The sequence below is a fragment of the Aquila chrysaetos genome, chromosome 9 (assembly GCF_900496995.4).
Source record: "Aquila chrysaetos chrysaetos chromosome 9, bAquChr1.4, whole genome shotgun sequence".
NCBI classification, from domain to species: Eukaryota; Metazoa; Chordata; class Aves; order Accipitriformes; family Accipitridae; genus Aquila; species Aquila chrysaetos.
Window position 1 is genome coordinate 26,236,604 of NC_044012.1, and position 259,920 is coordinate 26,496,523.

A 259,920-nucleotide genomic window follows, 5' to 3' on the forward strand; every position below is an offset into this window, starting at 1 on the left:
TCCATGGCCATCACCTTTCCAGGCCTTTATTATTATTAATTCTCTTGCAAATGGTGGTGGGACGTCTGGGGCAGTGACACCAGGCACAGGGCAGCTCGACCCCCCACCATCCCCCCAGCACCCTCTTGTTCATGCCACGCTTTTGGAGGGACAGAGCTGCCCAGCGAGAGCTTTCCACTCCCTTCCTTGGACAAACAATTAATCTAATAAGAAGTATATTTAATTAAACACCCATTAATTCCAAGGACACACGCACTAGGGTCCTGACAAACGGCTAATCCTGATGGTGGATTTTTTTTTTTTTTATTTATCAATTAGGTGTGAATTCAAGACCTTGGTTTTGCTGTTGCCGGTGGCCGGGCCAAGCGAGGTGGCTTCAGCAGGGCATTCCCAGGCCAATCCTGGGGGGCATTTGAGACATTTTCAGAAAAAACAGGTCCTGTTTGGAAGTTAGCAAAATGGTCATTGAAAAAAAAAAAAAAAAAAAAAATCCCATTGCACAACAAGGCAGCAAGTGCGGGAGCTGGAGGAGTTGTGTCCTCTTGCCCAGAGGATGCTGCTGGCCCCTGTGCAGGATCAGGCCCCTCCCAGGGAGCGAGCAGCCAGGAAAATAAGGGGAAAAACCACACTTTTGCAGATGCTTTTCCAGCTTCTTGATTAAAAGGGAAAACTGCAAATCCGCTTCCCATTTCATGAGGAAGATGAGCACCCTTCCAGCCCCGCTGAGGATTCCTCTGGCGCGGAACGTTGTCTGCTTTCCAGGATAAAATAAGGGAGATTTGAGCCCAAACTGGAAAACCAAAGCTTTATCTTTAGAAATTTCCAGCAAAAATCCAAGTGGGAATTTTCCAAAGTGGCCTCAGCAGCTCGTGCCGGCAGCCGATGGCAAAGCTGATTAAGAGCCTGCCTGCACTTCGGAGCCAGGGCTGCGCTCCCAGCCAGGTGCTTCCCCCTCCTTCCCAAACACTGGCACGGCCAAGAGCCGAGTTCAAAGCCTCACGTTGGGGGAGCAATATGGGGGCCAGGAAAGCTGCCCCCCACCAATGCTGTTCCTCCTTCCATTGCTCACTTGTCACTCCCTGAGCTGGAGCCGCATTGGCTTGCGGGATGGGGGTGATACTGCAGCCCCTCGTGGTTCAGGGTTTTTTCGGGGGGGGGGGGGCAGCCTGTGATTCGGGACTCCTCGTCTTCATCCCAGCCCCAGGAGCAAGTGCTTGGCGGGGAGGATGGGAGGTGTGAAGCAGGACATGGGCTGCGTCTCCCTCTGTGACTCCTCTTCATCTCTCTCCCCTCCTTCACCCCCCTTTTCCCCCTTCCTCCTCACCTGCTGGGGCCGGGGCGGGGGGCTGCCAGTATTTATCTGTGCTGTTCCTCCATTTCACCCACATTGATCAGGTACTTGCTTTATCTCTTATTTGGCCACCACGTTATCTGCTCTCGCTCTGGCTCCCGGCTGGCCCCCCCCAGTTCCCCGGGGAGGAGTGAAAAACCATGCTGGGGTTTCATCTGTTCCTCCCAGCATCAGGCCTCGCATCCCCCAAGCGAAGACCCCCATGGTTATGCCAAGCCGATGGCATCTGCCATAACCTAATGGGAGCAGAGTCTGGCCTCCCTGGAGGAGCTGACAGCCGGCTCCTGCCCCTCTGTCCATGCCCACGGCCATATTCCACCTGCTCCATCCTGAAACAGGGTTTGGGGCAAGGTAATCTGCACTTTTATTCCCTGCCCCGTGTCCTCATGGGGACGGCAGGACAGGTGTCCCCACTGCATCTGTTGGCTCCCAGGTCTGGTGTGCTGACACAGTCGGTGCCAGCAGCCCGCACCGCTGCCGGGTGCTGCAGCTCCAGCCCCACAGGGCATCAGTCAGAGCCCTGGAAATGAAAAAAACAGGTTTAAGAAACAACCCCGCAGAGTTTTCCCTTCTCCCTCGGAGGCACAGGAGCCCCAATGGGGTCTGGGGCAGGGCAGGGATGGGGTTCCCTGTCCCCAACTCATTCCGCATCACCCCAGGACCTCCACTGTCCCCATGCTCTTGCTTGCAGGCAGTGAAGATGAAATGGGAATGGGGGGACGAGGCTCTACAGGTTGCCAGAGGGGAGCTGGACCGGCACAGACAGCCCAGGAGCTGCTCCCTGACCCAGCACCACAGCATCACGCCGTGGCCGAGCATTTCCCCGATGCCGGAGCATCATACTACCAGGTTCATGCTAGGCTGGATAACACGGCACTGGGCAGGGGGGGGGGGGAAATCTTTCCGGGACTTTCCAAAGCCTTTTTGGGGAGGGATGCCTGGCTCAGCGGGGTGGGGGGATGCCTGTGTGCAGCTGGGCACGTGGGAGGTCCCCCCCCCCCACTCCCTAAGGGTAGCGAGCCTGCAGACCCACTGGGAATTTCCACACACCCTCTCCACCCCATGCTCACAAGTCCCCCGGGTCTCTTCTTGGCATCCCCCCACACCCCCCCAAATTTATCCTGGGGGGGGGGGGGTCTCTGCTCCCCACAGGGATCTGGTCAGGAGCACCTCCCAGGTCGGCAGGAGCCTGCTGCTGTTGGAACCACCCAAATTCACAGGTGCAATAAAACCCCAAAGCTCTTTCATCCAGTCCCAGCCTCCTCTTAATGGCAATTAAAACCACCTCCAGCCCCATTCCTGCCTGGGGTGCTGTTAATCTTCTCTTGGCACCAGAAAGGCACCTCTGAGAGGCAGAGAGCACTGCTCCCGCCTGGCCAGGAGGAGGGATGAGCCCTGTCATCCCAGCTCTGTGAAGCCCCAGGGCCTCATCCTGTCCTGCATGTGGGTTTTGCATGATGTCAGCTGCAGCCAAAAAGGGGCCTGGAGGCAGCCGTGGTCTGGGGGGCTTCTGCTGGGGGGTGGCAGGCGGGCGCTGGATGGGCCAGGGCACACAAAAACGTGAGCAAAATGGGTTTATTACCGGGAGTCTGTTGGTGCAATTGCTATCGATCGGCAGCTGTCACCTTACATCCCCGCTAATGGGACCTGAAGAGGCTTTGAGATCGGGAGCAGGGCGTGCGCCTATGTGCCAGCCTCATCCTGCTCCCGGCATGGTCCCCCAGCACCCCTTGCCCTGGCTCCTGCCTCCTTTCTCCCTTTTCCTTTCCTCCGCTTGCTCTTTTACTATTTTCTGCTGATTCTGCCTTCCCTCCTCTCTCCCCATCTCTCGTTCACCACTTCCCCTTGCTCTTCATCTCCCCCTCTCGCCCCATCCCTTGTCCTCATCTCAGATGAGCAGTCCCCCACCCTCAGATGAGCCCCCCCTGCTTGTCCCCTCCCTCCTCCTTCCCTTTCCATCCCCTTTCCCCTTTTTTCTTTTATTTCCCCCCCTCGCTCCACAGGTTTGGCCGCTCCACTCTGCCCTGACCCCTCGGCTCAGCCACCAACGTCCATGGCCGTTCCTTGGCTTGGCTCCCTGCTCCCGACCCACCTCTCACTTTTCCCCCCTTCCCACCCGACCTCATCTTATTATAATTTTAATTTGCGAGGTCTCTCAGCAGGGTGGGGGGGATTAACCCATGAGAAATGACTTATTGATCCCAGCTCATGCTTTGCGGCTCCATCCCCAGGGAGATGGGGATGTCTTGGTGGTTTATCTACCACGAGCTGCTGGGACTGGACCTGGAGCATCCCCTGGCTCTGCACCAGTACAATGGGCAGGGGGAAGCTGTGCACGGGGTACTCTGGGTATCAGGACATGGGTCTGGCACCAGCGCTGCTGCCTCCCCATCCCGCTCACTCCCGGCACGCTCTAGACATTCAAGTCTGAACAGATAGCGAGCTGCCCAGGCCCTTCCTCCCAATTACAAGGAGGGAAAGCAAAGGAGCGGGAACCCGCCCGGCGCTTTGGTAGGCAAAGCGCTCGGTGCCTGAGGCCCTGGCACCACGCCGTCGTGGCTGATGGTGTCGCAATGGGTGGGCAGCCGCGAGCTGGCTACACCCTGCGGGATTCGCAGCGAGCTCCTGGATCGGCAAGAAACGTTCACCGGCTCCACCCGGCCTCTGCGCTGCCAGGGCGCGTCTGGCTGGCTCCGGCTGGGCTCGGGCCGCGGGCAGGAGTGTTGCCGACAGAGCTGTGCTGGCTGGGAGCGGGCAAAGCTTGGCCTGAGCACCAGCGAGGTGCCGATGGGCACATCTCGGTGAGCGTGGCCATGCGAGGCGGGGCGGGGGGGGGTCATGCTTCCCACTGTGGTGTGGGCTTGCATCCCAGTGGGAACCAGCCCAGGGGGACGGATGCCGGGTTGGGATGGGGTCTCTTGGCACCGACCAAGCTGCACAGCGGTCAGGAGATGGATGCGGCACAGAGAGATGGGAGATTTTCACTCCAGCCCTGATGCCTGGGCGCTTTGGACCCAGACACCTCAATTTTGCAGCATCCCTGTGATTCCCAAAGGGATGAGCACCCACCAGGGATCCCCACAGCCATCCCCCGCACCCGTCTCACATGCCCCTTGCTCTCCCACCCCCGTCCATCCGTCCCGTCCCCCCCAGCCTGTATCGCTTTCCACCATGTTAGCCTTGCTTGATTTAACCAGCAAACAGTCCCAGGATTTAATTCCCCAGCACCAGGCAGAGCGGGTGCACAGGAAGGAACGCGGCTCCCCACTGTTGCTGCTGGCTTCCTGGGATGGTTGAGCCGAGCGGGGCCCATGGCAGATGGAGGGGGCATCTGGCTCTGTGTCCCAGCCCCTCCTCGCCCAGCCTTCCCCTTCGGGTCCCAGTTTTCCCCATGGCCGAATCCCTCCTGGCTCAGATGTGACCCTGTGTTGCTGGAGGAGATAAACTGGGGAGGGTCGCGTCACCTTTCTGGCTGTCTGGCATCACCCGCTCCTACAGGTCACAGGGATGGGCAGTGCAGGCAGGGATGGGCTACTGGCCCTTTTGGTTGCCCTTGGCTTCATGTGTGGTTCTGGCAGGGTTTTCCGGAGGCCTCCAGGGTGGGTGAAACCCTGTCCTGGCCAAAACATCCCTGCTGGATCCCTGCTTCTCTGGCGGGGCTGGCCAAGGTGCTTGGTGCCCTTTCTGGCTGTCCCCACCAGCCAGTCTCCCATAGGGAGGGACCAGTGCACAGGGAGCTGCATCCCCATCACCCACAGAGACCGGGCACGAGGAAGAGGAGGAAGATGGCGGCAACGGCAGCGGTCGGCAGCCCATGGCTGGTGAGGGGTTAACGCAATCGTCTGTGCAGCCACGGCAGCCCTCCCGGGAGCGAGCACTGCAAGACTGGGTTTTCATTTTAAGTGACCCTAACGCGGTGAAATGCATCGGGCCAGGCGCGCCAGAGGCGAGGAGAGTGCAGGCGAGATGGACACCGGGCACCGGTGGGAGGTAGGAGACCCCCCAAACGATCCGGTGCGGATGCTTTGGGAAAGGCACCGTGAGCCCTTCCCTCGCAGGGACCCGGGGGTCCCAGCACCCCTCAGAGCCCTCGTCGCTCCTGGATGCCCACTGCGATGGCACCAGAGGGGGCATGGGGCACAGCTGGTGCCCCCAACACTCAGCTTTCCCCCCATAGCTCCCACCCACATGCTGGGATGTCCTTTTGCAGATGTTTGGGGCAGGACATGGCTCTGCTTGGGGTCACCGTGTTGGCCTCACGCTCCCGAGGCTGCTCAGTGCCTCCACCTCTGCCTGCAGGCAGGGCTCACTGCAGGCAGGGTTCAGTGCAGGCAGGGAATGGGTCTCATTTTCCATTTTCACCAATTTCACCAAATCAAGGGTGGGGTTTAGCCCTTTTTGCTCGGGTTGGTGCCCCTGCACCAGCCCCCCCTTTGCTGCTGGCTCCAAAGAGGATTTAGGTGGCAAGGGAAAACCCCAAAGGGCTTTGAAGGATTAGGGCTGGGCTTGGGGGATGAAGCTGATGATATCCCAGCCCAAATCCCAGCCCTGCTCCTCGCAGCGGCCATAAGAGCTCCACGGTCAGGAGCCAGATCCAGAGCCCCCATCTCCTCCGGCACCCAGCATGGCCAGCCCCAGGATGGCCATATCCAGCCCCAGGATTGATATATCCAGCCCTGGGATGGCTGGATCCAGGCCAGGACAGATGTACTGAGTCCTGGGATGGGCTGTATCCAGCCCTGGGATACAGGAGGGGATCAAGCTGGGGACAGGGGATGCCACTGTCCCAGAACGCAGCATGCCTGGGGACCAGCCTGGCCTCCCGGGGACTCCCCCTCCGCCCCTTGCCTGGATGTTTCCAGGGCTGTGACTTTCCAATGTGACCTTCATCCCCTTGTCATCCTCCCCCCCAGCCCAGTTAGGGTTTCTGTTTGAAACCTTTTAAATCCCACGGTCCCAGGACACCAAAGGATGGGAATGAGTGGGGCCAGGAAGGGAAAGGGGGAAAACACTGTAAGCATCGGCAGATGCTCCGAGCCTGGGATGGGGTTCCCCGCTGGGGTCCGGGTTGGATCCTGTAGCACCGGGTGGGGCTCCTGGCCCCAGGAAATGAGGAGGTGACGTGCCACCAAGGGTGGCTGTGGTGACACTCCTTCCCCATCTTTCTGTGGCAGCCTCTGTCCCCTGCCCCATACATGGGATGAGCCCCAGGATCTGGCCCCCCGTGCCCAGTCCTGCTGGGGTGTTGTCCCCCCCAGCTCCTGGCTGTTCCGATGCTCCCTAATCCGCTTGTTTTAATAGCATTAAATGCTTTTAAACAAACAGGCCCTTCACCTCTGCCTGCCCAGGGGACGATGCCCGATGCCCCAGTAGAGCTCGGGGGGGGGGGGCGCTAAGGAGATTGGAGCAGGATTTGGGAGAGATAAAGGGGCAGGAACCCAGCCAAATCCCAGCCCTGACAGCCAGCCCTGCAGGATCAGCCCCAAACCCTTCCCTGTACCCCTCCCCACTGTCCCCCTCCCCCCATCCTGGGGGGACCCAGGCGTCCTAGCTCCCTGCCCACGCCAGAGCAGGGCACCGGGGACCCCAATTTGGAGCCCCCCCCGCCTCCACATCTGCAGTCCCCGCTTGGCTCCTCTCCCCCCAATCCGTGGGGGACCTTCACCCAGAGACGGGGCACCCTGGGAAAACACCCCTGGGGTTCAACAGCTCCCGTGGGACTCACGGGGACTCTGGACTCCCACCCTGCACCAGAGACTTGAAAGAGGCGTCGAGGCCCTCGCTAATGAGAAGTGAAGAACAAACAAGAGGAAAGCAAATTAAGAGAGGAAAAAAATGGACATGAAGCTTTTCCATCGCTGCCTGAGCCCTCGGTGGGGGTTGGCAGCCTCCTGCCCTTTGGATCTGCTGCTCTCAGAGCCCTGTTTGCCTTCCTGCTCCAATCCAAATATCCCAAATTGCCCTATTTGTATTTACACGGCTGGGACACAGGGCCAGGGAAGCACCGCGGCCGCTCGGGCAAGGGAGAGGAGGGAGCGGGGGTGGGCAACGAAGCCACCATTGCCTAGTCCCATTGCTCCCATCTCTTTTTTTTTTTTTTCCCTGTTTTTTTTTTTTGCTGAATTTGGAATCACACTCAGATAAAAGGGGGGGGGGGGGGGGAAGGGGGGGCACCCACCACCAGGCACCTGCAGCCAAAGGGGCACAAAGCAATCGGGGTTTTTGGTCACTGCTGAGCAGGGACCCCCAAACCTCCCCCCTGCACCCCGATCCTCCACTCCCCCCTCTCTTTCCCAGCCATTTCTTGCTCCCTCTCCTCCCTGCCAGGGTGTAAGCAGATTTACACTTAACCCATCCCCTCCCTTTATATATCCAGGTGATGCTCCCTAAGACCCTCAGAGGGTTTCTCCTGCCCAGCAGCTCCTGCCTGGGAAGACCCCACCACGGCAGGGCCACAGGTGAGTGGGGCAGGAGGGGGGACATCCCATGGGAAGCAGTCAGGGCTGGCAGGTTTTGGTTTTTTGGCAATGCCGAACACCCCCCTACAAGTGAGGACACGGCCGTCCCCATGAGTTGTGGCAGCATGGCCTGCTCCAGCCACGTCAGGGAGGTCACGTACCACTGCAGCATCCTCCTCCAGTGGTGGGTGCATTCCCCCAAGTGATGGGTGCATCCCCAAAGTGATGGGTGCATCCCCTCCAATGCAGGGTGCATCCCGGGTGCTAGGTGCTCATCGCAGGGCTCCTCTGCTTTCTGCTCGCAGGCTGGAGGATGCAGTGTGGCTGTCTGTCCCAAGGGCTGCCTGTCCTGTCTGACTCCTCCTGGGTATCAGGTGAGCACCCAGCAAGCGGGGTGAAGCTTTGGGGAAGGAAGGGGTAAAGAGCCCACCCTCAGCCCCCCTGCTTTCCTCCCTGCCTGCACCCAGGGTTGGTCCCTCTCTGCAGACCCACAGCCATGCTGGGATGGGGCACGGATCTTGTCACCATCTCCCCCCTCGGGCGCTAAAAAGCAGCTGCCTTTGGGGGGGGGGGGTAGCAGTGACCTTGGGGTGATGTCCCCCGGTCCCCCCGAAAGCCCTAAGCGTGCCCCGCTCACTCCGCAGGGCTGGCCTTCCCTGACTGGGCGTACAAAGCCGAGTCCAGCCCCGGCTCCCGGCAAAACCAGTTATGGCATTTTATCCTGGAGCTGCTGCAGCAGGAAGAGTTTCGCCATGTCATTGCCTGGCAGCAGGGCGAGTATGGGGAGTTTGTCATCAAGGACCCCGAGGAGGTGGCCCGGTTGTGGGGTCAGAGGAAATGCAAACCCCAGATGAACTACGACAAGCTGAGCCGGGCACTCAGGTGCCGCACGGGATGGGGGGCATGGGGCGGAGGGGTCACAGCCCTTGCTGTCCCTGAGGGACCCCACGGGGTGGCATCTGCCATCCCAGGGGGACCCCTCGGCTTGCCTAGTTCCTAGCCCTCGGCGGGTGTGTCCGACTGTCTGCCCACCCATTAACACCCCTGCCTCCCCCCCAGGTACTACTACAACAAGCGGATCCTGCACAAGACCAAGGGCAAGCGCTTCACCTACAAGTTCAACTTCAGCAAACTCATCTTCCTCAACTGCCCGCTGTGGGACGTCCGCTGCCCATCCCCGCTGCCGGGCGCTGGCAGCCTGTGCCACCCCCTCGCCCTGCCCCCCAGCATGCCGAGCCAGGTAGGGGTTCCAGGGGACCCAGGCCTGGCCGGGGGACATCCCTGGGGACAAGTTGCCCTTTCCCCACACTGCCATGTCCCCTTTCATCCCCCCAGTTGGTGCCAAGCATGCTGCTGAGCCGGCGGGTGCTGGCAGAGCCACTGGTCTGGCACCGGGGTCCCCGGCACCCCTGGCACCCCGACATGCTGGAGAAGAGGACGACCACCGCTGGGACCTGTAAGTGTGAGGCCAGCAAGGCTGGTGGGCATGACAAATGCCCAGCACGCTGCTGCCTGCACGGGCAGCGGATGCATCGGGTACAGGCAGGGCTCGCTGCCTGCAGGCAGGGCACGGGGTTGCAGTGTGGTGGAGAGCAGTGGGTGCCAGGTTTTTTGTGGGTGCAGGGTATGGTGGGGCTTAGGCAGGCAGGGACATGGCCGTTGCTGGTCCCACAGCAGCACCCAGTGGCTGTGGCTGGGAGAGAGGTCGGGGCACCCACCCGGAGGGTGCTGAGGCCAAGGGAGAAGGGACCTGCCAGAGCACCCCAGGGTGCTGCCTGCACCCCTTGGCATGACCCTGGCTCGGCTGTGCTGTACGGTACCACTGCCGGTCACAGTCGCGCCATTCTCCGTCTCTTGCTGCCTGCAGGTCTTGGCTCCACGTCCCCTCCATGCCTGGGGGGCTCCTGTTGCCATCTGGGGGTCCTGGAGGATCTTTCCCACCTGGCTGCCTTCCCCCCGCCGCTGCCGGCCCTGGGCCACCCAGCACCTGCCTGGGCCACCTTCCCTGGCCACCTCCTGGTCCCTGCCAGCCACCCCCCACTGCTGCTGCCCCCAAAGCCAGGGGTCCCCAGTCACACAGAGTTCCCCACATCGGTGCTCCTGCACCCTGGCTTCCCCCCCAGAGCTTTCTCCAGGCTCCCGCTCACAGCTGGGGGGCTGGTGCCAGAGCCCCCGTCATCCCAGCCAGGGGAGGAAGGCAAGGAGGAAGAAGAGGAGGAGGAAGGCCAGAGTAGTGCCATCACTGCACAGAGTGGCCCTGGGATGAAGCTGGAGCTGAAGGGCAGGGGGACGGGCAAAAGTGCGGTGCTCCCATCCAGCAGCTTCCCACCCGCCCAGCCCTGCGGCTGGTCCCTCCAGCCACCCTAAGGTGGGCTGTGCTTCGGGGTGGGGAGGCAGCCATGACACCCCCTCGTCCCCCCATCCCAACCCTGCAGCACCCCGGGATGTGGCCGACATCCCCAGCGCAGCCCCCGGGGTCCAGATGAGCCCCTCACGGGGTCTGGGGTGCCCCTGTGGCCCCCAGGCTCAGCCCTTCGCCCCCCTCCCCAGCCATTGGGTCCCTGCCTGCACGCAGCTGCCAGTCTCGCCCTGCCTGTACAAAAGGCAGGAACCAGCCCCCCCCCCCCCCCCGACCCTCCAAATAAACCAGTTTGCAGAGAGGGGTCTGGCTGTTCTCGCCCCGGGTGGCACCCCAAATCCGGTAGCACCCCAAAGCCACTGTCACCACAGAGGGGAAGCCGCGTCCACGATCCCCAACCCCCCCTCAGGGGTGTGCAAAGGGGATTTTGGGGTACGGTGGCACGGAAGGGATGCAGGCAGGATGGGCTGGCCCCCAAAAAGCCGATTATGGCCCTGGAGGGGCAGTGGGAGGCTGGGACCCCGTGCAGGGTTTGAGATTTGGGGTGCAGGGGGACGAGGCAAGGGGCTGCCACTCCCAGCAATTCCCGGAAAACGGCTCATTTTCATTTTCACTTTTCCATGTTTTCCACGCTGGGAAATCTGTGGGAGCAGGAAGGGGGGAAAGCGCCTCGCTCTCCTTTTTGGGGACCCCCTCTGTCCTCCCCTCATGGGCACCTGTGGGGGCTCAAGGGGTGGTGAGGGTTTGGGGGGCTCCTTGTGGGGCACCCCTCAGTGGGGTGTCAAGGGGGTGAGCCCCCACAGCCCCTCCAAAGTCTTGTGCCTCTCAAATCCCTGCTGCAGCTAAGGCCACCCCCCATACCTGGGGAGACAGGTGGGACCCCTATAACCAGTCTGTGTCTGTGGGTCCCCCCACAGCTGGGCTGTGACAGGGGGTCCCAGCAGACCCCGGCCATGTGCTGGTCCCCAATGCCAGGCTGCGCAGGGCTCCCCCTGTACCCGAGCTGTGTCTATGGGTTCCCCCATACCTTGGTCTATAGGTCACCCCATATGCGGGTCCCCCCATGTCCAGGCTGTATCTATGGGTCCCCAACACTGAATCTGTGTCTGTGGGTCCCTCCACACCTGGGCATCCCCATGGGTCACTTGCACCCAAGTCTTGCTGTAGGTCCCCCCACATCCATGCTGTCCTCGTGGGTCCCCCACACTCGGGTCTCCCCGTGGGCCCCCCCCACATCCATGCTGTCCCTGTGGGTCCCTCACAACTGGGTCTCCCCGTGGGTCCCCCCGAATCCACGCTATCCCCGTGGGTGTCCCCCCCCACCTCCCCGCCAGGTGTCCCCGCGGGTCGTGTCGTGTCGTGTCGTGTCCCCCCCCAACCGCCCTCCTCCCCCGCACGGCCCCCGCCGGCGCTGCCCCCTCGGCGGCGGCGGCGGGGGCCGGGCGAGCCCGGGGATTGGGAGCGGGCGTAGGCCTCTCCCTCGGCCCGGCCCCCCAGCGCCGCCGGGCGGGTTCGGTGAGGGACGGGGGGGTCGGGGGGGGGGGGGTGGCGGCCGCGCCGCCGCCGAGCTGAGCCGGGCCGGGATCAGCGCCGGAGCCGGGGGCGGTGGTAGTGGTGGTGGGGGGAGTCGGGCCCCGCCGAGGCCGCCGAGGCCGCCGGGGATGGTGGCGGCCGGAGCGGGGCGGCGGCTCCCCGCGCCCTGACCGCCGAGGGGCCGCGGACGAGGCACCATGAGCGTGCGGCCTCCGCAGGCCCTCGACAGGTAGGTGAGGGGGCCGGGGAACGGGGAGGACGGGGGGGACGCAGCTCACGGGGGCCTCTGGGCGGCTGTCAACTGGGGGAGTGGGGCCCGGGGCGGCGGGGAGACCCCCCCCCTTCTCCCTTCCCTGCGGTTGGAGGGTCGCCTCTGAAAAAGCGGCGTTTTGTTTTGGGGAGCGTGGGCAGGGTAGGCTGCGGCCCCTCCAGCTCCGGGGGAGAGCGGGGGGGTGGGTCTCAGTCCTCCCTGACACCCCCCGCCCACCCCGGTCCTGTCCCTCCATCGCCCTGGGATGGTCCCCGTCCCACCATGATGCTTGGACCAGGCTTATGGTCCCATCCTGTCCCCCCTCCAAAAAAAAAAAAACCATCCCAAAACCAACCCACGTCTGACCGGTGGGAAAACATGGCCAAAATTAGAAATGGGGGAACACCCAGGTTGACTCCTGCGCCATTAAATACCTTTCCCTAGGCGCAGCAGGAGCGTTTTGCCCCAGATAGCCTCAGTTTTAACCTGAATTTCTTCAGGTGGGTTTTTGGGGGTGCAGGGGTGCACCCCTGGGGTGGATGGGGTGTCTTATCCTCGCCAGAGCTCAGTTCCTCACGGGCAATTAACCTAATTAAACCCCAGTGGGATGTGTTCGCCTTCTGCCCCAGGAATGGGGGGCAAGCGGCCAGTGAGGGTCCCACTCGTTGTCCCCCCCCAGTCTCTGGACAGTGTGGTCCCAGGTTGGCAGCGCTGCCTGCATCTTCCCTGCTCTGTGTGTGGGAAGATGGAGGTCCATGGACGTCTGGGAGCTGGAAACGGGCACTTCGTTCCTCAGCAGCCAGCTTGGATCCCTCTTGGCATCCGTGCTCAGGGTCCAAGCAGACCGGCATGGCAGAAGGATGTGAGCCAGGGGAATAAGCCCCAGAAAAGCCCCATTTGCTTTTGGGGTGACTTGAGGGATGGAGGCGGATTGTGATTGCCCTGCCTCAGGGTGAGGGGCTTCCCCATGTCCCTGGCACGGCTGGGCTCCTGGTCCGGGACCCCCTGGTCCAGCCATGGCAATGCGAGAGCATCTATTCCACATGGATCTCGCTCATTCGTGCCGCCGGCATGGTTTTCTGCCAAAACCAAGGTTTTCTTTTCGTTCCTCGTGCCCAAAAGACGCCAATTCAGGGCATTGAGGGCAGCTGCGATGCCGCATCTGCTGGAGACATCCCTGGCTGATGGCGTTGAAGATGCTCAACATGGGCTCCCGGCGCATCGGCACATGCTGCTGCGCCGAAAGGTGGTTTGGTGCATTCGTTGACAGGACAGGCGGCATATTTCCACATCCTTCACCAACAAGCCCTTTGCATGGCTTTCTCTTGGTTTGGGGGAAAGAGTGTGTGTGCGAGGCAGGGGCTGGGGTGGAGCACAAAACCACCCCACCGCGCTTTCCCTCTCTGTAACTCTTAATTAGCCAGAGAACCCAGCCACAAGGCCAGCGATGAGGCTCTGCATGTTCGCAGCCAGCCCCTCCGGAGCAGAAATTAAGGAGCTGCTGAATTTTGCTCCCATCCTGGGTGGGGAAGCGGCAGGATCAGGTACTGGCAGTGTGTCAGAGCAGGGACACACCGCGTGAGCCTCGCTGCCTGACTTCCCCGCCTTGGGGAGCTGTGGGGCGTCATTACCGGGCTTAAGACTTCTCTCTGCTCTTTAAATAGCCGCGGTCTCCTCTGCTCTTTAAGGTCAGGCGCCTGAAGTGCCCTGACTGAGCCGGGAGTCACTCGTTGCTGGGCGGCACAACTCTTCAGCAAGAAAAATGACTTGCAAATGGGTTAATGTGAGGACTTTCCCCCCCAAAACACCCCAGCAGCCCCTGCCCTCCTGCCACCACCAAGCAAACATTGGCTTTGGGGTGGGCATAGGGCTTCTACCCGCTGGTTCCCACAGCCCATTGATGTCCAGACAGCCCCCATGGCAAGTAGGCAGGCTTCCAGGAGAGGCAAACCAGTACAGATTTTCCTCCTCCGGTGTTAGGAGACGCCAAAGGAGCTGTGCATCACCGGCAAGCGCCGTCCGGCTGTGGGGACTGACTTGTCTGTGGGTTTAGTCGCCGCTCTCTGACCTCTTGTATTGCCATGGTTTTAATCATAGAAGGAGCCCACAGGGAGGCTGGAGGAAAGCATTTCAAGAGTGGCCATTCCCGAGCTGCACTGGTGGAAAGAGGCGCAATCTTCCCCTTTGCGGGGTGCATGGCTTTTATTTAGGAGAAAGGTCGGGGAGAAAACATCCCTTCAGGGTAGGTTATTCCATATCTCGCTCGCTGCTACAGATCTTGCACCCCAAAAGCGCCATCAGTGCTGGACAAACCAGATCTGCCAGTCTGTTTTCCAGGAGACAAATGGCACCATTAATGATTACACTGCCCGGCACAGGGAGGGTGATTTGGGGTTGCTCATGGTTCTTGCCCATCTTGCTGCACGCTCTGGCAGCATTCCTGAAAAAGCTGGGCCCCGCGCTTCGTGTGAACCGCATCTTCCTTGGTGGAGAATTTGGATCCCAGCTCTGCTTTCCCCATCAGACTCCCTCCACGCTCCCATGACATGGTTTTCTTGCAGGTGGGGAGAAGGATGGCACACACTTTTTAAAACAAAATTTTGTGAGAGGAAAGGGCTTTTGGTGTGCAGGATTGCTGCTGATCTGGCCTAACTTTGCCAGTAGCGGTCATGATACTTAACATTTATGTAGCAGAGTGCGCTCACAAAGTGCTTTGCAAACATTATCTAATTAAGACGTAAATACTTGCTCACCCCTTCCTCACCTTCTGCCTTGTCGCCGGCAGCCCCTCTGTGCTCTTCCCAAGCTCTTGCTGGTCTCTGCTGGGCAGAGCACTCCAGTCTCCGTCCCTTTTTGGGTCTAATCCTGCTTGGGAGCTCCCACAGCTGCCTCTGGGAGTGGAGCTTGGGTTGTTTAGGGTGTCCCTTCCCCGTCTGTCCCCTTGTAGAGGCTGCCAGGGCTGTTTCGGGAGAGAGCGGTGCAGGAGGACCCGGGCCCAGCAAGCCGGGCAGGCATCACGACTGCAAAACCCAACAAATTTTGCATAACCGACTGCCCAAAATCACAGCTGTCCCCGCGCTCAGCCTCCATTCCTCCCCGTGGGGAATTGGCATTGCAAAAATTTGCAGCACACAGACAATTAGAAATGTGGGGAACGGAGTCTGCCGCGCCATTAAACAACCAGGGCTGCTGTGCTCGTCATGTTAATTTTTTTTCCCCATTTAATTAAAAGTCTTAATTTAAACAAAGCTTTTGCAGAATCCCCTGTCTGCTGCAACAAAGTTGCTGGAGGAATCCAGGGATTTAAATTCAGTTTGCTGTGGCGCGTACATGGGACTTTGCATCTGATTTGCAAAATGAAATTTGCTACCAGCTGCCTCCTGAGGGCTGAGGCTTTGCTTTTCTCCCCTGGAAAAAAAAAAATAAGCAGAGAGAGAGAGAGAGAGAGAAGGGAAAAGCTTTGCTGCATAAACCCCATATGGGTCCGGGATGACTCCAGCCTCGTGGATTTGCGGGCGGACGGGCAGCAACTGCAGGGTGGCTTGGCAGTCGCACGTAGCCTGTGTGCCACAGGGACGCGCCAGATCTCGGCCGGCCGCCGCGTTGCCGGTGATGCTGCCCCGGCCCTGCTGAACTCCTGGAGTTGGCAGTACGCTGGCAGTCCCGGCTCTGCTGCCAGGAAGAAGGAGCTGGGTCGCAGCCTGCAAACACACCGGGGTTGGCACGGCAGGGATGGATGCACCGGGCTCTTGATCCAACACCGGCCAAAAGTCCCTGGAGGGCTGCTCTCATCCCGCGCTTGAAGCGGGCTCTGACGTGCTTTGCTGGTTGGGAGTTGGAAACCTGTTGTGCGCTCTCGTGTGGGAAAAGATGAGAAGAAAACCAAATCTCCTCAGGGACGGGGGATGTCATCGCAAGCTGCATCTGCAGGCGGCCAAAAATGTTGAGAAAGGACTTTTTTCCCCCCCTCTTTCTTTCATTTGCTCACAATACCCTAGCAAGGTTTAAATCTGCCTCGCCATGTGAATTTAGATGCAGAAGCATAATTGCAAGCTTCCCTGATGTGTCACCGTGCAGCAGTCGATGGGTCAGCTGCAGAGCAGGAGCAGTGGGCGACTTTGAGCCTCAACCCCTCCGTCCGCTGCAGCCCGGAGAAGCAGCAAGCATTCCCAGGGGACACACACCCTGCTCCCAAGGGGATGCAGAGGGATGTCCCCGGGAGATGCACATCTTCGGCATGGCCAGCTTTCCGCTGCAAGGCTGGAGTCGCTCCAGCGAGAGGAGCGTCAGGGCTGGACACAGCCGGGCCAACGCGTTTTCCCTCTGCCGTGCCACAGGGAGGGGGAAGGGGAGGAAGCTGAATCATTTTTATATTTTTTTTTTTTTTTTAGCTGAAATTCCTTCCTTCCTTCCTGTCCCCAGAATACCAGTATGTGAAACCGTCTGCAGGGCTGTGGCCCGGGATAGCAGCCGGCAGCAGGGTTTGGCACAGGAGATGTCGGGTAATCCTGGTGATGCCGGCAGTACAGACTGTAGTGTCAGGCTGCGGTGGAAGCAGTGACTCACTTGCAAGAGGCATCCCACCAAGACACTGATTTCCCTTTTCAAGTTGTGGGTCATTTGGGTTTTTTTTCCATATATATTTCTTTATTTTTTTTTTCAACTTTTCCTGCTGATGGGCTGATGGTGGCCCTGCCTGCCTCCCCACTCACTTCAAAAGGCAGTGGGTTTCCAGGCATGCCAGTGCGGGCTCCGGCTGTTTGCGAAACGTTTTCTCTTCCCTGGAGCTGGGATCGCAGGGAGCAGCCGTTTGGAGACCTGGGAGAGAAAAAAAATTAAGCTCCCAATCTCAGAGAGAGCATTTTGCAAAGCTCTGGCTGGAGACTGACCCTCTTTGAGGATTTGATCCTGTTCCTCTCTTAATCTTTTAATTATGGCGTTTGCTCTGCGTGGGCTCCTGAGATGGCAGCGCCTGTCCGTGCTTTGCTCTTTAGCGTGCATGATGATTTTATTTTCCTCCTTGGTTTTCCTTTTTTTCCTTGGCTGTGCCCACCTCCACCTGGCTGGGTCCCTCTTGCTGGGATGCCCGCTGTGCCCTGCCCTCACTTCCCACCGTGCTGCCCTCTCCCATCCTGCCCCCATTGCAGGCAGGCTAGGCAGAGCATCTTGCCCCCGTTGTGTGTTCATGAAAAGCAAATAGCCATGATTTAACTGAAAGTAGCCAAAATCAGGGAAAATAAACTCAGAGACGAAACCTCTGAGGGCAGCAGATAGGATGTGACTGCAGGTGCTGGTTCAGAGACTGGCATCAGCGCTGGGACTGGGTGAGTCAAGGGCGGTTGCAGGATTTGGGCATTGTACAAGGGCTCTGGAGTTATAGTTTTTAGGAAAACTGGAGGACTGGGCTTTCAGGGCACCAAAAGCTACTTCCTTGGTTGGAAACAGGTGCCAGGGTCAGGTCTCTGTTGAGCTAGCAGTGTTTGGTTTAAAATGGCATGTTTTGGCTCTCTGTAAGTCAATTAGGAAGGAGCTTATGCAAAGCCGAATTAAACTACTCTTTTAGACGGCAATAAGCCAGCGCTGGCCCGGCTCCTTCGAGCGGGATGGAAACGGGCTCCTGCCACGGGCATGGGGTTAGCATCTCCCCGTGTGGTGCTGGTGTCAGACTGGTGACTCCTGGCTGAGCTGGGGGCTCAGCTGCATGTAGTCCTGGCACCGTAGGGCACCAGGGAGCTTCCCCTAACGAAGAGGCTTAATGACTGTCCCACTGTGCAGCAGCACCTTAAGTCTTGGCATCCGGGGCGATGCAGAAAGAGGAGCGGATCCTTCCTTGGCCTGGATAAGCAGCAGGTCTGACCTGCCCCGAGTGCCCTCTGCCTGGCTGCCAGGTAATCCCGCGGGGTTAATCCTGCACCTACCCTTCAACCAACAATGGTGCCGGTCCCCATCCTGGATTGCCTCTGAAACAGGGGGGACCGGTCCCACCCCTGCCCCCAGCTCCTGGGGAAGCTGTTGGGGATACTTTAGCTGTGTGTCCCCTCTTCCGCAGCACCCATCCTGGGCTGCGACCATGCCCGGGCTCCTTCACACTGAGTTCCTGGTTTATTCCCCCACTTCAGCAAGCGAGGGTTGTAATCGAGTATTTACTGTGGCATAACAGTTGTGCAGGTTGGGTTTGGATTAAGATTGCCCAGGCAACCTTAAGTGAGGTGTTTCCTAATATTGTCTCCCTGGACTGGGGAAGGAGCCAGGGAGCTATTGCGTCTCGGGAACTGGCTACATCAGCGGGACTGTTGGGTTTACACTGCTGCGGGCTCTGACTTTCCATCCCCATGGGGTGGTTTTGAGGGGGGGACCCTTTTGCTTGGCCCCCACAAAGGGCTGAGAGTCTTGCCCGGCTTCGTGGTCCTGCAATGAAACTGGGCTGGGTTCACTGCTGATGTTATTTTAGGCAGTTGAGGGCTTGCCAGGGGGGATGCTTGCCCAGGAGACACCTGCTCTGTGCTTCCTCCAGGCAGCCCCCCTGCCCAAGGAATGATGCTGGGGGGTGATGCTGGGGGTCGATGCCTCCCCCTCAGCCAGAGGAAGGTGCAAAACCAGGAGGAGGATTTTCACTGGCGAAGGTGAATCCTGCCCCAAGCCCAGCGGGCGCTGAGAGGCCATGCTGGGCGCAGGGAGGTGTTTTTGGGTCCGGCCACCCTTCCCGAGGGGTGTAAGCGTGCTGTTGCTGTGCCGTCTGTCACACCTCTGCCTCTTGATCTGTTTGTCTCCTCTCTCCCCCACTCCCCGCACCACTGTCCTCGGGGTGTCCCTTGTGCCACTGCCACCACCCCTGTTTCTGTCCTCCCCAGCAGCCGACCGGGCAGCAAGAGGCACCTGCCCAGGTAAGCAGGGTCAGGGACGGGGCTGCTTGTGCTCTCATCCTACACCCTCGCTTCATCGCAGCCATCGGGGTGCAAGGCAGAGAGCGGCTGCTCTTCCCACCGGGAGCACCTTCATTTTCTCGCTCTTCCCGTTGCTTTTCAACCCCTCTGGCCCTGCCCCGGTGGGGGAGAGCTGTGGCTGTTTTGGTTGGGAGGAGGAGAGACAGGACAGCAGAGCTGGGCTTTCATCCCCGGGATGGTGTGGGATCATGGAGGGGCACAGGGAAGGGGAGGCAGTGCTCCAGGGCCCTCATTTTGTGGATGGAGCTGGGTTTGGAGGCAGTCAGGCCCCCGAGGAGGGGTAAAGGCTGGGGGCTACTCTGGCATGCTGTTCCCTCCAGCAGCAGCTCGTGGGTCTCCTGCTCACTCACCGAGCCTGCTGGTACCATCTTGTTCAAGCAGTGTTTGCAGGAATGACTGCCCAGCCTTGACTTCTTCAGACCCCTGTTAGCTGGAGAATAAACACCAGGGCTAAAAAGAGCTCTGCAGGTGAGCCCCTGCTTCCTATCGCAGTCCTTCCAGCACAGCAGCAAGGGGATGTGCTGTACCCCTTTGATGCACAGAAAGCCCCAGCCCACACACCCATCCAGCATCCAAAGCCTTGCTGCAGGATGATAGCAAGGCTCAGCGAGAGGGCAGGACCGTAAAGTAACTGTCTGTTGTCTGTCTGTCTTTCTCTCACCCATCCTTCACTGCTTCATGTCTCTCCTTCCAGCAGCCCCATTGCAGCCTGGTAAAGACCTGCCACCGAGCTCCATCCTGTCTGCACTGCATGATGCATCTCTGCCCTCACCTGCCACCTTTGCTGCATTCCCTGAGCCCCGCTCACCCTGGGCAGCCCCTGCCACTCCTCCCTGCTGGCAAATGCAAGAGACCTTGGGGTCCTGGCCCTGAGCAGGGTCTCTTCTGGGGGTGTCCCCAGAGCCCTGTGGTGGTGAAGGGAGAGGAGCCTTTTCCCAAGGTGGCTGGTGACAAGCAACTGGAGGGACGGGCAGCACTCACCCATGCTGGTTGCCATCACCTTCCTGCTCCATGCATTTGTTTTTCCCAAGCCCGAGAAGGAGCCGTGGCTGGAGGATGGCTCTGTCTAGTCGTCCCCAGTCCCAGCCGTGGCCAGAGGATGGCTCGGTCCAGCGTTCCCCCTCCCTGACCTTTCTTCCTCTGCAGGTTAAGCAGCCTGTCTTCCCTGGGTGATTCGTCTTCAGAGCGGAGGTCTCCCGGGCACCACCGCCAGCCCTCAGACTCCTCCGAAACTACAGGTAGGTTTTCCTGCCCCCTCCTCTGCTTCCCTTGGCGCTTGAGGACTGTATTTAGTGCCCTGTCCATGCAGGGAGCTTGGTGGCACATTGCCACCTGCCTCAGTCCTTGCAGCGCCCTTGGGGACAGGCCTCCTGTGCCCCTTTGCAGCACCCAAAGTCACCCAGCCAAGGCTGCATGTGCCTGGGGAGGGCAGGACCCTTCCTCGGCTGCTGGTGAAGCAGCCCAGCGGGGCCAGAGATGATGCTCTGCCTGCAGACAAGGGCTCTTCCCACCCTGCCTGTGCAGGGGCACCCTGTTTTCAGGAGAAGGGGTCCAAGTGGGGATGTGGCACAAGGGGTTTGTAGAGTGAGGATGAATTAGCCATGCTTTTGGGGTCTGGCAGCAGGGTGGCTGACTCCAGGGGCTCTGCACCCAGCTCTGGCTCGGGAGAGCTAGCAGAAGCCACAGCCCCTGAAACAGAGTGGCAGGGACTCCCCACAAGCCAGGCCTGCCCCCCAGGCTCAGAGCCTCGCTGGTTCTCCCTCCTCTCCCTCCCCAGGTCTGGTCCAGCGCTGCGTCATCATCCAGAAGGACCAGCATGGCTTTGGCTTCACTGTCAGCGGGGACCGCGTCGTGCTGGTGCAGTCGGTGCGGCCAGGTGAGAGGGGCCGGCACTGGCAGCAGGCAGGGCGAGGGCAGGGGGGGCAGGAGATGCCTCAGGGCTCCCCTCACCCACTCAAAGCCACATCCCTTGTGAGCAAACATGGGAGAAAGGGTGTTTCCTTCCTAAGCTTTGCCAGCTTGGGGTCTCGCTACGGCATCGGCCGGGATGGGCAGGACGCTATCGCTGGTGGGAAGGCAGGCATTTTTGGGAGAAGTGTTTTGGGGAAGCTCCCCAAAACCACTGTGCTCTCCCCACTCCTTGTACAACCCAGGGAGCTGCTGACGGTGGGTGGGTGGGGAATTCCCTTTTGTAGCCCTGGGTAAACACAGATTCAGCAGCTCACTGCTCTTGGCGCTGTGCTGCAGGAGATGCTGCCGGTTTTGCTGTATAATGACTTTGCGGGGTGGCTGGGCTTGGAGCAGCAATTTAAATAGACAATGAGCTGCTTATTTTACAGCGGATGTTCCCACCTCCTCCCCATTCCCCCCCTCTAGCCCGAAAGCCAGGAAAAACGAGAATATAGGAAAGGGAAAACACTGCGTGTTTCAAGAGCAGGTTAGCGCTGGAGTGCTTTTCTCCTGCAACTGGAGCTGCGTGAGGAGACCCCTGCATCAGCCCCTACACCCCGGGGCTGGCTGGGGGGACAGAGCCAAGGTCCCCAGGTGCAGGACAGCCTGGAGTCCTGTCCCCCTCTCCCCACTCACTTTGTTTGCCAATAACGAGACTGTTAAAGCCGAAAGAATCCGAACAATCCGGCTTACTTTCCACTCTCGGAGCTCGCTGCCATGTCTCAGGCCCTTGGCTTGGAGCTGAACCTAATGCAAACATTTTCCTCTTGGTTTCGGCTTTAAGAAAAGCAAATTTTTCATGTATTCCAACCTCAGCAGCTTTGTTAAAGAGCAGGCAGGGGGAGAGGAGGCAGAGCAGTGCTGCTCTTCCTGGGCCTCGCTCCTGCCTTTGGATCCAGGCGCATGGTAGCTCTCTAGATGTGTCAGAGCCAACCCGGATGGTGGGTTAACAGGTTGGGGCCCTCTCCTTCCATCCAGAGATGGATGGAAAAGGCTGGGGTCTGACTAGGTGAGCAGAGGAGGGCTTGTCTGGATGAGCTGTGAGCTGAATGTGTGCTGGGTGTTTTGTGTAAAGCACCCGAGGCTTGGTCGCCAGCCTTGTCCCAGGGGAAATATGTCCCTGGTGGTCCCCATGTCCCCACCCTGGCAGGACGAATGGCACAGAATGTGCCAGGACGATCTAGGAGTGGTGGGAGTGGAGCCCCTGGCTCCGTCTGCTGCCCCTCCGTCCATCCTGATGCCTGTCTCTCCTCCCTGTGTCACAGGGGGGGCAGCTATGAGAGCCGGGGTGCAGGAGGGAGATCGGATAGTCAAGGTGAGCATCCTCGTCTGTCGCCCCTGCTACTTCTCCACACGGGGCCACGTGCCCCACTCCCCCCGCCAGCCTGTCTGACCCCCTCTTTCCTCTCCCAGGTGAACGGCACAATGGTGACCAACAGCTCTCACCTTGAAGTGGTGAAGTTAATCAAGTGTGAGTATGGCCAAGGAGCTGCGGCAGCTCCTTCTCACCCCAGGTGACTGGCATCCCTGGTCCCCACTGGCCAGCTGCTCTGCCTGACCACCCTGCACCATCATGCCTGTGCTGCTGTGGGCGAAACGGGAGGAGGCAGCACGGGTGTGCAGGAGCACATTTCCACCGGGCTATTGGGGAGATTGGTGGCAGCCAGCTCCCACCTCTTGCCCCCACAGCATGACAGTCTGCCCCATAACAGGGTCCTAAAATGACAAATCAGTGTTTACAGCTTCAGTCACAAGCGTTGCAGCACCAAGAGGGGCACCTCATTCCTCCCCAGCCCAGGAGGCCACAGGATCCCACCCAAGGGTGGGTCTGGATTCTTGGGAAAAGATGGGAAAACCTGTCTCTGTCCTTCCAATGAGTTTTTGTAGGGTGGGCCAGGGTAGCACCCACCAAGGCAGAGGTGACCTCACTGCTTACAGGGACATGCCCATGCTGATGCCGTGAGTCCTGTCGGATGTTTTAGGTCGAAAGAGTGAATAATGGGAGTCTTTCTCACTCTCCCTTTCCCACTCCCAAATTTTTCCAGCTGGTGCCTACGTCGCTCTGACCCTCCTGGGCTCTCCCCCTCCCTCAGCTGGGCTCTCTGGTTCTCAGCAAGACGTGAACACGGTGGGGGCTCCCCGCATCACGCCCACCTGTCCCCCACCGCCACCCCCATCGCCGCTCCCTCCGCCACAGCGCATCACCGACCCCAAACCCCTGCAGGTAGCAAACTGCATGGTGCTCCCCCCACCACCGTCCACGCTGCCACTCTGCTCTGTCCCCCACCACTGCCTGGCGCAGTGGGCAGGAGGGAGGCAAAGCTCATCCCGTCTCTTTGCATCCATCCAAAATTGCAGGACCCTGAAGTCCAGAAGCATGCAACGCAGATTCTCCGGAACATGCTGCGACAGGAGGAGGCAGAGTTACAGGTATGGTGGTGGCACGGCTCTTTTCTTCTGTGGAGCCACAGCGGAGCAGCCCTCAGTGCTGCCCCGGTGCTGTCCTGGCTTCCCAGCCCTTGCAGCACACAGTGACCTGTGCATGCTTCAGCCCATCATCCCACCAAACCTCCTCAGCCCCATCACCTCGTGGGCAGCAGGACAGGGCTTACGGGGTTGGGGCCAGTGTGAGCGTCCCCTCTTGTCTCTCCGCTCAGCGCTTCTACGAGGCGTACAGCCGAAACCCTGCCACGGCGGTGGAGGAGCAGATCGAGGGAGCGCGCCGGCGGGTCAGCCAGCTGCAGCTCAAAATCCTCCAGGAGACTGGGGGCTCCATGGTACGTGAAATTAGTGGGGTTACCCCCGGTTCAGGGGTCCTGCCATCCTCCCAGCTCCTTCCGAGCGTGGCTGGAGCCTGGGGAGACCCTCCCGAGGCGGTGGGCACAGCAGCAGAGACATCCCTGGTTTCCAAAACCTGCTGTGGGAGCTGCTGCGGGTGGCCCATCCCTGGCCCTGTGCCCAGGTGTCCCCACATGCCAGGGAACATCCCACCGCTCCAACACAGCTTCTTGTGTTGCAGGATTCAGGGCGGCTGTGCGGTGACTCTGGCTTGGCCGGTTTCAGGGTGATGGAAGGTGAGTTGTACTGGCGGCTCGGACCATCCCCATGTCCCCGCCTCCTGAACATGCGGGTCAGTCTCTCCTCTGCTCCCAGGACGCCTCTCCCTGGACTCACAGGATGGTGACAGCGTGTTGGAGTCTGGGACAGAGCGGTTCCCCTCTGTGAATGAGGTGAGAGTGGGGTTACTGCGGCCATGGGGAGCCCATCCCAACTTCTGCTGGGCCCTGGGAGCGGTGATGAACGGGTCTGTGCATCCTTAGGGGTCGACAACCTGCCTTTGCAATCACAATTATTTGTTTGTCATCTGAACAAACTGAATTTCTGGTAATGCAGTCTCAGCTCTGAATTTCTTGGGCTTGAAATGCTTAGCCTGGTGTGACTGCCCCCAAAATGAAGGGTACCCCAAAGTTTCTAGCTTGTGGTTCTAATCTTGAAGTTTTTCTGATGGCCCTGGAGGGGTTTTGTAGTTTTCAAGTTCCCTGGGCCCATCTCCCTTTATGGTCTCTGACCTGGAAAGTGCTCTTGAGACGGCCCCGAGTGCCTCTGCCGGGTGGGTGAGTGGCGGCATCAGCCCCCAGCGTGGAGCCTGGCCGTCCCCCCCTCCCCTGACGCCTGCGCTGCCATCCTGAGCAGATCTCCCTGAACCGCAACTCTGTCCTCTCTGACCATGGCCTGGACAGCCCACGAACCTCCCCGGTCATCACCGCCCGCCTCTTCCAGCACCACCGTCGGCAGGGCTCTGACACTCCCTTCACCCCTTCTGCCGAGCAGGTGGGTTGGGGTCGGGTGGGGGGTCCTGCTGCACAGCCAGGGTGTCTGATGGGTGCTCGACCCGATCAGATGTGGTCCGAGCCTCCCTCGGGAGCTGTGGGGTGGGTGCTGCAGGGAGGGCAAAGGCGTGCCCCCAAAGCCAGGTCCCTGGCTCCTAAGTCTGTCCCCTCTTCCTGGCAGGGGTTGGACCGGACAGGACAACCGCTCATCATCGGGCCGGAGGAGGATTATGACCCAGGATATTTCAATAACGAGGTAATGCTGTCCAAAGTATTCTTGGCTTTTGTCCCCTCTCCTTAGGGCACAGGGCTGTCCCTCTCCCACGTGGGTCCCTTTGTGGGGGCCCCATGTCCTGGCACCTGTTGGCATTTAGAAATCCTCCCAGGGGACATCCAGGGATGGGCTGGTCCGGGGGAGGCAAATGCCCGGCTGGGATGAGGAAAGGGGTGTGGAAGCTGGAGATTCACCCCAGTGCTGAGCTGTGGGATGGCCCTGATCTGGAGGAGTTAATTCCTTTCCTTTCTAACTGGCTTTTTCTCCTCTGGTCCCTTCTCTATGCAGTGTGACTCCCTCTTCCAGGACCTGGGCAAGCTGAAATCCCGGCCGGCGCATCTGGGGGTCTTCTTGCGCTACATCTTCTCCCAGGCAGATCCCAGCCCCCTGGTAAGAGACGCACCGGTGTCACCAACACAGACACCAAGTGGGGCGGCGGGGGATGCAGACAGGGTGGCATATTTGGCACCATCCCCTCCTCCAGCTGAGCGCAGGGTGGTGCTGGTTTGCTGATCCCATCCGCAAAGCTCTGCCGGAGGCTGCCTGCTGCAGGCAGCTGCCAGCCAGTGGTTCCCACAGCTGTGTGTGCACGTGAGAGGGAAACACAGCGTAGGGTTACACTTCCTCCCCTTCCTCCCAGGCGTGGCATGGTGGGGTGCTGCCCTCCCCAGACCCCAGTGATCATTTCCTGTTTCATGGCCATACGGCACCCACTTTACCAAGGCTTTCACCTCCCTGCTTCTAAACCTTCCTCCTCCTTCGCTGCCCACCTCCGCTCTCCCTTCTTTGCAGCTTTTCTACTTATGCACAGACGTTTGCCAGCAGACGACCGCCAAGGATTCCCGGGGCTTGGGGAAGGACATCTGGAACATCTTCTTGGACAGGAACGCGGTAAGGGCAGGACTTGACTGTGAGCCTGTACAGGACTCCTTGTCCTTGTCCCTGCAGGGGATCAGTTGGAAAGCCAGCATTAGGCATCATGTCCCTTGCATGGGGATGCCTTTTTAAGGGTGTTGTTGCCACTGACATTGCTTTGTTGCTGCTGGTTCCTCCGCATTGGTGTGAGCAGTTGCATAAGGCCCGTACCCAAATGTTGCACAACTGCAGCTGCCCCAGTGCGTGGAAGCTCGGCACAGGCAGGAGAGGAGGGTCCTGGCAGTGAGGACGGGGCTCCAGACACTCCCGTTAGTGCTCCTGGGGCTCAGTGCCCCCTCAGAGGGAGCAGGGTCCCGCTGCGCTGCTCCAGAGGAGGTTGTGTGTTGGGTGCTCGGATGAGTGCTGGGTGCTTGGTGTGTGAGATCCCCAGCTCTCACCTCTCTGGCTGCAGAAATTGCCACGGGGCAATGGTGCAGGAGCGCAGGGCACCCTCTCCACGCTGGCTTGAGCATGGCTCTGGCATGTGCACCATATCCCCAGCTCCTTCCAGCCCTGCTCGCTGCACTGGGAAAGTGAACCAGTGCTGAGCCACTCTTCTGTTCTGCCTTCCCTCCCCAGCCGCTCCGAGTGAAAGTGTCTGAGCAGCTCCTGGCTGAGATCGGTGAGTGAGGGGCTCCCAGGTCGTGTGTCGTGGCCCAGGGCCTGCCACAGCACCCGCGGTCTGCACGGCCGGCATTGCTGGCACCTTTGCCCTGAACAAGGGCTGTTCGTTAGGATGCCAAAGCAGGATCCCAAAGGACTTCTGCAGGACTCTGCCTGTTGCCCTCTTAGAGAGGACATGCCAAAGTTTGGGACTGGGGCTCCTGAGCACTTCCCCAGCTTGGTTCCGGTGGTCCTGGGCGTCTTGTTATGGGCAGGTGTCTCAGCCTGGGTGTGCACAATGGGAGACAGGTTGTCCCAGCCTGGAAACCAGCTAGCAAGGGGGCTGTGCTCTTGCAGGGGGAGGCCAACAGAGAGGCTCTGCAGTCTCCCTGCCTGCCCCACTCTGCCCAAGGCCCCGAGGCTGCAAGAAAATCCCATGTGCCCTTCCTTGCATGCTGAGCATAGTTGGTGACACCGACTCTCCTCTCCCATCCCCAGAGACTCGCCTGCGGAATGGGGATGATGTCCGAGCTGCCCTCTTTGAAGCTCAGGAGATGGTAATGCCCGAGATACAGGAGCAGATCCAGGACTACAGGTAACAGAGCTGCCGGGGTGCCCTGCAGAGCTCAGCGGGCTTCTGCCTGTGCAGGTGGCTGGTGCCCAGGCTCGTGGCCCTGACCCTTGTTCTCCACAGAACAAAGCGCACCATGGGCCTGGGGAGTCTGTATGGGGAGAACGACCTCTTGGATCTGGATGGGGACCCCCAGAAGGAGCGGCAAGTGGCCGAGAAGCAGCTGGCCCAGCTGGGTGACATACTGTGAGTGCCGGGCTGCCGCGGAGGCTCCCTGCCCTGCATGTGGGGGAGCGCCTCTCCGCCCGGATTTGGGGCGAGGACATGGGGAAGGGGATCGAACAGGGGCTTAGCTCTGCTCCTTGATGCTCCTTCATCCACATGTTTGCTGTTGGAGGTGGGAAGGAGAGCTTGGAGCAGGCGCTGGGCACGGTGAGGGGCAGGGGGCACAGTGAGGGGCAGGGGGCACAGTGAGGGGCAGGGGGCACAGTGGGATGGAGGGCTCAGAGCTGTGAGCCCCCTGCTTGAGGGCTAAGGAGCCTGTTCCGAACAAGCTCTTTTATCCCTCCCCGTCTCTCTCTCTAGGTCAAAATATGAAGAGGACAGGAGGTGAGTGGCCCCGGGGCACAGAGGGAGCACATCCAGATGCGACTGCCTTACAGTTGTTAGCTGAGGAGGCAAAAGGAGAGGAGTTGCAGGAGCATCCCCTTCCCATGCTGGCCTCCGGCACCCTGTCCCCATGCCAGGCATATCCCCGTGGGCTCTCAGGCTGGCCCTGGGGAAGGGTGAACACTTACCTCGGGGTCCTGGTGCGCCGGCTGCAGCCCCCTGCCAGGCCCTGCCGCCCCAGCTCTCCCTCTTCAACTGCTTCTTGCCTTTCCTCCTTCTCACTTGCTTGCATCCCCACCCAGGCACCCTCTCCTGCCTGGGGAGGGATGGACCCTCTCCCCACAGAGTCCCACAGGATATCCCGGCTTCCCCCATTGTCTCCCCTGGCCTGCAGTGCCCTGTCCTGGTGTCGGATCTCCAGCCTCACACTCTCCTCTCTTCCAGCTCCCCCATGGCCTTTGCGCTCAGCACGTATATGAACCACACAGGCATCCGCAGCCGGGAGCCCCGGGTGGCCGGCACCAGCGAGAAGGCCCAGTCACTCCCGGACAGGGACAAGTGGCTGCCCTTCTTCCCCAAGACCAAGAAGGTGGGTGGCTTGCTGGCAGCCGCTCCTCTGCCTCAGGGCCAGGCTCTTGCTGCTGGATCTTTTGAGGCGACCTGGGGAGGGGTTCTCCAGAGATCCTTGACTCCCCCCATGCCTTGCAAAGCGGCTTAGCGCCAGGGCAGAGCCAAATCCCGGCCCCATCCCTTCCCCAATGGCTCGTGCCACAGTGTTCAGCCAGCACAGTGAAGGTTGGGGACACCCTCGGGGCCTGCGTGGTGACATGTGTTTTTATCAGAGCTCCTCTTGGGTGTCCCAACAGAGCAGCAGCACAAAGAAGGACAAGGATGCCATGGAAGACAAGAAGCGCAACCCTATCCTCAAGTATATTGGGAAGCCCAAAATCTCCTCCCAGAGCAGTGAGTATCAGGACCTCCTGGGGTGCTGTACCCACCAGCCTCCCTGCTGCCTGGAGGAGATCTGCAGCTGTCCGCATGCCTGGGGCCGTTGGGTGGCCTTTGGCCCCCATGGGACTCCCATTCACCTGGTAGCAGGCACTTTGCATCAGCCACCCTCTGCTCTCCTCCAGCCACTTATTGGAAACCTGTTGTCTCAACTGTCTGTGCTCCCACATGGCTTTGAGGGGAGTGGGAACGGAGCAGAGCTGAGTTCTCCCCCCAGATTTATCTTATGTACCCCATCCTGCAGGCTTACAGGCTGCTTGCTGTGTAGTAAAAGTGCCACAGCTCCTGGAGGGGCTGGGGTGGTGGAGAGCAAGTGTGTACACGTATGTGTGTGTGTGTACACGTGTGTGTACATGTGTGTGTGCCTGTGCTCCTCTTCCTCCCCTTTTGCTTTGAGTTCTCATGTTGTTAGCTCACACATTCCCTCTTTGCCTCCTTCGTTGCTGAAATGCAGGATTGATTTGACCTCTCATTTTTGTTTTTCCTTTCAGCATTTCATGTCCCTTTGTCCCCTGTTGAAGGTAAAAGGCCTCTTCTTTTGTTTGCCATTCACCTCATGTGCTTAGTTTCATTTTGTCCCCCCGAGCTACCCCAGCGTTGTTACTCTGGGTGTTGGGGTGGGCTTGGATGGGTGCCGTGAGGTCCGGGAGGAAGGCTGCCCGCAGCGGCCAGCCATTCCCACGCAGCATTTGGGCATCCTGGGTGCCCGCTCAGTACATCTCCCTGAGGAAGCTGGCAGCCAGCCTTGGGGAAGACCCCTCGGTGAGCGGTCACAGTGCTGCCGGCGCCTTCGCCTCCGCAGCCCGAGCTCAATGGGGCTCTGCGGGGCATACGGCCGAGGCCGTGGTGCCACAGGGTGGGCAGCAGCACCGGCATCTCCTGCCCAGCTGCGCACAGCCTGGTCTCACTGGAGTTGCTTCCTTGCTTTTGTCCTAGCAGTCAAACCCGGCAATGTGAGGAACATCATTCAGCACTTTGAAAACAACCAGCATTACGAGAGCCAGGAGCCCGGCACCCAGCGTCTCTCCACCGGCAGCTTCCCCGAGGACCTGCTGGAGTCAGATGGGTAGGGCAGGGGGATGCGTGGGGGGCAGCCCCTGCTCTTGGGGGTCCCATGGCAGTTTTTGGCGGATTCGTGTGCGCAGGGACATCCCTGCTTGTCCCACCAGGCTCAGCCTGTTCTCGGCTTTGTCTCCCTGCTGCAGTTCCCGTGCTGAGGTCAAGCTGGGCCGCTCAGAGAGCTTGAAAGGCCGAGAGGAGATGAAGAAATCCCGGAAAGCAGAAAACGTGCCTCGATCCCGTAGTGATGTGGACATGGATGCCGCAGCCGAGGCCACGAGACTTCACCAGTCGGCATCATCTTCCGCTTCCAGCTTGTCCACAAGGTGGGAGATGCCATCCGAGCCCTGGCCAGGGAGGACCTGGGTTCCCCTGGGCATGTTTGGCTTCAAAGGGGATCTGGGACACCCAGGGGTCTGAAAGCTGAACCCCTTGGGCTGAGACGCTGTCTCTTGGGAAGGGAAGGCTTTTGCTGAGCCTGTGGGTCAAGGCCAAGCCCCAGCCATGCACAGTGGGGTGGTCCCAGCCCCACAGCACCCAGCTGTCTGCAGAGCCTCCTGGCCAATGTTTGCCAGGGGAGAACAGAAAGAATTGGGCTTTAATTCCCATTTGTGCCCCAAACCCCTTTCGCAGCCAGTAGCACTGGACCCACATCTGGAGGGGCTTATGGAAATACTGCTGGGTGCTGCCCCACGGGGTGCAGCAATGGGAGGAGAGGGGCCAGGATGTCGGGACATCGGGACATGAGAGTGACTCTCCCATCCCTCCCCAGGTCGCTGGAAAATCCCACCCCCCCATACACGCCGAAGATGGGACGCAGGTGAGTGGCCCAGCCTCGGTCTCTGCCATCTTTACCGAGCCGGCCGGGGTCCCTGGAGCCAGTTTTCCTTCAGAGCAGGAGAGTCACTGTAGGGGTGTGCCAGGGCTGTGCCTCGGCTTTGGGGGTCAGAGGGGCTCCATCTGTGCCTTCCTAGCTTTTCCCTCCCTGTAGGCGAGCCTTGACAGAGCACAAGGGGAGGCAGTGCCCAGGGCTGCCCTGGGAGGGAGTCCCCTGTTAGTTCTCCATCCTCCTGGGGCAAGGGGGCACCTCTGTTCCCTTGTGTCTCACGCAGGAGCTTAAAGGACCTATATAGATGTCTGCTGGGGGACCTAGTCTTTTAGCTCAAGAGTCAGAGGCTTGTACTTCTTGTGCTGAAGGCCCCGGGTTCAAGCCGAAATAGGGCCCAGGTAGATATTGGCTGTACTGGGAGTGCTGCGGGGTGGGCTGGCTTCATGCGGGTGGCTGCAGAGTACTCCCACTGCCACCTTTCACCCTCCCAGGAGCATCGAGTCGCCCAACCTGGGTTTTGGCGTGGACCCCTTCCTGCCTCATCTCCTGGAGGATGAGCAGGGCCAGCTCTCTGACCTGGAGCCCGAGCTGGACTCCCAGAACTGGCAGCACATGGTCAGCCGGGAGCTGGTGGCCAACCTGCCGCAGAAGGAGATCGACCGACAAGAGGTGATCAATGGTAAGGAACACAGGACATGCCAGGGATGCAAGGGAACCCCCAGCAGCGCGCCCCAGCACTGCAGGGCTCCCCTGGGCGCTTCTCCACCCCTGTGCCTTTCACACAGAGCTCTTTGCCACCGAAGGGTCTCACCTCCGCATCCTCCGAGTCCTTGACCTCCTCTTTTACCAGCGGATGAGGAAGGAGAGCCTGCTGTCCCGGGAAGAGCTGGCGCTCCTCTTCCCCAACCTCCCTGACCTGATAGAAATCCACAGTAAGTCTCTTCCTGCTCGGATCCTGCTCTCCCCTGGAAATAACCCCCTACAGTGGGAGCAGAGGGTGGCCCATGTGGCCCACGGCTGCACAGGGCTCCTGTGTGGTCACCCACCATTCAGACCAGTCCTGCTGACAGCATCATGCCATCTCACTGCTCCAGCCTCTCCGTTCCGTCTCCTGGGAGTGATCCAGAGCCTGTTTTTTCCAGGCTTTGCCAGTGCCTGTGTCTGGGACACCTGGTCTGTAGCAGGCCTTGCTGTAGCCCGCATACCAGGCCCACACACCAGGCCTTGGTGTCACACTCCTTGACACACTGCATCTGTGATGGCAGCAATCGAAGCCCCTCCTGCCTGCACCCATGCTGGAGAGCTGGCAGGGACCCTCTGGGGCAGGCAGCTCAGCGACTGCTTGCACAGACGAGTCATGGGTGGCCACAGCTCCGCCGTTCACATGAGTCCTGTCTCTCACATCCTCATTCAGATTCTCTCTCCGAATCCATGAAGAAGCTCCGTGAAGAAGGACCAATCATCAAAGAAATTGGGGATCTCATGCTGTCTCGGGTAAGGGGGGACAGGTGTGGTAGACATCTTCTTGCCCTCCAGTGTGGAGGGGTTGACATCTTTAAGGGGAGGTGGAGGTAACTGTCATGCTGCCCTCTGGCCATGACTGTGCTCAGAGCAGACGAGGTTGGGGAGACTCGGGGCTCAGGGCCAAGACTGGGGGGTGCCTGAGCCCGGTTCTCCTTTGCACCCCCCCAGTTCGATGGCCTGGCCAAAGAGGAAATCCAGCAGGTCGCTGCTGACTTCTGCTCTTACCAATCCATCGCCCTAGAGCTGATCAAAACCAAGCAGCGCAAGGAGACCCGTTTCCAGATCTTCATGCAGGTTTGTCCCTCTCCTGGGCAGTCCTTGCCCTGGTGCTCCCCTGGCTTCCCCCAATACCACCTCGGGGCTTTCGCCCTCTTCCCTCCACCCTAGGAAGCAGAAAGCAATCCGCAGTGCCGGCGCCTGCAGCTGAAGGACTTGATCATCTCCGAAATGCAGCGCCTGACCAAGTACCCGCTGCTGTTGGAGAACATCATCAAGCACACCGAGGGTAGGGGCTGGGGGGGCACCGGGGGCTTGTCCCCAGGGTCGCTTGGCTGCATGCTCCCATCTCCAGCACATCCTTCAGCTGGCGGGAGGCGATCGCTTTCTACCGTGGGGCTCGTGCCTCTCTTGTTGCCACCCAGAGCAAAATCCCAGGGCGGTGGGGAGGATGTGCTGCCTTTCCAGCAGAAAGAGCCAGGCCAGGGGGGTCCTGAGGGTGGGAAAATCTCCCTCTCATCAGCAGGGAGCTCTGGGCCAGTGGCATTTTCTGCCCAGGATGTGGCTGGGAGCCTGTCACAGTGAGATGAGGACAGCCCCATCTTCTCTGGTTGCTGCTGCCCACTGACCCACTCTCACCTCTCTGCCATCCCAGCGGGCACCTCGGAGCATGACAAGCTGTGCCGAGCCCGGGACCAGTGCCGGGACATCCTCAAGTATGTGAACGAGGCAGTGAAGCAAGCAGAGAACCGGCACCGGCTGGAAGGCTACCAGAAACGCCTGGATGCCACCTCGCTGGAGAGGACCAGCAATCCGCTGGCAGCTGAGTTCAAGGTAGCCTCAGCTCCCGGGCAGCGGTGGGTGACTGGCAGGGGTCTGCCCGGCCCCGGCCCACACTCATCACCACCCTCGGCTTCCTACAGAGCCTGGACCTCACTTCCCGGCGCATGATCCACGAAGGGCCGCTCACCTGGCGCATCAGCAAGGACAAGACTGTGGGTACGGACCTTCCCCACCACCTGGTACCGGGAGCACTGGGAGACCTCTCCCTGGATCCTCAGCATCCCCCAGGACATGGGCATTTTACCCCAGCCCCAGCAGCATTACAGGGACCCCTTTAGTCCCCCTTTGCTGCATCCACCGGGTCATCGTCCCTCCTGGCTGCAAGGAGGGAGGTTCCACCTGGCTTGTGAGCGCATCCCTGGCTGAGCCTTCGTGCTCTGTCTCCTCTCCCACCCCAGACCTGCACGTGCTGCTCCTTGAGGACCTCTTGGTGCTGCTGCAGAAGCAGGATGAGAAACTGGTGCTCAAGTGCCACAGCAAGACGGCACTGGGCTCTTCGGACAACAAGCAGACCTTCAGTCCCGTCCTCAAGCTCAACTCAGTGCTCATCCGCTCTGTTGCCACAGGTAGGAAGAAAGGCCAGGGAGAAGCCATGGGGGCTGGCAGCGAGGACCGCCTGTCTTCCAGCCATGTCCCACTGCAGCCATGCTGGTGACTGCAGTGCCAAGTGGGTCGGGTTAAAGCCCTCGCCATGCTCTGACCTTCCTCATCACTCTTGGTCATCCCATACAGATAAACGAGCCCTCTTCATCATCTGCACGTCGGAGTTGGGACCCCAGATCTATGAACTGGTGGCACTGACGTCCTCTGAGAAAAACACGTAAGGCTCGGCGGGATGTGTCCTGGTAGCAATGGGCAGTGCCTGCCCAGGGTGGGGGCTTCTCTGGGGGCCAGCAGCCCCCCCGGGGAGCTGATGAGGGGCTCTCGGCCGGGCAGGTGGATGGAGCTGCTGGAGGAGGCGGTGCAGAGTGCCACAAGGAATGCCACCTTCCCCCCCAAGCGCCGGACGCCAGAACCCACCCGCGTGGCATCCTCCAGGTGAGCAGCCCAGCCCTTGCTGGGAGCCAGGGTCCTAGCCCAGTCCCGTGCTGGGCGGGTGCCGGGGGACGAGGCCAGCAGGCTGCTGGTCTCTCTGGAGGGCGGTTGGGATGGGGACAGGGGTCTTCCCTGGTCACTGGGGACATGGGGGTGGCTGCCAGGGCGCCTTGCACCTTGTGTGGGAGCTTTGGCAGTGTCTGCCCTGGGGTAAGTGCTGTCCCTGAGCCCTTGGCTCCTGCCTCTTACCCAACACCCCTTCTCCGTCTTCGCAGCCTGGTGTTACAGGACCCCGATGCCTCCCCAATCCTGTCCCGAGGCACCAGCTCTGGAGCAGAGGCAGAGGCAGAGGATTGCTCCTCAGGTGAGCTCCCCGCGGCCCTGCCTGCCGCACGCTGCTTGCACCCTGCCAATCTTTCAGGGATGGGACATGGGTCTGAGCAATTCCTCTTCTCCCTGCAGCGGATGACAATCCCACCGTGCTCCTGGGCAGGGAGAAGCCCCTGGCGCTGCTGGAGGAGTCGGTGAGCAGTGACGTGGAGGAAGGGGAGGAAGAGCTCCCTGCAGCCCCCCTGCCCACAGGGACCGACCTGGAGGTGGCTGACACCCTCCCAACCGAGCAGCCAGGGCCCCCCATGCGCCTACCACTCCCAGGGCCCATCAGCACGGAGGGTCTGGCCGAGGCAGCGCTGGAGGATGGTGAGTGCTGTGGGGGGCTCCGGTGGGGAGGACCCCCCCACCGCAATGCCAGCCTCTCCCCAAGGTAGCTGAAACCCAAAACCACCTCTTCCCCCCTCCTTCCACGTCCCATCCCAGTGGAGAACCTGCGGCTCCTGATCCTACGGAGGCTTCTGCCCTGCCGGGACGCGGAGCCTGAGGATGACCTGACACCCACGCCGTCGGTCATCGGGGGTGCCGGCCAGGCCTGGGTCTCGGTCCTCTCCAGCCAGGATTCGGCTTCCCAGGAGGTGCTGGCAGAGCCTCCGAACACTGCCGAAGACACGAAGCTCCAGTCGAGCCAGGAGATGGACGAGACAGCTCCGGCTGCTGAGGCGCCGAGCAGCTACAAAGTCGTCCGAAAAGGTAGAGGGGGCAACAGTGAGGGTCCTCGGCCAAGCAGGGTGGGGGGCAGGCACCAGGGATCCCCTCTCCTCTACCTGATCTGCCCCTTGCTGGGATTTGGGGTCTCACTCCCTGCTTTCCTGCGTGAGCTTTGCTGGATCAGCGCTGGGGGCTTGCACGGGGGGCCCAGGGGTGCGGGTGAACCCTCTCCTCTCTCCTATATGCACCCCAAGACTGTGGGGGCTCTGACAGGTGCCGGTGGCAGGATACTGATGGGGTGCTGATGGATGCCAGTATTGGGGTGCTGGTGATGGGTGCTGATGGATGCTGGTGATGGCTGCTGATGGATGCTGGTATTGGGGTGCGGGTGATGGGTGCTGATAGATGCCGGTATTGGGGTGCTGGTGGCAGGATGCTGTTGGGTGCTGGTGGTGGGTGCCGGTGATGGGGTGCCGGTGGCGGGGCCTGCTCACTCCTTCCCTCTCCCTCCCGCCCTCTCTTTTCGGGGTGCACAGCCCAGGTGGAGGGTGCTAAGGAGGCCACGCCCTTGCCAGGCAGCAGCCAATCAGAAACTGAGCTGCAGGAAGGAGGCGGAACTAATGTAGATGGTAAAGAGACCCCCCATCCCCTCCCCAGACCTCGCAGGGTGTCCCCAAGTCCCCAGGAGGGCCAGGTTCCCATTTCCCCACCAAGGGATGCCCTCACGTCCTTTGAGGGGAGCTGTGTCCCCTAAGGGGACATGTGTCCCTGGCGGGGGGACGGGGACAGGGATGGTGTCACCTGCGGGAACCTGTCCCTGTGGCGAGGGCGGATGACAACACAGATGGACACCGTGTCCATGAGGACTGTCCCCATGGCCGAGGACACCCAGTGCCACTGCAGCCCTAACCCTGACGCCATGATCCAGAATGAGCTGGAAATGGGTCTGTGGCCGCATCCTGCTGTGAAGGGGCACAACCTGCTGCCCCCTACGGGGGGGGGGGTGCGGGACCTCGGGGAAGCAACCCCGCCCCCCCAGGGGGTGCCACCAACACCTACCCGAGCAGGTCCCTGCGACACTAATGCTGCTCATCCCCTCTTCAGGCAACTACTTCTACGTCAGCATGCCTGCAGGACCGCCCCAGACCCCAGACCTAGACCCCGCGCTGCCCCCCAGCCCCCTGCGGGGCTCCCCGCAGGAGGCACCCACCCATCCCAGCCCCACCGAGGGGTCCCTGGATCCCACAGCTCCCCTCCGTGACGTGGACCTCATCTTCCGCACCATCGAGCAGCTGACACTGAAGCTCAACAGGCTGAAAGTGAGCTCCCCAAATTGGGGAAAGCTGGGGGGTGGTGTGTCCTGTCAGGGTGTCATGGAGGGGGGCGGACGTGGGCCTCGACCCCAAACCTGTGCCCACCCCTCTGACCTGACACCCTTTCTCCCGGGCACTCTCCAGGCTGTCGAAACAGCCCACCGGGAGCTGCTGCGGTCCCTGGGACGCAGCTCCTCGACCGACGCCACCCCCCTGGGGGGCTCAGCCCCAGAGATGGATGGGTGGTCCCAGCGACCCCCCAACCCCGATGGTGACAGCCCCTTGTCCTGTGCCCTCCGGAGCCTTCAGGGCCCCACCACCAACGCCCCAGGTAAGACCCACCGCCCTGCGGTGCTTGCCCCCCCCATCCCCTCACCCTCCTGTCCCCCTCACCCCCTTCTCCCCATATCTTCCAGGCTCTAGAGCCCCCCTCGCCGAGGACCCCGCTCACGATGTCGGACTTTAGCCGCAGTGGGGAGGGGGGGGTCTCCCCCCCGAGTTGCTCAGAGCTGGGGAGCTGCCCGACAGCCCCCCCATGCCCCCCTCCCCGTGCCAGCAGCCACGGGAGCCTCCCCCCAGACTGCCGGGGGCTTCGGCTGGAAGGAGGGAGCACGATCCGGCGGGGCCGGCAGCTGGGCCCCCCCTCACCCCCTCGCATGGCAGCCCCGGCTCGGCCCCACCCCCCCCGCCCCCCGGCCGCGAGAGCTGGATCTAGTCTGTATAAATGCACTTTGTTCTGTTCCTCTCCGTGCTGCGGCCCCCTCCCCGCTCCCTGCTGCCTATAAATATGTACGTACGTGCACCCCTCCTGTAAATAACCACCGCCAGCCCCGCCCAGCCTGCCCGGCCGGCAACCGGGGATGGGGGACAGCGAGGACGTTCCGAGCACTGGGCTCTCCTCCCTGGCTGCCGCCGGTGACAATCGGTGACCCAAGGGGGCGGCCAGGGAGCCAGGGTGATAGCCGGGGTGTGTCCCACCTCTGCTCCCCCCCCATCCCTTCTCCCCCTCCCAGATGTCGCAGTGAGGCCAGCGCTGGGGTGTCTGATATATATATTATATATAATAGAGTCAAGACTGACCGGTTGCTGTTCGATGCTGTATCATCTGGTTTATTTTCCTCCTTTTTACGGTAAAGGTTTTGATTTCTTTTTTGTTTTTTTTAAAGAAAAGGCAAGAAGCGAGCTCTCCTTCACCCGTGGGCGCCTGTGCAGCTCCTCGGGGGCCAGCTAGGTGCCCAATTCCTGCTCCCCCTCTTGGCCCTGGGTTTTGGGGAGGGGGTCCTGCGGCGGCGGCAGCAGCTCCTGGAGCCGCACGAAGGCTGGGCTGGTGGGAGGGATGCGGTTCTTCTGTGGGGAAGCGGGGCATCAGGCCCTGTCCCATGGCAATGCGAGCCCCATCACCCACCTGGCTCACCTCCAGGGAGAGGCACAGCAGCCCCTGCTGCCCTGGCATTTTTGGCTTCTTCTCCCGCTGCTGCCCCTCCAGCACCGCCAGGAACGCGCCGAGGCCCCGTTCAGTGATGTGGTTGTCTGCGGAGTGAGAGGGCGGTCGGGGACAACCAGTGGGGGGGCTGCTGGGGACGAGCCCCCCCACCCCCTTCACTCACGGGTCAGGTTGAGGTTGAGGAGTGCCCGGTTTCCCGGCAGGATGATGCTGCCCTGGTGCTGCCTGGCCTCCAGCAGCGGGTGCAGCTGCTTGGCCGGATCCGGCACCTGGACACAGGGGGGGCCCCTGAGGGAGTGTGGGACGCCAGAGTCGGGCACCCCCTCCCCACCCCATCCCCCCAGTGTCCCCCACCTCTGGGCTTGGCTTCTCCTGGCCACTCAGTTTTGCATCTCTGCTGTGGGCGGCTCTCAGCTCCGGTGCTGCCAGGAGAGCAGGGAGGGAGCTGAGACAGGCACAGCCCCCCCTGCGCCCCCCCCCAGCCCATCGGACCCTCACTCACGCTTCTTGGACTGTCTGGCCTCCTCCCTCCGCAGCGGCTCCTGCAATGGATTGGGGGAGCGGGCAGCAGCTTGCGGACCCCCTGCCTCCCCCCAGGAGGTTGGGGAAACTGAAGCACACCTAGGGCAGCGCCTGCCCGCAAAGCCAGGGGAGTTTGGGGATATCTGGCAGCTGCCTGCTGGGCTTCCCCCTGCCCACCCCGCTCCCCGCATCAGCCACCTGCCTCCTCACCTTCTTCTTGGTGGGGGTTTTGCCGTGCTTGGCCGGGGGCAGCTTGTCGGGGGCCATGCTGCCACGCAGGCTGGAGGGACGCTCTCTCTGTTCCTCCGTCTCTTTTGGGGTCTGGGGGAGAGGGGCGCTCAGGTTGCTGGGAGCATCTGACCTTTCCCAGAGGTAGGGAGGGAACGTGGCCCCCGCAAAACGAGGAGTGGGGGGAGTCTCACCATGCGGAACCGTCCCAGCGCCTCCACCAAGAGCAGCCGCCTCCTCTCTACCACTTCACCGTGCGTCAGTGCGAACGGCCCCAGGACCTGGCAGGCAGCGGGGCTGGGCTCAGGGCGGGTGAGCCACGCACCCTGCTCCCAGAGAGGTGGGAGGCACCCACCTCAGCGAGCCTGGTGGCCCCCGCGTCACCGATATCGTTGTTCGCCAGGGATAGGGAGAGCAGGGAGCGGTTCAAGCGCAAGCCCTGGAGGGCCGAGGGACAGGATGGGTGCTGGGGCGCAGGGTGCTGGGCACCCAGCTGACCCCCAAGCCCTCCCCTGCCCGCAGCAGGCAGCCCCTCCCGCTGCCCACCTTGGCAATGTAGCCGGCTCCAAGGTCCGAGATGCGGTTGAAGCTGAGGACAAGCGAGACCAGGCTGCGGTTGGAGGAGCTCAGGGTGGAAAGGCTTTGCCCAATCAACCGGGCGGCCGCATCCCCGATGCTGTTGTTGCGCAGCGAGAGGTGGGCCAGCCTGCAGGATGGGCAGTGGAGGCCTGGGCTTTGCTGCCTGCACTGAGGCAGGGGGGAGGGGGGTCTTGCAGCAGGCAGGGGCTGCCTGCAGCTGGGAACCCATCAGCGGTCCCATGGGGGGAAATCAGCCAAGTGCGGCTCGATCCAGCTCCGACTCACATGCTGTCGCTCCCCATCAGCGTGTGGAAGGCAGGCTCGGGCAAGGGGTTTCCCTCCAGGCTGAGCGTCCTGTGGAGGAAACCCCCCCACCCCTGGCCAGCATTAACGATCCTCCCTGACACCCCTGTTCCTCAATTAGCAATAACGAGGGAGCACCCCTCGACCAACTGCGTACCGCAGACGAGGACAGTGTGCCAGCACCGCCGCCAACGCAGGGAGCAGCCGCTCTGTCAGCCCAACCTTCCAGAGGCTGCGGGAAGACAAAGCTGGGCATCAGGACCCACTGCCAGGGAGGGGATGTGCTGGTGCCTTGAGAGGGGGCTGCCTGTGACCCCCTCCCTGCCTGCACTCACTGTACTGCCTGCAGGCCGGCCAGGGCGGGCAGGCACTGGCTCAGGACCCCCAGCATGTCCCCCTCGATCTTCCAGCCTGCCAGAGACAAGGAGGTCAAGGGCACAGGATGGGGGCGGGGGGGAGATGGGGGGAAGAGCCCCCAGATGTGGCCTCTCCCCTCCCACGAGCACTGGCATGGCTTGGGGGGGATCCCACAGGCTGATTTCCAGGGGTTCCTCAGCCCTGGGAGCCAGGGGGGACCCTGGGGCTCCCCAGGACCCACCTCGCAGGAAGATGGCACGGACACTCCGGGGGTCCTCGTGCTCCCTCTCCACCTGGATGCAGGGCTGGAAGCAGCTGTACTTGCGCTGGATGCGGGCGAGGACCTCCGCCAGCGGTAGCTCAGCGGGCTCCTCTGCGGGACGGGGACGAGGGTGGGTTGGAGGGTGCTGCCAGCAGCCCTGTGCTCCCCCGGGAGGGACCCCATGGGCACAGGGTCTTCCCGCACCCCAATGTCGCCCCGACCCGCTCACCATCGGCAGGGAAGCTCGGGGATGGCCGGAGGGTGACTTTGGGGACGCTGGCGATGCCAGCCCGGGCGCAGAGCTCAGGAAAGTCCTGCTCCAGGAGGCCGGTGCACTGGTACTCCTCTGCAGGCAGAGCAGGCAGGAGGGGGGGGACATAAGGGGGACCCCCACAGCCCCCCCCACCACCTGCCAGGGCCAGGGTCTCACCTGTGCCCTGCTCAGCCTTCCTCTCCGTGCTCTTCATCTCCTCTTCTGCGGCCACCGCTGCTGCCTTCTCCCTGGGCACCCGCTCCCCCCGCCGCCTCATGGTCCGCAGCTGGGGGGCACCGGGGGGGGGGTGGGGGTGGGGGGGTCAGTGCCCCCTGGCACCCCCTGGCCCCAGGGCTGGCCCTGCCCAGCACCCAAACCCCCAGCATCCCTGGGCCAGGGGGTCCCAGTGGGGTCCCTATGCAGGTGAGGGTGGACGCCAGGGCCCTATGGGGATCCCTGGGGGGGGAAGAAGGGGGTGTCCCAGGGACAAAAGGCCTTATGGGGGGGTCTCTTGGCTGTGATGTCCCTATGGAATCCCTGGAAGGGGAAAGGGGGGTCCCAGTGGCAGGGGGCCCTATGGGGGCCTCAGTGGAGGTCTCCTTGGGGTGAGAAAGGGTCCCAGGGTTGGGTGAGCCCCACGGGGGTCCCTATGGGAGTCTCCCTGGGGGGGGGGGTCCACGGCTGGGGGGGGGCCCATGGGGGTCCCGGGGTCGGGTGTCCAATGGGGGTCCCTATGGAGGCCTCCCTGGGGGATTTCCAGGCCTGGGGGCCTATGGGAGTGCGGGGGGTGTGTCCCAGGGCCGGTGGGGCCCATGGGGATCCCTATGGAGGCCGCCCTGAGGGGTTCCCAAGCCTGGGGGGAACCTATGGGGGTGCGGGGGGTCCCAGGGCCGGCTGTAACCTCGCTCCTCGGCCTCTGCCCCTTCCCAACGGACAACGTATCGGCCGCGCCGCGAGGGGCGGGGCGTCGGGGCGCTGCGGCGCCTGCGCGGGGCGGGGCCGGCCGGGAAAGGGCGGAGTAGGGCCCAGGTGGGTGGGGCTGGTGGGGAAAGGGCGGGGTTAGCCTGGAAGGGGCGGGGTGGCAAGGAAGAGGCGGGGCCGGTACCGAAAGGGGAGGGGGCGGCGCGAAAAGGGGCGGGGCCGCCTCCTCGGCAGCCCCTGGTGGGAGAGGCCGGGCACTGGGCAACGACGACACTGGGAGCCCTGGGCAGCGATACTGGGAGCACTGGGCCTGCACTGGGCCGTGACTGAGCCCTGACCGGGCCCAGTGCTGGGCCTCCCTTTCCTGGGGCCACCGTTGGACCACCACTGGGCCTTTACTGGTCCATTTCTTATCCCATTACTGGGCCTTTACAGGGCCCATCACCGAGTCCATCCCTGACCCCACGCCTGGCCCCCCCCAGGCCCCCCACCACACCGGCCATCCCTCCATCCCTTCCTCCCCTCGGTGCCATGGAGAGCCATCCCCCTCCCCCCACCCCATGCAGACCCCAGGGACGCGGCTGCAGGCAGCCCCGGCTCACACCGCACCGACAACCCCTTTATTCACAGCCTGCGTCCCCCTCGGGCTCGGGGACAGGGACAGTCCTGGGGTACCCCGGCCCCCCCGGGGTGGGGTGTGGGGGGGTCCCCACAGTCCCTCAGCGGTCCTTCCTGCCCAGCGGGGGGGACGGCGGGTAATGGCGGGCGGGCGGCACGTCATAGTGGCTGGGGATGTGGCTGTTCTTGGGGGAGTCGTAATGGCTGGGGGGGTCTGCGGGGGTCACGCCTTCGGCCCCCCCGGGGCAACTCTCTGCAGGGACAAGAGGAGGCTGCAAGGAGTCCCACCCAGGCCATGCAGCCTGTCACCAGCACCAGGACCCCCCCCCTGAGCCATGCAGCCCCCATCACCAGTGCCGTGACCCACCCTGAGCCATGCAGCCCTGTCACTGGGGCCCTGTTTCCCCCAGAGCCATGCAGCACCTGTTGCCAGCACCGTGCCCCCCCCCCAAGCCATGCAGCCCCCTGTCACCAGTGCCATGCCTCCCCCCACCGAGCCATGCAGCCCCCATCACTGGGGCCATGACCTCCCCTGAGCCATGCAGCCCTTGTCACCAGCACTGTGTCCCCCCCAGGCCATGCAGCCCCCATCACCGGGGCAGTGTCCCCCCCCCCCGGCTGGGCTCACCAGACCCAAGGGACACCCCCAGCCGTACCCTCCTGGGACGGCTCCTCGAGGAGCCCGATCTCGGCGTAGGACATCTCCCGTTGGACAGGGGATTTCATCTCCATGTAGCTGCCCTCGGGGGCCTTGGCGGTGGCAGGGGGCAGCTCCTTGATGGTGGCGTAGGGGTTCTCGCTGGCTAGGGAGCTGGTGCTGGCCCCCAGGCCGTCCGGGGGGTGGTCTGGGGGAGAAGGGGTTGGGGGGGGGGGCTCCCCATGGTAGGGAGCACAGGGGAGAGGGAGCAGCTGTGTCTGGCTGTGTCCCAGGCAAGTCCCAGCCCTGTCTGTTCCCTACCCCAGCCCTGTCCTTTCCCCACCCCACCCCATCCCATCCCCACCTCATTGCTCTCTCATACCCATTCCCACCCCATTCCAGCCCTGTCCCATCCCCATCCCATCGCTATCCTCATCCCTATCTGATCCTCATCCTTTCCCCATCCCATCCCTGTCCCTTCCCCACCCCAGCCCTTCCCCATCCCAGTCCTGTCCTTTCCTGACCCCATCCCCATCTCCATCCCTTCCCTTCCCCATCCTAGTCCCTTCCCCATCCCTCCCCATCCCACCCTGTACCTTTGCTGTTATACTTCCCCAGGCTGCAGCTGTAGCTGTAGCTCCGGTCCAGCTGCCCCCCTGTAAGGGGACAAGTTTGGGGTCACCACCCAACCCACGCCAGCACCTTCCTGGTGGATCTTGAGCAGGGAGGGGACCGTGCTCCAGCCAAGATCCCCACCAGCTCCTTGGGAGCTGCAGCCCCCCCCAACCCCCCTTACCCCCGGGGCCCAGGGCCGGTGCGCCGAGGTGCTTCCAGTCTGGGGGCAGTGTGGCGTTGCCTTCGGGGCCGTAGAGTCTCTCTGCACCTGGGAAGAGCTGGATGCTGGGCACCTGGAGCCCAAACAGGGGATGGGTTGGCCACGAGGTTCCTGGCAGCGGTGCCGTGCCATGCCGTGGTGCACCATGCAACATCATGCTCCACCACGGTAGACCACACAACACCACAGTGCACTGTGCAACACCGTGCTGCACCATCATGATGCACTGTGCAACACCGTGCCACACCATGCAACATCATAGTGTACTGTGCAAAACCATGGTGCACCATGCAACACCATGGTGTGCAACACCGTGCTGGCACCATGGTGCACTGTGCAGTGCCATGCAGCACCATGCCACACTGCTGGGTGCTGTGCCGTGCCATACCTTGAGGGAGCTGGCCCTGTCCTGGACGCCGGGGCCGGGGGCTGGCAGCGTGCACTGGGACAGTGTGTGGTAGCTGGGGTTGGAGTAGTAGTGCGCATGGTGGCTCAGTGGAACATCTAGGGGGACAGGCGTCAGCTTGGTGTAGCGGGGTCACCGGGGCTGGGGCCACATCCCCGCCGCCACTGGACTCACCTGGCACCACGTAGTCGGAGGTGTCTGTCTGTCCCGCCGTGTAGGCCACAGCCAGGTGCCGGCTCTCTTTCCCCTTCTGCCGGTGACGGTAACAGAAGGCCACAGCTACCAGGGCCACCAGCAATGCTACCAGGGCCACCAGGCTGAGCACCACCCCCAGGGAGCTGTAGCCTGCCGGGGGGGCCGGCACGATGGTGTAGGGCTGCTCGGGGGTCCCTATGGGGTGTGTGTGGGGGGACAGTCCTTAGGGTGAGGCAGGGACCCCGGCGGGGGCCCCCCCATTCTGTGCCCACTCACCAGCCTCGCAGCGGGGCCCGATCCTGCCCGGGGCGCAGGAGCACATCCCGCTGGCGGGGTGGCAGGTAACGTTGGGGGGGCAGTGGCAGAGCTGGTCGCACTGGAGCCCGAAGGTCCCGAGGGGGCAGGCTGGGGCACAGGGAGTGGGGGATTCAGAGCCATACTGCCCAGCACTGTATGGCTCTGTACGGGGACCACAGAGCTCCATACTGCCCGGGACCTTATGCCTCCACACTGGGACCCTATATCTCCATACTGGGACCGTACAGACCCATAGTGCCCAGGACCATATAGCTCCATACTGGTACCATATAGCTCCATAGTGGGCCCATATATCTCCATACTGCCCAGGACGGAGCTGGGTAGGGGTAACCCATATGGCCCTGGGCAGTTCTCGCTCTTTCCCCCCCTGGACCCCTAGGCTGGATCCAGGGGGTGCAGACCCACGGCAGGGGGGTGTCCGTGATGTATTCTACCTCTCTGCAGAGTGTCCCTGTCCAGCCGGCTGGGCAGTGGCATGTCCCCTCAGCAGGGTGGCATGTCCCCCCATGGTGGCACAGGCAGGGCTGGGCACAAGCATCCCCCCAGGAGCCAGGGGCGCAGGCTGGGGGTGGGGGGGGAAGCAAGGGATGGGGTCAGCCCTGCACCCCACTTCCCTCCCCCCAGACCCCTCCCAGACCCCCACTCACGTTGGGAGCAGCGGGGGCCATGCCAGCCCGGGGCGCAGAGGCAGGAGCCATTGGTGGGGTGGCAGGAGGAACCATTGGCGCAGGAGCAGCTCAGGGAGCAGCGCTTGCCGTAGCGGCCGGGCGGGCAAGCTGGGGTGAGATGAGTGCGCCCGGTCTCAGCCCCAGGGGTCAAGGGGCAGTGGGGAGGGAGTAGGTTGGGAGCAACCCACAATTTTTGGGGGGGGAGGGCACTCACGGCGCTGGCAGGTTGGGCCACGGTACCCTGGGGCGCAGGTGCAGGATCCATCCTGGGGTGAGCAGGCGGCCCCGTTGCGGCAGGAGCAGGGCATGAGGCAGCCTCGGCCCCAGAAGCCATGCAGACAACCCTGCTTGCACTGCGGCCCTGCGAGGAGGATGAGGGATGAAGGTCAAGCGCTGAAGGCACAGTGGAGTCCCCTGCCTCCCTGGTCCCCACCCCTTACCTGTCCAGCCCGGCAAGCAGCGGCATTCTCCGGTCACTGGATCGCAGCCGTCGGCATGGGCACAATCACACCGTTGCCCGCAGCTCACCCCGAACGTCCCGTTCTGGGGTACCGGTCCAGGTCAGGGGTTCAGTGCCAGGGATGGTGGCACCAAACCCCAGCGCAGGCAGCACCGGCACAGCCGGCAGGACTCACCGGGCAGGGCTGCAGGCAGCGGGGGCCCTGCCAGCCTGGAGGGCAGCTGCAGGTCCCGCTTTGGGGGTCACAGGCAGCCCCATGGGCGCACTCACAGCTCCGGTTGCAGCTGGGACCCCAAGTGCCGGTGGGACATGGCATCGAGCAGTCAGGTCCGTGCCAGCCTGCGGAATGAGGGGACAGCAGGGTGGGCATGGGGGCGGGGATAGGGACACCCCCCCCCACCCTGCTGTGCACCCACCTTCCTTGCAGAGGCAGGAGCCGTCGAAGGGGGAGCAGGCGAGGGCATGCTGGCAGGAACAGCGTCCCGAGCAGTTCATCCCAAAGGTGTCGGAGGGGCACAAGGAGGAGCAGTGCTCATCCTGGGGGTGGGGGGAGAAGACTTCAGGACAGCTGGGACCCCCACCCAGGGCTGGGGAAAGGACCCAGGAGTCTGGGGACACCCCGTCCCCTCCCCGTCTCTCCTCTTGGCATCCGGGTGCTGGAGGGAGAGTGGGTGACCCCAAAAACCCCATCCCGCCATGGGAACCCCAAGCTGTCCCCAAGGTTGCCTCGACCCCCCAAGCTGCCCCCCAGGGATGCCCACATGCCCATGCCCCTCCCCGCCACACCAAGGGATGCCCAGATCCCAAAACTGCCCCCAGAGACAACAAGAGCCCCAACACATCCCCAAGGATGCGAGCCCCCCGTGTTTCCCCCCAGGGATGCCCAGGCCCCATGCTTCCCCTCAGAACCATCCAGACCCCCACCCTCCCCCAGGACCACCCAGACCCCCACACTCCCCCCCTTCCAGGACCACCCAGACCCCCGCACTCTCCCCACAACCACCCAGACCCCCCCTCAGGACCACCCGGACCCGCCTGCTCCCCCTCAGGATGTCTCCAGACCCCCACTCTCCGCCCCACGACCACCCAGACCCCCCTATACCCCCCCTAGGACCACCCAGACCCCCACCCTTCCCCCCCAGAACCCCCCAGACCCCCACTCTCCCCCTAGGGATGCCCAGACCCCCACCCCACTCCACATGCTGACCCAGCACCACCAGCCCCCCGTGCCCCCCGCACCGTGTAGCCGGGGGGGCAGTGGCAGCGGCCGGTGGTCCCGTCACAGGTCCCCCCATGGAGGCAGAGGCAGGTCTGCAGGCAGCCGGCCCCGAAGGAACCGGGGGGGCAACTTTCATTGCAGAAGAGCCCAGCCCAGCCAGGGTGGCAGACGCACTCCCCGAGCAATGGGTGGCAGCTGTGGGGGTACCCGCTCAGCACCCCAGTGCTCCCAGTATGGGGCACTGGGTGTGCTGGGAAGGAGCTTTGCAAATGGGAGGGGGGGCACAAACCACCTGCCCCAGAGGGGGTTTAACCTCTTCTTGGCCACCCAGCCAACATCCCAGCTTGCTGAGCGAGGGTGCTGAGGGGAGGTGAGGGTGCTGGGGGGAAGGTGGGGGTGTTGGGAGAGGTGATGGTGCAGGGGGGAGGCAAGGGTGCTGGGGCGGAGCCAGGGTGGGATGGGGGGGTCCTACCTCTGGCTGTGCTGGGGGTGGCAGAGGCAGCGGCTCTGGCAGTGGAGGCCGTAGAGGCCGGGTAGGCACAGCCGCTCCTCGCAGCGGCTGCCCTGGAAGCCGGCTTCGCACAGGCAGCCCCCATCCACGTGGAAGCACTGGCCCCCGTTGGCACAGTCGCAGCTCTCCCGGCAATCCTGCCCGTACCGCCCCACCGGGCACCTCTCCCGGCACCTGCATGGGGGGGGCGGGGCAAAAGGGGGTGACATGGCCCCACCAGGAGCAGAGGTGGTTCCTGGACTCCCCCCAACCTGCCCCAAGCTGAGGCCGTCCAGCTCATTGCATGCCAGGCTGGGGGAGCTGGGGTGGCCCTGCCTGTACAGAGACCTGGCACTGGCAGCAGTGGGGCTGGGTGGACCTGTCCCCATGTGGCTCATCCCCGGGTACCCCCAGCCGTCCGCTGTACCCCTGTGCCCCCTCCCTGTGCAGCCCCATCTCCATCTGCCCCCAGCCCAGTGTGCCCCTGTCCCCTATGCTCCTGTCCCCATCTGCCCCCCAGCCCCATGGACCCCCATCCCAAAGTGCCCTGTCCCCATGTGTCATCCCTCCTGCCCCCCAATCCCTTGTCCCCCCCATGCCCGGTCCCCCCCCTCACTGCTCTCCGGTGAAGCCGGGGGCACACTGGCACTGTCCCCCCTGGGGGTCACAGTGGCCCCCGTTGTGGCAACGACACTCGCCCTGACAGCCGGGACCGAAGCGCCCGGGGGGGCACGGCACAGAACAGATCTCCCCCTGCAAAGGAGCACCGGGGTCAGCAGGGGAAACTGAGGCAGGGACTGCATTGAGGGGGGGTTGCAGCCCACCTACCATCCATCCATGGGGGCAGACGCAAGTCCCAGTGCTGGCGGGGTGGCAGATCCCCCCATTCTGGCAAGGGCAGGGGTTGCTGCAGGGCGTCCCCTCGGGGCAGTGCACCTCGCAGCTGCAGGGAGAGGGGGTGAAGGGTGAGTGGGAGCCCCACCCTGGTGGGTGCCAGGGTTGGGAGGGGTGGTGCAGAGTGAGGAGCCCCTACTCACAGGGGGCCGGCCAGCCCCGGGGGGCAGAGGCAGGCGCCGGTGGAGGCGTTGCAGGGGGCCCGGTTGTGGCAGGGGCAGGGCAGGCGGCAGCCCTGGCCATAGGTGCCGAGTGGGCACGGCTGGTGGCACAGTGGGTCGGCAAAGCCAGGGGGGCAGGAGCAGACCCCGCTCAGAGGGTCGCAGGGGGCCCCATGGTGGCAGTTGCAGCGGTGTCCGCAGCCCGGCCCCCATGACTGCTCATCACACTCTGCATGGGGGAGACCACCAGTACCTCCCCATCCCAGCCCCATCATCCATCTTCATCCCATCCTCCTCCTATCTCCATCCCCATCCCACCCCAGCCCCATTCCATTCTCCATCCCCATCCCATTCCCATGCCCATCACATCCTCATCCTATCTCCAGCTCATGTGTATCCCATCCCATCTCCATCCCAATCCCATTCCCTGTCCCCATTCTATTATCCATCCCATCCCAATCTCATCCATATCCCATCCCTATTCCAATCCCATCTCAATCTCCATCCCTCTCCCCATCCCCATTAACCACCGGGATGTCCCACCCCAGGCTGCCCAGCTCTCCAGGGAAAGCCGCTGCCCCACCCTGCCACCCCCAGCTGGGGGTCCCCAACTCCGTGCCCCCCCCCCCCCAGCACCCCGACACCCATCCCTCACCGCTGGAGCAGTTGGTGCCCCGCCAGCCCGGCTCGCACTGGCAGAGGTCGGGAGCCACGCACCGGCCATGGACGCACTCCTGGGTGCAGCGTGCTGTGGGGACAAAGCCGGGGGGGGGACGGGCTTTGAGGAGCCAGGATATGGCCCCCGGGACCCCCCCGCTCGCCCTGCTTGCCCCACTCACGGACGCAGGTGTCCCGGCTCTCATAGTAGCCCAGGCAGCACTGGTAGCGTCTCCGGTAATCGGTCCGGACTGCCTGCCGGTACTCGGTGCGGTACACTATCCTGCACCCCACACCAGCACTGTTAGGATGGGAACAGCCCCGCTCCAGCCCCCCCATAGCCATGGGGACACCCCACAGTGGGACAGCCCCGCTCCAGCCACCCCCATAGCCATAGGGACACCCCACAGTGGGACAGACCCGCTCCAGCCCCCCCCCCCATAGCCATGGGGACACCCTGCAGTCCCCAAGGTGGGGCCGGGGCTGCTCCCACCTCTGCTGCAGGCAGGGCAGGGGGGAGCCCAGCACCCTGGGACAGGGCTCGGTGGAGGACACGATGTGGGGTTTGGTGTAGGACTCCTTCACCGCCGCTGTGAAGCTGCCGAAGGAGAGGACGTGGGGTGATGGTGCGTCCTGGGAGGCCTCACCGCTGTCACCCGCCCCTGCCCCAGTATCCCCATTCCTTCCTACCTCTCCCAGTGGCTGCAGACATTGGGGTCGCTGGGGCGGAGGGCGGCCAGGAGGCAGGCGTGCATAGCCAGCACCGCGGCCCACAGCACCATCCTGCATGGGGAGACAGCGGGGAGACAGCTTCGCCCTCTGCCTCACTGCATTCCCGCTCCCCACCCACCGCCCCCGGCCCGGGCTTCAGCACAGATTCCAGCCTCCCCTCGGAGCTGGCTTTGCATTCCTCTGCACACAGGAACAGCCCCAACCTCAGCCCCCGCTGCTCCCCCAGCACCGGCCCGTGCCAAGGGGAAACTGAGGCACGGACGCTCAGCAGCCTGGGTGGCCCCACGCAGCCCTATCTCTGCATCCCGAGACACCCCAGGGCTGCATCCTGGCATCACCACAACCTCTCCCACCGCACCCCATCCCGGTGCGGGATGCTGCTGGGGGGGGGGGGTACCTGGGGTGCCGGGGAGGAGTTCGGCACAGCGGCTCCCGGCCCTGGCATGGTGCCTCGTGGCCCCGTTTCAACTCATTTCATGTTTATTCCCAGTTGCGTTTCCTGGATCCATTGGCTTCTTGCTCAACCCAGCGAGGGTCTGGCTTTGCCGGGGCGGCTCTGGGATCACCGCCAGCCTGGGGGCCGGCAGCAGGGGAGGGACAGCGAGCCCCCCGAGCCTGCGATGCCGTGTTTACCGGGACGCGTGTTTTATGGCTAAACACATGCGTGCCGGGGGAGGAAACAGAGGTTTCCTGGTCGGCACAGCTGGATTTATGGCCACTTCCATGCCACTCCAGCCATGGGACACCCCAAAAGTGCTGTCCCCGGCAGCCCCCCGAGTCCGTCCTCCCCCTTGCCATGGGTGTGCTGTGGTTTGGGGCCAAATAAGGGGGTGGAGGGAGGGAGCGACCCCCCTTTGTCCCGGAGCAGCCAGTTTTGGGTGGAAAAACCGTTTAGTGGGAAAGTTTCCCCCCATTTCCCATCAGCTCCTGGCGGTGAGGAATTAATTGCTCATCCACAGGCAAAATTCCCTCCCCTGGACCCTCCCAGGGAGCAGAGCTGGTGGACACACTCCCAGCCCTCCCCATCCGGCCCCATCCCCTGCTCTAGCAATGTAGGGAGGGGGCTGGGGTGTCCCAGCATGGCTGCAACAACAGGAACCGCTGGGAGATGCTGGCAGGAAAAGCGAGGAGTCATCAAAACACACTGGCAGGCCCCATCTGCTCCTCGTTGGGGGGCCCAGCAGTGGGGAAGAGCCCCCCAAAGTTGCCATAGTGGCAAGAGACCCCACAAGAGCCAGTGCTCCCCAACCAATGGGTGCCCCAAGCACCCCCCGGGCAGGATGGGGACCATGGCCCGCCAGTGATGGGGGGGGGGGGTGGCTGGGGTGAGGGCTGGGGACCAGGGGACCAGCCCTGGCCCATCCCCAGGGGGGACACTGTGCTGGGGCCACCCCGGAGCCACTATCTCTGCCCCTGTGCTTCCTCCAAGGGCTGACACATTTCCTCCGGGGGCTGTGAACCCACAGGGATGGGGCTGGGTGAGCGTGAGGGGGGCGAGGGTGAAGGTTAGGGTCAGGGTTGGGGTCAGGGTTGGGGTTAGGGTCAGCAATGGGGTCACCACGGGGTGTCGCAGCACCGTCCCACACCCCACCCGCTGTCCCACCACCACCGTTCCCCCCCCCCCGCCACTGTCCCTTTGCCTCGGCCATGGGGACCTGTGATGTCCCCAAGCCCCCACCATGGTACTCGGGACCATTGCCTCCAGCAGCACCCTGGCAGGGCACAGTGCAAATCCCCCCAAACCCACCCCCACGACCCAAGGTGCCCCAGGCTGGGGATGGTGGCACTCACCTGGCCGGGGGCCGTGGTGGCAGGTAGGGTTTGGGGTGCGATGGCCCCCCACGCGGGGCTGGCCTGGCCCGTTGCCTCAGCCGGCCGGGACGGCACAGCGCAGCCGTCGGAAGTGGAGGGAGGGCCAGAGCCACTCTCAGGAAGTTTGGATGCGGAGATGACTACGGAAAAGGGAAAAAAATAAAAAACCTTAGGGTTTTTTCTTTTTTTTTTTCTTTTCTGGCCAGAAACCAGAGTGTTTTGGAACAACATCATCACCGGGGCTGCTCGCACACGGCGCTGGGTGGGGAGGGGGTCCGTGGGGACATCCCAGCACGGCCCCTTGGCCGGATCCTGGTGCTGGATGGTGTCCCTGTCCCCTGAGGTCTCTGTGGGGACCAGTGACCCCTTGGCAGTGGGGCCAGTTCTGCCCACCCCACAGCTGGTGACAGCAGGACTCTGCGCAGGAGCGGATGGAGACCGTGGCACCGCCGAGAGTGGGGAGCTCTGTACCCACCCCCGGCTTCTCCTCCCCAGAGGTCCCCACCCAGGGCTGGCACCCATGGGTGCAGGCCTTGATCTGGGGTGTCCCGCAGGGTCGGGGGGGGGGGAGCAGACGGGACCCCTGGCCGAGCGGCTGCGGCTCTCGTGCTGTAAGGGGCAGCGGGGACGGGGGTTTCCTTCGGCTTAACAGCAGCATCTGGTGGCAGCGCAGAGCAGAGCCCGGGGCTGGTGCCCAGCATCCCGGGCACACATCGTCCCAGAATCCCTGCAGCCCGAGCACACATCGTCCCTGCACCCCGAGCACACATTGTTGCTGCATCCCGCCATCCCAGGTACACATCTTCCTGGCATCCCAGGCACAGATATTCCCTGCATCCTGGGCACACATCATACCTGCATCCCAGCATCCTGGGCATACATTGTCCACGCATCCTGACATCCCAGGTACACATCATTCCCGCATCCCAGGATCCCAGGCACACGTTGTCCCTGCATCCTGGGTACAGATTGTCCCTGCCTCTCAGCACCCCAGCCACACACCCCCACATCCCAGAATCCCAGAAACACATCATCCCCACATCCCAGAAACACATCATCTCTGCATCCCAGGATCACAGGCATGTATCACCCCTGCATCCCAGACACCCCATCCCTACATGGCGGGATCCCTGGCCATGTGTTTCCCCTGCATCCTGGGATCCCTGGCCATACATCACCCCCATATCCTGGAATCCCTGGCCTTGCACCAGCCCTGTATCCCAGGATCCTGGCCATATATCACTCCTACATCCCTGGGATCCTGGCCATATATCACACCTACTAACCTATATCCCGGGCTCCTGACCATACATCCCACCTACATCCCAGGATCCCCCGCCACGTCTCACCCCCATCCTGGGACCCCCGGCCAGGCAGCTCAGCACCACATGTGTCCCCCACCTCCCCATGCCTAGCCGCCCCCCGCTCCCAGCAAGCACACGTACATTAGCCGGCCTCAACTGATGTCAAGGCGCCGTTAATTGCCTTTCCTCGTTACAGTAATAGCTCTAATCACTCATAAAGATTTTCATGTCCCAGGGTGGCTCAGCTGCCCCCCCTCCCCCTTACCAGCCCCAGGGTTCCATTAGGATCAAGCCCACCCACAGCTGGGGGTCTGCTGTGGCCACCCCGAAATGGCACTTCCCAGAGCAGGGATGGGCACCAAGGCCATGGGGGTTGCAGATACAGAGGGGTCCTGGGCTGGGGACATCAGGGCCGGGACAAGCTGGAGACATCCAGAGCCAGGAACCTGGTGTGGAAGTGCCCCCCCACCACCACCCCCTGATGCTCTTAAATAAGGTGTCCCCAGGGTGTCCCCATGGCGGCGGGGAAATATTGCTCAGGGACACTTCAGCAGCACTTCAGCTATGCCTTAGCACCGAGATGCCTTTGCAGCTCCCCTGAGACCCCTGGTGCCGGAGGGGACAGGGACCCCCAAGTGCACTTAGGGGCAGCTGGGGGCTGCGCAGGGTCCAGCCAGTGCTCAGCCCCCCCAGGACCCACAGTGCTGGGACACAGCTGCATCCTCAAAAACCATCCCCCCCATCCTTGGGAGGGACGGGGAACCCCAAAACACATGGTTGCACTCCTTAGGAGGGACCCGGGGGTACCCATAGGGGCTTCTGGGGGAGTGGGACCCCCCCAGGGAGCAAACCCAGCCCCACCAGCATCCAACGTGGCAGCATCGGGGAGCAGGAGGGCAGTTGGGCTGGGGTGGGACCCCCTGTGCAGGATGCGGCCGTGGTCCACCAGTGACTCTTTGCAGTTGCGTTGGCTGCAAGAGGTAGAATAGGGCCCGGGACCCCCCCAACCTTCATTAACCCTCGTTAGTGGGGCCAGGCCGTGGTGCCGCTGGGGCGGGCAGCTTTGCCAGGGAGCAGAGCCGTTAATTACCTCATTGCCAGAGTCCATTACCACTCCCCCTGGAGCGGGTGAAATGGAGAAACTGTAGCAGGAGGGGGGAATAAAATCAATCAGGGTTGAACCCTTCAGGGAGAGGGGCTGGGGGGGGGGCTTAACCCTTCCCTGACCACCCTAAGGGGGAAACTGAGGCACAGCCACCTCCATGGGGGAAACTGAGGCACTGCCATCCCATGGGGGAAACTGAGGCATGGCAGCGGGGAAGCCCACCTTGCTTGGGGGGGAGGGTGTCACCACCGTGTATGGTCCCTTCTGGGGCGTTGGTCTGCGGCTATCTGCGGCGCGGGGCTGGAAAAGCTCAAGGTTGTAATCTTGTTCCTTCCTCAAATTAGATAAGAGGGAAAAAGGCCATAAATCAGCACAGGCAGCGATTAGAGAGACCCCAAGGAAGCAGGTGGGGGGCTCTGCCAGCTGGGCTGCTCTCGAGCGGGACTGGATCCTGCCCACGCCGGCTCCCCAAGTCCCTGGTGCTGGACCCTCAGCAAAGATTTGGGGCCAGATGGAGGGACCAGAGCCCCAGTCTGGGGGCTGGATCCAGCCCCACTGCAGGGTTTGGGGATGGATTACAGGCTGGGAGCCACAGGACGCTGGGGACAGCTCCGGTTTCCTCCAGCGCTCATCATGCCGCATCCAGCCCTGGCCACCCGGCACAGCTGTGCGCCTTGCCAGCCCCAAGCCCCTCGGCAACTGCCACGGACCCCCCCACCGGCTGCTCCCACCTTGCACCGTGCGTCAGTTTCCCCTGTGACACCACTTTCCTCGTGCTTATCTCAGGTCGCAGTGGGTAACAAAGGAGCTGCCAGGGCCCTGCCTGCACTGCCTAATTAGCCAGATGAAATCAATTCAGCTCCATTACGGTCAGATCCAGGTCTCAACCATTACCAAGGCGGCCCAAGAGCCCGGGGAAAGGATGCTGAAGTGGATGCTACAGGGCATGTGATAACCCCCTAGCTCCAATGATGGGGTGTGGGGAAGGGAGGGTTTTGTCCTTTTTGGGTGGGGGGTTGGCTTTGTGCTGTGAAGTCCCATCCCACTCGAGACCCCTTGGTGAGGGGACCCAGGTGCCCGGGCTAGGGTATGGCGTGAGCATCCCTGGAGGGAAGCCCAAGGTGGTCCCCGTGGCACAGCCAAAATAATCCTTCTCTGGGCTGGGGACAGAGACTTCGGTCCTGCATCCCAGGCACACATCATCCTGGGATCCTGGGCACACGTCATCCCTGCATCCCAGGATCCGGGGTACACGTCCTCCCTGCATCCCAGGCACACATCATCCCTGCATCCTGGAATTCCTGGGGCAGTACATCCCCTCCAGCTCCCCAGCCAGAACCTCCCAGCTCCAAAAAGGCCCTTTTTCTCCCCAAAAGCCCTCCATCCCACCCCATGTCTGGCAGACACCCCGGAGTAGGTGGGTCCCAGCGCAGGGGAGAGATGGACAGTTTTATTATCGACCAGTTTTGCTGCAGAGCAGGTGAGCGTGGGGTGTCCCCACCAGCCAGGAACCGGGATGGGGGACAAAGGAGCAGCCAAGCCACAGGCTGCCTGCATCCCCCCCAGAGAGCTGAGCCCCCCCGGCTCCCACACCGGCATAGACCCAGTGCTGGAGGGGCTTTCAGCTCTGCCCGCCCCTCCCCAGAGCAAACCCTATATCAGCCAAGCGCCTCCCCCCCAGCACGCCAGGGAAATGCCAAGGAGCCTGGGAGCATGACCACAACCCTGGGGGGGCACAGCCTTGGGGGTCCCCCAGCCCAGCCCTACAGCCCCCCCATGGTGCTGGGCTGGCATTTTCCACTATAAATAAGGTTTCAGCCCTCTCCCCGCATCAAGGCATCAGACCAAGGGGCTCCGTTGGGTTGGGGGAGAGCCACGGCCCCGGGCAGCAGGGAGGGCAGGGGGAACAGCAAGGAGCAGAGGGTGGGTGGGGCTCCCCGCTCAGCCTAGGATGTCCAGATAGACTGGGGGGGTCTTGACGAGGGCCTGAAGGCGGCTGTGGATCTCCTTGATGGGCCGGCGTTGCTGGGGCTCCCGCTGCCAGCAGCTCTGCATGATGGCGTACACCTCGGAGGGACACGTGCGAGGACGTTCCAGCTCCCGTCCCTGCGTGATGCACTCGATGGCCTACGGGAACCAGGGATGGAGATGGAGTACCCCACCTCAACACCCCCCCCCCCTCACCGGGTACCCCTATGGGGGTCTGCTGCCATCCTCATCCCCCTCCCCCGCTCACCTCGGTGTTGGAGAGCTGGTACCAGGGCTGCTTCCCGTAGGTGAAGATCTCCCAGAGCACCACACCGAAGCTCCAGATATCACTCTCAGTGGTGAATTTACGGTAGAGGATGCTCTCGGGGGGCATCCAGCGGATGGGCAGCATGGTCCTGCCCCCCACCTGCCCACAGCCGGCCGTCAGCAGGGCAGGGACACACCCCACCACCATTTGCCCCTCCCCAACCCTAGCCCTGCTCATTAAGCACGCCTCAGGCCAAGATGTCAGGAAGAAAAGTTTTACACTGGAGGTGGTGAGGCACTGGCCCAGGTTGCCCAGAGAGGTGGTTGATGCCCCATCGCTGGAGACATTCAAGGTCGGGTTGGATGGGGCTCTGAGCAACCTGACCGAGTGGGAGATGTCCCCGCTCATGGCGGGGGGGGTGTCGGACTAGGTGACCTTTAAAGGTCCCTTCCAACCCAAACCGGTCTATGATTAAATATGGATGGAGATGGGTTGGGAGGCAGCAGCTCAGAGGGAAAATTGAGCGTGTCCGCCCCTCCCAGCCTGTCGCAGAGCTTGTGGGCAGGGAGGGGGCAGCTCACCAGCCCACTCACCCGGTAATAGTCAGTGCTGTAGATGTCCCGGGACATGCCAAAATCCCCGATCTTCACCACCAGGTCGTGGCCCACCAGGCAGTTACGGGTGGCCAGGTCACGGTGGACAAAGTGGAGGGAGGCGAGATAGACCATGCCCGAAGCGATCTGCGTGGCTATCTGCAGCATGTGGCTCAGCGTCAGCTGCCCGCAGGGCTGCCCCTGCCCCTGGTCCAGGATCTTGGCGTCAGGGCCATGAGACCTGCCAGGGCAGAGGGTCTGCTCAGAGCAGGGGACAAGACGCATATGGGGGTGGCTGGGCAGATATGTGTGTGGGAGAGGGCGTGCAAAAGCAGGGGAAGGGCTGTGCACACACATGCCAGGGAGGAGGTGCACATGTGCATGCACATAGGGGAGGGGTGGCTGCGCACACATATGCATGCATGCCAGGGAAGGAAGTGCACGTGTGTGTGCAGGCACCTAGGGGAAGGGCATGCACATGTGCCAGGGAAGGGTGTGCAAGTGTGTGTGCATGCACAAGGGAAAGGCATGCACTTGTGTGCGTGCATGCCAGGGAAGGGTGTGCACATTTGCACACGTGCACAGGGGAAAGGTGTGAGCAGGTATGCGTGCGTGCCAGGGAAGGGTATGCACGTGTGTGCATGCACACAGGGGAATTGCATGCACATATGTGCGCACATTTGCCAGGGAAGGATGTATATATGTGTGTGCATGCACACAGGGGAAGGGCACACACATATGTGCATGCATGCCAGGGAAGGGTGTACACATGTGTGCGTGCACACAGGGGAAGGGTGTGCACATATGTGCGCAGATAACAAGGGTGGGCACGCACCTGCACAGCATGCATGCTGGAGAAGGGTGTGCACATGTGTGTGCATGCACAGGGGGAAGGCATGCACATGGAAAAGGTGTGAACTTGTGTGCACACATGCCAGAGAAGGGTGTGCACGTGTGTGCAGGCACACAGGGGAAGGGCATGCACACGCATTTGTGCATCCTTCCCTGGCATGCGTGCACTTGTGTGTACGCATGCAAGGGAAGGGTGCGCACATGTGCGTGCACAGAGGGGAAGCACATACGCATATGTGCACAAATCCCAGGGAAGAGCGTGCACATGTGTGTGCATGCACAGGGGAAAAACGTGCACCTGTATGCATGCGTGCCAGGGAAGGGTGTGCACACACAGGGAAAAGGTGTGCACAACTGCCAGAGAAGGGTGTGTACGTGTGTGAATGCATGCATGCACATGCATGGACCGTCACGCCAGGGGAGGCTGCGTGTCAGGGTCTGCAAGCCCGCGCAGGCAGGGTGTGAAAGCGTGACGGCGTGTGTGAAGCGGGGCGTGCGAGGCAGGCCAGGGGCCAGCGTGGCTCCGGCCGCCTCCAGCCGCTCTGCCTTTGATGCCGAGCGTGGTTGACAACTGTGCTGGGGCGGCCGCGGCTGGGAGCTGGGGGGGGTTCTGCTCGGCAGAACCATTAATGCCAACTCCCATAACAATAATCATAAAAGCCACGTCTCAGAGCTCATCGCACGGCCACTAAAGCGATGCCTCTGGCAGCACACACACCCCCCCCCCCCCCCCCGTCTAGCAGCAATACCTGGGGGGGCAATCGAAAAGTCTCTGCTTATTCCAGCTGATGGCCAATCTCTCTCTATTTAAGCCTCTCAGACAGCTAATCTAATCAATATTGCAAGGAGGGCTGCATTAGCAGGGAGCAGGCTGGCTGCGCTGATGGAGCAGCAGTGGGGGGGTGGGATGGGACCCCCCCCCCCCCCCCCCCCAACCCACCTGAGGAAGCGGTTGAGGTCACCGTGCTTCATGTACTCGAAGACCATGATGAGGGGTTCACCTTCGGTGCAGACGCCGTAAAACTTGACGATGTGTTCGTGCTGCAGCACCGTCAGCAGCTCGGCTTCACGTTGGAAATCCAAGCGGGCGCTTTCCGTCACCTCCTTCAGCGCCTGCCGGCACATGGCGTCAGCCTGGCATTGACCGACACCCCCCAACCCCCCCCAGCATTGTCCCCCCCTCCTCACCTTCACGGCCACCAGCATCTTCTCCTGCTCTGGGAGAAGGTTGTAGCACTCGGCCAAGAAAACCTTCCCGAAGGCGCCTTCGCCCAGCTCCCACTTCAGCACGATGTCCCGCCGCTGCACATGATGCACGCCTGGGGGGGACCCCCAACCGTCAGTGCCCCCCCCACCCCGGGACAGGGACGAGTGCATGGGAGGATGCTGGGGAACCGCGGTTGTGTCGTCCCCCACCCCAGCCCTTACAGGCGTCGCAGAAATACTGGGGGTTCTCAATGAAGTTGCTTTTCAGCCCCTCCAGCTTGCTCTCTGCCGAGGAGAGGGGGCTGCTGCCCAGGTTCATGAAGTGCAGGGACATGGCCAGGTCGTCCTCTTGGGCCAGCACCGCCGAGCCTTGCAGGGACAAGGACAAGGCCATCGGGGGGGGGGGTCCCGCAGCCCCCCCTCAACCAGTGCAGCTAGTGCCAGGCTCTGCCGAGCATCCCCCCCCCCCCCGCCTCGGCCGGCCCCCGGGGGCCAGGCAGCCCGATCAAACCCATTTAGAGGCTGAATCCATTCCAGGAGTGAATTAGCAGCTGCTGCCCGTGCTGCTGGGGGCGGGGGGGGGACGACCCGGCACCCCTCCATGGTCCCCACCCACAGTCCCCACCCCACAGGGACCATCACCCCACAGCCATGTCCTAACTTGGGTACACAGCACAGCCCCAGCCGTCCCATGGATGCAGGAACCGGGGTGTCCCTGTGCCATGGCTCGAATCCCCTGCGATGCTGGGCGAGGTGCGGGGGACTCACGGTTAATGCCGAACTTGGACCGGCGCCCGCACTTGTTGAGCACGATGAGCATGACGGAGAGGAAGAGGCAGGCAAACACGGCCAACGCCACGGCCACCGAGACCTGGTGACGGCAGGGATGGGGCTCGGGTTGGGGTCCCACCAGGTCCCTTCTCCCAGCCCTTGGGTGGCTGTGATGGCCACAAGTCCCAGGAGTTGCTGCAGGGGAAACTGAGGCAACAGGACTCTGCCCTTCATCCCCATCGCATGCCTCAATCCCACTTGGCTCTGGTTTGGCTGCACCCTAAGTATTTGTCCCACCCTTCCGTGGGTGTCCTGGTCCCCCCAGCCCAAACCACGGAGCATCCCCTCACCCCGAACATGTGCTCATCCGTCGTTTCCACAGGCCCCTCCAGAGAGCTGTTCCTGGTGCCTGGGGCAGGGAGAAGGGCACAGAGTGAACATGGGGCAGAGGGGTCCCCTTCCCCTGGGCTGGTCCTGGCAAGGTGTGGGGGGGGGGGGTGCATGGCTTGAAGGTGGGGCTGGGGCAGGGGGTTATGCCCACTGCAGCGGGGACCCTGTGGGGTGCAGTGTGCCTGGTCACTCACCCAGCGGAGACAGAGACACTGGTGCAGCCCAAAGGGAGAGAGAAAGGAGAAACACTCGTTATTCTCCAAGCAAGAGTGCCCCGTGCTTGCCCGCTCCCATCCTGGCGGAAACTGAGGCACATCAGGGCTTGCTCGGAGAGCCAGATATAACCCATTTTGCACACCAATGCAAGGAGAGACACAGCACATCTCATCCACCGAGACTGGGGTACAGGAGGAACCCCGGGGCAGCCCCCCGTGCCTGGCACCTACCAGGGATGGGCTCCTCAGGGCTGAAGCTGAAGGGGTTTTCCATGAAACGTCCCTGGATGCTGCGGGTGGCGAAGCCCAGGGGATTGCGGACCAGGAGGGTGTAGTTGCCGTTGTTGACATGCGTAGGACGGTTGAGCTGGAGGCAGCCATGGAGGACGGTGGAGTTGTGCTCGTACTCCACGATGCGGGTGTGGATGTAGGGTCCCTCGGCCAGGGCTGTGCCATTGAAGAGCCAGCGGATGCTGGGGACTGGATTACCGTCCACCGAGAAGGGGATGCACCAGAAGTGTTGGGGGATGGCTTCATGCAGGAGAAGGATCACGGGGGGGACTGGGGGAAACAGAGCTGGGTGGGTTCCCAAGTCAGTCCCCTCACCCGGACCCCATGCTGGCCCCCTCCAGGCTGCTCACAGGTGACATTCAGCATCACGCTGTCCTCCGCTGGCCCCACTACATTCTCCGCCCGGCACGTCAGTTCTTTGTGGTTGAGGTTAGAGGAGACATTGCTGATCTCCAGGACAATTTCCCAGTCCGAGAGCTGTGGGGAGCACTGGGACAGGGTGAGCAAACAGCCCCCCGCCATCCCCCCCGAGCTGTGCCAGCTCCTGCATCCCCCCATGCCCACCCCACCAGCGAGAGGATGCTACAGCAGGGATGGTGCTGCCGGGAAGGTCCCCGGCTGTGCCCCAGCAAGGATCAGCTTACCTTGGTGACGATGGGCAGCTCAGGTCCCACCTCTGGGACCACCCATTCCCCAGTGGCCAGTGACTCAGCGGTGATGTGGCAGGTGAGGTTGACGCTGTCGCCTTGGCGCAGCACCCACTCAGGGTGTTCGATGCGGACGGTCGGGGGCTCTGCCAAAGAGAAGGGGGTGAGCGGGGCCACGTCGTGTCCCCCCACCCTTCCACCACACATCCCATGCTCTCCCCACCCAAGTGACTCAGGATGGGGGGGGGGGACGACGACAAAGCCAGCATCCAGTGGGGTCCCCTGCCACGTACCACAGGCGTGGAGGGGCTGGCTGCCCAGGGGGACCAGTACGCTGCCCTCCCAGCAGCCCAGCGACTGGTTCCCCAGCTCAGCCCGGCTCCCATTCTGCCAGAGTTGCAACCAGCGGAGGCCACAGGAGCAGTTGAAGGGATTTCCCACCAGGATGCTGAGATGAGACAGGGAAGAGGACAAGGGGTCAAACAAGCTGCGGTGGCCTAGGTGTATACATCCCCAGCGAGGTCAGACGAGGCTGGATGCTGGCAGCCCCAACCCTGGTGGCACTGACCCTGCACCAAGCACTGCCGGTGCTCCCGGATGCACCCAGGGCCAGGTAGCATGCCACATGTGCCACCCCTGTCCCTGTCCCCATGCCCGTGGTTGTCAGAGCCGCCATCTTGCTGCAGCCCCAACCCCATCCCTGCCTCCACATCACCCCAGGCTATCTCCCCGGCGAGGGATACTCCACACCCGCCTTCTCCCCCCGGCTTCACCATCACTCACAGCTGTTGCAGGGGCAGATGCTGGAAGGTCTTCCAGGAAAGGCTCTGCAGCGCATTGGAGGAAAGATTCCTGCCGGGACAGACCCCCCCATCAGCCCCCCCTTCCCACTGCAGACCCCTGTCCTGCATCACCCCACTCTTGCAGAGGGTCTGGCTGGGGCACAGGGCAGCACCCGGGTCACCACTGTGACACCGTGACCAAGCAAAACCACCTCTGCCAGGGTGCCACCAGCCTTTAGGCACCTCCCTGCATGGGCGGGGGGGCCTCACACACCCCAAGACAGGGTGTGTGTCCCCCTGCTCTCTGGGGTCCCCTCCCATATCAGGGCAGCACAGAGCTCCCAGGGGAGCAGGCAGCTGCCTGCACTCCTGCCCTCGATCGATGGTTTCCCACTCAGCAGCAGAGCCCCACGCGGCCCCCCCCAGCCCAGCTGATATGCCGATGGACAGTGGGACACCATCGATCCTGCCTGGGTGTGGGGACAAGCCACCCTGCAGTGGGGCCAAGTGCCTGTGGGGATGGGGGGCCGAGACTCCAAACTGGGAGGGGGGGGGCGTTGGGGGAGGGAATTGGGGAGGGGGATACTCACACATAGCTCAGCCTGGGGGTGTCCAGGAAGGCGTCGGCAGAGACGTGCTGCAGCCCCGACCTGGAGATGGTGCTGGGGGAGGGAAGGGCTGAGCACCCACACTGGGGACCCCAAATCCCCATCCTAGGAGCACCCCACTTCACCTCCCTGCAGGGAGATCAAGCTTTGGGGATCCCCCAGCCCCCCCCATTTCCCTGTGCAGGGACCCCACCCCGGGGTGCTCACAGGCTCCTGAGGTCCCGCAGCATCCTCGTGTCAGCCCGGGTCAAGGTTGTCAGCGTCTGCTGGTTCTCGATGATGCTGAAAGGCAAACGAGAGGGGGAGTAGCCCCAGGACCCCCCATGCCAGGGGCTGCCGGCAAAGTGTGGGGTGAGAGGAGTGGGGGGGCCACGGCTCTCCCCCTCCCCATGCTGTGCCGGCACTACCCTGTGGCAGCCTGCAGTTGGGGGGACAGGGGCAGGGATGGAGCTGAGCTACTCCGCTGTGCCTCAGTTTCCTCCGGGCAGACAGGGATGATCTGGGAAGCGGGGGCTGGGGATGGCAGCAGGCAATCCTGCCGGCACTGAGTCTCCAGCGGGTGCGTGCCGTGCGGGGCCGGGGCTGAGCTGACACTTGGAGCCCATGGAGCTGCCCCAGAGAGTGAGTTTGCCAGGTCTCAGCCCCACTCCCCCATGGGTCCCCACCTCTCCTTGCACCCCATAGTGTCCTGCGATGTGACGGGGGGCACCAGCTGTCCCCCCCGCCTTCTCCCAAGGCAGGGGGTGAAGGAAGACCCCTTTGGGAGTGAGCGTGGGGGTTTCCCACCTGCCCCACCCCAGGGGCTCCTCCTGCGAACCCCAAATTGTCAGGGGTTAATTGGAGATTCAGACCCACACTGAGGGGGTTTTGGTCCCACTGACCCTCATCTGTGTGTGGGGGGTCCTTACTGTCATCCCCATGGTCAAGACTGTGGGGATGGGAAGGATGAGGGCAGCTGGGGCAACGGGATGGCTGAGGGTCTCTCAGGGGACTGCCGTCCCCACCGCCACCCACCCCACCAGCCAGTGAACAAAGAGCTGGCAGCGCCCCGCGGCACAGCATCCCCTGGCACGTGGGGGAAACTGAGGCATGGAGACATGCCGCAGCCAGCCCCCGGCAATGCGGCACAACCAGGGCTGCGGTAGGGGGGAGGACCCAGGAGTCGGGGCACCCTGGTATTACCCAGCGCCCTGTAAACCCCTCCCAGCACCCTCCTCGCCTCTGCTCACCCCAGCCCTCCTCTCCCCACCAAGCGTCCTGGAGCAAGGGGATGAGTGAGACGAGAGGAGATCCCCCAAACCAGCAAATATGGGGTTCCACCCTTCAGACCCCCCTCAGCATCCCAACCCACAGGCCCTGGGGCAGGGTGACAGCCCCACCAGGTGTGGGGATGAGGGGCTCGGTCCCTCCCTGCACCCCAGCCCTGCCCACCACAGCATGGGTGCTCCCTGCCCGGGGACCCCGCTGCACCCTCAGCCCATCACTCCTGCTGGCATCGCTGTGGGAGGGGGCAAAGAGCTGCCCCAAGCCCCTCACTCGCTCCCTGGGGGGGATGCAGCAGGGCCCCCCCATCTTGGCACCCCCCAATGCCTCCCACTCAAGCAGCCCCACTCCCCACAGCAATCCCAGCCCCACAGCAGATCCAGCCCCCCCACCACGGTCTCAGCCCCGCAGTGGTCCCTGCTCCATCCCTGCCCCAGCCCAGCCTCATTGCCCCAGCCCAAGCTCTGTCATCCCCAGCCCCATCGCCCCCATCATCGCCATCCCCCAGCCCCGTCACCCTGTCCCCCAACCCCATCACCCCCATCATCGCCACAACACCATCACCCCCCATCATCACCATCCCCCAGCCCCATCGCCCCCATCATCATCATCGCCCAGCCCCATCGCCTCTGTCCCTGAGCTCCGTCACCTCCAGCTCCATCACTCCCAGCCCCATCACCTTCAGCCCCATTGCCCTGTCCCTCGGCCCCACCGCCCCCCACCCCATCACCGCATCCCTCAGTCCCATCATTGCCGCCTCCATCACCCCCAGCCCCCCTGCCCGGTCCCCGAGCTCCATCACCCTCAGCTCCACCTCCCCCAGCCCCAGCCCCGCATCCCTCATCCCCAACCCCACTCACACGTCGGTGAAGCTGCCGGTTCCCAGAAGCCGGGCCACGCTCCCCACGGTGCCGGGCTCCCGGCAGAGCAGGGTACCGGCCCGGGGGCAACGGCAGGGCCGGGGACAGGGACCGGCAGCTCCCGGGGCGGGCAGGGGCAGCAGCAGCAGCTCGGCCAGACAGAGCCAGGCGGGCAGAGGCGGCATCGCGGGGCCGGGGCCGGGGCCGCCCTCCTTCGCACTTGCCCGGCAGCCCGAACACGGGGCCGTTGCGGGGCTTAAAAAGCAACGCAGGGACCGGCCTCCCGGGAGGGGCCGGTGGCTCCCCCCGCCCCGGCACCGCCCCCGCCCCGGAGACCCCCCTCGGCCCACGGGCGGGGATGGAGGGGCAGGGCTGTCCCCCCCGCCGGCCCCGTGACTCACCGGCACTCGGGACCCCGGAGCCCCCGGGACGGGACGGGACGGGACGGGACGGGGGGCTTGGCCGCAACCCTGCCCGGAGCCCCCCGCCCCACGGAGGGAGTGTCCCGCCGCACACGGACACTGAGCAGGGTGCCTGCCTGCACCCTGCCTAGACCCTTGCACCCTGCCTGAACCCTGCCTGCACCCTGCCTAGACCCCTGCACCCTACCTACGCACCCGCACCCTGCCTAGACCCCTGCACCCTGCCTAGACCTTTGCACCCTGCCTGCATGCCAGCACCCTATGCCTGCACCCCCCAGCCCCAAACCCACCCCCCAACCCCACAAAGCAGCGTCCCAGCACCCCCAATCACACCAGGGCACACGCAATGTACACGCATGTACACATGCACACGCACAACCTCCCCTCCAGGACCCAGCTCCAGCCCGGAGCTGGCCTCACATAAGGGACAGGGGACGTCACACCAGCACCCCTAGGCTCATGGGGTCACCAAGAGCCCTCCAACTTGTCCCCCCCCACCAGGCCAAATCTCAAAGCATGACAGAGCTGCCCCGGCTCAGCCTCTTCCCCCAGCACCCCATTATGTTGGGGTGCAGAGAGGCTGGAGACAGGGGGGATATTTGGTGGCACAGTGGCCCTGTCCCCAGCTGTCACCCACGGCCAGGACCTTCCTCCTCCCTGGGGAGGCAGGGCATGGCTGGTGTGCACCCACTGCCCTTCCCCCATGGATTCCCAGCCCCACCCGGCTGCTGTCTGTCCCTGAGCCCATCCCAAAGCACCTCGGGGGTGGCTCATCTGTGCACTGAGTTTAGCACGTTCTCAGCCTGTGTTCCTCCCACATGGCTCAGCCCCAGGCCCACCTCCCACACCAGCCCCCAGTGGCACCCATGGGTCCACGGTTCCCCCCTGCGGTGACCCCCCCGTGAGACCCCACTGGCCACCCCCAGCAGCCCCCCCGGCAGAGCGGTCCAGTGGCTGCCGCCCGCGACGTCCTCCCAAATTCCGGTGCTTTGACGTTTTTCCCCAGAAACGCCCCCGGTTTGGGCACCGCAGGGCAAAGCCACAGCCGGGGCATGCAGGAAGCAGATGGGGCCAGCGGGGGGGGGGGGGCGGAAAGCCCCGTGTGCTGCCCCCCCCCGTGACCCCCACAAACCAGGCACTGCCACGACCGAGCTTTGTCCCCCTTTATTCACACTCATCTCACAGCCACAGATTAGACAGTGAAGCCCCTTCCGCAGACTAGCACAGCCCCGATACTGGTCCCAGTGCCGGGGACTGAGGGGAGGTGTGAGGGTGGCCCAGGCGTCTCCCGCTGCAGGGCTCCCCCGTGCCTCAGTTTCCCCACCTGTAAAAGGGGGGGGGGTCACACTACTGACCTGTTTTCCAGGTGGCTGGGGAGCAGCAGCGGAGGTAGGTTGGTGGGGGGACCCTAAACTCCGCTCCCCACCCCCAAACCCCCATTCCTCTCCCGCCCCCCTCCAAAAAATAAGGAAAGACCAGGGTGGTCTCCGCCCAATCAGCAGTTCCCCTGCTCCCTCCCCCCAACCTGGGGTATCCCAATTTATTCCCAGGGGAAATGCACCCCAAGGACCATCCTTTCTTCGCCTGCCACCCCCTTCCCAAGGCACCCGCTCCTCGGCCAGGCCCTTGGAAGCAATAAATAACGCGGGGAGGTCCCAGTGGGGGGGCGGGGGTGGCCAGAGGAGGGGGGGCAGTGCAGAGTCCAGCACGGTTCCGAGGACGCCCTGGGGTCAGAGTCAGGCCATCCCGTTGGGGAGCTGGCCGTGGCTTCGGTCCTTGTGGATGGGCAAGGGGGACATGGGGGGCTCCTCCTCCCCAGGGGACTGATCCGTTTCGGTGTCGGAGGGTTCACCCGAGCCACACCAGCGGTTCTCGGGGCTGTAGAAGAAGGAGAGGGTGCGGAAAGCGGGCGCCATGTGGTCCTTGATGCTCTCCAGGAGCTGGACGAAGGAAGGGCGCTGGCGCGGGTTCTGCTGCCAGCACAGGCACATCAGCTCGTGGCTGCAAGAGAGAGGGTACCCGCTGGGTTTTGGGGGGGTCCCGGCACCCCACGGCCATCCCAACACTGTAGAGACCAGAGGCCAGGGTGATGGGCTCAGTGCCGATTTGCCCCACCCCGCCTTTCTCATAACAGGCTGGGGGTCCAGGGGAGGTCTCCCCCCACTACTCACAGTTTGTCGGGACAGTTTTCGGGCCGCTCCAGGACACCGCTGTCCATGACGAAGCGCAGGACCTGCTCGTTGGACATGCCCTGGTAGGGCTGCTCGGCCAGCGTGGCAATCTCCCACAGCACCACGCCAAAGGACCTACCGGCACGCTGTCGCTCAGCTGGGGGATGTCCCCCAAATCCCCCCAGGCTCGCCCTGCCCCAACACCTACCAGACATCAGACTGTGTGTTGAAGATGCCATCCTTGAGGGCCTCAGGGGACATCCAGCGGACGGGGAGCAGCCCCTTGCCCCCTTTCCGATAATAATCTGTCTCATAGATATCCCGGGTCATGCCGAAATCTGGTGGAGGAGGAAGAGGAGGAGGAAGGCATGAGCACTGGGAGATGCGGGGCTGGCAGCAAGCCTACCCACCGCTGCCCACCCACCTCCAATCTTGACGGTGAAGTCCTCGGACACCATGCAGTTGCGGGCGGCCAGGTCCCGGTGCACAAACTTGTTGGCATTGAGGTACGCCATGCCATCAGCAATCTCCCCCGCCATCTGGATCATGTCCTTGAGTGATGGGGGCGGCAGCCCGGGGTTGTTCTACACCGTGCACAGAGAGTTGGGGCTGGGGGGGGGGGCACACCAGCACTCCCCTGCCCCACGAACAGGGTGGGTGCCTCTTCGCCCGTGGTGCACTGCGGCACCCAGCCAGCCCCTCACCTCGGCATCAGGCCTGAGTGAGCGTAAGTAGCTCTTCAGGTCTCCGCGCGTCATCAGCTCCATGATGACCAAAGCTGGCTGGCCCTGGGACACAACGCCAAGCAGACGGACCTGGGGGGGACAAAGAGGGGTGGCACATGAGTGGCCAGACCCCCCTATGTCCCCTCCCTCTCCCCTCAGCCGCCCACCTACCACGTGGTGGCACTTGAAGGCTTTCATGACAGAGGCCTCGTTGAGGAACTCGATGCGCTCCCGCATGGTGGCCAACTCATTGACCGTCTTCAGGGCCACCTTGGTCTCCTCGCCCTCAGCAGTCAGCCCCAGCGCCAGCCCCTCGTACACCATTCCAAAGGAGCCCTGTCCCAGCTCCCGGATCACTGTAATCTTCTCCCGCGACACCTCCCACTCATCAGGCATGTACACTGCGGGGCAAGGGGGGACCACGCCAGCACCATCACTATCCCCGCCGCTGTCACCACCCTTGTCACCATCTCCATCCCCATCCCGATCCCCGTCACCGTCATCATCCCCATCCCCATCCCATCCCCACCCCCATCCCCATTGGCATGGCCCCAGCAAGGGAAGGGGGCAGCAGATCCCGCAGGGATGCTCCTGCCCATCCCCACGTACTGTCCGAAGCACTGAAGTACTCAGGGTTGACAGAGGCGTAGAGCGTCCCGCTGGGGTACCCGTCGTTGCTCCTGCAAGGAGTGGGCATCACTCAGAGGATGGGGGGGCGAGGGCATGATGCCACCTCCCCACAACCCTTCTCCAGCCCCAGCTCGGCTGGATCCAGCCCCAGCCCAGCCCTGGGGGTGCAGGGAGGGTCGCTACCTCTTCTTGTTGTAGAAGAAGATGAAGACGGCGAGGCAGGAGATGAGCACCATGAGGACCACGGGCGTAACGGTGAGCAGGATGTAGAAGCTGCCGGACTCCTCCTCGGCTGCCGGGAGCAGGTGGCCGTGGGCCAGGGCCCGGGCACTCATCCCGCCCCACGCACTGCAGGCACACTTGTCCCACCACCACTGCTGGGCCAGAGACAGGGAGCCCCCAGCTCCCCAGACCAGCAGCATCCACTGATCTCTGGGTGTCCCTGGCCCAGACCATCCCCCAGTCCCCCAGATCTCCCAATCCAGCAGCATCCCCTGATCCTCCAGCTTCCCAATGCAGCAGCACCCCCTGATCCCCAGCGTCCCAGCCCAGCAGCATCCCCCAATTCCCCAGTGCCCTGATCCAGCAGCAGCACACCCTGACTCCCAGCTCCCTGGCCCCACAGCCCCCCCTCCCTGCCTGCCCTGCAGCCGGGGACCCCACTGGCATCCCCCCATCCCCTGCAGGTACCTGGCCCCAGGATGTAAAACTTGACGAGCCCCGTCCATGAGCCGTTGCCGGCCAGCGAGGTGGCCCGGACCTTGGCCGAATAGTTCCCCGGCTGAAGCAGAGCCAGATGGACCCCCCCATACTTGGAGTAGCGGTGACGGGAGACGCAGACAACGGTGGTGACCTCCTGGGGAGGGGGAAAGGGAGGGGTGGCGGAGGGTGCTTTATCCCTGCCCCCAGACATGCACAAGCCTTGGGAGAGGGAGATGGGATGGGATGGGATGGGATGGGATGGGACGGGACGGGACAGGATGGGATGGGATGGAATAGGACTGGATGGGACAGGATGGGATGGGATGGGACAGGATGGGACAGGATGGGACGGGACGGGACGGGACAGGACGGGACGGGATGGGATGGGATGGGATGGGTGCTGTGCCCCTGTAACCAGACCTGGCAGGGCTGGGGAAGGGTAGCCACGGGGGGGGTCCTCACCTCACTCTCACGGCTGTACTTGATCTCATACTTGAGGATGAGCCCGTTGGGGTTCCTGGGCTCTTCCCAGCGCAGCAGGACGCTGTTCTTGCCGGCCGGCTCCCACGTGACATTGCCGGGAATGTTGTCAGCTTGCACTGGAGAGGGGCACGGAGGGGGTCAGCTCCTGGGGGCATCACCCAGACCCCAACCTGCTGCCAATGCCCCATCTCGAAGGCGCCAGGACCCCAGAGCACCCCAGCATTGCCGAGGCAGGGTTTGGAAGAGGCGATGCTGCTGGGACGTACGCTCCGGCATGGTCCTGGCGAAGACGAAGGTGGCGGCGCTGCAGCCCACGGTGTGCGCGGCGTGGTTGCAGGCATGGATGTCAATGCGGTACTCAGTGAAGTGCCGCAGCTGTGACAGCACTGCCCGGTCACGTACCACCTTGTCCTCGAAGATCTGGAAGTCGGGTTTGGGCTCACCCCTGGCACGGCTTGGGGCTGGCGGCTCAGCCAAGGAGGCGTTGGCTGGGGATGTGACGGCCACCACGTCCCTGCGCCGCTTCGGGGTCCTGCAGGTGATGGGGACAGGAGGCGGTGCGGAGCCAGGATGCTTGGGTTGTCCCCCAAAATCGAGCAGGGGAGCGGACACCCTCCAGGCTTGTGTGGTCCCCGCTCACCTCTGTGGGTTCTTGTTGATGGATGTCACTTTCCAGGGTGGCCTGAGACAGTGGGAAATTGGTTAAAGGATCTGCCAGGAGCAGCCACCAGACCCCCAACCCAGGGCAGACCCATGCACCCAGCCTGGGGGACCCCCCCCCGGCACAGGGACAACAGCCCCCCCGGACAGCACCTGGGGATGATGATGGAGTTGTGGAGGAAGTTCTCGAACTTTTTCTGGAAGGACTCAGCTTCGCCCTCCATGCGGAGCTGCCCATCAGCAGGGCGGCAGGGGCAGCACCGCTCCTCTGCATCCTGCTCCACCTCGGGGCCATCCCCATCCCCAAAGCGGGTGTCCGCGCTGCTGGTGGGCAGCTTCAGACCTGCAGGCAGAAACGGGCAGGGCTGCCAGAGCCTGACTCGGTGGGAGAATCCCTGTCCCATCAGTGTCCTTGGCTGCAGCATCTGACCTGCCTGTGCTGCCCCTGCTCGGCAGCCCTGCCTGCCCTGCCTGCCCTCACCTTTGTGGCAGTAGTCGTTGACATAGAGCTCCATGTCCTCGGCCAGCTGCTGCCACAACACCAGGTAGTAGGTGATGTTGCCATTGCGCTGCGTGGGCGGCTTCCAACGCACCACGATGTGGGAGGAGGAGTTGGACATGGAGATGACATCCCGGGGCACCGTTGGGGCTGGGAGGATACGGGGGTGTCAGTCTGTCTTTGAGGGGCCACCACGGGAATCCTCAGCCCCCTCACCAGCCCCTTACCTGCCGGCATTGTGCGGATGTAGACCACCTCACTCTGTGCCCCGTAGTTGCGTCCTTCCTCGGCAGTGGTGAGGGTGATGGCACGGACAAAGATGGCGTACTGTGTCCAGGGGCGGAGGTTGAGCAGGGCCACCCCTGGCGCCTGCTCACTGCTGAGTGGCAGCTCCACGTCCAGCACGTTCCAGCTCTGTGCCCCACAGGCGTCCTGCCCCACGTACTCTGACACGTTCTGGAAAGGTCTGCCCCACACTGGGCATCGGGAAGGGTCCCAGGACCCCCTCCCAGCTGCAAGACCCCCTGAGGTCCAGCAGTCCACCAGTGCACAAGGATGTCATGGGCTGGGGTTCCCAAGGTCTCTGCGATGGGGACAAGTGGGTGACGGGGACCACTTACGACTCCTTGTAGTAGACAATGAAGCTGAGGAGATCCCGGTACTCAGGGGGCCGGTATCGCTCCCACTTGAGGAAGATGCGATCGGACTCGGTGACGTTGGAGATGAAGCGCAGGGTCTGGGTCTTGCCTGCAGAGAGAAGGCAGGGTTTGGGCAGGGGGTCGTGGCACTGCTGGGTGTCCCCGTCCCCGTACTCACAGGACGCCCGGTCCCCGTTGGTGCGGGGGTTGATCTCTGCCTTGTTCTGCCGTCCCTTGGTGCCCGTCACCTCCTCCATGCGGTAGATCTCGGCCAGGCACAGCTTGGGGTTGAAGGCGAAGTACATCTTGCCCACAGGGATGGAGAGGACATGGTGGCTCCAGTCCCAGAGCTGCTGCAGGTTCTGATTGTCCAGGACATACAGGGTATAATTCCTGGAGGAAGAGACATGGACAGAGGCAGTGGGCGCAGGCACCCCCAAAGCCACGTGTGTGTCCCCAGACCCACACCCTGTCCTCACCCATCCACCATGGAGTCACCGCGGATCAGCTTGAGGTTCTTGAAGAAGGACAAGGAGACGAGGGCAAAGGAGTGTTTGATCTTCAGGAAGCCCGTGATGGTCTCGATGAGCCCCAGACTGCTCTGCAGCTCCGAGGCTAGGTTATCTGGGGACAACCCGTGGGTGTGAGCGCAGGGAGGGGGGGAGCCCCCCATTAATTCACCCTGCAAGGGAAAAGACCCCCCTCCTTCACCCCCCACATCCCGCAGCAACTCTCCCACCCAGGGCGGGTTGCAGGGGGGACCGGATCCAGCACTCACAGCCCCGGCGGATGTTCACGATAAGGTTGCCCTCAATGAGCGTGCAGCCCCCCAGCTCCTGCGCCGCCCGTGTCGAATCGATGGTCTTGGTGCCCACCTTGCACTCCTTGGGGCACAGCCCCTCACACTTGTGGCAGAAGATGCTGTGGGCAGGAGGACGGGGACGAGATGTGAGCCGGGCACCATGCCACCACCACGGCCATGCCAGGGGACACCGGGGACCCCCCTCCCCGACCTGCTCTCATTCCTGGTGTAGCCCGAGGGACACTCGGAGAGGCACTGCCCCTGGTGGATGACGAACTTAGAGGCGTCGCGGGGGTTGTCAGAGACCTTGCGGAGGCTGGCGCAGTATTCGGCGGTGACGCAGCGCCAGCCCTCATACTCGTAGGTGCGGGGCGGGCAGGAGGGTAGGCAGTGCCCGTTGAAGTGGAAGTGGCGGCAGGCAACGCAGGCGCGGTTGTCGCGGGGTCGCCCACAACCCCCCAAGCACTCAGCATGGCAGCACTCACCCGCCGCTGTGCACGCTGAGCCCACGCCGCATGGGCACACTGCGAGGACAGAGACAGCACCGTGGGCGAGGAGAATCCTCCGGGTACAGATTCCCTGGCCCCGGATCAGCATGGCGGGGCAGGGGGTCTGGGGTCCACATGGGGGTGAGAGGGAAGAGGTGGGAAGGACTGGGGGGGGGGGCTGCTGACACCCTCTGGCTCTGGGGGGCAAGGGGAGAGGAGTGAAGGGATAGATGGAGTGGTGCAGGGATGCAGGAATGGAAGGAGGGATGAAGGGATGGAGGGATAGAGGGATGGATGGAGGGATGGAAGGAGGGGTGCGGGGATGTGGGGATAGAATGATGCAGGAAAGCATAGAGGGATGCAAGGATGAAGTGATGAATGGATGGATGGATGGAGGGATGGAGGGATGAATGGAGGCATGGAAGGATGGAGGGATGCAGGGACAGATGGAGGGATGCAGGAATGGGCGGAGGAATGGAGGGATGGCCAAATGGTGCACAGACGGATGGACAGGTGGGTTGTTGGGTGGCTGTGTGACCAGCTGGATGGGTGGATGAAGGGCTGCATGGATAGACGGCAGGACAGACTGATGGATGGGGTGAGGCTCAGCCCATGCCGAGCCCCAGCTGCCCGGTGCAGCCTGTGCTGGGGCAGCAGCCAAGGTTACGGCCCCGATAAGGATCTGTGTTTATAGTATGTATTTCATTACCAGGTCTTCTGTTTACAGCAAACGAGCCAGGGAGGGGCCTGTATTTACCTTGCCGCTGGGAAAACACGGCAGCCAGGAGCTGGCCTCTCCTCCGGAGGATGTTACAGCGTGGATCCGGTTACCCCTGCCACACTGCTGGCACAGCATGCTCCCGGTGGCAGGGGAGCAACGGCCATGTGCCAGGGCCTGCCATCCCCTTGCGGCTCCACCAGACTTCCCCAGTGCCCTCCCAGTTTACCCCACAGCAGCCATGGTGCAAACTGGCACCATCCCGGCAAAGCAGCTGGCATGATCGAGCCCCGCGCCTCTGGCACCCACCTTTCTGGCAGTAGCTGGATGTCCAGCAACGATAATCCAGCTGCCCATTGACGCTGGTCTGTGTGCAAGGCTTCTCCACGTCTAGGATGCCCGGGCAGACGTCGGCACACTCTTCAGCCAACTTATTGCCGACAATGTAGGTGTTGTCCACAGCGTCGGGCAGCAGCAGCCCCCAGTCGATGGTGGAGAGGTGGCAAAGCTCCTGGTTGCGCTCGATACGGACCGAGCCGCGCAGGACATGGCTCAGGCTGTGCAGCCCCACATCCCGCAGATGTGGCATCTCGAAGATGACCAAGGCATAGCTGAAGAAGAGGTTGGTGCCACGGATGACGGAGAGGTTGGGGAAGAGATCTCGCAGGCTCTCCAGCCCATAGACGCGGAAAAGGAGCAGGTACTCGGTGATCATGAGCAGACGAGGGAAGCTGAGCCCTTGAAAGTCCTCAGCACCCGTGGTGAACATCAGCAGGATCTGCAGGTTGCCCTCGATGATGGAGCAGTTCTCCAGCTTCTGGAGCTGGGAGACGTCGTTGCGGATGTCCATGCTGCCACAGACTGGGGTGGCGAGAGGGGGACCCCGTGGGCAGCAGGGACGGGGCAGCTCCCCCCCCCCCCCCCCCCCCCACCTAGGGATCCCCCTGCTGTACCCACCACCGGGGCCAGAGTGATGCTCAGGGCTGGGGGGATATGTATTTAATATCCCGGCACTGGCTGTCAAATGTGGCTGCAATTGGTTTGGGCTGTCGGGGAGATGCGAGCAGCTCTGACAGGCAGCCAGCGCGCTGTGGCTCTCCAGGGCACGACGCGTCCATCAGAGGTGATGCTAACGAGGTTTGGCTGCCTGGGCGGCCGTCTCGCCCCATGTCAGCCCCAGGCCCATGTCCCAGCCCTGCCATCTGCCCCGGGAGGAGCTGGCTGGGGGTGCAGAGGGCTTTCCCCCTTCCCCAAGCTGTGGGGCAGCCATGGGGGGCTCACGGCATCTTCCCTCCCTGTGGATGTGCGGTTACTCAATGGGCTGGCAGCTCCCCCGAGGTCATTCCCATTAACTCCCCACCACAGTGCCCAGGCAGCTAACAGGGCACGCAAGGCTACCACGGGCACCCACACAGCACGGCCCCAGCAATGGGTTCACCGTCCTGGGGCTTTTCCTCCCAGACCCCAGCAGGGAGCGGGAGCATCGGGGACAGCACAAGGCTGAGCATCTCCCGCTTCCCAGTCCCCGGTAGGGTTGCAAGAGCCAGGACGAGCCGGCATCTTCCCACCAGCAGCATCTCCGGCCTGAAATCTGATGCCAAGTTATGGTGGAAAGAAGCCACTGAGATCTTGGCGAGGTATTTACTGTAAACACCCAGAGCAAACACAGCCGGCTCAGCGTGTACCCTAAACACCAGGCAACACCAGCACCCCAGCTTGGCCGCTCATGCCACAGAGACCCACTGGCCGGCACACAGTACACAGCTTGCTGGCACGGTCCAGGTCCCGGTGGGGGTCCAAGTGCATGGTTCACACCTCGTCTGTCCACAGCCAGCCTGGGCCTGTGGCTCGTAGCCGTACCCTTGTGAACGTGTGCCCAGCGGCATTTTTCCCCTCTCGGTGTCACTCATTAACCGTGGGCACCGTGGCCCTGGCAGCTGACCACAGCAGCAGGATCATGCAGGCAGGCACATGCTGCTCACCCCCAGCCCCACACCGGGGCTCAGGCCTTCGCGGGGGGCTGGTGCTGGCCAGGGGGATCCCTGTCCCACCCGCAGTGTGGACACGGGGGTCCCCTCCATCCTCCCGTGGGACCGAGGGACCGGCCATAGGTGCAGCACCAGCACTGGAGGTTACAGCCCCTGCTGCCACGGCCACCATCCCTGACCTTGGCAATGTCACCCCGCCCCTCCACTGTGCAAGGGGACAGAGGTCCCCCGTGTCCCTGGGGGGAGACAGAGAGGGGACATGGGTTCCTGGTGGGGACATACACGGTGAGGTACATCCCCTGAGCAGCTCTTGGCACAGCCCCAGCACCGGGATGCTTCACCCCCTCCCCCTCCATCACTCCCACACACCCCGCCAGCACAACCCCTCGGTGCTCGGGGAAACTGAGGCACAAAGTGGCGGGGAGAGGGGAAAGCAGGACAGACCGACAGACCCCAAACCCAGCCCTCCTGGTGCCCCCAGCATGTACCAACCAGCGAAACTGGGGCAGGAGCCCAGACGTCCCCCTCCGTGGCCATGAGAGCTGGGACCCACCACTGCTACCCCTCCCCTCCATGCCACCCCCTCCCCAGCTATTTTCCGTCCCAGCAGCAGTGTAGGGAGCAGCAGTGCCGGTCCCAGCTCCTGCCCAGCTACAATTTTCCACCATCCCAGCTCCCGGTGGGGCCAAGCGATCGATGCCCCTGGCTCCAGCTGAGCCCCCTGCCACGCTCCCCTCTTCCCATCCCAGCAGCGGGGAGGTCCCATGCTCTGCCTCTCCTGCCCCAGATCGGGGGGTCCACAGCACGCAGGGGGGAAACTGAGGCAGGGAACACCCAAAGAGTTTTGCCTCGGGGTTTGGCTCTTGCAAGCCCCCACGGGCATCACCACGCAGCCCCCCCCATGCCAGAACTGACCCCCCCCCAAGCAAGCACCCCCCCAGCTCCCAGTCACCCCTTTCCAAGCACTTACTTTCAGAAGGAGCCCACACAAGGGGCAGCAGGAGGGGACTGAGGACCAGCAGCGTCACCCCCAGCCGCAGTGCACCCAGTGCCCTCGTCCCCATTCCCAAGTGGGACCCCCGGGGTCCCGTCCCCGTCCCACCTCGGGCACTGCTGGATGGTGTCCGGCCCCACACGTCGTGTCCAGCTGGCACTCCCCACCGGCACCTGTGGCATGCCGGGATAGGGGTGGCCCCCACGGCCCTTGTCTAAACCCTGCGGCCCCTTCACTTTTGTTTTCAGCTGCTGCACACAAAATATTTAGCCTGACAACTGTCAGGGCCAGGGCCAGGGCTTGTTTGGGAAATAGAGAGGGGGAAAACAGGGCAGCCCCCCCCGCACTGGAGTGGGCTGGGAAGGAAGGCCTGCCTCCTGCCTCAGTTTCCCCAGCTGGAGCAGGAGGATCCAGGTTGCTCTGGTGTGGGGATGCCAGGAAAGAAGCCGAGGACCAATGGAGTCCCCCCCGGAGTGGCACAGAAGGGACCACTCAAGGGTCACCCTCCATCGCAGGGTGGATCCGGAGTGCCAGGACCCCATGTCCCCTGGGGTCCACACACCCCAACAGCCCTGCAGCGAGGAGGAGAAGCTGGAGGAAGCTGCAGGTTCTCAGCACCAGCCGGTGCAGACACAGGAGAGGAGGATGGATGAGGGGGTAGACATTTATTTCTTGCACTAGGGCCGAGCACAGGCGAGGGTCCCAGCTGTGGGGCAGCCCCAGCCCTGCTGCAGCAGAGACCTGGGGGGGCAGGAGGTGGGGGGGCTGCTGCCCCAGTGACCCCCAAGCAGCACGGAACTGGGAGCACTGGGGCCGGACAGTGCTCCTGCTCCCTGGGATGGGGAGATGGGGGGACCCCAAGGGTTCCTCTCATGGGATGCCCCCTCTTGGGGGGGGTCCCCATCTCCTTTCGGGGGGGGGGCTCAGGAGCAGCTGCTTCTCCGCTGGCGCAGCAGCGTGACAGGGTGGCTGCCCTCCTCCTCCTGGTCACTCTCGCAGCGGCGCTGGGGGCACAGGTGGGCTGGAGGGCAGGGACAGCACCCCCCCGGGGGAGAGGAACCCCCCCAGGGGACAGAAACCCCCCTAGGAGAGAGGATGCCCCCAGGGAAGAGTACACCCACCCCCCCCAGGGGAGAGGGCACCCCAGGTGGGGACACACCACATTGCACGGCCCCCCCCCACCTCCATTTGGGGGGCCAGGCCCCCCCAAATGTCTTCTGCCCCAGCCCATGCTGAGGCAGGGGATCTGGGGGGGTCCTGGCCACTCACCAGCTCCTCGTCCTCCTTCCTCAGGCCGCAGAGCAGCCGCGTGCGGCAGAGCCGGTTGCAGGCGGACACCATGTTGTAGGAGAGCTGGGGGGGGCGGGAGGGCAGGGGTCTGAGGGGGGGTCGCTCCCTTCTCTGTTCCCCCCCCCGCACTGCAGCACTATGTCCCCTCCACGTAAACCCCTGAGACACAGGCAGCCCCGGGGATGGAGCACAGCCTGGGCTCCCTCGGGACCCCACTGCTGAGTGTCCCCCCCCCACCCCGGGACCAGGACCCCCTTCACCTTCCACTTCCTCCGAGCATTGAACTTGCGGAAGTTTTTCATGTTGATGGAAGAACGGCTCCGGTTTGCCACCTGCTTCCGGCTCAGAGGCTGCCAGGGGCGAGGACACGGCATCGTCACCGTGCCCCCATCCCACTCCCAGGGGTCCGGCACCCACCCCCCCTGCCCGTCCCTCTCACCTTGATCCAGGGATGGACCAGGCACTCGGCCGCCGTCATGCGGTGCCTGCAGCACAGAGGGATGCGGCGGCAGGGGGCAGTGGGGGTCCCGGCGCCATATATCCATGACAGGGATGGGGATGGGGATGGGATGGGATGGCAATAGGATGGGAGGGGATGGAGATGGAATGGGGATTGGGATGAAGATGGGGATGGGGATTGGGATGGAGACTCACCCTGGCTCCTTCACCAGCAGCTGCTGGATGAAGTCCTTGGCCATCTCGGAGGTCTGGCTGAAGCAGCGCTCCTCGAACTCATAGGTGCCAGCTACAACATTGGAGAGGGTCTCGGCGTCCGTCTCACCCTGGAAGGGGGACAAGCCGCTGAGCCTGCGGGGACACGACAGAGCCACTGAGTGCCAGGACAGCACCGGCTCGGCCACCCCAGTGCCCGGGCTTGGCCATGTCATGGTGTCCCCATGCCTCAGTTTCCCCTGGCCACAGGGAGCATTAGCCCATACTCACAGGATGTAGGTGATGACCCCGATGCTCCTGAAAGGCAGAGGTAGGGGTCAGGCGCTGCCCTCCCCAGGGTCCCCCCTGTGCCCTGTGCCACCCAGGGGGGTCCCTACCCACCCCCCCCGGCTCAGCCCATCACCCCCAGGTCCCTGCTCCTCACCACATGTCGGTTGCAGAGCTCAGCGGCTCATAGTTGATCACTTCGGGAGCTGGGGGTGAACACAAAGCCGGAGAGGGGACAACATTAGAGGGGATAGCACCATCCCGGCCACCTCCCTCCCTGCACACCTGGGGGGGTCCCTTCCCCACCATGGGGGTCCCTTCGCCGCATCCCCACAGAGCATCCCAGCTGCACCCCACAGAGCAGGGCTGCTTGGGGACCCCCTGGGGACCGGCCAGCCCCATACCGATGTACTGTGGGGTCCCGCAGAGGCTCTTGAAGGTGACACCGTCCTCCAGGTGCTGGGCCAGCCCAAAATCAATGATCTTGACCCAGGGCTTGGGGACATGCTTCTCCTGCAGCATGATGTTCTCGGGCTGCAGGGACGAGGTCAGGCATGGTGGGCTGACGGGGGTGGTGCCGGGCTCTGCCGGTGGGCACTGCCCCGACAAGGGCAGCAGCATCCCGGGAAGGCGGGCAGGATGCAGCCAGGGCTCTGAAAATGCCCGGCAGGGGGGATGCAGCCCCTGGATCCCCCAAGGGGTGAGGATGGGGGGGTCCCCGTGGGCACCTTGAGGTCAAAGTGGGCGATGTGGTGGGCGTGCAGGTACTCCACCCCACGCAGGATCTGTCCCAGGAACTCGATGGCCTCCTCCTCTGACAGCATCTCCTTCTCCGCAATGAAGTCAAAGAGCTCCCCGCCGCCGATCCTGCACAGGGCAAGGATGGGGTGAGCTTAGCCACCTCCAACACACGGTCCAAAAGGGGGTCCTCCCACTCCAGGACCCCCACTTACAGCTCCAGGACAAGCACCATCTCGGCTTTGCTGACGAAGAGGTCGTGGAGCCGCATGATGTTGGGGTGGTCGAGCTGACGGAGAATGGCGACCTCCCGCTCCACCTGTGCCCGCTCCAGCCCCAGCCGACTGCCCCGGCATCGCCGTGTCTTCACAAATTTCGCGGCGTAGAAGGTGCCGGTGCTGCGCTCCCGGCATCGCTTCACCACGCCAAAGTGCCCGCTGTGGTGAGAAGCCAGGCTGGGACATGGCCAGGTTGCCCCCCACACCAAGGCGAGGGAGAACCCAGGCATCCGGCTGCCTCCAACGACCCCATGCAGGCAGGATCCCTGCCCGCACCCCTGCCTGCACCCCCACTCACCTGCCCAGCTTCTCCAGCAGCTCGTACAGGTCCTCCACATTGCCTGGGCTGAGGGCGGCTGCCAGCCCCTCACTCCCCGCAATCCCTGCAGGACTGGCCGTATCCTGAGGGGATGCACCGGGACCCGCTCAGCTGCCTGCCTGTCCGGGGTGCAGTGACGTGCCAGATCTGCCCTGTGCAGGGACCCCCATCCCATGGAGAGCACCACAACCCACCTCCTGCACTCACTAGAGGGGATTCTCTGGTGTCTAATACTGTGGCTGAGCTCGGGCCCTGGCCAACTCTCCCGGTTCACACTAAACTCTCCGGCACGTCAAACTTGGAGACCTTCACCCCTTGATCAGGGCAGGCAGGAGCTGCTCATGAGGCTCGGAAATCAGGCAGGGAGGGGGGGTCACACCAGCCCCTGTGGCCCCCACTGTGCTGGGGAGGATCAGGAGTGCAAAATGCAGGGGAAAAACTAACATTGCTGGTGGTTTCTTTTTAAAAAAAGGGCATTAATAGTAGATAAAACCACCACCGTGAACTTATCTGTGAGGATCCCACCTGGTCATCCCCTGCAGCTCCCGGGCAAGGGACCCAGCATATGTAGCCCCAGATCTCAGCCCCTTGGCCGCAGCTCACCTGGGTACTGTCAGGGGTGTCCCCTGGCTCCCCCTCAGCCAGGACCCCATCCTGGCTGCCCTCGGCCATCACTGCAAAGACAAGAAGGCACCAGGTGAGGGGGAGAGGGGCTTTGGGGGGACAGCGCAGCCCCACAGAGGGCTCTGCTGGGCCAGTGCCCTGCCTGCACCCTGTGGTCCTGGCAGAGTCCCCCTCAGCTCATTACACTGATGGGCAGGGCATACTAAGTGGGGGGGCAGCTCTTGTCCTCGGCAGCTCCAAGCCACAAACCAGCCTCTTTTGGCTGCCGGCTCATGCGGCAGCAGGCAAACACCAGGGTCTGAACCCCTATGCCTCAGTTTCCCCAGCTGTAAGATGGGGCTAGTGATGCTCCAGTGGTCAGGAGAGCCAGGACCAGTGGCTTTGCAGGGATGCAGAGAAGGGGGGACGTGGGCTCCAAGCCCCGTCTTGGGGCCACCTCGATGTCCCCAGGGCTGTGTTGCTGGCAGCGAGAGGTTTCCTGGACTGGTGCAGGCAGGGGGTCCTGGCTATGGGGTTTAAGACCACCGGGAAAGGGATAAGGAAGGTGATACCAGCCAGAGGTGGGTCCTTCCTGCAGGAAAAAACCAGCTCGATAAGGGAGCACGAGACCCCAAGATGTCAATGCCCTCCCAGACGCCTGGCTCAGCTTTATCTCAGCAAAAAGGATGATGGGGCCTGATCCTGCACAGGTGCCCCAGCAGCCAGACACTGCTCTCCAGCCTGTGCTCGGCACGTCAGGGTTTATCCCTCCCAAAGCCAGGGTGCACCCACTGCAAGGGGTTCGCTCCTCCTGCTCCTGGGAGGATTTGGGCATTGCCCCCTCCCCATGGGGCACCCCAGGACCCAGGAGCCCCCCAGGGGACTGTCCCCGGGGTCGGACCCACATCACGCTGGTTGCACGCAGCCCTGCCAGCATGTCCCCATCCACATGGGGTTGTGCTGCCCCGGTGCTTGCACCAACCAGTGGCCAGGACCCCTCCTGTCCCCCCACGATGGCCCTGAGGGACAGTGAGTGGTCCCCAAGCCCAGTCCCCCCTTGCTTACCCCTGCTCCCAGTCCAGCTGTGCCCCCTTACCCTCCTGAGCCTTCCTCTGTGCCCAGCCGAGCTCTCCCTCATTCCCCAGCCAGCCAGGACAGGGGACGGCTCCTGCCCACGGTGACAGTCCTGTGGCACCCCCAGGCTCAGTGGGGGGCACCCAGCCAGGCACCGCTCGCCCCCGGCACCACATGGAGCCAGCTGGTCTGCAGGCTGGTACGTGCGTGGGGGCGGCTGCAGCTGAAGCTGGGCCACCGTTCCCGGCATGTGACACATCCGCAGGGTCCAACACACCGCCCCGGGGTCACAGCATGTCCATTTGTCCCCTGGGGATGGACACAAGCAGCCGATCCCTGCCATCCCTCACCGGACAACCCCCTCGCACCGTGCTGCCGAGCTGCTTTTGCAAGGAGGGAAACTGAGGTACGGGTGGCCCCACGTCACTGCGGCCACAGCTGAGCTCACGGCTGCAGGGTGGCTGGAGCTGTGGGGGGCTGCATGCTGTCCCACCACGTCCTGCTGCCGGTCAGCCCTCCGCCAGGAAAACCGGCCCAGACTCAGCTGTGTGCCGGGACTGGGCTGGGCTGGGCTGGGCAGCCGTGCCAAGCAAACGCCCCAGCATCGGTCAGCCGGAAAATGGACTCCAGGCAAAATGACCTCGCAGGTGGCAGCAGCTGCTGCCCAGCATGCAACTACCAAAAAGCGCTGCAGGACCCCAAAACTCCCTGATCCCCCCACCCTGCACCGGGACAGACCTCAACCCTGGCATGCCAGGGTGAGCCAGCACCCCTTACCTCCAGGCGAGGGTCCGGGCCCCCTGCACCACTGCGCACAGCTCCAGCCTTCCTCCAGCAAACCCCAGCAGTGGCAGGCTTTTCCTCGAAGTCTCGGCGTTTCCCAGGGAGCCGGGGCAGGATCTGGCCGCTGGCCGACTGTCTCAGAAGAAAAGCTCTTTGCGTTCCTCCTCCCAAGGTCTCTTGAGAAATCCCCCCACGCTGTCCGCGTGGCCAGCTGCAGAGAGGAGCTGGAAAAGGCCTTTTAGGGGCAAGTCCCGGCGTTTCCAGTGCCTCGGCTCCTCGAGGAGCAGCCAGGACCTGGTGGGACGAGCCGCTGGCGGCCCATGTCCCCCTGGCCGACGTCCCCCAGCCGCTTGGCACCCGTAAGCGTGAGGATTGCAAACAGGAAACCTTGCTGAGAGATAAATATATTGTACAGCTGCTGCCGGAGGGGAAGCAGAGCGGAGGGTGTGAAGGTAGCAGGGAGGGACAGGTTTCTTAAGGTGGAGAGAGCTGGGGCTGGCACTGCACCATGTGCCGAAAGGGTGCTGGGGGGGCACCGGGCACCATCCCCAACCTGGGGCTTGCAAAGTCACTGCCTGGTGCACCTTGTCCCTGTCCTGGTGCCATGGATGAGCTGGCCCCAGCCATAATTCCTGCCCTAATCCCTAATCTCTGCAACCTCTGGCGTGCAGCTGGTTGGCACCGCTGTCGCCACGGGGCCACCCGGAGCCTGGCACCGCTGAGAGGGAGAGTTGCGGCTGGCGTGCAGCGGAGCCAGCGGTGCTGGCAGCTAGGCTGCTGCATTTCCCAGCTGGGCTCACCTCCCCCTTTTGCCATGCCCCCAGCACGTCCCGGGATGTGCCCGGCTCCAGCAGCCAGTGGGGAGAAAGACACTGCAGACAGAGCATGAGAAAGGGAAGTGGTGCCAGATCTCACCGTGCCAGGAACCGAATCCCGGCTCGTGGCATAAGCCTCGGCCAGCTGAGCCCCCCTGCCCTTGCACCTGGCTGCATGAGATCTTGGGATGTGGATGGGAAGAACAAAGAGCCTTTTGCAGGTGCAGACATGCCAGCGGGGCGGGTGGCCGCAGCCCCCTCCTCGCCACAGCCCAGCCCGTGCCGAGGGTCCCAGTGTCACATGGGTGTGACCCCAGTGCCACCCCATTGCCCCATGCCGCCTTCCTGTGACGTCTCCCCATCACGCGAAGGCTCTTGCGGCATCAGTCGCTGCTTCCTGCCCTTCACAGGCAGCAGAGGTGCGAGTGCAGGCAAGGCAGCAGCGCTGCCCGCCCTGCCAGCCTGCCCCGTCCCGTCAGCACTGGCTATGGACTCTTGGGTCACTGCGTGGCCGGACAGAGGTAGGTGCCTGGGCTGGAGGATCAGGGCTGGGGTCTGTCCGGGGTTGTATTTGTACCAGGATGGGAGGAAAAAGACTGAGAAGCAAACCCCGAGCAGGGGGACTCAGGACGGGCAAGCACCAAGCGATGTGGGGATGCTCGGGGTGCTCCCCCCATCCAAATGCATGACAGAGAAGGGGCAGAGGACAAGGGGGTGTGGAGAGAGGGAGCAGCATCCCCTGCTTATCTCAGCCCTTCCAGCCAGGTCTTACCCCCTTCAAAGGGGAAAATCCAGGCCAGAAAGGTCTCACGGAACAAAGCCGGGCTTTGACCCATTTCAAGTCCGACTGCACACATTGACACCCCAGGACCGGGGGGTTTAAGCAGCACATCCTGCCCTGGGGAGCAAAGCCACCCGAGCTGCCTCTCCCAGGCCAAGTTGCTGGGGTGGGGAAGCAGGGACGAGCTGCCCACCTCCACTGAGGACCCCTACCCGACTGAGGGATGCACCACAAGCTGGGGACAATGACGTTGTCCCCAGCTGCCTGGCCGTGCCCAGGCAGGACCTGACCCAAATTCGCCTTCCTGGCGCTCCCCATGTTGGTTTGCTGCGGTTTGGGTTGTTTTGTTTCACTTTGTCAACAAGCTCCCTGCCCTCCCCTGCTTTCCCCGGCCCATCCCTGCCTGTTGCTGTGCAGGGACAGGCTGGGTGCTGCAGCCGGTGAAAGGTGGAGATGAGGTGCCATCCGCCCCCGGTTCTCCCCATCTGCCCAGCTGGATCCCCCCACTCTCGGATGAGCCTCAGCCAGCTCCTCTGACTCAGCTTTGCCTCCCGGATCGAACCAGCCCCGGCCTCTTCCACCCCCTCAAGCATCTGCTAGGGATTAACGTTGTTTTGCCAAGCGTTGGTGGCTCGGGGCCGAGCTCGGGGTCCCTCGGCGGCCGCACGCAGAGCTTCGTGCCCGCTGCCTCACTCCCCTTCCCAGGGCTGATCTGTCACCCTGGGGACTTTTGGGGGGGCTGGGGGATTCACACGCTTTCCCCTCTCTTCCACCCCACCCAGCTCACCAGTGTGCAGGGCTTTTCTCCTCCAGGGTCCAAGGGTCGTTGTCCCTTCTCACTACGTAGGTCCAGGGTGGTCTCCCTTGGGAGAAGCAGAGTGATGAGCCCCAGGATGGGGGGCACAGGTGAAGGTGCCCCTCACCCAGGCTGTGGGCAAAAGCAGTGCTTTTGGGGGGAGGTCATGGAACCCCCCCACGTGCCGGTGCCCCATGGGCAGCAATGGGGCACAGGGCCAGCTCGGGGCCCCGAGGGAGGCTTCGCTGCCCTGAGCCTATTTCTCCTTGCTCCCTGGTACAGGGGACCCCATGGATGTCCACCATCCCCTCTTCAGCACCTTCAAACCCATCAGCGAGGACAACATGGCCAGTGCCAAGCCGGGACCCGACATGACCCTGGTCCAGCCCCGGGGAGAAGAGCAGTCCCTGGGACACCAGGACACACACAGTAGGGTAGGATGTGGGGCTGCGATGGGTCCGTCCCCCTCAACTCACACACCTGCAGGGACCGTGTCCTCTTGGGCTACATCAGGAGCCCCATGCGGGGAGCAGAGCATCCTTAGGGCACGTCCTCACCTGAGCCCCCGGCTGCTCTCCCCTTCTCTCCAGGTCCCAGCAAGCTCCTGGCCGTCCCCACCAGGCTGGTCCCCACAGGCAGGGGACCCGCGGCCGGAGCTGGTGGGCCTGCGTGCCCGGACAAGGCTGTGGTTCGAGCAGACGCAAGCCAGGAGGCTGGGGGCTGAGGGTGAGCTCCCAGCCTGGTTCCACGGCTTCATCAGCCGGAGGTGAGTGGGATGGGGAAGCCAAGGTGGGGGACAGGGTGGCCCCTTCAGCATCCCCAGCCCTGGGCTCTGAAATAGGGAGCTGGACACCTGGCTCCCCTGAAAGGGGTGATAGCGAGTGGCTCCGGGCCCCTTCCTGCAGGGATACGGAGCAGCTGCTGCAGGATCAGCCCCTGGGCTGCTTCCTGGTCCGCTTCAGCGAGAGCACCATTGCCTTCGTCCTGTCCTACAGGTGAGGGACCCCCGGCCCTGTCCAAGGGACCGACGTGCCCGCTGTGCTTACCCCATCCCCTCTCCCCCAGGGGCAGGGATCGCTGTCGGCACTTTGTCCTGGACCAGCTGCCGGATGGGCGGTATGTGATCCTGGGGGAGCAGAGCGCCCACGCCGAGCTGGCCGACCTGCTGCAGCACTATGCTGCCGCCCCAGTCACGCCGTACCATGAGTTCCTGACGGTGCCATGCAGACGGGTGAGGACCTGGCCCCTCGTTAGTCCCTGCAGCCAAAAAAATGGAGTCATTCCTGCTATACGGATGGGGGTGGGATTTTCCCAAGCTGGGAAAATCAAAGGCAAGGGAAGTCCAAGCATCACGAAAGCCGGGGCTGGAACCAGAACCACCCCAGCCAACGTGCAGCATCCCAGCTGGGAGCGAGGAGCCGAACCGTGGGCAGCACACCCGAGGGGGCACCAGTGCCTGGCTGGGTCTGCCCCAGGCCCTGCACCTCTTTCCTCTTGTTGCAGGAAGATGAGCCCCAAGGACAGACGCAGAGCCCAGCCAGCAGCGATGCTGTGCGTTCCCAATCGAGTGAAGCACCACCAAACCTGCTGGTATACAGCACTGTCTTGAAGGGGTCCCCGGGAGCATCCTCCCCACTGCCTGCAGAGCCCAGCGCCAAGGGAAGCTCATCCAGGGAGGTAAAGGCAGGGCAGAGGGGATGGAGGCACTTTCCCAAGGACAGAAGCCACAGCCTGGCCACAGGTGTTGCGAGATCCAGGGATGCAGCCGGGGTGGGGGGATTCCAATTTCAGCCCTCACCTCCAACCTGTCCCACCTCTTCCACAGGCTCCCAGCGTCCCCCCACCACTCCCAGCCAAGGCCAGCTCCTTGGCCACAGCTCAGGGGCCGCACAGCCCCGCCGGTGGTGGAGCAACTCCCTATCCTCAGGTGCATGAAGAAGCTGTCCTGTCCGAGCCGCCCGATGCCAAGTACCAGCAGCTCATGTGCTTCCACACCTATGCCGAGCCCCATGAGGACATCGCACGCAGCCCCCCCACCAACTACGAGCCAGAAGAGCTCATCCCCTTCTATGCCATGGGACGGGGCTCGAGCCCCAGCACTGGCCCCCAGGAGAACATCTACTCCGAGGTGGTGCTGGCCCGGCAGGATCTGCCCGCTCCGCTTTCCCAAGGGACCCAAGGTGCCTTCTCCACACTGCCCTCCAAATCCCGTGCTCACCGCCGGCTCTTCCGCAGCATATCCAGCCAGGTGTCCAAGAGGCGGCAGCTACCTGCAGTTCCCACTGCAGACAGGAAGGAGAGAGGAGCCTCCAGCCCAACCGCGGAGGTGCGTTCCCCATAGCAGGTCACGTTGTAGAGCTGCTCGTTGCTCTAGAGCTCAGTCCCAACTCAGCAAGACCTCCTGTAGAGTCTGGTGGGCAGGGGTTTGCTCCAAATCAGGGTCACGGGGGGAGAAGGGGGTTCCCTGCTCACGGCTGCACGCTGGAGCAATGGTCTCCAACTCACAGCCAAAGCAGGAGCAAAGTTGAAGGCTGGGAGGGTGAAGGACCAACTTTTAACCATGTCCCAGCTCTCAAGTCAAACCTCCACCCAATAAAGCATGATCTCACAGCCGTTTCCCTTCAACCTCTCCCCACAGATTCCCCAGGACACAACGAACCCTCCGCTCAAGTTCGATGATCCCGTTTACAGCCGGAGGACGAGTGCTGCAAAGCAAGCCATGGCTGCAGCAGGGCAGGAGAGCCCCGAGAACATTTACGAACAGCTTTCAGGACAGTGTCTCTAAGCCGCCCACACAGGTAGGTCTAAGACAAGGGCCAGTTCCCGGCTCCCAGGCAGAAGGAAGCTCTCAGGCTCCTTCACTGCTAAAGGAAGCCCTTGGACCTGGAAGGAGAGGTCCAAGGCTGCAGTTGGCCCCTCCACAGATAACCAGCACCCTGGCAGCATCAGCAATGCCAGTTCACTCCACGCTGGGATTCCCACGCCCTTCCCAAGGCAGCAGCCTGCTTCCCAAGCCCTGCGAGACAGTTAAGAGGGGAACGGATTTAATTTGTCTTTGAACACATTCAGAAAGCGATTTCTGTTAATAGAACAAGGGTGGAAAAGGCCATTATAGTAAAATTAGAGATGGGTTTCAGGCATGGCTGGTGCATCCAGAGTCAGCTATTAAACTGGCCACAAGCCAGAGCGACACCACAGCCTGGCAGGCAGGGCCACACCAAACCTCACGAGCCCAGCGCTGACACTTCCAAGCCCTGCACATTGCCTCAGCCACAAAACACAAGATAGCACCAACCCTGAGGAGCAAATTCAGCTGCAGGTTGGCGACACCAACCCTGGTGCTGCCCAGCGGCGTGCAAATTCCAGGCCTTGTCATTTCTTCTGAAACAACACCAAGGCGACATCATTCTCACGGCAGACAAAGTGCACCCAGCCTTAAACGGAGCAGAAAGCATACGAGGACAGACAAAGCCCCACGCTGGGATGTGTTAGAGCTTCAAGAGCTTCAAGACAGGGAGGGAAAAGGTGGGCTGCGGAGTTGGAGTTGTTTTCTTTTACCTCGCTGAAGAAAAACTCACTTTCGCTTTTCACAAGCCTACTTTTTCTTGCTCTTAAATGGCTAAAAGCAGAGCACAAGTCAGCCACGATTCCCGCCCTCGTAACTCCCCTCTAGTGCTAAAAATGAGCCATTACACACCAAAATAGAAACAGAAAAGGGAAACCCGTGAGCTTCAGCCTCCCTCTCGGCTTGCTCCAGGACTCCACCAAGGCCGCTGAAGAAGAGTTTGGGAGCAGAGGGTCTGCCAGAGGATGGAGTTTCCTTGCCCCACAGCAGCTGCTCTGCCTTCGATGCTGCAGCAAAGCCCTCCAGCATTGCCACCAGCTCCGAGCTGGGAACACTGAGGGCAAGGCTTGGCGTTTTAAACTGATGGACCCACAGCAGTGAGCACAACTCACTGCTGGGATTTGCACCCCAGATGGGCTGTGCATAGCAAACTCCCCTCGGACAAGAGTTTTGTCACCAGCTGTGCAACAGCATCCGCTCTGCGAATAAACTAAGGCAGCCATCACCAAAACACATGCTGCCACGATGGTGCTTCAGCCTTGCCAGGGAGGGGAGAAGGAAAACCAATGCCTTGAGCAAGGAGTTGAGCACCTCACGATGGAAACAGGTGTGGTTCGGTTCATTTAAAAGTTTATTCCTTTATCAAATCTCTTTTCAGAGGATTTTGCTGTACATATAACATATGAATAAATTACTCAACAGTAACTTTATTCTGGTCATTCAAATACTCAAAATGGGCTCTGCAAAGTACTAAAACATCCAGGGAACTAAACTAGAAATCAGATTATTTTAAAATATTCTAAGAAAAGACTTCATTCATGGGGGTTTGTTTGCTTGTTTTTAACAGGTAACATGAGAGAAAAACAACCTCTTGGGAGTTTTTCTAAATGGAATAACAAATATTAGCTGTTTTAGCTGCAGTTACAACAAATATAACCCTTAGTGGTGGGAATGTAAGTTAAATAACCAGCTCTCTGTTCCCTTCGGCATCACGCGCTTTGGTGAACAACAAACTAAGTGAGGCCACAGAGATTTGGCTAAAGATACGTGGATCTGGCCAGCAAGGCTGCACATGATTTGCAGTCATATCGCCTAGATCTAATACCTTAAATAAAAGAAGAGATTTCATTTCATTCAAGAGAAGAATAAAAGAAAGATTTCATTTTAAAAAGTTAAGGCCGGACATGGTTTCTTCTTCCCAGCCAGGAGGGTAAAGTTAACACTTAATTGAACAGAACTGATACAAACAAGCTGGAGGAAAAATAAAATTGTACAGTTGGCAGCCTTCATCTGTGTCTGCTCAGAGGAAATACTGCTGCTTCACTTGCCGAGCTCACTGCCAGCTGCACCGCACCATGACACTGGCAATATTCAGTTCAAGGAGTCTGGGGAGCAGCCTGGTACAGCACTGTAGGCCTTGGGTCAGGGGGAAGAGGAGGAGGAAGAGGAAAGAGGGGAAAAAAAGGAAGAAAAATGTACATACACACATTGATCATGTTTATCCAAAAGCCCTCAGCAGCGCCTTGTACTGGGCAAGAGATCCTCACTGCTTTTTGTGCGTTCCACGCTCGGGGCGTTTCCACCTCTATTGCAAGCTCTGACCTGTAAAGGAGTTTCCCCTCAGCATGGTTCAAGACATACAGGCCGGTGGAGCTGAGAACAAAAACACTACCTCAGCCACACTTAAAAAAAAAAAAAAAAAAAAAAAAAAAAATCAAAATCATCTGCATGAGAGGAGCACTGGATTTACTCAGACATGAGTAAGCAGCCATTGGGACATCTCAAATAAAAGGACAAAAAAAAAAAAAAAAAAAAGGCAACCAGTCTTGCTCTTGAAACTCACTGTCTTTTAGAAAGAAAAATTACACTCTCAACGCACAGCAAGTCCAAGAAAGGAGCAAAGTGGAACTTGGAAGTTTATTGAGACTCTGCCTAAGGTTCCAGTGGTGAGGCTACGTCGAAGGAGGAGTAGCCCCTGTACCTACAGGACGAAAGCTCCAAGCCTTGCACCAGGCACATTCCCTGCAGCTGCCTCAGACTGTCATCAGTCGTATGAAACAGGTTTGGTCTGAACCTTCCACGTTATCGTTTATAAGGAGGGAGGGGAAAAATTACAGATGGAGTTTCGGGACCGGCTTGCATTAAACCTTTCTCCTGGCAGGCAGGGGAGTGCAGTATCCTCCCACCCGCCGAGCAGACCGCGTTCTGCACGGGGCCTGGTTGATCTCCAGAAGGCCAGAAGTCTGACACCGTAGGTCACCTGGGACAACAGCCAAAACGTGGGACAGAGGTGTTAGAATCCGTATTTGGCTTGAGTCTGACGTCGGCTGAGCTTGTTTTCAGACCATGTGTTTTTCAGTTCCAGTTCTCTTTCCTTTGCCTGCAGAAATTGAGAGGATTAACATCAATGTTGCTGCTCACTGACTCAGCAGTATTTCACCCTCCTCTGCCCCTGCTGATGGGGATTACAGAGCACTTCAGCGAGATGCCTCATTACAGGAGTTAGCACAATTATCTTGACAGCAGCCTGAATTAATTGGGATGCACAGGCATTTCATTCATGCTGAAACACAGCTTCTCTTGTGGGACAGTCTCAGCAGCCGCTTACTAACCACACAGCAGCGGTGTGGAATTAAGACAGGAAGCAGAGAGTCTCGTAACACATACAACCACACACACACTGGAGCTGGGCAGGAGGGGAAGAGCAAAGCAAAGCAAAAAGCAAGCTAGAAGCTCAGTGCCATGACACCCGCGGGGCCAAGGCACTGCTGTCACAAGGCTATTTGGGCCACTGGTGGCCAGGACACTCCTGCCACCTCCACCCCCGTCAGAACTACTGCAGGTTTCGCCTGGGGCTCGGGGCGCTCATTAGTCAGAGACAACCCCTGCTCCCCAGCTGCTGAAAGAGCAGCTCCACCAGCCCTGCCTGGTGCTGCCAAGCATCAAGCCTTGTAATTCTGCCTGCATCCGTTTCCGCGCTAGAGGGAGGCCACTCACCTGATGGATCAGGTATGTGATCTGGTGTTTTCTCCTTTGCTGTCCCGTGGGCTGATCTCCTTTTTTCTAGAAAGCAAAACCAGGTGAACTGTTAAGTCTAGAAAGATACTGACCCAGACAGTGAAACAAGACAAGAGCTTGCACAAAGCCCTTTGAAGAAGCATTTGTTTCATATTAAATGGCTCTGGGCAGATTCCTTAGGCTGAAGCAGTTCCTGGCTGGTCTTTACCACCTGCACGCTGGGACTGTGTTTTGACAAGCTCTACTGGTCTCTCACGTGTAATTATTTATACAACAGACAACACAAGGGTCCCTGTCTCCCCACCCTGGTGACTGCATAGCATCTAATACAGCTCCAGCTGTGGTTGAAACAGGAACTGAACAGAGGTCTCCAAAATCCCAGCCAGCACTCCTCCCTTCCTGCCCGTACCTTGCTGAACGATTTCATGGTCTTCTCCTCTGTTAAGGATTTGGTCAGCCACTGCTGGGCTCCACTCAGCTGATCATCACCTTTGATATCCACAAAGTTGATCTCTTCCCTCCCTCGATTCCGCTTGCCTTGCAGACGCTTGAACTGAAAGAAGAACAGAAACAACCAGAGTTACACACGCACACAACCTGAAACAAGTAAAGGTAGATAGGGTCTGAGCCTTAGCTTCCCCAGCAGGGGACAGGCCACATCAACAACCATTTTTCCAACTAAGATTTTTTTCCTTTAGGAGAGTTCTGCTTTGCTATAGATCAGAATGTCTTAAACTACTTCACATAAAGGTTATAATCTCATCTTCCTGTGCATTTAAACAGCATTTACTCTTGCTTTCAGTCTTGCTCAGGGGCGAAGGCCCTCAGACTCCCGAGTCTCTCATTTTACATGCTAGAAAGGCACCTGAAGTTTTGCTGCTAACACATTCACCTCCCCTAACACAAATCCACCTCTAAAGTAAAGTAAAGAGGTCCCTCGAAGAAGTGAGCACCAGACAGGCTACTGTCTTCTGCAGCACTGGCTGGCTCAGATAACAAGGCTGGCAGTTTCTGGGTTAGATCAACAATGGGAAAAGGATTTTTAAAACACGGTTTTGAGCATTTGAAATAAGTGGGGAATTCACTGCTATGCTAGAGAATGTACCGTGAAGGTATCTGAACAGTAGCTCACCTGCACCTCAGCAAGCAACATCTTCGCTCTACGCACCTTGTCTGCCCTAGATGCCCCTCACGAGAACGAGCTGGGGCTCAGTGGAAATAACAAACATCAGCCACTTATAAAATAAGCAAACCCATCTGGAGCAACAGCCCAACAGACTGCTGGAAGAACACCGCACATGTCCACGACACAGCGCTAGACCCTATGGAACAACAACCCGGTCCAACTCAGCATGAAGCACAGGTCATGCTGGTCAGACAGGACCGTGGCTGCCAAGCGGGTCCTGTGTTCTAGCAGAGCTTAAATGCAAACTCCGCAGTGGGACAGACAGTAAAGTGCCAACCGCTTCGTCATCTATGAAGGAGGAGTCGGTGCTCATCTCCTGCGGCGGTGCCTGGGCTGGTTCCATCTCCTGGTAGTACCCGCTGCTGTAGTAATCCTGTCAGCAAAAGGAAAACCAGTTTGTCACGAGAGCAAAGCAAGATCGATACTGGAGTTATCACACACAGAGGTCTCGAGGCAGAGCACTGAATCGTGTACCTCGCCTCGTGAGCTGCTGCTTTTTCACCTAGAGGGATTTCACTCGGCCTCCAGGGAGTACAGTATGTTACACGTGTACTTCCTCCCAGGGCTGACCAAAGTAGTCGTTAATCACATCTCATTACCCTAGCACTACTGAAGAGTACAGGGCATTTTTTTCAGAGGTACTCAACAACAAATACTTTGCTGAATTACTAGAAACAACCTGGCTTCAGACACCAGCTCTGGCGAGCCTTGATTCTGCACCCTGAGAACAACAGGGACAGTTGCGCAGGGGCATTTTAAATTGAGTGCAGCTATGAAACATTTATCCAGCAAAGAGCATCTACATCTCTCGTGCCAGAGGAATCCTGTTGTGCTAAGTGCTGTGGATCTCTGCTCCTTGTCCCAGATAGCTCAGACGGGTTAGATTCCCACAAAACGCAGCCTGTTTCAGTAACTAATTTGGAGCCCCTCGTCCCAGACCCCTTTTCAGAGCTTCACCTCCCAGTCAGTGAACCCACCTGATAATATGCACCAGCCACACCGGCCTCGCCGTAGGCAGGGAACTGGCTGTACGGCTGGCTGCCGTAGTCTTCTCCGGGTTTGGGCACCCAGCTGTGCTGAGCACCACTGGAGCCCGCACCTGTCTTGAATTCCAGCGGGGCATTAGCAGCAGCATCCTGGAACTGGGGCTCTGTCTCTGTCCCAGGAGGCGGGTCCTCCGACACCACCGTGCCAGAGTACATGTATGTCTCAGCACCCACAACGCTGGGCTCGCTCCTGTCAGACAAGGAGAAGTAGTTCTCTGGCTCGACCTCTTCATCACTGTCATCCTCTTCCTGTGTGATCTGCTTCGTTACCTGCAGGGCAGCGCTCTTCGCAGCAGCTTTGATGGCAGATGGAGAAGGAGTAGTGGGCACTGCTGGCTTGGACAGAGGTTTTGCTTTGGAGGAAGAGGTCGGGCCCTTAGCAGGCTTTGAGTCGGAGGCATTTTCTCCCGCTTTCCTCGAGAAAGCGTAGGGCAAAAGTAACCGATTGGTCTCTTTCACTGTCAAATTTTTGGGTTGAGGAAGCAAAGCGGACAAGCCAGAGCCCTCGCCGCGTCCCTGGTGAGTTTCATGCAGGGCAAATGGTTCACAGAAATAAGAGAAATGAGTGAGACTATTTAGTTTTCCTGACTCCCTGTCAATTATCTCCTCCAATTCTAACAACATTAATGGGTTTCCCATTGCTTAGCACAATCGTTTGCTACTTCAAACATGCTGCAGGGCTTTCTTGTACAAAAGGCCAGTGGGACTTCTAAGGGAAATGTGGTACTTGCAAATATCTGCCAACTACCCAAACTAATGCCTGTTTTTCTGAGATTTAAATTTATAAAACTGCCCAAAAAAAGAGGGACTTGACACCCCAGGGGATTTCAGGAATTTTCTATGCTACAAGCCATGCGCTAATCAGAGTGGCTGATTTACACTAGTGGAAGCCCAAGATCTGTCACAGTCAAATGCTTCTTTCCTCTGAAACTTGTTTAATTTAATATCCTATGTATTTACCTGAAGAGTATTTTTCTTCTTTGTTGGTTCATCTTCCTCTGAATCTGACTGAGAAAGAAAAACAGAGCTTAGCACAACTTGAGATATTAAAGTAAAAGAAAAAAAGCCCACCCACTATGCAATTTATTAATTTTCAGTTTGAACCAGCTAAAGAATCACGGTAACACGGATTTGCCGAGAGCTGAGATAAAAAGCAACAGTGGGATGCGGTCAAGCTCTTTTTCACAGTCTTGCTGATGCATCTGCGTCAGGGCAAAGAGAGATAAAAGCCTGCCCTGGTTACTACTATGAGAGATAAACTATCCACAGTGAAAGCAGGACCACAGTACTTGCTGCTATATTTAGAGATAGCTGGGTCTGCCACAGGCTGGGCAGAGGCAGAAAAATAAGCTGCATTCTGCTGTAAAACCTGAAGCTTTGCAAACAAGTCGGCATCTCCTCTTAAAAACCTCGTAAGAGCAATCCATCCGTAGCCAAACAATAATCTCCCACTTGAGCTAATTTATGCAACTTATGGAACAAAAAAACAAAGACAAAAAAAAAAAAAAAAAAGGATTTGCTAACCCCAAATTCCAAATTTTCAAGGCAGCTTTTTAATGCTGTTCTAAAGCAGAGTGGATGGGCAGAGAAACTCAGCTTCTATGTAATTGGCTCCTGCCAGAAATTAGCATTTAGAGAGCCAACAGCTCAAGCATTTTTTTTTTTTTTTTAATAAATCACGTGAAAATGAACCTAAAGCAAGGCAAAGAACACAAGCTGCACAGCATAAGGTCACCACTCCCTTTCAAGGTAACAGACAACATTACATTAATAAAATCACACAAAGCAAGGGTGTAAAAATTCACTGTGGGGATTAACAGGGAATTATTCACAGTAATGCTGGAGTTGCTAAATATCCATTTAAAACTTGAGTAGAAAGTCTGGTCATCTCTGGCATCAGAAAAGGCCCTTAACATCTTTATCGTTTTATAGCTTTGCAGAGCACTTTAAAGAGATTACAGGAAACAAGGTCTTCTGCCAGTTTACTATCTAAATTATAAAACAGGACAAAGACAAAGAACATGCATAAATAAAGCCAAGTCAAGAGTTGCCATAAAACCCGCATGTTGCATTTGGGAGAGAGGAGATAAAGCAGACTGCTCAGGAGTGTCTCCACAGGTGCAAACAAAAGGGACAGGAGGTGTTTTAAGGAGAAAGAGGGGACGAGCGAGGACATCAGCCACAGGCCAAGGGACTTCCAGGAATCCGAAACAGGAACCGCTCGGACCAGCTCTGGTTTTAAGGTACTTTTTCTCCCTTCAGCATTCATTCACTCGCCTGACACTGACAACCTGCAGCATTTCTGTTCAAAGCCAATGCACTGGAACACAGAGGGGGAGATAAAGGGGAGGAATAAATCTCCTTTCATCTGAGCTTATTTCAGTAACTGTACAACCAGCGAGGAAGCGAAGAACCCTAACACTTGCTTTATTACAAAGCGCCCGTTCCAAAGCACTGCAAGAAAGTGAGTAAGCAAAAAGCAGGTGTGAGAGAACGAGATATCCCTCATCCGTTTGCCTAAAAGGGGAACCCATGCGTCCCACTGCCTGGTGCACCTCTGCTGTGTTTGGGAGCCGCGGCATGAGGAGCTCAGTCTCTGGCATTTGCCAAACTGGGCTGGTTATTGGCAAGCAGCAGAGTGTGGTTCAGGGATGGCCAGGAAGCCCACATCCTCTCATCCGCTCTCCCCATGCCCCCGCAGACTGCTCTTCCAGCAAAGCGAGATGCACTGACTTTGCTTCAGCTCCCCCAGGCCCAAGATGCTGGCAGACCACTATTAATTGATGCTGTTTATAAATCCATACAGTCAAACCTCTTCCTTGAGCTACCTGTCCCCATGGAAATGACCCTAAAGCTTCGCAGTTCAGCTCTTCCTACAGCCCGAGGCACTCACATCTCACCAGAACCAGCGACTGAGGCCAGAACCGGCCACAGCCACACAAGCTATGACAGTGCCGTCCCAGAGCAAATGAGCAGAAGGGAGAGAACGAAAGCTGATCAATAGGGACACCCAGAAAAAAAAAAGGGGGACAAGGACCTGCCTTTCCCTGCTCTCACCATGGGGTTGTCCGGATTCAGTGCTCAGGAGCCCTGTAAGGCACAGGGCACTACAAACACGAAAAAGCATAAGCTAAGAAGGAAGTGATTACCTAAAGGTCCAGAGGATGCCTGATGCCTTTAGCTAAAGAAACAATAGATTGACAGGAAAATCTATCAATTGCACAGTGGACAAAAGAAGAGACTTTTTTGGGGATACCCCCACGCAAGGCCATACAGCTCCACATCATCAACTTGTTAACTTCAGTAATAAATAAGGGTGCAGATAATCAGGGTTTTGCTGTATTACGATTATAAATAAGGTTTCTATATCAGTTTAATTCCGCAAAGCGCTTTAGGATTAGGGCTGGCAGCTGGGACAAATCTCCCTGTAGATGCCACAACAATTGGTTTTGGTACCTTGCTATATTATGATGGGAGAGAGTGAGGAAAGAGACACTGTGCTTTCTGGGCAAACAAATCCACACGGGATTGCTCTGGGGAGAGGATTTCACGCACTAAGGTGCTCCTTCTCAGGAGGGCTTGAGCTGCTCCCCCCCCCCCCCCCCAGCAATGCTGGTGGTTTATTTCATACTCACATCTCCCTTGTGCAACTCGGGCACTGCGATCCGCACCGGCTCTGTCCTCTTCTTTGGCTTGGGGAGGCTCAAATCCACCCCAGCCCCGGGCAGAGCACCAGAGGCCGAGACAGGAGGGGGCAAGTTGAGGGTAGAGGCAGCGGTCGTGGTGGTAGCGTTCCTCGGGGGAGGCAGGAGGAGCCCCCCCAGCCTGGGCTGCTCCCCGCTCCCGTTCCCGCTGCCGGCCAGCTCGGGCAGGCTGACGGTCGAGGCCTGGGCCGGGCTCATGCCCGGCGGAGGGGTGCTGAAACCCCTCATACCAGGCGGGGGACCCATAAGGAAAGGGGGGGGCGGCGGCAAGGGGAAGCCGCTGCCCAGGGGCTGGTGAGGCGGGGGCAGCGGGGGCATCACGGAAGCTTTGGGGGGAGGCAAGGTGGCGAAGAGCCCCCGGGCCGGGGGCTGCTGGGCTGCGGCAGGAGGCGGAGCGGCGGCTTCTTCCTCCTCGCCCGCGGCCTCCTCCGCATCGCTCTCCTCTTCGCTGCTGGCATAGGCCACCAGGGACATGGCCCTCCGAGGAGGGCGGCCCTCCGCGGGCAGGAGCCGCTACGTGAGGCCGAGGATCCGCCCTCCCGGCTAGGCCGCGCCGCCGCCGCGCCTTCAACGACCGTAGCGGAGAGGAAGGGAAGGGTGGGGGCGAGGCTAAGCCGCCATGGCGGCCCCACCCCCGCGCAGCGGCGGGGCCACGGGCTCGGAGAAGTGGTGAGGCGACCCAACACCCAGCTCCACGCCCGGCGCTCCGTGCTCCCAGATAATGGCTGCCGGCAGCGCCCCCCCCCCCCCCCCCCCGCCACCTTCCCCACACCTCAGCGCCGCCGGACCACAACTCCCGGCGTGCCCCGGGCGCCTCTTCCCCGCCCGCCTCCCAGGGCGCCGCGCCGCGCGGCATCACGGGAAGTGTAGTCTGCGCCGCCGCCCCGCGGGACCACGGCTCCCGGCGTGCCCCACGAGCCGGGGGAGCGCGGGGCGGGGCGAGGGGACGGGAGGTGTCATGGCGGGGGAGCCGGAGGGGGGGGGGGAAGGCCCCGGTGAGGGGGTGGGGAGGCGCTAGGGACAAGGCCAGGCCAGGCCTGGCCCAGTCGAGCCCGGCCAGGCTAGGCCTAGTCAGGCCTGGCCAAGGCCCCGAGGTAAAGTGCGGCTTAGCCCGGCTGGAGGCCGTGAGGGGCCCAGGCCTCCCCCGAAAACCTCTGAGGAGGCCAAGGGACGGGCAGAGCCGTGAGCCGAGGCAGGGCTGGCTCGGTCCGGCCTGCTCAGAGTGAGTCCCCAGGGCGGGGGGGGTTGGGGGTTACTCGCCCTGCCCGGCTGTGATGGGCCCGGCTGCCCTCCCCAGGCCACCCGCCGGGACTACAGCTCCCGGCGCTCCCCGCCCCCCTCCCCCGGGCCGTTTCCCCGCCCTGCCCGTCAGGTCGCCTAGTTAATCGCCAAACCGAGCCGCGGAGCTGGGGACTACAGCTCCCGGCGTGCCCGGAGGGGCCGGCGGCTCCCCCGGCGACGGGCTGCTGTGTCACTGCAGGGGGACAGGGCGACGACGCGGAGGGGGACGGGCGGGCAGCTTTTTGCCAGCTAGCTAGTTCCCTCCCTGCCTATTCATCCTTGCCCGTTTAATTTTAAGGCAGGAGCTGTGCTTAGACTGTGCTGTGAGTCTCAATGGAAGGCTTTGCTGGAGTGAGGTGGAGATGGGAGTTCTCTCTTGTCGCAGCAGAGGCTCTGGCCCGGGTCCCTCACAGACCGTTTATTCCTTTAGCGCTTCACTGACTTTAGGTTTGACTCCAGTGACCTCCTTCTGGTTTGTTCTGGCCTTAATAAGAGAGCTGGGCTCTGAATTTGGGTCCCTAACACAAAGCCCAAGGAAGTAATTTGCCAAGCTGCAGCGAAGTACTAGCATAAGTAATTAAAGCAAAATCACGATCAGTGAGAATCGTGTCCTGTGATACAAGCCCTTTACCATTTTGAACAGTGTGAAACCCAACTAACGTGCCTTGTCCCACCCCCTCCCACCCTGTTCTGAAGGACTGATCGAGTATTAAAAATAGGTGTTGAGGCCTCTGGGAGCCAGAGGGAAGGGTGAACGTGGTTTTCAGTAGCTGTGACACTGGTACATTTTTTCCCCACTCTTTTCACAGCCGAGACCTGTAAAAGCGAAGCTGAGTGATGCCGGCACAAGGATGCTGAGGAGGAGGATGTTCCTGTGGCTGCAGGGCTGGTTTGGCTCACAGAAGGTCCTGTCTGCATCAGCCTTTCTTTGTGGCAGTGCAGAAAACCCCCTTTCCCTGGGACTGTATGTTTCCCTGTCTGCCAGAAACGGCGAGGCATTGTCTCGGCTGTGACACATGTGCAGTGACTTGTAGAGTGAACCCCTTGTCAAGGGGGCCTGAACCCCACCACCAAAGGGTGTCACGGAGGTGTTTAAGCCCCTTTCCTTTACAGCTCTGTCCACCCACTCTCCAAATCTAATGGAAACCAAAACAGAGAACAGCCACGGTACAATGAATACTGGGATTTTTGAGGGAATCAGGCCCCCAGTGCCATCACTTCCCCAGCAAAGCACCCCTTGGGCTGAAATCCTGGGGGTGTGTCAGGATCTCCCCAGCATTTGGGGTTTTTTTTCACTCCTTCCTAAGTGTCTGGGTCCGTTGGAAAGGAAAATCAGTGAGAGTCCCTGAGAAGCACTGAGTGAGCAGGTTAAACCCCCCCAAAGCTTTGATGCAAGGCAGTCCTCATCCTCTGCAGAGGAAAATCAACAATAACCCCAGCAGAGAGAGGAGGGACCAAGTTTAAACAAGGTCCTGCTCTCACTGCACAGAAGGAGGGAGAAATCTTTGTTCCCCTCACCCTTTGTCCATCTTTTCTGTTTAAGCTAGAGATTCCTGGGCCTGGCTCTCACCCCTGGGCAGCAGGAGTCCTGCTTTCAGCTGTGACCCCTCTGATTATTTATTTGTCTTACTTTGCAGCTCGTTAGGAGAAATTAAGCCAAGGAAACCACATGGGGGATGGAAGGAAAAGAGCCCAGCCCAGGAACCCCAACTGCCAGGTCACAGTGGAAGTTCTGGTCTTGCAAATGGCTTAATCTGTGCTTAATTTAATCACAGGTGTTTGTTTAGGCCAGGCCTGCAGCCTGTCATGGTCGGGAGGACCCAGCCTGGCCTGACACAACGTCCCCGCTAGTGCCTGAGCCCCATCACCCCACCAAGGAAATCCCCAGCACCCAGAGTTCCGCCTGTTTTAGATGCCAGGATGCATTTAGTAGCAGTGCTGGGGGTGGAAGGAGACCAAGGTGACGATTTACTCATCTGGTGACTTAATCACCCCCTAAACCCCACGTCGAGCCTGGCTGGGCAGCCCGAGCTTCCTCCCCAGGCACGCAAAGATTTTCCTACGTGCTTAATTCCGCGCACTGTGAGTAATCCCAGTACCTCCAGCCCAGGATCTGCAGAACAGGGTATTTCTGAAGAAAAATGCTTTGCCTGTTCTGCTTTAGATGAAGGGGAAAGCGCACCCACCGTGGCCCGCTGCTTGGGCATGAAACGCTCCCGATTGTTTATTTTCTTTCTTTTTAAGGGCTGGCTTCCCTTTCCTCCAACATAGTCAGCTGTGGCTGGGATGTGGAATTTGGGGGATGCCGCTATCCTGGTTTTACACTGGTTTTGCAGTGGTTTTACACTGGATACCTCCATTTCCAGGGTCGCAGCGGCGAGCTGGTGGCCAGGCGTCCCTCCGATGTCACGCTGGGGTGGCCGTGTCGGGTTGTGTCCCCGTTCCTCGTGACATATTCACGATTATTCACCAAAATGGAGCTGGAGGCATCCCCAGCGCCGCCCCCCCCCCCCCCAGCCACCTGCAGCTGCCGGAATTTTTCGTCTTAATTAGTTTTTTGGGGTGGTTGGGGTTTTTTTTTTCCCCTTTTTGCACCACGACAAGGGGGTATTTCGCAGCCGCGGACCCTCCTGTCCCCTATCACCCGGGGGGGGGGCGGGGCGCGTGCAAGGCAGCGCTGCCGAGCCTCCGAGTGCATCCACCGGCAGGAGGAGGAGGAGGAGGAGGAGGAAGGGAGGGGGGGGGGGGGTGGTGGAGGGAGGGAGCAATTGAATTTCAAACACAAACAACCGCATGGGGCACGGGCCCACCGCCGCCGCGCCGCGCCGCTCCTAGTACCGCGGGCCGGGGCCGCCGCCGCCCCCCCGCCCCGGGCTCTCCGCCGGGCCCGCCGCGCTGGGGGGTAGGAGAAGCCGCTGGTTCTCCTCCTCTTCCTCCCCCCCTTTCCTTTTATTATTATTATTATTTTTTATTTTTATTTTTTCTTTGCTAATTCCTGTCTCGCCGGGTTTTGCCTCCTAAACTTCATCCTTAACCCCCCCCTCCCCTGCCCGTCCCCCCCCCCATCCCCCCCTCAACGTTCCCGGGAGGAGCCACCGGCAAAGATGTCCCGGTCCAACCGGCAGAAGGAATACAAATGCGGCGACCTGGTCTTTGCCAAGATGAAGGGTTACCCGCACTGGCCTGCCCGGGTAAGGAACCGAGGAAGGAGGCGGGGGGGGGAAGGCAATGGGACCCCCCGCCCTGCTCCGGCTGCTCCCCGTTGCATAACGCGGGCGGCCGCACGCCGCAGCCGGTGTCCCGGGGCCGGGGGGACACCCACACCGGGGTCAGGCTTCTCCGGTCCGGGGGGGGGGGGGGCTGCCGGTTTTCGGTTGGATCCAACTTTACCGGCGCCTTATGTAAAGGCCGGGCCCGGGCCCGGGCCCCGCTCCCCGGGACGGAAAAGTTGGGGGTTATTCGTTACCGGGGGGGGGGGGGGGGGGGGGGGGGGCGGCTTGGGGAAGCGCTTTTTGGTTATTTTGTTGGGTTTGGGGGGGGGGGGGGTAATGTATTTAAAACAAGGTCCCGAGCTCCCCCCGGGCCCCCTTTTGTGCTATTTATTCATTTCCCTCCCGGGGGCGGGGGGGAAGGAGACAGGTGGGGGGGGTCACGGGTGGGGGACCGCGTGGCTTTTGCTACCGCGTGGGATTGGGGAGCCCCCCACCCCCGCGGCTTGCTCCGGCTCGTTTCGGTCCCTGCCGCAGGACCCACGGGGCAGGACGAGCCCCCCCCCTCCCATCCCCCGTCCCCCCCAGTGCAGAGGGATGAAGCCGTGACCTGGGCCGCATCCTGCACCGACCGGAGCACGAGGCCGGTGCCAGCCCGCACTTCCTCCCCGGGATGACCCCCCCCCCCGGCATCACCCAGTGAGTCTGGGGGGGGCCCATTCCCACGTGGGGCCACACCACGCCTGCCCCCCCCCCCCACACTCTGGCTCCTTGCTCCATCGGTGTGCCAGCAGTGGGACCCCTGTGAAGCGTCGGAGAGGACTTGCTGCTCCACTTCACTGATGATTTAGGGGAGACTGGGGAGGGGGCGGCTTAGCCAACACACCCCCCCCGGTCTTGGCTTTGCTGGTGGGTCCCCGAGCCTGTCCCCCAGGTCTGCATGGCCTTACCTCTCGCTGGGGGCCCGGGTGCCAAATAGGTGCCAGCGCTCGGCGGGAGTTTGGCTTTGAAAAATCAATAGCATTACTGAGAACTTAGGACGGGGGGGGGCACACACACGTGGAGAAGGGTGGGGGCGTCGAGGCAGGGTGCAGGACCCGGTGTTTGCCAGACCCGCCACCTCTGCCCAGCTTGCTCACACCGGAGCAGTGGTCCTGGGTGCCGAGCAGATGCTGGGGGGTGTCTCTGAGCATTTGGGGGGGGGGGGGGGTGTCAGTACCGTGAGCCTGCCCCCCCCCCCCCCCGGTATAAAGCACTTGGGCAACGCTTGCCGAGAGCAATTGGGGCCTGATCCTTCCCCAGGCAGGCCAGGTGGCCGAGTGGTGGCTCGGCCGGGTGGCCGTGGGGAAGCTCTGGCTACAGAATACGTTGCTAGTTATTTTTAAGTGGTTGATGATGCAGTTTTAAATTTCCTTGGAGTGTTTCCCCCCCCCCCCCCCCCCCCCACCTTCCCTGCCTGGCCTTGCTGCAAAGGGAACTGGGCTGCCTGCAAACCCCGAATTAAACCAAAATGGGGAGGAATCGCACAGCGGCCTTTAAAGGCCGAAGATTTCCCCCCCCCCGCCCCTACAGCCCCCCAACCCACATCCCCATCCCCTCCTCCTTCCCCTCCTCGGGTTTGAATAACTTTTGTTTGGTTTGTAGGGTTTCTGGCGGGGAGGCCGGGGAGGGGGTGGGGAGGCGTTCGGATTTGGCACTGGCCTCCCAACGCGCATTTGAAAGCGGCTTTGCGAGGAGGAGCCAGAGGGATCCCTGGGAGCCCGACGCCTGCTTCCACCACCTTCCACCACCGCTTCCCTTTGGGGGGGGCAGGGAAGGCGGGGAGCAATGCTCCTCTGGCCCCCAACACAGACCCTGCTGCTTCATCTTCTTTTACCCATTCCATGCTGGTGGGATTTGGTCTACTGGTTCCCAAAAAGCTTCTCTGATGGGTGCCCCCGCACCCCATCGCTGTGGGGTTGGGGGTGAAGGGGGGGGGGTGAAGCCGGGTCGGGGCTCGTGAAGCCTCGTGCCAGGCTGAGCTCCTGGAGACCAAATTAGCGCCTGCGTACGCCGGGCCAGGCCTGCTCGGGTTTCACGCCGTGCTCGGCTCCCAGCAGCCGGTTTCACCGCCACCATCATGGCCCGAGCATTTCAGGGCCACTCAGGCAGGCGGGGAACAGGTTTCCCCCTTCCAAAAGTAGCGGGAGATCAGGGCAGGCTGCCCTCCCTGAGCTCGGGGGGGATGCTGGGTTGAAGTGGGGGGTTTTGGGGTGTAGAAGGGGCCGAGCTCCCCAGTCCTCTGTCTGGTGATGAATCCTGTTGCGGGCTGGGGTGAAGCAGGCAGGGTTTGCCCGTGACTAATCGGGTGCTGTGATGAAACGTTACCCGGCCGTGCGTGGCGTTTGCTGGGATGTTTGTTTCCAACCAGGTGTGGCTGGAGCAGAAGGAAACGGCGAGGGAAGAAATGGAGGGGGGAGAGCCGGAGGCACCACGGGGAGATGGGGGTTATTCCCCTGGCCCACGCTCTGGGGACGGCTGTCATGGTCCCCCCAGGGAGATGGTGCCTGGCACCATCCCCCAACGCCGGCAGCTCAGCCCTCCCCCTCAGTGGAGACGTCCCCTCACATGGGGCAGCACCAAACTGGGGAAACTGAGGCACGAAAGCAGGGAGATGAGTTGCCAGCACCCAGAGCAGGCGCCCTGCCTTCGCGCACACAAAGCTATTCTCTTTCCCTCACCCCGTCTCCCTGGGGTCCCCGGCACCCAGACCCTCGCCATCACCTGCCCATCGGCACTTCCATCCTGCCACAGCCCTTCTTCCTTACAGCCCACTGGGACGGTCTGAGAGCATGGCAGGGACTGGTGCACCAGCCCAGGGCTTGACTCAACCTGTGCCGGGAGTCCTGGCACTGCTGGCGTCCCCCTCCCTGAGCATCTCCTGTTCCCATCACTGGGCATTTGGTGGGGGTGGATGGGAGATGGAGGGCTCCTTGCTGCTGGGCTGGATCTGGCTGGTTGTACACTTTGCCACCATTTGGAGAAGAAACTGGGTACTTTGCTGCTGGTGGCAGGAGAGCCAGGGCTGCCCAGTGCTGGGAGAAGCCCACCACTGCAGGGCTCTGCCCTGCTGTCACACCACTGCGGGCAGGCAAGCTTGATGCCCAGCCTGGGTGCTGGCATGGGGCTGCAACGATGTACCCTGGGGCTGGGGATGGCCCTGGGTGGGTGCATGGCTCCAGCCACAAGGTTCAGGGATGCCCCAGGCCCCCAGCCCGGCTACGTGTGCCCTCAGGCATGCTTTTTCAGCTGTGTGACCCATGTGAATTAATTCCATTAATTCCCCCTTCCTGACAGCTGGCTCCTCATTGCCAGCCTTCCTCTAGCAGTGGGGAAACTGAGGCAGGGGGTGGGTTGCTCCCAGTACCCTGGTGCTGTCGGGGTCCCCCGGGGCTGACGCAGGGTGGGCTGCTCCCAGCCTTGCTCCGCTGGCGTTCTGAGGACCGGTTGCAAAGGTCAAGTGCAGAGGCTGGGGGCAGAGTCCACACCGGGATATGTGCCTGTCCCTCCCCTGCCACGCTCCAGAGCTTTCCCTCCCGGGGGGCCTGTCCCAACCCCTTGTTTTTGGACCCCTGTGGTCCGCAGGTCCGTGGGCAAGGACAGGCTGGTGACACCAGTGCCATTTGCAGGAGCTGGCGGGGGAACGGCAATGGACACACATGTACTTTAACCCAGCACTGCAGACCTTTAACCGCCCCCCCCGCCCTGCCCCTTGCCACCTTTCCAGCGAGCGACAGGGATGGACAAACAGACATCGGGCAAACAGTTGGCGGTGCCTTGAGCCCCAAATGACCATCACAGGGCAGTTGGGCAGCCGGGTGGCCTGCAAGCACCTTGCCTTGTGTGGGGGGTGCGGGATTTCCTGGGGGGTGAGGGGTTTCCAAACAGCCCAAGCCCTCCAGCGAGAGTAAAGCCCTCATGGCTGCACTCGGTCCCGGGGATGGATGGGGATGGCGGGGATGGATGGGGATGGCGTGCTTTGGGCAGCTTGAGCCCCCCCCGGAGTTTTCGGGAGGGTTCCCATCTCCGGTGCCTGCCTGCGCTATCGGAATTGGCATCCCCCTCAGGGTATATCGCCTGCCTCCCCCTGCCTCCCCCTCGCCCTGCCTTCCCCGCCTGCCCCTGCAGATAGTGATGCTGCATCCTTTTTGCCAGGGGCAGAGGTTTGGGTGGAGAAGGTGTAGATAAGGGGCTGTTGCTCGTGGGATGGGCTGGGCAGCAGATCCTGGCTGCCATGTGGGTCGGCCATGGGGAGATGTGAGCTTTCCCCAGCACTGGGCCCACAACTGCCTGTCCTTTGGCCATGCCATGACCTTGGCCAAGGACGGTTCCTGGCATGCGCATGGGGACGGGCAGCGGTGGGCTCAGGGACCACGGTGCCGTGGGGCAGCCGTCCCTGTCCCTGCTGCCCTTGACGCCACGTGTGCCGCCTTTCCTCGGGGAAGGAGGTTTTAAAACTAGCTGGGGGAATGGCACAGCTGGGGGTGCCTCCACCAGGGTCCCAGCACTGTGAGGGGCTCAGGGGGCCATGTCCTCACCGGGGGGGCTCTGGGACTGGCAGGGCCTTTGCCGCATCATCCTGGGAGCAACCTGCAGAAACATGGCTTGCAGAGAAGCATCCCCATGGCAGGGCTGGGCTGGCAGGCCACCCCTCTGACTCATATTTTCTTCTCCGCCCCATCGGTGCCGTGTGGGGACGGAGCCGCTGCTCCCAGCTGCTACCATGGTGGTGGCTCGGGCGGGTGAGCACTGGGGGCTGCAGGCGGGCAGGTGTCCTGCTGGGGCATGGTGACCGGTGCTAGACTGACCATTGCCCCACTGGGGGCTGTCCACACTTGCCCTATCTCTGCTCCTGAAATGCCTCCTTGCAGCTGGGGGTGCCAGAGAGGAGGAGCAGGGGGATTCCGGGCAGGACAGCGGTGCCGGGAGCCCTGAGGTGCTGGGTGGGAGGCATGTCACCGATCCTGAAATGCACCCTGGATGTGGGAAGATAGATGCAGGAGTACAGCCTGGGTGCCCCAAACCACATTTGGGCAGTGGGGATGGTACGGAGGTGCATCCTACCCTGGTCCAGCTCTTCGGGAGCGGGGACTGTGCATGGGCCACCACACCGACTGCCCACCGTGTCCCGGTGTGTGCATGGAGCCCCTTGCCGCCATCCCATCCCGCCCAGCTGCCCTTGGGGCTGTGCCGGCATTGCCACCCAGCCCAATGGCACGTGTTAGTTCTTGGATGTCAGGGAATGAAGCTGCATGGTATTCCCAGCGCTGGGAATGAAACCGGGAGAAACCCTTGGCCAGGTCAGCCATTGAGCATCACATTTGAGATGGATCGGTGACATGCTGGGAGGAAGGAGGGGAAAAAAACCCCGGTGGCAGCCCGGCACCATGCTGGCCTGGCTGGCTGGGGAAACTGAGGCTCAGCGAGCTGGGGGGGGTGACAGTGACTTGGCAAAGGTCGTGCCGTGAGTCAGCAGCGTGCTGGGAACGGGACCCAGCACCCCGGCTGCCGGCGCTGGCACCTTCCTGCCTGGTGACGTGCTGGTGCCCGCCCCGAGACCCCTGCCTGCATCCTCCTTTGGCTCCTTCCACCTCCCTTTGAGGCTTTCTCGGGGAATTTATGGCTGTGCTCCTTGCGCTGGCTGGAGTGGGGGGGGGGGGGGGGGGGGGGCGTTATTTTTAGACACTATAAAAAGCAGCCGGAGTCGCTTTCGCTCTATTCCTGCTTGGCGCTTCGGGAATATTCATGCTCGGTGAAACAGCACCTGCCGGCAGGGTCAGCACTATTGGTTGTGGACCCCCATGGTCCTCGCCGTGCTGTCCCCATGGCCAGTGACCCTGTTTCAGCTGCAGGGGTCCCAGCAGCAGAATGGCATCACTGGGCATCCCGACACCTCCAGGCTTTCTCCTCCCCACACCCCAACCCAGGGCTGGAGGCAATGCCTCTGGCTTCACCGGCGCCACCGGCACGCCTCTCGTGTGAATTTGCTGAGCTAAATATGTCTGAGCCAGTCTAGACAAGAGCTTACGGTGACCGCTCCTCGGCCGTCCCCACGGGATGGGAGAAGGGGAGCCCCCACTGACCCGGCACCGGTGGGCACAGCCACTTGTTTTATTAACTGCTCTTCTTGCCCATGGTGTCGCTGGCCGGTGGGTGAATTCCCAAGGAATAATGTTTTCCTCCCTCCCTGGGCTGTGCCGGTTGGTCAGTTGGATGCGGCATGCAGGACACCCATGTCCCAGCTGGTGGTTGACATCCCGGTGTTGGGGGGAGCCAGGGCTCTGCCCTCCCAAATTCTCACCCCATCCTTTGTGTCACACAGATTGATGAGATGCCAGAAGCTGCAGTAAAATCTTCCTCCAATAAATACCAAGTCTTCTTCTTTGGGACCCATGAAACGTGAGTGTGGCCCTGGCACGTGCGGGAGACGGGGCCGAGGGGGGCACTGACGGATCGACCCCTCTGTGGGGCAGGGCTGCTGACAGCCCCGGGGAGTTTCAGGGTGAGGTGAGAACCACCCCCCCAGCTGCCATCCCTCACTGCTTCCCCCCTTCCCCGAGCAGGGCATTCCTGGGGCCCAAAGACCTCTTCCCCTATGAAGAATGCAAGGAGAAGTTTGGGAAACCCAACAAACGGAAAGGGTTCAGCGAAGGTTTGTGGGAGATCGAGAACAACCCCACCGTCAAAGCCTCCGGCTACCAGGTAGGTCATGAGCCAGGGGGCTCCCAGCGCCTCGTGTCCCCCTCCGACTGCCTCCTTCTCCCCCCCCCGTTCCCCCTCTGTGAGTCCCCCATGTCCCCTCCAGCCTACCCAGAAGAAGACCTGCCCCGAGGACGCCGAGCCAGAACGGGAGCCAGAGGGTGACGGGGAGAAGAAGGGCAACACAGAGGGCAGCAGCGATGAGGAGGGGAAGCTGGTGATCGACGAGCAGTCCAAGGAGAAGAACGAGAAAGCTGGGATCAAGAGGAAAGCGGAAGATGCTTTGGAGGTAGGGGGACACTGGGGACGTGGGCAAGGGGGGGTCCAGGGCAGGGCTGAGCTGAGCTCCTCCCACCCAGGACTCCCCCAAACACACTAAGGAGGCAGAGGGGCAGGAAGGGGAGAAGAAGGTAGACAACAAAGAGGCCCCCAAAGAGGAGCCGAAACCCAACCTGGCTGAAGGGGAGAAGGAGAAGAACAGTGACGCCGCCAGTGTGCTGGACGCCAATGAAGCCAAGCAGGAGAGCAAGGAGAAGGCAGGCGCGGAGGAGGTCAGAGACCACAAGGAGAGGTGAGGGTGGTATGGTGACCCCCATCCCCAAAAGCTGGGCTCCTCCCTGCCCACCCTGGGCACGGGGGAATGTCCCCGGCAGCACAGTAGGGGGGGGGGTCCTGGTGCCGCGGGGTCTGTGACCAAGCGCCCGGGTCTTTTCTTGGCTCTCACAGCCTGTAGTGGCCTCCCCGGCAAGCTGATCTTCCTGCCTGTCCCTTCCCCGCTGGGCTCCCTGGGCACTGCCCTATCTCGCCCTCATCGCGTCCGCAGCTCTGGACAAGAGAAACAAAACCCAAAATGAAATTTTAAAAAAAAAAAAAAAAAAAAAAAAAAAGAGAGAGAGAGAAAGAGAGAAAGAAATGAAGAGAAACCCGGTAACACGAACCCCTGAACCGACCCGCATCTCCTGGCCCTGCCGTCGCGGGGCGCATGCTTTGTATTAGTGATTTCTAGGGGGCTGATCAGTTGATTTGAAATAAAAGCAATTCATGCCTTTTTAAAGCGTTTCCACCCGCGTCTCTGTGCCCCGGGGTCGGCCCCTTCTCACTGTGCTGGTGATTTTGGGCTGCCCTAACCCCGCAGCATGGGGGCTGTTGCCAGAGGAGAGGGGCTCCAGCATCCCCCGGCAGCTTCAGTTTGTTTTCTTGGTGCTGGAGGGGGACCAGAAGGAAATGCAGAAAGGGATGGGAGCAAATAGGGATCTGGGGGTGAGAACTGTTGAAAGAGGGAAGGGAAAGAGGCGAGGGGGAAGATTTTTGGAGCGGAGACGTTTAATAAAATAGAAAACCACAATTCTGCCAGAAAGCAACAGCGAGAGGCTGGGATGAGGGGTCGTTTCAGCCGGGGCTTTGCTGTTCCCTGGCTTGTTATGGAGCTCTGCCTCCATCGCATTCCTGTGGCAGGCCGGGCTCGGGGAGGAGCCGGGGGGGGGGGCGGGGGGGGAACAACACCCCAGGATCAGCCCCGGGGTCAGACGGCAGCTCTCGCAATAGAAAATGGAGGCCTGGCCGGGTGCCAGCGCCGCCGCAGGACTACAGCTCCCAGCTGCCCCGGGCAGGGCGGCCGCCGCTACCGAGGGGTCTGGGCCGGTCAGGGGGAGCCCCCAGGCCCCGGGGAGCTCCTAAGCCTCGGGGAGCGCGACAGCCCAACCCCCCCTCCCGCCCCCGACCGGTGACACCGGGGGGGGGGTCAGGACTACAACTCCCGGCGTGCCCCGTGGCTCCCGGCGAGCCCCGCGGCAGGCCGCGCCGCACGCCCCCCCGCGTCCTCTCGTTAACCCGGCCCACGGCCGCTCCCAGGACGCACCGCTCCGGAGAGGAGGGGCGGGGGCCCGAGAACTACAGCTCCCAGCATGCCCTGCGGCGCCACACGGCGGGACTACGCGTCCCGGCGCGCACCGCGCCACAGCCCCGCCCATCGAGAGGCGCGAGAGAGGCCGGGGGAGGCGGAGGTGAGCGGGGGGGGGGAAGTCTCTGCGGGAGGCCTGGGTCCTCTCCCCCCCATCCGAGGCTCATCACCCTGGGGAGCACAAGGGGGGACTCCTGGGGGGCGCAGGGCCACCCTCACCCGTGTGTCCCGTCCCCCTCCAGCCCCTGTGCCACCATGCGCCTCTCGGCCCTGCTGTGCGCGGGGCGGCTGCGGCTGCCCCCCGGTTACCGGCACGGCACGTGGCGCCCCGACACCGCCGCCGCCCAGCGCCGCAACCCCCCCGGGCTGCGCCGCCGCAAGGTCTTCGTGGAGCCCATTGCCAAGGAGGACTGGAAGGTGTTTCGGGGCGATACGGTAAGTGTCCCCCCTCCCCAGGCCCCCCCCAAGGCCAGGGGCTGGGCTGAGGGGGCCTCCCCTTGACCCCCCTCCCTCCGCCACAGGTCCAGGTCCTCGCCGGGAAGGACGCGGGGAAGCAGGCGATGGTCACCCAGGTCGTGCGAGCCCGTAACTGGGTGGTGGTGGAGGGGCTGAACACGGTGAGGCTGGAGCCGGCGGGGGGCTGCCGGAGTGGTGGGGGGGGCACACGGGCCGTCGGTAACCCCCCCCCCATCCCGTCCCAGCACTACCGCTACGTCAACCGAACCGCCAAGTACACCGGGACGTATATCGCCAGCGAGGCGCCGCTGCTGCTCAGCCAGATCTCCCTGGTGGACCCCGAGGACCGGTAATGGCGGAGGGGGGTGAGGCAACCCCACCATGGCCACCCTCCCCTCACTAAAACGCTCTCTGGTGGCAGGAAGCCAACGGAGGTAGAATGGCGATACACGGAAGAGGGCGAGCGGGTCCGTGTCTCCCTGCGCAGTGGCCGGATCATCCCCTTGCCCCTGCAGCAGCGCCGGGACGGCATCGTCCCGGAGCAGTGGATCGGTGAGTGGGGCTGGGGGTGGGGGCAGGGCGGCTGCTGCCTGCCCCCGGGGGGACTGAGGGGCTCAGCACTCTTCCTTTGGCTGCACACAGATGGCCCGAAGGACACAGCGGTGGAGGACGCGCTGGACAAGACGTACCTGCCATCCCTGAAGACCTTCGAGGAGGAGATCATGGACGCCATGGGGATTGTGGAGACGCGCAGGGCCAAGAAATCCTACTGGTATTAACTGGTGGGGGCTGGGGGAGAACCAGAAACACCCCCCCTCTCCGGGGCCGGGGTCTACAATAAAGACACCCCTTTATTTTCTCTATTTGTGGCACGTGGTGCTTTCGGCACAGCCCCCAACTCATGCCAAGCCCTGGGCCATACAAATCCCGGTTTTATTGTGGTTCGCGCCTGGCACTGGGAGCCGGGGGGCTCTGCTTCTCTCCAGAGGGCTCTGCCACCCCCGTATCCTCGTCCTCGCTGCTGTCCTCATCCAGGCCCGACAGCACCCGACAGCCCAGGGGGGTCCGCGCGGCCACCAGCACCAGGTTGCGTGGGGAGAACCGGGGATCGAAAAGGGGGACGAGAGCACACTGGAAACCTGTGGGGAGAGGGAGGGTCAGTACCGGCAGCGCCGTCACCCCCTCCCCATCGCCGTCCTGGCACCCACCTTGCTCCCGCAGGTAAAGCAAGCGGTCGAGGAGAATGAGGGTCTCCACCAGCGGTGCCAGCAGCAGGGTCAGGCTGAAGAAAGCCACCACCTTGTGCTGCTGTTCCAACATGGCCTCCACGGCCTCCGAGTCCAGTGAGATGGTGGTCGGATCCAGCCCCACGCGGGGCAGCCCCAGGCGGGCATACCTATGGGGTAACGTCACACTAAGGGCAAAGGGAGGTGGGGGGGGGGAGAAAAGGGGGCCCCCCCACCCCAAACTCACTGGGGGAAGCTGAGGGTGTGCGCCTTCTTCACTGTCTGCACCCCTGGGCGTTTCTTGCTGGGGTTGGCCGCCCGGATGAGGGTCTCGAGGACGGCGCGGTAGCAGTGGGCGCGCAGGCAGCCACTCTCCCCCCTCAACCGCCCCGCATATTCCTCCAACGCATGGCAAGCGGCTTCCCGTGCCCGGTAGGAGAGTTCATGGCCTGGTAATTTGGCTACCCAAGCGCTCAGAGGGTAGCCAGGGGAAGAACTGGGGTGTTCTGGGGGGGTAGAGAGCTTCATGTAGCAGCAGGCCACTGAGGCGACGGCGGCCACGGCAGGGCTGCGGGTGAAGTGACGCAGCAGGGCTGGGCTGAGGTCTCCGCAGGCATGCAGCCCCGTCACCAGCACCCGCTGCCCCCCCTCGGACCCCCCCGGACCCCCCAATGGGTTCCTGGTAGCGGGACCCGGCCCCGGGGGGTCGGGGGGCAACAGGAACTCCCCCCAAGGAGCACTGGGATCGAGGCGGCCAGCCACGTGGCGCGGGCCCCGGGGGGTGAGGAGAGATGGGGGGCGGTGGCAGGGGGCGGTTTGGTGGCACCAGGGCGGCCCCTCGTTTGCCGGCACCCCCGTTTTCCCCAGCTCCCGCAGCAGCTCCCGGTCGAAGCGCTCCGCCATGCCGGCCAGGCGGCCGTCGCCCTCCACTGCCGTGACAGATAAGCCGAGGCCGAAGGCCAGGAAGCGTGAGAGGTGGCCCTGGGTGGGGGGGACATGCGCTCAGCGGGGGGGGGACAGACACCGACACATCCCCCACCCCTCAGAGCCCCCCCGTCAGCCCCTGCTCCTACCTGCCCCGCTCCGACGTCCACCACACGGTCACAGCCGGTGGCCTGGGTCAGCCGCTGCAGCAGCTGCAGGGAGAGGAAGGTTTTGGGGGGGTGTTTGGGGGGGGGGTGTCACAGGGGCTGCAGGGAGCGGGGGAGCACCCACCTTCCCCAGGCGCCGGATCTCGTGCTGCTTTTTGGGCTTGACATGGCGACGGAGCAGGGGGTGCAGGCGGGTGCTCTGGCAGGGGGGGCACGGGGACCCCCCCGGGCGCCCGCGGGGGAAGGCGAGGGCGCGGGTGGCAGCGGCAAAGGCCAGGAGGGAGAGGGGCCAGGCGGCCCCCGGCCCCCCTGGGCCCCCCAGGAGCCCAGCCAGCTGCGGGGGGGCGGCGGTGGCCAGGGCGGCCTGCCAGGGCAGGGGGAGCTGTGCCCACAGCCCCTCGGTGAAGAAGTCCTGTGGGGATGCGGGGGTCAGTGGTGGTGGGTACATGTAGGGGGGCACTGAGGGGGAGGGGGGGACACTCACGATGATGTAAGCATCAAGCAGGGGCCGGTAGAGCGTTAGGAGGCGGACGATGTCGGCTGCTCGCTGCTGCTCCCGCTGCAGGGCAGGGCACGGGGGGGGCTGCCATGGTGGTGCCTGGGGGCGGCCGGGGGGGGGGTGTCGTCAGCCCTGGCGTTCTGATGTCACCCCAGGGTGTGGCTCCTGGGCTTCTGATGTCACCCCAGTCTGCTACAGCCCCCCTGCCCTCCTCTGGCTGTGACCTCACAGGGCTGTCACATCATCAGGCCATCATGTTTCTCAGTGGCTATGACATCACCAGGCAGTGACATCACGCAAGGATGCAATTCCCACCCCCCCAGCCGTGACGTTGCCCGGCTGTGGCATCACCCTGTGAGGCACCCCCTGCAGCCATGACATCACCAGGTCATGCCATTCTCCCCCCCCCCCCCCATGGCCATGATGTCACCGGGCCATGACATCACCCAGTGTGGCGCCCCCTGCGGCCGTGACACACACAGACACGCACACCCCCCTGCCCCCGGCAGCTCGAACAACCCTCCCCACGCCCCCCCCACCCCCCGCCGCTGGGCAGCGCCGGCAAGCTGTGACGTCGCGGTAGGCCCTGACGTCACGCGAAACGTCAGCACCCCCAGGCCATAGAGCCGCCCCGTCGGCGGGACAGAGCGGCCCCACGCGCCACTCACCGCCCGGCCCCTCCGAGTTCCCGCCGCAGCCCGGCGCATGCGCGGTCGGCGGCGCTCAGGGAGCATGCGCGGAGCCAGTGCCAGCCGCTCGGGGGGGCGCAGGCGCCTTGCGTCACTACCGGTCGGGGGGAGTGGGCGGGCTGCGCGCATGCGCGCTAAGCGGCGAGAGCCGGTCCGCGCCGGCCACGTGCCTCTCCGCCGCCGGGGGCAGCTTCCGCTTCCGGGGAGCGGAGGTGAGGGGGGGGGGGGGTGGGAAACGGCGGCGGGGTCGGTGCCTTTCGGGGGTCGGTGCCGGGGGGGATCCTGGTGCCGAGCTGCCTCTCCTCACCGCGGGCAGGATCGGACCGGACCGGCTGCTTGGGGGCTGTGGCGGTTCCCCGCCCCCCTCCCCCACCCCTTTCCCGCCGCCGCCGGACCCCGTCATGGCGGATTTGATCCTCAACGTGGACTTCGCCCCTTCGGAGCGTCCCGGGAAGAAGGAGACCGGTAACCGAAAGCACAAGAGCTTCCTGCAGCGGCGGCGGACGCTGGAACGGCGGGGTGTGCTGAAGCAGAAGCAGCTGCCGGTGGCCCAGCCGCCGCCCGGGAGGGGCTCCCGGCAAAAACCGGGCCCCAGGGGCAGGAGGAACAAGAAGCAGGAGGCAGCGACCAGGAAAGGCCCGGAAAAACTGACCTCTATCCAGCCCAAACCCTGCCCCAAAGTGAACGGTCCCGCTTCCATTGCCCAGCCCAGTGCGACCGGCTGTCCTGGTTCCAAAGGAACGGGCTTGTCCTCGAAACCAAAGACGACAGCCTGGGGCACGGCTAAGAGAAACCAAAAAGGCCCCAGCTTCCCCCCGCAGCCCACCAAACTGGTGGCTATAGACTGTGAGATGGTGGGCACGGGGCCCGGCGGGCGTACCAGCGACCTGGCCCGTTGCAGCATCGTGGGCTACCAGGGCGACGTCATGTACGACCAGTACATCCGTCCCACTGCTCCCATCGTGGACTACCGCACCCGCTGGAGCGGCATTCGGCAGCAGCACATGGTGAACGCCATCCCCTTCGGCAAGGCCCAGCGAGAGGTGTGCTCTTGCCTGCATTTTTGGGGTGATGCAGCCCTGGGGAGGGGGGGATAGACAGGGCTGGGGGCTTTGTCTCGTGGCCTTTTCAGGCCATTTGGGGGTTCATCAGGCTGCGGGGACTCGCAGGGCTGCCTGCATCCCCCTCTGGCCTCTGCAGCAGAGGGAACGTCTCCCCATGCTGCTGCCACTCACATTCAGGCCCGTGTCTTCGCACCGGTCTGCTTCTCCCTGCCGGCAGTGGGGCAGCCCCACATCCCTGAGCACGAGCAGCACTTCTGCTGTGGGGCAGAAATCCTCATGCGGGACTGCCAGGTGTCCTAACCAACCCCCCTCCTCCCCCCACCCCCTGCCTCTTCATCCCCTTTTCTCAGATCCTGCGCATCCTCTCTGGGAAGATCGTGGTCGGCCATGCCATCTACAACGATTTCAAGGCGCTCAAGTACTTCCACCCCAAAGCGCTCACCCGGGACACGTCCAAAATCCCTTTGCTGAACCGTAAGGGTGGTTTCCCTGAGAACATCTCCATCTCCCTGAAGCGCCTCACCAAGGAGCTGCTGCACAAGGACATCCAGGTAGCTTGGCAGGATCCTCCTCCCGGATCTCGGCGGCCGCCACGGGATGCCTCTGCAAGGCTGCTGCCTCAGCCGGGAGCTCCCCACGTTCCCCCAAGAGTCAGGGAGTGGCATGGGGATCCCCCTGTGCTGTGCTGGGGTGACAGGAGAGGGGAGATTCATCCCCAGGGAAGGATTGGGGTTTCACACACTGTCCTGAGACCAGGGCGTCCCGAGTTCAGTCGCTGCTGCCAGTCCTGGAACAAGGCAGCCCCGTGTCTCAGTTTCCCTTTCCCTGGAATCCAGTCCGTGGGAGGAGGGACCCCTCAGCTCAGCCCCCACAGCATCAGGGGGGCTTTTTCCTGCTCAGCCAGTGTCGGAGTGGTGCCTTGGGCTGTGCCCACACCCTGTCTCTGTCCCCAACAGGTCGGGAAGAGCGGTCACTCCTCGGTGGAGGACGCCCGAGCCACCATGGAGCTCTACAAGGTGGTGGAGGCAGAGTGGGAGCAACACCTGATGCTGAACCCCAAGCAGGAGTGACGGCCCTGCAGCCTGGTCCTGCACCCCAAAAGGGACCCAGAGGCCATGGGGAGGAGCAGCGAGCACCAAACGGCCGCTCCATCTGTCCAGGCAAGGTAGTGGGGACGGACAGACGGTGGGAGCATGGAGCCAGGCGCAGGCGTCCCTTGTCCCTGTGCCCTCGACGTGCCTTGTTACGCTGCTCTGTCCTCCCCCAGGGACGCAGGGGAGAGAGAGCTGGAGCCAGCCTGTGCCTTCCCAGTGGTGTGGGGGTGTCTCTCAGGTCCTGCATCCCCCCCCAGAACAGCTCGGTGGTGCCAGTAACACAGTGGGGCCCAAGCCAGAGCGAGGCTGCGGGTCTGGATGTGGTGTTGGGGCTCTGCCGGCTGCACTTGCTCGATCCCTGGAGGAATCAGTGCCCAGGGTGAGCTCCTTCCCCTCCCGGTTTTTCTTTTTTGCAAAACTACCTCTTGACAAGGGCAGGAACCACCAAAGGGCTCTGGGCTGTGGCGGGGGTGTGGGTGCGGGCAGCACCCAACGGGTGGGAAGCAGATTGTGCCGGAAAGTCCCCGCTCTGATTTTGGAGCTGCTCACCCTCAATGATTTGGGTGCCATCTTCCTTGTTGTGTAAGTGCTGCTGCAAATGAGTGGGCCGGGACAAGCCCGGGCATGGGGAACCAGTGTCACTGGGTCCGCCTGCGCCGTGCCGCCCTGCGCAGTGCCCCCCATCCTGGGGACGCCATGTCCTTCACAGATGCCTCCAAACCCCGACATGCGACGTGCGGTTGTTCCCTGAACTCTTGAACATGCCCTGAGTTCTTGGTCTGCCCCGGGGAGGGGGGGTTGCTTTTAGCTTAAATGTTTATGTACAAAATCCCAATTAAAAAGAAATGATTAACGAGCCCTTCCTTTCGGGGGGGGGGACGGGACACGGAGAGGAGCTCCAGGCCCTGGGGACAGTGCTCAGCCCCGAGTACATGGGGAGTGTTGCAACCAACACCAGCCAGAGAGGAAGGCATCCAGGCTCCACGTGAGATTCCCCTCCACGTTGTCGTTTGAAATCGAAACAGTTGCCCCCCTCACCTCAGCAGTTGGCCACCGAAATGGGTCGGGAGGGGAGAACCGTGGGGTTGGGGTGTTCCTGGGGCTGGGATGGGCACTGGGGAGCAGGGACAGGCAGGCAGGCAGGGGCTGCAGGCAGCGCCTCGGGCCGAGCTCCCAGGGAATTCGGAAGGGGCTTAGGTGGACACGGAGCCAGAGGGCCCCAGCCAAGCACTCGCTGCTGAGCCGGTGCCGTTCCTCCCTGCTGGCTCCCACCTGGCTGCAGGGAACCCTGGCAGCGCTGCCAGGAAGGGAGGGGGGACCATGACTGGCACAGAGTGGCCGAGCGCCACGTTTGTCGGCTCCAAGCAGGCCCCTCGGGTGGCTGCTGTCAGCCATCACCCATCGCCTGCCAACATCTGCCTCCTGGTGACCCTTCCTCCACCTCCTCTTCACACCAGGTGTGACCTGGACCCTGCCAGCAGCTCCTGGGGGCCCCACCAGTTCACCCCCTTTTCTGGTTATACTGCAGGGCGCTGAGGAGCTGGCTGGTCCCCACCACTGGCATCACTGAGGGACCGGGGCGGCCAAAGCAGCTGAGCCCCACCCAGGCTGCTGGCCGTCCCTGCGCACGCAGCTCCTCCTCATCACCTCCTTCGTCACCGGCGGCTCTGGCTGCTGGGACCAGGAATGGTGCCAGTGCCGAGCCAGCAGCCGCTTTGGGGGATCCCCCCACCCGTGCTGGGCTGGATGCAGCCCCGCGGGGTGGGGGGAGGCGGCAGTCTTGAGCCCCTGGCACGCGTCACATTTTCCAGCCATTCGACGTGTTTACGTGGCTGTGCTCAGCTCCTGGTGGCAGAGACTGAGGGGGAGTTTGGGGGGGGGGGGGGCACAGCCCTCCCCCCCCTCCACCCTGAGTCTCTGCAGCGGCAGGGGGGCGTTCCCCTTTTTTGGTGGGTTTAAACACAAAAAGCTGGGGATCCCTGTATTGTGCTGGGGAGGGGATGCCTGAGCATCCCATGGGCTGGGATCTTACAGGGTGGTGGGTGTTTTTGGGGGGTAAGCAACTTTGCAGCATTCTCCCCCTCCCAGGCCCTGCCTGTGTGCACGCGTGTGCCCAGTCCTGCCTTGCACGTTCTGGGAAGGGGGTGGGAAAGCTGTTACAGCCCCAAAATCCAAAGGAAGGTGAGAGCAGTGGAGGAGAAGCCGGGAGCCTTTGTGTCTGGGCTGGGTTTGGAAGTGATCGGGGCGGGGGGGCTGGGGAGAGGGGGTGGGTTTATGAGCTGGGTTATAAATGGCCAGTCGTTAAAGTTTTTTATGTCTTTGGAAATGAGAAGCAGGCGGCCAGGCCCCAGCTTGTTGGCAGATGCTGGATGCAGCCGGTGGCTCGGGGTCGGAGGGGGCTTTGCTCGCATCCCGCTTTGGCATCCCTTCAGCCACGAGCCGGGGTCTGGGGCAGGATCCCCACCGTGTCGGCAGCCGATGGCGCAGCGAAGGCCGTGGGGCGTGTGGGCTCCCTCCAACCCCACAGCTGGGGTCCCTGGCAGCCGCTAGGCCGGGGCAGGGTACGGTCACGCTGTCCAGCTGTGTTTCATTTCCTCAGTGGCCGTCACAGTGGCCAGGGAGGCGGAGTGGGGGGACGGACATAAGTGCACCCCGCCAGCTGGGATGGATTTGCAGGGATGTGGGGCAGAGGTGATGGGCATCTTGCCTTCCTCACTCAGCCCCACACCGCGGCTGCCCCCGGGCAGGGGGGGCATCACCACCCTGGCCCCCCCTCTGCTCTCCCAATGCAGTGAGAGCTTGAGGGGGGGGGCAGATCGGAAACAAGCCCCTGGTGGCCTCGGCTTCTTTGCAACCTGCGGCATGTGGGTGCACGTCACCCGGGCGTTGACACCATTTGGGGGCGGGGGGTGGACACCCATGAGGGTGCTGAGCTGGGGAGGGAGCTGTGCCCGGGCTGCAGGGGGGCCCACAGCGGTCTCTGCGCTCAGGATTTCTGCGGTTTGCAAGGATTTTTGCAGCTCGTCCTGCCGGGAAGGGGAGAGTAAGACAGCGGTGGCCGATGCCAGCTCTTTTCCAGAGGCTGAGCCAGCCACTGCTGCCTGGGCACCAGGACGTTGCTTCTCGCCTGCTTCCGCCTCTCCCGGTTAATCCGTGGCCTTCCCGGGGGTCACCGGCACTCCGGGGGGGGTTATTTAGTACTGGTTATCTGCCTGCCCACCCCAGGGCTTTCCCTGGATAGGATGAAGAGGAGGGTGGGGTGCGAAGGCTTTATCCACCCTTTTCGGCAGAATCCCTTCCAGATGTGGGGCTGCCAGGGCTGGCGTTCATAACCCTGCTGGTTCACGGTGTCCGGCACAGCCCCGGCCCACCAGGACGAGGGGTCCCCATGGGGATGGGGGTGCAGGCAGGTCCCACCCCAGCCCCCCTCCACCTGCTTCTCCTGCAAATGGGGCAGGTTTTTTTTTTCCCCCACTTTCCCCAAACTTGGAGCAAACATGCAGCATCACCCCCTCCCGTGTCTCCATGATGGCACAGGGGGGGAACATGGACAAGCAGCTCCTGCACCCCTGAGATGAAGGGGTTGGGGTGACTCTTTGCCTGCACCCCCTCCTCGAGCCCCTCCAGCTTTGTCGGGGGAGTTGCAGAGAGTACTGTCCCCATCCCCTGTCCCCTCTGGCATCATGTCGAGCATCTGCGTTGCTGTAGGTAAGGTTATGTCAGCTCTTTGTTATAAATCCTGTTCTTCGGGGGATTAGAGACTCACTGCAAGCCAGAACTTGGCTCACCAACATTGCAGCCCAGAGATCTTGGGGGCGAGGATGGGGGGGATGGTGACTCTGATGAGGCGTTTTCACCCCAGACCAGAGCAGAAATCTCTCTCCTTCCATTTCAGATCTGCCAAGGAACCAGAAACGCCATTTCTTGCTCACCCACCAGGTTTCGGTCAGGGCCACGATGCCCGGGACCAGCACTGCAGCACAACCTGCCCCGCACAGCACCTTCCTCCAGCTTTTCGCAGAGGAGAGAAACCCCAAAAAATAATTAATCACACTTTACCTGGGCCTAATTTATCAGGGGTTTAATCTAGCGTTAGCAGTTAATCTTCTTGCTTCCCCCACACACACCCCAGGCCCGCAGCCAAAGCAAACCTCACGCAGCACGGCGAGGGCTGCCGGCTGGTCACCCAACCTGGGGGTGATGCAGCTGCCCTGCTCCCTGGCCATGCACACACACGTGTGTGCAGACCCACACACGTGTGTGTGCGTGAACACGTGGCCGGACAAATTGCATGCATAGGTACTTATGTCCATGCACACATATGTGGGTGTGCAAGCACCTGTGTGCTGTGCACACGCGTGTACAAACAGCTGCACATGTGTGCAGGTGTGCATGCAAACGTGCCTGCTGCATGCATGCACGCGTGTCCTTGGCATGACCCCAGGCGTGTGGATGCTCGCAGGTGCCCGGCCAGCGCCCAGCTGTGCTGCCGGTGTGTGAGCGGGCACGGGGCCGGGCAGCTCTGTGTCCTCAGGGCTGCTTGGGGTTGGGGGTGCAGCTTGGGTGGGGGGGTGGACAGGCAGATTTAGGGCCATGCAGGCAGCTCAGGGTTGGGGGGATGCAGGTACTTTAGGGGGTGCAGGCAGCTCAGGGGGGGATGTGGGCAGGTTAGGGTGTGCAGGCAGCCTGGTGGGGGGACATAGGTGGTTCAGGGGGGTGCAGGCACGTCGGGGGGATACAGGAAGCTTGGGGCAGGTGGGCCACATCGGGGGGGGGATGCAGGTAGTTGGGAGGGGTGGGCAGACTAGGGAGGTGCAGGCAACTCGGGGGGGGTTGTGAGTAGTTCAGGGGGGTGCAGACAGATTCGAGGGGTGCAGATTCGAGGGGTGCACGCAGCTGGGGGTGCCTCCACCCCACTCCCCCCGGGGCAAATCCGGGGGCGGGTGTTCTCGCAGGTGAGCGCAGAGGCCCCCCCCCCCCCCCCCCCCCCCCAGCGGGGCCGGGGCCGGGGCCGGGGCCGGGGCCGGGGGCGGAGGGGGGGGGACCAGCCCGGCAATAAAACGGCCGGCGCGGGCGGGACGGGACGGGACGGGAGAGCGCCGGGGCCGGGGCCGGTGCCGGTGCGGAGGGAGCGGCGGCTCGCTCGGTTCCCCCTCGGTTTCCCACCCCGGTAGCCGCGATGCCCAATTTTTCCGGGAACTGGAAGATGAAGAGTTCGGAAAACTTCGAGGAGTTGCTGAAGGCGCTGGGTGAGTGAGAGTCCCCGGGGTCCCCCGATCCCCGGCCCCCGGGGCTGGCTGCGAGGGGGCGGGGGGCAAGACAGGGGAACTGGGGGGGAAAGGGGAGTCCTGCCTCCCATCTCCCCTCTAAGCCTCTTCTCCAGCCCGGGGGGGATCGCAGCCGCCGTGTGCTGGAGGGGACCCCCCCGGCCCGCTCGCCCTTTTCACAAAGCTCTCGGTGTTGCTTCGCCACTGGGGAAACTGAGGCACGGGGGGGGGGGGGGGGGGGGGGGGGCTAGGCAGCGTCTCCTGCTCCTGAGGGGTCCAACATGGCCCCTGCGGGCCCCCCTCCTGCCTGCCTCAGTTTCCCCACCGTGGTGGCCTCCCCAAGTGTAGGCAACTCCAAATTCTCCCCCCAGGACCCTTCGCATCGAGGGCTTCCTCCCCGCCAGCATGTTGCACCTCTGACCCCAAAGGCACCCAAAGGGGCTCACCTGCCCCACGGGGGCCCGGACCCCAGGGTCCCCAAAACCCCAGCCCCGATGGGACCTCACAGCATGAGTGCTCCATCCCCGCAGGGCTCATTTTGGGGCCCCTCTGCCTCCCACCACGGTGCCGTGTCCTGGCTGCAGCAGTGAACGGGGCTTGGGGGAGAGGGGATTGGGGTGGGCTCACAGGGCCAAGACCCATTGCAGGAGGGGAGAGCGGGGGGCACAGGCTATGCAGGTCCCCAGGGTTTTGGGCAGGGCTGGAGCCAGCCCCCCTGCTGCTCCTCTCCGCCTGACCCTCTCCTCGCCTGCCGGGGAGCTGCCGGAGCAGAATATTTTCCAGGTTAGGGGATACGTAAGAAATATTTCAGTATAATTATCACTTTCTTGGATTTCACTCCCCTCTCCCCCCCCGCCTTCACCCCCTCTCCCTCCTCCAGCCCCACCGGTGAAAGTGGCTCAGAGAAACCTCAGCAGGAAAATAAATCTGCCAGCCCAGAGCGAGCCGCTCTTCCTTTTCCCACGGTGCAAGAGGGGGGCTCCTGCTCTTCGCCACCTCCCCAGCACCACCCCCCCCCGGCCTTTCAGAAGCTTTGGGGGAAGCTGATACCTCTGGACCCCCTGGGCAGAGGGGTTAGGGCAGGGGAGGATCAGCTCAAGACCCCAAGTCTGGCTGCATCATGCCCCCCCTCCGCAGCTTTTGCTCCCTTTGGGGGCTGTTTCTCCACGCTGCCCGCCCCCCCCCCCGGGCCATGAGCATCATGTCGTGGGGCTGCATCTGCCCGTGGCTGGGTTTTGGGCACCCACCCTGGTGTAAGTCAGGCCTCGCAGGGAGTGAAGGGACCTGGGGGGGGGGCCCAGCCCCACCACCCCAGCCAGCAGCAGCATCCTGGAGGGTCTGGCCATGGGGATGTGGAGGGGACCCTGCAGGGACGTGTCCATCCCCGCTGCAGGAGGATTTGGATCCTGGATCCCACCTGTGTCAGCACTGTGGGGCTGGGACTATCTGTCGCCCCCCTCCCCCCCCCCATCCCTGTGCCTGAGGGAAGCCCCTTTCTGCAGGGACCCTCTCTGGGGGCACGGGGGGTGGTGGCCGGGGCATGGTCCCTCTCCGGGGAGGGCTGGCCGGGTGCCCACCCGCAGTTTTCATCTGCCGGAGGGTGACACGGGAACAATGTCCCCAAAGAACAGCTTCCCGGGGAGCCAGGCTGTCCCCGGGTGACAGCCGGGGGCTTGGGGACATGATGGATGAGCCGCCCCCAGGAGCAGGGACAAAGCCCCAGCTGCCCTGCAGTTAGCAGGGGGCTGGGTGGGGGAATGACCATGGGGACCCCTTGGTGGGGTCACACAGGTCACCAGGCACAGAGCTGCTCCTCGGCCAAGCTCAGAGCGGGTGCCTTGTCCCTTCCATCACCCCGTGGGCTGAGTGAGCCCTCGCCCCCACGCACCCTCCCCGTCACCCTTGTCCCTTCCCCCGGGCGCCTCTGGAGCCTTCCCCGGCATCAGCCCCCGCCCCGGCTCCTTGCCGCCAGGTAACGAGAGCCAGATGTGGCCCAGATGTGGGTTGCCCTGAGCTGCCTCCAGTGCTCGGGGTCCCCCTGGGATGTGTCACTGCCAAGTGTGGGGGCCATGGCTGTGCCCTCTCCCAACCACCATGTTCACCCCCTGCCCTGTCCCCAGGCTCCCAGGGGAGAGGGGGCCGCTTCCAGCCCTGAGAGGCACTTAACCTCCCTGGCTGCGGGTCACCCCACAGGGAAGGGGCAGCTCCGGTGTCCCCCCCCATGCCGGGGGATGCTGCAGGCAGCAGTGCAGAGGAGGGGGAGCTCGACGCCGCCATCCCCTTCCCCAGGTGTCAACATGATGCTGAGGAAGATCGCAGTGGCGGCGGCCTCGAAGCCGGCGGTGGAGATCAAGCAGGACGGGGAGACCTTCTACATCAAGACCTCGACCACCGTCCGGACCACCGAGATCAGTTTCAGGATCGGGGAGGAGTTCGAGGAGCAGACGGTGGATGGGCGGCCCTGCAAGGTGGGGGGGAGCCCTGCCTGTGCCAGGGAGGCTGATCCTGACCCCATGCATGAGGAGCTCTCATGCACGTGTGCATGCACATAGGTGGCGTGCACGTGTGTGCATGCACATAGATGCACGTGCATGCATGCACACACATTTTGCATGAGGCCAGGAGCAGTCACTTGTGTGTGTGCATGCACACAGGCAGGTGTACACGTGTGTGCATGCACACAGATGCATGTGTGTGCATGCACGCACGTGTTTGTGCATGCACGCACAATTTGCATGAGGGCAGGAGCATTCACTTGTGTGTGTGCGCGCACAGGCATGTGTGCACATATGTGCATGCACACAGATGCATGTGTGTTCACACTTGTGCATGCACGCACGCATGTGCATGCACACATGCGTGCGTGCATGCCCACAGGTGTTTGTGCATGCACACACCTATTGCCAAGGGCAGGAGCGCTCACCTGTGTGTGTGCGTGCAGGCACACACATTTTTCATGCACGCACGCGCAAAAGCGTGCATGCACACCCACGTGCACACACCTGTTTACACTCACACAACCACACGCTCTCCCCTGCAAGCAGAGGCCTGGTCCCCCTCTCCCTGCAACTGTCCTGGCCGGGTCACAATGGGGAACAAATGGCCCTATCCATCTCTTGGTTGATGGATGGTCCTGCCTGGCGGGGGCTGTGTACGGGCTTCTCGGGGTGTCCCATGTCCCCGTCCCCCCCCCCCAGCATCGCCCTTCTCCCCCCCTCTGCAGAGCTTGGCCAGGTGGGAGAGCGAGAACAAGATGGTGTGTGAGCAGCGGCTGCTGAAGGGCGAAGGACCCAAGACGGGCTGGTCCAGGGAGATGACCAATGATGGGGAGCTCATCCTGGTGAGGACCTGGGGAGGGATGGGGGGCATTGCTACCCCAGTGCATGCTGGGAAACTCCCAGGGGGGGCAAGGGAGGGTGGCCATGGCCATCACAGTGACCCTGCTCCTCCTTGCAGACCATGACAGCCGATGACGTCGTCTGCACCAGGGTCTACGTCCGGGAGTGACACCCCCCATTCCGCTGACCCCCATCCCTCCCCCAGCCAGCACCAGTCCCCCAGCCCTATGTCCCGTGTCCGTCCCCCCCAGCCCCAATTACTCACCCTGTGTCCCCCCTGGTCCCCTCCACTCACCCCACAGCCTCAGGGAGGGGGTTGCACCTTCCCATGGGGGTACATCAGAGCAACCCCTTTTTTGGTGGGGGAGGAAAACACAACATTTTGCCCCCCCCCCCATGGCGTGGGGTCTCTTCGGGGGCAGGAAAATCTCATTTTCTGGCCCTGTCCTGCTGCCGCCCTCGGTGCAGACAAAGCGCCCAGTTTTTGGAAAGGTGCCGGGGCTGTGGCAGGAAGGTAATGCAACCGCCTCCCTGGGCTTTTGAGTTGGTTTTAACTGGTTTTAGTTCAGTTTGATTTTTTCTTTTTTATTATTTTTTTAATGCAGGCCCCTGGCCCTTGCCCTGCCCAGGGGCTGCGCTTGCTCTCCCCCTCCCCAGTATTTATTTGTGAATATTGTATCGCAAAGAAACACCAAACGACCCCAACCCAGTAGCACCGCGGTCCGTGCAGCTCCAGGTCCGAACCCCCCAAGATCTGACCCCCCACCCCGAGATTGTCCCCACCACCTCCCTCCTCTTTTCAATAAATGTCCTACAACTCCCCCGCCCTCCCCAGCGTTCCTGTCCCCTCCCGGCCCTGCTAGCACACACACACCTCCCGCACCGCAGCTGTTGCGCAAGGGGCCGGGGGCAAAGGCGGTGGCCGGGTTGGCACATCATGGCGTGGGAAGTGAGGGGCAGCCGTGGGGCAGCCGTGGGGCAGGGAGGATGGCGTGGGGCTGGGGTGCAGCTCACGCTGGGGGGGGGGGGGGGGGGGGGGATGACACACCCTCCCAGCTTAGCTGGAGGAGCTGGGGCACCCATGGGTGCTGCCTGCCGGGATGTGGCTCCCTGGTCCGCTCCAGGTGATGCTCGTTGGGGTGCTGCCTGCTAATTGCCCTAAGTGAGGTGGCATTAATTATGATGGGGGGGGTGTCTGCTTGTGGGTCATTGGGGCTCAGCCTGTGGTGGTGCTGGAGAGGTTCGGGGTGCAGGGGAGCCCTGCCCTGGGGATGGGGGGGTGCACTCACTCCCCGTGCCCACCCCAGCCTTGGCAAAGCTGCTCCCCAGGGTGGGCTGGGACCCCTTGGTGGGGGCAGCCCCAGAGTCACTGTGGGGTAGTTAGGGGGCACTGACCCACCCCCCTCACCAGCACTGGGGTCCTGCTGAGCCGGGGGGGTGCCTGTGGCTGCCTTTGGGGAGATGGGGGGGGGCTGTGGAACACTGTTCCCCAGGACCCAGCAACCCTCCTACCCCGGCTGGGGAGGGGACAGCAGTGAGCGGCCCCCAGGGGGGTATACAGGGGGAAGGGGGCCAGGATTTGGGGTTGGCTTCACCCCCAGTGCCCCCGGGTGTGATGCTGCACTGCCAGGGAGTGTGTTCAGCAGCAGGAAGGGTGTAATTACACCTTCCCTGGGGAGGAGGAGGGGGGGGGGAGGAAGGGCTCCTGCATCTCCAGGTGGACACTTGGCAGACACCCATTGCCCCTGTCGCCATTCCCAAGACTCTGCCTGGGCCGCGTCCCGGTTCTCCCAACATCCCCACGCCATAACTGGGACCAGCTGGCATCACCGGTGGGACCGGTGCCAGTGGGTGGGGTGGACGCTGGATCTGGCCCTCTCTGTTCTTCACCAAACCGACCGTTTTTCTCCCCAGAGATCTCGCAAAAGCCACAACCAGGCAGGATCAGCTGGTAATGGAAACCAGCCGCTCCCCACCCCCCCCAACTCCGACTCTCCGGCTTCTCCCCTTTGGAGAAATATCCTCTTTCTCCCTGGCCGCCCTGGGGACAGCTCCAATTTATCTCTCTTCCGAGCCCTCGGGTTGGCGGGGTGGGGTACAAAGGGGGCCCTGGTACCCTGAGAGAGCCAGGGCGGCAAATCTGGATGTGAGCGGGGGTCTATGGGGCTGCCAGCTGCGTGCACACACATCCCCCCCCCGCCGCAGTCTCCAGCCACGCTGTGCCCAGTGGGGACCTGGAGGGGGCCCACTGGGGACCTGGGGGTCCCCATCTTGCTCCATAGGTGCTGCCCCACAGTGATGGGGGGGGGGTCTGGGGAGGTGAGGGGGAAAGGGCTGGATGTGCCCCCTCCCTGGTGCATGGCCACCCCATGCCGAGACTTGGCGGCCGGCACTGGGCGTTGGATCGCGGCTGCTCCTTAAACAAAAGCAAATTCCTCCTGCTGCTGCTGCTGGGGGAGCGGGACCGGGGCGGGACGGGGGCGGGACGGGGGGGGGGGGGCAGGATGGAGGAACCACAAATGACCCCAAAACCTTGCGGGATGCTCTGGGCTGTGCCGCCCCCCGCCCTGGGACCGTGTGGGTGGTTTCGGGTGCCCCCCGGCGCCTCTAATCCGGCACTAATCCTTCCCGGTGGCCCCCGGCTCACCCTACTGCCCCCCCCCCCCCGGGGGGGGGGGGCTGGGGAGGGGGCCCAGGCTGGCCCCTCGCCTTTCATCTGTCGGAGACAAAGCGGGGCCCCGGCCCCCCCGCCCCGCTTTGTGCTGTGGGTAATGAATGCCCGACCCCGGAGTAGGGGGGGGGGGCGGCCCTGGCGCCTCGCTCCGGCATTTTTAATGGATTTTCTGGAAGCGAAGGCTCGGCCGGGTGCGGGTGAGCAGGGTGGGAGATGTGGCCCCTTTGGGGTCCCCAGGGTTATATCTTATTCCCCCCCTGGGCCCTAGCCTCCCCGCTGGAGCCATTGGGAGGGTGCAGGGGGGCTTCGAGCCACCCAAAGTGGCGGGGGCGGGGACACACGCTGGCTCTTGTCCCCACCATGGTGAATACCTGCCCGGGGCGGGTGGGGGGGGACAGGACTTGTTGGGCAGGTTTGGGGGGAAATATACCCCTCCGCTGGGCTGGGTGCTGGGGGGAGGCTCCTGGCTTTGGGGGGAGAGGGGGCTTAGCTGGGCTGGAGGAGTAAACCCCCCCCCCCCAGCCCCACGGTGCTAAGGGGCTGAAACGGCTCCAGCCAAGCTGTGCCCCCCGCCTGGCCTGACCCCTAACGCTGCTGCAAGTGGGGGCCGAGCTACTGTGTGTGTGCCATCCCATGTGTGTGTCGTCCTCCCCCCCGGGGCTGGGGTCCCCCCCTCCACCACCCCCAGCATCCTCCAGGCCGGCTGCTCCCTGAGTCGGTGCCTACCCTGGATGGTGTCAGGGGGGTGGTCCAGGCTGGCTGCCAGACCTCCCAGCAAAGGCCCCCCCCCGCCAGTACCCGCTTGTTATGGGGTCTGGCTAACGAACCGGGGAGGTGCCAGGCTTGGGGGGTCTTCAACCCTCAGCCCCCCCCCCCCTCCAGTCCCAGGAAAGGGGGCTTCTGTGTGGGTCACCAGTTCTGCAGCTGTGTGGCCTCGGCGATGCTGGTGCTGTGCCGAGGGGCTCGGGTTGGGGGCACGGTGCTGGTGCCAGGGCACAGCCAGGGCATCACGCAGGGCGCGTTGGTGAATCACCGAGGCCGCGTGCCCAGACGGGCTCCAGCACACGGCGGTGGCCTGGCCATGCCCAGAGCCGGCGGCATGGGCAGAGACCGGCCAAGGGTCCCGCGGGTGTGGGTCCCCGTCCGTGGGGATGCGGTGCCTCACGAGGGGACCCTCATTTGGGGGGTGTCCCCATCTGATGTGGGGCGACGCACCCGACCCCACAGGCGTCCCCGCGGCTCGGGGCAGCTGGGGACGCTGATGCCGCAACCGGGCAAGCTGGGTGGCTCCCCAAAACCGCCGTCAGCTCTGGGAGGGGACAGCCAGCCCTTTTTTGGGGGGGGGGGGGTGACTGTCACCTCCCGTGAGGGTTCACACCTCCCCCCCGCCCCGCCCCCAGCTCACTCAGCTGGCAGGGCACTCCGCTGTCCTCCAGGCTGGGAGCCATGGGGCAGGGGGGCTGGGGAGGGAGCCCCCTGCTCCGCTCCCCCACGGCTGGCAGCCGGCCAGCATTGTTCTCGGCCTCCTCCTCCTCCTCTCCTCTCCCCCCCTTCCAGCCCCATCTGGCGCCAGACGCTTTCCTGGGCTCCAGCAGGGAGCAGGGGGTCCAGCTGCAGCTCCCCGCCACCCCCAGCTGGGGGTCCCCATGGGCCAGGGGCTGCAGGGTTTCACCTCCATCCTATTATGGGGCAGGGGGGCTCAGCAGGCAGCTGCATGTGGAGGGGGATGTGGGGTGTTTTATGGGGTGCAGCTTGGCCGCCCAGTGCTTTTTAGGGGGGGATCCCCCCACCCCTGCTTGGTAGCCTGGCTCTGCCCCATAGCACAGCCTGGAGCCCCCCAACTTGTGTGCCCTCCCATGGAATGAGTGCAGGGCTGAAAAAGGGGGCCTGAGGTTGTTGGGGGGGGGGGGAAGGGGGGCATCTGCCTCCTTTGTGAGGGACTCCAGAGATGCTGAGATGATGTGAAGGGTCCAGGGAGAGTAATAAGGGGGTGAGGGGTGTCTGGGGGTGATGGAAGGGGGCAGGGTGAGGGGGGGCAGGGATGGCAAGATGAGGTGAGGGGAGGGTCCACAGCCAGGGCTCCAGCTCACCTGGAGCAGGAAGCGAAGGGGGAAAAACCCAGGCCGGGAGGGCAGGACCTGGCTCCCGGCCTCGGCCAAGCCCCACAGGTCACCTCCCTGTTATACAAAGTTGGGGAAACTGAGGCACACCCAGCAGATCAAAGCGGGGAGCAGGAGTCACCACCCGCACCCCGCCAGCCACTCCGTAGGGAGCATGGCCCCGCTGCAGGAACATGCAGCCACTCCGACTTGGGATTTGCTTTTAATGCCATGTACAAAGTGTCCCCCCCCCCCCAAAAAAAAAAGAAAAGAAAAAAAGAAAAATTTTTAAAATTCTTTCAAAAATAAATTAAAGGGACAGGTCCCCCCCCCAACCCCCTTTTGTTCTGTGCAAAGAGAAAAGAGAAATCCCCTCCGCTCCCCAGGCCTGACCCAGGCTCCAGCAAGGAAAGAAATGGGCAAAGCAAGGGATCTCGGGGGGGGGGCAGGCAGCAGCACCCCACGGTGTGGGGCCGGACGGCGCTGTGGGGCAGGGGCAGGGACCCCAGTGAGGGACAGCGGCTGAGCCAGGCAGTTCCCATCCTGCCCCAGTTGGTTCCTGTGGGGGCTTTGCCCCACAAGATCAGATGGGGAAACTGAGGCAGATGGCGAGGCCCCCGTCCTCCTCCTCAGTCCAGGGCTGAGCTGTCCCGGTGGAAGATGTACCCGTTGGGCTGCCGACAGCTGGATCCGGCCACCGAGCCCACGGCCAGCGGCTCCTGCATCGACAGGGAGATGGAGCCGGACAGAGGATCTGGCTCCCTCTCACCGGCAGGTCAAAGAGGGGCTTCGTCCCTGGCCTCTTCCCTTGGCGGAAGGGCGTGGGGGGGGTCCCCCAAACCAGGGCAGCCCCGTGCCTGGCTCCCCGGGGGGGGCAAGGGAGGTTAAGTGCTGTCAGAAAGGTGACCTATGTACATCCCTGAACGTGACGGCTCTCCGAGCCCCCTTCCCCACTGAGCGGCCCCAGCCCTGTCCCACGATCCCATGGGACAAGTCCAGCTGCCACCCGTGGGGGGGGGTTCCGGCCCCCACCTCCCCCCTCTGCCCCCAGCTACGAGGTCTGGCACTGGACATGTTGGCGCACGCCATCCTCGAAGTCATCTTCGTGGTAGGCTTCGCCGGTGTAGGGCCGTCGGCCTGGCCCATTGTGGGATATGTAGTCGCTGAGCTCTACCTCCTCTGTGTCCTCGGTGGCCATCACCTCCTCCTGGGGCGGGAAGAAGGCCTGGAGCTGGCGCAGGCGGTCAGTGGGGAGCCAGCCTGGCTCTGGGAACTTCACCTGTGACCGGAGAGGGGAGATGGAAGCACAGGATGGACACACAGGGACTGCGGCAATGGGGGACACTGGCTCCTGCCTGGCTCTGGCTCCTCACCTGGAACTGCAGGATGAGTTTTCCCTTCTGGAAGGGGCTCCTGTAGACAGGCATCCCCTCGTTAGGGACACACTTCAGGTCTCCAGGTCGGATAACATCACCTGAGACAGAGATTAGTGTCACCTCACTGTGCCTGGCAGCTCCTGGCACCCCCCCTTCTCCTTGCAGGGGGTATCACATAGCCCCCCACCCCATCCCACCCCACCTGGCTGGGAGGAGATGAGCAGGGTCCGGTTGTCCAGGGTGCGGATGACTTGTCGGCAGCCGCACAGGGCATCTGCCAGGCTGATCTCCCTCTTGACGATGAGGTCGTCACCGCTACGTCGGAAAACAGGGTGTTCCTTCTGATCCAGGACGATAATGATGTCCCCAGGCTCCAGGCCGGGAACCTGGTCCCCTTCCTCATGGAAGGTGATCTTCTGCCCGTCCTTCATGCCTGCGGGGTGCGCAGGGAGAGCTCAGGGTATGGGGGCCATTTTGGGGGTGACCTCGCTCCCCAACATGACCCCGTCTCACCTTTATCCAGGTGAACGCTGAGGATCTTCTTCTCCCGCACGACCTTGCGGCCGTTGCAGGTGAGGCAGCAGTCCCGAGGCCGGATCCACTCGCCCTGGCCCTGGCACTGGGAACACACTGTCTGGATCTGCTGGATCATGCTGGGCCCCAGCTGGTGGATGCGAACCTCCATGCCTGAGCCGTGACACTTGGGGCACCTTCTCTGGGCACCCTCCCGCACCCCGCAGCCTGCGGCGAGGGGAGGCAGAGGGGTCAGCAGCTAGGCTGCGGTGCTGGGAAGGATCCCTGGGCACCCTGCAGCCCGGCCCCTCTGGCACTCACCTCCACATTTCCTGCAGATGATGTTCTTCTGCAGAGACAGCTTGCGTGTGGTGCCGTTGTAGAGATCCTCCAGCGACACCGAGAGCTGGTGCACCACCGTCTTCCCTGGATGGACGGAGGGGAGAGGCCAGATCAGCACCTGGCTGCACGTAACCCCCCAAGCCACGACCAGATGGATGCCGGATGCCGTGGCTCGGCACCACCGGTTCTCCACGGGGAGCGGTGGCTGACAGCTTCCCTCCAGAGCCAGTCCCGCTTCATCCTCAGGGACGGCGGCAAGGACAGGAACAACTTTAAGCCAAGCTTGGTGCAAGGGCTCAGAAGAGCCTCTAGCAGGGATTTCCTTGCGTCTCCAAGCCCAGATCCTGCCAGCTGCCCCGGGGCAGCCCTGTGTCCCCAGTGTGGGTCGAGTATGGCTCCCACCCCAAGGCCCTCCACCACCCGGCCACCCTCCAGCTGCTTATTGCCTCAACCTGGCTGGAGAGGCTCTACCTGGAGTTGCCGAGACGCTCCCCTTGGCCTCCTAATTGCCTTGCTATTAAATCGCACCACTTCAGCAATAAACACCGTGGCAAGTCACCCTCTCGCTGTGACCCAGGCCAAAAGCATCCATACAGTCACCAGAGCAGCCCTGCACACCCTGCGTCTTGCTGCAGCCTCCCCCGGGGCTCACGGGGAGCCGAGGGCAGCGCTAGGCTGACTCAACCCCAGCCCTGGGGACAGCGGGGGAAAGCTGGGACAGGGACAGGGAAGGGCCCTTTGAAGAGGGGTAGATGGAGAAAGTAATGAGGATGACGAGGAGCCGCGTCAGGCTGTGCACTGCAGGGAGGGAGGTGGCCCGTGGGCCACCAACTGGATCCCGATGCCCACCATGCCGTGCCTGGGTGTCAGTCCCCTCCCAGCACCCAGGGTCCCAGCGAGTCCTTTGCCCCCGGTACCTCGCCTGTCTGCCCTGCCACGCATCCGCACTCCCCCGCCGAAGAAGAGGTCGAAGATGTCCATGGGGGAGCCGAATCCGCCGCTCCCTCCTCGGCTCCCCAGGCCACCCTCCTTCATGGCCCGCTCCCCGCCGCGGTCGTAGAGCGCCCGTTTGTGGGCATCCGACAGCACCTCATAGGCTTGGGAGATCTGCTTGAACTGAGGAAAAGGGGGAAAAGCGGGTGAGATTAGGGGGAAGTGAGCTGGGTGGAGTTCGGTGGGGGGGGGGGGCTGCACCTACCCGCTCGCCCTCACTGGGGTTCTTGTCAGGGTGGTAGCGCAGTGCCAAGCGCCGGTACGCCCGCTTGATCTCATCCAGGCTGGCTCCCGGCCGCACGCCCAGCAGGTCGTAGTATCCTGTCTCCTTCACCATCTTCCTTGCTGCTGACGTGCTGCAAGAGGAGAGAGCTGTGAGACCCGGCCTGGGACCCCTCCCCATCCCATGACACCTTTTCCTGGCCCACGACCCACACCCATGGGACTCACCAAGGGCTTTTATCCCTATTCTCCTCCCTGCACCCAGCTCACACAGCCCTGCCTCAGTTTCCCCACAGCAGCAGCATCCCATGGGATGGCAGAGGCTCGTCTGTACCGCAACCCAGCTGCTCTCCCCCAGCACCGGGCAATGTGCCGAGAGCCGATAAGCCCCAGACAGGGTGTGGACGTGTTTATCTTGCGACACGGGTTGGGGGGAACATGGGGAAGTACCCATCTTCCTGCTCCCTGGCCCCCGGCAGGAGATAAATAAGTGGGCCCTCCTGAGAAACGCCACTGGATCGGCCCCCCCTGGGGCTGGCAGCCCTCCCCGGGGCCAGGACTGGCTCCGTCCCGTGGGGACCCGGCTCGGGCCGCTCCCCAGCTCCAAACCGGGGACTTCGGGGCTGGCGTCCCCTCCCGCCCGGGCACCTCCGAGCCCCCGCTCCCCGGGGGGGTATATGGGGCGGTCGCTGGGCCGGAGGGGGGGGGGCGGTGTGTGTGTCCACGGGCGATGTGACATCCCGGTCCCCAGGACGTGACAGCGAGGGGCGGCCGTGGGGACAGCCAGCACCCCCCACGGGGCACCCCACAGCGCGGGGGGCGGGACACACGGGACACCCCAAAGCCGGTCTCCGTAGGGCAGGACCCCGCCATGGCGGGGGAACTGGGGGGTGGATCACCCCCAAAGCACCGGACACCCCCCAAAGAGCCGCCGCCCCGGCTGGGTCAGAGCTCACAGGCCCCGGCACCCCGGAACCGGGCCCGGCCGCCGACTCCTTGGGGTCTCCCAGGACCGGGCCGGTCCCTGCCGCCGAGGGGGAGGTAGGGAGGGAGATGTCAGGCCCCGGGGGGTGGAGAACCAGGGGGGTCCCGGGGGGGGGGCCGGGGCCGCCCCCCACTCACCGCCACCGCCGCCGCTCCGCTACCCGTCTCCGAACTCTCTGGAAGCCGGGGACACGCCCCCCGCGCTCCCCATTGGCTGGGAACGGCGCAGCGGGGACCGCCCCCTCCACCCTTCACGCCGCGTTCATTGGCCGCGACTCTATGAGCCCCCCGCCCACCACCTCGCCCCCTTCCCACGGCACCGACTCTCATTGGTTGTTGGCGTTTCCGGGCCGGTTCGGGAGGTGGAGCGCTTTGTCGGGTTTCGATTGGTTGCGATATCTGCCGGGTCCGCCTCCCATGCCGACACCTACTCTTTCATTGGCTAGAACCGGGTGGCCAATCGGGGGAAAGAGTGGGAATTCCGAACGCCGCGGCTGTCCTGCAGGGGGCGGCGTGGTGCGCGGCGGGCCCGATCCCGCCCCCGCGGGGGCCCGATCCAGCGGGGCAGGAGTCCGGGGCGGGGGTGTAGACTGGGCGGGGGTGGGGGGTGTCTGCCCTCTCGTGCCTGGTGCCCCACAAAGGGGAGAGGCTTTTGGGGGTGGTGCTGGGCCTGCCTGGCAGTGCCTCCAGCCTGGAGCCTTTCTGGGGAGGTGTTGGTTGTGTCCCCCCCCCCTCCCCAAATAGGATTTGGGGGAGGGCTGCCAACAGCAGGGAGGGGTTGGGGGGGGACGTCCACCGTGTTTGGAGGTGCTGGGAGCTGCCAGAAGCAGGCAGGGACCACCGTGCCGTGGGTGCTGCCCTCCTGGGCTTGGATGCTTTTGGGGAGTTTGGGGGGGAGGCACTGCTGGTTATCACCCCCCCCGCCCAGGGCCAGGCCTGCTCTGCCCTGTGGGCTGAGGTGTTTCTTGGCCGTGCGGGTGGGCTTGGATGGGGAGTGGAGGGGAACCAGGAGGGCTGGGGTCTGTCCCTAGGGGCAAGGACCCTCTGGCTCCCCTCGTCCACCTGCAGCAGGGAGCAAGCGATGGGGGGGCAGGCAGGGCCTTTCCTTCCCGCTTCCCCCATTGCCAGGGCTGGCTCAGGGAAAAGGCATTTCCGCGCCCCCCCCCCCCCCCCCCCCCAGGCCTGGTGCCAGGCTGGAGCAGGGCCTGCTGGCTGGTGGCTCCCCCCCGCCCCGCTGTCCTCCCCCAGGCACCAGCCCTCCCCGGGGGTGACAGTGATGTCCTCCCTTGGTGGCCTTGGGTTCAATCCTGCCTCGGGGAGCTGGGCTGGCCCCCAGGGTCCAGCTGGGGGTCCCTGGGGGGGGGGCCCATGATCAGAAAGGAATAAAACCCTGGGAGGAAGAGGAGGAGGAAGGCACTGGGGTGATGCTGCCAGGGTTGCAGTGGATTTGGGATGCACGGGGTGCCCTCCCCCTCGATGGCCACCCCGCTGCCGTCCTTCAAGCCAGCTCTGGTGTCAGCCTCCGAAATCACTGGCCATGTTTGGGCAAGCAGCTGGGCCCCTCTCTGGCTCCTGTGGGGCAGCCCCGGCCCCCCAGCACCATGCTGGGGGGTTGCAGCAGCACCCTGAGCCTGGAGGCGATAAATCTCCCCTCCTCCCCCCTCCAGAAACCCAACCCCGCCGGGCAGTTGTCGCCCCACTGGGGTTTCAGTGACCCCCATCCCACCTGCCCGGGGTGGGGGGGGGGGGTGTTGGAATTTGGTCCAAATTCCTGCCAGAAGTTGCTGCCGTCAGCTGATTGACAGTGAGGGGCTGGGAGCAGGGTCCGACATGGGGTCCCCAAACTGGGAATGGAGTCCCCAAATTGGGAACCGGGTCTCCAGAATAGGCATGCCATCCCCAAACCGGGCACGGGGTCCCCAGACTGGGCAGGGGGTCCCCGGCCATGTTGGGGATGCTGTTTGGGGCAAAGAGTGCTGGAGCCAAGGGACCTTCCTGCCCCTTCCCAGGGCCGGATCCAGCATCAGCTGCTTGCAGTGACTCAGGGCTGGCCATGGTCACATCCTGTCCCCAATGGTGTGACCCTTGCCTGGCACCGTGCCCCAAATCTCCAGTGGGCACCAGGTCTGGATCCAAGGGGGCTCAGCCCTATTTGTCCATGGCAGGTTTGGCCCCGGGGGTTCGGATCTGACCCCAGCAATCCTGGGGTGGGGGACAGTCCTGTTTTTCCCAGTGCCACCTGCATACTGGGGACCAGCTGTGCCGTGAGGAAGGAGCTGCTTTGTCGGCGTTTCCTCCGTCTGCCGTGTCCGGGGGTGAGTCACCTCCTGTGCCCGCTGCTCCCCATCCCAGGTGCCCCATGGCTTGCATGGGGTGGGTGCAGCTGGGTGCCCCAGGGTTGTGGGGTGCCCTGGGTGGGGGGGCTTCCCCTCTCCCCATCGTTGGCTCAGCCTCTTTCCACTTGTGGCTAGCCTGTGGCAGGCTGGATGGGAAGGGAAACTGAGGCACGGTGCTGGCAGGCACGTGTCAGGTGGCGGCTGGGCTACTTCCCATGCCACAGCCCTTTTCCTGTACTGCTCCTACCCCACGCCCCTGCTTAATGACAGTCGGCCGACTGCAGGCTGCGTGCCGCATCCTGTGCCATGTTTACGGGTGTTGGGGCCGTCCACGATGCTGCTGGGGCTGTGTTTACTGGGGCTGGGAAGGAGGAAGGGGCTCTTGGAGTGCTGGTTGGTGGTGGGTGGGTGCGTGTGTGCCACGTTTCCCCTGTCTTCCCCCAGCCATTTTGGTGCAAAGGAGCGTTTTGGGGAGGTAACGGCATGGGGATGGGGGTCAGTTCTGTGGTGGGCTGGGACTGTGGGAGCTGGGGGGGACAAGGGGAGCATTGCCCCAGGAATGAGGGTGCATCACCCCGGGGTGAGTGCGTCATCCCAGGGACGGGTGAGCATTGTCTCAAGGGGGGATTCGTTACCCCAGAGATGGGGGAGCATAGCCCGGGGTGGGGTGAATCGCTCTGGGGATGGGGGACCATCGCCCCAGGGACCCCATCAGCCTCCCTGATGCTGACGGACGGCCGCAGGCGCACATTCCCGGCGGGGCTCCCACCGCGGGGCTTGGCCATAGGCATCTGCACCACCCCGATTTGGCAGCAGCTGTCACAGCACTGGGGTCGGTGCTGCCGGGGGGGTCATGACCCAGCAGCTGGGCGAGCCCCTGAAACCAGGGCAGAGCTTATTATAGCTGGCGGGAGCTATTTCTGGGGGGTGTCTGACCTGGGTGAAGGGCGGGCGAGGGGGTGGGTGAGCCACCCCCCCCAAACCCGGCACGTCTCTGGGGGTGTCGTGGGAAGGGACGGTGCTGTCTGGGGATGCCGATGCTTCGCTGGGGGGACACCCGCTGCCCACATCCCTGCCCTGGTCTTGCATGGGGGACAGGCCCGCCTCTCCCGTGGGGGTTTTTGTGTCCCCATTGATTGCCCCCACCATGTATCCCTGTACCCCGGTGGCCCCAGCGTGGCTCCTGCTTGCCTGCATTTAGCTTCCCCAAGGGCTCATTTTGGGGAGGGGGAGCGGGGACTGCCCGTGCCCCTCCAGCTGTATTTTTAGTCCTTTCCTTATAAGGTTCCCATGATTTTTGGGAGCTGTGAGCGGAATGAAGTCATCGCTGAGGTCATCCTGCCTCCCCCCCCTCCCCATCCTGGCGCGGGCTCACCCCACAGGGAGTTTTTGTGTGGGCTCCATTGAAATCCCCCTCTCGCCCAGCCTTAAAGGAAACAAAACTCTTAGCTGGCTGGCGGGGGGCCAGGCTGCAGGGGGTCCGGGGGGCTCTTAAAGCACCAACCCAGACAGCCCCACGCAGCTCCCCCCATGACTGTGGCCCCCAGGACCCCCTGCAACCCGCCTGTCCTTTTGCACGCGTGTGTGCACCAACACAGTGCTTCCGTCCGAGCATGCAAGCTGGTTGGCACCTCCACTTCTCTTTCCGGCCCCTGAAAGTGGCGTGGTCCCTAAAATCAGATTGCATGTGCTTGGCTGGCGGGGTGGAACCCGTGGGTGCTGCCCAAGGGGCCCAGCAGCCTCCAGGTCAGTCCGGTGGCTTTTGGTCTGGGGGGGGGGTGTAGCCGGTGGGGGTCCGAGCTGCAGCCCTACGCTGGGGATGGGAATGGGGAGACCCAGGCACACACAGTCCCATTAAGCACACTTGGTCCAGCTGGGGACATGCTCGGTCCCATCGGGGACACACACAGTCCTATCGGGGACATGCTCGGTCCCACTGGGGACACGCTTGGTCCCATCGGTGTCATACTTGGTGCCGTAGGGGCACGCTCGGTCCCACTGGGGACACCTCAGTCCTGTCGGGGACACACTAGGTCCCGCTGATGCACACTTGCTTGTGCATTTCTTGCAGCCTGCAGACGAGCATCGCCAGGGCTTTGCTCTCCAGGCTGCAGCTCCTGGGGTTTGCAAAGTACCCAGCAGTCATCCCCACCCCACCGGGTGACCCCCAGCCCTCGGCAGCCTCATCCCATCCTCCTCAGGGCAAGGAAGGGGCTCCCCCTCCCCCCCGCCATCTGTCCCCCCTCATCGCTTTGTCAGCACTGGCTGGAATGTGGATTAATTTCGGGAGGAATGTCACCCCCCGCCTTGCGAGGCTCCTTGCCTGCCGTCATCTCCTCCGCAGCATCCTGCCACCACCCTCCTCGCCAGGGGACCCCAGCGTCTGGGGAGCCCTGCTTTCGGGGGACCACTCGGGGGGACACTGGGGGTCTTGGGGGCGGTGTTACTGGAGCTGCCATCAGCCGCCAACGGGCTGATGCTGCCCAGGCCTCACTGGAGGGGTGCGTTCGGGCCAAGGGCTGATTGAACGCAGGCTCAGTGCCTGATTAAACTAATCAGAGGTTTTTTTTTTTTTTTTTTATTACGGTGTTTGGATCCGTTGGAGTTTAGCCTTAAAAGGAAACCGTCGCCTTTGGGCAGGGGAGGGGGCCGGGGGCTTCGCATGGAGGAAGGCAGATAAATGTCGGGTCCTTATCGGTCCCTGGCTCCGAGCATCCCCAGGCGCTGGCACAGGGATGACTGGGCTAAATCTGGTGCGTGGGCGAGCAGCAGGGCCAGCCAGGCAGGCAGCCCGTCCCCGAGCACTCAAGGAGCGATGCTGAGCTCACCCGTGGGTGCAAGGCTGTCAGTCCCCAGGGATGCCATGGCTCCCCCGGGTCCCCTCGTCCCCTTGCCCAGGGTGACTCAGCCCTTTGCCTGGCATAAATGAGCCCATTCTCTGGCCGGAGGCTAATTTATGCGGCTCTTCCCTCGCCATCCCCACGCCCAGCCACACAACGGGGAGATTGACACACACCCCCCCCCAGCTCCTCATAGCCCCCCCCCGAAGCCCAGTACCCTTTGGGAGAAGGGACAAAGCCACGTCTGCCGGGGTGACGGGGTCCTCGCTGTGATGCTCGGGGTACCCAGCAGCTCCCCGGGCTGGGCAGCCGCACACTGCCCCACGGGCAGCTTGCCCTATCCAGGCAGGAATAGCAGCTGGTTTTGCTGGCTCATCACTGAAGGCACTGGCATGAGGATGGGAGGCTGGCATCCCATCCCAGTCATGCTGGCCAGCTCAGGCGGAGGTTGGGGAAATGCCTGGCCAGCAGCGAGCCCTGAGTGGCATCTGTGGGGCTCTGGGGATGGGGGAGCATCACCCCAGGGGGGTACATCACCCTGGGGATGGGGGATCATCACCCTGGGGATGGGGGATCATCACCTTGGGGATTGGGGAGCATTGTGCCGGGGGGGGGGGGGGGGGGGGGGGGGGGCGGGGAACATTGCCCTGGGGATGGAGCAGCATTGCCGCAGGGGGGTGCATTGCCCCAGGGATGGGTGAGCATTGCCCTGGGGACCCTGTCCCCAACCCGTGCTGACGGACGGCCCTAGGCACACTTTCCTGGTGGAAAGCGGTCTGAAAGTGCAACCTCCCCAAGCCGTGCCCTTCCCTGCCCCCCCAGGCCTGCCCCGGGGCTGCTGCCCCCTCCCCTCCCATCCCGCCAGAGCCACCTGGCCACAGGAATGAGGAGAGCCAGGCTGCAGTGGGTCCGAGCGAGAGGACAAGGCTTTATTAAATTAACATCAAGGCAGCGAATACATCCAGCGTGGGTCAGCCCCGCGAGCATCGGGGGGTTGGGGCTGGGGACCCCAGGGTGCCCTCACCCCAAGTTGCTGGGCCCTGGGGTGCAGTATGTGGGGGTCCCCAGCCTCCAGCTGGGCTTCCTGGGGTGGATGCACTGGGGGGATTGAAGGGGGGAGATCACAGGGAAGGGGGAAACGGGGTTTAAATTAAATACAGCCATGGCAACCCACTCAGAGGGGGCACAAAATGAGGCTGGGCTCCCGGAGCAAGCATGCGAATTTGGAGGGCTAGGGAGGGGAATTGAGCTTGGTGGTTCTTCACTCTGAAAAGGGGTGCAAAAAATCCACACAAACGTGTTAAAAATCATAAGAAGATGGAGAAGCGTTAGGTGGGTGGGTGGGCGAAGTGAGGGTGCTGGGTTTTGGCAGGGAGGGGGCTACCAGAGGGGTCCCCCACTGCCACCGTCACTCGTCCGCCAAGGACCAGGGCTCCTGCTCGGCTCTCAGCCGGCACGCCGGTGGCTGGTCGGGTGTGAGGCACAGGACGTTGTCCCCCAAAGTGGACGGTACTGGGATGGTGTCAGCTCCGCTGTGCTTGCTATGCGGGGTGGCATCGGCCAGCTTGGCGGCAGTGGCATCTCCAGGAGCAGGGGGCTGTGGTGGCATCACTGCAGTGGGGTCTGCAGTCTCTGTGGGGAACTCCTGTGCCGGTGGCATGCTGGCGATGCCATTCAGCATCTCCTCTGTGAATTCGGCCAGGTCCTCCAGGCTGGCCTCCCGGTGCAGCCCATTCTCGGCCCGAACCGGACCCTCCATCCCCGGTGCCACATCTGCCGGTGCCTCCTGCACCGTCGGCTCCTCCTCGCTGGACAAGACGGGTGAGGATTCTTCCCCGGCATCCCGGGGGAGCTCAGTCCCACCAGGATCCCGCTGCCCACCCTCAGCCGCCCTCACCCCCATCACCAGCTCCTGGTTGAACTCCAGGGCTTGCTCGACTATTTCCAAAATATCTGAGTCTTTCATGATGTCCACCGGCACTTTTGCAGAGAGATCAGCTGCACCTGGGCTTTCTTCAATAATCTCTGGAAAACCTCCCTGCTCTGGTGCGGAGCCCAGCCGAGGTGGATTGGCCTTGGGAGGCTCCTTGTCCCCGGCCGGGGGAAGGCTGTCACCATCCCATGCTTCCTCCTCCATAAATGGTTGCTCATCCGATGTCTGCTCCGCTTGGTCAGGCAGTGGAGAAACTGGCATTGCGTGAGCCTGGAGCCCTGCCGGAGGGATGGGCTCGGCTGCATCATGGTGAGCCATGCTGGGCTCATCCTCCTCCTCCTCCTCCTCCTGCCCCACCAGCCCCAGGTTGCAGCCTGGGAGCGTTTCAGCTCTGCCAGCATTGCTCTCCAGCTCCACCGTGCCATTGAGCTCCCCATCTGATTCAGCAGCCAAACCCTCCGAGAGCCCTGGTTCCTCACGCGTGCCAGAGCCTGTGGAACCCTGGGCTGGCTCATCACTGCCTCCTGCTAACAGCCCCATGTCCCCAGGCGAGCCAAGATCTGCTTCAGGCACAGCTGGGCCTTCCTCCAGCTTGGCAGTAAAACCCCCAGCATCGTCCTCATCCTCATCCTTTGGCATCTCAGGTTCTTCTATGGGCATCTTCATGTCTTCATCTGCTTCACCAATAAATGCCTCAAAGTGCCCTTCGTCCTCTGGCACCAGAGACGCTTCTCCAAGAGCTTCCAGATCATCTTTGCCTGCTTCGGTTGCTTCAACTTTAATTTCTTCAAAGTCCTCGGAGATCTCAGGTTCCTCTGAGCTGGACACCTCTTGGTTGGGAGCAGAGACAATGAAATAGCCTTCCTCCTCCTCGGCACCCTCTGCCACAGGGGCTACCTCCATCCCTGCCTCCTCTTCGCAGCTCTCTGGCATGGTGGGAGTTGGTGGCTTGTGCCTCCCTTCCAGCCATCCTTCATCCTCTGGAGCTATTTCAGATGCAGAGGCTGTCTCTGTGGTCTCCTCAATCTCTGGTGGGTTTTGGCTGGATGCAACCATAGCCAGCATCTCTCCTTCATAGAGGTGCAAGGGTGTGCTGTCCGGCAGTGTGTCCTCCAGCTCCACGCTCCTGCCTGTCCCCAGTGCCTGCTCCAGCTCTCCCAATTGCCCGCCATCCTCCTCCGCCGACTCACCAGTCTCCGCGCCATCACCTGGTGCCTGCTGAAGTGCCATAGGGCCAGTGCTGCTGCTTTCTGGCTGTCCCAGCTCTGAGCTGATCTCATCGTCAGCATCTTCATCCTGCACCTCCCATGGCTCCTCCGGAGCCTCGGCCGGCTCCTGGCTGTCCCCTTGCCCAGGGACATCTGCAGGTGCCTGGGCAGGTTGCCCTGCAGTGCCCTCCTGCTCATCCCTTGCCAGCTCCGGGCCTGGCTCAGCCTCCAGCGGTGGCTGCTGCTGGCTCATACCCTGGCTCTCGGCATCTTCATCATCTTCCTGGGTTTCCTCCAGCTCTGCCGGTAACATGCTGTCTGTCTCCTCACTTTCCAGCCCTCCTGCGCTTGTCGGGCTGTCATCTACCCATGCTGGCTTTTCTGTCCCCAGAGCCCCCTCTGTGTCCTCTGCTGTCACCTCCCAGTCCTCTGGATGGGCCTTTTGGCCACTGCCATCATCACCCCTGCCCCAGGGCTGCTCTCCTGGCTCCGGCTCTGGCTCCAGCTCCGGCTCCAGCTCCTCCTGCTCCCGCACCTCTTCTGCAAAGCTATTTTCCTGCAGGTCCCCAGGCTCCTCCCGGGCTCCGCTCTCCTGCCCCAGGGTTTCAGGTCCCACAGCCTCTCCTGCCCGGGGGTCTTCTCCTCCCAGAGCCTCCCCGCCAGCCTCTCCCTTTTCTCCCTCACCATCTTTTGCTCTGCCTGGGTCCTCCCCTCCCACGGCATCTTCTTCAGCCCCCAGTGAAGCCTCTTCTGCTGGGATGGCCTCATGGATGCTTGAGGGCTCCTGCTCTGGGCATGCCTCCTGCCTGCTTTCCTCCTCTGCAGTGAGATCTGTCTCATACACGGGCATTTCCTGATGCTCAAACTTTTCCTGGTCTCCATCAACAAGGTCCTCTTCCAGGTGACTTTCCATGGGCAAAATTGGGTGGCTTTCCACGAGGACAGCATGAGCAGCTTTGACTTCCCTTTGCGGGGACTTCCCTCCTTGCGCATCTATTCCTTTGACCTGGAAATCACCGTCCTCCCCGCAGGGGCTGTGGGGTCCCCTCTCCCCCTTGTCCTCCGAGGGGTGCGATGCCTCTGTGCTTGGGGCCTCTGCCTCATCCTCCCCTCGCTCTGGCTCTTCCCAGCTGCTCCCCATCTGGCCAGGGCCACTTGCATCCTCTTCCTGGGTCACCGCTTCTGGTTCCCTTGGGCTCAGCACAGTGGGCATCTCCTCCTCCCACGGTCCCATCTCTTCCCGGCTCGCTGCGGCACTTAGGGAAGAAGCCGTGCCACAGGGATGCAGTCCTGGTGGGGATGCAGCTCTGTCCCACAGGGCACTGGTCTCCACACCCAGCCCCTGGAGCACGGCTTCCCCAGCCCTCTCCTCTGCTTCGGGGGATTCACTATCCCTGGCACCCTCGGTGGGGTCTTGCCTTTCCCCGGCCCCCTCTGCAACAGCCCCTCCACAAGCCTCTATGGGTGGAACGGGGCTAGAGACACGGGCATCCTGGGGCGCCCACACAGCGCTGAGCATGGGTTCTTCTTTGGGCTGAGCATCATCTTGCATTTCCTTGAGAGCATCCTCCAGCGCCTCGCTGACCAGCTGGGCTGGGTACTGCAGGCTGCGGGCAGGCGCTGTTCCCGGGGGCTCGATGCTGGCATCGTGGGCCTCCGCCACAGCTCCAGGTGGAGGATGCTCCTTCCCTTGGCTCATCTCACCACCGTCTCCCCCTGGCCAGGCAGGACCCTCTCCCCCCGGGCTCCCCGGCTCTGGTGGCACGGGGCTGGCGGGCTCTGGGGAGAGAGGATGGGCAGCTTTGCCGGGCTGCGAGGAGCTTGGCACGGGGCAGCCAGAGGTGCCTGGCTCTCTGGCCGTGCCGGCAGCCTGCAGTGCTGTGGCATGGAGGACTGAGCTGATTTTCTGGAGCTCCCTGGCACCAGGGCTCTGGCTTTTGGGTGTCAGGGTGTCACTTTGGGCTTTTGCTGGCTGCCCCCTCCCCTCTGCCCTGGGGAAGACGGAGGGGCTGGCACGGTGGTCCCGGGGCAGCAGCCGCCTGGCCTCGGTGCTCACCGGTGCCAGCTTGCCACCGCTGCTCACCTCCAGCTTGAGATCTGCAAAGAGCGAGGGGGAGCGCAATGAGCGTGCTGAAAACCTGCTCGTGTGGCTCCCCCATCCCTCCTTTGCTGCCTGGGTGCCTCTTGCTGCCCGCTGTCCCCTGTCCTATTTTTAAACAGCCCCTTCACGGAAAGTGGGAAATTCCTCCCTCGAGTGCAGCCGATGCCGATGCTCCCAGGGGATTTGGCATCATGCAGGGACAGTAATGCTCTGCCCCGCTGCAGCCGCAGTCATCTCCTGCTGCTGGGGGGGAGTGTGCAGTTGACGGGCTTTCCTTGTTATTTTTTGGGAGGAAAAAGTAAATTGCTCAGCTTGTTACAACAGCCTGCAGTCCCACTGGGCATGTGGATCTGCTCCTGCCCTCCCCATGCGGGGCAGGAATGAAAAAAAGAGGCAAAGAAGCAGATAAGCCCTTATCTGCACCACGGCGGCTGCAAGCCCCGTGCCAGGAGCCCCCCGGCCGCTGTTCGCACCTTCCTATCTCGGCTGAGCAACCGCTGCCAGGAAAATGCTTGTGTCTATATTCAGCCTCATCCCCTCATCCCCCCCAACTCCCCCCGGGGTGACGCGGCAGCGGTTCCGGGGCTGGTGCCGGTGCTCCCTTACCTCGCAAGCCATTGGCCATCTTGTATTCCCCAGCTGGCATTTGCAAGCGGGTGCTCTCTGCTTCCAGCAGTGTCCTGCAAGGAGAGGAGTGGGGTGGGTGCTACTGGGTGGGTGCTGCGGCGTGGGGGTGTGTGTGACTGCACCACAGTGAGAGCTGAGCTGCTCCCTGTGCACTCCAGCACACCCCACTCAGCTACGGCAGCTGCTTTGCAGGTAAACTGAGGCACAAAGGGGTTATGGATGGTTTTGCTTGGCGGAAGTACTGGGGTTGGGGGGGGGGTCAGAGCAACCCCCCTTGCTCCTATCTCCCCTCCCATCCCCCCATCCCCAGGATTAGTGTCCATGCTGGGTGACATCATGGTCTGCCGGGGAGGCCCCTCGGCTCAGCCAGGGACAGTTCCTATTCTCATGCTAATTGTCCCCCCAGTCCCCTGGCAGCCTGCCTTTGTCTGGGGCCATCTGGAAAGGCTGGAAGAGGGGCGCGGGCCTGCCCCTACGCAAGACCCCCCTTATGCCCAAGACCTCCCTTGTACCCGAGACTCCTCCTGTGCCTGAGACCCTCCCCGTGCCCACTACGGCGCAGGGTTTGGCGCCAGCACCCTGCACATGGGTATGTTGGGGGGAAGCGGCTGGTCCCCAGCCCTGTCCCCATCGGGGACCTCACCTGTAGGTTGCCACTTCCAGGCTGAGGGACATCTTGAGGTGCATGAGCTGCTGCCTGTCCTCCAGCACTTGGGCGATCTGCACCCGCAGGGTCTGCTTCTCCTGCTCCAGGGCCTCCATCGCCAGCTGCAGGCAGCATGGGGGGGGGGGGGGGGTCAGGGACACCTCAGCCCTGCTTGAACCCTGCCTGAACCCTGCCAGATGTGGGACCACGTGGGTGGCTCTCGTTTCCACCCAGCACCCTTCGGGATGCTGCAGGGAGAGGGGTCCTGGGTGCTCGATTTTAGCACAGGGAGGGGGGGCTGAGGATGGGGAGGGAGGGGGGTGAGGAGAGGAGCAGGGCTGAAAAGTGAGGGGGAGACAGCTGCCAGAAGTGGGAGGAAAGACCGGGGGGATTCAGGATTGCAAGACACCAGTGTGGGAAAGAAGCATCTTTTGGGTGAGCGACCGAGGCGGTGGCACCCTCTGCTCCATGGCACCCATGCCGTCCCCAGACCTGAAACAAAGAGGGACCCTTTCCCGGGCAGTGTCCACGCTGCCCCTGGCATTTCCAGCCCCGTTCCACGGCCACCCCCCCCCCCCCCTCCCCCCCGCCGCCACCTCCCTCTGCTGAATTACTTTTGCAGCTGTTGGGTTGCAACTGCAGGGTTGCAGCTGCAGCAAAGTCGGTCAGAGTTTATCCTCCCCACAACGCCCCCGCTGCCTGTACCCCACTGCCTGCACCCAGCACTGGGGGGGGGGAGGGCAGTGGGCAGGGGGTGCTGTTCCTCTGAGACCCTGGCTCTGGAGGCCAGCAGGACGTGGAGCAGCAGCCCCAGGCAGGGTGGTGGGGGAGGACCCAGTGTCTGGGTGCTGGTCCCTTGCAGTGGGGGGCTCCCGGGTCCCTGTTGTGGTGGGGACAAGGATGTCCCTGAGCTGCTCTGCTCTTCTTCTACCACCACCCCCAAGCTTCCTGTCCATCTGTAACTTACCCAGGGCCACCATCCATCCCTGCCCTGGGGTTTGCTCCCTCCATCTTGCCTCCTCCTATCCATCTCCCCTGTCCCTTTGCAGGGGGTGGGTGCCCTGAGCATCCCCCCAGGCACCCACAGCACACCGTTCTCCTCCTCCCTAGGGGACTGGCGCTTCCCCACCACCTTCACCCACCTGGAACTTCTCTGCCTCCCCACGCTGTTCCTGCCACTGCCGGGCCAGGCTCTCCTCCAGCATCTCCTTCCGTGCTTTGAGCCCCGCCAGGTCCTTCTCCAGGTGCTGCAGCTGCAGCTGGCTCTGCTGGTTGTCCTCCACTGCTTTCCAGAGGTTCTCCTTGGCTTGGCAGAGGGAAGTCTCCAGCTGCGACACCTCTGTCTTGTAGGTCTCCACCGCCCCTTTCCAGATTTCTGAGAGCCTCTTGGAGTAGTCCTCCACTTCCACTGGCTGGAAAGCCACCGGTGCACAGCGGAAGCTCTCCAGGCTCTGCGAGAAGCTTGCGATCTCCTGGTCTAGCCCCGCTTTCTCCTCCTCGTGCACCTCCAGCAAGGCTTCCACCTCCTTCTCCAGCTGCACGGCTCTCTCCTTCAGCCAGATCTGCGCTCTCCTCTCCTCCTCCAGCTCCTTCCTGCTCAAGGACAGCTGCTTCTTGGCTTCTTCTCGGGCTGCCTGCTCCTTCTGGCACCTGCTTTTCACCTGCTGAACCTCCTCATAGAGGTTGTCCCTGGCCAGCTCAGCTGTGCACTTCTCCCTGAAGGCATGATCCAGCGCATCCCGCAGGGCTCGCAGCTCCTCCTCATACTTTGCCCGCCACGAGTCCCCAGCTGGGCTACCCTTGGCACTCTGGATTTCGGCTCGCAGCACCTCGTTTTCTTCCTCCAGGAATTTCACGCGGGCCAGGTACGCCTCCAGCCGCTTGTTGAGGTCCCACATCTGCAGCGACTCCTCACCAAGGGCTCTCGCCCCCACAAAACTTTCCGTGCTTAGCATCGGCGCTGCCAGAGGATGCCGGAGAGGATGCCGGAGAGGATGCCGGAGAGGATGCCGGGGCTCTGGAGGAGAGGGAAGGCAGGGAGGGAAGCGAGTGGCTGGGAGTGGAGGGGAGCGCAGCTATTCATACTCCACGCCAGTCGAGTGGGAGGCCCCTGAGACCCAGGCGAGCAGCGGGGCTTAACTCTTCCGCAGCCAGGCCAGCTCCAGCCCATGTGGGCTCGATGCCAGCTGCGGGAGGGCTGAGCCCTGCTCCAGCAACCACCACCGTGATTTCCCAGCCCTTGGGAAGGGCAAGGTGTTTCTTTGCACTTTGGGAGGGTGGCTTGAGGGGTTGGATCTCCCCCCCCCACCTCCCCGGGATGGCTTGGCTGGGAAAATCCTCCCCACAAAGCCTGAAAGCCATGCCGGGGTGCTGGAGGGCTGCTGTGGGGCTCGGCATGGAGGCTGGGAGATGTCCAAGGGTGGGTTGGCAGATGCCGGTCTTTGAGGCAGCAGGCATCCCTCTGTGGAGGCTCGCCAGCCCCATGCTGCTCTGGAACCTGGGCCCAAGGGCACCCAAATGGAGCCCGTTGAGGGTCTCACAGTCCCGGGGACGGGATGGCTGCACCGGGGACACCGGTGCTGCTCGGTGGCCAGGGCAGTTTTGGGCTCGGCACAAGTGACAGCTGAGCCGGTGCTCTGGATCCAGTCATACGGGCATCCCTTTACACATGGAAAACCTCCTCAGGGTGGGTGGCAGGGGGCATAGGGCATTATCCTGGCCACCCCCCCTTGGGGTGCTGCATCCAGCTGTGTCCAGCTGCAATCTTCTTTCTTTCCAGATGTGCGTGGCAGGAGGCGCCAAGCGGAGCTGGGAGCCCAACGGGGACTCACGGCTGCGGCTGGCTGCCGGTTTCGCCGGCAGCCTCTGAAACTTGGCAAGCGCCGACTCAACATTTGGTTTCATTCACAGCTTTCACCCATACGTCCGAGCCGTCACGGTGGGGTTATGAATTGCTTTGTGGGAAGTGTTTGGGGATTATTATTTTTTATTTTCTCTTTCTTTCCCCCAAGCTGATTTATTGGGGGGGGGGGGCAGCGGGCTGGCAAGGGGAGGAGGTTTAAAAATTCAAACTCGGGAGGTTTCTGTGAACAAAAGAGGCAGGAAAACATCATTTGGGGAGAGACTTGTTGCCAGCTTTCCCTCCTGGTCCTCCCTCTCCTGGAGAGACGGCGGTTTTCCCACGGGAGGGTCCTTGCTCTGTTCTGGCCAGGACAAGGAGGAAAAGAGTAAATGTCCCCTCCCAAGCTGTCCCACTGGGCAGGCTCCAGGCAAGCTCCTCTGGACAGACAAGCAACAGTCCCCTCTGCTGGCAAAGGCCACCCAGAGCCACCCAGATCTGTCCCCAGGCTCCTTCCAGCCTTGCACCATCCAGGAGCTCGTGGGGCCCCCAAGCCCCCACATCTGGGAGCAGCAATAACAGGGGTCCCAGCCCCCTCTTCGCGTGGCAGGGAGTGGGTTTTCCCCTGGGTGCTGCTGCGTCCGTCTCAAGTGCCTGGCGGGTGGGGAGGGGGGAATGCCCTGGCTTGGGGGTCCCCAAAGGCATCGGCTTCCAGGCTCATCTCCGGCCAGACATCCTGTCTGGCTCCCTGGCCCCGGCTCTGGTTTGCCTCTCGCAGCCAGGATTGAAATGCCATTAAGCAGCACAGGGAGCGCTGAGGTCAGGTAATTCATCTCCAGGTCCCCAGAGCTCTGGGCAGCAGGGTGATGGAGCCTTGCCATGTGCCTTCATCCTCCTCTTCCTCTTTGTTTCCATAGCACATCTGCTCCAGAGCCAGCTGTCCCCACTGCCTGGCTGCTCTGCTTTTTCACCACCTCCCAGCTTTCTTCTCCCTTTGGATGCCCATGGGGTGGCTGGGTGTCCCAGGGCTGGCACCCAATATTGGTGTCTGCCGCAAGGCGGCCCTCAGTGCCTGCAGCTATGCCGGGAAATGCCCAGGGAGGGAGAGTTTCCTTCCTCCCTGGCCTCTCTCCCTTCTTCCTCCTCATGCCTTTGCTTTGGCTTTCCTCACTGTGCCTCGTCTCCTCTCCCTCAGCCAGCACCAGGGCTTGGTGGGACAGCCCAAATCCTGCAGTCCAGGGAGGACTCGGGATCCCCAGGGATGTAGAGGGGTCCCAGCACTTCCCTGCCTGGGGGAAGCTGGGGACAGAGCTGGAGGGGGGGGGCACCCCGCAGTGGGGATGCCTGTGTATCCCTTCATTCTGCGGGGTCCTCAGGTTTGGGAGTCACTTGGGATAGGTACATCCATGTCCCTGGGGGATGCTTGGGGTCAGGAGCCTCTCAGGATGGGGATGTCCATGTCCCTGGGGGATGCTCGGGGTCAGGATCCACCTGGGGTGGGGACATCCATGTCCCTGAGGGATGCTTGGGGTCAGGAGCCTCTCAGGATGGGGATGTCCATGTCCCTGGGGGATGCTCAGGGTCAGGATCCCCTGAGATGGGGATATCTGTGCCCCCCCAGTCCCCGTCGTCATTTGGCAGCAGCAGAGGCTTGTGGGGATGGCAGGTTTGAGGGTGCCGCAGCCCTGCAGCCCCCAGTGGTGCGTGACACCCCAGGGTGGGGGCCCAGCGGGGTGCTGGCGAGACTGGCACAGGGTGCGCGGCAGGCACTGCTACGTGACTTCGAGCAGGGCTGGAGGGGGAAGGAGGAGGAGGAGAAGGAGGAGGAAGCACAGCTGGGCATCGGGGCCCTTCCAGCCTGGATGCAGCTGGGGACCGCCTGTGGCTGGGTGCTGTGGTTGCTGGATGGGGTCACTGTGGGGCTGGACCCCTTCTCATGCCCTTGGCTGCTGGGGCTGGCCCTGGCGCAATGGGAAGGGCTGGGAGGTCCCTGACATCTCAGGGGCTGCAGGCAGGGATGGGGATTCTCTGATGTCTAATAAGGGTTGTGCCGTGCTGCTGCCGTGCTCGTCTCCCTGCTCCCCTGCCCCTTCCAGGAGCTGGATGTCCCAAGGGCTTTGCCCCATGGATGCCGCTGTCCAGGAGGGACCAAGAGCTGCCCTGGGAAGGGGCAGGCAGAGCGGCAGCCCTGGAAGATTTGCTCTGAGCCAGCAAGGAAACCCCAGCCAGGCTGGGAACATTTGTTCCCAATTAGGATGGAGGACACTCCTTGCTGAGCAGGCACTCTGCATTTCCCCCAGCCCTGAGCCTTTTGCCACAAAAGTGCTGGGTGCAGGATGTGACCTCATGGGTTGGGTATGGAGGGGGCAGAGACTGGGGCAGCCCATGGATTTCACCCCTGCCCGTCCTGGTGTCCGTCACGGTGTCTGTCCCAGCGTCCATCCCAGTGTCTGTCCCAGTGTCCATCCCGGCCCCGCACCGTGATGTGGCTGCCTCCAGGGCAGAGCGTTGCGTCGTGCATCACCCACTGCACTGTACTGCTAACAAGACCATCTCCACCGCCTGTAATTATTTCCCAGGGCGACGAATGATTAATTCTGCTCAGGAGCTGTGGCTTTCTGCAAACTCACCCGTGCAATTATCTGGCAGGCTCCATGCCAGCCCCCCTGGGCAGAGGATGCTCCACGCCAGAGAAAGTTTGAGTGAGATCTGGTTAAAAAAAGCCCTGACACTGGCTCATGGGTTCTGCCATGCTCCCGTGGGGCTGGGCTCTGCAAAGGAGGGTCCCCAGCTGCACCCTGGATCCCACTGGGTGCCCAGGGCACCAAGGTCCCAACATGTCCCTCCAGGAGCAATCTGCAAACCATCAAATGTAAAGATACATTCATTATCCTTGGTCCCCATGACATGGATGCAGGTAGGTAAACTGAGGCACAGCACATGCTCTCTGTGGGACCAAGCTCGGCTGTGAGTGCCATGCTGGGACGTTGGGTCTGGCTGCTCCCATCACCTTTTTGGGGCTGGCGAAGCCCCTGGGTCCCTCCAGCCCCCGGACAGTGCCTCCACCCACATGGGGACCTGCTGTGGCCTCACCAGCAAAGGGGGTTTTGCATGACAAAGCGTCTGCTGGCTACCGGGACACCTACCGGTGGCCTCCTCTCCATCCAGCTGAAGCTGCCAAATATTAGAAATAACCATCCAAAGGGCATTCCCGTGCCGTGGTGGGGGGCCATGGCGGGTGGACCCCCTTCTCCAGCTGGGTCTGGGAGAGCCAGGTCTGGCTGCTCTTCCACTTCTGCTGCATTGGGTTAAATAACGTGCCTGGGTTGAGCATCCTCCTCTCCCCGCGCGCGCTCGGCGTCTCGTGCTGGGTTTGCCAGCTGCCAGGAAGGAGGGAAGGGGAGGGACGAAGCGCCTGCCAACACGGTAATAATTTTTTTTTTTTCCTTAATTAGGGGAAGGAATAAATATAAAAGGAGGAGGGAAAGGGGAAGGAAAAAAAAAAAAAGAGACGAGGACACAGACACACACAGAAGACTCCTCTTTTCTCGGTGCCTGCACTTATGCCTGGTGGAGCTCGTTCCCAGCCGTCCTGCCAACCTGCTGCTGACCGCTGCCTGCACTGCCCCGGAGAAGCCGCAGCTCAGCCCCGCACCGGGGCCCTCGGGAAGGGGAGCCCCCCCCAGCGCTGCCGTTCCCCCCACCACGAAAAAGGGCCGCCGCGGGGTTGCCACCGCGCACCGAGCAAGGTGGGATGCGGGGAAAGCATTGGGCTTGGCCGACGGTCAACCACGGGGTGATGCATGGTCCGACCGGGCAGCTGCCTGCTGCCGTACTGCGCTATTAATTTCAATATCTCATTTCACCTCTGCGCTGGTGGAAAGAGGAGAGCTGATCCAGTGTGGGGATGCCGAGAGCTTTCCCTGTGCTTTTCCCCATGGGATGCAGGCACAGGGGGGACAAGGCATCATCCTGCCCTGCAGCAGAGAATGCTCAAAGCTGGTGGTCCCCATGGTCCCGCTTTGGAGAGGTTTGTCCTTGTCACCGACCCCCCCAGGAGGACAGCATCGCTCTGCAAGTTCTTTTTTTTAGTGGATCAGCTTGTACCAGTGCTGGCTCTGCAGCACTGGAGGCAGAGCAGGGGCTGAAGGGGGGGTTCTTGGAAAAAGGACTTTGGTGCTGCCTGGCTGCCACAGCCTGGAGCCCAGCCTGTCCTGCTGCCCAGCCGGCACTGGGGATAAGGGGGATTTTTGGGGCTCTTTCAGCAGCTGCTCGCATGGGACTCTTGTTTTGGGAGAGCTGCTGGGGGTCCAGCATGGGTCTGGGGTGTCCCATCATTGGGGAGCCCTCCCCATCTGTCCTGCAGAACCTCTGGACAGGTCCTTGTCCCAAGGATGCTGCAGTCAGGGTAGCAGTGGAAAGGGAAACTGAGGCATGGAGCTGGCCAGGGGCTTGCACAGAGATCCAGGGGTCCAGCTCCCCTCTCTCCTGCCTGGTTGCATTGCTGCTCTCCATGGGGACGTTTTCAGGGGCAAGCTGCCTTGTCCCAGAGGGGCTAGGGTAGAGCCCAGGGTTTGGGGTGGCTGCAGGGTACCACTGGCTCTCCCCATCCTCCCCCGGCTTTCTCACCTCCATCCCCAGGCTCTGCCAAGTGTCCCAGTGTTGGGGACGGGAGGGGCTGGAGGAAAATAGAAACATTTTGCGGGATTTTCATGGCTTTTCTCCAGCAAGCAGCCCTAGCGTGAACCCCAGGTCCCTTGTGGGGTGCCCCTGGCTGGGGCAGTTTGCTGCAATCCCCTTCCCCTCTCACAGCCAGAGCATTTCATCCCTGGGATGAAGGGGCTGCCCTTGAGCATCCCCTCCGGGAACCGCTTTTGGCCGAAGCCTCCCTCATCATGCTGACTTCTCCCATCTCAATCCAACCCAGAACCTGTTGCTCTTCCTTTTGGTTGCTGGAGGGGTGGGAAAAACTCCCTCTGCCCCAGCCTGGAGCCTTTTCCAGCTGCTGGACATGTGCATGGCAGTGTGAGGGTGATCAGGATGCTTTAGGGCTGCTCTTTGGGGAATGGGTTTAGACTGGGGAAACTGGGAGACCAGGTGATCTTGTGCTGGGAGCAAGGAGCTGCAAGTCTGCTGGTGAGCGTGCAGAGGGGCTGGGGAGTCCCGGCTTAGCGGGATGCATCTGAGCAGCAGTGCCGAAATCTGGGACCCCCCCATCCTCCATCCCACACTTCTCCTGTCCCACCTCGTGCCTCAGTTTCCCCACCAGAGCCCCACAGCCAGGAAAGGCAGGGATGGGTGTGCAAACCTTCACGTGTGCATGCGACATGCTCACCCAGCCTCACACATCCCTGTGGGTTCCTATAGGGTCTGCTCTCACCCCCACCCCTCCGTGCGGGACTGTATCTCCCCAGGGACCCTCACTGGGCTCCCCTGGTCCCCCTGCTATGGGTGGGGCACATCCCTGCATCCCAGCCCTGCAACAAGGAGCCCCTTTCTCCCTGCTGGAATAGGGGGGTCTGAGCGGTTCTGGCAGCCAGAGGGACCCCCCATTCTCCCCAGCTGCTTCCGGCCTTTTAAGCTCTGCCAGCCGCTGCTGCCAAGAGATTGCCAGGTGCTTCCCACTGCATCCCCTGTGCAGAGTGCGGCCCTCCCACCCCAGCCTCCTCTCAGGGGAGCCAGTGTGTCCCCCGGCACTGCCCTGCTCCGGGGACCCCCACCAAGCACGGCTGCACCCCATGCACATCCAGTGATGGGGATGGATCCTGGATGAAGGGCCAGTTTGAAGCAAGGAGGGGGAAACTGATACGGAGGCAGCCACGTGTGTGCCGGGATGGATGTGTGTGTGGATGGGGACATCAGTGTGGCCGGCTGGCTGGGGTGGCAGTGGGGTGTCCGAAGCTCTTTGCCGGTGGGGATGGGGCTGCCCGCTTGTGCCTGGAGCGGGGCCAGACTCTGCCCATGGCTGCTGACTCATTCTGCAGCTGAGCATCCCTGGAAAGCCAGCACTCCGCTGCCTGCCCTCCCCCCGGCTCGCTGCAGGCTGGCAGGGCACCTTGTGAGCCTGGATGAGTAACTGTCACATGGAGGGAACAAGGGGGCCATGGAAGAGAAAGACCCTCTCTGGAGATGGGAAGGAATCCGGCCCTCAGCCATCCCCTCACAGCATCTCCTGCCTTTCACCCTGGACCGGGTGCTGTAGTTCCAAATTGCACTGGCCCCGTGTTCAAGGAGCCACCTCTGAAAGTGGGGCCGAGCTCAGGGGAGAATGAAAGATTGCTCCTGTCCCAAAATAGACTTCAGCTCCATTTTCCACCTGGTTTCCCACAGAAATGGAGGTTAGCCAGCCCCACCACTTGCATGCGTGCCTATGTCTCGGTCCGTCCCCAGCGGCTCCTGAGCTCCAAGGTCTCGGAGACGATTGAGCCCCTCGAGCCGCTGCCATCCCTCCCTCTCTGAGCTTTTTGGCTGCCTTTCCCTAGTCCTGCTCCCAGCTTTTCTCTCCCGACATGTGGGCTGAAAAATTTTCCATTTGTGGCAAATATGAAAAAAAACCCACCCAAAAATCCAACCCCAAACCCCAAATGTGATGTCTGAAAGTTTCTTCCAGGCCCTTGGGGCATTGCCCATGGGCAGGGTGAAACTAGGTTTAACCCTCTCCACATCCCATTCCCGGTGCCGGCACCCTGGTCCCAGCCAGGGAGGTGCGTGGGAGGGGAGCAGACACCCACTCACCCCAGCTTGCCCTGTTCCTGCAGAGTTTTATCACTTGAATTTCCTCCCTGGGGCTTCATGGCCGCTGCTGCCGGCCACTGCTCACGCCACCTCGGCGCCTTGGGAACGAGAAGAAAAGGCACCCGCGACAAAAGCCTTCCTTGCTTGGCCGCCCGGGGGGACAGCAGCCAGCCCTCGCGCTGGAGCCTGGCCATGGCCGCTGAGCAGGAGGGTTTTGTCCCTCGCTCCAGAGCTGTGGGGCTGAATTCAAATGATCTGACCGGAGCACAGAAAGCCCCCAGCTTGGCTCTGGCACCACCAGCCGGGTCCTGGGCAATTGGGTTTTGGCTGCCCGTGCCGAGCTCCTGCTGGGAAGGGGGGGTGGTTTGTGGTCTGCACATGATAGTCAACGTCCACGGTGCTTGGTGCTAGGGGCTGTATGTCCCTGGTGCATGGTGCCAGGGGCTGTACATGCATGGTCTGTGGTGCCAGGGGCTGTACATGCATGGTGCTTGCTGCCAGGGGCTGTATGTCCCTGGTGCATGGTGCCAGAGGCTGTACATCCATGGTGCCAGAGGCTGTACATTGATGGTGCTAGAGGCTGTATGTCCATGGTGCATGGTGCCAGGGGCTGTACGTCCATGGTGTGTGGTACCAGGGGCTCTGTGTCCATGGTGTGAGGTGCTATGGGCTGTATGTCTGCGGTGCATGGTGCTACAGGCTGTACATCCATTGTCCATGGTGGTAGGGGCTGTATGTCCACCCTGCTTGGTGCTACAGGCTGTACATTCATGGTGCATGGTACCAGGGGCTGCATGTCCATTGAGCTTGGTGCCAGGGGCTGTGCGTGCATGGTGTGTGGTGCCGGGTCTGTATTCACACCCTCACCCTGCTGCATTGGTCCCATGGGTAAACTCAGATAGCACTGTTCGCAGAGGGATGCAGGTGATGAGGACAGCCTCCCGTCAGGCTGGCCCTGGCAGCTGGCAACCTGGCCCAGAGAGTGCTGTGGAGGTGCCAAATCCGCTTCTGTGGCTGCTGAAATCAATGCAGCACAAAGAGTTCATAAATTAAAAAGCTGCTCTGAGTCTCAGGGCTGCTATGCTCCTGTCCTGGGGAACCCCATGGTGCATCCACGGTACGGGGCGGGGGGGGGGGCGGGGAGCTGAGGAAACCCCCAGCCCCCTGAGGAGCCTCTGCAGAGGGGTGAGGGGCTACTGGGGCTGTGCTCCCCTACACCATGCAGGGGCATCTCCCCGCATCCCCAGCATCGGCCTCCTCTCCAGATGGCTGCAAGAGGCCGTGGGTAGCCAGAGCCCCTCCACGACGTGCCCGGCGTCCCCAGCGGTCTCCTGTGCTTTTCCCCGGGGAGGGTTGGGGGCCAGTGATGGCAGTGCTAGCCACTGGGCTCTCCTTTCAGCCACCGATCCCCAGCCTGCAGGGGAGAGCCCTTTGTGCCAGGCGGCCTTGAGAGAGGCCTGGGACATAATGGCTGCTTTGGTCGGCCCCGGTTTTCCCAGCCTGCGCGTGGGGAACCTCCGGCGTGAGCTGAATGCCAAAGAGAAGCTCTCCTGCTCCTTCCCTCCCCCTCCACCCTGTGCTTTGTGTGCCCTCGGCTGTGTCCCCCCCACTCCCCGGCAGCTCACTGACCTCAACCCCCACCGCACAACCCACCCCCCCTCCTGCAGTGCACACGTGCATGAGCGCATGCACATGCATGTGCGCACCCGCACGTGTGCATGCTGCGACACGCGTGCAGAAGCACAAGCGCACACGTGCATGCCTTGCTTGCACACTCGCCTCCCTGGCCGGGGATTGCTACCTCTTTCCTGCTCAACACCAGCTATTAAAAAAAACCCTTCTGAGGTTTTTCACTGCGGCGCCTGTGAACACACAGCCCCAGCTCTGGCATCGTCTCCCTGCACGCCAAGGCCAGGGTTTGGGCTCAGATTTTCCATGCCATTGGGGCCAGGTTGGGCTTTGCTGTCCCCAGGGGACCCGGCTCCCTGGGAAGGCTGGTGGGGCTGGATGGGACCCAGTGGCACCCAGCCAATGGTCCCAGTTGCTCGTGCTGTCTCCTTCCTCCTGTTAAACAGGGCACGTTTCCTTCTTTTCACCATCCAAGGTCCAGATTACCCCGTGGCCGTGCTGGTGCTGGCCTCTCCCTCTGTGCCCTGATGCCGCATGCATCATCCCATCCCCACACACATGGGCTGGGGTCTCTCCGTGACTCTCCCCCTCGTGCAGGGAAGGGATATTTTTTATGCTTCTTTGGATTTTAAGCACAGCCGGTGTTTTTTCCTTCCTCCTTGCAGGGCAGAGGATGGCCTCAGCCCTCCCGCTGCTGCTGCTCTGGGTGTTTGCCCCCACGGTGGTCCCGGAGGTGTTTGGACCCGGAGATGGTACAGGTAACTCGGCATCATGGGCCACATCTGTGCTGCTCCCTGCCCCATCGGTGCCCTGCGGTGGGGGTGTTGGGGTGGGGGTGGGGCACCCCATGCCAGTCCTGCTCATGGCTCCTCTCTTCTCCCACCCAGAGGACCTCAAGGCTCTGCAGGTCTCCATCCCACGCCACCCAGCCCTCGACGCCGTGCTGGCAGGCGAAATCACCATTCCCTGCCTCATCACCTACCTCGGCCCCCAGCCCACTGCTGGCACAGCCGGCCGCCGGGCAGTCCTGGGAACCCCCCGGGTCAAGTGGACCTTCATCTCTGAGGGCAGGGAGGTGGAGATCTTGGTAGCCCGGGGGGACAGGGTGAAGGTGAGCGAGGACTATCGCCTCCGTGCCTCCCTGCCTATCTTCCACCAGCGCTACACCAACGCCTCTCTGCTGCTCACCGAGCTGCGGCCCAACGACTCGGGGATCTACCGCTGCGACGTGCAGCACGGCATCGAGGACGGCCACGATATCCTCGATGTCAAAGTCAAAGGTACCTCAAGGTGGGGAGCGGTGGGATTTGGGGCGGGGGGGGGGGGGTAGAGGTCCACCCTGCCCAGATGCCCTCTCCTGGCTCAGCAAACCCCTCCTGCACCCAGGTGCAGATGCACCCCTGTGGGTGGGGGGGCTGCTGCAGAGGGGCACCTGGGTGCAGATGTGCCCATGCAGGTGGGAGCTGTCATGAACACCCTTGCTCATGCCCATGTCCGCTCCCCCACAGGAGTGGTGTTTCACTACCGGGAGGGCTCCATGCGCTATGCCTACACCTTCGCCGAGGCGCTGGAAGCTTGCGCCAGGATCGGTGCCCGCATCGCCACCCCCGAGCAGCTGTATGCTGCCTACCTCGGCGGCTACGAGCAGTGCGATGCCGGCTGGATTGCTGACCAGACTGTCAGGTGGGCACCACTGCCGCCCGGGTATTGCGCCCATTGCCTCCCCCTTCACCCTTCCATGAGTCGCCAGCCCTCCCCTGTGCTTTCCTGCCCCAGGTACCCCATCCACACACCCCGCGAGGCCTGCTATGGAGACATGAACGGCTTCCCCGGGGTGAGGAACTACGGGGTGGTGGACCCGGAGGACATGTACGACGTGTACTGCTACGCCGAGGACCTCCCAGGTGCCTGTGGTGCCACCAGCCCCGTCCTGCCCTCCCCTGCTTTTGCGGCCGCGCTAACTCGTCCCCATAACCCATTGTAAAACCAAGTGAAAAAGCCACCCTGAACCACAGTTGCTGGCTCTGGAACCTCTGAGCTCTGCAAAGCTTTGGGCACTTTGATGCACACAAGCATAGGGACTTTCTGTGCTGCTTCCCAAAGAAGTGCTTCTGGTTTGGTTTTGCAAGGTGTGGGGCTCTCTCCCTCGTAGCAGCCGGTGCCCATCTCTGGCCTCAGGGCTGACGGATGCCAAGGGTGATCTGCCCTGGGTTGGCAGCATGTCGCGGCTATAACTCTGCGTGGTGTTCTAGGGTTTGGGCAAGCTCGTGCCGTGCTTTGCATACACTGGGGTGCTGCATCTCCTGCAGCTCGGGCACATCCCTCCCAGCCGGGTGTGCGTGGGGGTGTCCGGTCCCTCCTTCGGACCCCAATGGGGCTCCCCGCCAGCAGCTGTGGCGGGGTTGGTCCGGGTGATGCCAGGCAGGTGGCAGTGATGCAGTGCAGGTCACTGGTGTGTGAGGTGCGATGCGCTGGGAGGGGGAGACCGGTGTGGTCGTGGGGGCTGGCACGTGGTGTGCCTTAGGGCAGCGATCTCCGGCCCTTCTGAGCATGAAGCCCCATCACAGCATCCACTGGGCTTGCAGGTCCCCTTAGAAATGTCCCGCACATGGATTGCACCGTGCAGGGCGCGGACTTGCTCCTCTGCAGTCCTTTTCATGGATACTTTAAAGTCTCAGCTCCGTTTGCGAGGGCAGCTATCCCGCGTGGCATGAGAGCTCCAGCCATGCCTGTGCTGCGATTGTCCTGTGCATGTGCGGGAAGACCAGACACAGGCAGTGAGGCAGGCAGGGAGGCAGGCAGGACCCTTCAGCTCCTGGTGCTTCTCCTTGCGGGGACCATGCTGGAGGTCCCCATCTCCAAGCCTGCTCCTGGGGTCGTGCAGAGCACGGAGGAGGTGAGGGGGCTCCCGGAGCCCATGCCCCCCTCCCCAGTTCTGACGCTCGTCTCCTTCCTCTCTTTGCAGGGGAGATCTTTTTGGAGACAGCCCCAGACAAATTCACACTGGAGGAGGCGGCGGCACGTTGCCGGGCGCTGGGTGCGGAGCTGGCAAGCACGGGGCAGCTCTACGCAGCTTGGAGCGCAGGGCTGGATGCCTGTAGTCCCGGCTGGCTGGCCGACGGCAGTGTCCGCTACCCCATCGTCACCCCTCGAGAACGCTGCGGCGGGGCCCTGCCGGGTGTCAAAACCATCTTCCTCTTCCGCAACCAGACGGGATTCCCCGATGCCCAGAGCAGATACGATGCGTACTGCTTTCGAGGTAAAGAGGGACACCCTGCCGGCCTGCGGATGGTCCCAGGCAGGGACCAGTGTGAGGTTTCGGGAAGCCTCTGGGCAGCGGCACAGATGCCTGGTGGGTGCGGGATGCTGGCTCCAGCCCACCCACGTGCTGAGCACTGGGTGCAGCAATGCTAGGATTTCCTGCAGGGTTGGGATTGCATTGGGATCCCTGCGTGCTCTCCATGCTGCAATACTGCAATAGTGCAGGGGTGTTTTGTACCGTCTCAGTCGTGCTAGGATAGGGATGTCTTGCACCACCTCCATATTGCATGCCAATATATCGTGACAGGGGAGGGATAACTTGCATGGTCGCGATACTGCATGCTGATACGTCATGATAGAGGAGGGATGCTCTGCATGGTCTCAGTAGTACATGCTGATATATCACGACAAAGTAGGGATGCCCTGCATGTCCTCAATACTGCACGCCACTATAACGCAACAGAACAGGGATGTCCTGCGTGGCACGATCGGTCTGTGTGAGCTGCGTGGGCATGGCTCCGGGATGGTTCATCCCCCAGTGGCTGCCAGCTGGGGCGGGGGCATTGCCAGGTCCCTGTGGGCTGCTGGGCACAGCCTGCAAGGCTGATTTTGGGCAATATCTGACTGCGGTGAATAGGAAACAAGACATGCAGGCAGTGGCACTGAACCGCCTGTGCTGCCAGGGATGGTCTGTGCACTGGCTGACGTGGGCAATAAGCCAGGAGGGGATGAGCAAGGATGGAGGCTAGCAGAGATAACAGGCACAGAGGGAGAAAGAGCCACCTGTCTGCTCCTTCCTCCCAGTACCACATTTCTGTGCATCCCCTCAGGGTCATGGGGGCTTGCGGGATGGGGATGCTGTCCCCCGGATCAACTGGATGCTGAGCATCTCCATGCCTCAGTTTCCCCATCTCTTGGCAGGGAAACCCATGGGTTAGGCAGGATGGACCCGTGCTATGAATCCGCGATCCCTGTAACCCACTAACTCCCCGTGCACATCTGCGCTCCCTGGGATGGGGATGGGGGTGTGGAGAAGGACCCCCCTGTGGCTGGGGGTGCCGGTGTGCATCAAGGATTAGAGTTTGCTGGAGGGGGAGGAGGAGAAGGGGGGAGAGCCGCTGTCGGGAAGGGCAGGGACGAGCAGAAAATGCTGCGAGTGTAAAATTTGGCGGTGCCTGGATGCCTGCCGAAGCCACGAGCCTTGGCCAGACGGAGGCGGAGGGAGCCGGGCTGGCACATGGCTCTGGGGCCAGCGCAGGTGGTGTAAATCAGCATCGCCTCGGGGAAACAGGGCTCAGGATCTGGCCTCACTGCGTGCTGCCAAGCCCCACAGCTCCTGCTGGGGCTTTTGGCTCTGCCGGCTCCAGCAGCACGTGGAGAGGGCCTGATCCTGCCCCATGCTGACCCTATGTAGAGGGGCAAGGGGAGGTCGAGGAGAGCTGGATCCCCACCGGGGTGCCAGGCTGTCCCAGGGCTCCAGCCCCATGCCGGGGCAAGGGCATCTCTGCCTGCTGTGGGACCCGGACGGGGCAGTAATATCCCACTTTCTTTCTGCCCACAGAAGGGACAAACTCTTTCCCTGAGGCTGCAGGAAAATACCAAGCCAGAGAGCCCGAGGGCTTCCAGGAGATTGTTACAGTGGCAGAAAAGCTGGAGGAGCTGCAGCTGCCCAAAGCGCAAGTGGAGATTGAGTCACGAGGGGCTATATACGCCGTCCCTTTCTTTAAGGACACTGAGCTGGAAAAGCCGAGCCTGTCCCCCGAAGACGCACTTGGGCCAGGGGCCCGGCCCCCCCCGCTAGATACCTCCGTGTCCTCAGGTCACCCAACCTCTTCCGCCCCTTTCCCTATGGTCCCGGCCATTCCCAAGGCAGGCATCCTGCTTAGTTGTGGTGCAAAACCGGGGAGCTCATCCCCTGCGGAGGAGGATGGGGCGACAGGGACAGTTGGGCAGTGCACAGTGGCCGGGCATGAGCCGTCCGGCACGGGTAGGTTGAGCAGCCGCTGCGGCGGTGCCAGGGCTGGGGTGCAGAGAGGAGCCGCAAGGATGGAGGTGCCGGGATTGCAAGGAGAGGTCAGAGGCACCCATGGGTGCCCAGGTCGCCCCAGCTGTCCCCATCCCTCCTGCAGAGGGAGCACCCATGGCCGGGGCACTGGTGTCTTGGTGTAGGGCTGTGCACAAGTCACTGGTGTGGGGACATCTGTCTGTCCCTCCCTTGGCTGGGGTCCCGCGTGCAAGGTTGGTGCTGGCCCGCAGTTTAGCAGCGCAAAGAGCTGGAGAAGGGTGCTGGCAGCCGGAGGGAGAGGAGGCCAGGCACATCAGTTGAGGGGCTGAGCATGGCCCCTGCCACAGGGAAGCCTGTGCTGGGGCTGGGCTTGGCAGTGGCCGAGCCAGAGCTTGGTCTGCCGTGCCAGTTCAGAGGGGACAACGTCACACGGGCTCGGGGCCATTTCCATCTCCCTGTGCATCTTTGTGCTGGTGTTGCCCCCTCCCCAGCTCTGCCCACCGTGGGCAGGATCTGCGGTGCTGGTGGGCAATGCTGGTGCCTGCGGCCCCGTGGTTTGGCTGGCTCCCCGGTGCCGGTGTCTCACTGCCTTTGTGCCTTGCCCTTTGCAGAGGAGGAACAGCGAGCAGCGCTGGGCAGGGACCCTGGCAGCATATCGGCAGAGAGCCTGGACGGAGGGCAAGACCGCAGCCAGCCCATGGAGCCGGATGAAGCTGCCAGCACGGAGATACTCTCCATGGCCCCACGGGTGGGCACAGAGGAACTCACCGGTACCCCATCCCCTGCGGGGGCCACGGAAGGTGACATGGAGCCTCCTGAGGGGTTTCCCCGGCCACCCAGTCCCACCGCCTCCACACACCGCCCCGACCGCCCGTGGGATGCCATGGGGCGTCCAGCCCACGCTGCCAGCCCTGGGGCACCCGGGCACCGGGTGACGTTGCCGACCAGTGCCACTTCTGCCACCTCATCAGATAGCCGAGAGTCTGGTGGGATGTCCCCACGTGGCCACAAGTCCGGTGGCGTGAGTACCCCCATCCCTGCCGCTGAAGACGCTGAGATCTCGGGAGACGTGGTCGAAAGCCCCGGGGCGTCCCCGCTGCCCCCCGCGCCCTTGCAGCCACAAGAGGAGGGAGAAGAGCAGTCGGGGGCCCTGTGGCTCCCCTCGCCCACGACCCTGGGGGACGGGAGCACTGTCCCCACGGCGGAGGTGCCTGGCAGCAGCAGCGTGCCAGCCACGGGAGGTGAGGAGGCTGTGCCGCGACCCCCGAGCACTGACCGTGGGATGCCTGCTGCATCTTTGGAAGAGGAGGAGGAGGAGGAAGATGAGGAAGACCAACCCGCTCCCTCTGTTGCAACCGTGGAGGGTTTCCTTGCAGCCGTTCCCGGAGAACCAGGTGGGACCCGCAGGGATGGCCTCACCTCTCCCCGTACTGGCAGTTCTGGGGTGGTTCCGGTGGGGACCCCACTGGGGGACCCGGCCCCCAGCACAGCTGCCCCCCTGCCCGCCCTCCCCACCGAGCGGGCCAGCATCGGGGAAGGCACCCGCTCGGCCGGGGGTCCCCGCTGTGCCACCCTCACCCTGGGGGCAGCCCTCCTGGCTGCTGTCTGGCACTAGAAAAAGCCAACACCTTTCCTTCATGCTGTGCTTCCCTCTGTCTGTCTGTCTCTCTCCTCTCTCTCTCTCCTCCTCAGCTGGGTAAGGGAAGGTTACAGGTCTGGAGAAGCACATATTTGTCAAACAAATTGGTCTGAGCTCTGCATGCACTTAAATCTCTTCTACTTCTGTGAAGTGTTTTAATGACTGTTTCCATGAAAAAAAAAAAATCAAAAGAAGGCCCCAAACCCTATTCTGACTAACAGTGATACTAATAAAGGGAATTAAAAGCTTTCTAGAACAAGCATCTCGGCTAGCTCTTCCCTTCGTCCTTGCGCCTGCTGCCTCGCTCACCACCTGCGCGCCTCTCCCACTGACGAACTAATCCCCTGGCCCGCCCCGTACCTGCGAGTCCCTGGGGAACAGGGTGGATGGGACCCCGTGTGAGGTGGGGGTTAGGGTACGGCTGCTTTGCACCCTCTGTGTGGTCCCCCCCCGGGGCTGGCTCACCCCATACTGCCCTGGGAGGAGGAACAAGGGCTGGAAGCTGCATGACATTAGCATAGGGGGGCTTCCTACCCCTGGAGCCATGGGGGGCACCAATGGGTTATGGGGTGCAGAGCCCCACCTAAAGCACCCTGCCTCGTGCAGCCCTCGATGGCCAAGCGCCCTGAAGTCCCTGAAGTCCGCCCAGGGAGCACAGCCCCCCCCCCCCCCCCGCCAAGCCCTGCTCCCCCTACATGGGGGCTGAGATGGGCAAGCAGTGGGTGAATGAACTGCCACGGGCGGTTGTCACCCACCAAGACCCACCCTCTGGCCCCCATGCCAGGATGCTCCCAGCTCCGATGCTGGTTATAGCAGCCAAGCCCCTGCCCCCTCTGCCCTCCTGGCTCCCTGCAAGGGCAGCTGCAGCAGAGGGGATGGTGCGGGTTCCCTGTCCCCCTGGTCTGGCAGTGCCCTGCTGAGTCCCGTAGCACAGGGGATGCTCCGTGGTGGGTGGCCAGGCCTCGTGGGATGGCTGCCTTTGCTCTGGCAAGGAGAGATGCTCAGAAAGAGCCGGCTGTGTGGTGTTAGGGCCCTAAATAGCTCATCCCACTCCCTGCCTCGGTCTGCTGGGGATGAGCTGGGTGTCCCGAGTGAGCTGCTGGCACCTTGCTGGGAGGTGATGGTGCCTGGGGATGGGAGAGGGTGGCAGCATTGTCCTCGGCATGGATCCACCGAGCCAAGGACCATTAAATGGGCATCATTAGGCTGGAGGGTGTCAAGGACTTTCAGGCTTCGCTCCGCCGGCACTGGCGGCAGCCCTTAATCATGCTCTTGAGCCAGGACTGGGAGCACACGATGTGCTCCGGGCGCCTTAATGACCATAATGGGCTGGTGGGGGCATGCGGGTTGGGGACGGTGCCGGCTGAGTTATCAGCCCCGGCCAGGCTGAAGGTGACAACAGAGGGACAGGTGCAAGGCTCACCTTGCCGCCAGGCTGAGGACGTGCAGCTCGGACATGCAGAAGGTTTTACCTTTTAAATGTTCCCCTCCCAAAACACATTTGCTGCATGACTCCAGGGGAAAGCAGGAGCTGTCTCTGGGCAACGGGAGCAGGTCAGGGGCTGGCACGGCAGCAAGCCCACTGATGCAGAGGACAAGAGCATCCAGCTCACACCCCTGTGCCCTGGGGGGAGGCCAAAGCCCCAAGTCCAGCCAACTCTGGGCTGGGGCAGCTGAGCCAGGTGCATCCCATGGACCAAGGGCAGCATGGGCAGACAGGGTGGCTGCAGGCACGTCACCGTGTGCCCGAGTCCTTCTCCTGCCCCACACTTGGTGACCTCAGTGACCAGATCAGGGACCTGATTGCTGTGGGGCTACTCACTGCAGAGATGAGGCTTTAACGATGCTGGGCACTAACGAGGTCCCCGAGCTCCCGCAGTGAGGAAGGCTGCGTGTGCCTTGCAGGTGACTGCGTCCCCAACCCCTGCCTGAACGGAGGGACCTGCATGGAGGACAGTGCCCGCCTCGCCTGCCTGTGCCTGCCGGGCTATGGAGGCAGCAGCTGTGAAAGACGTGAGTTCCCCAGGTCCTACCATGGCCGCACCGGCTGGCCCTCGCTGAGCTCCCGCTGCAGCCTCGGCTGCTGAAGCAGCGGCCCAGGAGACAAAAATGTGGGGAAATCAGGTTTTGGGGTTTTTTTGCTTGCTGGTGAGCTGGGCTCCATCACCCTGACCGTCTCCTCTCTCCCCCCTTACCCCCTTACCATGGCTCAGTGCTGGAGAAGTGCAGCCCCGGCTGGGAGAGCTTCCAGGGAGCCTGCTACAAGCACTTCTCCACCCGGAGGAGCTGGGAGGATGCGGAGACCCAGTGCAGGCATTACGGGGGACACCTGGCCACCATTCTGACCCCCGAAGAGCAGGACTTCATCAATGGTACGTGGTGCTGCCCCAGACTCCGCCGCATCCTCCCCCAGACCTCTGCCCACGGGACCCTCAGCATCCCTCAGCTGGGCTTCAAGTTTTAAACCTTAAGCCAAAAAGTGGCCGAGAGCCAAGGCAGAGCCCTACCCTGCTGTGCTGAGGAAGAGGCAGACACAGTCTAGGGAAGTCAAAGAAAATAAAGAGTAAAGGAAATAGCCAATATGATGGATTGACCAGAGTGTGATTAGCTGCTCACTGGCTTCTTGGCTAGTGAGCGGTAGGGGAAGAGCGACAGACAGCAGGGTCACTGCTGGGCTGATGGAGGATGGATGGATGGACAGATAGATACATACATGGATAGACATGGGACCAGAGAGATAGATGTGTGATGGGTGGACAGACCAGAAGAGCATTGGACATGTGCAAGTAAATTTGAAGGCAAAGCAATCACTTGCCTGAAAGCAGACATGGAGGGAGTGGGGGGGGGGGGGTAAATGCAGAGGGAGGCAGAGCAGGGGACAACAGCAGTGGGGACCGGGCAGAGAGCAAAGAGGCCTGGAGGGATGTGAGGGTGAAGCAGGAAGGAACAGGGAGAGACCTGGCAGGGAGTTGCAGCGACAGGCAGGGACAGGCAAGGGCAGGCAGGGAGCTGCAGGAACAGGCAGGGACCGGTCGGACCAGAAAAGGGCAGGCAGGGACTGGCAGGGCCAGGCAGGGACCTGCAGGGCCAGGCAGGAACAGGCAGGACCGTGGGGACCCAGAGCTCTGCCGCCCTCTCCCGGCTAGCCCCGTCCCGCCGCTCCCCCGGGGGTGCAGGGTGGGGGGTCCCGCTGTGTCCCCTTCGGGGCTCCCCTTGTCCCCAAATCCCAAACCTCCCAGCCCCCAGCCCAGCCCCGCAGGGCTGGGGACACCCCCACCTCCCCGCACTCACCCCCAGACCGCAATTCTCCCCAAATTCAGCCTCCAGATCCCTTGGGCCCCCGCCTGACAGGGGGTGCTGGGGGGCCTGGCTGTGCCCCCCCCCCCCCACCTCAACACTCCCCCTGCCCCCTCAGACCAGTACAGGGAGTACCAGTGGATTGGCTTGAACGACCGGACCATTGAGGGGGATTTCCAGTGGTCCGATGGGAGCCCCTTGGTAAGTCAGGCTGCCAGCCCTTGTGTGCCCCCCGGGAGAAGACACCCCCTCCCTCCCCAGGCACCTCATCATCCTTCTCCATCGCTTGGGAATGTGCCTGCGGGATGGGTCCAACCCTGGGACCAGGCATTGAAGCCCGCCCCCCGCCAAGAGCCACTTGCCTCTGCCAGGCTGAGCATCCTCAGGGGTGCCATGGGTGAGCCAGACCCCAGGATTTGGGGTCCCAAAGCCATGCCAAGGGGCATGGAGATGGGACCTTATTCCCGACGGGGGTGTCACAGCCAGGAGGCTGCAGATGGGTGTGCGCTGGTGCGGCTCCCCCCCAGCTTAAAGTGTGTGTTGGGGTGCCCCATGCACCCCGTCCTGCCTGTCCCCCCAGCTTTATGAGAACTGGCACCCTGGGCAGCCCGACAGCTATTTTCTCTCCGGGGAGAACTGCGTGGTCATCGTGTGGCACGATGGGGGCCAGTGGAGTGACGTGCCCTGCAACTACCACCTCTCCTACACCTGCAAAATGGGGCTGGGTAAGCTGTGACCATCCCTGCCCTGGGCAGGAGTTGTGCTGAGGGGCTGGGACTGCACCCCTCTATGACCCCAAATTAGAGGTTCCCCACCATCCCCACAGTGGGGAAACAGGTCCTGTGTATGGGACCCTCAGCTTGTTTGGGGTTTATTGGGGGGTGGTTTGCTCCAGTTTGGGGGTCCTCATCCACAGCTGACTGCAATGACCCTTTCCCCCCCCCTGCAGTACAGTGTGGGCCGCCCCCTGCCATCAGCAACGCCCACGCCTTCGGCAAACCAAAGCAGCGCTACGAGATCGGCTCCATCACGCGGTACCAGTGCCGCCACGGCTTCATCCCTCGTCGCTCACCCATCATCCGGTGCCAGGAGGATGGGATGTGGGAGCCGCCCCAGCTGACCTGCCACCCCGGTGAGCGCAGGGCTCCCCCTGACTCCCCCAGTCCCCTCAGCATCTGCCTTTGGGGCTTTCCCTTCACCTGGGGCTTCTTGTGTCCCCCCCCAGGCCTGGCTCAGCCCCCCGATGACTGAGGGAGCCACCACCTCCCCAGGCCCTGGAGCCGGCGCGGATGGGGACGTCACCGGGACACCAGCACAGATCCTGGCATGGCATGACACCTTACTGTTGGGTGTCTGCCTCCTTGTTTGTTTTATATCTGTACAAAGAAATCCTAATAACTAAAGATCCCCTCAAAAGGAACCGACAGTGACCCAAAATGTAGCACAAAGGGTGTTTTGTTCCTGGAGTCACAACAGAGTCGAAATCAAAGGGGGACCGCAGGCAGGTGATGGCACTGATGTGCCAGCATCACCTCCGGCTGCTTTCTCCCACTTCTGGCCCAAGGATCCTCATCCTGAGACACGCTGATGGGGCATGACACAGGGACATCCAAGCTGTGCTGCAGCTCAGCACCCGTTCCGGGGTGCAGGGGGGCTTTTGCACTTCCCAGGAAAGGCAGAAGCTACTGCCTCGGGCTCGGAGTGGGTACGTGTCGCCCAAACCCCCTCTCTGTGCTTCTGTGGGTATTAAAACCAGTAAACCGATGGCACGGAGCAGTGGCCTGGTCATTTGGGGCAGCGCTGGCACAGAGGTGGGAAAGGGAGAGCTGCACAGCCCCAGAATGGGGAGCGTGGCAGCACCCACCAGCATTGTGAAGCTGGAGAGCCCCTGGCACAGCCTGAGCACAGCAACATCCCCAGGGACCACAGAAACAGGGAGGCACAGCCCAAAGTGCCCCTGCATCCCAGTGGCATTGGGGACCGGTCAGGGATCAGGCTGGGATGCTGCTCCCGGCAAACACATGTGACTTGGAGGGCACATTGTAGGTGCCAGGGGATACTGGCATCTCCCCACACTGTTTTTCCCCCAGCACCGTGCCAGCTCTGGTGCTTTTTATAGCTCTCCCTGACTGTCGAACAGCAAAACTCAGAAACCCCTGGTGTGCGGTGCCAGGAACACTGATAACCCCTGGCAGAGGGCGGCTGGGGGGGGGCCTGCACTGGCTGCCCCCCTGCTTGAGACGGAAAGTCTTTGTCAAATTCCCCTCATCGAGAGGCCAGACAGTCCCAGGGGGCAGAGGCCAGGCAAAAGCGTGGCTTTGCTGTGCAGCTTTACCATCGCTTTATTAATTGAGAAGGCGAAACTCCATTAGTCACGCTCGTTAATGCCCAGCCCTCCAGTGCGCTTGCACCAGCCAGAGTCCTTGTGGCTGCGGGGAGCAAGGATGGGCCAAGGGACACACTGGGGTTGGGGAAGGGGGGGCCTGTGCTGCTGGCTGGGGGGGCTGGATTAGACCCCCTTCCTGGCCCAGCAACGGGTCTGGCTTCTCCAGCAAGCCCCGAACACCCAACAAGCCCCAAAGCAGGCTGGGGCGTGGGGAGTAGCTTCATCAGAGGATGCACCGAGCACCCAAACCCAGCTCTATCGCTCCATCAGAGGATGCACGAACCACTCGAAATCACTGGGAGACCCCCCCTAATACCCCACCTCAAGCTCTCCACCCGGGTGACAGGGGCCGGCATCCTACCATGGTACCCTTCGCTCAGCCCACCTCTCCTTCTGGCTTTTCTACTTCCCCACGAAGCAGTAGGTGCCATAGGTCCGCAGCTCCTTGCTGGGAAAGCCGAAGCTGCGGACGCCGGGGTCCGGCAGCCCCCCGCAGCGCTCGCGGGGTGTGGTAATGGGGTACCGCACACTGCCGTCTGCCAGCCAACCCCCATCACAGCGATCCAGCTGGGAAAACTTCCAGGCGGAGTAGAGTTGCCCCACTTTGGCGATGGCAGCCCCGTGGTTGCGGCATGCTTGTCCGGCCTCCTTGAAGTTCAGGTGGCCCCGGATGAAGTAGACCTGGCCTGGGGATGAATGGGGTCATGGCAGGTGAGCGCCCACCATGGATGGCTTCCTGGGAACAACCCCAGCCCTGATGCCAATACAGGTGGGCATCGGGGTTCGGTGCCACTGTGGGAGGGACAGGGGACCCCAGCACTACCTTGAAGAGCAGAGGTGAAGCAGAAAGCATCGAATCGGTCCTTCTGCTTGTCCCTGGCCCCATAGGTCCGAACACCCGGCAGGAGGAGGTGGCCACCACACGGCTCCCGGGAGTTGATGATGGGGTAGTGGACGGTCCCATCGAGGATCCAGCCGGCGTTGCACCAGTCCAGACCCTCCATCCAGGCTGCAGAGCAAGAGGAGGGTCAGCACCAGCGCTTCCCTCCTCCCCACTCCTGCGCCCAGCAAGGCACATTTTGGGGTGGATGAGGGGTTTTTTTTTGGATGCCTCACCTTTGTAGAGCTGCTGGTAGGTGGCGAGGCGGGAGTCCTGCTGCTCGCAGGCTCGCTTGGCTTCATGGTAGTTGAATTTGTAGCGTCCGTTGCTGGGCTGGTAGGGGAAGACGACGCCTGAGGGAACAGGGACAGAGGGTGAAGGAGATGCTCTCCCCGAGGAGGCTTTGGCTTATCATCCCTGGGGATTCAGTGCTGAAGATAAGGCTGGGGCTTGTGGCGTTGCAACAGGGGACACAAGGGGAGGAAGCACCCAGCCATGGACCCCTAGTTCCAGTCCAGGGTCCCCTCTCCACTCTCTTCCACATCCCTGAGGGATGCAGCAGGAGGGACCCCAGCCTCACCTTCGAGGTGCAGCGTGAGCGAGACACTCTCGTCCTCCAGCCCATTGACAAGCTGGCAGCGGTACCGTCCCTCGTCCTCCAGAGCCACATCAGTGATGGTGAGCGAGGCATCGTAGCGGTGGCTGTGCCGCAGGCGCACCCGTGGGCTCAGTGGCCCATAGTTCTTGTGGTACAGCCCGTTGGTGATGAGGATGATGCTCTCCCGATAGTTGGCTGGCTCCAACTTGCTCCACTTCACCCGGTAGTTGCGGGGCAGGGCGCGCAGGACACAGGGCAGGGTGGCCGTGGCACCCCGCTGTGTGTGCACCATGGTGTGAAGGGGCTCCAGCAGGTACTGCAGGTGGGGAGGGGCTGCGGCATACCCGGGCAGCCTCAGCATTGGCTCACCACAGAACACTGCTGTGGCTCCACCACCTCTTCAACCCCTCCCCCGACACCCCTCAACCCTCATCGGCATCTTCAGCCTGGTTTCCATCACCCATCCTGGCTTCTTTTCCCCGCTCCTACAACCCCGGGAACACACAGCTCACCCCCTGCCCTGGCTGGATCCCCCCAGCACCACCTCCCTCCTCCAGCACCGACCCCAAACAGCAGCACCCCATCCTCCTCCTGGGCCCTGCTCCCTACCCGGGCTCCCCGTCGGCCGCTGGAAGATGCTCGATGCTGGGGGTGCTGCCAAGAGCCAGAGGGAGCTGAGCAGGAGAAGCCGGTGCATCCTTAGAGCTGGGGGCAGGGCGGTGCCTGGGGGGGGGCGCAGGGGTCAGGGACGTGCAGTGGGATGTACCCCGATGGCTGGGGGCATCTGCAGTGCTTGCTGCTGGGTATGCCATGGGGCCGATGGATGGCCCTGGTCAGCTGGGGTCTCACTGACATTTACTGTGCGAAGGGGACGTCCCCTCGCAAGACATTGAGCCAACAGAATATGCCAACCCTCCTCCTCAGTGCCACACACCTCTTACCGTCCCCAGCTGCGTCCTTTGGGGAGCTGCCGGTCCCATCCAACGCTTCCAGCGTGCGTCCTGCCCCGGTGCCCGCTGCGTCCTGTCTCCGTCACGGCTTCCCCATCGCAGGGTCGAGGGCTCCGGAAGGGTCAAATCTGTGTCACAGTGCTGCCAGGAAGAGGGGACACAGGGACATGGGAGGTGGCGAGTGGGTGCTCCCAGCCAGCCCCTTCCCTGTCACCGTCCCGGGGCGGGCAGCGTCCCGGCAGCCCCACTGCCCCGCGGTGCCTTGGCGCCTGCTCCCATGGTGCGCAGGAGTGGCGAGAGCTGGCCGTGCCCTCGCTCTCTGCCCTGTTGCCGTCTCTTCCTGCTTTCTTCTCTTTTTTTTGCCCCCCTCAACACCTCCCCGAGGAACACACAGGGAGGAGGAAGCACAATTTCCCATTGTGAGCGTCTTTCTCTTTATTGTTCTGCTCGGCAAAACACAGCGTGCCCAGCTAACAAACATCCCTTTATTTGCAGGCCACAGCATTGGGGAATTCAGGGAAGATGCCAGCACCGCACAGGGCTCCGGCAGCCCCTTGGACCAGCAAGGCCTCCCCTTGTCATTGGCCCCCAGTGCTGGGATGGTGCTCGCCGCTCCCGCAGACATCAGGACAATGGTTAATTTTATGCCCCCTCCACCTCAAGTCTCCAATGCGGGGATGCTGTTCCCATCCTTTGGGGCTCCTGTGGGTTGTGCAAGGGGGGTCTTGTATCCCACCGGCCTTATCCCACCCTGTGAAAAGACATCGGAAAGGCTTCCCCATCGTCACCTTGGGGCCGGGATGCTGCCAGGAGCAAAACAGGGCCACACAATGGGGCTGTGTTCTGGGCTCCCTTATCTTCTCCCTCCCCCAGGGTCCATCTCCAAGGGTGGAGGAAGCTTTTCTCAAAGGAAACACAAGACAAGCAGCATCTGTCCCCAGCACCAAGGGACACAGTGATCCTGGCTTCACCGTGGCACGCACGGCACAGAAAACAAACCTCCCTGGGGGGAAGCAGCACCAGGGCACATGCTGTCTCCCCGGCCCCTTGCCCCCAGCCTGCTCCCCACGGCTCCCAGCCCCTGTTCAAATTTGGCTGCTTGTACAGAGGGGTTAATGCAATAACCTGCCCTAACACTGATGCCAGCAGGCTGGACTGGAAGCCTGCGAGGCTCTCCCAGCTCAAACTGGTCAGTGCTTTGGCTCATTTTAATGAGCAAAATGTGGCCAGAACTTTGCTCCCCCCCAGCAGAGAAACGCTAAACCACAGCAGCACTGCACGCTCCTCTCCTGCATCTCCCCACAGTTATTTTGTGGGTCCATGGCTGTTCAGACAGCACCTGTGATCTCCCTCCATCACACTTCCCATGCCCACGGCTGCAAAAGTGGATCCTGATCCCCTCCAGCAATGCCCGTCCCTGGGCAGCAGCTCAGGGCTCCTTGGCTGGAGGATGCTGTTTCCCAGCTCTGTGGTACCACAAACAAGCTGAGCTGTTTCTTGCATTTTTCCCAAGTGAAGGCAACAGCTACACCCCTCGGCTCTCACAAAACCACAGCCTGAACCAGGACACTTGCTGGGGCCTCCAAATGTGACTCATTCCCGTTCCCCATCCTGTTGGCGTCAGGGCATGACCCCAGCCTGATGCTGCTTATCTGAGATCATAATTTGGCCCGGCGCTTTGGAAAGGAGTTACCCGAGTCACTTCCCAAACACACACTGTGTTTTACTTCTCGGCTCCTTTTCTCTTCCTCTCCCTTTTTGGGATTTGTACCCGCTCTCGGTGCATTACAAACACCTCTCTGCAAAAGCAGAAGCAGCCAAAGTAAAGCAAAGGAAACCTTCACGTTCCAGCTCCTGGCACGGGTTGCTAACAGCAGCCTCTGACACCGCTCCTCGCCCTTATTTTTCAAGGCTCAGCTTCTCCTCCTCCCCACACAGCGCCACAGGTAAGCTCTTCACCAAAGCCCCCCGAAACCATCATTTTTCCTACTGACCAGGGAGTTTAAACCTGGCTTTGCTGAGCTCGCTGGAGCCCAGCACCTCTGCAGTGGGTCAGTCCCACCATGCTTGCTGCACCACCCTCCATCTCCTCTGTCTGACCCAATCCCCCAAAACCACCATTTTCCTCCCATGCTGCGCCTCCAGAAAGGGTGAAACCTTGGATGTCCCCCAGCCGTGGTTCCCCCCACACCCCAAATCCCACCCCCACCCTCTTGCACCCAGCTGAGATGGATGCTGACATCAAAAGCCCCGTGTGCTTCCCCGGCACAGTGGCCTGAGCCGCCTGATGTGGCAAAACCAGGTGCCAAGGTGTGCCAGCCCAGGGTTTCTGTGTTAACAGTGCCGTCCTGCTCCTGGCCGGTTCTTCCACCTGTGGGAAGCACCGAGTCGAGGGCAGGACCTGGCAGCCGCCCTGGCAGGCGGAGTTTGCAGCCCCAGCGCGTCTTTCTTCGTGTGTCCCCGGTTTCAGGGGGTTTGCCTGCCCCCGGCAACATGCCTGAGTACACCACTGCCTCGAGGTTCCGGCTCTCCGGTCTGTGCTTCCTCCTCCAAATCATTACCATCATCATCTTCGCTGTCTTTGTCCGGTACAGCCCAGAGAGCAGCCCCGGCTTCTGCTCCCAGCAACTGAACTGCAGCTGGAGAAACCAGGACGCGGGTTTTCAGCACCCCCGTGAGTACCCCCACCCCGGGTGGGTACAGGGAGCGGCATTACCTCATCCGTCCCCAGGCGCTCTTGAGGGGGTGGCACAGGATGTCACCATGCTTGGTCCAGGCTGCAGATCTGTCACACTGTCTAGCTCTGGATCAGACTCCAGAGTAAAACAGAGAAGGGGGAACATCAAGCCGCAGGGTTGGGGTACCGGTGCATGCCACCAAGGAGGGGTCGGTGGGTGGACAGGAGACGTGCTGCAAGGATTTCCCACATTCTTGGACAAAGCCAGGCCCAAAACAGGAATATTTGTGTCTAGGGCATGCGTTTCGGCAGCTGGAGTGTGGAGGGGATCACTCGGTGCAGTGATTAACCTGGGATTGTCCTCCCATCGCCGGGGGGGAGCATGGCAGCTGCTCCTGGCACTTTGGGGTCTGCAAAACTTCCCACCAACCTGTCGGGTTTTGCAGTGCCAAGGGATTTGCACCAAGCCCCTTTCACAGAGGACTTGGGTCCCTCGGTGCTGCCACAGCTTCCTATGTGGGCCTGCGGGCCTGCCCCGCTGGCAGCATACTCCTGCACGCCGGGCATCGCTGCGAAACTCATCCTGGGCTGGGGGATGAGGGACTGACCCTGGCTTTTCTGAGGCAAAGACAAGGCAGGTGATTGGAAAGGAGCCTCCGGAGTACCCTGGCCAAGGGAGGGGAGCTGAGCCGAGCAGAACTACCCATCAGGGAGCAGGCAGCAGGCAGGTTCTCCTGGTTTTGCCTGTGCATGTAACCCCACCCAGTGCAGGCAGTGACTCACGGCTTTGGCACACGGGGAGGGACGGGACACAGCTCTCGGCACGGCTGAGGGGTGCAAAGCGCATTTAGCCCAAGTGAGAATCTGGTCCCCCCTCCTCTGGTTTGCCACCAAACGGTACCAGACTGGTCCCATTTTTCTGTTCACCCTTCCGGTCCTCTTGTCCCATGAAGTGGGACATGATGTTTTCAGGGACAGCAGAGAGGTCCCGGGGTGTGGCTGACATCTCAGACCCACCTTCGTGCTGGTGTAATGGATGTAGATGGCTCTTGGCCACCCCAAGAGGTTTCTGGGCTGCAGGCTGAACCACATGCATGTACCGAAGTATCTGCACAGGGTGGTTGCAAACGGGGAGACCAGGAGCTACTGCAAAGGGTGGCGGGGGCCACATCAGGCAGGGACAGCTTTACCTGTCACTAGCACAAGCACAAGCGGTTGCTCATGCTCTCTGCTGGAGATCTCCAAGGGAGATCCACCACAGTTCCAGAGACACGTAGGTGGAGCAATGCTGATTTATATCAGTTGAAGCCTTCAGCTCCCCAAAACCTCTTAAAGCAGGGGGTGTCTGAGCCCCCTCAGGGGGACCAGCAGGCAGGAGGGTGGCTGCCTGTCCTTGACACCTCCAGACCCATCCTTCTCTCCCTCTTCCTCCAGGTTTCCGGGATGTCCACCTCCAAGCTCTCCTTGGCTTTGGGCTCCTGGTGGCCTTCCTCAGCCGCTATAGGCCAGGCAGTGTGGCCATCAGCATCCTCATCATGGCCTTCGCCATCCAGTGGGCCGTACTGATCCAGGGTTTTTTACACTTCTTCCTGAATGGCAAAATTTACGTGGGAGCTCAGAGGTAAGGCAGGAGGGAGCTGCTGCTGCCTGGCCTTGATTATCCCAGGTCCAGCCCTGGCACACTGGCTCCCTCCTCTGTAAAACTCACAGCTCTGCTTTGGAGGAGGATGATGAGGGCAAGTAGGACCAGACTTCTGGGTTATTTGAGTACCACACTAGTAAGGGCCATGTAAGTACTGCCAACAAGTTACAGCCAGGCATTTAGGGGGGCACGCTGCCCCCCCCCCCCCCCCCCCGCCTCAAGCCCAGCTGTTCCTTTGTCACCAACATTGCAAGGCTTGGGCTGCCCATTCAGCTTGCAGGAGCGGTGGGATACAAGGTCTGGGCTGCAGGCTCAGCTCTCGTCTCCCCAAAACCCTGCTCTCCCCAGCTCCTGTCCTCCAGCCCCACACCTTCCCTCTCCTTCCCAGCATGGTCAGTGCCGACTTCTGCACCGCAGCCATTCTGATCTCCACCGGAGCTGTTCTGGGCAGGGTAAACCCTGTCCAGATGCTGCTGCTGACCCTGATGGGAGTCATCCTCTTCAGTCTCAATGAATACATCCTGCTCAGTCTCATGGGGGTGAGTCACCAATCGGGGAGGGGCCCACCAGAAAGGGGGTGACTATGGGTTTCAGCTCCTCATGTCAATTTGTTTGTAGAGACAAATCCCATATCCTCCTTTCCTGTACCGTGTTTTTCTGTACTCACCAGGTAAGAGACAGCAGGGGCTCCTTGACTGTCCACACCTTTGGTGCTTATTTCGGCTTGATGGTTTCACGGATCTTGCACCAGCCCCATATGGACAAGTGCAAAAAGCAGCAGGACACGGGGAACCAGCCAGATGTCTTTGCTGTGGTTGGTACGGAGCTTGAGCTCTACAACACTGGAGTCATAGACATGGTGGTGGAAGGACCATCACCAACATTAGGACAGTGTGGCTGTGGCTTTGTCCAGCAAAGTCCCGCAAACCATCAAGGACAGAGGTCTTGTACCTCCTTGGGGACCTGTCCTGGGGCTGTACCACCCTCTCCAGGAAAAAGCTTTTCCTCATATCCAACCTGAACCTCCCACACTGCAAGCTGTGGCCACTTGCATCTCTTGGCACTAGCAAGAAGTTTCTTTCCCATGAGGGATCAACCCCAACATCAAAACCTACCTGTTCCCCTTCCCCGCAGGAACCATCTACCTGTGGATCTTCTGGCCCAGCTTCACCTCAGCCACCACGGTCCGTGAAAATGCTGAGCCCTGGGCAGTGCTCAACACCTACTTCTCGCTGGCGGCGAGCACACTGGCCACCTTGGTCCTCTCGCCTGTCCTCCACGAGGAGGGCACACTGCGGATGGTAGGTCCTCTCCTGGGACAAACCCATGTCCTATCGTACAGGTACAGTGAGCATAAATACACCTGGGGCAAGAGGGGATGCCCATTAGTCTTTCTTCGGTTCATTAAGACCCAGTTTGATCCCCGAGGAAGTCCAAATCCCCCCAGCCCCATGCTGTTATCCTCCACGGAGCCAATTCCCCTGACCATGTCCTGCTCCATCAGGTTCAGATCCAGGATGCCACCTTGGCTGGTGCGGCCATGATGGGTATGGCTGGGGAGATGCTGGTCACCCCCTTCGGGGCCCTCATCGCGGGGTTTCTGGCCGGCCTGATCCCCCCACTTGGCTTCAGATTCCTCACGGTGAGTTGCCTTGGGACAGCCGAGGACACTGGTCCCAGGTCAGGGGACCACCTGCCTTTGGGGGAGGCTGCATTGCCAACCTGCAGCTCCCAAATCTGCAAACACCGAGCCGCAGCGCAGCCTCCCTGGGCTAGCATCCCCCATCCGAACCCCGGCTTTTCCTTAAACGCTCTCCCCAGCCTGTCCTGTGCTCCAGGCTGAAAACCCAGGACACATGTGGGGTTCACAATGTCCACGGGCTGCCGGGGATCCTGGGCGCCTTGCTGGGGACGCTGCTGACAGCACTGGCCACTGCAGATGCTTACGGTGGCAGGTGAGAAGAGCCAGAATCAGGGGTGCCAGTGACTCCATGCACCAAGCTGGGGCCGCCATGACCCCTAAAATCGGGGATGCTCCATGCACCCTCTGTTACAGTGCCCGCTTATAGCACATTGCCCAGAGCCATGAGCAGAGCCCTCCGTTTCCCTGCCTGGGAGAACAAGCTCCCCCCAAAAACACATCCCTGCTCTGGCTTGCAGGCTGGAGTTCATCTTCCCGCTGGTGGCCCAGGGCAGCTGGACAGCCACTGACCAGGTGCTCTGCCAGCTCTGCGGCCTGCCCATCACCCTGCTCCTCGCCACGCTCGGAGGCAGCCTCACAGGTGAGTTTTGCCTCCGGTGAGACGGGACAGAGGGTGTGAGGAGCAGGGGGAATTGGGGAAAAGCCAGGAAGAGCCCCAAAACGGATCCTCCCCATCAGCCGGGGCGGGTGCTCGGCACTGCGCAAACCCCCTCGGGGCCGGAGCCGGGGTCGGAGCTAGGGCTGCTCCCGGGGTTGGAGCTGCCCCCGGGGCCTGGGCTGGGACCGGAGCTGCTGCCCCCGGGGCCTGGGCTGGGACCGGAGCTGCTGCCCCCGGGGCCGGGGCTCGGAGCAGCCCAGCCCAGCGCTGCCGCTAGATGTCAGGGGAAGCCCGGCGAGAGCAGCCGGGCTGGCCCGGCGGCCCCGTTCTCAGACGCCCTCCCCCGGTTTTGGGCATCCTCAGGAGCCGTCCTGAAAATGAAAGGGTTGAGGTCTCCCCCGGACACGCGATACCTGGAAAACACGGTCCTCTGGGAGGTAAAGCTGGGCGTTTGCTGGTAAAAAAAAGGGTTTACGGGGCTCAGGCAGCAGCAGGGGTTGGATGCTTCCCCCCGGCTGCTGATACCCTCCCTCCTCCTGCAGCAGCGTTTAGGGTGGCAGACAGCTTCATTAAAGCCCCCCAGGTCCCCCCCATCCAGTCCTGATTTGCTCCAAGCAGGCCCCAGTTCTGCCCCTCTCTGTGTCTCTGCGTTGGCGCAGGTGGCTGAGGAAGGATGCGACTGCAGGGAAAGCAGAAAGGAGCCGGGCACCAGCACCTTGGTCTAATGACCCTGATCCCCCGGTGAGGTCCTGCACCACCAGCCTCAACCCTCTGCTGGCATCACCAGTGTTGGGAAGCTTCTGGTAGCCTGAATTTCCCAGCAACCTGCTCCAGAGACAGCCAGGCTTGTCCCCATGTGGGAGCCAGTTCCTGGTCCCAAAGGTTTTGGGAGCAGGTCGAGTGCCCACGGGCCTTTGGAGGGTGAAGAGATGCTGCAGTGATATGGGTGCTTGCTGTGGGAGTGACCCAGCTTGCTCCAGGGACACCTCTGGGTGTCCAGACTTGGCTCAGCCACTTCCCCGCTCTGCTCTGTGCCTCAATTTCCCCATCTACTGCTTTCTGAAGAGAAGGTGGCAATGAGGAGGGCTGTGTCAGGGAAGGGGCGTACCAGGGTCCACAGAAAGCAGCAATGACTTTCTATGGACAATTTTGCACACAACAATTAAAACACGTAGATCCTTTGTAGCTTCAGGATTTGCCAATGAGTTCACACAGCACCCGCCCAGCTTTGCTGGCTGGGTTTCCTTCAGGTTTCTTTTCAGGGAGGAAAGCAAAGCCCCCAGGACCCCCCTGTACCCTAAAGACTGATGCCCATGGGGTGGGTTTCATGGGTTGCTCCATCCCTGTTGCCATCTGCGCTGCCCACCCCCCCCAGCAGGGTACCCTACTGGAGCCTTAGCCACCAGAGCATGCGATAGCCCAGAGCAGCCACCACCCAGGGGCAAGTCCAGGGTGACACCAGGGTCCCCAGCACAGGGGCGACCCCTGCCTTCCCCTTACCACTCATCACCTTGCACCGGGGCCAAGAAAAAGCCCCCCCTCCTCAAAACAGGAAAGTGCCCCCCAACACTCAGCCCCTTTGGGAGATGGATGCTCCCCTGGCAATTGCAGCCCCCAGGTCCCCCTGCTTTCCAGGGCCCCCAGCAGCACCCAGCACCCCATCTCCACATGCCCCCCGCAGAGAGGCTCTCACCCTGCCTGCCTGCTCCAGGTGCGGGCAGCAGCCCCCAAACCTCCTGCCTGGGAGCAGGTTCCAGCACCCCGGGAAAGTGGCAGCTCAAGTGAAGCCAAGGGGGGGTCCTGCAGCACCTGGAGCAGGGGCACAGCCCCAAAGGGCTCCCGGAGGCGCAATGGCGGCCGTGCCGGAGGTCCCCGGTGGGGTGGGAGGAGGCCTGGGAGGGACCCACCTCCCATGAGCCCAGGGGCGGCTGCCAGACTCTTTCACACCTCCAGTGCCAGACTCTGGCGCTCACCATGTGGGGTTCCCGTGGGTGCAGGTGTCCCCAGCTGCCAGCACCATCCCCCCCCCCCCCCGGGGGGGGGGGGGAGCCACAGCCCTATTCCATGCAGAAGGGACAGGGGGGTCAGGGCCAATGCAGCGAGGTTTGGGGTAAGCGGTTTGCTACCCAACCAAAGTGGCCACATTTGGGACCATCTTATTTTAATACCTGCTGCTGTTGAAATGCATAGATTTTTTTTAAATAATGGCATCAAAGATGCAAAAAAAATACTAAAAATAATTTGGTTGCAGGCTGACCATAAAACATCACTTTTAAACAGGATTCTCCATCCTTTCTAAAAGGAATGAAATCAAATTAGAGAAAATTTTGAGTCTGAAGCATTGCTCCACAACAGAAATTCCAAACTTCTCGCTTTGATATAACTCAGTCCATCACTTTAACTTCTCCAGTTTCAGTAGTTCCTTACAGAAAACCTGGTGAAATCAACATTTGCTAAATGCTTCGGTGCTGCTGAATTTCCATGACAAAACACAGGGAGGTGAGCCACACGGCTCAGTTCCTGCTGCCACCGCAGGTGCTGGGGAGGGCTTCTGCTGACCTTCTCCGTACAGATACCCCAGCCCCACTCCACGCTCAGGACATAAGGAAGGACATGTCCCGCATGCCCACGTCCCCTTGGCACGCACCACTCTTCAGTGCCGCGTCACAGAGGAGGGAATACAAGAAGGAGAAGCGGCACGAAGGCTGATGCCCCAGCAAGGGGGTGTCAGGCTCCAGTCATCACCTCAGTCTGGGGTGCAGGGCTCACCCCCAGCCCCGTGACACCCCCTCCCACCTCACCTCCTTCCCAGCTTTCTCCTCCTCTTTCCCAGGCAGCCCCTTTCCCCTTTTTGATCTCTTCACAGCACGTTTCAAAAGCAACCCACTGTGACTGGAAGAAAAGCCCCTCCAGTGAGATCATTGCGAGACCCCCAGACGTAGGGGTCGGGTGTGAAATGGACCTCCCTCCTCCTCCCCTCGCCCGGCCCCCCTGGCCCCTCTGAAAGGCTGTTATGTTTTGTAATCGGATTAGGGGAGCCCTGTGCCCTCCCCGTTCCCATTTACCAGTGTGACCAGCTTGCGCACCGCCACTCTCCCTGCAGATTGTTTAAGCGAGCCGGGCGCGAGCAGACAGCTCGCCCGTACAGTGGTGAGGGTAGGTTCGGACGGCGAGAGCCTGAAAGGTTTAGTCATCGAACAAATTGCTTCTCTGTAGGGGCCGTTTTCTTCCCAAGTTGAACATAATGATGGCAGTTTGGCGAACAGATGGTGCAGCTAAGCAGATAATCCCGCTGGCCTCACTAGCTTGGGGAGAGGCAGCGCTGGTTCTGCCCGCAGCTCTGGGGGCTCGTCCTGGGACAGGCGGGTCGTAGCGGTGGCTGGGTGATGATAACACCCCAGTGGGGCATGAGGAGCTTGGGCGAGCACCCAACCTTCACACCTCTTCTGCTTCGAGGGTGGTTTGGGTGCCAGACCACTCGTGCCTCAGTTTCCCCAGTCCTGCAGGGAGCTCTCTGCTCCATCACTTTTCAAAGCAGGGCTCACCCTCAGATCACAGCCTAACACGGGGAGATGTGCTGAGAGACAGCACGCCTTTCCCTGCAAAGGAGCAAAGGATGGCTGAGAAAAGCTCATTTTATTCTTATTTTCCCGTTTTGCCTCTCCCTCCAAAAATATTCAAGATGTGGAAAGAGCTGGAGAAGAAATTCTGCCAGCTCACAGGGGTTGGGTGGATGGTGTACCTGTGTCAGGCTCAGGGATGGTAGGACCTGCCTGCTAAATAAGTCTTTATTTAAAATACATCAGCAGGAAAAGCCCAAGGCCTCGCCGACACGATGCAGGCAGGGGAGGGCACGGACACATCTGTGTGGAGCAAGCCTTGCCCATGCTACAATGGCTTCAGGGACCCCTTCCCCACACTGCGGGGCTCTTGCAGCCTGCAGCACACACTCCAGACGCACCACACCACATCCCTGCTTTCAGGGGGTTCATTTAATTCATGTTCCCCCCACTGCCACCAGCCTTGTCCCCTGAGAGCCCTGACTTTGACAGCTCCCTTGCCCTTTCCTGTGGCAGCCCAGCTGCCCAGAGACCTGCCTAAATCACCTCTTGCTAATGCAAGAGCTCGATCAGCTGCTCAAAGGGTGTTTTACAAGGAAAAGCAATAACAACATCTATCTGTTACAGCTGGGGAAACTAAGGCACACAAAGACGTGCCCGAGAGTCCATTGGAATTAGAGGCAGGACAAAGCCCAGGCTCCCTGAGCTCCTGGCATACATGTCCTTACACATCCGCAGCCCCCACCACCTCCCCACCCCCAGGAACAGCTGATGCCGTGTGCTGTTTGATAGAAAGCCAGCTAATCATCTTTCCCACCTTCGTTAGAGTGTGAATCGTTATCCGAGCGACACCTGTAAAGCTCCTTGTCAGACGAGGCTGATGCACATGTCTAATAATGGGCACCATATGGGAGAGGGAAGGCTCAGGAAAGGAGCAGGGACCCTACCATCCCTGTGCCAAACAAAGAGCAGCTCCCGATGGCTTCCCATCACAGCAGAGCATCACCAGCACCGGGCCATTTGAAAGACTGGCAGCACTGTGCCACAGCAAGGGAAGAGCCCAGGCAGCACCGGTGGTGGAAGAAGAGCCACTGCTTGGGGTACTAAACATCTTGATAACACCCCGAGCAGCCCCTGCCCTTTGGAAAAGGACCTAGCAAAAGGAAACCACAGCTTGAGCATACAGGTTAAAGGCAGGAGAGCCATCGAGCCCTGCTCCCTGCAGCCTGCCCAAAGGCTGGGACCAGGCACCCCAAATCCACCGAGGCACATCCCACCGTGCCTTGGAGCATCCTCTCACTGCCAGCCTAGCAGAGGCAACCCGTGGGTGCAGACAAAGCCTCCCGGGACCCACGGGTTATATGATGACAGGGAGGACACGGTGTGAATTAGAGATGGGTCCCTGCGTTGGGGCTGATCCACAGTCCCCTAGACCCTCCCTGACCCCAAATTTGGGGGGCAGAGCTCAGCCCCTCTGCCAACCCACCCCTCCAATGAAAGCCCCCACCACCTTCAACCCACTGCAATTACAAAGCCCCATTTTCAGGCCCCCATTCATCTCCAGCAGCGTAATGAGCCTCTGGGCACCATCAGTGGGGGCAAAGCAATTAAAATCGCTGGCATGGCAGCCGCGTGGGTGGCTCTGTCATCCACTGCTGCCAGCGCCCGATTCGGGGTGAGTGGGCAATGCCAGGCCGGGCAGCGCCTCAAAGCGCCACGTCTCCCCACGGGCGAACAATCGGCTCGTTCTTCGCCGGGTTAAAAGAATAATAAAGTAAAATAAAGAGGGAATAAAAGGCCCCAGTAAAACTGGGAGTCAAGTTTATTTACAAACTGAATATGAAGTGAAGGGCCTGGAACAAAGGTGTTATGTAAGGGACAGTCACTAAGGGGCTCTTTACCCACGCTAATTGCCACTTGCTCCGCGATATCCATTTATCTTGCAGCTGAAATGGCCTCCTCAGGCTTGCAGGTTCAAGCACTGCTTGTTTGCAATGCTGCCTGGCACAATTAGCGTGCAGGAGCAGCGGCCAATGCAGTCCCACTGCCCAAACCCACCAGGAAGCCTCACACCTCCCCAAAAAGCGGGATCATGCCTAGAGTGGGTGGATGTGCCGACGGGCACGTGGCTTGGTGGGGAGAGATGCTTCCCTGCGTGGGGCTTCGGTGTCAGTTGTGTAACAGGGAGGGACAATGGGTCTCAGTTCTGCTGGAGAAGACCTCCAGGTCCCTGCATCAACCCTACCCGAGCAGTGACGAGCAGCTAACCACCACGGGATGCCCATGGGAGTGACTGCAAGAGTGATAGCTAATGGCTGCAAAAGGAGAACGAGATCTGGAGAGGATGAATTAATCTGTTGCTCGCGATGATGTTTCCAAGTGGTCTGGCTGGAAACTGCCCTCAGATGCAAAAGACCAAAGGGCAGAGACTAGTAATAAAGAAAAAAAAAAAACAACACAGGGAGAAGCAGCTGCCACGATCGCTGCTGCATCCTGCAGAACGTGGCCTTTCTGCTCTCATCCCTGCTCTCACCCTCGGCACATCCAGCAGTGCGAAGACCGTGGAGGGACTGTTAGCTCTACTCCGGCTGATCCGGCGGGAAAGGGAGGAAGAGGAGGTGGCAGCATCCCTGGGAGCTGAGAGGTCAATTTTATTGACAAACTGCCTCTTGAATGGAGCGTGGGGAACAATGCCGGCCCTCAGCCCGGGTCAATTGGGACTGTGTAAAGCAAGGGGCCGGCACCAGCAGCCCCGGGAAAGCCCTCCAGGCGAGTGGCCTTTACCACCGTGTTTGCATAACCCCTGACCCCTCCTTTTGGGGTTTAATTGAAATCCCAGCTTGATGACAAATTGGCATGACCAGCGGGCCAGAGGGTGGGAGGGCGAGTGTGGAAGCAATGCTGGGAAGCCCTCTCCCTGCTCTGGCAGAGACCGACCTGCTGCCCGCCATGGGCAGGCTGCCCCTTCCTGTCCTGTCCTGGGCCACCTGCAAAGTGGTTTACACCCAAGTCGAGTGTTTTAATCACAACCTGCTCCTTCCTTTCTTCCCACGATGGGCTTTGGACAGGCAACTGTCCAGCTCCCCAAGAAGCTCTGGCTCAATGAGGGCAGGAGCAGGCAGGCACTGCCTGTGGATGTGCAAGGCTCCTTCAGAAATGCTCATTTGGGCTGAAGTCTCCTTGGACTGAGATGCTCTGATGCTTCCTTAACCACAGAGCTCGTTAGCCCAGGGCAGAGGCATTTGCAGTTTGCACCATGGCAAACCCCCACCACGCAGACTCCTCTCCTCTCCCTGTCCAAAGGGAAGGGTCACAGCCCTTCACCAGTCTTTTGTCTTTAAGTAAAGACTGCTTTTTTGGAGCCAGTAGTAGAAATGAGCTTCTGAAAAACAAATATAACTAAAGCCCCAAAGCAGTTCCCACAGACTGGGGATCAAAAACTGACGTTGCAGCAAATGGGGCTGAAGTTGTCCCATTTCAGAAGTTCCTGGGAGAGAGGTGAGAAATGACAGATGCACCCTTGTGATCACAGAAATCTCATTTTCTGCAGAAACCAGACTAAAAACAAAGAGAAAAAGCCCCAAATCAGCTGCCTCAAAATCCCCATCCCTTTTATAGAGCATTAGCAGCATCCCAGCTGCTCCATGCAGTACATCAGTGATGCAGAGTTGCACTAGATGAAGGTACCACTGCACCTGAGATGGATGTCAAGGTGGGTGTTACTGTTGGCTAAAGGGACTCTGCGGAACTACAGCATAATCCTCCAAAGCACTAATATTTTTCCCTTCACTTTTACCCCTGTCCCAGCATACTGTAATCATCAGATGCTGAGATTAGACTGCAGAGTTTTCCTGCCCACAGGTAGATATTTAACATTTTACGTTCCATAGATCATCCAAGATGAATCCCAGATGCTCTTTAAAGGGGATGGAGTAACATCTGGTCCCATGTGTAACTGAGCCCCAAAGTGCAAAGAGCACAAGTGGGGCTTGAACAAATTCCAGTCTAAACCCACGCAATTTCCACGTGCAGGCAAGAGCCTGTGCGTCACCAAGGCTCCTGCCCATAGTTTTGCCAGCCCTGCCCTTGCAGCCCATCCTACTGGATTTTGCCACGTCTGGTGAAGCATCCCACACTTTGGAGAATCAATCACATTTTTACAGTACCAAAAGGAGACTTTCACTCTGTAGCGGATGTCTGTACATCCAACTTGCACTAAATCACCTTAAAAATGGAGTGGCCCCACTTTGAGGCAAAACCCCAAAATATCCCCATTGCTGCCTGCTTTACTGTCTGTACCTCGTTTGCAAATCATTTACAGGGATTTTTACACATCCTAAAATACTTTTAACTACAGGTTTCATGTCTGTCATCTGTCACTGATTAATGCATTTCATTGCTATTATTGTCATTATTACTATTAAACATGCATCCATCCAATTCATAAATCAAACATCCTGTCGACTAGGACAGAGCCAGCAATAACCAGGTTCATTTTCAGGAGGTGCAGCCACTGGAGATGATGAGATTTGTAAGAGCAACCCCTTGCCCCCTCCATTAGTAGATCTCAAACTGGTTTGCAAAAGAGAACTAGATCGCCAGTTTGCAGAAGGAGAGGTATGAGGTGGGAGGTAACTTGCCTCCAGTGATTCCGATAAACCAGGGGCACTGGTGGGGACTGGACTATCTGATCCCTTCAGCCTCCTGCCTCCCCGTGCAATGTTGGAGTTTGCTATGTTTCAAAGGAGAGAAACAGACTGCAATTTTACATTGCTTAACCTCCTTACCTCTCACCTCACACACCCTTGTGAATAAATCCAGGATGATTTCATCCCCTGCAGTTTCTCTCCCCACCTCCCAGGACAACCAGCTCCTTACGCTCTGCTGGCTGTCACTTAGCCACCTTCCTGCATACCCTGCGGGTCACTATTCCTCCAAACAACCTTCGGTTTCCACCAGTTGAGGTTCTTAGGGTCTTCTTGCACAAAACCATTTAAGGCATTTCAGGCAGGGCTTGAAAAGGCTCCTGCTTCCTCTGGGGGGCATTATCATGACAACCGGCTTTAATTCAGTGCAGATCCAGGCTCCCAGCTGGATCCTCAGCCACGCCAAGTCCCCCTGACACACTTCGGCTGGCACAGAGAGGCCAAAGGAGCGCGCAGGTCCCAAGATCGCGGGGAACTGGCCTAGCCCCATTTCCCAGTCCTCGCCCTCATATATATTCCCTTCCAGTCGCCCCGTGCTTTTCTCTGCATGTTCTTCTTTTGCAAGAGCTGCCCTCCTCTTCCCCACTCCCACTGGGCGCTTCCCCCCTCCCCACAGTCCTCCTCTGTCCCCAGCATCCCCCTTTCTCTTGGCTCTCTATAAACAAAGCGCCTCAGTGTCTGGGGGAAGAAAAGTTGCATTATGCAAATGGGAAAAAGCGAACAGGAGATTTCTCACTCCGAGAACCCCCATTCCGGGCCTGCACCTCGGTTTCCATGGCATGTCCAAAGCCTGCTGGAGGCTGGTTTGCATACGGATGAGAGAGGAGATGAAATCAGCACGAAAGCCCATCGCTGACAGAACACCATTGTTTAGCCTGTCTGATTTGGAGGCTAATGAAACGCCATTAAAAAAAGAACGAAAGAAGAAAAAAAACCCACCGCTTTCATCCTGGCTTTGGTCAGTGATGGGGAGGGGGGGTTAAATATGATGATGGAAGATCATCTGCACAATTGGGCTTGGGGTGAAGGTATTCTGGCACCAGGGAAGGAAATTCCCAGGATGCACTGCCCCTGCAAGCCAGAACGATGCCGACAGGAGATGGTGCTATGGGCAGAGTGCTGGGCTGAGAAAGGCTGTGAAAGAGCCAGCAAAATCAGTCCTGCTCCTCTTGAGTAGATACAGCAGCACCCAGCATAAAAATACCCCGATCCACCGATGTTCAACAGCAGCTGTGAACCCGTCCGTCCCACAGCTCATCTCAGGGAGGGTATTGACCCACTCAGAAACACACCATGTCTGGGAAAGACACTGGACGGGGCATGTGGGCTGGGATCAGGCTCTCTTGGTAACAGGCTTTCCAAGTGGAATGAATTAAAAACTGTGAAACCAAGGGCTGGAGCAGGAAGGGGATCAGTGAGCAAGCGTGGTGCAATAGCCCTCCTTCACCATGCAAGCTGCAACCATGCTGGCAGAGAAGGAAGAGCCATGTGCATCTCAAAGGACAACACAAAATATAGAGAAAAACAGCTAATGGGTGCCCCATCTCCCCCACCCCTAACATCCTCCTTGGGCTATTCCTGATGTATCTCTGAAAGGGCTCTAAGGAGGTGGGATAGATGGAGCAGGAGCATGGCCACCAGCTCTCCGCCCCAGGTAGCTCTCCTCCCCTCGCCCTTGCAATGGCCACCCAGTCCCTTTTCCCCTGCCCTGCTGCCAGCGGCACATTGTCTCCAGTGTGTGATTCGAGAACAGCATGATTGGCCTTGAAAGGGCTGATTTGCTTTCCCCAGCCCATTGAAACGCTGGAGAGCAAAGCCTGTTCCCTCCAGGCGCTCGGAAACCTGGCACCCTTTCCACTTTGCTTCCCCATGCCCCTCAGCCCAGGGGCTCCTGCTGAGATTTTGCTGTCAACAGAGTTTTGTTCCCTTTCTAGGGCGGTGCAGAAGGGACACAAGGACCTTGAAAATGGCAGCTTCTTTGACACTGCTATTCTCCTTCGACCGCCCTGCCTGAATAAACAGCTCACAAAAATGGAGTTTACTGTATTTCCTCCTCAGGGGGAAAACACTGCATCTTGGTCCTAATTAATTTACCTAATTAACATTATCTTCATTGGGTCTGTATGCAAAGACCTCTTTCTGTACTGGCCGGGATAGAGGAAAAAACAGGAATAAAATATATTCAGTCATCTCTCAGCCCCGACTGTAAAAGGGACATCACAGAAAGAAGTGCACCGCTCCGATCAGTTCAGCCTCAGAGAAAGCTGCTGCGGGAGAATTGCATCTGCCTCAACCTCCTCTCTTTTGCAAACAGAGCACAGGATGGGGCCATATTACTGCACACCAGCCTCTTGATGCTGTGCTGGAGGTGCAGTGCATGTCCTCAGGGAATTAACTGTTGGGATGGGCGTGCCTGGGGATACTCGGGAGGATGAAGCTTACAGCAGGAGGGAGACCAATGGATAGATACTGTGAATGGGCGAGCCAGGAAGATGCCCATGAGCAGGCTAAAATTCAAGCCGCTGGGCTGACCCCTCCACTGGACTTAACCAGCAAGCTCTGTGCCAGTTTATACCTGCCATGGAGCCTGCCCTGTGTTTAGACCCTGAATTTTCCTGGGCCTTGCCCAGGTCCTGGGCGGTCACTGCCGACGAGGCAGAGGGCCCTGTGAACTGTCCACTTTCACTGCTCCTGCCTAGCAAAGCCCTGCTCTGCTATTTTGTTCTTTTCCCTGCCAGATGCCAGCTCTCTTCAGCCTCTTTCTTCTCCCCATGCTTTGCTTTGCCGCATAGTTCCGGAAATCAGAAACAAAAGGAGAGGAAAGAAAATAGGCTGGATGGGGGGGGGGGGGGGGGGGGGAGGAGGGGGAGTTTCCCTTCCGTTAAGCTTTTTGCAGCTCTCCCTGCCTCCCAGTATGAGACACTATATGGCATCTCACATGACGAACGCTTGCACCCACGTGCACGGGCACGTGATGAGATGCCCAGCTATGCCAGGCTGCAGGATGGAGGTGAAAGGAAGAGGCTGGGTTTGCAGCCCGACCCTTTTGGCCGGAGAAACAGGAGGATGCAGAAGAGAGAAGCTCCTCTCTGCTCCTAACCTGCAGGCCAAAGCCGTCTACACTGCCAAAACACACACGTTGGAGGAAAAGCATTCCCAGGCTGTGCGCTTGCAGGCTTTTGTGGCTTAGTTTATGCAGTAAGATCTGTGCTTTCAGGGCAGGACATGGACTCAGTGCCACTGTTGTTATAGGGGCTCCTTATAGATCAGATACCGGCACCCAAAACTTCTTAAGCACTGTGAATTGCAGAGTCTGAGCGGCGCATCTCTGCCTCCACATCTTCCCATCATCCCCCCTTCAAATGAGGCTGTCAGCACGGGTTTAGGTGTCCACATCATCAGAATCATTTGATTTACAGACATTTTTATTTTATAAAGGGAAATCCTCCAGCCGAGGCTTCATAACCACTAGCTGAAATGGCCAGCAATCATCCTAGAATTTGTTTGCCTTACCAAAATGAAGTCCCAGCTTGGTGTGCGTTTCCATTTGGAAATGTCAGCTCCACACAGCAGCCCGCTCCAAGGACGCTGCCTTTCCCACCGCCCCTGATTTACAACGGCACTGAATTTTAACGATGCAATAAGCAGCTCTGGTCCTCAGGAGCCCCGTAGGGATTCTGCGCACCAGAGGAGGAACAGGCAGAAACCTTTGTGCATCCTGATGGACAAGGAGGAGAGAGGAAAGGTCTCCATGCCACAGGCATCACCCTCTGCTTTGCTTTATTTGAGGAGAGTCGGAGCATACCTCCAGCCCCGGGAATTGTGCTGCAGACAGCACGAAGCCTGTCCGAGTGGCAAGGCAGGGTCTGGCTGGCTCCAGCCGCTAGTAGGAGCTGGAAAGTGTGAGTCTGAGCAGCAATAAGAGCTGAGCAAACGGGCCACAGAGACATGCCAGAAAGGGACGCGCCAAGGCAGAAACAAGGGCTAGCGTGGCTCTGCTGCTCCGGCACCGTTTTTGCATGGGTGCATCTCCCAGGTTGTGCTCTCCCGCTGCAAATCTGCTTTAGGCTGTTGGAGGAAGAGCATAGCAAGCACAGGGTCTGCACTGGGCTCCTGAAGCAAAGCCCTGTGTTGCCTCAGTGGGGCACAGGACTGACAAACACAATGGCAAACACCAACCCAGCAACACAATCTGCCAAAAGCAGACATCTCCGTAGTCCAGCTAAAACCCAAGTCATATCCTGGAGGAGAGACATCAGACATTTTCACCTGCCTGCTGGACCAGGCAGAGGGGAGATGCTCCCACCATCAGAAACCTGCTGTTTGCAGCAGGTGCTTTGTCCACCCCATTTCCAGCTGCTGCTAGACTTTCAGTAATTCTCAGTGACCTCATTTTCACTTAATTTTGTAAATCATTTTTGGGTTGTTTTTCATTTTACTCTATTTTTAATTTGTTGTTGTTTCCCTCTGAGCCGGAGTTTGTCATTTAATCAACTTAGACCCAGATAGCCTGGAGGGTGTTTGGGGAAGGGGGGGTAGGGGAGGGAAGAATGAAAACGCTAATGTCACATCACCTCCCTAAAATGAGTTTTAATTGTAATCCTTTAATCCCTCTCAGATGGCCCTCTCTCCACTGATGTTTTTCATAATTATTCCTTGCCATTTTCCCATCGGTCTAAGGAGTGTCTTCAAGAGGGAGGGGGTGGAGAAAAGGCCCTTTTATAAAATAATAATAATGGGCCAAATTAAGACACAAAAAGGGAAATAACAAGGGGGCAAGGGCTGCAGACACAGAATGGGGATTATTAATGACTCCCCCCTCAGAAATTTCAGTGATGGTGCTCTCAGCCACCCCAATCAGTGGGCAATTGAGGCTTGTTTGCTCAAGTGGCTGCACCCTCCTACAATGACCCACATTTAGCCAAGTGGCTGCATTGACAGAGTACCAGGTGCGCAAGATTGGGAAACTGCCTTAAGGCAGCGTCTCGCCAGCCCACCCCACTCAGCACAGAGGGGTCTGCACAGGGCTGCCTACCTCCAGGACAGTTTCCACCTGCCTGAGCCACAGGCTGGAGCCAAGGATGAGATGGTCAGTGGGAACATCACCTCCAGTACTGCCCAGAACCCAGGGCCCTCTGCCACCCTGGAGAGCTTTGAAGGGCATCGTTCCCGCTGCTGCTGCCAGCTATCAGCCCCTTCACCCTCTGAAACGAGTCGTAACTCATCTCTTGGCCTCACTCGGATGCAGCCTGAAGGATGCTGAAGAGGAAAGGGATTGCCTTCAGCAGCAGCAGAGGAGGACATGGCTGGGTAGGGGAGCAGGTCAGAAAGGGTCTTCATGGAGGTCTCAGTCCTGCCCAGGGGCCACTGAGCCCTCAATGCTGTCTCCAGCCCTCCACCAGGATCAGCACTCCTTGTGCTTGTACCTGCCAGCACGCACCATCACAGACACCCCTGCCATTCTGCAAAGCTGAGCTGGCAGGAGAGCAAAGTGACTTGTCCCTGACTGATTTACTTGGCTCTGAGCAGCACCAAATTTCACCCAGGGTCCCAGGGCCTCTGCTGCCATGGAGTGTCAGGCACATTACAGGCATGTCCAGTGCAGCTTCTGCCCCAACAGTGCCAGTGCTGTACAGATGGGACCATCACCCAAAGCCCAGTGGAGGGACCACAAGCCCAATAAAAGTTCACTGGATGCTTCTGAGCAGCTTGGAAAGCTAACAGGAAGCAAGTACCCAGGTAAACCGGGCACTTGGGGGCTCAGGTCTCTAAAGACACAGGGTTGTTAATTCAGGGGAGTTAAGCCCGACCTCCCTTTGAAAGGATGTGGAACCAGCGAGCACAAGCAGGGTATTGAGATGCCCTGAAAGTCTGGTCCCTGAACACAAGCTGCAGAGCTTTCATTAACTCCAGAGTCGCTCTGGCGAAGCACCCCAGCGAAAGGGGAACGTTTACAGACCACTGAACTTGTACTTAATCTGGGAAACCTCTTGTACAGGTCTGACGGGAGTTAATCCACCCCTAACATCTCTTTCACCCTCTCTCCCCCTCCCCAGCCGTAAAGCTCAATGATCATTGCTAATCATCACATTACTTCAATGAGCCTGACCCAAAAGGCTCCTCCAATGCCTCCTCCCACCCCTCATTTCAGCTTTCTCCCCACAGCAACCTGCACCTTCCCACCCTCCGCCACGGTGCAGGGATCAAATTGACAGTGCATGTCAGTGGGGCGACCCTCGGGGACAGCAGGTCACAGCCACAGTGACCCCAAAGGGCAAGTGATTCCTGCAGGAACAAAGAGCCTGTGTGTGCCAACGGGCCGGAGTTTGTGTGCAATTAACTCTGGTCAAACCAAACAGACTGAGTTCATGAGCGTGGTCTAAGAGCATCGTCAGGGTTTATAGACTCCCAGCTCCAAGGGAAGGGGGACCAGCAACGCCTGAGCAGCAGGAGCTGCAAAACAAGAGGCAAGGAGAGCCCTGGACACAAAGCAGGACAGGGAGGGGGACAAAAATAGGATTACAGCAGGGGTATGGCTGACAAATTGTGTCAGGCACCAGGAGCATTTGGGGAGGAGAGCTGCAAAGAAAAGGATCCCTTTAATTATCAACGGTTGGGTAGCAGAGGAAGAAGCGCCTCGTGGCTGGAGGGGAGCAGTGGGATGGCTGGACGCAGAGCTCTCACCCGCAGCCTGACTTGTGGTCAGGAACAGGGAGGGTGGACAAACCCTGGCTCTGCCATGGGCCGAGGGCCGGTCGGGGTCCTGAGCATGGGCACAGAGGGGCTGTTTCACCTCCCACCTCACCTGGCACTGGAAGGATGCAAACCCCATCCAGCCAGGGGGGAAATGGAAAAAGCTCAACACCACAAAGGGTCCCCTCCACCCCAATGCATCCCCCTCCAAATGACATCTTTTCCTCCTTACAAACAGGGAAGAAAAAAAAATTAAATTTGCCACGTGGAATTTCTCAAGAATTCCAGTGTCGGAGCATCAAAATGTTTTGCTTTGAATTGCATCGAAACATGACAATTCCATGCAGAACTTTCAATTACTTACATAGTACAGTCTCACCAGAGATACAAGATACAGCAAAAGTTTACTGAAATGAAACAACCAAAGTAAAGGTACTTTATGGTGTTTTATGTTACCAGCCCTCAATAAAAGCATCGGAATAACGTATTCACGGGGTTGTTCTGCTACTTACAAGGAAACCTTCCTGCAAAATGTGTCGATTTCAACAAAACTGCATTTTCCCATTGACACATCACCAATGAACTGAACACATCCTCTCCCGCCAGCCCTAAGCTGCTCCCAGACTCAGGCACAAACGAGCCCCCTTGGGCTGTGTCCAGAGGCTCCAGACCACAAAAATGACCACGAACCCCGCTTCCCCCCCCCCCCCCCCCCCATTAACCTCATGCTCCAGTGGCAGCATTGTCCATCCCCTGCAGCACCCTGGTTTCAGGTGAGGCTTTTAGACAAAGCCACAACAGCCAATGCTAGTGATTTCAATCACCAGCCTCAAATATCCATGTTGAGCTGCCCTCCTTCGGGAGAAACACCTCTTCAGACTTGTAAAAATGAGATGTTTCCCAGGCATAAAGCCAGGGGAAGAGGGAAGGCTGGAGAAAACAACCCCCAACCTTTGCTTCCTTTTGAACTGATTTTTAATTTTTTTTTTTAAACCCCTTTCCTGGGCATTTGGGAAGTTTGGAAATGCAGGTTCAGCTGCAGCCACCTCCAAAGCAATTCCACATCCCTAGGCAGCCCTGCTCCCCCATCTCCCAGCCCCATTGCAGCCCCCCCAAACTCCTGACCCTCTTCTCCCAGCCCTATTTATTGTCCTTCAGGGGCAGACATGGAGGCTGGCACAGAGTCATGGGAAGCAAAGAAGCAGCTGTGGGTGCCGGAGCCAGGCGGCCACCCTGCCAGGCCCCTTCGCCCCCAAACCTGGTGCCATCCCCACCCCATGGCGGTGGGCAGCTGGGGAGGCTTAGGGAAGAGCTGGGGGGGGGGGGGGGGGGGGTGGATAAAAAAAAAGGAGAGGGGGAAGAAAAAGAAAGGGAAAACAGCCCCCTTTAAAATAAAGAGAAGGAGGAGAGAGCAAAAGGGGGGGGGGGTGTAAAAATCGTTAGCACTAATTATCAGGCACAGGGACAAACGATTAATTTGCAAGTCAATTAGTCTCAGATAGGTTCACGTTTCCTGTTCTCAGCCACTGAGGGGGAAAGAAAGAGGGAGACACAACTGCGGCCTTAATCCTCCTCAGAGGCAACCATGGCGGGGCCGCCTGCCCGTGCCAAGGCGGAGGGAGGGGGGCTACAGCTGGCACCACCGTGGCGCAGGGGCGGTCGCGGTGAGGGGCCGTTATGTGCCAGTCATTGTGCCCTCTGGAGCAGCCCTGGCACCGCGCCGGCACCTTCCCCGCCGGGCCCCACAGGACAGGCGCCGCCATTTGGGAGCTCCTGCCGCCATTTTGTTGATGCCCGGGGTGGGCGGCTGCTGCTGCAGGCTCTTCCACATGTAGAGCCTGCAGCCGTGCTGTCATCCTGCCTCCTCTCCATCCCTCGCTCTCCCTGCCAGGCCTGTGGAGCCATCAGGGCCTGCAGGTGCTACAGAGGCCTGTGGGCACCATCAAGGCCTGAGTGGTTGCTAGGAGACCGAGCGGCCTGGCCTCATGGCCGTACCAGGCCTAGTCTGGCCTGGCATTATGGCACCACCATGGGGACAGGGCGAAAGCCTCCTCTCAGCTGGGGAGCTAGCAGGGACCATGCCATGAGGGGCTAACTGGAAAATGGCCCCATTTCAGCAGTCGAGGAACAGAGCTGTCACCTCTCTGTGGGCATTCCCAGCCCTGCCCTGCGCTGCAGAAGGCTATCAGAGTCCCCAAGGGGGTGGGTTTTAGCCCAAAGTTGCCCTTTGAGCTGCAGCAAGCTGGGGTCCCAACAGCAACTGCGAGGCTGGGGGCTTGGGCAGCTGAGGGTGAAGAGGAGCCCAGGAATCTGGTGGGAGGAAGACACATGGGATGTGTCTTCAGGGTGTCCCCCTACCCTGAACCTAAGTTGTGGTTTCTCCATCACCTGGCATCACTATTTACAGAAGAACTTACAAAAAATGCACTGTAAAATATATATTTTCTAGGAACAACTTGACGACTCAAACATCACCCCGTGCTTGAGAAATATGGGGAAAAACTGAAGAAAAATGGCTCAAAGCAATGGATGGACAAAAGCAATAGGGAAAAAAACTCGAAGCGAGGGAGAGAAGTGCCAGCAGCCCCTCGGCTCCATCCAGCAGGATAGACAGCCCCCGAGGACACACAGACACACACCGCATCGCCTGGAGAACGGGCATCCTCACCGCTTCCTGCCCCAGCCACCCCCAAACCCCAATTCTGACCACCGCAGGGAGGCCACAGCAGCTGTTTAGCATGCACGCACACCCCACGTGTGTGCATTCGTGCACGGGAGGGTGCAGCGCATGATCTGAATGTGCGCCGCGTTCCCCACACTCTGCACGGGGATATTTGTGTGCGTGTGGACACAACATGTCTGGGACCTGACAAAAGCCATCTGATTGACACAGAAAAGGGGGCTGACAAAAGGCCAAGCGGGGCTGGAGAGCAGTGCACAATGCTGGTCGCCGGTACCACGTGCAAGGGTGGGGGATCGAGGGAGGCAGGAGGGAGCAGGGTGGCTTTTAAGGACACCTCTGCCATCCACATTTAAAAAAGAATAAATACATTAACAATCCTTCAGCCTTGCTTTTGTGCAAAGCAGGAACATTCGCACCTAGCCAGAGAGGTTTTTAACAAGCATCCTCATCCTCAGCAGTGGCAGTAACAGGTTTGCTGCAGTCCCATGGCTGCAGCCAACATGGGAGCCCTTTGTGCCAGGTGAAACACCTATCCAGAGACAACTGGAAGCCACCATCCTTTGCCCAAAGCCCACTGAAACTTTTATAACCCTTTGCAATGGTAAAACCCAACACATTGTGAAACACCACAAGAGTGGCCTGAAATTTGGTTAAAATGCCCATAGAGCAGAGGGCAGCTGAGCTCCACGCTGGAGGGGGCTGCAGCCTCAAAGACCACCACTTTGCCCTGCCCAGGGGAGCAGGCATTGGCACCCGTCCCCTTGAAAGTCCCTCCATGGTGCTGGGGTGTGTGATAAAAACCACGTATTTTTCCTGTTCTAAGCAGCTAATTCCAGCTGGAGCAAGGACCCAGCTGAATCCCCAGGAATACTTGCATTTTTCTAAGAAGCTTTCTCAAAATCCATTTGTTGGGTTGTTTTGGGGTTTTTTTTCTCCTCTCTTGTCTTAACAAGAAACAAAAGTGTTTGTGATTTAAACGGTTCCACTGTGACAGAGAAGTCCTGGAGCAGCAATTGCTTCACTGCAGAAGCTGCACTGGCTCTGAATGCCTCCGAACAGGGAGGGTGAAAAGACACTATTTATCTTTAAAAAGTGAAAACACACCACACTTGTTATTCTTTTGCTCTAATCATATTCTGAAAATTTTCCACCAGCTTCATAACTGATTAAGCTTTCATACCTGATAGTCTCAAGGATCGTTTTTCAATCAAAACTAGTTTTGAGCAGGATTGACCCAAGTTTAAAAAATCTTGTTCAGCCACACACCAGGGATTTCATATTTCTGTGTATGCATTGAATATGTCTGAAAACACACACTCTTGTTTTGATACATTTTCCTTTAGAGTTTTTAATTTTATTTTTTTGTAAGAGAAAAAAAGGGAGCACTGAAAAAATGTTTAGTTCACAATAAAGAATCAATCCAAATTCCTAAGAATAATAGGAAATACCCTGGGATGATGTTACACAATGGAGCTAAATTGGTTCCCACCAGCTCAGGACCCTGTAAAAGCCTTGTTAAGATTTTTTTTTTTTTTAAATGTGGACATTTTAAATTGTAATTTAAAATACAATATTTTATCAGAATAATTTCTAATAAAATGCTGACATTTTACCGTGTTCAAACATTTTTCAAGCATTGTTCATTATATAAGTGAGCAAACATTACTTCCAGTGGCAGTAACAATAACATAGCTAAAATCCTCTTTTTCAACTTCTGGGGACAAACAATCTCTACGATTTATGCCCTGAGCAGAAAAGTATTTTTTCGTTTGCTAAATTGAGAGGCAAAGTGGGAGAATTACATTTAGTAACTGGCTTAAAACGGGATCCTGCTTGACCCGACAAATCCCGGGTAACAAGACGGCTTTGTCTGAACGTGTGGCAGGCGAGATTTCACACTTCCTCCCGCACAGATCTGAGACCAGACCCAGAAACACACGATATTACCCCAAAAATTCCCCTCCTGGCTTTTAAAGGAGATAATTTGACTTCAACGATTTTTAGAGGAAAGAAAGATCAATTGAGTCAATTTAAAGAGGTTTTTGCCGATTTGCTGGGATGGAAAAATGTCAGGAGAAATGGCAAAAAACGAAGCTGAAGTTTGGCGGGGCAGGAATAGGGGAAATTCGGGGCTATTTGGGACTTTCCCACGCCCCCCACCCGCAGGTGGCAGCTCCTGGCGAGCCCTCGGGGGAGGCTGGAGGGGAGCAAACCCCCCCCGGAAGGAAACGGGGAGCATTTCTCCAGGGAAGGGGGGGGGGGGCAAGAAAAAAAAAAAGGAAAGAAAAGAAATTCCAATGAATCTTTTAAAACGAGGGACAGCGGGACGAGCCGGTGGGATCCGGGCTCTGCACTTTCAGTCCGAGGTGCTAAAACCGGGGGAGGCGTTTCGGCTTCCTCCCCCCCCAAATGACCTTTTTCTGCAGTTTGGGGGGCTTTAACGCGGGTTAAAACAACTCAGCGCCTGCGAGTTCAACACGGATTTTTTAGCTGCCGGCAGACCCCTCTTTGCAAACGAATTAGTTGCCCCAGGTCGCCTGGTGCGAGCCGGCTACCCCCCCCCTCGGGACCCTCTGCCCCGGCAGCCCGGAGGCTGCACCTTAAAAAAAAAAGGCGGGGGGGAAGAGGAGCTAACTTAATGTCCTTTGTTATCTCTGTTTGTTTGTTAGTTCTGTTTGATTCGCTCATAATCTGGGGTTACTCTGATCAACTGCGCATCGACTAATTTAATTAAAAAAAGCTTATTTTATAATCTGATTTCGGAGGGGGAAATCTCCGTTTATGATTTTTTTCGTCCCCCCCCCCGCCTGCTGGATGCGATCATTATTCTTGCATTTTCTAATGAAATGTAAGATTACAAATTAATTGAATTGCTTTCCCCCCTTCAATCTGTCATCTTTGTTAAATTTGGGGATAATCGTAAATAAATTGCAAATATCCAAAGTGAGCATGGGGGGTTTTTGTTTGGTTTGCATTGTGCTTTACCGGGGAAGGGGCTGGTTTGGGGCACCTCTTTGCAAAGAACGGAGGAATCCCTGCGTGGAGGGTCCTGTTGGGGCCCCCTCTGCCACAGGTGCCCCCCTTCCCAGTCCCAAGCTGGGGTCCCCCCTGCAGTCTGCCTCCCCATCACTTCTGGGGAGAGAAGTGATTGGGGGGGAGAGGGAGGACAGAACAGCAAAAAAACCCCACACCATGGAACAAAAGAGAGGTTTGAATGGCTGGGATGAAAAACAAGTAATTTTTTTTTAATATATATTTTTTTTTAATTAAAAAATACAAACCCACTGATTTTAGGTGGTTACATAACTCTGCAGAAAAGACTGCAAAAGGAAGCACAGTGCAGGAGCACTGGCAGCTTAAAAAGTGCCCGAAAACATGGGATAACCCCAAGTTGAGACTGCTGCCAGCAAAGCCTGCGCGGATGCAGAAGGGTCCCGCAGGAGCGAGCGCTTGGTCCTTTCTGCACTGTGTCCATCCATCACCCACCGAGGCTGTGTCCGAACTCCAGCCCCCAGATATTCTGACACTTGCAACCCCCGAAAAAACTTGGAGTCTAAACAAAAAATAAAATAAAATGCATACAGCTTTGGAATGCGCTGTCAGTTTGTCAAGCTATAGCAGTACAGAATTACTGGAGATCCTGGGAAATAATAAATAAGTGATTTATGTAGTTTAAGCTTTCCACTTGATCCTCTAATATTAATTTCATTGGTTTTAATGATTTTTTTTTGCATACCTAAACACAGCTCCTGTATTTATAGCCACAGAGATTAAATATTGTATTTTTTCAATTTATAGCACAGTTTTGTTAGAAAGCACTGCAACTAGATTTTTTTTTTTTTTTTTCCTAAACTTCAGATTTGTCCTTTTTACCTGCTGGCATATTCAGTCACTATTTAATTACATTTATTGTGAACAGGGCACAAATGAGCACATTTTGTATCATATAAATAATTTTTAAATTTGATGAAACATTATTCCTCCACAACATAAAGCCATCACTGAAGCGAATGCAATTGTATTTGCCTCATGGATGTGTAGATATACGCTCTTGCACACTCAGGCGCATGCACAGATAGCAGTATTATAGTATTTCATATTTATCCCAGACTCATGCCATTTGCCAAACGTGGACAACTTTTCATCTTCAACTCAGAGTTTTAACCAAAAATCCAGGCGTTCCAGGATAGAAAATATCTTCATAAATATATAAATTGCTGCTTATTGTTGCTGCTGCTTCCCCAGGAGCCACAGGCAAGAACCAGAACCCTCCTGTTTTCACTCTTCTCTTGCAAACAGCGAAAAGTGAAGATTTGTCCCCAGAAACCTCCACTCCAAGAAGTGACGAGAGGTTCCCTCGCACAGCCAGCCGTCCCTCTTGCAGCCTCCCAGCACCTTGGCTTGCTCCTTGCACCCCTCCTGCTACCCAGGCACATTACAGCATAGGCATTGCTGCCACGGAACTGCCCCTTGGCACTGCCAGCCTGTGTGACCTGGCTATCCCAGAGCCCTGGCAAACCCTGCAAGGTGTTTTTTTGCCCCCTCTGCCCTTGTGCCCAACCCTTGCTGTCTCCCCGCTGCAATCTGAAACCAGCTTCTATTGTCACTAATACACAGATTTTAAAGGGGGGGGGGGGGGGTGGATAATAAATTAGATATGCGAGGGGCTTCCCAGCACCAGGACGGGGAGACCACTCTCCCAGCAGGGTAATTTTACAACAGAAAAGTCTTAAAGCCCATATAAATTACACTTAGTATTTGTTTTCAGAATAAGAGGGTTGCACTGGAACTGAAAAATCAGCAAGTGTCATTTAGGGGAGCACCAGAAAGGACGTATCTCCAAAATTTCTAGCAATTTAAACCTGTATTTTAATATTTTCTTCAGGAGGTTGAAACTTTTTTTAACCTAATAAAAACCAAAAGTGGCTTTCAAAGCCAAGCATTGCTCTGAGCTGAGCTCAGCCAGGTTGGGGGGGGGGGGGGGGGGGGGAAGTTGTGTGCTTCCTCCCAAAGCAGGCCCCACATTTTCCCCTTAAAAAAACCCCCAAGCCTCAAAAAGACCAGACTCAAGTGTGCACACTGCCTGGCTCAACCAGAATCCTTTTTTTCCACACTCTATAAAAAGCTGCATCCCAAGGAAAATGTTTCGACCTCGTGGTAAATAACGATTCCCCCTGTGCAGCTAACGACAGCAGGACCACACTGCCGGGCTCTGCGCAAACCCACCCCGAGATGAGGTATTTTAACCCACCATGTTCAATGAGGAAAATTTCAGGACAACCTCTATTACCTTTGAAACCACAAAAACAGCCCAACAACATGTTATTGTTCTCTTATAAAGCAGACAGGACTATTTTTCCACTGTCACTCATTTTATGTATGCCATACCCCATTTCTTCCTAATCCCCCATTAGAAAGAAAATAAAAAAATATTATCATTTGGAAGATGACAAAGTCATACGTACATATCCTTTAATTATATATAAACAATTTCTGATAACATTGTCACAGCTTTTCTTTCTAATCCTGATAACTTTTATTCAACCTTTATCTAAGGCATCGCCTTCTACCACAGGAAGAGCCAAGGCCTGATCCTTCCTTCTTTGCATCGCTGCAAGTAACACAGACAAAACCTGCACTTTTTGGTGCATGCACAGTTAAGCAACAAGGCAGACGGGATTCTTGCGCCCACCCTCGCTCCCTCCGGCATCATAGGGAGGTTTCCATGAACTCGACTGCCGTTTCTCCTATTTCTCTGGCTGCAGCAGCCTGCAGGAGCTCGCTGGTGCAAGGCAGCACCAAAACCTCGGCTGGGTAGTGGATAAAGCCAAACCTAGGACAATTTACACAAAACACAGCTCTGACCAGGGGGGTGTTTAACTTGATATTTCATAGGGATCAGTTTAGCATTCTCTACATGGGCTTTTTCCCCCCCCTTAGCGCTCCAGTTCCAGCAGTAGTTATGGGATTTAGCACACAAGGGCTTCTAAGATCACTAATCCTATTAAACTTCTGCAAACAGGCAGGGTAATAGCCATTGGCTGCCCAGGGCCGAGGAGAGGGGGACACGCACAACAGCAATGACCCCAAATCCTTGGGAAAGACGACACGCATGTGTGTTAAGCTTGGAAGAGCCCTCTATGCTCAGCCTGATGATCTGCCCCAAATCTGGCTCACCGAGCCCCCCTACCCATGGGTGCAAATTTGCACGGACGTCCCTACACTCAGCTGAGCAAAGGGCACAGGCAGGGTCGTGGGGTGGGATGGAGGGTTGTATGGTGACCCCCCAAAACCTAGGGTCAGTCCACACCCATCCTGCCTTGGCTCTGCCACCACCAGGCAGGGACAGGGGGGCACCAAGGATCCTGTGCCAAGCCCTGACCCAAACCAGCCTCAGAGCCAGGCCAGTGCCCCATCCCTGGGGATGAGCACCAGAGGGACCCTCCCTGCATCCTCCCTCCCTCGAGGACATGTGCCCCTGCAGCAAGGTCCCCCCCAAGTCCCATCCATACAACAGGGCAACTACCCCATGAAAACCCTAAAAGCCCAACAGAGGGGAAATGGGTGCAGCCACCACCCTGAAACCCCAGCTAAACCTTTTCTTCCCCTTAAAACATACCAGTGTTTCCCAGTGCCAAGAGCAAGCTCATGCCCTGGCACACATGACGGAGAAAAGAGGGCAGCAGCTGCCAGGCAGTGCCGAAGCAATGACATTTATTGGGGGGGGTCAATGGGGGCAGCTGGCTGCTGATTTTTTTTTTTTTTTAATTCATCTTCCTTTAAATAAGATTGTTCCAATTAACAAAGCACTCGCCCAGAACAGGTTTCAGAGAGGAAAGAAGCAGACGCAGGATGCACGACAGCCACACACACAAAAAAGACTTAAAAAAAAAAAAAAAAATCCAAATTTATACGTGTAAGTCTCTCATCTAAGCTGATCCGAGTGAGACTGGAATGGAGGCCGTGGGGCATTATTTATGATTTTATCTAAGGATGTACCCAGCTGGGGCTTTATAGGAATCAGGTTTTATCTCCCCCCCACTCACCCTGAACAGAGGCAGCGTCTGTGGGGTCTTTCCTACACATCAGCCCCTTCCCAAACCCAATTCACCTGCACCACACGCAGTCGCTGACACCCTCTGGGCCAATTTGGGATTTGCACCAGGACCCGTTTCCACCACCTGCTTGTTGCAAGCACAAGCTGCAGCATCCAAAAAGCATTGGGAAATGCCCTGCAAACCCAAAAAGCAAAAACCCCTGGGCTCGAGCCCAGCTCGTTTGCAGGGTGATGCCTGAGGTGGTTCACGGCCCTGGATCCGTTTCCTACCCCAACTTGCCGTACCTGGTGCCGCACAACAGCCCCTTTGTCTCCCAGCCCATTAGTGGGGGTGCCCTGTGTTTTATTGCCATTAACGTCCAGAAAATAAACGGAAAATAAACAGTCTCTTCACAGCTGAACTGCCACATTTCCCCCCCCCCCCCATTAATACAACGCTGAGCTGCTCTGACAAATATTCCCTTTTAAAAATGCCAGCACAGTTGAAAAGGGATTTGTTTTCATTTAGGGGAGATGGGTAATTTTTGCCTTAATAAATGTTTTTCCCCATTTACACTGCAATAGTATATTTATGAGGGATTCATTTGATATTATAGCCATGGCAGACAGCAGCAGCACACACTGCAGATACAGGCATCAGGATTATCACGACAAGGCATCACTGCTTTGTGCCACAGTTTTAAGCCTCAAGACCAGCTGAACTCTGTGATGCTTAACTTGATGATTTATTAATATTTCATCATATCTAAAAGTTAAATTTTTTTTTAATGATCCTACCTATTAGAGCACAGGGAATTTCACAGCAATTGGCTAAATTCAGATCTGGTCAAAATATTTGTAGCATATTTTTGCACTTTTTTGTGATGCTTTTGCAATATTTTTGTCAAATGCTAACTGTGACTATATGGGTATTTCATGACAAAAAATCTGGTTTACTGAAAGAGTGTTTTCTCCAATTTAAATATAAGAAACTATTGATTTTTGCTTGACAAAAGTTTAAAATAATTCCCACATTCCATTAAAAAAAATTTAACAGACATCCCCCCTCTCCTCTATGGCACTTTGGGTTTTTTCGCCAAATTTTTTTGCGGGTGAAGGCAGGGATCTCCCAACCCACTCAGAGGAAGGGATTTCAGCAGTTCCAACAAGAAACAAAAACCAGCCCTCCCACAGCTATTGCTGGTCTCTGCTGAGCACAGTCCTCCCTCCTCACTGATGTGGCCAGAACAAGGCAAATAAATATATTTTAAAAGTATTTGTGTCCTTATTGACAGCCACAGGGACCCTCAGCCGGTTCAGAGCCACGTGGCACTGACCACCCTCCAAACTTCCCTCTCAGCCCTGGCCAGGGATGAGAGGGAAGGAGCAGCTTGGGGTGGTTTCATTGCTTTTGCAAAAGCAGCTGGGGGAATACAGGAACAGGGAGGGACAAGATTTGCAGCCCCCAGCCCCTGCCCAGGGGATGCCAGCACACCCCCATTTCCCACCCAGGCACTGCAACCCAAAAAGCAAATCCTGCTTTAAACCATTTAATCAAGTTTTAACCATTAAAATAGTCACAATTGTAACCCTTTAAATTCTCTTGCAGCACCCTGCTGCAACCCAGGAGATGGTTAGCACTTAACAGGCCCAGCGAGGGCAGGATCTGGCCCCCAGCCCATTGCTCCACTGAGAGCATCGCTGCCTATCCTGCCCCGTGTCACCTCATCCGAGCTGGGGCTCTTCGTGCCTGCCAGCGTTGCCCACTGCCACGCAGGGCTGGCATTTGGGGTTTTTCTCGCATTTTCCGTGACTCCTCTCAGTGCAGTGCTGGGGACATGGGGCTGCACTGCAGTTCCAGGACTGGCACCGGTAGAGGCTCCCGGAGCCGCTTTCAAGTCCTGCTTGATGCTCCTGGCTGCTCCATCACCTTCCTGGTCCCCGAAGTCCCTGAGGGGAGTCCAGCATCAGGCCACCCACCTGCTCAGCTTTCTGCTTCTGATCTAACCCATGCACCAGCGGGTTTGGCTCTGGGGGGTTCACATGGGGTGGGGAAATTTGCTGATGTCTAGCACAGGGCAAGCATCCACCACCTTCCTCAGTGGGGCAAAGCCACTGCTGCTGCTCTTCTCCCTCGTCATTTCATAAACCTTTTGTAATCAGCTAAAGGGCTCAAATATTAGAGCAGGGGAAGGCAGGGCTGTTGCACAGCCCCATCAGTCCCCACCTGATTTTCCTGGGAAAAAGCAAACAATTATGCTTTTAAAAAAATAACCCTCTCTCTGCGCTGAGTCAAGTATGTGGCAAGAATAGCTCAAAGAGCACAGGGCTTTCCTTCTGAGAGCTGCTGTTTGTTTTCTGGGGGTGCCAGTATGATTTATTTGCAGCTTTTACCTCCTCCATGCTCAGTTTTGGTTTGGATTTTTTTTAGGGGGGTGGAGGAGGACACACCACACCAAGCCATCTCTTGCTGGAGCAGGCAAATGAGCCTCCTCTGGCACCCTGGCTGTTCAGAGCTGCCAGAACAGGTAGAAAATGGGTGCAGCCTCATCCCAGCCCTTTTACCCCAAACCCTGCAGGCATCGGTCACCCCAGGGAAGCTCTCACAGGCCACAGTGGGGACACAAGAGAGTGGCTTTTCTGGGAAGTAACAACATTTACGCATCAGAGAATGAACAATAGCACAAAAACCTTCAGGAATCATCTTTCCTAAGACTGGAGCCGCTCAGCTTTTCCCCAAACCTTGCTAGAGGCAGGAGGAAACACCATATCCTGCACTCCTGGGTCAAGCTGAGCATCCCAGCCTGGTCTTGTTGGATGGAGAAGAGAGGTGGCAAGGGACAGCCTGGAGTTCAGGGGTGAAAATATCTGGGTTTGCACAGAAGCACCCCAAACCTGGCCAAACCTCAGCACCCAAGAGGTGCCCCAGTGTTATCTTGACTTTTGCTGGTGTCAACTGGGTGATTTGACTCTCTGGACTGGCACAGGGGTGGAAGCAATCCTTCACTGGAGGCTGAAGAGCTCTCCTCTCTAGTTGTGCACAAACTGAAGCAGTTGGGGATATTGGCAACACATGGCTTAGTGGGTGGAGCTGGCTGGACATTTTTCTGATGGAAAATGACAATTCATCAAAAGCAAGATGTCACGCATAAATGCAGTCCATTTCTACAAAGAGTTTGTTTTGAAAGAGAATTTGGGAGGGGAGAAGCACTGAAACGAGATCAACACATTTTGCTTTGGGCTTTTCAAGAAGGAACACTGAGCTTGTTTAAAAAAAAAAATCACTTTTCATTTTAATATTTCACATTATAGAGTCTAAAGTAATTTACTTTGCAATTTCACTCTGAGAAAAACATTGAAGTTTCAGCTCTCGTTCTTTCTCAGAAGTGGAAGAAAGGGGGAAGGAGAAGGGAAGAAAAACCTCAAGTATTGCCAATGAATTTAAAACATCCAGTTCCCCTTCCGGCTCTCTTAATGAGATCAGTCTTAAATCTATAGGAACCCTGCTCAGGAAAAATCTCATTTGAAATGTTTTCTCAACAACAACAAAAGATTCAGAATGGAAATGCCCACGGGAAAGGAGCAAGTTGGAGAACACTTTTTTGGTGGAGGAGAGGGAGCTTTTGGGGAGGATGAGCATGAGAAGGTCCCGAGGGATGGGGGAAGGGACCATCTGGAACTACTTGTAGCCGATGCAACATCACAGGGAGCAGCACCAGATGAAGCATGTTGAGGTTGCACTGAACTGCCTCCCCTGGAGCTGTTTCAGCAGTAGCAGTCCTGATTTACCCCACCGAAACCAGTCCAGGATTTACCCCAACAGTGGTGCTTCTGTCCCTGGCTACATCAGGGAGCACAGGCTCCAGACCTTCAGTCCAGGGAGCTGATGCTGCCAGAATAGGCAGCTTTGCTTCTGGAGAAAAGCAAATTCAAAGCCTTTCTATGCAGAAAAAGAAATCATCTAGAAGAAACACAGCAGCAAAGAGCTCATGGATGAGGCAGAACAACAGTCCAGCCTGCAGCTGCTGGAGAGGCAGTGTCCGAGCAGCAGCTGCTCCCAGACAGGAGAGGGAGAATGCCACAAAATGTTGGATATCTACTGCAAAACTGCACTAAGATGGGTGATCAGGAGCCCTGCAGCCAGTTATGACTCACACTGCTGCATCCCCAAGGGCAGAGCTGGGGCTCACTTTCCCAAGCAAGGTGCCACCATCATCACCTTCTCACATCAAAGCTCCTTCCAGGAGAAAGCAATGGGGACAAGGGAGGCTCTTGGTTCTCCATACTGACCACTCTGCATGCAACTGGTACCAGGCAAACGAGCACCCAAGACAAGCAGTGCAACTGGAGGAAAAAAATCCACACCAATCCTTTCAGTTTGTCTTTTTTTGGAAAACGCTTCCAATCACAGGAAATAAAATAAGGTAGAGCTGGAGGGATGGCCAAGTCCTGGCAGACTCAATCCCCTGCTCCTCCTATCCATCCCACCCTCCAGCACCTGCCTGGGGGGTAGTGCTGCCTCCTGCTCTCCCCCAGCACATGGCTGCTTCACCGGCAGATTTTTAGCTGCCGCAATGGCACAGGCAATGGTGCCAGGCCGATGCCAGCCGCATCCCGGGCTAACGCTGCTGCCCCTTTTGTCTGAGGGTATTAAAACCCCAGAAACCTTGGGGTGGTGGTAGGGGGACCGGGAGGCTCTCAGCACGTGATGAGTGGCTGTGCAGCGTTACCCGTCTGGCACCAGTGCCCCTCGCTGCAAATGCCATTGGCAAAGCTCTGCACAAACATCTTTTCAGGGCTCGCCTGGTTCTCCCGGCTGCCATAGAAACCCCTGTTTAGCTGAAAGTATATTAAAGGGTGGCGCTGGCCCTTGCGCTGAATTCATCACATTGTATTCCCCCAGAAAAAAAAAAAAAAAAAAAAAAAGAAGAAGAAAACCCACCCCTTTGTGTCTCTGCCTTCACTTTCTCTGTCCAAGGGAGATGGTCGTTCTCTGGTTCATTTTGTACTTGCAATTGCATCCCCCCCCGCCCTCCCCAAGCGCAGCACAGCCCTGGGAAGGACCGCTGTGTCCCACCAGCCCTCGCCTTCTGGCCTCCTCTCTCTCCATCTCCCCAAACACCACCAAGGAAGCACCAAAAGGCTCCTTAGAATAAAAAAAAAAAGCAGATATAAGAAAGCTGTGGGGGTAAATCCCTCCCTGCTCCCCCATCCTTCTCTTCTCCACCTGTTCCTCCCCAGCACTGCAGGCAGCCATGGGCTAAATCCAGAATTGCAGCCAATAGGTCCCAACAGGGTTTTTTGGGAGGCAGGGAGAAATGGGCAGAGGTATATCTGGTCATGCACGTCCCTTTTCTTACAGAACCAGGTTGAGACGGAAGTTTCCACCTTGAACAGCAGCAAAAATGCTATGGAATACATCTCAGTTACAGATAAAATTAAATGTAAGCCATGATTTGAAGATGTATAAGCCCATTTTTCCCCAACTGCTGAGAAAGCTTATCCCCTCAACACAAGCGAGGACCTGGCCCTGAAATCTCCCTGTGCTGAGCGGAGCAGCTTCCCCAGCCCAGGATGGACCTCAGGGGCAGCAAAGAAGTAATTTAGTAATTTCAGGCGCATCAAACAGGGCAAGCTGGAAGTCACCTATTCAAGCAGATTTCATGCCCTGCCACTGGACATATCTCTCTATCAGGGCGGCCGGCGGAGGTCTTGCAGCAGCATCCGTGATCCACCTCCAACCCGCTCTGCACAGCCGAGCCCTTGTGCCACCACGGCAAAGACCCAAGCAGCCCCAGGACTCTCCAGATTTACACCAAGTCAAAAGTCCAACTGTGTTAGTCAAAAAACCCCAGTGCTTTGGGGTTATAACCTGCATTTTCACTTCCAGAAAAGGGAAACCTCTCTGTTTCTTGCAGAATTTGCTCATGGTTTGTGACTAATTCTCCTGCAGTTTTTTCCACTCTAGAAGATTTAATTTTGTTGGACATTTCCTCCCAAAGCTTCCCATTTCAGCAAAAAGGAATCAGTTTCGCCCAAATTTATTGGCCATTATTTTTAGCCAGTTAGTCCTCAAATCTAAACTGAACTTACTCCTCATTGCTCACATCAGCATCCACAGAGGTAGCTGAATGCAGCCGCTATCTCAAATCTGCCATGAAAGTATTTCTTAAATTTTCAAAAACCTCTTACCAATTTAATTTTTAAACCATTTATTTTACCTCCACTGACAATAAAAGCAGAAAGGATCAAAGTCAAGCCCTTTTGTGGCTCGGGGTGCCCCTGCCATCAGTGTGCTTTGTTCAAAACACCCTCAAAGAAACTCTCATTTTGGTCAAGGGCCAATTATAAAAATTGGGTTGGGGGTTTGCTAAGCTGTAGAGGTGTAAAATTGTCATCGCATCAGTAAAGCTACCAAATGGCCACACACAGGCGGTGCACTAAGCAGAGTCTAACTTTGCCTGAGCAGAGGGAGCACGGGAGGGAATATATCATTGCCTAAAGGCCAGTGGAGAAAGACACTTTCTCAGCTCAGGAATGAGCTCTTCGTTCCTTATCCCTCCTGCACAGCAGCATTTTCCCTTCCCCTGCCACATGCAGCAGGTCATGGGTTAGGTTCTCAGGAGCACAGCATGGGGTTTTGCTTGCCCTCAACAGCTCACTTGATCCCCACAGACACCCTGGGGGACTCGGGGGGGGGGTTCACCTGGCTCCCCCACAGCTCCCCAGGTCCCAGCAGCAGGGCCAGGATTGCAAGCATAGCCCAGACCAAGCTGACATGGGTGCAGCAGTGCTGGAAAGAGCGACCCAAAAGCCATCCCGTTCCCAGTCCCACATGCAGACAGGGGAAGCTGGGTGTCTGCTCCAAGGTGGCCCCACACCAGGACCGAGCATCCCATGGCCTCGCAGCACTGTACAGCCTCGCTGCAGGGATGCACGCACCCCAAATGGTTTGCTAACCTCCTCCTTGTGCTGCAGGAGCACCCACAGCCAAAGCCTCCAAACCTACCCTATGGACCAGCACAGGGCAGCCACCAGTGTCCCCCACCACCCCGGGGAGTGGGGGAGCCCCCCGCTTGGGCCCATGCCAGCGCACCAGTCCCACTCCACGTCACGGGTGGTGGGGGGACCCTGCCACGCTTGTCTGGCCGCTCTCTGCCGATCTGCATCACAAAAGCCCCATTCTTGCGAACTTGGGTGACCTCCCGACCTCGCCAGCTCGGGGACTGAATGGCTTTAGTCTGCCACGACCATCATGTCACTTTGATTAGTGCGTGAATAAACTCTCAATCCCAGGCTGGGGGAGGCAGGGCTGGCGGGAGCCACGCCGGCTCAGTCCCAGCCGCGGGGACAGCACCCTCTGTCCTGTGCCCAGTGATGGCTGCAGGGATCCCACCACCCAGAGCACCCTCACCCCTCTACCAGCCAAACCAGACAACATAACCCACCGCCCTGCCCCGCGTGCAAGGAACCAGTGGCAGCGAATCCCACCTTGGTGCTTGGGGATGACCCCAACCCCTTTCCCCCACTGCTGCCTCCCCATGGGACCTTGATGGCGAGCAAAGCAGCCAAAATTAAAAGTTTAAGGACCCCCCAGGGAAACACCGTCAGTCTCCCTCATTACTTCAGTGCCCAAAACTCAAGGAGCAGCACCGAAAGCATTGACAGGGAAGCTCCCAGTGCCAAACTCCACTGTAAGCACCATTTAAGCAGACTGGGCTGGATGCAGCCGAGGTCCCTTCAGCCCCCAAAAGGGTTCACAAAGGGCTACAGGAGCCTCCGAAACATCTGACTCTTCCCAAATTGCACGAGAAAAGAGCAGCAAGGGCAACAACCTCTCCCCAGCCCGGGACAGGATTTTCTGAGCCCACAGATGTCTCTGGATCCATGGGGAGCTCAGCCGTGCGTTTCTGTGACAGCAGGCAGCCACTCGCCCAAAGGAGGGATGGGTGCTGCGGGGACAAGAGTGCTGCCCCTTGCCCCAAGGATGCTCCCAGCTCATTCAGGTCCAGCGGCCGCATCCAGCTCAGCAGTGAATGGTCATGCAATCCACACTGACCCCTAGCTCTACCTAAGAAACCAAGCATCACATGGGAGGATCAAAAAAGTTTGCAAGAGCTGATAGCAAGGTTTCAGGCAGGCAGAAACTCATGCTTTGGGGGGAAAACCCAGGGGATCTTGTATTTCAGGAGGCCCTGCAGTACGTAATGAGTCTCAAACATCTGCTTTAGAGGAGAAGCTGAACTCTTGCACATCCCTCCCACTCGCTACACATCCCACAATACCTAATAAACCCCAAGTTGTTCAACACCTATTGAAACTGCCAAAATATCACCATTTTAAGTCTAAAAATGCAAGATCTGTAGAAAAGGGTTAGGAAGACAGTAAATTAGGCCCTGCATGAAGGGCTCTACATGGGAAGCTAATGACCTTTTGTCTCTCCTGTCTACAGACGGGCCTCATTTGCATGTATGCAGTTGGAATAATTTCACCCATATTTCAAGCGTGTGGCTGCATCCCCGCGTCCTCCTCCAGAGAGGTTCCCTCCTGCTGTGCATGCCATTATAATAGTGCAGCCACTTCAGACTGCCTTTAAAGCCACCTAGACACCAGCCAGGCTTCTCCAGCCCAACAGGAGACTCTCCCCATGGAAGAGAAAGAGAGGTTTGAGGCCCCATATGCGACAAAACTGAGAAGTCCCAATGTGGCACGGCTGGAGGACACCCTGAGCTGCAAGACCCTGACAGCAGTGCCCATACCTCAGCTATGGGGAGCATCCCTGGGCTTTGGGGGACCTGCTGGAGACCAAGATTTTAGGTTAATATCAGATTTATGGAGCCCAAGCGTTTTACCAGATCCCTGTACTGCAAGCTGGAGCCCTGGGATGCCCTTTCTTAGGTGTTTTGAGGATATTTTTGAAGCAATTCCCAAAGGGCAGGTTAAAAGTGTTGGAAGTGGAAAATCTGGGTATCACTTGAGGTCTCTCCCCACCTCTCCCTGCTCATGTTGCTTCTCCTCAAAGCCTGGAGGTGGTATCTTAGAGCTGGTTTAACAGCCCAAAGAGAAGCTGTGAGCCTGACTGGGGTGGGGGGATGTTGTTACTGGGGCCAGAGCAGCTCTTTGCAATGTCCACAAACCCAATTCCTGCTCAAGGTGTGCAGCAGCAAGGCAGCTGTGCTGGCAGAGGACACCTTGCCCAGCAGAGCCATCTGGTACCACTTGGCTTCACGCTGTCCAGCTTCATCCACCTGCCCCACAGAGATCCCAAGAACAGGATTAGCTCCAGCTCAGAGCAATCTGGACTGCAAGAGCCAGAGCAATGCAACTCGGGTAACCCTGGGTGCACCCTCCATGCCAGGAGGCCTAAACACTGAGCACCAGCCCCCCGTTCCTCCCCAGCCCTTTCCAAGGCTTCCAGCATTAAAAAAAAAAAAAAAAAAAACTCTCTCATTTATGCCATTGTCTCCCTCCACTGAGCCCCAAGACCTGGTCTCAGCCCCTCTCCCTGTGCCAGGATCAGGCCCGTCAGGGAGCAGAGCAGCTCCGCTGACAATAACATCTCCCGTTCAGGCGCTGGGAAGGCAGTGCCGTGGCAAACACAAGACCTCAGACAGGCAGAGCTGTCAATCCAGCCCCGATCTCTCAAAAGATTGATTAAGGACAAAAAAAAACAAACAAAAGAGAAAAGGGAACTTATGGACATGAGCTGAGAGGCGGGGAAAGAGGGGAGGGGAAATGAGCTGGGCCAAGTTAAAATTCCGACGGAGAAGTTGCAGCTGAACTATAGAGTCTAGACAACCATTCACGGCCCCGGCCCCAATTGTTATATAGCCTCTATTGTCTTAATTAACCATTTTAGCTAAAATGGGAGCAGACAAATCTTTTCTTCTCCGTTCCACCCCTCCTCTGCTGCACACTCATGCAGACAAACACACAACCAAGTCAAGTGCTTTTATTTAAAAAAAAACAACCCTCGGCATACACACACACACACACACACACACCCACCCCTTCTTTCGGGGGAGATCTTTACAAGGTTCCTTGAGAAAATCACTTGCCAAACAAGCAAGGGGAGAGGGGCTAGCTGGGGGGGGGGGGGGGGGGGAAGAGAAATGCAAATCCTGACGCAACATGAATGGGAACAAATGGGTTGATTCTTTTAATCTCCTAATGTGCTTAATAAAGCATTATTGCAATGCAAATTTTATTTTAATGCTGTACATATTTTATTTGACATGCTGGTAATTTTAGTTGGCTGAACAATCCACTACTTTGTTTTACTGAATTATTTCTGTTTGGGGGGATATTTTTGAGGGTATCATGGGACTTTTGCCAACTGATACCCCCTGGGAATCTCTGCAGTACACCCTTCAGAGGCTTAAGCTAAAAAAATAAATAAATAAGAGGGCCAAATTCTCCTCTCATGACCCCAGTAGAAATGCAGGAGCAATTCAGAAGCACTGCTCACCCCCCTCTCTGAACCCTCACAAGCCCCACAGCCTCTTTTCCCTCCTCACACCAGTTGCCTTCCTGCCTGCTACATTCCATTTATGGTGATTTAACAGGGTTTTAGTGGAAAAAGCCCAACCAGCAAAGCAGGCAGTTATCCTCACCAAAGACACCAGCATGAGCCTCTGCCCTGGGTGCACAGGGAAGGTGCATCAGTGCAAGAGGACCTCGGTGCAGAGCCCTGCCCAGTTCTGGGACTTTCCAGCCCAAACCAAAGGCGGTGCAGAGCCTTTCATCCCCCCATCCAGCCTTCTCTAGGGTGGGTTGGGGATTTTTCTGCTGTGAAATGTGCTTGCCCCTTCAGACAGTGTTTGCATGAAACATTCCCAGTCCCCAGCTCATGGTCTGTGTGTTGCTAATATTGCCCCTTCCTCACCATAAGCCAAAATTGGGCATCTCTGCAGAGATACCATAGAGCTGCACCAGCTTCCCCTAAAGAAATCAGGGCTTTACGAACATTTTGAGAACCAGCCTTGCCCTGAAGGGGGGGAAATCTGCCTCATTTTATGCCAGTGTGTCAAGGTACAGACTTGATTGCAAAAGAAAGAAATTAGTGACAATTATAATCATCATGCCGGGCTGCAGCTCTCTAATAGAAAACTGTCATTTTGGCAGGATAAATGCAGCTCAAAGAGCTCTGTAAAACAAACATAGATGTGTGCAAATGTGCAAGTTTGTGAACGCTCCCAAGTCCACTTGGAAAGGGTTTTTTTTCAGCACAGAGCTGAGCATCAAACTGCTCCCTGCACGTAGTGAGCCCAGGGACTGCTGTGCTCCCCCATGGAAACCCCAAGAGATGAGCTGAAGGGCAGGGAACAACCACATGGAGCACTTCAGGAGACAAGACGCAGGCAGAGAAGCACAGGAAAGGGATGCAAAAGCATTTACTAAATGCACTTGTGGGGTCCTGGAACTGGAGACCCCTACAATAGAGTCTGCAACCCCTTCCCATTTCACTGAACTCCTCCTGCCGCAGCATTTCAAGAGGGCAGTCTGACAATGGAGATGGGGTCCTCTGGCAGGATGGAGGGAAGGGAGCCAGATCTTTTGCAAAGACCTTGAATGCAGAGGGAGTATGCCTCACTGCAAGCCTTGAAATCCAGACCCCAAATCTGTGTGGCAGCAGACTCAGGAACATGCAGGGAGATCTCCCCATCCTCCACTCAGCCCTGCAAGTGTGCAAGCCTTTGCTGCAGGAGGTGGGGAAACCAAAGGCATGAAGGGGGTCAACGGTCTTCCCTTCACCTCTGGGGAAGGTTGATCCCTCCCCAGTTAAACATAGCAGTTCAGAGATGGTGGCAGGAAGCCTTTCAGCTGCTGATCACCAGCAGGGAATGGCTGCAGGAAGGATTAGGGGGATTAATGTGGTCCAGGAGCTACTTTTAAGAGGTTTGCCACAGCCAAGAAAGCTGGTCTGCAGGGCAAGGAAGGCCAAGCAGGGACCCTTGCCTTTACTGAAGGAGCAGGGAGTTTGCAAGTCAAAAGAGGTCCAAAATATGTCTTGGTCCTTAACAGTGCTCCCTCAGGACCTGCTACAGGTGTGCAAACCCACTGGGCTGGCACTAGTGCCGTCCCAAGATGCAAAGAGCAGCATTTCTGATGAGAAAAAGCCAGTTCTGCCTACCTACATTCACAGCCAGGTCTACAGATTCCCAAATTCCCATCTCACTTCATTCCTACAAGGTACACAGGGCACACAGAAACAAAGACCACAAAGATTTCACGCTGCGAATCCTGCTGGGGCTACCTGAGGGATATGAGACCCATCATGCCATCTTGGCCTCCAGCCACTTGCAGCCAACAAGTCCAGCTGTGCACCCCTTCGCACCTACACTAGGGCACCCCAACCACTGCAAAAGCAATTTCATTAAGGTCTTCCAGAAGAGCAGACCCTACAAAGATGATCAGGACCATCAATGCCCTCAGTAAAACCTTTAACATCATCACCAACAAGAAAACAGCCAGACCCTTAAGCACATATAAATAACAGATACCAGCCTAAGAGCTGAGATGCAGGAGGACCAGCACCAGCATGGATGCACATCACAGCCTGCAGCAAAGTCAGAAGCTGAGATGAAGTTAGAGGGAAACCAGAATCCTCCCATGCTCTCCTTTAAATAAAGCATCAGCCCCAGGAGCCCAGGCCAGCCCCTGCCCTGATTGCTCATGGGTCTCAAGTGTCATCTCCTCAGGCCCATGGATGGGACCACAACTGGTTTCCACCACCCAGCTGCTAGCACTCTGCTTGATGCCTCCCCAGCTGGGCTGCAGGAGGGACCTAGAGCAGGTGGAGCTGGGGTGGTGGGAGCTTGGTGCATGATCTGACCATCACATGCACGGTCCGTCCATCACATGCATTCTTCATTAATCACAACCACACTCCAGCCATTGCATGTGTGCTCTGTCCAGCCAGGCATGGCTTAGGGAGGGCATGGACAAGACCTATGCCCTGGAAAGGGGCTGGAGAGGTCCAGAAGATGGCAAGGGTGTTGTTGCCTCTGCACAGCGCACTAGAGTCTTCATCTTCGTTAAAGCCTCCAGGCATGCTCTTAATGTTATCTCTCTAATAATAATATTTCATCTGCCTTATCTGATTAGGTTAGGCTCATTTGATTTTTGCAAAACACCTTTAATCACCTTGCAAATTCCCCGTCATTATAAACAGAGCCACCACAAACATTTTCAGCAATCCAAGTTTTATTTTCAGCAATCCTTTTTTTTTTTTATATGCAAGAAAGGCAGTTGTAAAAAAAATATATTTTAAAAATATGAACAAGACAGAGGCTGAGAAAACATTAACAAGGCCCTGTGCTTTCTGCTAAAGTGCCTTCATTTCATTATCATTAAATTTGCCTAGTAATTAGATTTCGGTGCATGAATATTTTAAAAAAAATGTAACAGACAGGCTGTCAAAAAAAGCACGACAACATCAATTTGATAATTTTTTAGACAGAGACATTCATAAGCAATTAACACAGATTTCCTGGGTTTGGAGACTTTTCTTTCTTTTCTTCTTTTTTTTTCTTCCAGCCTTGTGTTATTCACCTGAAATCAAAAGAAAAAGAAAATCACTGTAAACATCAGCCCCTCCATTTCTGCTATTTTTTTTCCTGGTTTGCCAACATGCTAACATGATCCCAGTGCCATTTTTCCCTCTCGCTGGCCGCGCTGAGCCCTTGCTTAGCATGCTCTGGCACTCCTCTCCCCTGACTCCTACCCCAGCTTTGCTAAACACAGGCAGGCACGAGGTTGGGTCATCCATCAGACCTCCCCACTCCTGCAGGACCAGATTAAATTAAGGTTGCATGAAGCTTCTGTCTTGATCTTCAGGCATTTCTGCTGAAAACAGTGATTTTGATCACTATTTGCATAATTGTACAGTTACGTATTCACTGGGTCCCTAATTATATGATCTGTGTTTGACACTGCTCCAGACGAGGGGAGGCTTGCAAGGGGCATACTAAACCAGCTCCTCTGCAGTTATCCCCTGCACCCCCGGGCCTGATCCTGGCTCCAGGTGAGCTCAAGCATGACCCCCTTCCCACAGCTCCTCCCTGCAGGCTTGTGACCACCAAACCGTGGTGGGGACAGCCCCGTGCTTGCCCTCCTCACCCTATTAGTGTCTGAGATGCACCGAGAGCGATGCCAGTCCCAAAAAGGAGGGTGTTGTGGTTGGGATGCCAGTCCCTGCTCTACGGCTACCCAAACAACTCCCTGCAGAGCCGGCATCCTCCGATTTTCACCTGATGGCATGCAGTCAAGGTGCAGACCATGACCATTTCTCTTGCCCACGCTGCACAATTCCAACAGGACTAAAAAGTGGATGGAAAACAACATAGTCCCAAATTTCCCCCTTTTTTTAACTCCTCAGCGGTCCCAGAAGAACCTCATGTGCCAGAAAGAAATCCAGCCAGGGTATTGCTGGAATGATTCAAGATCTGAGCTATTTTGGAGGCAGGGGTAGCACAGGGTAGGTTCAGTCCATGCCTGGAACCAGCACAGTTCCCAGACTGCATTTCCCCTATGACCAATATGGTGCCACTGACCCCACAGACATGCCCAGGAAGGAGACGGTTGCTCACAATCGGCTTCTTGCACTCGCAGGGGGGGAAGTTCCTGCTCCCTCCTGAACTCTTCATTTGGAAAGCAGCAACGTTTGGGGGGATTTCAGACAGAGCTTCCAAAGGTCCTGGGTTTAGTCCTAAATCAGGACCAAACACTTGAAATACTCCAGAAAAGGGGCCTCTTTCGTCTGCACATCCCAAGTCCTTAAGAAATCAAGTCCTTATTTTAACTCAGCCCTCGAAATGCCGAAAGCCTGGCCAGACCCCAGCATTAGGTCTGTGCTCTCCTACAAGAGCAACATTTTGCAGAAAGCCCCACTTGGGACAGCTCAGGGCTCTTGCAGACAGGTAGCCAAAATGATCTTTGCAGGACTTAAAGAGCATGCACCAGGGCCAATAAGTGTGCTGGGAAGAGAAAACAATAACTAAAAAAAACCCCCAAACCCTAATTATTTGACCTAAACATACATGGATGTTAAAAATCTGTGTCTCTGTTATTTTTTATTATTGCTATCATCATGATCATCATGTATGGCAAATTAAAAATACACAAAACAGCCACACACAAAGAAAATCCTAGACCTCAACTCAGGTCATGCCTTCCTAAAATCTCCTTTGCAAGGTTTTATCGGCAAGAGCAGGGAGTAGAAGCAGTTGGTACAAGCAGCTGAAACACCAAATCAAAAGCATGTGAGCAGATTAAAGAATCAATCTCTCCGTTTGATGCAGAGGAAATCCCACTAATTATAAAGAAGGGGCTTATTTCCTGGAGTCACTCTGTTTGAAGTCATCAAAACTAGTAATACTTAATTACTCTACTTTATGGAATATGTAACATCAAGCCCCTTCTCCCACTCGCCAGTCCTCTGATGCCATTGCTGGTACTGGGGTTTCCAGGGGGTTATGGTGATGTTCCTCCTGTACCTGTGCACTTATTTATTCAAATGAAGCCCTTAACAGCCCTCGCATGAGCCTGTGGGGAAGCATTTAAACGTGCTTTAAAAGGAGGTTATAATGAAAGAAAAAAATCCAGAGTGATTTAGCCATGCAAGCTACCTGGCTATTATTGCAAACATGTGCTCATTGTGTGCACACCGTGCCAGCAAACACCTTCAAAATCACGTATTTAGAATTAAACCAAAGTGAAGGTATTTGCCTCATCCTAATCCTCAGAAAGGGAAGGGGACGGGCAGTGGTGTTACTGAAACATGGCCTCCACAAGCGCTTAAGCAGCCCTTCGGATCTTGCTGGGGAATCTTTGAAGGCCCCAGTAAGAGAAGAGCGAGCTGCCAACTTTTGGTTTATGGACACATCTAGATTACATCCACAGATAGAAAAAAAAATTTTTTGAGGTATTTTGAGGAAAAGAAAGAGTGACAAGTAGGCACGGGATCTTCTCAAAACTGGTATAAAGATATTTAATATCGAGGACTGTCTGATTTTCCTCATGTCTCTAGGTGGCTGTAGGGCAAACCTGCTTTGCTCAAGAGCCAACAAGTGCCAGTCTCATTAAACACCATGCTAAAGCTCGTGTTTCTGGAGCCAAGTGATTAACATGGAGGGGAATCGTAGCTTTCGTCAGAAAAAAATATCAATAATCATATTTTTACAGGTTGAGAGAAACCTTGAAAAATGTGACCCAAGAGATTCACACAGGAAAAGGCAAGTAAGTTCATTTTTATTAAGTCTTGCCATTCTCGATGCAATCTCAAGAGTAGCTGAATACTCTTGAGTGCATCCGTGCATCCCTGACACCAAAGCTGCTCCCAGGACCTGAGTCCTCAGGCAAAGCCATCCCTGCCAAAGGAGTGAAGCTCATGGGACCAAAACCCTCTTCCAGGATGAGATTAGGCTCTCTAAGCCCATCATTCTTCTAAAGGCAACTTCCAGAGAGCAGGTTTCATGAAGAGCTGCCCATTTCCATGGCTGGGGAGCACCAGGACAACCCAGGTTTGGGTTTGACTTGCTCAGCATTGACTGGTCAGGAGACTTTTTCCAAATCGCTCTCTTTTTCCAACTAAGCTGGTAAATTTTGGTGGGGAGAGACAGGAGAGATACCTCTTCCTTCATCACCACCTACACACACCTACCTGGGTCTATGGGTGCTACACAGACATCACTATTACTAGTAGCAATAATAAATCTTGCTGCTCCATCCTGGAGTTTCTCCCAAATAACTGAGTCCAGCTGGGGGAGTGCACAGGAGATGTGGAGCTATGTGCCACTGTTTGAAATTCTGCACATACCTCCCCACATTGGGAACGCCCCAGGAATGCTGCTGTGGAGTCATGAGGCTTCACAGCCAGAAATTGGGGGTGAAAATGTTTGAGTTTTTTTTTTTTTCCTAAGACGGAAAGGGAAGAAATCTGCTAAGCCCAGGTTTGACCTGACTGGGAAATGCAACTGGGCTCCACACAAGTTCAGCCAGCCTGAAAAATCCCTTTCAAGATGTCTGAGCTTTGCGAAAACCCCAAGCCAGAGCATATCTCTAAAAACCCCTCTAGCTGCACAAGGACCCTTGCAATGTTGCTGTCGGTGGGAGAACGGGTGAGTGCCATGCTTGGCATCTCACCGCTCCCCCTGCTCTCGGCTCATGCTCTTCCTTGGTGCTTTTTGCAGATAAGGTCCCAGAGACACCCCAGCACTGCTGGGCTGTGCAGGAGGTTGGATCTGCGCAGACCTGGGGGATGAAAGCTCAGTTTCCAGCCCAGTGACACATCTGCTCTGTGGCCCAAATACTGTGTGGCTTCACCAAGACTTTCTCTGCTTGGGGTTCTCCTTTTGAGAGCGAGCATCCACCTGGAGAGGCACAGCTCAGAGCTCTCTTTGCTCTATTTTTTACATGCTTGCATAACATGAATCAAAATAATATTTCCCTGAGCAACACAAGCATTCCAGCATTTAGCCCCTTGCAGGTGATGGGAATAGTTTGAGCTGGACCTGAAATAAAACTCTCACATCTCAGTCCCTCCGGAACTAAGAAAAACCCAAGATGAGCGTATCACTGATAATTTTTTGCCTTAGCTCTTCAGGTATAAAGTATCAAAGGAAGAAAAGAAGGATCTGCTGCAAGGTGAACATCCCCATCTTTGCTGGCTGGTAAGAGAGCAGCAAGAAAGGAATTGGATTTTATCCAAGGAGGTTTTCTAGTGCTGGAGACATTATTCCCTGCAATCTATCACAGGCAGCAGAGGAAGGAGAAGACCCAGGTCTGAGCTCCAGGTCTCTGTCTCAGCCACAAGAGCAATGTCCTGCTGCGGGTGGGAAGGAGCCCGGGCTGCATCCTTGCTGCCCGGGGGACAGGCTCTGGGCAGACAGACAGACTTAAACCCCCACCCTGGTTCTAGCCCTGTCCTACATCAGAGCTCCATGCAGTGCTCCTAACAGCAGAATACAAACCAAAGTTTTGGGCGCTGCTTCTTTGCCCGCTGCCCTGAGGCCACAGGCGATGGACATTTTCCCTGTGCAACCTCAAAAAGGGATGCAGGCTCAAGCAGAGGCGATTTCTGTGCCTGAAAAATAAACACATCTGCAAGACCTAAACCCTTCTGTAAGTTAAGCACAAGGGCTTAAACGCTCTGCTCGGAGGGGCCTGGGAAAGGGGTCCTGCTCCCTGTTGGCTCTCCCCAGAGGAAGGGGCAAGCAGGTCCCCACCACCGCCATCGAGCGAGGACCTCGCCACAGCCTGGCCGAGGTCTGTTTGTCACTTTTCCTTCATTATTTGCAGTTTGTACACAGGCATCATTAGGGATTCATTCGGTTTCCCTAGCAGCAGGCATTAGTCTGGCTTCCCTTTTCCCCTTCTCTCGCCAGTGCCCTTTATTTTTAGTGTCTTATTTACAGTTTGACAGAGTAACTGTAACCCTTGCAAGCTACTCCAGCGGCTTTAATCGGGGGAATAATGGGTCCTGTCTGGTGATGAATAGAATTTAGGGGACAGATTGTTCCACACTCGCCCGGTGGGGTAATTTATTTATGTGCGCACTTGTCAGGAGGAGAAAGGGACGGGGGATCTGTATGCGCCGAGGACACTGCTGGCGCTGAAAGGGAAGGGAGAATGGAGCCAAACGCCCCAGATCCCGCTGCCCCCCCCCCCCCCCCTCCGGCAGCTGAATGCCTCCGGTGGCCGTGAACTTGGAGGGGCCGAAAGCCCCATTCCCAGGCCCTCGGCACGTCAACGGGGCCGCCGAGTGGCTGGGTTGCCGGCAGTGGGGCTCGGGGCTCCAGATGGGTCCAGCCACGGTGGGCAGCCCTCCCCGGCACTGCCCCGCATAGCCGCAGCGCAGGGAGCACGTCCCATAGCAACGGTACAGTAGCAGGAGCACAGCGGGGGTCTGGGAAGAGAGGCAAAGCCCTCGGAAAAATACAGGATGGGTCCAGACAATGGCCCTCTCTCATATCATAAATTACACGGCGGCGACAAAAGGGGGACGGATCCTGCCCTCTCCCCCGCTCCCACAGCCTGCGTGCTTGCTGGGTGCCAGTGGGCATCCCTGGGCACAGGGATGGTGGCGGCACAAGGGAGAGGTGGTGGCATTGCACCTCCTGGCCCATGACATCTTGAGACTTCACTCTTTCCCCATCCCTCAAAGCACATCTCCTTTGCTCCACTGCTTTCTGCCATGTGGTGCTGCCTGAGCATCCACCACCTTGGCACCGGAGTTGTCCATCACACCATGACTGTGGTCCCTCAGCTGATGCTAACCATGCCCAGGATCGAGGAGAAATGGCTCCTGGTCCAGAGATGGGATGTTTCTCCTTCTGCTCTTCAGAGAAAAGGCCCTTTTGCTCCTTTTTCCTCTCTGTGGCTCAAGGCCAAGAGCATTTTGCATCTAAAGCTGACAGCAGCAACGTCTCATTCAGCTTCTCCCACGAGCTTTTGCCCAGCGATGGCTGGGGCTGGAGCAGGCTCCATCGCTGCCATCCCTGGGTTCTGTGCAAAGCAGTACAGCAGGATCCACTGAGCACGAGGGCCACCTCAGCCACGTGATGGTCCCCCTTAGCAGAGAGGATTCACCCCACAGAGACCCCGAGAAGAAGCAGGACAGACATGCAGGGGGTCCTTTTGCACCCACAACTGCCAGACAGCATCAGGCTAAAAGACAAGGGGGTCTCAGACTGAACCCACCCAGACCCAGACATGGAGATGCTGAAGCTCCACCAGAATTTGTCACTGATGTGCCTTAAATGTCTCCCAGCTTGGCCTGGCTCCCACCTACACTTGGCACCTTTCCTTTCCAGAAAAGCCTTAAAGTTAGCATATAATTACACTTTCTACCTAAGCAAAGACCCTTTTTAAGTTGCCAGTGTGGTATAAAGACACCCCTGGTCTGGCTACACACTTTTTACACCCATGTAGCCATTTTGGCTGCAGGGGGATTTGCCTTCACAGCTCTGTTGGCAGCATCAGGAATGAAACCACCATGGCTGCAGACTCCGACCCCTGTTAACAGCAGCCACGTTGGTACAGAGCATCTTCCTGTTCCTGGGGTTTTACCAGTTTACCGGTGTACTGGGAGAGATGCTTAGAGCTGGGTGAGCTGTGGGAGTCTGAACATGGGCAGACGTCCAAGCAAGCACCCACACCCACCTCACCCATCCCAGGTTCCTCTCCCGCAGGTGAGGATTCTACAAGGACCATGGTTTCTGGCTACATTAGACTTCAAACCATGCAAGCAGTGAGCTGGTGGATGGCATAGGAGGACTAAACCAGACAGAAAGCACCAAGATGTCATCTCTAGGCCACAGTGCAGAGAAGTAGAAAGTCTTCTCTGGATCTCCACTGGCTGGAGGACAGCCCGTGTGATGCTCCTGGCATTTCTCCGCCACTGCCCTGGGATCAAAGGCGACGTGCTGGCTGCTTCGGGAGCAGAGGTCTGACTGACAGCCCCCACAGCCCGGTCCGGCGGTTCGTGAGAGCTCTCAGCCAGCACGAGCGCCTGGGCATGCTGGAGCAGGGCTGCACATGGAGGTCTAGCAAGGTGGGGACAGTGTCTGCCCAGACACATGGACAGGACATCACCCCAGGGGCCCTCCACCAGCTCACGGCTGAGGGATACACTCAGACCAAGAGCCTATTTCAGGGAAGACCTTCCCCTTGGCAGAGAGATCAAGATCTCTCCTTGCTCAGCTGAACTCAAGCCAAGGCAAGAGTCCTTGCATACACTTAAAAAATGCAAGAAAAAGGTCTTTGCACTGGAAACCCGTGGGGCTTTCACTGCCCCATGCCACGGGCAAGAGATCTGACAGGTGCAGGCAGCCCGGCACCCGGGGGTCAAGGGCAGTCCCTGCACCGCTCTGTCCTGCCGTGAGAGGAGAGCAGTGATGATCGGCAGCGAGACCTGTGGCATGATTGCGTTGGGCCTGGGGAGGGAAACCCCCTCGTCCGGGTACAATGACTGTCTATTCTGCTGATCACAAGCTTAATCCTCTTTGGTTTTTAATTGGCATTTGGGCTAAGCTGATTTAAACCTCTTCACCTTGTTGGGTCCCCCCCTCTCCACTTCTTTCTTTTCTTGGGGTTGTTTTTTTTTTTTTTGGACCAAATAACAACGCTGCCATCACCAAGTCCCCGGCACAATGACATCTTTGTGCGAGGGTGAGAGGAGAGGAAAGGGGAAGGGAGGGGGAGAAGGGAAATGTGCTGAATCCACTCGGAAACAATGCGGAGTTTGTGATTCAGAGTTGACCACTGGCAAAAGACCTGCTTCAGCTGTGCCTCATTAATAAATGCACTGTCCCTTCCCAGCCCCTCTCCCCCTGCCTATCACCTCCACCTCAGGCCAGCTGCCCACCGGCCCAGGGTCTACCTGCAGTTCCCATCCCTCAACAGATGAGGCATCCCCACACCCGCCGGAGCGGTACCCACATCCCACCCTGGTCTCACCAGTGAGCTGCCCATGGGGTGATGCGCAACAGCAGGACAGGGACGTCTAGGTGTCTTCTCCGCCCCATCTGTCCCTGAACTGGTGCTGGTGTCCCCACGCCGAAGCCCTGTGCTGGCCAGCAGCCCCAAGCAGCCTGGGTGGATGCTGGTGCAAATAACAATCTACGTCCAGGCCAGGGTTTGCTGGCAGGAGGAGGAAGAGGAGGAGGAGGGTGCACACAGGATCAGCCGTGGTGAGGGGCTTCTGCTGAGGGTCCCGCAAGACAGGTCCTGCTGGCAGCTTCTGCATGGCCAGGGTCTCATGGCTTTTGGAGGGTGGGTTTTTTTGCATATAGCCCCCACTCCTGGGTTCATGTTATAGTGAGCCCATCTGAGTTAAAAACAAGAGCAACAGAAACACCTTATCTTTCCATTTAAAAGACAAAAAAACCAACAAAGAACCCCAAAGGAGCCCTTTGTTTCTGTGGGTGGGAAAGACACCTCTCACAAGGTTTGAGGATTACGAATTAACAAATCCACGATAACAGACGTTAAATACAGAACAAAATCAACGGTTGTTCGAGACTTCAGGCCATGTGGATGGTGAGGAAGATGCTGGTGACCATGGAGCTTTTGGCCCCTCTTTTTCCCCATAATGTGGTCACGGTGGTCTCACACCAGTCCCCAAGCATTTGCTATAGGGACACAGCCCATCCCAGTGGCATGCCGGCGCTAGAGACTGCCCAGTGTAAGAGCTTATGGAAAGCCTTTAAAAAATATATATATAAAAAAAAATCCACTTACCAGGAAATTCCCTGTGAACTTTCACTGGGGCCAAAGAACTGCAATTCGCCAGTCAGAAAATGAGCAGAGCATCACGTAGGGTGAACCCACACTCCTCCCTGGCAGGGAGAGAAAGAGGATGGGAATGCATTAAATGTCAGCCCCATCCTCCCCTGGCTGGATTACACCAGAACAGGGAGATTACAGCCACATTTCTGGCAGAAAAGGGGAAGGAGGTAGAGAAGTCAGTTGGAAAATTCTCAGCATCCTTGCAACTGTGCCGGTTTCCAAAACCAAGCCCTGTGGAGATGCCCCGGCAGGTCTTCAGCCCTGTAGGGAGCGAGAGGAACCGGAGTCTGCTCCAGGGGAATTTGAAATAGGGGAAAGCTCTTGTTGCACCGTCACCATTCCTTGTCCCTGCCAAGCATGGTGCCAGCCAGCATCCTGCTGTGGTCACGGTGGCAGTCCTGCCAACACCAAGTATTCAGGAATTACGAGGGAGGACCGAAAACTATAAATCTAAGTCAAAAAACCACTTTGTTTGTTTGTTTTATTTTTTCATTTGCCTTCTGGGGAGCTATGTTCTCCAGGCTTCCCTCCCTGCTCAGGGCAGTGGCTGCTCTGCCAAGGGCACTTGAAAGGCAAAACCAAACCCAGCAGCACCCTGCAACCGGGGAGGGATTTATCCAGACACCGAGAAAGCTGGGCTGCCCCTAGCTCTTTGCCGTGGCCAAGCCAGGGGAGATCCATCACCAGTGGGAACTGCATCGAGGGAAGATGCTTTGATCAAATGCAGAGTGAGGAGCCTGATGCAGTGCATCCCCATGACCTTAACCCCAGCTCTCTGCTGGTTTTTCCCCTTGCTGATGCAGTAGGAACCAAGTGGGAGAGCCCCAGCACCGGCAGCACCGCTGCCTAAACATAACAAAACCAAGCAGTCACAACCCTCGTGCTGCCAGCCCCTGCTCCATATTGCTTTGGAGCATCCTTACAGAATTATTTTTTATTTTAGTGGTGTATTAATATTCACTTTATGCATTTTTCATCTATATAAACTCTGCTTTTGTCCATGGCTATTCACAGGCTACACATTGATTTAAACGCCCAGTGCAGAATTTACTTGGCTTGTTTAATAGAGTAAAGCACTTGGGCCAGAGAAAGAGCCTTTTCTCCTGCCCATTAGTCCCATAAATCATTGATAACACTACAGAAATCAGAGAGACAATCCGATTCTGTGGAAATTAAGTAAGGGACGGAGAGTGAGTGAGTGGCACTGGTGGGAGTAGAGCAGGGATGCCCAGACCCGTCCTCTCCTTCCAGCCCCACTTCCAACCGATTAATGTGCCCCATCCCAGGGTAAGAACAAGAAAAAAGGAAAAAAAAAAAAAAAAAAAAATCCCCCAGTGTGGACCAAAGGTTATAAATAAAAGCAGTGAGAAATCAACTAAGTAGATGCAGCTTAGGCAAATAGCTAAGAGCCTTAGTGCATTTTTGCAAGCTTTAGGAAAGTATTTCCCATTCCTGAATAAGCAAGTTTGTCAGGCGGAGGGGAGTGCGTGGCTGCACACCCTTCGCAGCTTGGGCTGGATCTGCCGGCACGGGCAGGGAGACCCTGCAATCTCACAGGGACCCCGCTCTGCTTTGGGTTCAAAGCATCGCAGTCCCCAGGGGCAGCAGCTGAGGCCACCAAAAGGGATACAACAGTGACGGTCACCACTTCCCCGGACCCTTTCCACCTTACAGACCCCACCAGGGACCAGGATTGAGCAGCTCTTCCCCATGGGGACGACCCTAGCCAGGCACATCTGGGGCTCCGGCATCAGCCCATCAGCAAAAACATGTGACTTATTTTTCTTCTATGGATAAATTTCTGGTTATTTTTAATCTGCTTTCAAAATTCCCGTCACACCAGGGTTAAACTCACTCAGCATATTTAGACTTTTAAGTTTCTAGGTCTCATGGCAACAGAGGGATGGGGAGACATTGAAAAGAACAACAAACCCAGCCTCCTGTAACACCAAGATTTTCACCCGAACCACAAGCCTCTCGCAACGGGATCTTTAGATAAAACCACCCCAAATTATTTCAAGTGCTGTAGTAAAATTAATCAGTTCACACCCCACCAGGTTGTATGTTGTATAAAGTGATTTTTCCCCTCTCTCCTGTTAACCTTAGTGCAATAACTTTGTACCCACAAATCATCTGGACTAGGCCACTCACGCCTCTGCCCATCACGCACAAAGAGGGGATGAATTTGCTCATGTTTCACATTGAGGGTTTTTTCCCCCTCCTAAACAGCCATGAAATGGTCTCAGCAACAGAAAAATGAGTGTGTTGAATTTTTCTAGTCCAAAAAAGGGGGAGGAAAAAAAATTAAACAGCTGTTTCCCTAATACTATCGCAATACACAAAGAATCAAATATCATCTATTGCGACTAGGCAAAAAATCTGCAGCCAAGCCTCAAAACTCGCAATATCTCCATGTGGTGTGGAGGTCATTTTAAACGATAATTAAAAAACAAAAAAAAATCCAGTAAAAAAGACTGTACGCTCGCCTTTGGTGCCGTTCCTGCTGCAAAAACTGAAGATGAAACAAAAGGAGGTCAATTTTTGGGTGTGGGTCAGTGCTTTGCGTGTGGCCAGGGGCGTTTCGTGGCCACGACGCCCTGTGCCGAGACTATTGCTGGCGGGAAAAGGAAAATCCCCACGACCGAGGCCAGGACAAACGCCCCACAGAGCCAAACGCCCCGCAGCGAGGATGCGGTACCTGAGGTGCCGCAGACAGGATCCATCCCTGGGATGCTGCGGGGATGCAGCAGACTGCATGGCGAGGACCAAGGGGGAAGAGAATCGGCCATTTTACACATCGGCTGCCTAAAATGGTGGCTCCCACCTTTTTTTTTCCCCTTTCTGCTACCGTTTCAGCACGCATGCACCCGCGGGGAGGGGAGGGAGAGGGGCCGCAGCCCCCCGCACGCGAGGGCGCTGGGAACAGGAGCCAAGATGGAATTAGAGGGAGAAATTAAAGGAGGGGAAGGGGGGGAGAGGGAAAGGATGCGCTTCATCTCAACACACGGCCTATCCGCGTTGGCTTTTGTGCATCCTGTGGAAGGGAGAGGCAGGAAGGCATCGAAGAGAGGGGGAAAAATGGGGGGAAAGAAGGGGAAAAATAAAAAAAAAAGAGCATTTGGGTGAGGATGGTGAGGGGCAGGGATGCGCATGGGGTGCGGGGAAAAAAAATCTTCCCTTCTTTCTTCGCCGACCCCCCTTCACCCTCCCCGCAATCCCGCTTTGACTTTTCCCACAGAAGTAGCCAACCTCCAAGAATGCAAATGACATTCATTATGCAAATGCATGCAAATCAGGTTTAACTATCGGAAGAAGGGCTCGGAATTTCTAATGGGTTAACTCTTTCGCACACAACCAGGATAACAAGAGACCCGTGTCTTCCTCGGGGCTTTGTGTTTCCCCATCCACCCCCGGGCACCCTGATCCGCACCCCTCTGCAGGCGCCCCGTGATCCCCAGGGAGGGCGTCGGGTGGAACAAAGCACCAGAAACCCCCCCCCAACAACAACAACAAAAAAAACCCATTGGCGTGGGAGCTGCTGCCCCTTCGTTAAACGCACCGGCAGGAGACGAGACAAAGCAGGCTTAAATGCAGAATTGGAAAAAAAAAGAAAAAGGAAAACAAAAACAACAAAAAGAGAAATTAAAAAGGAAAACAAAAAAAAAAGAAAAAGGAAACCAAAAAACGAAAAAGGAAAACAAAAAAAAGGAAAACAAAAACAAAAAAAGAAAAAAAAGAGAAAAATATTAATTAAAAAAAAAAAAGATAAAGAAAAGGAACGGAAAAGCAGGCCGCTCTCAGCAGAAGGTGAACCCCTCCCCATCGGCAAAGGGTTATGGCAGCCACAAGGGTTCAGCTGTTTACATCCAACCCGCTCGCCAGGACGGGCACAGAGCCACCGTCTCTTCGTCGGCTGGAAAAGAAAAGTCACAAAATGCACCGAAATCCCATGCTTCGCTTTTTTTCAGCTTTTGCATTGAGAAAAAAAAATAATAAAATGACACAGTTTCCCCGAGTGCTGGATAAGGCTGTTATCCTCCGGGGAGGGAGGGAGGAGCAGAGGGATGGCAACGGTGGCACCAGGGCCCGATCCGCCTCCCCATGACCCACCCCAGCACCCTGGGATGCTCTGGGAATGTTGGAAACGTGCTCAGCATCAGCAGCGAGCGTGACTTGTGGGACCACTGCCACGCTCCTCCAAAACCTCTGGAAAAATCCCAGTTCCCCATCCCAGCCCCCAAAAATGCAAAGGCCCCAGTGCTGGGAACTGAAACAGAGAAATCCCAGGTGCACAACCTCGCGCTCACCAAATGTAGGGATTGCAGGAATTATGAAAATTAGAATGAGCTGTAAAGCAGAGAAATAGATGCATTGCATAATTCAAATATTTTATAGTGATGCTGTTATTGATTAGCAATAATAGTGCATTTTAATGTTATTGCTGTGGTTTGCCTAAGAATTATGCCTCATCTGCACTAAAACCTCCTGATTTTTCTGTTATTTTCTATAGCTCCTTCCAATACCCACGTTTGATTTTTTTTTCCCATCTGCTCAAAAACTCTTGTTGTTTAAGCTGGAAGCTGTTGGGGGCAGGAGCAATAATCTGTGCTCAGGCAAGAATTTCCCAAATTTTAGGGGCTTGGTTAGAGACACCATAAAAATGATTGTTTTACGGGCAGTCTGGCGTGCTCTGAAATGCGTGAGCCCAGGACTACTGGCCAGTTATAAAAAAATAAACCCTTTTATTTCATTAATCTGGTCCCAGCCTGGTAAGGCCTCTGCAGAGTGTAAAATATTCAGCACTTCGGCAAACCCTAAATGTCAAAAAAAAAAAAAAAGCGAGTCAGCCCCTTCCCTACTAAAAAAGATGGGGGGGGAATAAATACATAAAATAATAATTAAAAAAAAACACAAAAACAACACCAAAAAAACCAACAAAACCCCCAGCAATTTGGGTTTCTTTATTTGTCTTCTGGCCTCCAGCACGCAGGCAGCTTGACATCTGCGAGCCTTCCTCTGCTCCCTTCATCCGCTTTTGACTCCAAGCCCCAATTTCCAAGTTCATGCATAATGCCAAAACTGGAATTAGGTGATTTTTTTTTTTTTAATAATTATTGGAAATTATATTTTTAAAAAAGAAAATAAAGGGAGGCAGAGAAAGCCAAGTGCTGTGCAGAAAAATGGGCTGGAGGGATGCTGGTGGGTGCACCAGCGTGTGCCTGGCTGTGACTCCCGTGCCCAGCCAGCAAGGCTCGTGCCGACAGCTACTTATTGCTAATGACTAATATGCAACATAATTATCATATCACAGTGCTGAGAAAGCAAACTTCTCTAATGCTTTCTTACGAGCACACAAATAGCATGTAAATTGTCATTTATCCAGGACGGTAACTAGTTAGGATTCACTTAGCAAATACCTGGTGTCAAAGGCATCCCTGGAGCTGCAGCAGGACGGACTTCAGGCTGCTGGAAGAAAACCAAGTTTGTGTTTTTAGCACGGTGCCGGCAGAAATTGCTTGATTTCTTAAAACCTCCCTCGCGAAGCCATGTGAAATGGGGTTAGGCACTATTTTCAAAAGTGATTTTTAAATGTTTTTTTGTTGTTGTTGTTGTTGTTTTAAAGGGCTCCTGTTCATTCACCTCTCTTTTCCTTCACATCCCTTCTCTACCAAGTTTCACTATTCACATCTGTTTCAAACCTATTTGCTCTGTTTTTTCCCCATCCTTGATACACCTCTTTGGCCCTGGAAAACTCCAGCATCTTTGCAGCCTGAAGGCACCAGGCTGCAGCCTTTGGGCACAGGGTGCGAAAAGAGGTGCCATGGACGTTTGCAGCCTCTACATCCCCCCACTATCAAAAAATTCAACTTTCAAAATGTTTTAATCACTTTGCATTAGAAACTGACTGCCAAATAACACATGCTGGGAGTGTTTATCCACACAGGGGGTGGAATGGAGCCTGGCAGCTTTGACAGCGATTCCTTGTGCAGAGGGCTCTGCAATATTGCTGGAAAGAAGGAAAAATAAGAAGGAAAAAAAAAAAGAAAAAATGACAAAGGAAACATATTTCTTGACAATAATTTCAAGCAGCTTCTTGATGAGGCCCAGGGGCTGCACGTCCCAAGAGAAGCGTGCAACGGGAGCAAAGTAAACAGTGCACCAGACAGCCGAGCATTCCCCATTACAGCCACTTTCGTCCCCATTTCTACCACCTGCCATTTCAAAAGCCACAAGCGACCCTGCCCAGCCAGGCCGTTTTCTGCCAAAAAGCTGTGGGTTTCCCCCCAAAAGCCCCATTTCCCCTTCGTGCCAGAGTGGGTGATTTTCAGATGGGATGCTCAGCACTGGACTTTGCACAGGGCTTTTCCGAAGCCCCATCGTGGGCAAAACACAGGCTGGGAGAAGGCGCTGCTGGTCTTTGAATGAAGCCAGCATCAGATCATGAAAAATTAGCAAGGGCAGGAAGAAAACATCCTGGACAGAGACACATGGAAACACTGAGTCCTCGGGATGGGACATGGGGCAGCAGGAGCCACCATCAGGGGTGAAAGTCCCCCAAGGCTCCAGCCAGATGACCCAAACCAACCTTCCCAATGGAGAAGACCCTTTAAAGTACCAAACTGCAAACCTCTTGGTTTTCCTACTAAGAAGGATCTTTGTGGCTTTTTTTAAGAAAGATCCGGGGTTTGGGGCTATTATAGGTAGCAGAAGGCTTCCCTCCTGCACGCTCGCACGGTCACCGGTGCCAGGAGTCAGCCGGGGACAATCCCGCACCAAGTGCTAATTAAAGGGCTTTCAGGGAGAATCCTGACTTTTCACCACTCCTGTCAAGGGCAAGAGGAAAAGAGGAATTTTTTGCAGTGACGACTCAAACTACCTCATGATAGTCGACACTCATCACCTCTCGGGATGCAACGGGATGTGGAAGCACCCTTAGACCACGAAACAATTTCCCCTGGGCTCACAGAGGGTATTTGGGTTTTGATTATTGGGCCTTAAAAAAGCAGGATGCAAAGGCTCTCGATACTGTTATTTTTGGAGGCAAAAGCTCCTGATACTGTTATTTTTAACTGGTTTTAACTTATCTCACCCTGCCTTTTTTTTAAAGTCAGCTCACCAGCCTTTCCAGGGCCAGATATTTTTTTGCCAGACTCAATTTTCTAGCACCTGGGGCTGCTGCTAGCCCTCAAAAAAACCCACAAAAAAAAAACCCAAAACCAAAACCCCCAAGCCCACCATCCTTTTTTCTAATTTTTCCCGAAGAACCGGGAGGCGTGAGCACTCGAGAGTCAAATTTGCCCAGGACCCGCGTCCCCTAAGAAAGCAGGGCTCATTCGCCTTCCACAAACTCTGCAGCGGCAACAAAAGTCCCTTTCAAGCCCTTCCAGACGCAAGTCCTTCAGCTCAATTAGTCAGGCACACAGAGACACAAAAAAGCCTCCCATTCAGGCTAGTGGCTGGCTGTGGAGGACAAGGGCGAAGAAAGGATCTTTCTCCCACGCTTTCACTGGGTGTCATAACAAGCAGAAAGCCCTCTTATGGGGGGATTATTGGAGATAAGAGTCCGATGGAGGAGCTGGTGCAGAAGCTGGGGCTGTAGAAGTAGGGGAGGAGGGGATGGGGATGGGGTTTGGAGGTTGCAGCTCCCAAGGTCAGGTGAGCACGGCCATCGCCCTCCAACGAAAATGTTTGAAAAAAAAAAAAATTACGATATTCCCCCCCCCGCTCTGGCATACACACACGCAGAATAATCCCGGTTCTCCATGGCAACCTGCTCCATGGCCATCCCTCGTACCGGAGGAGGGAGGCAGCTTGCCTTCGCCCTGGCCTCATCGCCGGCTTGTCCTGGTGCTGGCAAAAGCCTCGGCCGAGATGGGCAGGGGGACCAGGCAGGCCTCCTCTCCCTCCCTGCTTCTCCAAATATAAGCGGTTATCTTGAGCAGAGAGTGTCAAGAAGGTGCACAGCTCTGTGGCAAAGCTCTCCCTCCAGAAACCCACCCAGCCCTGCTGATGCTCCTGGAGTTGGGTGGGTTTAAGATTAAAAGGAACTTTTTTTCATTAAAAAAAAACAAAACAAAACAAGCTGGGGTGACTTGGCGGGGTTTGTTGTTCAAAGCTAAAACAAAGGGGAAGAAGGGAGAAAATTCTCCAGAGAATGGGGTTTGTCTGCAAAATCACGAGGTGGGTCTGTGGCCCGGGGTCACCCGTTCTCCTTGGTACCCATCCAGCCCAGTGAAGCATCCCAAACCCCCAAACCTCCCCACAGCCAGAGCAGTCAAACCTTGCACCTCCCAGCCAAGCCTGAGCAGATAGAAAAGTCCTCTGGATACCAACAGTGCCTTGCAGGATTAATCAAAAGTTCCCGAGTTAATTACGTGCCTAATTCCCTTGAACAATAAAGAAAGTTATATTCCTAATTCCCCACGGCTTTTCCATTGGCTCCATATGTGGCTGCGGAGGCTGGTGCACTTCCAGCTCTTTTCAAAGGCATGATTCCTCTCTTGAAACAGGGGGCACAGAGGCAAATTCAAAGCAAACACTAGAAAATTTAGGGTTTTTTTTTTTCTCCTGCTCAGCCCCAAGCCCCTGCAACTCACCGCTGCAGGATGTCCCCGCTCCTGGCACCACTGAGGAGCAGATGACAAGAACGTCCAAGTTTAGCGACATTTTACAAGGATCAGGGAGGGGATATAAACTCTCCAGCTCAGGGACAGAAAGCCGAGAAACTCTCTCGGAATACATTATCCCATAATTGTAGGGTTTCAAGCACTTTCCTCCCAAGCAGCTGGTGCCTGCTGATGCCAGAGAAAGGTTATTTGGCCCAGATGCATTCCTGCCTGGTTCAGCCCGGGAATCCCTAAAACCATCCACTCCTATGAAACACCGCAAAAGCTGAATATTTCACTCTTATCTAAAATAGTAGGTATTTACTAAAGGCCAGAGGGGGAGGAACAGATGAAACAAAGCAGGCTCCTTAGGGAGAATTCTTCCTCCTTTCCAGAGGGGACCCAGTGCCTCTGAAAGGGCAACCAGGATCTGGGGGACCCCCTTTCCCCTACCCGTAGCTCACATATTGATCCAGGAGATGTTTTTTCCCCCCTGCCTCTAAAGGGATGAGTTTTGAGCTTCCAGCAAGCAGGAACATGCTGACGTCAAATTAAACCTGGTTTACCTACATCAACCTAAGCAATGCAAGGCCACAGGATGAGGCAGCAGTCCCCCCCTACACGTGGGGCTCAGGGCCAAGCCATCCCACCACACCAATGGATACCCAGTCTTTTTCATTCCCAACACTTATTAATCAGCTTTTTCTGCACACACACCCCCCCACCGAGAGCCTGCATTTTCTCCCTGTCCCAGAGCAAGCTCCACCTTGTGCCCTCCACCTGCCTGCAACAATTCATCGCACGAGACCAAGGGTTAAACCCAACAGATGCACCCAAGGCAGATACTCTCTCCTCCTGCACCAGCATCCTGGCACTACTCCCTTTGTCCCTGCTCCAGCAATACTAAAAACCCTGAAAGTGGAATTAAAATGATTTTTACACCTAGCCTGGGTTGTCAAAGCTGGAGCTCAGGCCACGGCCATCACCACTGGGTGAGGATTACACAGCTTAGCTTTACAGTTACAGATGCCAGGTCCAAGTCCAGCCTCAGCTGTAGCAGGATAAATCCTGGAGTTATACGGCAGCACGACACTGTGATCCACTGATATCCAGAGATGGATTCAGCCAGGAGCACCAATCCAAGGCCTCCCCGTTAGCCCTGCAGGCTTCAGTACATAAGGATACCCCCACCCCAGCCCCAGGATTCCTGGGGTCCCTCACCATGCCTGGCACGGGACTCCTGAACCAAGACTTCCCAGCTCTTTTTCTGCAAAACTAACCACGGCCACTGCAGTTTTGCAGGTGGCCAGATCCTGCCTGCTCCAAAGCCCGTCGGCTCTCACCCTTTTCCCCTGCATTTTACAGCGGTGGGGAAATGCAGCGAGCAGGGAGGTGTCGGGACTCACACGCACACGTCCCTTTCTATCTCTGTCCCTGAAAACCCCGCAGGGCAAGCCACAATGTGGCCTCAGGACTATTTTTAGGGACAACTCCCCCCCATGCTGGCAATGCTGTCACAGGAGCCTGGGCCAGCAAAACCTCCCACAGCGGCGGTGGGTGACGGGGAAAGGCAAAGCTGCCAGTGCGGGCGACGAATGCCGCAGCTCCGCTTTCACATCCAATCACCCCAGCTGCATCTGAGCGACCTGCCCGCTGGCGAGCCGTCTCCTCTGAGCAGCCTGAAGACCACAAAGCTCATCATTTTCCTTCCAGCTGTCCCTCCACCCCCACCCCCAGGGCATTGCCACCCACTTTCCCCGGGCAGGGTGCAGGAGAGCCGTCTGGTCCCGTTTGCTGGACACCCAGCACGTTTGCACCCCAGGATGGGGGGGGGGATTTGAGAAATCCACTCTCCCTTTTGCTCCTGCCATACAGAGACTGGCACCGGACACCCCAAAGCCATCGCATTGCAAGGCCTTGCAAAGCACCTTGCAAAGCGCCGTGCATCATAGGCCAGACCCGCATCTGCAAAGCCACAGCAGGGACGGGGACCTCCGGTCCATTCACCGAAACAGGGGGTCCTGGGGCCCAGAGCTCAGACGGTTAATTCAGAGCATCGCCCCAGCCTCCGTTCCCACACACCCGCCACTTGCTGAAATTAAAGCAGGGCCTGATCTGATTCCTATGGCAGCTTAGCGCGCCCACTCAGCCGGTTTATCATAATCCCGACATAAAAATCGTTCCCTTGAAAACGCTCAGGGGTTTTGAAGCCCTGATTGTTTGAAGAGGAAAGACTCTGCTCTCAGCACAAAGACGTGCTCCCCTCTCAGCCCTGGTCCAGCGGCTGGAGGCTTCAATAGGCATTTTTTACCCCTTTAGGTACTGATGGGAGGAAGCCTTATGCTTTCTCTTGGCCCAGAGCTCACCCCCAAACCCAGCCTGACAAGGTGTCCCGGACCGCATGTCGCACGGACCCGACACCCCAAAAAGCAGCAAAGCTTCAAGGACAGCTGCTAGGAGCAAGCCGCCACCACCGCCTGCCTCAAGAGCATCTTTAAAAACTATCCCTTCTCCCATGCGAATCTGGCTGTGATCGCTCAGAGGGAGGAAATATATCTATATATTTCAATAATATATAGATATACACACATATATATCTATATCATATCTATATGATTTCTTTGTGGTTGCGCTGCAGTGCCATTCCACACCTGCCCAACCCACAGCACGCGGGAGCATGCAGGAGCGTGCGGGGCCCACGGAACCACAGTAGGAGGGAGAGGTTGGGCAGGAAAAGGGGCAATTCATGCTCCGTGGAGGCCTCAAAAGAGTTTGAGCCATCAGGGCCTCCTTTTGTTTTCAGTTTAAAATTGTAAAAGGCCAGCAGAAAATCCTGATTTAAAAAAAAAAATTCAACTATTTTTCACAGTTTGGGGCTGAGAATTTGCTAATATTATTTATAAAAAATAGAAGTGTTTTATCCTTCGCAAAGAAAAAGTTAATACCTACTGGCAGCATTGACCAGCTCGAGTATTTCTGCATGTTTGGCCGTCCCCTGACCCGCTGTGCCAGCTGCAGCGCAGTGCTCGTATGATGAGACTGGTGTGAAGGGGCTTTGGACTCAACAATAAACTGATCTGCTGCACTTCTGCATCCTTGGCACAAGCATTAAAGACGGGAGCTAAAGGCAACTCAGTCGCAAGCTCTTTCCTCGATGAAAGTGATATATTGAATGAAATTAATAATTTTCAGTAATTATATTTGTATAGGCTAGCTCTTCTCAATGACTCACCGAACCATAGAAAAAATTAGTATTACGTTTGCTCCTTTTTTTTTCTTCTCCAAACACACTGCTTCTAAGCATGAAAAAGAATGTGGAGAGCTAATCTCTCAACACAGAACATGCAAGCATATCTCCTATTAACGTCTCCAGCAGTTATGTGGTCATAAGAGAGAACAGAGTAGACAGTGCTGAGTGTTAACCAGTCAAATCACAGTGTCCAAGCAAGCTTAAACGGCCACATGTAAGCTGCAATTTGGATCAATGTCATGCCAACACACTGGGCTTTCTTATTGCTAGTGTACTCCAGTAGCAAATCAGGGAGAAAAGGGAGAAAAAAAATAAAAATAAATCAGCTGTTTGCAAGACTATTCCAGTTCATGTTCCCAAAGGCCTTCGAGAGAGCCAAGCTCTCAGCCACGCAGCCAGTCCCGCCGCTGGGAATGGTCACCCACCACAACAAAAATCCAAATTAAAAAGAAATCTCCACCCGCACAGAGAGGGACCCAGTCCGACGGCAACCCCGGACCCTGGGGGAGCTGCGGCAAAGCTCACGGCACCAAAAACCCCAGGGAACCCACCCAATGGTCTGCACCCACAGAAGAGCAGTGAGTGGGGTGAAACTGGTTCCCACTCGCCCTGCCAGGCTGGGAGCACAAAGGGATGGGTGAAGACCTGGAGATGCTTTAGCCTCACAGTGTCACCATGTCCCTGAGCAGAAGCAGGGGTTCACGACCATTTTAAAGGGCACTTTTTGCAGCAGGAAATGAGGTGCACAAGCTCCGGAGAGCCAGGTCGGGCATGATGGGCTTTAAACCCATCCCCTCCATCACCAACCAGCATGGGCACCTCCTGCCCCTGGATCCGGCCCACCATGCACAGGCTCCCTACGCTCCGGGTTGCTAAATTCCCCGCTGAGTTTCACCCTCGTCCAAGTTCACATCCTCCCATTCCTTCTTGTGCCTTTGTTATACCTAAGCAAGTGACACCATCAAACATCAGCCTATGGCAGTGCTGCCTTGGCCCCGCACCGACCATGATTGGTCACCTAGGAACACCAAAAGATGATCACATAGCATCGCTTCCAACCCCTGATTGGACAAAAGGTGCTTTCCCCCCCCCGAACGAAAATACCGGCCAATGGTGGATGGCACATGGCAGCTCACCAAGGAATAAAAGTCCCTGATCCCCCGAGCGAGCCACTGCACCCCTTTGCACGAGGACTTACGGGCCACCGCTCAATGTCGGTGTCCACCCGCAGACACATCCCAGTCCACAAGCCGGGTGGGCGCCACTGCGACCGGCGACCATTCTCCTCCTGGCTCAGTCTGCCTCAAAGGGATGAAGGAGGAGATCTCTGTGCAGTGACATCCTGCTGCCACCAAAGCTAAGGGTGTCCAACGTCATCCTATAAGATGCTCAGGGTGCGAGCATCCATGGAGGATGCTCTCTCCCCTTCCATGGACCGAGGGTTGGATTTTTTCTGGAGCTGGTTCTCTGTTGCCCTGTCCTCTGCAATGTCCCCCTCTGGCTGGGGACAAGCCACCAGGCCAGGAGAGTGGCATGTTGCCCTCACCCAAGGGATGAGCGGCAGCAAAGGCAACAGAGAACAGGGAATAAAATAAGAGCTTGTAAAAACTTCCCTACGCCCCTGCCACCGCCAGTGTGGGCTGCAGGAACAGCGCCAGGAACAATAGCAGCACCTAAATGAACCTCGAAGGGAAGACAGAAAGGAGGTTTTCCTTACGCTTTCCCCAAGCAGATCATTATAGGGAGTTAACACATGCACTAAATTATTCTGAATTACAGGGCCATGGGTGGGTGGGTGGGGGAAATATCTTGTTTATTAATTTAAAGTAATCATATGAGCAGGACAAATCTTTCACATTACACCCAGAACTACAGCCTTTCCCCAGACAAGGTACCAGGGACAGTTTCTTCTGTGCCCCCCCCCCGCCCCCCCCCGCTTTTTTTTTTTTTTAAATCCTGATGAGCACATGAGCGAAACGAGCGGGTCCAGCAGAGGTCAAAAATCAGTTCTTTCTCTAAGTCTCTCCCAAAATGGTTTTCATAAAGTTGCAATGCTATAATTGCCCCTTTCCAAAATAAGTTCAGGTGCTGTCACCCGTATTTGTTCTTTATTATTATGAAGTCTTTTTTTTTTTCCTTGAAATCACCATTCTGAGGTTATATATAATGTATATCTTAATCCATCACAAGATCTTTGTGTTCTTCTAAGCAACATCAAGACACTTTTCCAAATAGGTTGCTGTATTTTTGCAGGGGGCATCTAAGGCAACCAGTCTGACCATTAAAAGTGAGTGGGAAGCACCCAGTTCACCTCTTTGACCCCAAATTCCCTTCTACAGTAGAGAAGGTAAAAAAAAAAATCTCAGTTTCCATACGGAAGAGGTTGACATATAATCCGGTGAAGGGGGTAAGGACCAGCATGAATTTGCAGAGAGGACAAATTATACAAAATCAAGTTCCCCAATTAGTCTCACGCAGTTTCATACACAAGTTAGATTTTTTTTTTTTTTTTAAATCCCCACTCTTGGAATCTTGAGTCCATTCAAAGAAATGTTCATAGACAAAGGTTTAAAAGAAGAAAGAAAGTGTTTGGATAGAGGTACTAGGGAACAAAAACAAAGAAAACTGCAAGAAACCATTTTCCAAATCACCATACCCTTCTTTCTAATCCTGATATCAAGTTATATCTGTCAGGGAAGAAAATTAAACATATTACAGATAGGGAATGGGAGGGGAAAAAAAAAAAAAAAGAATCCAGCGCTCATATGTGCAAAACAACCATTAATAAACATTGCTCTGTTGCTGCTTTATTAAACAGATAATCCAACACAGTAATCTGTATTGATTTATGGATTCTCTGATGCTATACGACTGGTTACGCAATGAAAGTTCATGCTTGATCTGTAGTCTGTGTCCTGGACTTAACTAATTCATAATCTGATTGGAAGTTTTACTTTGTTAATTCAATTACAGTTAACAGCCGAGGAGAGAGCGGCAACATCCTTGTCTTTCTCAAGACAGACGTTTTCTTCACATGCACAAAATCAGTAAACTCTTTCTTAAAATCATAGGAGGCAAATAGGTTCTTTTAAAAAAAAAAAAAAAATCCTACCTCGGGTTTTAATTCCAGTCTCAAAAAGTTGTCTTTTTTCCCCAGTTTTTTTTTTTCCGCCTCTCATTTCTTTTCTCTTCCTTTTTTTTCCATTTCATTTTTTCTTTTCCTCCTCTTCCTTTTGATGAATTTCCTTTCTTCTCCACATCCTCCTCAGGCGTGTAATGGGGTTATTTTTACTTTCGGTTATCTAGCTTTATGAAGAATTGACACCACTCATACAGCTAGATAACCAAAGATAACAACCAACCCCTGAAGTCTACAGCATTAACAGGAAAAAGACAACCTCTTCTTCTCCAGGGGCTTCGGGGCACATGGCTTTTAAGGAATGAAGGAGGGAGGAAAACGAATAAAAAGAGATGCAAATATTAGCAGCGAGATCCATAATATCAGCACACAGCTACACCAGTGGCCCTGTTCCTGCAACCCAGTGAGCCCAGGGCAAAGCTTTCCTGAGCATCAGTGGGACAGGCAGGATCAGGCCCCTCGAAAATACAATTTTGAGCAGAATTACAGGATAACCACACAGGAGCAGCCTATTTTCTGCCACGGTTAAATTTGTTTCATTTGCAAACCAAATGATATTCTGCAGGTGCTGAGAATTAAGCCCACATTATTTTTAATAACTATCAAATTAATGCATTCAAACTGGTAATAATCAAAGCAAATATAATTTGCGCCCGCAACTTAAAATATGCATAAAACACCAAAAGGACATTTCCCCACCCATAAATGCATTTAACGCTCGCTAAACAAAATGACTGCGAAAAAACCTGCCGGTTAAAATAAATAATAACTTGTGATGCTTTGGATTCAGCCAAGATCTGGGGGAACAGAAGCGATGAATAAACACAGAAAACACAGAGGAAATGATGAAAGGGAGGGAAGGGAGGAAAGAAGGGAGGGAACGACCCCTGCTCGGGGCTCAGGACCCCCGGCCCTGCGCGCAGCGACCGCGCACCTCGGGCAGGGACCCGCATCCCTCCTTTCCTTCGTGGGGGGACGACACACGATCCCCGCATCTCTCCTCCGGTGGGGACCCGCATCCCTCGCTTTCCTTCCCCTGTATCCCTCGCCTTCCTTTCCCCGCATCCCTCCGTTCTTTCTTCTTTCGCGGGGAACCCGCATCCCTCCGTCCTTCCTTCGGAGGCTCCGCATCCCTCCGTCCTTCCTTCCTTCCCCCGGGAGGGGGGCAAACCTGCATCCCTCTCCTTGCTCGGGGTGACCTGCCTCCCCCCACCCTTCCTTCCTCCAGGGAACCTGCATCATCCCCCCCCCCCCCCCCCCCCTTCAGGGTACCCCGCATCCCTCCATCCTTCAGGGGAGGAACCCGCAGCCCTCTCCTTCCTCCGGGAGCCCCGCAGCCCTCCCTCCCGCATCCCTCCCCAAGGAATCTGCATCGCTCCAACACTCCTTCACCTGCATCCCCCCCCCCCCTTCCTCCGGGGGAGCCTCAGACCCCCGCTACCTCCGAACCCGCCCCCCCCCCCACACACCGCCTCTCTCCCGCGGAACACCGCGCAGGCAGCGCGGAGCCGGGGCCCGCCCGGTGGCGTGGCGTGGCACGGCACGGCACGGCACGGCACGGCACGGCACGGCACGGCACGGCACGGCACGGCTCCTACCTGCTGCCCGCCGCTGCCTGCCGCTGCCTGCCGCTGCCCGCAGCCTCTGCGCCGGGGGGAGCGGCGCGCGGCACTTTTCATTCATGCTTTCACACTCCCGGCCCTCGGCGCCGGCTCTCATTGGCTCGGCTCCGCCTGACGTCACCTGCCCTTACTCCCACCCCTCTGCAGCGCCTATCGGTTCATCAATGGGCGGGGGAGGGGCCGGGAGAGGCGCGCACACGCGCGTCGCCGCCGCCCATCACCCCCATCCCCGTCACCCCCATAGTCCTCCCCATCATCACCCCCCCCACCCACCACCGCCACCCATCACCCCCGTCTGCACCAGCACCACCACCAGCACCGTCATCACAACCACCGCCCTCGGTACCACCACCATCACCCTCAGCACCATCACCACCACCTTCAGCACCACCATCACCCTCATCACCACCACCCTCAGTACCACCATCATCCTCATCACCACCATCAGCCTTATCATCACCACCATCCTCATCACCACCACCATCACCACCCTAATCATCACCACCCTCATCATCACCATCATCCTCATCACCACCACCACCCTCAGCACCACTATCATCCTCACCACCACCACCATCGCCACCACCACCATCCTCAGCACCACCGGCCATCACCCATCGCCATCACCAAGTACCACCACCACCACCCGTGACCACCATCACCATCACCACCCTCCTCCACCTCTCTGGCCTCCCAGGGGACTCAGCCCCTCCCGGCTCCCCTCTCTCACCAAAGGGGAAGCCCCCACCTGCAGCCCATCGCTGCCGATGTCCAACCAGCACTCTGTGCCAATGCTGGGGCCTGGCCGCGCCATGCAGACCCCAGATGGAAATCAAATGCTATTTTATTTCTGTAGTTTTAACCCCACAAGCTCTCTATTAATTACTCTTTATTTTCCCTGTTATAATACCGATAGCATCAAAACTAATAACATGATTTTTCCTCAAACAAGAACGGGTTTGGGTTGGGTTTTTTTTTTTTCCTTTTCTCTTAAAATTCCTCTTTGCCTTGGAAATTTTTTTTCCTAGTGTAAAACCAGACAGCTTTGGGGCTGTGGGTTTGGGGCGGGAGGTTATTCATGAGTTTTGCCTCCTTCCTGGAGCCAGATTCTCCCACTGCCACCACCAGCACAGCCAGTGCCACGTCCTCCCCATGGAGGGCCCGTCTCCCAGTTGCCCCCACTGGGAAAATGGGATCCCACTGGTCTGGCTCCCGTCAGGCCCAGTACTTACAGCCCTGGCTGGGAGTGGGGGAAAAAGGGGACAGGTGACGTTAGGGACACAACACCAACGGGGTGAGCAGGGAGGGTCCTGGGGGGGCACCCAGACAACAGGGACTACCTCAGCACTGGGGGTCGCCAAACCTGCCCGGGGGGGGTCCCCAGCAGTTCGGTGTTATGGACAATGCCAACTGTCCTGGCTCTGCTTCCCCCAAGGATTGGGCTTTGCCCCCCAGGACTCTCGCTTCTCACTGGCAGCCCCCCACCCCGTGGCCTCCTACCTGGCTTTTCTGTGAGGCCCCGTCTGCACGAAGGGGTTTTGGGAGGGACGGGAAGGGGGGGCTGCACTTTTTCTTTTTTCTGGCCCCCCTTGTTCACTTCCAGCCCTGGTTGGGGGAAAAAACATAGATTTCAGGAACATCCTGCTGGCTGCTCGCAGGAGGGGGGAGGCTGAAGCACCCATCGGGGGCTCCCCGGGGGGCACCCAGGGACACACCCCACCTACAGCCCTCTGCCCCAATTTGCAACCTCCAAGCTGCTGCAGCTCTTTTAGGCGAACGACCCTTTCCCACCCCTTCCCGGAGTCGGTCGCTCCCCGGGGCTGCCGCCCCCCCCCGTGATTCCCCCCCCCCCCGCCCCATGATTTCACCCTTCGCGTTTCCCCATGACCCACCTGGGTTCCCCCGTGGACGGGGGCGGGGGGGGGGGGGGGGGAGTGAAGCAGCGCCCGGAGCCGCGGGGCTGTCCTGGAAGAGAAGAATTTGGGGGGGGGGGGAGACGAAGACACGGTGGGGGGACACGGTTAAAGAGCAGGCAGCGTGGGGGTGGGTGCCCACGCAGCCCCCACCCGCGGCCGTCCCGGCGGGCCCGGCTTGAACCATTCCCCACCCTCGCTGAGAGGAGATTTTGGGGGGGGGGGAAGACCCGCACGCCTTCGCCTCTTTTCATTCTCCTTTTTATTAAATTCATGTAAAAAAAAAAAATCTAAACTTATATTTTAGGGTCCTCCAGAAATTATAGTTATTTTTTTAACCCGCCAAAAAAGGAAACACGACGAATATCGCTATTTATCCCGAGACACACTGCAGAGACACGGATTCAGCTTTCAAACTTATATTCTCCCTGGGATTATCCCAGTGACGGTGCATTTCATATATATATATATATATCGCGTTAGACACGTCCCGATCCGGGAGGATTTAGGGAAGGACACGAGCGATTTACAGCAGATGCTCGGGTGTGTTTTGAGTTTCATTAGCAAATAAAAACCTGCTCCATGCTTTGCTGCTTTTCTAGAAAGTCGCTTTACGCAAACCGAAGCCAGACAAAAAAGCCAATAAATACTAAGAACCGTTGCCGCGATCGCGGGATCCCCCGATTCATGGCAGATTTCAAGATTTCCAGCCCTAAAATTTACACGTACACCATTGCATAAAGAAAAACTTAATTTTTTTTTTTTTGAGGGGGGGTTGCCCAGGGCTAAAAACGGAGCTGAGCTGGGCAGGACCTGACCCGGCGGGTACCAAGTGCTTTTCTGAAGAGACGAGAATCCACGCACAAACCGAAAATAAACCCCAATACACGATTTTATTTTTTCCCGTGCACCGTTTGAGTGCAATCTCCTCCCCTTTCCCCGCGCCGATGGGGAGAATTAAGGACAGAGGACAGAGATGAGTACTTTTAAGAGAAATCGGGAAAATTAAAATGAAAATTTAAAGGCAGAAAAACAAAAAAAAAAAAAAAAAAAAGGAAGAAAAAATAAAAAGCCGTGCGGGGTTTTCCACCGGTGGCAGCACCGGGTGCCCGGGCCCGCTGCAACCCGGGAGGTGGGTTTGGGCCGGGGCACGGCCAGATGCAGCTCCAAGGCTCACATCTGGCCCCGAATAGCTACTAAAAAATAATAATACTAATTTTTTAAAGAAAAAAAAACACACAACAAAACACCCCACTTCTTTTCGGTGACCTTCCCGGCCTGCTGCGGGGCGGCCCGAAGGCAGAAATCGCCAGGCGGGGGTAGGTAATTGAGCGGAGGACTTGATTGGGGGGGGGGGGGGGGGGGGGAGAAATTAAAGAAATGCAACGAGAAATTTGCGAGGATGGGGGAGAAATCCCCTCTTTGCCCCTCTGCTCCACACCCGGCCGCGCTCAGCCGTGTAACCTCCGCGCTGGGTTTATTGTAACGCGGATTTAATTTATTTCGAACCCCATCCATCAGGATTTGCTTATTCGATAACGAGGTGCGGATCCGGGAATCCCCCCCCCCGCCATACATCACCTTCCCCCCCCCCCCCCCAAAAAAAGAATAATCCTCCTCCCAGCGTAGAGAGGCAGCGATATGGGGGGGGGGGAGGGTGGCCCGGCCCCTCCACCCTCCACTTCCACGGTCACCCGTGTGCGTGTCCCCACGCAACACAGCTCCACGCTTCTCCCCGGCCCCTTGCAGAACCCCTAACCCGACCCCTCCCGCGGGGATGCCTCTTCCAGGAAGGGGGATATGGGGGAGCTGCCCCCCCCCCCGCACGACGAGCATCCCCTCGAGCAAAACCCACTGTCCCCGTGGGCAGCGGTGCTGCCTGCTCCCTGCCCAAGGGGTGGGAGTTTGGTTTGGCGGGGGGGGGGGGTAACCGTGAGCCCACGGACGCGCGTGGGGTGAGGGGGCAAGGACCGGTAATGGCCGTACCCTGCCAGGCTTTCCACCCACTGCTCCCATCCCCTGCCCAGAGCGGCGGGGGTCGCGGGGGAGGCCTCTGCGTCCAAAAACTCGGTCCCGGGGGGGGGGGCAGTGCACCCTCCACTCGGAGCCGGTCTGGGTCACCCCCGGGATCATGGCAAGCTGGCTGCTGCCCGGGGTGGTGGGGGTGGGGGGCCGGGGCATTTCTATGATGGTCCCGGCCCGGGGTGGCCGGGGAGCGGGGAGGGAAGTCCGGGGGCCGTCCCCAAACTTTCTTAGATGCAGGGATGCCGGCGGGCGGGGGGCGGGGAGGCTACCACCCGCCCCCAGGGCTTTGGGGAAACGCCGAGCCCGCAGCCGGCCCTGGGGAGGGGACGGGACCCTCACCGGAACAGGAGCCGGACTCCCCCGCTCCCGGGACACCCCTCCCAGCCCAACCCAGCCCCACAGCGCTGCCACCCCCAACCCCTAATAAAGACGCTCTGAGAGACGGAGCCCCCCTCCCCCGCCGCCGGCTCCCCTCCCCCGCTTTTTATTTATTATTTATTTATTTTATTATGATTTTCTCACCAAGTCCAATAAATCGCGCGGCTCGTCTGGCCTCAGACGTGTTCAGCAACCCAAGCCCTGCGGCTTTTGTTCCGCCAAGTCGCACATTGTTTGTCCGGCTGCGGGGCCGGCCCAGCGCGGTACACGGAGGCTCCGCGGGGGCTCCGCGCCCCGGCCCGGCCGCCGTGGGGATGGGGATGGAGCGGGGGCAGCAATGGTTCGCGGGGGGTCCCGGCCCGGCCACCCCTCTTCCCCCCGGGGTTATCCCCGACTTCTTCAGCCCACCTCGGGGCGGCTGTCGGAGGGGGGGTGCGCCCGTAAGGCCAGAGTCCTGCCTGCACTGCCTGCCCTGCCCGCACCGCCTGCCCTGCCCTCCCTCCCTGCGCTCCCCCCGCCACCCTCCTCACCTGCCTGCACCCCTTTCCCTGCCTGCCTGCCCGCCCCGCTCCTCTGCCTGCCCTGCCCTTCCTCTATCGCCTTGCATCCCTACCTGCCCTGTCTCACCTACCCGCGCTGCCTGCCCTGCCTGCATCGCCCTCCCTGCCTACCTGCCCTCTTACCCTGCCTGCACTCCCCTGCTCGCCTCGCACGCCTGCCTGCCTCCCCTGCCCTCCCCTACCTGGCTGCCCTGCCCTCCCCTGCCTGTCCCCAGCCCCAGCCCGGCTCGCCCCCACCTCTGCAATCCGCGGGTCTCGGCGGCGGCGGCCGGAGGAGAGGGGGGCCGGGCCCGACGTAAGGATATATAGGAGCGGCCGAGGAGCCTCCACGTAGCCTATACGTAAAGTATACGTGGTATATTTTAAAAAAGTTGCCATGCAAATGCGGGGCCAGCTCCATCGCAAGGGGGGGTCCGGCGGGGGGGGGGGAAGGGGGGGAGGGGAGTCGCGATATTTCCAAGCTTCCTTAACCTATGTATTGCTCGAAATCGATCAGCGAAGCGCAGTAAGCCTGGCAATTAGGAGCTCATTACCATATATGCAAATATGGCAACCTCTCTCCCGCAGCCAACGGAGGGCTGAGAGGCGGCGAGCGAGAAAACCCGCAGCAGGGTTTGGGGTTCGGAATTGGGGTGAGGCGGGTGGGGGAAAAAAGGTTATTTGGGGGGGGGGGAGGGGTTTGAAAGGGTGCACAAAGAGCTCGGGGTGCGCAGACACGCGTGGCCGGGTCCCGCGTGGCCGCTCGGAATTTGTTCCTTAATTAAAAATAAAAATGTCCTCCCTTTGAAATAAACTCCCGGTGAACAGTACGGCCCAGCCAGGCTCCTCCGAGGAGCCCCCCCCCCAGTAACCTGTTAATTAGGGGAAACGCCGGGTGCCGGGGGGGGGCGGTCGGACCGCTCCTGGGACCGGCTGTGCACGCCCGCTGCAAAGAGTATTTTAAAGGTAACTACTGACTTCTTACATTTTATTTAAAAGAAATAATACCAAAAAAACCAACAAACCCACCATGAACCGGTGATTTTCCGGCGCACAGGCTCGCTCTCGGGTTCCCTTGTCGCAATAAAGAGTTACCTGCGATTTTATAGGCATCGTCGGGGGGGGGGTTGGGGTTTTGGTTTGGTTTTTTTTGTTTAAGAAGCACAGCTTAGGAGCAAAGTCGCCCTGGCATTTGCTGAACACTGATCAAAGCTGGGGGTGTCACCGCAGGAACAACGCAGGGAGCGAATTTCCCCCACGGTATCCGTCGGAGAAGAGCGGGGGGACATTGGCAGCGTGTCCCCCCCGTGGCATTTTCTCAAATTATACCCGGTTCTGTGCTTTCCCCGCTTCTACTTGGGAAATGACTTTGTTTTCCTCTTTCCACAAACTCTAATCGCGGCTTATTAAAGAAGGGTAATGCCCATTTCAAGTTGGACTCTAATTTTCTTCACTACTTTGGATTTTTTAAAATTTTTTTTCCTCCCCAATGAATAACATTTACTCTATTTCGCCAGCTACGCAAATCCCAAAACAACGAGAATGAAATGAAATCAAGAATCGATTCCTTCCACTAAGCACGTTTGGGGGATTGGTTTGAATAATAAAAATTTATACAAAAATACCCAAAGTGAGCAAAACCATCCCAAGGGCTCGGTGCACCGGAGCCCGGATTATTCCTGCTCCTCACCCGTGCCAGCCGCAGGCAAGCGCAACAGACGTGAGGAAAGAGGTATTGCAGGGGTTTCTGTCCTTCTTTCTTTCCTTTTTTTTTTTTTTTTTTTTTCCCTTAATTGGGAAAGCCCTTTTCAGCGGTTTTGCAGCTCCTCGGCAACTGAACCGCTTTTCCCAGCCCCGTCCGGGTCGTTGCTCTCTGCATTCCTCTGCCCCATTCCTCACGAATTCCTGAGCTACCAGGATTTATTATGATTATTTATTTTTTCATTCATTTCTTTACTGTGAATGGCCACAAATGGAAAAACCACCTGCACGGCGACAGGCTGAGGGACCTTCCCTTATCCTGGGCATCTCCGTTCCGTCGCATTTTACATTTTGATTTGGTTATTATTTATATTTGGGGAATTAAGCCGCTAGTTTCTACAAATATCCTGTGAGTTTTGAAATGCAGAGAACACTGTTCGGAAAGGGGAAAAAAAAATTTTTAAAAATCCCTTTCGGTTCCCCCTCTCTTGGCAAATTCGCAATTACCGACGACCAACGAGATGAAGCATTTTCCCTGCAAAAATCCTCACTCCAGACCCCAGAGGCTCTGGCATCACCCGCGATCATCCCCCACCAGATTATGCTAAAAAAATTGATTTATTATTATCCCCCCCCTTATCCCAAAGTAGCAATTAAAGAAAGTGGTGACTTTTGCCTTCAGAAGAGGCTCGGGTGCCGCTCCGGCTCCGCACCTTCATTTTTCGGGTCGCAAAGCTCTGCTTTATTTTCCCTTACACTGAACTTTAAAGAGGAGGGGTTGGAGGGAAGAGACAGATAAATTCCTCCCAGTTTTTTCGGAATTACCTCTGAAAGCCCTGAGGAAATGCTGGCTCCTCCATCCGAAGGCACGCAGCCTTTGCCTACAGCCCAGGAGTTTTGTACCCATCTCAGCTCACATTTATTTTTTACAGCGTCACTCATTTGCCGTACGGGCAGCGAAAGGGGCGTTCTTTAAGGAAAACAGGCGTTTTAAACTTATTTTTTAAGCAAGTTTATAATGGAAGACAAATGCCGGGCTGCGGCAGCGCGGGGTCGGGGGGCGGGGGGGCGGTTAGTCTCAGATGATCCAGGAGGATTCTTCACCTTGGAAAACCGGGATTTTCGCTGTCCAGGGGTGGGGGAGGCAGGCGGGCAGGGGACCCGCGAGGACCCCCCCGGTGCCACCACCAGCCCCGCGGGGGTCGCGGAAGAGCCGCAGGCGGCGGTGCTCCCCCCCCCCCCCCCCACCTCCGCACGGAGCCGCACAGCCCCCGCACCCATTAAAAAATACTTGTTGAGATAATGCAAAACACCACCCCCCCCAACCCCTAATTCTGCCCAGAAACGCGCCTGTCGCTGCGCGCGCTTGCAGCAAGGCACATGCCATGCAGTGGGGTGGGGGGGTGGGTGTGAGGTGTGTGTCCCCCTCTCCAACGGCCGGTGTGCAGCCCCCGCCGGATTTTATTTCGATGAGTCTTTGCAAGATATTGCAGCCCTACGGGGTCCAGGTTCTGCCCTCCCTCCCCCGCACCCCAGCCCCTTCCCCACCCTCAGCCCCCTGCCCAGGTCAGACCCGGGAGAGGCCATGCACATCGGGGAGCTGCAAAGAGGGGGGATGCCTGCTGCAAAAGCGGGGGGCTAATTCACCAGCAGCAGCCCCCCCCAAAACTGCTCAGAAACCCTTGGGGTGTTCATATACCCTATCCATATGTGCCTCCCGTGCATGTATTCCTTGCAAGTGTGCAGCAAGCATGCTCGCATGCCGGGTGCACGTACCATGCATGTGGGACACACGGGCTGCGAGTGTGCAATGTGCATGCAGAGTGCGTGCACGGTTTTTGATTTACATACAGCTGCATACGTCCACACACCGGGTCCGTCTACGCAAGGAGCTCCCGGCACCCTCCGTGCAGGACACCTGCAGGGAGATGCTCTCTGTGCCCCTGCGTGTGTGGAAGGGCAAAATACCCACCATAAAAATACTCTGCCCGCAGCCTTTGCCATGCTTGGGGGGAAAAAAATGGGTGATCACTTTACTCACTAGTGGATGCTGGACACCAGCAAGCAGTTCCGAGGCCATGACGGCTCTGCAGGGTGCAGAGAGCCTTGCAGGGCCCCAGCATGGAACAGCCTGCCTCTTCCCTGGTGGCGTTTTTAAGGGAAATTCCCTCATTTTTTTTGCCTGCCAGCTCAGAGAGGCTCCATTCAGGAGATGTTTGAGCTCTGTAAGAAATGCCACATATGGTTCAAAGAAGATTTTTGGCTTTTTAAGTATTTGCACTGAGATGTGCACAAACACGTGTGACTATCTAGACAAACTGCATGTGCTTATTTTCTATAAACCATGGCCACGCAACAACCATTGCCCCTAAAAGTGTGTATTGCTGATACTGGTGATGTTCAGGTACAGGTTTTTGTTTGAAATTCTCCTGGTGGCCCCAGTCACATCAAAATTTGGGGTACGGGTGCCTGAGCAGGTTAGTGGCTCGTAGATATGGGGGAGGGAGAGAGGTCTGGAGCTGGGTGATTTCCAACTAAATGTCTTTGTCTCTGTGCTAAAAAGCACCAACCTCGTGTACTACACTTTTCTGCAAGCGACTGTGCTCGCTGGGCATTTTTCCTGCTGCCTGGGCCGCGTAGTGCCACCGCTTCAGCATCCCCCCGACTCCCCAGACAAAGAAATTTGCAACAAAAGATGCATTTTGAAGCAAGCAGTTGCGCGCTGAAGGACAGCAGCAGAGAAGCTCCGGAGCCGTCCCCAGGCCTGCAGGGCTGTGCCAGCCGTGTACAGGCAGCCGCTGCCTGCCCGAACCCTTTGCTCCATCCTCAACCAAGAAACCCACTGGCCACGTGCAGTCGCAGAGAGACAAACCCTTCTCCCCTGAGCCAGCTCCTGGGTTGGAAAAACTCATGCCTTCCTCCTGCCTTTCCCCAGCAAGTATTTCCTCCCTCAGGTGGAGATTTTAATAGTTCACCCAAAAGACCAAACCACAGCTCGATGCCTTCCAAGGCGGCCACGTAACCTGGGAGTTTCAGAGCGGAAGGGGGCCAGAGCCTAAAAACAAGCAAATTCATTTATATCAGCTCATCTTGGCCTGAGATGCAATGTTATCCTCAGTTTCAGCTCATCCCCAAACCAGTAGCAAAAAAAGAGAAAAAAACCCCAACCCCAGCCCCAAACCAAACACAAAAATTCTCTCTTCCCATAGCGGAGTGGAGCTCTGTTTTGTCTCAGTAAAATTGGGTAAAGTGTCCCCCCGGCACCTACCCTGGCTCGCACAGCTGCCCGAAGCACTCAGTCCAGCAGGTGCCTTTTCTTCTGCTTCAAAGGGCTTTGATCTGGACAGCTCTTTTGGAGAATGGCGTTTGTTAGTAAGAGATGCCTGGCACGAACGCGGCCTGATTACAGCCCTGCTCGTTAAAAAAATGTTCTCTAGGTATTGAAGGGGATAACAAGGATATTTAAACATTCCCAGCGTGCACCTTTAAGCAGCAGAAAATAAGGGAAATTGCTATCGTTTAATTCAGTATTGCTCCTTTTGAACTCCCACTGGCTTTGCCTGCAATTGTTCCCTTAGCCGGAGCTTGAAGCCGAGTCTAGATTACAGAGGCATCAGGTCTGCGGGTCCGGAGGGCTGGGAGGGCGAGCACAGCAGGACTGGCTTCCCCACATGGCAAAAGGCCGATGGGGCTGGTTTCCATTCGGATTTTGAAAGATTTCCCTCAATAGCCCAGAGCAGGGTCTGGGTTTGGGGCCCACGGCCCCAGTTTGTAATTACTCTTGTATTTTGTGTGCGTCAGGGAGAGGGTGGAGCAGCGTTTCTTTTTTGTCTGTATCTCTGAGGAAGCTTTTTCCAAAGCGAGAGCAAAAAAATCCACAGCTGGTGTTCGTGGATGAGACACTCAGCTGTGTTCTGCTAGGGGGAAGAAAAAAAAAAACCGTCTAATTTTAGATGTTCTGAAATGCTTACAACATGCATCCCTCCAACTGCCTGGCATGGGCACCTGGTGGTTATTTCCACCCCAGCACAGGGAGAGAAAAGAAGAGCTTGGCTCTGCTGCGACCTTTGCCAGGCTCTCCCCAGGTGACCCCATGGGATATCTCCTTCGGGGTCCTTTCTGCCCTGGGAAGGGCCATTCATTAATATTTACAGAGAGTAGCTCCTGGGCAGAGGAAGAGGCAGGGCTCCTCTTATTTCGGGCAATTTGCTCACGTTTTGGCTTAGCCCCTCCTGGCCTTTCAGAAAGTCTCCATCTCCCAAAAAAGCAACTTTTTGTGACGCATTGGGAGCCCTACGGCTGAAAACTCAAGTCATAGTATGACAGCCTGTTATTTAACAAGAAGTTCATTATTTCCCAGGTCTTTTGCCCTCAAGACCTCTAGCATCCCCCTACCCACTTCCCCCAATGCTGCAGCGGTGTGCCGTACCTCCGCCAGACGCGTGTGCTGATGGAGCCCCCAGCCCCATCCATTCCTCCACGCACCCACCTCCCACTGAGACTTTTTCTGCCACCCCCCAAAGATTTTAGACCCAAACCCAAACAATTTCTCATTTTCCCGTTTAACCCCAAACGAGCGGATCCAAAGCACCACGTAAATAAGGGAGAAGCTTTCGGGGGGACAGCATCCCCATCCTGAAAGGGGGAAATCTTCTGTCGAGGCAGGACAATGCAACTCAAAGGGCTCGGCGGGCTGCAGCCCCCTGCTAGAGCCAAGCCTTAGGGGAGGGTGAGGGTCTCAGCTTACCCGGCCTCTCATAAAAGTCTCCTCCATTCTAGCAAATAACCTTTATGTCCAGGGACTAGCAAAGTTTGCTTTCTCCCTCCAGGGTTAGTCACAGCAGGAGCGAAAGAGAAAGCAACCGCTTGTAGGAGGTTCCCTCAGCATAATAACCTCAGAGGAGTTTAGGTCTAAAGACTAAAAGGCTCTATTTACTTTCACTGACAAGGAACAATCTAAGCAGATGTCCTTTGATGGGATTAGTTATTAATCCTTGAATCATGGGTAAATGGGAAAATGATCCATTATTTTCTGCAAAATCCTTCACTACTTTAGATTTCAAGGATGCGGTGGAGGATTGTTAACAGAAAGGTCTCGACCTGTCTGGTTTTTGCCATTTTAAAATGTATTTTTACAGTTTATGCCGTGGAGTGTAACTCTGAAATAAAATAATAAAAAAACCCAACAAAACCCAACCAAGAAAAGGGTTTTTGCTTCCACTAACGACTGAGAACAATGCGCTGTGACAGATATTTATCAATATATAGGCCCAAGCATTCCTTGGATAATAATGCTGATGACGACGACAACAACAACAACAACAACAACAATAATATTAACAACAACACTCCCCCCCCCCTCCAAAAGCATACTCTGCACTATTCTCTGAACAGCTTTGGCAACTCTGCCTAAATGTTTAGATCCTTCCAATGCCTCTGTGCCACGTTAGTGGCAAAACATGAGCTGGGCCCCACAATGCGATGCTTCACAGGCAGGTGTGGCTTTGTGTCGGCTGTATATTAGAAGTGCTATTTTATAAATAGCGTGTGTAGGTGGGTGCAATGTGCTTGGGAGAGGGAGGTATGGAAATAGCTGGTGAGACATGCTGGGTTGGCTCAGGGGACTGATTCCCATCGGGTGGAAATCTGCGCAGATGCTTTCTGGTGCGGATGGAGCTGTAGCCATGCAAGGATCTTCCCACGGGCTAGGTGGGAGATGTGCCAGCATCCAGCGCTGCTGTCCTGCGTAGAGGGGCTGGAGCTGGTGGAGCTAACACCCGTGGGTCACCCCAGCCCCTTGCCCCCCCGCCCCACCAGACACACTGCTGGGAGAGCAGAACCAGGAGTTTTTCTCTCCCATATGTCTAAGTTTGAGTAAAGCACAAAGCAAAAGCCGAAGTTACCGGCAATTTACCCATCCCTAGGCGCTGTGGCCGCAGCTCAACTTATTGGAGTGAATATTAATAGCCTCGAGACAGCCGCTCACCCCCGAACTCTGCCTCCAAGTCTCCCATGTAGGGAAAGCAGAAATAGATTCCCAATGAATAATTTACTCCGCTTTCTTTTGATTTGTGTTCTGATCGTACACAGCAGTGCAGGCTCTGAGGGGGGAAAAACATGTTCTGATTGAAGATTTATACTGGGCATATAATTCTGTTGCTGTTATTTAAATCTACTTCAAAGTTTGAGAAGGGTGGTCTGTAAAATAAACAGTCAGGAACAGCAAGGAGCTTGTGGACAGTCTTTGGGGTACATGTGTGCCAGATGCATGAGTTCAAAGGCACGTAATTTCATGGATACAAACTTTGCACGGGCTTGCTGGAAAGGTGCTGTCCTAGACATCCTTCTAACATCAAATACAGCCAAACTAGGGATTTAAATGCCCTCTGTTACCTCACACTACTGACCCCCGGTTCCTTCTCCTGCACTAAGACCACACCTCAAAAATCAAGAAATAACAGGCAAACTTGTGTTTTATTCTTTTACTATTCTTCAACTGTACAAAGAATGTTTCTGGCTGCAGGGGGTGATTGATTATCTTAATGTGGGGAAACTGACACCTGGATGATGCTTTAACCAAGGGTCACCCGGTATACAAGGGCAAAACAAACTTCAGCTTCCAGCTTCCTCCTTTACTCAAACTTAGAAATACAGGAGAGAAAAACTCCACGGCCTTCCCAGGCTGCCAGCTGAATGATTCAGGGCAAAGGATTTTCTCTTTCTTTCCTCTCTCTTCCTCGGGCTACCTCATCGACAGAGGGCAGAGATGCTTCCCAGCACATGCCTGTGCAGAAAGCACCTCCAGCACAAAAGGGAGCTGTGATACAAATACGGTTACCGCTCTATTCGTGAAAGTGCCTTTTGATAAATCCTCGATATTTACATCCCCAGTTCCCGTCAGCTCAGGAAGAGCGAGAGCTTTGTGCGGCAGGGACTGGCTCCCACAGCACACAGCCTGGTCCTGTAAAAAAAGCAAATTTGATGAAATGGCATTTTCCAACGAAAATGGTTTGTTGGATATTTTGGGGCCAGCTCCCTGCATTCAGCCCTGACCAACTGCCTTGGTAGCAAAGCAGCAGCAAGACACTCCTGCCCTTCAAGGAGAAGCCTCTCAGAGGTGGAGAGCTTTGAATCCACTCTTCAACCCATCTTCCTGGGATGGCCAAACTCATCTCTGGGAGTGCTGGGCACCCCTTGGCAACTCCAAATCTGGCTTCGCAAGCCCAAAGGGCGATGGTCTAGGTCATTGGCTCACCTGCATGGGTTGTCAGTCCTGCAGGTTGCCCATAGACCTTGCTGCTAACACTGGCTAGGTCAGCAAAGGTGTGTTCCTGTATTTTTATTTCTTTTCAAGGAATTCACACCAAATTCAGGAGCTCCCCGGCCGCACAGTGCATGGGACGGTGTAACAAGGAAATAACCACGCTGGGGCCCAAAAACACCCCACGCTGGCAGCCTCAGGCTGCCCCACAGCCACGCACCCACTCAAATCCCTCATTTCCAGCTGCCCTGGGCGCATGAACAGCCGCGGTGAGTGACAGCTGTCAATCAGCGCCGTGGCGCGCTGCGCTCTGCCGCCACCTCGCGGCCGTTGGGGCGAAACGCGACCGTGCGGGCCATTCACCCCCCTTCCCGAATTGGGCATTTGATTGCGAAAAATTTAATGAATTTGCATTTTGAGCATTAAAAGAAATAAGCGTCGGCTCTGTCTGGGGGGGGGGGGGTCGGCGCCCTCCGGGGGAGGCTGCAGGCGGAGGTGGGAGTTGGGGTGGAAAAGGGATTTCCCCCCATTAGTTTTGGGGTGAAAACTTGATTTTTTTTCTGGGAGGTGGCTCTTGGCCTGGTTTAATTGAAATCAGCGGCTGAGGTGTGGGGGGGCTGCCCTGGAGGGGCCAAATCCTGCTCCGGGCTGGTCCCTAAAAACCAGAGTCCCGCTGCAGTGTGTGGAGGGATGCAGCAGGGTGCAGGCTCTGCCCCACACCCCAACCCACTGCTCACACCAGCTCCCACCAGTTCCAACCCAGAGGAACCAGACAGCGCTGCCCTCCCTGCCCCGCAACATCCCTGAGGATATCCTGACCCCAAAGATACCCAGCAGAGAGCCGGGGGGGGAGTGCAATGGGGACCCCCCAAACCAGAGGCAGCCTTCGGGCGGTCACACTTATCTTGGTATCCTTGCTGGAAGCTCAACAGAATTCCCATCTCCAGGCCCTGTTTGAATTTCAAGCCCATCCAGGTCTCACGAGGCATTGGGATCAGGAGACGCTCTGACACCCACCAGGAAAGGGTTTGGGTAGGAAATGCGGCACCTGACCCGCGAGGAGGCTGCGAGGGTCCATGGAAGCCATAGCATGGGGTGTCTTGGGGGTGTCCATCCCCAGCCAAGCAAGCGAGCAGCCCAAGGACACGCGGTCTGCAGGGAGGCACCAGAAACTCTGTGGTGGGAACCACCGTCTCCCCCAAGAGCATCCCAGGGTGACCATCACCCCCGCATCAGGGTTGCCTGTGGGGAGGGGGCTGTCTGCCAAGCAAGGGGTAGCCACTGGTCCTCAGACTGGTTGGATCCCTCGTGGACATGGGACAGGGATGGGAAATTGGGGACCCCTGAGCAGGAAAGGAGGGTAACCCCCCCTGCTCCAGCCCTCCAACGCGTCCCACTGCCTGGCCACGGTCATGCATCTGGGCAAGCTTGCGCTGATGCACCCAGTGGGAACTGGGACAGCAGTGTCACCTCCAGCCACTGAGACTAGGCGACACAGGGAGCATGCCCACCTCACCAGGACTTCTGGCAGGAGCTTGAACCCTGGACCCAGAGCAACATCCCGCTGCACTCTGCAAGGCAGGGGGCTGAGGAGGGTGGGAAAGAAAGAGCCAGAGGCACAGAAAATTATCAGAAACGTGTATTTTTTTTCTTTTTAATAGTAAACCTCTTTACAACAAATATAGTGAAAGAGTTTCCAAACAAAACTCATAAGAATTTTTCATGGTAATTATTATTATTATTATCATCATTTTTTTATATCTTTTTTTTCTTATTGTGGAATATACAATAACGCATCACCATACAGCACAAAAAAAGGAATACTGAAAAAACGAAACAGACGTCTCAACCACGTGCTGCAGTCCCTGGGAAGGAGCCACTGATTGTCAAGGGTGCAGGTCGGGAGCAAGGATGGGAGGGGACGGGGTCGATGGCGTCCCCAGGGCTCGGGAGATTCTTGGCTGGGCCAGACCCCGAGGGTGCAAATACTCAAGAGAAAGATGGAATTAGTCAAAGATCCCAGTTAAAACTTTACAAGCTCTTGGTGTAAATCCTCCCTCCCCTCCCAACACTGCTGCTTGGCTTTCACTGCATCGCACCTGAAGAGCTGGATATGGAGAAGAGGACACCCTGGTCCCCGTGTCCCGTCCGCAGGACGAGTGTGACCGTCCCATGGCTGTCCCAATCTGTCACCCATGGGCGCAGAATCCCTTGACTCACACACGCACACATACACGCACACACACGCACACGTGTGGAGGAGCATCAGGAAAAAAAAAAAGAGGTTAAAAATATATATATATATATTTATAGATACACAGTTTATCTTTTTTTTTTTCCTTTTAAATTGCTTCTCAAAACAATAAATAAAACTACTCAGGGGAAGTGCACGTTCTGTTTTGTTTCTACCTGTGCAGCATCCTGGGGGGGGGCGGAGAGGAGAAGAGCTGCCTGTGCCGATACAGATGGGCTGAGCTGTGTAGGAGATCCAACTAATCATCATACAGAGAAGTTGGGGAGGGAGTTTGTTGGGTTTTTTTTTTCTTTTTAGTGCATCATTTAAAGGGTCTATTCTATTTTACAAAGATTGTTGCAGATACCCCAGAGTATGCTAACACCTACCTGCTTTACTTGAGCTACGGGGAGCCGGGGGGAGCAAAGGGGATGGGGTAAGACCCAAGACCCAACCCAGAGGCCATCGGTGGGGGATGTGTTTGCCAAGGGGGGGACAGCAGCACAGCCACGATGGTCCCCACCCATTTCAGCATCCTTTTTGCCTGCAAACTGCTTGGAAAGAGCTGTGGGGAGGAGGGGAGTCATGGCCCGAGCTGGGTGACAGGGCCGGGCAGGGGCTGCTTTGCCCCTTGGTCCCAAAGGGAGATGCCGGGAGCCCGCGGGGATGTCCCAGCATTCGTCCTACACCAGCGTGTTTCCACCCAGGGAAAGGATGCTCCGTACCACTCTGCAGCACGTTCAAGGCCGGAGAGCGAGGAACCGCACCAGTCTCTATGTCTTGGTGACTTGAGTGGTACCGGTAGGAAAATCCCCCTCTGCAAACTCAAAGAAATACCTTCTTTTCCCCCCAGCGCGAAGCTGGTGGTTACCCCACGCCCTGTGGTAAAATGCCAGGGGGCAGCAGCCCACCCCAGCCCAGCGATGCCTTGCATTTCTCTACCTCTCCCAACGACATCGGGCTGGGGATGTTAGAAAATCCCCAGTTCCCGGAAAACCATCCCAGCCTGCTCTGAAGATGCAACGAGGTGCCCAGTGCAGCCTGAGCCACACCACCCTCTTCTGGCTTAAGGAAAGCATATTTCCAAAGAGGCACAGCTCTTAGAGGACGGAGCTCCAGAGGAATAAACTGGAAAATAAAGGGGGTTTTCCACCCACTGGGGAGGAGAGGGGAGCTGGGACGACCCTGTCCACTCCTCTGAGGTCCCCTATTCCTGCCGGGAGCATAGCAGTGAGCC

At 58.9% G+C, this 259,920-nt stretch overlaps 18 protein-coding genes and 3 long non-coding RNA genes across 70 annotated transcripts; 9 read left to right on the top strand and 12 right to left on the bottom strand.

Annotated features, from left to right (window-relative positions):
* The first annotated feature begins 8,114 nt into the window (after positions 1 to 8,114).
* Positions 8,115 to 10,176, top strand: ETV3L (ETS variant transcription factor 3 like). Its single transcript, XM_030025422.1, has 5 exons — positions 8,115 to 8,183; positions 8,454 to 8,691; positions 8,869 to 9,049; positions 9,145 to 9,433; positions 9,677 to 10,176. The coding sequence occupies exons 1-5, from the start codon at positions 8,123 to 8,125 to the stop codon at positions 10,174 to 10,176; spliced, it is 1,269 nt and encodes a 422-aa protein (XP_029881282.1). The 5' UTR covers positions 8,115 to 8,122.
* A 1,522-nt stretch (positions 10,177 to 11,698) lies between these two features.
* On the top strand, positions 11,699 to 37,606 carry ARHGEF11 (Rho guanine nucleotide exchange factor 11). Of its 16 annotated transcripts, none has more exons than XM_041125953.1 (42): positions 11,700 to 11,930; positions 18,803 to 18,835; positions 20,042 to 20,133; positions 20,673 to 20,771; positions 22,111 to 22,160; positions 22,259 to 22,316; positions 22,891 to 23,069; positions 23,204 to 23,275; positions 23,503 to 23,622; positions 23,865 to 23,919; positions 23,999 to 24,075; positions 24,539 to 24,676; positions 24,857 to 24,931; positions 25,238 to 25,339; positions 25,742 to 25,840; positions 26,444 to 26,486; positions 26,966 to 27,062; positions 27,162 to 27,284; positions 27,624 to 27,647; positions 28,092 to 28,236; positions 28,490 to 28,610; positions 29,147 to 29,176; positions 29,592 to 29,721; positions 29,861 to 30,040; positions 30,487 to 30,534; positions 31,035 to 31,222; positions 31,329 to 31,475; positions 31,958 to 32,037; positions 32,236 to 32,361; positions 32,455 to 32,572; positions 32,939 to 33,117; positions 33,207 to 33,282; positions 33,525 to 33,692; positions 33,859 to 33,946; positions 34,063 to 34,164; positions 34,437 to 34,525; positions 34,624 to 34,860; positions 34,978 to 35,244; positions 35,739 to 35,831; positions 36,307 to 36,521; positions 36,660 to 36,846; positions 36,932 to 37,606. In XM_041125953.1, the coding sequence occupies exons 1-42, from the start codon at positions 11,899 to 11,901 to the stop codon at positions 36,979 to 36,981; spliced, it is 4,632 nt and encodes a 1,543-aa protein (XP_040981887.1). In that variant the 5' UTR covers positions 11,700 to 11,898; the 3' UTR covers positions 36,982 to 37,606. The 16 variants fall into 16 exon arrangements, with proteins under 16 accessions (XP_040981894.1, XP_040981895.1, XP_040981887.1 ...); XM_041125956.1 differs by having other exon boundaries at positions 34,627 to 34,860; XM_041125955.1 differs by having other exon boundaries at positions 29,595 to 29,721.
* Positions 37,503 to 41,476, bottom strand: LRRC71 (leucine rich repeat containing 71). Of its 12 annotated transcripts, none has more exons than XM_041125969.1 (14): positions 41,365 to 41,476; positions 40,440 to 40,749; positions 40,190 to 40,321; positions 39,927 to 40,002; positions 39,749 to 39,823; positions 39,574 to 39,642; positions 39,256 to 39,415; positions 39,065 to 39,148; positions 38,904 to 38,990; positions 38,692 to 38,802; positions 38,462 to 38,501; positions 38,314 to 38,381; positions 38,123 to 38,246; positions 37,503 to 38,045 (listed from the first exon to the last, which is right to left on the bottom strand). In XM_041125969.1, exons 2-14 carry the CDS (start codon positions 40,738 to 40,740, stop codon positions 37,585 to 37,587), a joined length of 1,788 nt encoding a protein of 595 aa, XP_040981903.1. In that variant the 5' UTR covers positions 40,741 to 40,749; positions 41,365 to 41,476; the 3' UTR covers positions 37,503 to 37,584. The 12 variants fall into 12 exon arrangements, with proteins under 12 accessions (XP_040981903.1, XP_040981905.1, XP_040981908.1 ...); XM_041125975.1 differs by lacking the exon at positions 41,365 to 41,476 and having other exon boundaries at positions 37,504 to 37,839; positions 37,930 to 38,045; positions 40,440 to 41,348; XM_041125972.1 differs by lacking the exon at positions 41,365 to 41,476 and having other exon boundaries at positions 37,504 to 37,839; positions 37,921 to 38,045; positions 40,440 to 41,348.
* Positions 41,477 to 41,985: 509 nt separating this feature from the next.
* On the bottom strand, positions 41,986 to 55,207 carry PEAR1 (platelet endothelial aggregation receptor 1). Of its 4 annotated transcripts, none has more exons than XM_030024042.2 (24): positions 54,118 to 55,207; positions 51,466 to 51,626; positions 49,633 to 49,725; positions 49,436 to 49,540; positions 49,125 to 49,225; positions 48,941 to 49,033; positions 48,268 to 48,514; positions 48,059 to 48,173; positions 47,847 to 47,983; positions 47,213 to 47,425; positions 46,761 to 46,935; positions 45,938 to 46,058; positions 45,697 to 45,860; positions 45,502 to 45,604; positions 45,276 to 45,422; positions 45,041 to 45,169; positions 44,829 to 44,955; positions 44,352 to 44,482; positions 44,055 to 44,270; positions 43,863 to 43,978; positions 43,436 to 43,547; positions 43,236 to 43,295; positions 42,659 to 42,847; positions 41,986 to 42,255 (listed from the first exon to the last, which is right to left on the bottom strand). In XM_030024042.2, the coding sequence occupies exons 1-24, from the start codon at positions 54,535 to 54,537 to the stop codon at positions 42,104 to 42,106; spliced, it is 3,627 nt and encodes a 1,208-aa protein (XP_029879902.1). In that variant the 5' UTR covers positions 54,538 to 55,207; the 3' UTR covers positions 41,986 to 42,103. The 4 variants fall into 4 exon arrangements, with proteins under 4 accessions (XP_029879902.1, XP_040981899.1, XP_040981897.1 ...); XM_041125965.1 differs by lacking the exon at positions 54,118 to 55,207 and adding an exon at positions 53,881 to 53,913; XM_041125963.1 differs by lacking the exons at positions 44,829 to 44,955; positions 54,118 to 55,207 and adding an exon at positions 51,741 to 51,788 and having other exon boundaries at positions 44,352 to 44,480.
* Positions 55,208 to 55,330: 123 nt separating this feature from the next.
* Positions 55,331 to 64,838, bottom strand: NTRK1 (neurotrophic receptor tyrosine kinase 1). 4 transcript variants are annotated; one of them, XM_030024049.1, is made up of 17 exons: positions 64,610 to 64,838; positions 62,694 to 62,768; positions 62,469 to 62,540; positions 61,880 to 61,948; positions 61,390 to 61,544; positions 61,094 to 61,242; positions 60,800 to 60,926; positions 60,390 to 60,719; positions 60,138 to 60,155; positions 59,904 to 59,962; positions 59,551 to 59,653; positions 59,005 to 59,151; positions 58,765 to 58,895; positions 58,517 to 58,689; positions 56,725 to 56,965; positions 56,132 to 56,290; positions 55,331 to 56,022 (listed from the first exon to the last, which is right to left on the bottom strand). In XM_030024049.1, exons 1-17 carry the CDS (start codon positions 64,792 to 64,794, stop codon positions 55,837 to 55,839), a joined length of 2,379 nt encoding a protein of 792 aa, XP_029879909.1. In that variant the 5' UTR covers positions 64,795 to 64,838; the 3' UTR covers positions 55,331 to 55,836. The 4 variants fall into 4 exon arrangements, with proteins under 4 accessions (XP_029879909.1, XP_029879907.1, XP_029879910.1 ...); XM_030024047.1 differs by having other exon boundaries at positions 62,469 to 62,615; XM_030024050.1 differs by lacking the exon at positions 60,390 to 60,719 and having other exon boundaries at positions 62,469 to 62,615.
* A 1,899-nt stretch (positions 64,839 to 66,737) lies between these two features.
* On the bottom strand, positions 66,738 to 76,753 carry INSRR (insulin receptor related receptor). 2 transcript variants are annotated; one of them, XM_041125702.1, is made up of 22 exons: positions 76,506 to 76,753; positions 73,857 to 74,408; positions 72,553 to 72,865; positions 72,318 to 72,460; positions 72,019 to 72,163; positions 71,718 to 71,932; positions 71,522 to 71,648; positions 71,129 to 71,367; positions 70,884 to 71,051; positions 70,556 to 70,745; positions 70,383 to 70,424; positions 70,009 to 70,274; positions 69,722 to 69,858; positions 69,248 to 69,413; positions 68,741 to 68,849; positions 68,537 to 68,607; positions 68,099 to 68,328; positions 67,907 to 68,017; positions 67,627 to 67,786; positions 67,411 to 67,540; positions 67,203 to 67,337; positions 66,738 to 67,032 (listed from the first exon to the last, which is right to left on the bottom strand). In XM_041125702.1, the coding sequence occupies exons 1-22, from the start codon at positions 76,597 to 76,599 to the stop codon at positions 66,768 to 66,770; spliced, it is 4,008 nt and encodes a 1,335-aa protein (XP_040981636.1). In that variant the 5' UTR covers positions 76,600 to 76,753; the 3' UTR covers positions 66,738 to 66,767. The 2 variants fall into 2 exon arrangements, with proteins under 2 accessions (XP_040981636.1, XP_040981635.1); XM_041125701.1 differs by lacking the exon at positions 76,506 to 76,753 and having other exon boundaries at positions 73,857 to 74,649.
* A 426-nt stretch (positions 76,754 to 77,179) lies between these two features.
* Positions 77,180 to 87,265, bottom strand: LOC115346604 (death-associated protein kinase 2-like). Of its 3 annotated transcripts, none has more exons than XM_041125704.1 (17): positions 87,164 to 87,265; positions 86,384 to 86,529; positions 85,992 to 86,202; positions 82,548 to 82,685; positions 81,269 to 81,288; positions 80,697 to 80,767; positions 80,073 to 80,176; positions 79,712 to 79,933; positions 79,487 to 79,625; positions 79,163 to 79,292; positions 78,916 to 78,964; positions 78,762 to 78,788; positions 78,474 to 78,626; positions 78,259 to 78,304; positions 78,080 to 78,169; positions 77,799 to 77,882; positions 77,180 to 77,533 (listed from the first exon to the last, which is right to left on the bottom strand). In XM_041125704.1, exons 1-17 carry the CDS (start codon positions 87,181 to 87,183, stop codon positions 77,453 to 77,455), a joined length of 1,731 nt encoding a protein of 576 aa, XP_040981638.1. In that variant the 5' UTR covers positions 87,184 to 87,265; the 3' UTR covers positions 77,180 to 77,452. The 3 variants fall into 3 exon arrangements, 2 of the variants coding, with proteins under 2 accessions (XP_040981638.1, XP_040981637.1); XM_041125703.1 differs by having other exon boundaries at positions 80,619 to 80,767; XR_005933122.1 differs by lacking the exons at positions 77,180 to 77,533; positions 77,799 to 77,882; positions 78,080 to 78,169 and having other exon boundaries at positions 78,474 to 78,601; positions 80,619 to 80,767.
* PRCC (proline rich mitotic checkpoint control factor) lies at positions 84,518 to 98,064 on the bottom strand. Of its 3 annotated transcripts, none has more exons than XM_041125707.1 (8): positions 97,396 to 98,064; positions 94,721 to 94,768; positions 93,692 to 94,276; positions 92,992 to 93,087; positions 91,938 to 92,081; positions 91,508 to 91,573; positions 90,771 to 90,890; positions 84,518 to 84,528 (listed from the first exon to the last, which is right to left on the bottom strand). In XM_041125707.1, the coding sequence occupies exons 1-7, from the start codon at positions 97,936 to 97,938 to the stop codon at positions 90,804 to 90,806; spliced, it is 1,569 nt and encodes a 522-aa protein (XP_040981641.1). In that variant the 5' UTR covers positions 97,939 to 98,064; the 3' UTR covers positions 84,518 to 84,528; positions 90,771 to 90,803. The 3 variants fall into 3 exon arrangements, with proteins under 3 accessions (XP_040981641.1, XP_040981640.1, XP_029879939.1); XM_041125706.1 differs by lacking the exon at positions 84,518 to 84,528 and adding an exon at positions 89,124 to 90,112; XM_030024079.2 differs by lacking the exon at positions 84,518 to 84,528 and having other exon boundaries at positions 89,124 to 90,890.
* Positions 98,065 to 101,509: 3,445 nt separating this feature from the next.
* On the top strand, positions 101,510 to 109,746 carry HDGF (heparin binding growth factor). Its single transcript, XM_030024081.2, has 6 exons — positions 101,510 to 101,936; positions 108,316 to 108,392; positions 108,557 to 108,695; positions 108,799 to 108,981; positions 109,052 to 109,263; positions 109,419 to 109,746. The coding sequence occupies exons 1-6, from the start codon at positions 101,850 to 101,852 to the stop codon at positions 109,423 to 109,425; spliced, it is 705 nt and encodes a 234-aa protein (XP_029879941.1). The 5' UTR covers positions 101,510 to 101,849; the 3' UTR covers positions 109,426 to 109,746.
* Positions 109,747 to 110,608: 862 nt separating this feature from the next.
* Positions 110,609 to 111,911, top strand: MRPL24 (mitochondrial ribosomal protein L24). Its single transcript, XM_030024082.2, has 6 exons — positions 110,609 to 110,695; positions 110,835 to 111,027; positions 111,114 to 111,209; positions 111,294 to 111,397; positions 111,470 to 111,600; positions 111,691 to 111,911. Exons 2-6 carry the CDS (start codon positions 110,848 to 110,850, stop codon positions 111,825 to 111,827), a joined length of 648 nt encoding a protein of 215 aa, XP_029879942.1. The 5' UTR covers positions 110,609 to 110,695; positions 110,835 to 110,847; the 3' UTR covers positions 111,828 to 111,911.
* A 53-nt stretch (positions 111,912 to 111,964) lies between these two features.
* Positions 111,965 to 114,700, bottom strand: METTL25B (methyltransferase like 25B). Of its 2 annotated transcripts, none has more exons than XM_030024077.2 (7): positions 114,533 to 114,700; positions 113,850 to 113,963; positions 113,490 to 113,777; positions 113,348 to 113,410; positions 112,522 to 113,255; positions 112,257 to 112,444; positions 111,965 to 112,187 (listed from the first exon to the last, which is right to left on the bottom strand). In XM_030024077.2, the coding sequence occupies exons 1-7, from the start codon at positions 114,680 to 114,682 to the stop codon at positions 111,982 to 111,984; spliced, it is 1,743 nt and encodes a 580-aa protein (XP_029879937.1). In that variant the 5' UTR covers positions 114,683 to 114,700; the 3' UTR covers positions 111,965 to 111,981. The 2 variants fall into 2 exon arrangements, with proteins under 2 accessions (XP_029879937.1, XP_040981639.1); XM_041125705.1 differs by having other exon boundaries at positions 112,257 to 112,462.
* A 232-nt stretch (positions 114,701 to 114,932) lies between these two features.
* ISG20L2 (interferon stimulated exonuclease gene 20 like 2) lies at positions 114,933 to 117,564 on the top strand. The gene is made up of 3 exons (XM_030024080.2): positions 114,933 to 115,596; positions 115,968 to 116,168; positions 116,574 to 117,564. Exons 1-3 carry the CDS (start codon positions 114,955 to 114,957, stop codon positions 116,685 to 116,687), a joined length of 957 nt encoding a protein of 318 aa, XP_029879940.1. The 5' UTR covers positions 114,933 to 114,954; the 3' UTR covers positions 116,688 to 117,564.
* A 4,218-nt stretch (positions 117,565 to 121,782) lies between these two features.
* CRABP2 (cellular retinoic acid binding protein 2) lies at positions 121,783 to 126,138 on the top strand. Its single transcript, XM_030024083.1, has 4 exons — positions 121,783 to 121,960; positions 124,268 to 124,446; positions 125,202 to 125,318; positions 125,435 to 126,138. The coding sequence occupies exons 1-4, from the start codon at positions 121,891 to 121,893 to the stop codon at positions 125,483 to 125,485; spliced, it is 417 nt and encodes a 138-aa protein (XP_029879943.1). The 5' UTR covers positions 121,783 to 121,890; the 3' UTR covers positions 125,486 to 126,138.
* A 4,155-nt stretch (positions 126,139 to 130,293) lies between these two features.
* LOC115346419 (dnaJ homolog subfamily A member 1-like) lies at positions 130,294 to 134,763 on the bottom strand. Its single transcript, XM_030026449.2, has 8 exons — positions 134,658 to 134,763; positions 133,519 to 133,669; positions 133,238 to 133,436; positions 132,300 to 132,404; positions 131,979 to 132,206; positions 131,668 to 131,898; positions 131,463 to 131,563; positions 130,294 to 131,368 (listed from the first exon to the last, which is right to left on the bottom strand). Exons 2-8 carry the CDS (start codon positions 133,648 to 133,650, stop codon positions 131,141 to 131,143), a joined length of 1,224 nt encoding a protein of 407 aa, XP_029882309.1. The 5' UTR covers positions 133,651 to 133,669; positions 134,658 to 134,763; the 3' UTR covers positions 130,294 to 131,140.
* A 5,840-nt stretch (positions 134,764 to 140,603) lies between these two features.
* NES (nestin) lies at positions 140,604 to 148,296 on the bottom strand. Its single transcript, XM_030024299.2, has 4 exons — positions 147,353 to 148,296; positions 146,208 to 146,332; positions 145,544 to 145,617; positions 140,604 to 144,933 (listed from the first exon to the last, which is right to left on the bottom strand). The coding sequence occupies exons 1-4, from the start codon at positions 148,163 to 148,165 to the stop codon at positions 141,104 to 141,106; spliced, it is 4,842 nt and encodes a 1,613-aa protein (XP_029880159.1). The 5' UTR covers positions 148,166 to 148,296; the 3' UTR covers positions 140,604 to 141,103.
* A 4,232-nt stretch (positions 148,297 to 152,528) lies between these two features.
* BCAN (brevican) lies at positions 152,529 to 169,379 on the top strand. 5 transcript variants are annotated; one of them, XM_030024302.1, is made up of 15 exons: positions 152,530 to 152,798; positions 158,079 to 158,171; positions 158,301 to 158,693; positions 158,922 to 159,096; positions 159,190 to 159,317; positions 160,379 to 160,672; positions 162,236 to 162,661; positions 163,291 to 163,479; positions 163,651 to 164,073; positions 166,224 to 166,331; positions 166,532 to 166,690; positions 167,734 to 167,816; positions 168,196 to 168,340; positions 168,565 to 168,747; positions 168,841 to 169,379. In XM_030024302.1, the coding sequence occupies exons 2-15, from the start codon at positions 158,087 to 158,089 to the stop codon at positions 168,864 to 168,866; spliced, it is 2,817 nt and encodes a 938-aa protein (XP_029880162.1). In that variant the 5' UTR covers positions 152,530 to 152,798; positions 158,079 to 158,086; the 3' UTR covers positions 168,867 to 169,379. The 5 variants fall into 5 exon arrangements, with proteins under 5 accessions (XP_029880163.1, XP_029880162.1, XP_029880160.1 ...); XM_030024300.1 differs by having other exon boundaries at positions 163,291 to 164,073; XM_030024301.1 differs by having other exon boundaries at positions 152,532 to 152,798; positions 162,236 to 162,493; positions 163,291 to 164,073.
* Positions 169,380 to 169,939: 560 nt separating this feature from the next.
* HAPLN2 (hyaluronan and proteoglycan link protein 2) lies at positions 169,940 to 194,851 on the bottom strand. Of its 4 annotated transcripts, none has more exons than XM_030024307.2 (7): positions 194,730 to 194,851; positions 172,414 to 172,570; positions 172,089 to 172,202; positions 171,462 to 171,812; positions 171,118 to 171,234; positions 170,825 to 171,010; positions 169,940 to 170,687 (listed from the first exon to the last, which is right to left on the bottom strand). In XM_030024307.2, exons 1-7 carry the CDS (start codon positions 194,748 to 194,750, stop codon positions 170,404 to 170,406), a joined length of 1,230 nt encoding a protein of 409 aa, XP_029880167.1. In that variant the 5' UTR covers positions 194,751 to 194,851; the 3' UTR covers positions 169,940 to 170,403. The 4 variants fall into 4 exon arrangements, with proteins under 4 accessions (XP_029880167.1, XP_029880168.1, XP_029880169.1 ...); XM_030024308.2 differs by lacking the exon at positions 194,730 to 194,851 and adding an exon at positions 172,691 to 172,767; XM_030024309.2 differs by lacking the exon at positions 194,730 to 194,851 and having other exon boundaries at positions 172,421 to 172,778.
* RHBG (Rh family B glycoprotein) lies at positions 174,896 to 180,854 on the top strand. The gene is made up of 10 exons (XM_030024306.1): positions 174,896 to 175,103; positions 176,541 to 176,727; positions 177,137 to 177,287; positions 177,419 to 177,566; positions 177,883 to 178,049; positions 178,253 to 178,390; positions 178,570 to 178,703; positions 178,909 to 179,030; positions 179,412 to 179,485; positions 179,708 to 180,854. Exons 1-10 carry the CDS (start codon positions 174,923 to 174,925, stop codon positions 179,771 to 179,773), a joined length of 1,368 nt encoding a protein of 455 aa, XP_029880166.1. The 5' UTR covers positions 174,896 to 174,922; the 3' UTR covers positions 179,774 to 180,854.
* Positions 194,852 to 216,917: 22,066 nt separating the features above from the next.
* Positions 216,918 to 242,688, bottom strand: LOC115345492. 5 transcript variants are annotated; one of them, XR_003924860.1, is made up of 6 exons: positions 242,610 to 242,624; positions 240,985 to 241,302; positions 231,434 to 231,482; positions 225,969 to 226,066; positions 225,186 to 225,555; positions 216,918 to 217,280 (listed from the first exon to the last, which is right to left on the bottom strand). It is a non-coding gene; the product is annotated as an uncharacterized LOC115345492 (long non-coding RNA). The 5 variants fall into 5 exon arrangements; XR_003924859.2 differs by having other exon boundaries at positions 217,260 to 219,272; XR_005933226.1 differs by having other exon boundaries at positions 217,260 to 225,555; positions 231,434 to 231,479; positions 242,610 to 242,688.
* Positions 242,689 to 247,052: 4,364 nt separating this feature from the next.
* LOC115346558 lies at positions 247,053 to 247,830 on the bottom strand. The gene is made up of 2 exons (XR_003925162.1): positions 247,747 to 247,830; positions 247,053 to 247,367 (listed from the first exon to the last, which is right to left on the bottom strand). It is a non-coding gene; the product is annotated as an uncharacterized LOC115346558 (long non-coding RNA).
* Positions 247,523 to 248,914, top strand: LOC115346559. The gene is made up of 2 exons (XR_003925163.1): positions 247,523 to 247,850; positions 248,648 to 248,914. It is a non-coding gene; the product is annotated as an uncharacterized LOC115346559 (long non-coding RNA).
* The last annotated feature ends 11,006 nt before the right edge of the window (positions 248,915 to 259,920 follow it).

What these genes read in the sequence shown, in the direction of transcription:
- HDGF (XM_030024081.2), top strand. Translation starts at nt 101,850, where the DNA reads ATGTCCCGGTCCAACCGGCAGAAGGAATACAAATGCGGCGACCTGGTC. An exon ending in TTCTTTGGGACCCATGAAAC is followed by an intron (nt 108,393 to 108,556) that starts GTGAGTGTGGCC and finishes TTCCCCGAGCAG; the next exon opens with GGCATTCCTGGGGCCCAAAG. An exon ending in AAGCGGAAGATGCTTTGGAG is followed by an intron (nt 108,982 to 109,051) that starts GTAGGGGGACAC and finishes CCTCCCACCCAG; the next exon opens with GACTCCCCCAAACACACTAA.
- LOC115346419 (XM_030026449.2), bottom strand. Translation starts at nt 133,650, where the DNA reads ATGGTGAAGGAGACAGGATACTACGACCTGCTGGGCGTGCGGCCGGGA. An exon ending in CAGCGTTCACCTGGATAAAG is followed by an intron (nt 131,899 to 131,978) that starts GTGAGACGGGGT and finishes CGCACCCCGCAG; the next exon opens with GCATGAAGGACGGGCAGAAG. An exon ending in AACTCATCCTGCAGTTCCAG is followed by an intron (nt 131,369 to 131,462) that starts GTGAGGAGCCAG and finishes CTCCGGTCACAG; the next exon opens with GTGAAGTTCCCAGAGCCAGG.
- INSRR (XM_041125702.1), bottom strand. Translation starts at nt 76,599, where the DNA reads ATGGGGACGAGGGCACTGGGTGCACTGCGGCTGGGGGTGACGCTGCTG. An exon ending in ATTGTCTACTACAAGGAGTC is followed by an intron (nt 71,368 to 71,521) that starts GTAAGTGGTCCC and finishes AGTGTGGGGCAG; the next exon opens with ACCTTTCCAGAACGTGTCAG. An exon ending in AACACACAGTCTGATGTCTG is followed by an intron (nt 67,338 to 67,410) that starts GTAGGTGTTGGG and finishes GCGTGCCGGTAG; the next exon opens with GTCCTTTGGCGTGGTGCTGT.
- PEAR1 (XM_030024042.2), bottom strand. Translation starts at nt 54,537, where the DNA reads ATGCGGCATGATGAGCGCTGGAGGAAACCGGAGCTGTCCCCAGCGTCC. An exon ending in CTGCCCTGCCTGCAGCAGAG is followed by an intron (nt 49,226 to 49,435) that starts GTGGGAGCAGCC and finishes TGTGGGGTGCAG; the next exon opens with GATAGTGTACCGCACCGAGT. An exon ending in ACTGCCCCCCCGGCTACACG is followed by an intron (nt 46,059 to 46,760) that starts GTGCGGGGGGCA and finishes CCCCACCCCCAG; the next exon opens with GATGAGCACTGCTCCTCCTT.
- ETV3L (XM_030025422.1), top strand. Translation starts at nt 8,123, where the DNA reads ATGCAGTGTGGCTGTCTGTCCCAAGGGCTGCCTGTCCTGTCTGACTCC. An exon ending in AAGCTGAGCCGGGCACTCAG is followed by an intron (nt 8,692 to 8,868) that starts GTGCCGCACGGG and finishes CCTCCCCCCCAG; the next exon opens with GTACTACTACAACAAGCGGA. An exon ending in AGGTTTTTTGTGGGTGCAGG is followed by an intron (nt 9,434 to 9,676) that starts GTATGGTGGGGC and finishes TGCTGCCTGCAG; the next exon opens with GTCTTGGCTCCACGTCCCCT.
- PRCC (XM_041125707.1), bottom strand. Translation starts at nt 97,938, where the DNA reads ATGTCCCTGGTGGCCTATGCCAGCAGCGAAGAGGAGAGCGATGCGGAG. An exon ending in AGAAGAAAAATACTCTTCAG is followed by an intron (nt 94,277 to 94,720) that starts GTAAATACATAG and finishes GAAACTCACCAG; the next exon opens with GGACGCGGCGAGGGCTCTGG. An exon ending in TCACATACCTGATCCATCAG is followed by an intron (nt 90,891 to 91,507) that starts GTGAGTGGCCTC and finishes CAATTTCTGCAG; the next exon opens with GCAAAGGAAAGAGAACTGGA.
- LRRC71 (XM_041125969.1), bottom strand. Translation starts at nt 40,740, where the DNA reads ATGAGGCGGCGGGGGGAGCGGGTGCCCAGGGAGAAGGCAGCAGCGGTG. An exon ending in GCCGGCCTGCAGGCAGTACA is followed by an intron (nt 39,824 to 39,926) that starts GTGAGTGCAGGC and finishes GTCTTCCCGCAG; the next exon opens with CCTCTGGAAGGTTGGGCTGA. An exon ending in CCTCAACCTCAACCTGACCC is followed by an intron (nt 38,046 to 38,122) that starts GTGAGTGAAGGG and finishes CTCACTCCGCAG; the next exon opens with ACAACCACATCACTGAACGG.
- NTRK1 (XM_030024047.1), bottom strand. Translation starts at nt 64,794, where the DNA reads ATGCCGCCTCTGCCCGCCTGGCTCTGTCTGGCCGAGCTGCTGCTGCTG. An exon ending in ACCGGCAGCTTCACCGACGT is followed by an intron (nt 62,769 to 64,609) that starts GTGAGTGGGGTT and finishes TTTGCCTTTCAG; the next exon opens with CATCATCGAGAACCAGCAGA. An exon ending in ACAGCACTGACTATTACCGG is followed by an intron (nt 56,291 to 56,724) that starts GTGAGTGGGCTG and finishes GGCTGTGGGCAG; the next exon opens with GTGGGGGGCAGGACCATGCT.
- ARHGEF11 (XM_041125953.1), top strand. Translation starts at nt 11,899, where the DNA reads ATGAGCGTGCGGCCTCCGCAGGCCCTCGACAG. An exon ending in CGCTGGCAGCTGAGTTCAAG is followed by an intron (nt 33,118 to 33,206) that starts GTAGCCTCAGCT and finishes GGCTTCCTACAG; the next exon opens with AGCCTGGACCTCACTTCCCG. An exon ending in AGGCGGAACTAATGTAGATG is followed by an intron (nt 35,832 to 36,306) that starts GTAAAGAGACCC and finishes TCCCCTCTTCAG; the next exon opens with GCAACTACTTCTACGTCAGC.
- METTL25B (XM_041125705.1), bottom strand. Translation starts at nt 114,682, where the DNA reads ATGCGCGCAGCCCGCCCACTCCCCCCGACCGGTAGTGACGCAAGGCGC. An exon ending in GAACTCGGAGGGGCCGGGCG is followed by an intron (nt 113,964 to 114,532) that starts GTGAGTGGCGCG and finishes GGCCGCCCCCAG; the next exon opens with GCACCACCATGGCAGCCCCC. An exon ending in CACACCCTCAGCTTCCCCCA is followed by an intron (nt 112,463 to 112,521) that starts GTGAGTTTGGGG and finishes CTTTGCCCTTAG; the next exon opens with TGTGACGTTACCCCATAGGT.
- NES (XM_030024299.2), bottom strand. Translation starts at nt 148,165, where the DNA reads ATGCTAAGCACGGAAAGTTTTGTGGGGGCGAGAGCCCTTGGTGAGGAG. An exon ending in GGGAGGCAGAGAAGTTCCAG is followed by an intron (nt 146,333 to 147,352) that starts GTGGGTGAAGGT and finishes TGCTGCCTGCAG; the next exon opens with CTGGCGATGGAGGCCCTGGA. An exon ending in GATGGCCAATGGCTTGCGAG is followed by an intron (nt 144,934 to 145,543) that starts GTAAGGGAGCAC and finishes CGCTCTTTGCAG; the next exon opens with ATCTCAAGCTGGAGGTGAGC.
- ISG20L2 (XM_030024080.2), top strand. Translation starts at nt 114,955, where the DNA reads ATGGCGGATTTGATCCTCAACGTGGACTTCGCCCCTTCGGAGCGTCCC. An exon ending in TCGGCAAGGCCCAGCGAGAG is followed by an intron (nt 115,597 to 115,967) that starts GTGTGCTCTTGC and finishes CCCTTTTCTCAG; the next exon opens with ATCCTGCGCATCCTCTCTGG. An exon ending in TGCTGCACAAGGACATCCAG is followed by an intron (nt 116,169 to 116,573) that starts GTAGCTTGGCAG and finishes TGTCCCCAACAG; the next exon opens with GTCGGGAAGAGCGGTCACTC.
- HAPLN2 (XM_030024307.2), bottom strand. Translation starts at nt 194,750, where the DNA reads ATGCTGCCACTGGAGCATGAG. An exon ending in GCAGCTGGGGACGGTAAGAG is followed by an intron (nt 172,203 to 172,413) that starts GTGTGTGGCACT and finishes GCCCCCCCCCAG; the next exon opens with GCACCGCCCTGCCCCCAGCT. An exon ending in CTTCACCTCTGCTCTTCAAG is followed by an intron (nt 170,688 to 170,824) that starts GTAGTGCTGGGG and finishes ATTCATCCCCAG; the next exon opens with GCCAGGTCTACTTCATCCGG.
- MRPL24 (XM_030024082.2), top strand. Translation starts at nt 110,848, where the DNA reads ATGCGCCTCTCGGCCCTGCTGTGCGCGGGGCGGCTGCGGCTGCCCCCC. An exon ending in AGGTGTTTCGGGGCGATACG is followed by an intron (nt 111,028 to 111,113) that starts GTAAGTGTCCCC and finishes CCTCCGCCACAG; the next exon opens with GTCCAGGTCCTCGCCGGGAA. An exon ending in CGTCCCGGAGCAGTGGATCG is followed by an intron (nt 111,601 to 111,690) that starts GTGAGTGGGGCT and finishes GGCTGCACACAG; the next exon opens with ATGGCCCGAAGGACACAGCG.
- RHBG (XM_030024306.1), top strand. Translation starts at nt 174,923, where the DNA reads ATGCCTGAGTACACCACTGCCTCGAGGTTCCGGCTCTCCGGTCTGTGC. An exon ending in CGCGGGTTTTCAGCACCCCC is followed by an intron (nt 175,104 to 176,540) that starts GTGAGTACCCCC and finishes CTCTTCCTCCAG; the next exon opens with GTTTCCGGGATGTCCACCTC. An exon ending in ATTTACGTGGGAGCTCAGAG is followed by an intron (nt 176,728 to 177,136) that starts GTAAGGCAGGAG and finishes TCTCCTTCCCAG; the next exon opens with CATGGTCAGTGCCGACTTCT.
- BCAN (XM_030024300.1), top strand. Translation starts at nt 158,087, where the DNA reads ATGGCCTCAGCCCTCCCGCTGCTGCTGCTCTGGGTGTTTGCCCCCACG. An exon ending in AGGCAGCAGCTGTGAAAGAC is followed by an intron (nt 166,332 to 166,531) that starts GTGAGTTCCCCA and finishes ACCATGGCTCAG; the next exon opens with TGCTGGAGAAGTGCAGCCCC. An exon ending in CACCTGCAAAATGGGGCTGG is followed by an intron (nt 168,341 to 168,564) that starts GTAAGCTGTGAC and finishes CCCCCCCTGCAG; the next exon opens with TACAGTGTGGGCCGCCCCCT.
- CRABP2 (XM_030024083.1), top strand. Translation starts at nt 121,891, where the DNA reads ATGCCCAATTTTTCCGGGAACTGGAAGATGAAGAGTTCGGAAAACTTC. An exon ending in TGGATGGGCGGCCCTGCAAG is followed by an intron (nt 124,447 to 125,201) that starts GTGGGGGGGAGC and finishes CCCCCTCTGCAG; the next exon opens with AGCTTGGCCAGGTGGGAGAG. An exon ending in ATGATGGGGAGCTCATCCTG is followed by an intron (nt 125,319 to 125,434) that starts GTGAGGACCTGG and finishes TCCTCCTTGCAG; the next exon opens with ACCATGACAGCCGATGACGT.
- LOC115346604 (XM_041125703.1), bottom strand. Translation starts at nt 87,183, where the DNA reads ATGCTGCGGAAGAGCCGGCG. An exon ending in GCCCGGACCCTCGCCTGGAG is followed by an intron (nt 81,289 to 82,547) that starts GTAAGGGGTGCT and finishes TTTTTCCTGCAG; the next exon opens with GAAGGACCCACCTCTGGCTG. An exon ending in GAAGGACCCACCTCTGGCTG is followed by an intron (nt 80,768 to 81,268) that starts GTATCACCTTCC and finishes TTGTCTTTGCAG; the next exon opens with TGATGGCCGAGGGCAGCCAG.